General features: G+C 41.7%; 2 protein-coding genes across 5 annotated transcripts; both read left to right on the top strand.

Annotated features, from left to right (window-relative positions):
* Positions 1–11198: 11198 nt before the first annotated feature.
* On the top strand, positions 11199–28850 carry TMEM154 (transmembrane protein 154). The gene is made up of 6 exons (XM_075420128.1): positions 11199–11327; positions 20023–20334; positions 22085–22112; positions 22976–23061; positions 25031–25091; positions 28137–28850. The coding sequence occupies exons 1-6, from the start codon at positions 11261–11263 to the stop codon at positions 28150–28152; spliced, it is 570 nt and encodes a 189-aa protein (XP_075276243.1). The 5' UTR covers positions 11199–11260; the 3' UTR covers positions 28153–28850.
* Positions 28851–54676: 25826 nt separating this feature from the next.
* FBXW7 (F-box and WD repeat domain containing 7) lies at positions 54677–240009 on the top strand. 4 transcript variants are annotated; one of them, XM_075421563.1, is made up of 12 exons: positions 54677–54759; positions 135379–135936; positions 209373–209455; positions 212480–212621; positions 219747–219881; positions 224308–224431; positions 226266–226402; positions 227948–228061; positions 231075–231256; positions 232324–232549; positions 236763–236973; positions 237985–240009. In XM_075421563.1, exons 2-12 carry the CDS (start codon positions 135448–135450, stop codon positions 238251–238253), a joined length of 2112 nt encoding a protein of 703 aa, XP_075277678.1. In that variant the 5' UTR covers positions 54677–54759; positions 135379–135447; the 3' UTR covers positions 238254–240009. The 4 variants fall into 4 exon arrangements, with proteins under 4 accessions (XP_075277678.1, XP_075277677.1, XP_075277679.1 ...); XM_075421562.1 differs by lacking the exon at positions 54677–54759 and adding an exon at positions 65008–65025; XM_075421564.1 differs by lacking the exons at positions 54677–54759; positions 135379–135936 and adding an exon at positions 156513–156964.
* Positions 240010–288358: the final 48349 nt, after the last annotated feature.

The raw sequence follows: 288358 nt of genomic DNA, 5'->3' as shown, positions 1-288358 counted from the left end.
AGATCGTGGAGAAAAGCAGGTAGATCATAAAAAGGGAGAAGTTGAATGGCAAGGTCCTGGTGCATTGACATTCCCCTGCAGAAACTCGACGAGAACTTGTAACTCAGGTTAAGCAGAACTTTTTATTCAAAATCAATATTTAGAGTCCTCTGAAAGTCCACATCCATACACAAATTAGCCACAGCAAATGATACGAGAGGTAGCCTCACGGGTTGTCTACGTTTAGGACGGCAAACTATGGCCACTTACAATTCAGCTCCACTTTAAAATGAGTTGAGACAAGGTTTGTTTGTTTCCGGGTGCTGATGAGACATGCTCTGTGTAAACTGTACGTCACTGCACTGCCCAGGGCTCGTCTACGTTCGGTAAGCAAACAGAAGTTTGCCTAGAGACAAGGCAAGGCTGAAACAGCATTTCTGTGTGAGAGCAGTAGTTCCGTATAGTCTAGAAGTTGCAAGAAGAGTCAGGTGAGCATGCAAATTGGGATGGCATTCCAGAAGCTACCAAGAGGGACTTCGTGGTACATACTTGGGTTCTGAGTTAGAGAGATACTTACTATGTGCAGTTCCCCACAACTGCTGAACAGTTTTTGAAAAGCTGGCTTGATGGACATCAGTTTTACTGCTCTGAGAAACAGTGGCGAAAAGAGCATTACAGGTGCATTCAACACATGGCACAGACAAACATGACAGTTCACATTGTAGCAGATACTGACCCTCAATTCCCTGTGAGAGCTGAGGGTGACCAGACGCAGTGCCTACACGCTGAGCGTCTGAAGAGAAGCAGGAGCAGATGTGGCATACGCTGTAGACATGCAACAGCAAGACAGAAAAGACAAGTAGGGGCAGACAGAGCTACAGGCTGTCAGCTCCACTTATTGGATCACTATAAAGGACCGTCCTGTGCCCCATCAGAAATGCTTTCCCTGCATGCCCCATTACCAACCCAATTTTTTTCCAAAAGCAAAGGAAACCCTCTTATGAACTGAAAGAGGCTTAAGACTTGATAATTTCTTGCCAATTTGGCAATATTGTGCTTTATACCCTCGTAACACGTAGAAGTTGGCAGCAGAAACCAGAACTACAAAAGGTAAAGCTGAAGTAAATGCAAAATGAAGCTTGTAGGTTTTTATGTCACGTTCTCACCGGGCCTTTACTCAGCCCATGTGGAGTTAGCAGCATTACTACAAGAGGCCACCTGTACAGTCCCCTAAATCAGACAGCACTTTCAAAGCTTTGTCAAAGTCTATTTTAATGCCCGCAATTTGCCCACTACTACTAACAGAAGAGCATTTGGCAAACTTAATGCTTGGATGGTTAGAAACCCTCTTGCGATTGCATCTTAAATATTCATGGTTAAATAGCAACCAAGAGGCTTTAGGAAAATAACAGGACTTGATAATTCCCTAACAATACCTACACTATTATCCGTAGCCAGCCTTAACGCACATGTGCGACTCCAAACCTGTATTCCTACTTAAATGCCAGCGTTGATCTGTTGAGGACTAATACCAGGATGGCAGATATCATCCTGGACAATGAGATTATATGAAATTTACATTAATGTAAGCTTCCTAAGAGATTATTTACAATGGGGATTAGGGAGCTTTATGAATTCAAAACTTCCTTGGGATTTCTTCATCTTCTCACCTCATCTCAAAGACAGGAGAACCCATGTCTTACACTGGTGCAGTCTCGCAGCAGGCAGCGTGATCGTTTTGAGCAGCTTGCTTTGTGGGGAGCTCTGCTAGAGTTTGCCAGCATATTAGTCTGCAACAATTAAGAGGAAATGCTGCAATGTATGGAAAACAGCCCTTATGCTCCAGCCAGCGGGAGGTGTAGCTGCCTCCCAAGTGGGCTGAGCCAGCCTCTTAACTTGGATGCTGACTCCTCAGGCAAGACGCATATTTGTGAGATTACATCTTCAGAAAACAGAAGTGCAAGTACTGGTTTGCTTTCAATCATTCATCCTGCACTCTCCTTCCTGCCTGCCATTCCAGCTCCTTGGAGATTAAAAATTTCCCATCAGTCGCCTGCCTGACCTGATCAGTCCCCCAGTTTGGAAACCTGAGATAGTTCCATGCCATCCACCTGCCTGATTTACGGGCTTTAAATACAGCTCCTATATTTGGCAGACATCTTTTTGCTTTTTCTGCATACCAGATATTTGCATTATCTAAAAGCATTTCCAGCTCTAATGGGAAAAGAATGAGTTGTGGACCTCACATGAACTCTACGTTCCTCTCTCCGTGTAGAGATACAATTAGAAGAATTTACACCAAGCAGAGATCTGCCCTCACTGACTTTCAGGGGGGTTGTAGACTCAGGCTATGTGTGGTTTGACCTTTGCAGACATGGTAGGAGATGTAAAACTTCACAATTAAGTAGTGAGAGTCAAAATGCATTAACAGAGGAATTATACTTTTGCTTCCAGGAAGCCTCTATTTCCTGTAGGATCATATCTACAATTCTTTCCTTCATGGGTTTCATTAGCAGCCATTAGCATTGACCTCTTTTACTCTTGATGAAGCTGCCTGTTACTAGATGAATACCAATTCTTGCAGAATTTTACTATTACTTACCTCATACATAGGGTACACCTAAGTGTACAAGTTGCACCTTGTGACAGTCGATCGATCTTCAGAGAGCAGCGTATAGGCAATGTGGCAGCCTGTCGGACTCAGGAACTTCTCGCTTCACACCACGCTTGGTGCACCTACACTTTAGATGTGACTGTGGCAGGGCCAGATACACGGAAATGGAGCCATAGGAGTCAAAGGGTTTCAGTTTGTATGGTGCTGTTAGGATATGTAATTGGGCTGCTAGCCCATATTGAAGTATATTTCACTGCAGCAACAAAAATAAATGTAGTGAAGGTATGCCAGCTTGCACCGCTGTCACAGATACCAGTCAAAACATGGATCTAACTGAAAATTAGCTACAGCACATCTAACCCAGCTGTTTGGACAGGAATTCTCCCCATACCAGAGTCAAGCAAGAGGAAGGGGACAGACAGCTACTTGTATTTTGGCAAACTCAACGTTTCTACAGTTTATACAAATTCATCAGGTTTAATGAAATGACATTTTGGTAAGCTCAGCACTTTCAGAACTTCTTTAAATTCTTAAGGTTTCACTAAGTGACAGCTGTATTGCAACTGAAATATGAAGCCATTCTGTATATGCAGACAAAATTAAGTGAATAAACACGTAAACTTGCTTTAACCATGTAGTCAACAGGCATAGTTTCTCATGGGGAATGAAGAAGAGCGTATGTCAGAGAGGAAGAAACAAAAATGAAGTAGCAGAGAAGACAAGGCAAAATTTCAGATTTTTTCTTTTTTCAGGTAGTCTTGCAGCACTATAGTCAGCTCTACTGAACTGAAAGTTAGATTTAAACACAGGGTTCTGAGAAGTGGTGCTTTCTGCCATAACTCCACTCAGCATCTCCCTCCCTGGGTTGTGACCGACGGTATTCTGGATGAGTAAAATACCAGAAAAAAAATATTATCACATATGCATGAAAACCTTGCAGTGATTCAACACACCATGTTTTGTGGCAGGGCACTGTTTCCAGAGAAACAGGAGCTGTAGGCAAGATGCTACTTGTGTTGCGTACTGACAATGAGGGTGCAGGTATGTGACTTTTCAAGGTTTGAGCATGGCGTCTGAATGATTTCAGATACCATGCAGAAGTTTACAAATTCCTGAAATAGCATCCTTGGCATTGCAAATACTGTAGAAAACCTGTAGAGTTAGCAATCCATGTGCTTAATATGATCACACTGACACAGGGACGTAGCACATACTGCATCTGTGATGGTCAAACCAGTATTAGCAATGTAGTGCCATAGAATATATTAACGATGTAATATTAACAATAAAGTGCTATAGAAAACACTTGAATTGGTGGGGTTTTTTTAACCTACATTTCAAAAATATACTTAGGTCCATTTTAAAACAACCACCTATGATTCGTTGCTTCAGTCCTGGTTTCCACTGGCATTGAAGAGTGGGCAAAGTGCCTTCAGGAGCATCAACACTTTTCTGTACAGGGGCCTGAAGTTAAAAAGGCACATGCTCGAAACGCAGGCTGACAGCCATCCACACAGCCTGAATTTAGCCTCTTGCTTGTATACACATTATAAATAAAATCTCTCTACAGACTGTCACACTTTTTTCCTTTAATATCTGTCTGGTTTTCAGCCGGACGCCGTCCCTTTGATACTGCTGGGACTATTTATATGCTTAAATACGTGCACAGCTTCTGCAGAGCTGGACTAACACAGGACTGAAGGCTGCCTCTGTGATTTTAAAGGGTGGCTTATAACACCAGACTACAACTAGGCACTTGGGTTAGATCCTTTAAAGATATTTAAATGACCTACTAGGAAAATACACGTTTTCAAAGTACCTAGAAAGCAAACTTGCCCCAGATCAGATATCCATGCTCTTGAAAGTAGCTAGTGCTTATTTGCATCTTTAGGTATCTGAGTAGCTTTGTTGTTTATAGTCTGGACTCTATATTAGCTATTTGAGAAGTAAGGTTCAGTAATTACACTGAAAATATGCAAAGGAAAAAGTAGAGAACATTTTAATTCAATAATAGGGAAAGGGACTTACATGGGAGGATCAAATGGGAGCTACCACAGCGTAAAAAAGTATCAAGCAACATTTAAGCAGCATTATTTTAGGGCATCAAAGTTTGTCTTCAGATACTTAAGGTGTGGCTGGAAAAATCTCAGTACTCGCGTTACAGTTTGGATGTGCTGGTGTGTTCTGTATGGTAGAGTATTACTGCAAGAATGTGCTTTTCAGTTTTCGTTCTCTTCTTATGAATCATTCACAGATGAGAAATAACCTTCAATCAGTCAGCTGAAGCACCCTAGAAATAAAAAGAAGAAGGGTTTAAAAAAAATCTATTTTACTTTCCCTCAAATACCTTGTTTCTCTACTCTTCATTTTACTGAATTCACCAGTGATTACAGCCAAGGCAGGTTTATGATTGTTTTTTCAATCCTTTCCTTCATCAGTCTCACTTTTTATTATGTCTTTAAGAAAAATTTCTACAGAGCACTGTGGGGTTTTTTCAAGACAGATCTTAAGCTAACACTGACTTGAAAGTGACAGCTAATGAGTAGGCACCTCCATGTAAGACACGCAGTGCTGACGTTTCATCTAAAGAGAAGTCACCAGCCGTCGGCTTCTTCCCCTGTTTAAGTTGCTGGCTGCGCATGCATTAACTGAGCTGGGACATGAAAGCCTGTGGCCAGACAAGGCTCTGATCCTCGCGCCGGATGCCCAGGCAGTGTTTCTTCTCTTGCTCCTGGGAGCAGCCGCAGAGGATTTCCATTTTCTGAAGTGTTTTTCCAAATTGCACAGATACTAGATTTAGCATTACGATTGTATTGTCCGATGGGTCTCTGTCTGTACTGTGAGCTTGCGAGCTCTGCTCTCCTCCTGTGCCTACGCAGTTGTTTCCATACAAAAAAGACTTCATTCCTGATACTGGAGACTGCAGTCAGCTCCGCTTCTGAGCGGGCATTTGAGCACAAGACGTAGCTTATTACATCCATACACATGCAGCTCTGGTTTTGGGGTCCACCTCTGGTCAGGCGACTTCCCAAGCCTCTGCTGGGGAGTAGAAGGGGACCCTTTCTTCTTCACTTGTTCCTTAAATTGGTTTATATTGAAGTCTTTATACCAGAGGTGTTTGGGATACTTTGCAACTCTGCAGAAAATGTATATTTAAATCACTCCGTCTCTAATCTCAGCTTAGACCCTAAGCATTGTAATATGTCATTTACATAATTCTTTTCAAAGAATGAGACAAACCTCTACCTGATAATTCCCTGTGCTGATCTGCAAAGAAACGAAACCCTGATTTATTCACACGTTAAAGATGTGAAGGAAAGTGACCCGAGGCCTTTTTAAAACTGATGCAGTTTCATTCTGCCATTGGCCCCGAGGGATCCAGATAGAAGAGATTAATAAATTGTAAGTTGCTGTCACAATAGTTATATTGTTAGAATTAATAAAAGTGCCTGAAAAATCTGTTCTCAGAATTACAGTAGGCAGACCTTGGTTGCTTGTCTGAGATGCTCATGGCTTCATGTCTCACGAGGGTGCTTTGCATAGTTTTGAAATGAAGTGAGGCACAGCATCCTGGCCCCATCGCCTAGGTTTTCTGTGTTAAAACAGAGAGTTTTGGGGGCAGAAGAGGGTGGTGGTGGGGATGCACAGCTGCTGCCAGAGCTTGGGAGCACTCGGACCTTGCAAAGCTGGGACAGAGCCCTTATTATTTAACCACCAAAGGGAAAGTGGAGTTGGTAGCGCTGAGGTAAGCACAGGCTTTCCCCAAAAACAAATCCTGAAGTTGTACTTTTGGGGGTTCATCCCACCTTTATCCAGCCTGCATTGAGACAAAGACACATCTCATGGAGTCTCATCTAGGTTTCAATGGTAGGAGTCTTGCAAGATCATGGGTGAAGGATTTCATGGGCAAATCCTGCACTAGACTAGGCGAAGGCACTGCATGGGACTACCTGCATCACAGAATAATGCTGTGTTTCGCTAGCGGTTGGATAACAAGGTGACTTTGCTGACCAGACACTCTCCTTTCAGCAGGGCAGTCTTCAGCTGTGCATTTTGCCCAGAGTAAAGCTGAGTCCCCAGGAGGAAGCATATTTCCAAACACAGTCAGTGCTACCATATAATACAGGCATCATCTGTTTTAGAATTTTACACAAGTTACAAACAACTTAAGAAGCTTTTGGCATGTGCAAAATTTAAAACCCATGTACCGCTTTCCAAAAAAAGAGTGGGTATGAAGTGTCCAGCTACACTTTGACGTGTCCGCTAGCACCCTAGCTGCACCCTGAGGTCTTCATTTCAGAGGACCTTTTCAATGTTAGAAGTCCCTCTTTGAATCCATTTCTCAATTTTTTGAAAGGGAACTTTGACACAAACATCTGGATATTTTCAAGTATAGTTTTGTATTTTCTTTCTGCTCCTATTAAGGTCTCCACAGCATTATAGCCATGATTTAACGGCTTGTGTTGCAGATAGGGAAAGAGAATAAAGAAAAAGACAATAAAGGAAGGCAGAAATTTACAAACCCAGTTAAGCAAAGAGGTATTTAAAACTGGCAGGTACTTGTTTTTATGCTTTTATTGTCACTTTCATTTTAGTTATGTTATTTTATGATACCCAGTTAGGGCCAGTATCTCATTGTTCTAAGCTTTGTTCTAATTTATGCTGGTGGCATTGGTTTCAGAAAATAAATCTATTTCTTGAGCACCTCTGCAGCTGAAATAAAATGTAACTTGTCTTTTCATATAGTCCAGAATTGAGAGAGTTTACTGGAGAGAGCGCTTTATCTTCTGTCACTCACCCAGGCAAAGCTTGCTCTGAAACAAGTGCAACCGTTCCAGATCCACGTGAGGTTTCTACACAAGGGCGCTGCAGACTGTAGCCTGATTCCACAACTCTTCTTTATCTCTGCCGCCCGCAGAAGCACGGCTGCAGCCGGCACTCGGGCTGGCCTGAGCAGTTCCCTGTGGGCTTTGCACACCCTCCCTTGCTTTGGGGATTTGTATTTTTTTCTTTTTTATGCTGCAGTGAATTTCAATACAGTGCAATTTCCAGTTCTTTCACAGTGACTTGTGGGAAAGTTTCCTCTGTCCGTTCCCAACAAAAGAGGGCAGAGGCAGAAAGCAGTCACTAAGGGACGGGCAGAACTTGGCTGGCGCTAGCCCCTGCCTGCACTTCAGAGCAGGCAAATCAGCTGCCGACGTCGGCGGCAGACAGCCCACGCTAACGATATAAGCCCTATAACTAACCAGCAGCTTGCACCATCCGTCTCGAAAGTTTAGCTGTTGTTGTTGCTGTTGTTGTTGGAGTTTTCATAGGAAAAAGGAACAAGAAGAGTGTGAGTCAAGTGGCTGCAGTGTTACAAAACATTTCTGGTTTTCTGAAAAAGTCACGCTGATGACATGCTGTAATCTCAGTGGTGCAAACCTTTCTCTGAGTAGGGAAGAACATGAGTAAACAGCCTAGCGAGGCGGTCAGAAATACCCTTTATAACTAAAAATCGATGAAGCGGTACCAAAAGCATGAGCAGATGTTTCCAGCTGGGTAACACACGCTGAAAACACCCAGGAAACGTAGTTGTCTCACCTCCAAAAAGACATTTCTTTTTGCTAAGGTGCATTGTGGATCCCAGTAAACAGACTAAGGCCTATGAAATTATCAGACACAATCTACCCCTCTTACAAAAATCATCTGTGACTGAAGCCACCTGCGTTTCCAAATGCACAAGTTTGTTCTGCAGCAAGGTTGTCACTACAGCTTTCGGCTTCTGTATTTCTGCTTTGCAGAGAGAAGTATGCAGCTGAAGAAGATGGCCGAGGCAGAGGTACTAACCTGGCTTCCCAGGCAGGCGAAAGGGAGCCCGGTGGAGTGTTTCAGGGGAGCACAATCGCAGCGCTGGCAGGGATGGAACGAGACAACTGCCCTTCCACAACAGCCCGATTCGACACCATCCAAAATATCTTGTTGCTCTTTCTCTACATTTTTTTTAAAAATTAAAATAGTCAACTGCATGCCAAGCTGCCTTTGTATCGCTCTGAAGTCTTAATTAAAATGTAATGTGGCACAAAGTCATGTTTCCTGAACTTTAATTTGCCTTAGAAATTATTAACTTGGTATACACCAGTGAGTGGCTACCTTGCTTTCAAGGGGCAGTGGAGAGTTGTTAGCCAAATGTGTGTCAAAAATCCAAGTGGGAAATACTACAACCTATATAGAAAGACTGGAAGGGAAAAGAGGAAAGGATATAGGCTTGTAGATTAGAAAAAAAAGTCCTTTCCTCTTTCCCTTCCAGTCTTTCTATGTAGGTTTATGTTTTTATGGGCTAAATCTACAGAATGGGGCAAAACAGCCAAATATGCAGGGCAGGATAAACTGGGAGAGCAGGTTTCTAGCCTGTGTAGTATTAGAAAGACAGAGAGTGGCAAACTTGGGAAGGAGATGGGGAAGAAATGGAAAGGAGGATAGCCCATCCTTTTTACACTAAAGCAATAAAAATACTGTTAGAAAATGTGCCTTTGCCTACTGTTGACTAAAGCTAAAGAAAAGCTGAGGCTGGACAACAGTAACAGGCTTAGGACCTGAGTGAGTCCATGCTCCTCAAAACACAGACAGCCCTTGCCTGCGCTGCCCTGATGGCCAGTTATTGGTTTTCCTATCACCAGACTAGACAAAGCCGCAGTACCTCCGAGCACGCAGGAGATGCCTGGGTAGCCTCAATTTCTGGACTTTCATAATTGAAAGTATCTTTATCAATTAGACACTATTACTAATACTTGGAATGCTGTCATTTTTAAACAGGAAAATCTTAAAAGCATTCAGAAGTCACCTCTGACACTTTGGTCTGGTCAGTGTTGTCATGTATGGCTATGACATCATATTAAAGAATATCTCCTAGAAATATTTAATTAGTCAGTCAACAGCTTCATAACTCGGAGCTCCTCTTGATCTTCTTGTAGCTGCAATGTTGTAACTTTGCTCTGCTTTTTCCCCCCACTGTTTTATGAAGTGCATAAATATACATTGCCAATATGAAGTAACCAGTTCAGATTTTTACTTAACTAAATCATTCAACTGTTTTAAATCTATTAACAAGTTGCTCATTAAATGAATCACTGACCTGTTTCTCAGCTACTCAAGATAAGAAACTATAACTGATGACCTATAAAAGCATCAGTGTGTTAAGAGAAATTATCAGCTGCGGAAGCAGAGCAACAGTTGGGTCACGTCAGCAGCTCCCACCAATCTGCACAGGAAGATTCACCATTGCCAGCTGCAATTAATTCACCAGAAATCACATTTTGACACAAACTAATGTCTAGGGGAAGTACCATGAAGCTGCTACACTGGCAGTACACGTCTCTTCTTCCTCAGTTTATTGCTCAGAAACTGTATGCGAGTGTTTACAATGGCTCAAACCTGGGATGCCCCAGAGTAAATCTGGGGTGCAGACTCTCCTGGACTCAGAGGGATGAAGTTCAGACCTAGTACTTACTTGTACAGTGGAACAAACCAAGCCTACGGTCCAACCACTTGCCCTGCTTGGGGACAGGTATCTTTTCAGTCTGGGTCCAAATTCTGAGCCCTGGCTAGGCTCACCTCATATAGCAAGAAGGCTGAAAACACTGGGTTTGATGCTGAGCTCCTCCGTCGCTCTTACCCAGCGACAGGCCACACGTGGGGCCCCGGTGCACCCTCGCCTCTTTCGGGGTGAGCTGGTGCTGCTGGGGCGGTGGGCACAGAGGACGGGGCAGCGTGGGGGGCACAGCCGTGCCCCGAGGTCTGCACGCCCAGTCACAGACTGACGGGGTGGGGGGGAGCGAAAATCCAGAGAAGGGAGTAAGGCAGGGAGGCAGGAGTCACCTGGCCCTTTGCCACCTCCATCAGCCGTGCCACCGCAGACCCCCACAGCAGGTGCTGCGTCCTGGTGGGGCTCGAGACCTTCTGTTCCCCGTCCCCTACAGCCATCATCACACTGGTGTCTGCGTGCTTTCCTGCTAAGCCAGCTGCTTCTAACAAGAAATGATGTGGTTTTCTGCTTTTTCCTCTTCCCCGGCTCAAACCAGCCCAAAATACTCAGTTACAGGCTGCAAAGCAAACCAGGCAGGTTTCCCGTTTGCTTGAGACAGCCCCGCATGGGAGTTGCCTTTTGGGATCCCAACATAGTGTCCCACCGTGCCAGGGGGAGAATTAGAGCTTGAAAACCGAGGCGGGAGGGAGGCACTGTTGAAATCTGCTCGCTCAACCACCCCAAAAAGCAACCTAAAACCTTCCTGCTAACAGACATAAGTGATCTTCTGTGTCTGATTTGTATTTGCGTGGTGTCCATCTCATGACACTGGGTGTAGATGAAGATAGGTGGTGGTAAAGTTGGGGGTCAAAAAAGCAGCGGAGAGCAGGAGCGCGCTCACCTACAGCAAAAAGGTGCTTCGGCCGCGCTGGTGCTTGAAGAGCAACTTCTTTTTTTTTTTTCTTCTTCTTTCTTTTGCAATCATTGCTCGCTTGACAGGCCCAGGCGGAATTACATCACTTCCTAAAAGCCATCAAAGAGAGTCCATCTCCTACAGAAATGCAGCTCAGATGCACCCCGGCAGGAAGCAGGAAATGTAGATGCCGGGGTGCAGCCGGGAGCCAGCCCAAGCACCCCTCGTCTGGGGCCGCCGCCGAGGGAACATGCGGGAGCAAAGCCTCATCGCGCTGCTTTCTGCCCTGCCGCTGGCCGGGGGATCCGACGGGAACGGTGAGTAAGAAAGCGCCTTTCGCCTTCCGAGGTGGGACAGACTTGCGTGCCCGCAGCGATGGCACCGGGGCGGAGAGCAGCACCCTCCAAACAGAGTGCTGGGAGAAGGTCTGTGGGGGCCTGCTCGCTGCTGCTTTTAGCTGTGTTTACCCTCTCTCTTTTCAGCTCCCTGAATTTTTCAAAGCTTTCACTTTTTTTCCTTAGACCTAACCCTGAACGGCAGCAACCGAATCCTACAGTTCCTGCCTTTCCTAAATTGCAGGTGTGTAGGTAACCGGAGTTTCCACGCTGGCCTGCCAGGCATTTTGGTTCTAATATTTTTAACCCCATACCCATACTATCAGCGTTTAATAGTAAAGTTAAAGACAGAGCACCGCTTCCATTCAAAAGCCGACTGCCGATTACCGCAGACCCGGTGCACTGAAACCGGTTTAACAACAGACCAGCCAGTTCCGGAGACAAATATTTTGAATTCTCAGCTGCAGAACAAAGTGGTCGGCATCATGGATTGAGGTCCTGACCTTTTCGTAGGGAAGAACCATGGGTGGAAAAGCTGCTTGTGACACAATGCTGCAGAGCTGGGGTGTCGTTGCGGAGGCTCTCACCCGTTCACAGGGGGTAGTTTGTTCCACTGGCGTTTTGGCAGCTGGCGACTGCACAAGACAGGCGGCTCTTTTAGTAAAACCTTGCCAGGCTGTGCTTATATGCTTTTTTGGTGTCCAACAAAGCACTGCCGACATGCATCACTATGGACTAGAGGTGTTTGCTGCCTCTGTGCAGCGGTAGCAAGCGGGAGCTTTCCAGAAAGCAGGGAGAGAGGACGGTCACTCTCAGCTATCACTGGACTTCTTCTATTAAGGTTTTAAAATGCATTGGTGAAATAGGTGGTTTGGTATGGGTGTTTTTTCCCGGAAAAACAGTACCATAAGCAGGGTGTAAATCTGGGCTGCTGGCGAGATGCTTGCTCCTAGGCGCCTTGCTTAGCTGTAAGAGTGAGCTAAGCAAGGTATAAAAAGGTTTGGTCTTGTCGGCGTTACTACAGCCCTGCTGCATTCCGGACACATTAGGAAAATATGCTGCAAGCACTGAACGTGGCTCAGAATCAAGGGTGAAGGGCTTGAGGTTGAATTTGAACTGGAGGGGGAAGAGTTTATGCAGGGGCTCAGATACCCCACAGGCACTGGTGTGTTGGGAGCCCCACTGCTGAGGGCAGCCTGCCGGGGGGATCCTTGGCTCTCACCCCTCTTTGCTCACAGATCAACAGGGCAGGACCTTTAAATTAGCTTTTTTTCTTTTCCTTCCAGTCCCAGGCACAGTCCTCACCTTTAAAGCAGTCTGCTGGAGGAGGGAGGCAGAAGCTTTTGGGGATCTCCCAGGTCTCACCTCTACTGTCTAGAAATCGTTTACAAAGTAGGCGATGAGAGCATGATTAAATCTTGCAGCATAGACAGATTGAAGCCTTTATAAGTCCCGTTCCCATACCTTGCTGGAGCCTTGTAAAACCCTAGCCTTGCCATTTGGATTGTGATTAACAGACGGTTTTCTCCCAGCTACGCTACAATTACTCTAAGCCAGTAGCTCTAAGAGCATGCCTGAGGTCTCAGCTCTGGGTGTTGGCCCTCTCCCGGCTCCACACTGAGGGGACAGCGGGGTTCACACCAGTCCCCTTCCCCTTGCCCACCCCCCTGCTTTAGGCAAGGCAGAAAGCCCTGCCGGTGACCTGCTGAGGACCAGCAGTGGCACTCCCTGCTCCACATGGTGGTCACTGCTCAGCCTCGCGGCAGCCCTAAAGACCTACCTAGGTGTGTGCTGTCCCCAGGAACAAGTATTAAGGTGCTTACTGTAGCTCACAGGAAAAGGCTCTGACCCTACGGGCATTTCCCAGGGTACGTCATCTCCCTCCACGCTGGGTGAAACGTGCGGGATGTTGCAGCATCAGTGTTCTGACGCGGGGAGCGAGAACATGCGTGAGGGAGAGGAGCGGGGAAGCGTGTAAGGTCGTCAAGTGCAAGAGCTGGTGTGGCTGCAGGTAGAGCTTTGTTTTGGCGGTGTCTCTGCGCTATCGTTTCGAGCTGTCATTCAGAGAAACGCTGCTATCAAAGATCCTGATACTCAGCAGCTTGTGCCGTGAGCACTGGCAGCAGCTCTCTCCTTGGCAGAGAAGTGCCTGTTTGGCAAAGTCCCCGACAAAGCCAAGGTCTCTTAGGGAGTGATATTTTTGACCTGCTCCCCCCTACAGTAATGAACTCGGAAATGGATCTGAACCCATTAGAGTGGCCTGTTAAAAATTTTCTAGTGAAGTAACAAGATAAGAAATGAAGATTTGCTACATCCTTTCTCTCCAAAGTGCAGCTCCCTAAAAAGCAGATGAAAAACCTTTTCTACTGAACACATCAATTCCTTGTACAGATTTACTCCTATTCATCCCTTTTATCCACACACACAAACTTCCACTGTGTTTTATTCAAGCGCTTCAGGGGCATTTCAGAAAATCTCTCCTTCACATCAGCCAGACTGTATGCTAAACTTTGGTCAGTGACCCCAGTCTGTTTTCCCTCAAGATATTTTATGACAGCTGGAGAGCCTCCAGAGCTTTTGAATCTTTAATTTCAGGGTCCTCCTGAGAGCAAGGCACACCAAGAGATTCGCATCACGGTGAGGTCACACAGGTATCTCTGATGCGGAGCTGGAAGGCCACGAGATAAAGTAGATGCAGCTAAAGGCGTAAATTGGTCTTGAAAACCTTTAGTCCTGGGGGTGAGAAATGAGACCATGGGTTCACCGTTTGACTGAATTTGCAACACTGGCAGTGAATGCAGCACCTCAGCTGAATGGAAGTACAGTGAGGAGAAGGCAGTTTCCATCGTCTAGAAATGAACTTAAAACGGTTGTTTCCTCTTTCAGGTTATACCTAGATAACACTTTCTAAGCACTCCCATTTTAATAGGATCTCGTCTACAGATTACCTGTCCTGAAATGTTTGTGCTCCCTCACCAGAAGAGCGTACGCACCCGAGAGCTAGCCTGCAGGCTTCTAAGGATGCCTCTCCTAGACAGACTGACAGGCGGGACCTGCCACAGCAGGCAGCTGGGCAAGCCCTGGCCATGGCAAGGAACGGCCCTTCCTGCAGCAACGTGGAATGCAGGGAGAGGAACAGAACAGGGATGAGTCAAGCAATAGGGAGAGGATCATGCAGACCAGAAGGAACGTGTGCATGCAGCAGAGCGATATAGGATGTGGTAACTTTACTCCAGTATACACAGCTTTATACTCTTTGCTTATTTTGTCACCCTCTCCTGAGCATTCCTGTCACTGCATTTTTATAGCTTATAGGAATGTTTGGAGAAATAAGAAATTTCCTTTGAAAGCAATAAAATTGACAATCCCATTGGCTTAGCTCTTGCCATTCCTCTATCCGATCCCTTTTTCTTCTGCAAGCAGGTGCTACAGTATAATTTGAAAAATTCCCTGCGGAGACCTCAGTCCTCGAGTCTGATGAGAAGGCAGCAGGGAGACTGGCGGCTTACAGCAGAACCGAGTGTGCTGACTGCCGGCTATTTTCCTTTGCCTCGCGTCCAACTGAAATCAGAAACCTGTTTGCCCACTTACTTCACCAAGAAGCTCCTATCACCACCTCTGAGTGCTACAGCACAAGCCTCAGAGGAAGAAATGCTGCAACAACAAAAATGTTGTTTGTTTGTTTGAGATGCAGTTGTTTGGACTCCAGTCTGTAAAGCTGCTTGGTTTGTTCAACCCCCTCTCTCTCCCTTGAAAGGGAGGCTTGGGAGCACCTCCAAAACTCACACAAAGTCCATCAGTAATCTGAGCATATTTTTTAAGTAGAAAATACTGAGTAGTATCTCATGCCATGGTATCTGCATACAGTGACATAGCCTTTCAGTAAATTATAAGAACTGTAACAAAACCCTTTTTGAGCGGCTGCTAGTGCTTGCTCAGGCATTTTGGTCCCCTGAGGACTAGATCCTCTAATATCTCAGTGGTGGGAACCTGAGGACTTCTTAGCTTCCAGCTCCAGTTTCTTAGCTTCCAGTTCCAGCTGTGCCCAGCTTGCCATCAGGGTGGGAGGCAGCTGCATGCCAGCCCCTCTCTCTTCTGTTCTTGAAAGCATGGAAAGTGGCAGTATGGGCTGGGCTGAAGCTGTGGCCTGCTCCCGTCCACTTCCCTCAACATGGGGAGAAGTCGCCAGCACTCACGCTGGCCCCAGGCTGTCCAGACAAAGTTGAAGCCAATGCAGTTGCTGTGTGAGCATCTGCTCCTTGGCCAAGATGTGCTGGGGGCTCAGTGCAGATGTCAGACCATGGCCAAGAGCATGAGACTGAGCTCAGCAAGAGTAAGGGCATGGGCTCTGCCAAGTCAAGGAGATATCCACGTGGTCAAGTGTATCTTGCTCCATTGGCCTTGGTTTTCCATCCTGAATGTATGTTATGTTATGTTATGTTATTTTATGTTATGTTATGTTATGTTATGTTATGTTATGTTATGTTATGTTATGTTATGTTATGTTATGTTATGTTATGGTCAGACTCCCTTTAGATCTCTGCAAGATGAAACCCAAGAACAGCTGACAAGACAGTTCAAGCTGGGTGGTGTGGTTGACACGCTGGAGGGAAGGGATGTCATTCAGAGGGACCTTGACAGGCTGGAGAGGTGGGCCTGTGTGAACCGCATGAAGTTCAACAAGGCCAAGTGCAAGGTCCTGCACGTGGGTCGGGGCAATCCCAAACACAAGTACAGACTGGGTGGAGAGTGGCTCAAGAGCAGCCCTGAGGAGAAGGACTTGATGGTACTGGTGGATGAGAAGCTCAACACGAGCCGGCAATGTGCTCTTGCAGCCCAGAAAGCCAGCCGTATCCTGAGCTGCATCAAGAGAAGCGTGGCCAGCAGGTCGAGGGAGGCGATTCTGCCCCTTTACTCCACTCTCGTGAGACCCCACCTGGAGTACTGTGTCCAGCTCTGGGGCCCCCAATATAAGAAGGACATGGATGTGTCGGAGTGGGTCCAGAGGAAGGCCACGAAGATGATCAGAGGGCTGGAGTACCTCTCGTACGAGGACAGGCTGAGAGAGTTGGGGCTGTTCTGCCTGCAGAAGAGAAGGCTCCGGGGTGACCTTCTAGCAGCCTCCCAGTACCTGAAGGGGCCTACAGGAAGGAAGGAGAGGGACTTTTCACAAGGGTGTGTAGGGATAGGACAAGGGGGAATGGCTGTAAACTAAGAGAGGGCAGATTTAGATTAGGTATTAGGAAGAAATTCTTCTCCATGAGGGTGGTGAAACACTGGAACAGGTTGCCCAGAGAAACTGTGGCTGCCCCCTCCCTGGAAGTGTTCAAGGCCAGTTTGGATGGAGCTCTGAGCAACCTGGTCTAGTGGAAGATGTCCCTGTTCATGGCAGAGGGTTTGGAACCAGATCATCTTTAAGGTCGCTTCCAACCCAAACCATTTTATGATTCGATGATTCTATGATTCTGTGGGTGACCACTGCAAATCTGGCTCCCTCCAGTCATGGAGAAAATGTCTGAATAGCATCTCACAAAATCTCTGACTTTCAGATGCTCTTCTGCCCTGCCCCAAACCTTGCAACGTCCAGCTTTCACTCACTCTGCAAAACAGCCCCTGGGGCCAGCTGCACCACAGCTATTCTGAGTGCTTTAAACTGAAACACCACAAAAAACAACTACCTCGAGGCCAACCGCGTGGGTCTCATGTGGCCCAGGCAGCTGGCTGCGGCGAGCGCTGTGCCTGCGCCGGGGCACCTGAGCCTGTCCCTCCCCCCCGGGCTGGAGGGGCAAATCCTTCCTTGGTGCAAGCCACCAGGTCCACCTAGGTGCAGGCTGTGATTTTCCTATCGTGTAAAGAATGCGATGTGTGGGTGGCCCGAGAGCAGCCCATGTGGGGCAGATAGGGCACCCTTCGGGTCCAAGCTCTGGTTCTCAGAGGTGACGGGCAGAGGAGCTGGAGGGAGATGTGTTGAAGCAGCAGGAGAAACACAGGAAATAAGAGCAACACCCTTGCAAGAACATTGTGCAATTGGCTGCCCTTCTGCTGAAAGAAGTATTTAATCCACTTGGAGAAAAGATCTCTTAAGAGGAAGCTGTGCTCACAGAGGAGATGCTGTTTTGTCCCTGAAATTATGCAAAGTGAACAAAAATACATGGCAGCAAGGTCGCTCGCTGTGATTTGCCATTTTCTTTGCCTCGAGACGAGAAAAGGTAATTCTATTTCACACAGAGACAAACGATTTGAAATGTACTTCATAGCTCAAAAACTGGCAAATAAAAAGTAGCAGAGACACTGGAAAAGTCTCTCGTGGAAATCAAGTGCAGCATACGCTGCAGCTGAAAGTTTAGCATTGCAGTTAATGAGCCGTGGCTGCTTGCTTTTGCTTTAAAGTCACACCGTGGTTTAGACATTTGAAAAATCCATTTTTGCTCCAAGAGGAAATGAAAAATAAGGTATTTTCCCCACTCCCTTTCCCAATTGCACTGTTTTAAGCAATAGGCTTGTCCTTGTCAATGTGGCAAATGCGGCAGATGGTGGGTTTCAAGGGCGGTGGCTAGAGTAGGAAAATGAAGCAAGGTCCTCGAAGCACTTCGTTGAGGCTGTGGTGGTCCTTCAGGCCCGCCAACGGTGCGGTCCATCACCGTGGTCTGCGGTGCGGACGTCTCTAGCAATACAGCGATGCCTCACCACTCTGTGCAACAGCAATCAAAATGGAGTGGCCGCAGGCACCGGGGACTATAAACTACCTTGGGAAAGAAAAGGCAAGCGGCCAAACTAATCAGGGAGGGGAGCCCTCTGTGACAGGGTTAAGGACAGCCGGCAGAACATGGGAGGGGGTGGAGGAGCACACGCGTAAGGGGTCATTACCTGCAAGGGAGGCAGAGATCATGTTTTGCTCTTGACCGAAACACTAAATACAGCAGAAAGTGGCGGAGCGCCCACTGATATGAAATGCTTTGCCACTGGAGAGCTAACATGTTCATTGTTGTATTGTGGTGAAAGAGTCTGGTGACCTTTGCAGTATTAAATACTATATGCAAGTATTAGGTAATATTTATAAAGAATTGAAATTCTTTCCTAGTTTTTGGGAAAGGATGAGAGTCAGGTGCCTGAGTGCTAAGCGTGCCATAAAAGTCTAGATAAATCATGACTGTCACACTCAAATAATTTTATATATTTGAAATTGGGTTTCCTGGAATACAGTCTCATGAGAAACTCACCTCCTCTTTGAGACAAATCTGACAGGAGAGGAGATGCTGAAGAGCGGAGTAAGCAAGAGATAGCGCTCTAATCCCAGTTTTCCTCTCTCACTCGGCGTCCCTGGGAAGGACAGCATCCCTGCCCTTCTGATTTCTCATTTGTGAAATGGAGATGATAACTGCTCATCTCTCAGGGCCATTATGAAGATTAATGTGTTTACAAAAGCATTTAAAATGCTAAGTGCATTTGGTTCCAGTCCTGTGAGACTGGAAATGCCAGCACTGAGGTGCTGAAAACCTTAAGCTCTTGCTAACTCTAGTGGAAACGATGGCTGCCCAGCACTTTACAAGAACGGGGAGAAACATGTTGTTGCAAGAGTCATGAAATCCCATCCTGCTTTATTGCACAAAAATGCCGGCATTGTATCTGAAAGGGCAGATAATGCAAAAAATCATCACTGAATTTCATGCTAAGAAAATTATTGAAGGCTTTGCATTTGGAAACATGTTGGTGTGATTTATCTAAGGACTGATTCCTGCACCTTTGACTACAATGGGATTTTTGGCATCTGTATAGAATACAGTATCAGCACAGAATTTGCTGTACTTCTGTTAAGCTTTAAACTCTGTGACAGTCAACATAGACTCTTAATTAGCCTCAGAAGAAACCTTGTTTCGCTTTTACCAGTATAGCCAATTTTAGCCACTTTTCTTGCAAAATGCATGATAAATGAAACCGAAACCCACATCAAGGTTCAAACCCCCCAGTCTTAGCATTTGTGAAGAATAACCAGCGCTGACTCTTTACCACACGCTCCTTCAGCCCGCCCATAGGATCAGACAGAGGCGCAGCCAATTGCGTCTGCTACCATTAAAGCCCCCGTGTTTCTACTACCTCTTCTAGGCCATGCAGAAGTGAAAGTCAGCAGCTTCTGCAGGCTTCAGACTGCCTTGCACTGGTCGTTTTTCACAGTGAAACAAATTTCACAGATTTGCGCAGATACGGGGAGATGAGTGAGCTGGAGGAACTGGTGAACCGGGAATAACGGTCTCCCTGAAGGGAGCACTAACTCCTGGGGTAAGGGGAGGGATGAAAGAGGCTGTGGCCGTGTGCGCCAGGGCTGAGGAGCAAAGCAGAATGGTGTGGTTTACTGAGAAGCAGAAGGCTTTTATGTGAGAGCGAGACCGGATGCCAACCTGCAGGAAAAAAGTCTGTTTGTGCAAGACAGCTGCGTGCAGAGACACCACGCAAGCTGACGTGTCCCAGTAAAAGCCAGCTGAAGAACATGGCTGAGACTGGTAAGATTTTGTGATGAATTTGTGATCTAATTTTACATCTGATGCCCAAGACTTCACCTCTGTGTATGGGGCATCAGACGTCAAATGAAAAGTAAATATTAAAGCTGTACTCTTTGACTCACTGATAAAATAAACAATAAAGCCCATAAAATGTTAAGTTGCCCTCATATATTTGGCAGGATCTGAGAAGGAGGGTTCAGGAGATGGATCGCCATTACTATCCACCGTTACGGTAACGCCGCCTCCTGCTACGCATTCTTCGACCGCGGATGACCGCGAGCCAGTCCTTGTCACTGCAAGCGCTACTGAAAGCAGCTTTGAAGCAGAAAGTACTCCAAGCACTGAACTGAATGCCGAGAACAATCAGGACAGCCTAGAAGCAGCAGAACAGTCTATCTTGATCTATGTTGTCCCCGTCGTGCTGCTGGCCCTGCTGATTTTGCTGATCGTGTGTTTTGTAATGCATTACAAGAGGAAAAAGTCTAAGCAAGGTAAATTTGTCTTCTCGCGCATCAGAAGGGTATTTTTAGGATGCACTTGACATTAACAAAATGTTACTTGGAGGCCTGGGATGCCACATTCAGGATGCACTTCTCTGGTTGTAGTTGCACGGTCGACAGATGGGAAAGGGATGCACGCGCGGGCAGCAGCATGCGGACACGCGCCTCTCCTCGGGCGGGAGCTGGTGCTGCTTCTCGGCACCTCCTGCTCCGGCTCCTGGCAATGCCGGCGATGGTGCGCAGATGTAACCGTGTGGCTGCAGACACTTACTCTGTCTTTATGCCGCATAACTTCACACAAGGTGAATTTAACGCTGCTATTGCCTGTGCTGCCCACGTGGTAAAGCTGTTTGGAGCATCAATAAAATAAGAATAAGCAAAACCATTTTAAGAAACACTTTTAAGGGATCCTGTAGGGTGGTGGCAGCTACGAAGATGTCACAGTAAATGAGCTAGGAATCCCATGCCAGGACTACCTGGGTGCTGCCATAGCGAGGACAGCGCTTCAGGAAGGTACCTTGATCTGTTAGCTAAGAAATCAGTAACTTGAAGCGTCAAGCCACAGAAAACAAACTGAGATGTCATATTAAAACCATGGAGTTGGTAAGTGAAGTCCTGAAATGGACCTATCGGTGTCTCTACAGAACATGAGTGCAGCTGTAAGGTCCTCAGCCTGCAGACAGTGACATACATTCACCATAGATTTTAAGTCCATTTTTCAGGGCATTTTTAGGCTGCACCTGCCTTATCACTGAGTCATCCTCGTAGCAAACTCCGAATTCGCAACCAGGCACCTAGCTGCCTGCCTGTTATGACCTGAAATGCAGGTACACTATTCAGGGGGATGGAAAATGTGGTGCCTTGCAGGAGCACAATCCTGGGATCTTTTGCCCTGTGCCTACTGCTTGGAGCTGGGATTTTGGGCATCCTCAAGGCAGGGGCAGGCAGCTCTGTGGCCCTGTCGTGGGTCTGCAGCCAGGGAATGTGCTGGAACTAGCATGAGGTGTCATCATCCATTGGCAACAATGAATTAAAAATAAGCTGATATAAGATGGTGTACAGTGTGAATCCTATATGTAGTTCTTCATTCTTTTTCGAGAGTTGAGGCTTTTCAGTCACTTGATCTCCAGAGGGGAAGTTGTTTATCTGAATAATGGCTGTTACACTAATTTTTTCCCCCATTTTTACTTTGTCTTGGGGTCATAACTAGCTTTGGATCCCTTTTGACATCTGACTAGTTCAGCTTCATTTGCCTAACTGAAATTTAATCTGCCATGCAAATCCATCCCCCCCTTCTTCTCTGCATGAGCCATTCCCGGAGTCTCCAGGCAGAGATGGACTGCCTGGGTGTAGTCTGCAGCAGAGTGTCCCAATGCTTACAGTAAACAATTTTTTTGCAACAGTGGTTCCTCTTCAGAACACCATTACTCCCACAAAATTTGTTCTGCTCATGGAAGCGTGCATCTGCTGTGTCCTACCCACCGCAGTGCTAACAGTTGGTCTCCTCCCAGCACGGCTGGGCTAGTAATGAGCTGCTTTTAGTGCGTTCGAGATTAAAAATGATGGGTTCCTCCAAAAATTACAAACAGGATGAGATGTTTTCTCTTTCATCTACTAGTTAACCAGTATGTCTTTTGAATAAGCAACCTGTTTCACGTGACCCTGTTCAAGACTTGCTTGCAGACTGGACCCTGTATATACAAAGAGCAGAACTCTGAACACCAACTTCTTTCTTTTCCAGATGAACTGGGAAGTGAAAATGTGAAAAGGTAATGCTTATGAAAATCATGCTTTTTTTTTCCCCTGATTCTTTTACGCTAACAAGATATTATGATTTTTGGCTCCTTCATTGCCTGTGTTAATTTAACCATATGCTAAACACCATTACCTTTGCCAACAATTGCTCCAGTTAACTATCTCTAGGGGTGGCTGAAGCACAACTTTGGTATCCAATTTGCAGGTGTAAGACTAGAGGAGGAGAGCAGGAGTCCCTGGGGCTGAGGCGAGCACTGGCCCTCAGGCACCCACCGCCCGCAGCCACCCCTGCCCCAGCTCCACCAGCTGCCACTAGACAGACAAGGTGCCCCAAGAGCAGAGGGCATCTGTTCCCAGGCTCAGCACAGGCTTTTGCTATGACCTACTCATGACCTCCCCTTTTTGAAGTGACCACCAATGTCAGTCACAGCTAGGACGAAGCTTTAGACCCTCTGCTTTTATCACTGGAGCAATGGGACTTTTGCTGTGTGTTCAAGCAGGGCAGAGACAAACTATTTTATTTTTTTGTTTTCTATTTACAGTAGGGGCACTTCTCAAATAGCTGCAGTGGTCCTGTGCTCTGGCATAGCCCAGGCTGCACCATCCAAGTCCCTCTGTGTGTGATGTCCCAGCCAGCCCGCCCTACCTCTGCCCAGCACCAGCCCCTCATCGCCACCCCTTCGCCTCTGGTTGCAGCCATTTTCCTCGCACATGCTGGGCTGACATCTTCTCAGATTACTAGGCTAGGACGGCTTTCCAGAGTTTACACATGTGTCTGGAATTACAAAAGACTCATACAAAATTACTACATCGGAAATTGCTTGAATTAAGCATTTTGTGTAATGCCTTTTTTTTTCCTCCCCTCCCTCCTCTCAAGTCCTATTTTTGAAGAAGACACGCCCTCTGTTATGGAGATAGAAATGGAAGAGCTTGATAAATGGATGAACAGCATGAACAAAAATGGTACACGGTAACCTCTTTACTCCATCATCCCTCTTTTTCTACCTGACGTAGGTCCCATGCACAGAAAATCAATGTAAGGCATTTTGTATGTGTGTCGCTGCTTTTCCTACAATATTTTTAGTGGTGTTCTTGACTCCCTGCTACTAAAATAGCAGCTCAAATGTCAGGGGTAGAATTGTTCAGAGGAGTATTTTAGTTTGTGTGGGAGCTTATTTTTAACATATGATGGAATATCGTAAATGTTTTGAGTTTGCAGTAGACACTCCTATTAAATACATGTATAGCTGTGAATGGCATTTATATTTTTAAATAGACATTTTTAATGCTAAACACTAGTTTCTCTGAAGCATCTAGTCATTTCAGTCTGCAGAGTTTCTGGAGTTCCGTGCTCCACATGGCACTAGTGCAGAAGAAACATGTATTTGGTGGATGAGAAGCTCAACACGAGTCGGCAATGTGCCCTTGCAGCCCAGAAAGCCAACTGTATCCTGAGCTGCATCAAGAGAAGCGTGGCCAGCAGGTCAAGGGTGGTGGTTCTGCCCCTTTTCTCCGCTCTCGTGAGACCCCACCTGGAGTACTGCGTCCAGCTCTGGGGCCCCCAATATAAGAAGGACATGGATATGTCGGAGTGGGTCCATAGGAGGGCCACGAAGATGATCAGAGGGCTGGAGTACCTCTCGTACGAGGACAGGCTGAGAGAGTTGGGGCTGTTCGGCCTGCAGAAGAGAAGGCTCCGGGGTGACCTTCTAGCAGCCTCCCAGTACCTGAAGGGGCCTACAGGAAGGAAGGAGAGGGACTTTTCACAAGGGTGTGTAGGGATAGGACAAGGGGGAATGGCTGTAAACTAAGAGAGGGCAGATTTAGATTAGGTATTAGGAAGAAATTCTTCTCCATGAGGGTGGTGAAACACTGGAACAGGTTGCCCAGAGAAACTGTGGCTGCCCCCTCCCTGGAAGTGTTCAAGGCCAGTTTGGATGGAGCTCTGAGCAACCTGGTCTAGTGGAAGATGTCCCTGCTCATGGCAGGGGGTTTGGAACTAGAGGATCTTTAAGGTCCCTTCCAACCCCTACCATTCTATGATTGTATGACTTACTCTAGTTCAGACCACCATTCACTTGAAATTGCTGCCAGGATCCTATGAATACATCCCTCCCCTGTTTGTGTCCTTTCCCTCACTTGCCATCTCTGCCATTTTTGGTAAGGAGTAAATTAACAGGGGCCTGATTTTGAACTGCTAACAGCTTTTTGCTGGATAGGAAATGCTGAAACCCTGATATTTTTTTTATTCCTGGTCCCTTGCCTTATATCCAAATGGCTCATTTGCCTGACCTCCTACGGATGCTTTGTTTTTCAGGACATAAAACTCTTTGGAGCATTTCTTTGAGTTAGCACAGTGCTCCACATGATGAGGTTTTGACCTTCGCGGTCCATAAGCTCTAGCAGAAAACATGTGCTAAGCAGCAGTAGTGAAACAGAGGCATGAAGTATAGTACACAGGGAAATAGTGCTATAAAATGTTTTTCAAAATTATGTGGACAGAACGGAGCGAATAGTTTACATACAGGGTTTTTTTTTTTGTTAGTGTTCCCTAAATCCCAGCCCCAAATTCCCAGCTAGGCTATAAAGCATAGGTACAGGTATAAGCAGTGGAAGATTAAGAAATAGTCCTCCCCATGGTAGTTTCTAGAAAGTAGTTCTCAAAACTAGTTCATTTGTATAGGTGTACAAAACCAACTGAAATATACATAATAAAGAGATTATGGCAACACCTATCAAAGGGAAGGAGAATTTAAAACATGTAACATTTATGTTATGGGCACCATGAAGGTTTTACAGATAAAAGGGTGCAAAAGAACATCTGCAGTTTTACATTAGAGACAGACTGCAGGATAAAAGTTGATGCAATTTTGAAATAAATGGAGAAGAACTGCCAAGGGTAACTATAATCTTGTTTCTCACCCTTTTACAGCTGACTGTGAATGTTTGCCTACTGTAAGAGAAGAAGAAAAAGAATCAATTGCCAACCCAAGGTAATTCCAATTTATTAGATTATTTTGAAATGACGTTGACCATATTTCTTCAAATAATATGGTTTTTTTTATATCCAATTATAAATAGAGTGATTATTTGGTCTATTTGCATTTTAAAGTTTCTATATATAGGCACTTGGATTTCAACTTAAACAAAAGGCTTGACGCTCTTATTTCTAAACCGGTCTCTGCCTGTAAATTGCACCACTAAATAATCTTGCTGTTGTAAACCTATGCGAGACAGACAACCAGATGGCACAGATGGAGTTTCACTCGTTGCTCAGACTTTAATCACAGTTTCCTAAGGTGTTAATACAAGCATTCAGTATCGCTTCCTTGGCACTCCCCACTGGCACGGAAACCCAGCTCCGCTCTGCCAGGAGGTGCCTATAGGTCCCCAAGAACCTCTGACAGATGTTTGGGCTGGAGCTGCGACCTGACGGACAAGGACTTGTCTGACCTCAAGGGAATCCCAAAGGATCTGCCCGATGTCCCCCTGCAGTGCTCCCCTATCCCCTCTCATGGGCCAAGCAGAGATCCCAGAGGCATGCGAAACATCAGCCCTGACAGCTTGTAAAGTTAAAAATTTTCTGGCTGGTTTCTTCAGGATTTTAGACAGAACCCCTAAACCCCTCCCAAGCTCCCATTTTCTCTAATTAAAAATTCTGGTTCCAGCTGGAAGCAAGGGGCTGTATGGCACCCTTGCCTGCACGCTTGTGTTGCAGCTGCACTTTGAGGAGCGGGCAAAGTAGCTCCTCTGTGCCGGGTTACAATCACCAACAATTAAACCATCCTATGAGCCAAGAAAATCCCTGGTGCAGCAGAAGCAGCGGACACCAGCAGGCTAGGCTGGGACCAGGGAGGGGTGGCAGGAAGAGGACCTAGGTCTTCATCTTCCCATGGCACAAGAGAACTCAGCTCAGCATGCCTCTCTGGCATAGCTGCACCTCCCACTGCAGTCCGTCATCATATCCCGGTCCCCCTCTTTTCTGAGTTCCCTTGCTCAGGAGCGAAATAGCGGTGATGTTAAATCCCCACTGCCGGAGGGTTTGCAGCTCAGTTGCTCCAAAGCTGCGGTTTCAGAGTAGCTTTTGGGTGGGGCTGCTCCACTGCAGCTGTTTGGATTTGAAAGGTTTTGCTCATGCCTATCGCCAGAGAAATTGTTGTTGCAGGGGTTTTGGGGGTTATTTTGTTGTTTGTATTTTTTTTTAAAAAAAGACTTGGATCCTGGGGTCCAGGTGCAAGCAAGTGCAAGAATTTTACCCTGAGCAGCTGGAAAAGATGCTGATTTGCTAGTCATCTGGGTCTTCCCTTCCAGCCTCTAAATGATAACTCAGAGGGGGGAAATTGCTAGGGAGAGGCAGCTGCACAGTGGTTCTCTAAAAACAGGTTTGCTGAGCATACCCCTGACAATGGTAGGAAGCATAGGACAAAGTGCGCTTGAGACATATGCTAACACCAGCAGAAGCTGGTTGTACTAAAAAATGCTTTTTAGGCACAACACCACCCTGAGCATTAAGTTTACTTTCCAAAAAACCAGTTCATTTTTCAGAAAAAAAGTTACGACCTACCAGCTTGAGCTGACATTTCAAATATCATCCTTGCTGAAGTGCTTTTGTAATAGAGTTGCATTAACCCCATCAGATGGTGGGGTTTTTGCTCCTGACTGGCAAAAGGCATCTTTGGGCTACACCCTGACTCAAGTGCCCCACCTGTAAAATAGAGATATTGTCACTTCAAAGCACTATAGTGAGGCTTAAGCCTTGATGCAAAAAAGCAGCCCTGTTCAGATCAGTATGCTTCAGTCAGAGTGAAGGTACACACGTTATCTAAGCACATTTTCTTATGACTGGTATCCTAGGAACAGACTGTAGAGAAATTTATGCCTCTAAATTGTAGCAAGGCAAAGAAATGCAAATAAAAGAGGAGATTTATTTCTAAAACATTCAGAACTGCTCAGACAAAGGATATTAGTTGAATACAAAGTGCAAGATTATTAAGTTCAGTTTCAGATTCTGAAAGACTGCTTTGTCTGGGCAAATTTCTTCTCAAATCATGGTAATTCATTTTTTTAGATTTTATTGATGGTATTTCAAAATGCAAAACATCTTACGGCCTCACAGAACACAGCTGGCTGAATATTGTTTTCCTGCTTCATAAAGATGCTGGGGGGAGTTCATCAACACCCAAATATTTTGAACGATGAACTGATTTTGATATCATTTTGAAAACACACGAGACTAAACATTTCAGTAATGACATTTTCAGAATGAAAGTTGTTCCAAAACTACTTTTCAGATTAAGTAACAAAATTTTAAAAAGGTTTAAAGGACAGAACCCTGTGGTGGTGAAACATTTCTAAGTTAAGTGCTTGCCTTTACTCAAAACACTACTGGGCATCATCCTAGTCTTTCTGTCCAAAAAAGGGTCATACTTTCTTATGGAGAGATGTTCGGGGTGAGGACTAAGTTGGTATGGAAAGAAACACTCCTTTCCCAGGCTGTGCTGCAGTGTGCCAAAGTACTTAAAAAAACATGCAACATGTGAAGATTATGAGTGTCCATTTTAACCTCAGAGGTGATTTAAACCCTGCTGTTAACGCTGCCTGAAATCTAATCAGCTGATAGAAAAAATATCATATTTTTAATGTTGGTGGCATGAACCAAACATTTTTAATAAAATGCTAGGGATCGAGCTAGCTAGGCAGAAACCAGTAAGACAAAGAAAACTTGCCTGTTATGAGGACAGATTTAATACAAAAATTCCCCTCACCTGTGGAAAGAGAGCAATTTGATTGCTCAGTCCTCACCAGGGAGCAGGCGAAGGGGTGCTCTGGGCAGCCACCAGAGAAATCAGACCAGCCCTTGCTGCCAGCACCCAGCTCCACTGATGGAGTCCTTTCATGCATTGCATAGCCAACATGTTTGTCTTTTGATAACACCTTCTCGTGGGCTCCAGAGATACTCTTGCATATGGTTTTCTGCTGAGACAACTAACCCAACAGCATGACACTGCTGTCTTTTTTTCTTTTCCATGCATACGCAGTGACGGTGAATCATGAAGCCAGAACAGCAAAGAACTGGTTAAAGGGAAGCAGCACACAAGATAATGATCCTCCAGATATTGGATGAACTGGATTTACATATAATTCATCTCAAAAGGCCAGAGAAGCAAATGCTTCTGTTGTGTCCTGCTACATACAGTCTTCAGAAAGGAAACATCACCAAGGAGAAGAAAAAAAAAAAGCAAAAGCACTATAGTAAGATTAAGAGCTGATTTAAACTCCGTTTGCAGTGAGATTCATCACAAGAGAAGCCTTCCGCCCCCAAAAAAGTTCTCAAAATTTCCCATGTTTCTGTTTAGTTCTTCAGTTGTGTAACATGCAGCACTTAAAACCACTTCTCTTCCAAGTTCAGTGGGTTTCTTTGTATTTTTTGTGGTTGTTTTGGTTTGTTTTTTTTTTTTTTTTTTTTTTTTTACATATAAACAGCATCCGTAATTCTGGACTGCCCTGGTTTCTTGGATGTGAAGCTCAAGCCTACGCAATGTTTGTTTTTCAATTTGCACACTCATTTGCACAGGACTCCTGCTGGGGAGGTACCAGACAAGGACTGACAGACCAGCTCCAAGGACAGCCAGAGCAGCTGAAAAGTCTCTCAAAGGATTTGCCAGAAGCGGCTGCAGCCCAGCAAGGGCATGGTCTTTGTAGCATGCTTTTTGATTTTCAAATTAAAGTCATTGCAGAGTTGAAGAATATTATTTTCAGATTGCCTTTCAGTTTGTTGTCTCCACAGATTAGTACCCTGGGCTAGCTCTCACCATTTAACCCTCCTCCCTGCCCAGTGCTGTTCTCTAACAACTACCTACTTCAAGAATATTTGACTTAACCATATCTTTTTTAAAAATGAGAGGCTGAAAATTGAACAATTCAGTACTCACACCAAACACAAGTTTAGGTAAGTGCTTGGTCAAGGTTTTCAGACACAGCAAGATTTTTGGTTTTGAATGTTGAGCCTGGAATATCTAAAAGACATTGACTTCTAAATGTGCCTGGTCATGTTTAATTACACTGAAAAAAAACCCAACCAGAATCCTGAGGTACCTCAAGGTGGGAATAAAAACATTGTAATCTCATCCATTGGTTTTAGGTGGTGTGTCTCATACGGGTGTAGTTTAAATGTGTAAGGTGCACGTGAAAATGGATCCTTCCTTATCTGTGCAAAGCTGTCCCCCCCCTTATTTAAAATATTTAATTCATACTCTACCATAGCTCATATCCTACCCATCCTCATCTTCCATTTAAATATATGATTTCTTCCCACTCAATACATGTTTAGTATCATCAGTTTTGGTTTGCCTGCAAATATTTCACTGACATGTTTTCATGTTAGCTTGGTTAAAGAGAGCAAACAAAAGGCCCAAGTCTCTGGGGTGACAGCTAAGTGTCACTAACAGCTGACAAACGCAGAGGAGGGTTCAGCTTTGAGTAATTGAGGAAGTGGCAAAATAAAAAAGGAAAAGTGTTTACAGCTAACCATATTAATTATTTACCAAATATGACTTGACTACTAATTTTCTCAGAGTAAAAGATTTGTTGATTGTTCCAAAACAATTTATTGCAAATATTAGTTTTAATACACGAGTGATGGCAAAATAATTTTCCCTGCTTGGATGACTTAACTTCAAAAAAATGTTTTAAGTTCATCTTTCACAACTTTTTTTTTTTTAAAAAAAGCAAACATTTCCACAAGTTCCTGATAGTAAACTCATTCTCTAAAATATTGATTTAAAATAATGCAATCAAAAGGGGAAAAAAGTGAAAGACTAAAATACAAAAATTTTGAAAATGGGAGTGGGTATTTTCTGGTAGCAGCTGTTTGCAACTTCTTTCCAAACAATGCTATGCTCTGACTTCCTACCGTTTGCAAAGCAGTAACCTGAAGACGCTCAAAACAGACTGTTTTCTTTAACAGTGGAAGATAAAAAGATGTATTTTGAGACCATTACCAGCTGTGTGGTTGGAGGGCAGTCCACAGTGACCCAGCAGTTTGCCCTGTGTCCAAGCAGTGACTCCTCTCCTACCTTGCTGCAGGCCATGCAGCTCTGCATCCAGCAGCCACCACCTTCTCCGCAAGGAGAGCTGAAGCACAGCAGGGACAAAGAAGAAATGGAGTCCTTGCCTTTTTTAAAAACTTTATTTTATTATGTTTTACTTTTGAAACTTACCTAGCCTGCCAAAAATAGCATTATATAACAGAAGTTAGTTCTGACACCCTGATGATCCTTCACCTTGTCCTAGCTACGTGCCTACAACAGCATAATGCAGTAACCGATTCTGCTGCGGCATTTGAGAAGAGGCTGGGTCATGCACGCGTTTTGTTGTTTGTTTGGGATTAATGTTAATCCTAGATGGTCCTTTTGTTTGATAAAGTGTTGTACAGTTTCAAATACATTTCTCAGAGATTTAGTTTCACTTAAAAAAAGATTTAAGTTTAGCTTGAGGGGATGCATATTCTGTAAACTCACATTAAGCATTAAGACTTATTCCAGAGTTCACAATTAATTAATTTCAACATCAAACTTTAGAATCAATTTTGCCCAGAAGTAATGTCTAGGCAAGAGCTTTATAATTACCCAGGTCATGCCATTTACCATCACCAAAATCTGGCATGCCAGGAAATGTCTTTTCCCTCATCTGGAACTTTCTAAGCACTGCAAAATACAAAAAATGGATTGGACACTTCCTTGGCCAATTTTGGATATAAATTATCTGGATCCACCGCTTTTTAAAAATGCAAGTCTCATAGTTGCTGAACTACTATTGAAAAAGATAGCATTGCATCAAATCTTATCCTCCCCCTGTGAAACAGACCACTTGCAAACAATTTTTATTTCAGTATAGTTATGGGTATTTCTAACAGATTACTTTAGTACCAGACAAATATGATTGTTAGTATTTCCATTTTCCTTAAAATGTTCTAACATCATTGTTATTCTTCCCCTCTGAACAGCAATGCTGGTCTTAATCTCTGGAGGGGATCACTCATTCACCCGATACCTCACCCTGGCTCTGCACTGCCCCATTTCACCCTTCTAGTCTCTGATCTTCATTTTCATTTTGACATCGACTTCTGCATTTGCCACAGCCACCGCCACCACCCAGCATCCACTCACTCGGGTTACAGCTGAGTGTCCCTGCAGAGCCCAGGCCCATGGGCGCAGCTCACGCGTGGTCCCTGCCTCGGCTCCTCTCCTCCCTCGCCCCACTCCATGTTTCCCCCTCGCTCCTCCTCACTTCTCTGCCCCTCACACTCTCGTTGGGCTTACACTTGTCATCAGTGCCTGGTCATCTCCTTTTACACACAGTTTATCTCAATATTTTAATCTTGCAGGTGGATTGAATTTCAGGGCATTTAGACCATTTTACTGCTGTATTAGCACAGCCAAAGCACTTAATATTCCAGGTTACAAGTGTTACCTTTACACCTTCTGCTGATGCACCTTAGTTTTCCCGAAGTGATGTACACAGTCAGGTCCTGTAACCCACAAAACAAGGAGCAGGACAACCAGACAGCAGCTAAGATACTAGCAGGTTTTTTTTTATTATTATTTTAATATTGCCATATGCTACACAGTATTTATGCCTCTGCTTTAATATCCTCATCATCAGCCCAATCCAAGCCGATCCATCTCAACATCATCTTGCAACATCTACCACCAACTGATAACAAGTTATTATCCCTCAGTAGAAACTGAGAAAAAGCATACAAATAGAAAGTCACTTGCACTATGCATTTTTCCAAAATGTTTAGCAAATGTGATGATCCCTAAGGAACTGTTACCTCTTCCTCCATTTTTTCCAGTTATTTCAGTAGTTATCCAGCACTCCTCAAGACAATTCGACATCTAATTTACAGTGTATTTTGTCATACAGACAGCAGAAAAGCCAAAGGAGGGATTATTTGAGAAACACACAGAGAAAAAGAAGGGTAATTAAGAAACAGCATCTCTCCTACATATGCTAAAAATTGGTATCTTATCAGAGATTTTTTCAACAAAATAAAAAAAAATCCCTCTGTAAAGTTACAAACATAAGGTTACTGGCATTACCAGCAGTTAATTGATACCATAATAGTCATGCCCTTGTCAAGCACATAAACCTTACATTAACCTCAGCAGAAAACAATGTTCGTTTTAGTTTCTCGGTAGTTGTAAGTCATGAATCCGTAGACAACTATTGCTCAGAGATTAAAAGAAGTAAATTGTTTTGCAATGCTAAGTCTGATGGAAGGCTGTAAAAAAACCTCAGCTTTTGTTTACTTTCTGTATACAGCTGTGCAATTGTTTGATCAAATAGCTGTTTGAGATTATAAAGAACCTTTTCTAATAAAGGTTTACAGCAGGTTTTAGTGCCTACAGGTTCTCTTTTCCCCATAGTGCTGCTAATCCGTTCAAGTCAATGGATGCTAATTATTTGTTGTTGATGTCAAGGTCACTCAGGCCTTAGAAGATGTACAAAGATATATGTTATGTTGATAGGTTACTCTCATAAGCTAACTAAAATTCAGGCAACAAAGCCTAAAGGCTAGTGCACTAGCCTTTCCAAATTACAGAAGTGATTTGAAATTAATTTTACCTAGCAAAAAAAGCTGCTCTATATTTCATATTTTTGTTTGGATATTCCAAATTGTCTCTAGCAATAGTCAAATTCTGACTCCACTGAAATTAGTGAACGCCCCTATGATTTTTTTCCTTGGGTGACTGTAGCCATATTTCTTTAATTATTGAGCACTTCTCAGCTTATTCCACTTAAGCACTAAAATTGGAGTCTCCAAATTGATAAAGCTGCTAAAATAATTTTTAGTGGATATAAGGAAAATGGAAAGACAAAAAAGAAGAGAAAAAAGTTCCAGATAGAGATTTAGAAAATATTAATAAAGCTGAGTATTACTTTCATCCATGTTTGCAACAGACAGGTTCCCTTGAGGTGAGCAGAACGGCCCAGAGGTATCTGGAAAGCTCAAGTCAGTCTTGGTTCTGTGTAATGATTTTAAAGTTCAAACAACCTTAATATGAGAGCATCATAGCCATAACCAGGCAGAAAACTAGTCTTCGCCCTCCCTCTCTCGCCTAAACATCACATCAGCAAGAAGCTTGCCTGTGGTACGAGCACAGACTTAAAATCTGTGCTTTGGGGCAACGCTTGTCTAGTTCTTCAGGGAGGTCCAAACAAGGACTTGACTACAGAGCCCCAGGATCTGTTTTGACACCTTGGGGAGTAAGGCAGCGTTACTGCCCCATGCCCAGCTTCTCCCTCATGCCGTGCTCTGCCCTGTTGGCACCACTGCGCCTCTGTGCGCTGCCCCACAGACCAGGGGCTCCTCCAGCATGCACTGAAAGGAGACTACAGGGGGTCGTGGGGCCACTGGTTTGGCAAGGGGAGATGAGGGATGGGCAAACAACAAATCCAACACCAAAATTGCTATCAACATACATGGAAATGCATCCCAAGCACAAACCCTTGTGCTTGGGTTTTAAGAAGGGCTTAAGTCATACTTTATCTGAATATTGGTGACAAGAAAATAGTAGCAGCATGGTTTGACACGACAGCGAAGAGCAACACCAGCCACTCTCCTGCAGGTTGCTGTGCCCTTCCAGCACGTGGTTGCTTTAGGTCTGGTTTTGTGCTGGATCGGTTCCCTGGCCTGGTTTTGGGTGGGATCACACGTGCTGAGGGTTGGAAGCACTTCCCTGCTACTACACAACCCTCCAAGTACACAAGCAGATATTGCAGAGGGGTGAACGGAGGGGGAACAGGCAACATCGCCACCTGCCTCCGCAATGCAAAACACAGCCCAGGATCAGCTGGTTCACACAATCCTCTAAATAGTCACAGACACAGAGTTTTTCTAGTTTTTATATGTGTATTACTGCTATCGCTATCGTCTGCTCCATAGGGAAATCATCTTTCTCTGCTAACAAAGGCTAAAAGCATACCTGAAACAACTCACAAGAAGAAAGGTTATAAACACAGCACGGCTCTGGGAGCAAACTACACCTCACTTCCACAGCCAGGCCCCCAAGTAGCAGCAACATGCTGGTGCAAAGAGCCACAACCACACCGGCACGCTCACAAGTTGGGGACTATTTAAGTAGTGCATTACTACAGTCCGATTTGCACTCTCCTACAGGTTTTTATTTATACATTAAATTGCTTTTTTATTACCAGATTTTCAATGCTTATTTTTATACCAGCAATGCATAACTGTAGTTTCAGAATTGTCAGGTTGGTTCTGGCAACCAGAGAAATAAAAATCACTAATTTGAGCACCTGAAAGACACAGGAAGCCATCTGATACATGCTAAGAGGATTTTGCCACAAAGACAAGGTTTCTTTCCTTTCCCCATTATTTGAAGACATTAGACGTGCTATAACTTTCAAATAGAAGCAGAACATAAATACATCTAGCTCTCATTCAGCTAATTTTGATTTTAAAAAAAGAAGATATATCAATAGCAGGATCAGGACATCTCTTGACTAGCTGCTCTTTTGTGAAAAGGATGATTTTTCTCACAACTAAACACTTCTAAATATAGACATTTCAGTGGTTTTTAACTTCTGCAAAAACTTTTAAAATTACTAAAAGAGAATTCTTAGCATATTTTGGAAGAAAGTTTTGAAACAAAAGTATTTTTCCATATAGAACACTAACATCAAGTCCAGAAGTGGAGTGAAACACATTAGTCCAATTAACTTTACTCCTTGCCCGCAATCAACTCAAATTTTGTTTATTCTTACTTCAATTCACAAGAGAAGCTAACGTTTGAGACTTATGCTCTTCAAAATAGAGGAAAGAAGCCCTGCTACAAAAGTATCCACCCAGATATTACTGCTAAAAATACCAACACAGAAACCTAAAATCAAGTCTGAGTTTGTACTTACATATTTAATTTTAGGAAGCAATACCTAATGAAGATGCATACACTACCGTCAGCACCAGGAAGGCAGTATTATCTCAGTTTTTATTTTCCTCACAAGATGAAGAGGTCTATACCCTTGCATAATGCACAGACACGGAGCAGAAGTTGAAGACTTGCCTTATAATCTCTGAGGCTGACTAGATTTGACAGGTTTCATGAATGTACCTGGGATTTGCTTGTTGCAATCAGAATTCCGTTCTGTTTTACAGCCTGAAATAAGGAGCAAATGGCATATGTTATGCTGCTGTCGTTGGGATTTGTATGACAAGGCATCAAAACTAGCAGGTTTCCCCATCAGAAGCAGCAGTTTTGTTGACTCCTTACGACAGTAGTTCTAGCAGACTCAGCCTGCCGCCTCCCCCCCCCCCCCCCCCTTGTTTCTTTTAATAAGCATAGTAGTTTGGTTTCACTGGCTTTCTACTGTTAGGGATGCTAGTGGGGCTTTATTCAAAAAAATTGTTTCTTTTACAACAGGCCCAAATAATACCATAACACCTGGAAAAAAAAAAGTCTTTACAGTCTCTCCAGCCTCTGTAGCAAATACATTCAGGCAGTAGATGTAATGGTAGCGATAATTTGTCTGCTCAGACCTCCAAGGTTACCATTCACCACAGATTAGCTGTAACTTTTGTTACTCAGTTTACTGTAGTCAGACTGTAGCTATCAAGAATAAGCAGGCATCCTTTCTGGATTAAAGTACCTGCACGCTTGTCCTGCTTTACATTTTTCTTGCAGAGTACAGCAAGTAGCACTCACTGCAGGGAAACGTCCAGCATACTAGAAATAAGTGAATTATGCACAGCGTGCAATATTATCAGAAAGCCCTTGTTCAGATTTCCTGCATGTATATATAAATTTGGGCATGGTATTACAGTGCACCAAAGTGTCTTCTTTTAGCGAGCAGCTGGAAGCTTACTGTGTAGCCCCCCCAGCTACCAGTAAAGGAGCACTTTGTGTTCCAGTCACGCTGCTGGGGACTCTCCCAGCCATACCTTGGCTTAGGACACCCGCTTTCGTCTGCCTTAGACACATCCAGCCCTGTTTCAAAACGATTCTCCGACTGCCACCCCCAGGAGGGAATCCCAACATGAAGCTGCAGAGGTGCTGGTCACCGCAGTGCGTATTCCACATCCAACTGCCACTCATATGATGGCAAGAAGGAGCCCAAGGTTTGGGGGCAGTTAGCTCAGTTTGGGGGTAGTTGATCTCAGCAGCAGTGGTGCAGCATGAGGACTGGAGCTTGAAATACTCCTTCCCCAGGACATGCTGGCTTGGCTGCCTGGCTACCCAGGGTCTGGCCCAGGCTGGTTGCAAGTCGGTTGATCTCTCCCCATCAAAGGGGTGCCCAGCACCTTCTGGGGAGCACTGCTGACCCTAGTTACCTGCCCATCACCCCAGGGGCTTGCTGCAGCTGTAGGGCTGTGAGAAGGCTCACCGTGCTGGGGAGATCACCCCAGGGGATGAAGCTGTGCAGTCAGTGCTGCAGTCGGAGGAAAACTCTTCCCAAGGGAAGATCACCCACAGCCCGAGCTTCTTCCACAGGAAGATGTGGCTTCGACTCCCGCAGCACGCCACAGCACTACAATCTTCAGCCAGACCTGAAGAAAGCAAAGAAGCAATGTTTTACACAATTCCCCCCTCCCTGGGATAACTATAAGCACTTTCCTTTGGGAAAATCGACACTTTGTATCTGTTACGCTGTATGGTGATTGTACACAAAGTTAACACAGAAGAAATCAGAGAGCAACTTTCAGGAGCAGGTCGATTTAAGAAGCCTAGTTTCTTTCAGTCACTATACAGCCTGTCAAAGAGTTTGATGCTTTATTCACAAACAGCAAAGAGGGAAAACAGGATTCGTGGAGACAGTGAAGTGGAAACCTTTCTGAAGCTGGTTCATCCAGTGCTTGGATGACAATGCTACAGGGATATGTGCAAAGAGCATCGCTGTCTGTGGAGCAGTGACTGTCAGAGTACAGAGATAAAAGGGGTAACCAAGGAGAAATAGAGTAAGTGTAAAGTAAGGGGCCTATAACCCTAGAGAAAAAACAAGGATTTGTATAGCCATGCATTAGCTGGATTCACAGGAGAGATTTATTCTTAGAAAAATACATTAACAAAGAAATGCCTCTTTACTATACTTTAAATACTTCAGGTTAAACACACTGCTAGCACTTAGCCATAGACAATTCTTTTGTATTTTTAGTGTCATGAGCAGCTTTGTAGGAAAACTTAAAAATATAATAAGAGCAGAAGTAGTCAACTCATAAAAGAGCATAGTCTAGAAAGGACAGATCCTTGTGTTACCTCGCTGGAGCCAAACTGCTGAACTGAAAGCAAAAACCAGAAGCAGGCATGAATCAAAGTATTATCCTTGTGCATTCCACAAGCACGGGAAGAGCTGAGGTCTGGGGGAGGACTCGTAGGTCCAGGCAGCCAGCACAATAAACTGACTCCTTTCTGTCCTATTTATTTTGCACAGATTGCAGCTATTCTGTGAACACAAGATTAGTCACAGGAGACTCGAGTTAATACTATTTACAGATATACATGTTAGCATAAAATAACACCAGCCCTAAACTGCTCCCTCAGTTTTTGATGAAGTTTTATTTATTTATTAATAATTACATTTAATGCTGCCACACACTAGACCTCAAAATTTGTTTACACCACTTTATGCCAAAGATTCAAATGCATTAAAGGGGAAGTTCATTATTTTTTGATTTATAATTATCTATGACAAGAAAGATCTTAAACAAGAGCAGAAGAGAGTGGGAAATGAGCTACTCATCCTCTGTTTATGCAACTGCTACAAAGAGGCACGTAATGGTTTTGGCCTCAGCCCAGCTACCATTCATCTCTATAGGACTCTTTCTCTGACTCTTCTACAAGTATCACGAAGCCCTTTTTAATCTTGAAATAACTCAGGTATAGACAGGTCATTGCTCTCGGTGTACAGACATCCCAAGCTGCTGCATTATGGCTGATACGCTATTAAGTGAAAGAAAAAAATGTTGATCTCTATGGCATTATTGTTCCTCTGTAAATAAATTTTCCTGTAGCCTTAGTGATTCCTTTCCCTTCTCTCACTGCATCATTAAATATCTACTGGGAAAGTCAACTACACTTGTTTAGTTCTGGGAAACACAGGCCAAATAACCAGCCAGCCAAAACTGTTGTTTAAAATCAGTAATACTTGACACTTTGGTTCTGTCAGCTCTAGAGTCATATTGTTCCCTGATGAGACCCCTTCGCGCCAAGCAGGAGCACCCAGTGGCAGCCCCCTTTGTCCCCTCCTCAGGCCCAGGCAGGGCTGCTCCAAGGGCTCAGCATCCTGGGGGAGCTTTGGCAAGTGCCTCTACACCAAAATCAGTTCCAGTTCCCCTCTCACACTCAGTCTCTGCAGCACCACGGCAAATACGACTTAATGAGCAAGATTTGGCAAGTTCCCTGCCCAGCTCACTGCATCCCATCCCTGCCTGTCAGCCCCCTACTCATTAAACATCATGAAGGCATGGAGCAGTGGGGAGTTTGTCCCCACACTGGTTGGACATCTGTAGTTTTATTATTAGGGTCTTTGCCACAATATGTTGGGGAACTGGATCAGAGAAATTTGTAGCTTCATAGCCATCAGCTCTTTGACCTACCCAGCACCTATGTCTTTTTTCCTCCTCCCAGACTATTCAAAATGCCAAATATAAAAAAAACCAATGATTTCTTCCTCTATTCTAGAAATCTTTTTCAGCGTTTTGACCACTTCCACTCATACAAGAATCTTATTCCCAGTAGCTCTTTCATTACGTTTGTCTTACTTTGGACCCCAAAATTTATGGTTTTGTTTGCTGTTTTCTTGTATGCAGTTCTGTGCCTTATTTATTTTTCTGAGGTTTCTCTGCTTGCCTTCTTCACACAATCCTTGATCCTAGACAGACATGGCCTTCCTCCTTTTGCTTCAGAAAAATCACTTCCTGTAGTGATTCTTCCAGCAATGAACCTCAACCCCGTTCAGATTAATACAAAAATTCACATATATTGTTTTTATTTTCCATCTGCATATTCTTGCATTTGTGCATATAAAATGTTTTACATTTGAATATAAAGTTGAAATTAAAAATAGTAAAACAAGTTAATTGCTTGCATCCTCCCATCCATTATCTAAACTGCACTTACAGAATTTATTCCCTTACCACACAAGTCTCTCAGTCTTTGGCCCCCAACCTGGCTGCCTTATGAATATAATACAGAGTTTCTCCTGGCATAATCTGCTGCTCTGTTTTTTTTCCCCTTTCACATCCCTCTGCACCCTGGTTCTCCACACAGGAGCATCACAGAGCTGTGGTGGGGAGCTTCAGCCATTGCTGCTGGTAGCAGGGAATAACTCTGAGCAGGACTGAATCTATGCCAGGTTGTACTGGAGCCTGGTTTTACTCCTCCTAGGTTTGAGCTGGGGAGAAGCAGAAATACAGTTTAAAGCTATCTTTCACTCCACCCATACAAAGGATACTGCAACTGCTATCCAGCTGTAAACTCAATTCTGTACTTTTTCTGAGGGAAAGGCAATGGAGGCTTCATACCCCCCCCTTCCCCAATGCAGGCTCCTCTCCCGTAGCTGCAGCTCAGCAGTTCCCCAGCTATGACCCTGCCCTTCCGAGCAGCCAGGGTGGGCAGTCATGCAGCTTGCAGAGGAGATCTACACACCTCCTCCCACCTGACCCAACAGCTTCAGCATCTGATCTGTCAGTGGTGCAAATTACTGACAGAATGCACACTTAGCAGGGCTGCTGACAGCAGCAGAGAGCATTTCAACTTTGCAGCATCAGCAGCATCTGCAAGACAGGGCCACTAGATGTCTATAAGCAGGAGGGGGCAGACATATTTCTACACAGATTGCACAAGCATGTCTAGGCCTGCATTCATCATTAGTTTTGAGATAAAGCCAACAGGTCTGTTATTCTTTTCCCAGTTAAATATATACATTCACAATCCCAAGATCATGCTTAAACCAATGTGCTTTAGGTAGAGGCAAGGGTGTCCACCAGTACTGTTGGAGGCCGTTAACCCAAGGGGAATAATGGGCTGGGGAGGTCTGGGAAGCCAAGGCTGAGTACACATCCAAAAGAAAGCGTGCGAGAAAGACCCTGGTGTAACAGCCAAGAATCAGAGGCATGGGAAGAGCAAGAGCCAAAGAATCCAACTGCTGTCTCATGAAATCCTTATTCTATAAGAAGGCACTGAAATTAGATGACATCTACACATTGCGATACCTTCCTTTATATAGATGGATGTAGTTTCTAGTGACTGAGAAAGAAAGAAAGCAGAGCAGTTACTAACTTTATTATGAAAGAAAACCAGGACACCACAGTGATTTCAAATTGTCCAGTCTGAAAGTGACCAACAGAGAAAGAGAAAAGGGCTTCTGATTACAGCAACTGCTAGGAGCTCTTCAGCTTCCTCACTCCTGAAAATGTTCTTTCAGAGCTGGATGTACCTACATCTCCAAATGGCTTTGTCTGGGTGCAATTAGAAGAGGTTTCCAGACAGATACATTATGCAAAGCCTGTAATTCTCCAAGTACAAATCTGCCTCAGTGAATAATGATGTATATAAAAAATAATTCTATGTTTCAGGTTTTATATTGCCATGTGTTGAAATTGTAGCATTTCATATGTCTCAACACTTATAGATTTTTACTATAGAGAGTTCTTCAATCTACAGTCTATGTTAAAAGATTCAACAGATGAAAGCTGGAGCTAGACAAATACAAAGCAGATATAAGACACATTTTAATAAAAAGGATCAGGATGCATTTGTTCTTCTAAGATTTCTTCTCGGGAAATCTCACTTTCCCTCCATGACATGGGAATTCTGAACTACCATTAGCAGTTGGCTAAAGTAGAGACATATGTTGGCCAAGACATGGTTAGAAGAGTTTCTAACATCCCTAAATTCCTGCAGTTACAAGGATGCCTCCTGTGCACCATCTTCCACGCACTTGGAAAAGAGCCTGTTTTTCAAGGACACATGGGTATGGCTGGAGGATATCAGCATGGAGGAAAGTCCAAGATCTGGGAATTATAGGTTAAGCTCATTCCTTGTCTTCTACTTATCTTTAAACTATCTACAAGTCAGCAGATTAAGAGGATTTGAATTGTGAACCAGATTTTTTTTTAATCCATGTCTTTCAGACTTGTGATCCCTCAGCACACATCACCGTGGATTAAAGTTCACAATGAACCTCCTTGCTGAGGCAAACCCACCACTAAGATGCCTCCCAACTGTCTGGTGGGACATACTCTGGCACATTCTACCCTGCAGCTCCTTTTCACAAACCCACACTACAGCAAGTTACCACTGCATTGCTTACATACCTGTTGGGAATAAGTGCTGTAAGGGGTTCTATCTGTTTCCTAGCTATGCAAAGGCAAGTTTCGTCTTTGCTTCTCTGGCCACAGACACCTGCCAAAACACAAACCTAAACATTTCCCGAGTTTGCTGCTTCCAGCCACCTTCCTACACAGGGAGGCCAAAATTTGAACCCATACCCTGTTGCTTGACAACGTGCCTAACTGAATCATCACATTGCTGTTCGACATTTCACCTGTGCTATTCATTTACTGCCACTGTGTTGCTTTATTAAAAAAAAAGAGCAGTTTGAAGTGTTTTTTTTTAAATTTGCACATTAGTGAACTATTCCTTCCAGTTATTTCTTAACCTTCAGCAGTTCTGGCTTTTTTGCTAGCCTACTGCATGTGGTTTCTCCTCAGTTACCATGACACCCGCTAATCTGCGGAAGACTAGAGCCTGAGAACAGAAAACAACCAAGTCACTTGAGAAGATGGACAAGTTGTCAAGCAGATAAGGCTGAAAAGCACATAGACGCTCCTTGGGTGATGTAAATCAGTGTGGCGCCATTGAAGTCAGAATTATAAATCTCTCCCTCTGACTCAGTAAATACCTTCAGGGATCAGAGAGCTGTACCTGCAATTTGCAGTGCTGGAACAAACATTTTGCTGCAGATACCTTTTTTGCCAATATGTACCCATTTCAGAGCACAACTGATTCTAGGTATACACTTCAAATTGTGCTTTTCCTGCTCCAGACATACTGAAACACTTCAAAATACCAAATTTCAAGCAGTACCAGGCAGCTAAAAATATTTAGCAGCAACAAGGAGTAATAACAATATGATGAACTCACTATTTGTCATGTTACAAGCCTGACCATCACCCTGAAGCACTAGTGACCTAGCCTTTCAGGCCTCCATTGCCTGATGTCTTCTCTTTTTGCTTTCCCTTTGGTCACATTACAGACTGCCTGACTCCCCAAGGAGCCTCTGAACAACAGTCCAGAAATCCCCCGTGCTGAGCCAGGAGCTGCTGAGAGCAGACCAACAGAAACACTCAGCACAGTGGTATTGCCAGTTTCCTATCTAGCTCTTTGTTAGACTAACACAAAAGCAGGCCAAAGAAAAACTGCTTCAAGAACATGGGAAAATATACAGTCTTCTCAGAAAACTTGTGTTTTCAGCATTCCCATATAAAAGCTACTTTCTAATCCAATATACCATTTATTAAGAGCAATCTCTAAGGTATCTATTGTTTTCCAGGCCTCACACAAGAACAACACAACTAAGTCGCAGTTGATATAAGTTTTAACAGGTTCATAAAAACTTAGGGCCTGGTCAGCCCAAGAATCCCTAATATACATCTTACCTCAGAGCCCCAGGAACCAGCACCACACCACCTACTTCCCTTGGTAGGGTCCCTTGGGCAATCAGCCTTGCTTTTATTGCCATGCTCGTGTCGACTTCAAGCCACAGCTGTGAGCCAGGAACACAAAGTTGTGGCACTACTGTTTGAAGTCTGCAGCAGAAGAGGACCACACCAAAGCAAACTGGTGGGCAAGGTTACTCCAGGTGATGCCTGTTCCTGTGGCTGGGGTGGATTGCTCCCAAGGGCTGAGATATAAGGACTGCTAGTGCAGGTGGCTGCTGGTTGGTTCAGGTGGAGGATGGTTTGAAGGGCAGGCTTTGATGTCAGTGTAGATAAAGCCTCAAAGGTTAGGTACAACTTCACGCAGATTTTGAGCACCTGAATTATTTAGTGGCTCTGGCACTTAACTAAGGTTATAAAGGAAACTTGTAGCTAATGAGAAAATAGAGAGCGAGAGGCTTCAAGCATTCAGTGTTGTCAGATACTGGTTTTCTTTGTGTTTGGTTTCATAGAAATCTTTTCTTTCCTTTTAAAACCTAAAAGGCAGAAATGTCTGACATTTCAATGCTGGTCTTCTTTTAAACAGAGAATACTAATCGCAGCTATTAGAAACCAGATTTAAATAATGAAATTCATATTGCATGGGAGCTATTCTGAAACAGAATTTAGGACTTCATCAGTGAAAGCCTAATGCATTAACCCTACTACACTTCCAACTCTAGAATTGTCATAGATGGATCTTAATGAAACATGCTGTAGTTACTTTTACTTAAAAAAATGATAAACAAGATTGTAACCATTTTAAGTAAAGAGACAGAAGAAGAGAAAAAAAAATGTCATTGAGCAATTTGTTCATCAAGTTCAATATCTTGACACTGCCCATGACAAATACCTACTGCTTCAACGAGCAAATCCTCCTACAGTATATCTAGATTCCATGGGTGTATAACAATAAAAAAATCCTTCTTTGTTCCTGTAGTTATGATAAAGCATCGGATTTAATTATCTGACTATAATCTTAAGGCAGTTACTTAAAATTTTCAGCTTATTTTATACCTTTTAAACAATTACAAGCTTTTCTTATGCAACAAGATTTTAAAGGGGGACTATTTTCAGTGTAACAATATAAACAACTAAATGTTTGTAGCTCTTCCATCATGGTACTGCACGCCAAAGCTGAGCTCTGCAGCCAGTTTGCCAAAATCCTGTGTAATCCTCAGTGTGTTATTCACCTGGATCACCTGCTGGATTTTCCTAAGTAAAGAGAGATAAGGTAAATAAAGTGAATGCTTTGGGTTTTGTTGATGTAGTTGAACTTGTAGGAACTACAGTTCTGGATTTCAGAAATAACCACAAACACAGACGTAAGTGTATAATTCAGCATTTATCAGAAGATATTCAGCGACTTTCCTGGAATTATAACAACAAAAAGCAGCTGGCACTGTGTATGGAATATCAGAAGAAAAAGCAGAGGTGAAATTAAAACTCAGATCAAAAGGACATGGAACAGATTTGAATTTCATGGCACAGACTTCCCCCTCTGCTCAGACACTCAACGCTGAATATGATATTCAGGTGCTTAAAATCCAGGTGACTGACAGGAAAAAATGAATGAAGTTTCACACTTTCCTTCTGGTTGAAAAGTAAAAGCTAAGAAACGCATGGACTTTCATCTTCTCCATTAGAAGATCAGGCCATTTCCAGCTTGGAAGGCTTTATGGCAGCTGTGGGACAGGTAAGTTTACCGTGACACCACTAGAAATATTTGATTGCCCTCTTATTTAAATGGATGAAGTCCTAGCTCTAGTAAGGTCAATGTGACTTCTGCCAGCTGCTCAGGAGCCTCTATTTTACATTGGCTTTGACAACCATTTAACAGAAATGAGTGAAGCATGCGGGAGGCTATACGAAACGCAACCTGCCGTACGCTGGGTTCGCTAGCAGCCAGGATTTGGGAAGTTCCTGCTTCCTCGGCCGCTTGTTCTCGGGCAGGCTCAGCACACCAGCCCCCAGCATCGCCACGCCGCAGGAAAAGAAGGAGCAGTTAGCTGACTGAGCTGCAAAACAAACCTCCCACAAAGGGGTTATTTCTCATCTGGTTTTCATTAAGGCTGTACGAAAAGCTGGTATCGCGGTCAGGAGGGGGACAGGGCTGTGCGGTGTGGAGGTGAGAGGGGACCCAGAGTCGGCACATGCCGAAACTGCGGCATGACTCTTGGTACCCTCTCCTCTGCAATGGCACGGGGGAAAGCCCAGCCAGCATTTCTGAAGCTGCTGCCAAGTCAGTGGGCAAAACTAAGACAGACGTGACTTTTTGTAAGGAGATCCCAAGCAGAGTCTGAGATGTGAAACAATTTTTTACCACTCCTCAATTCTTGAGTGAAAAGCCAAACCCCTGCCACCGTTTTTACCTTTTCAGATTGGCTAACCCGGTGAGCAGACAGTAAAATGATGGCAGCACTAACAAAAATCCAGAAGGCCACACCTTGTCCGGCAGCAGTTGCTAAGGAACATCAGGTTTTGCGTGCAGCACCATCAACACACCGAACCGGAGGCTGCAGGAGCGGTTCCTGCTGCAGCCCAGACTCCCCGGGGAAGGAGCGATGCAGTCTGCTGGCGTGCACCGGCCCCGGCTCTGCTCGTTGACCCTTAGCACACTGCTTTCCCTCTACAGCCTTGTAGGTAGGAGCTTGGGGTTTTTCCTAACACCTGCTTCCCAAATTCTGCTGCTAAATTGTGCATAGCTGCTGTGCGAGCAGTGTCAGGAACCAGTACGGGCTTTTCCTCGACTCTAGCAACCATTTTCAGTTTTGTGTCATCAGGGCACACTCCCCGGAGGCCTGATGAGCATAGTGCTGAACAAGTCTGCAAAACTTGAGAACTATCTACATTAAGGCTCTCAGCATTATTAATATTCATACAACTGATTGAGTATTATAACCCCAGGCATCTTTTCTGCAAATAGCATGAGTCTTGAGGTTTGCTGCTAAATTAGGGTAAGTTTTATTGCATGGCAGCCTTCTGAGCAACACTGAAGATGCTAATTGAGGAGACGTTCCGGCTGAGGAATTTTTGTCTGTGAAGTTGTTTTCTAGTACTGCTTCTGCTAAGGGGTAATTCTGCAAAATAACGTGTGTAGGCTCATTGCTTTGCTTAATAGAAACTGTGAAGAACCTGACCTGAGCAGAGCTTTAGAAGAGATACTACGTTATTTTGCTTTATTTCAAGCTTATGACAAGATTCAAGCCTGTTATTCTAGCTAAGCTACAATAAATACTTGACCTGTGAGTGCTTGAAGGGAATTCATCCTTATTTCCTTGCCCGATTACATAAATCTGAATGACAAGCTATTTAATCTGGGTAACAGTTAACAGGCTCTGATTGCAGCTGTTAATGTTACCCAAAGGAATACCAGCTACTAGTCAAGAAAGCTGTGGTAACACCTTACTAATGAGAACCATATTTGAGGTTACTCAGACTAACAGTTTGGTTCCCATAAACATGTTTTTTGAAAAAAAATACATTTTTTGCTTTTATAATGACAGGGTCTGTGAGAGGGTCCAGCTATATAAGAATCCTGTAAATTTTTGGAAACTTATTTGAACTGCCTCCAAAGATCTTGGAATTGCCTCCAGCTTTAGCTCTCAGGCAGCAAAGACTACTTCTTACTTCTAATAAGCAACTGCCTCTGGGCTTGTTTCTTTAATCAAAACTTTTAAAGCATTTTACATTGCATGATATAGCCTGCACAGAGGCACCATCTATGGAAGTCATGATGACCCTCAGAATAACCCTTGAAAGCACTACGGAATCAATAATGTTTTTTCTTTCTTTTTCTTTTTTCCCCTGTTGTATTTCAGGACCATATTTCCTGCTGATGCTTGGGAGACCTCCAGCTTTTCTCTTCTGGGAGGGGTTTTATGCTTCACTGCTAACTTTTGTGTCTGAGATAGATGGAACATAATAATCTGAAGGGATCGCTCATCATACCACTCGTCAGGGCTGTAACACCTCTCTCCAGGGCTTCCTTTTTCAGGTGAAAAAGACAGTATTCAACACAAATTTATGGTATCATTTTTTAGCCCTGCTCTGAACCAGAGTTTTCCCTAGGAGCCTATTTAGCCCTCCACACTACTGTCTTCTGGAAAATAGTGTGTCGTCTGCCTACAGCAGAGGTGTGCTCTGAGGAAACAACAAACCTGCAGCCGTCTGCTTGGTTCCTCAGGTAACGTCTGTGGGTTCTGCCTTTGAAAAGCAAGTTTGGGAGCTCCCTCTGTGAAGCTGAGCTCTCAGATGCAGATACTTCCAAAGTTTAGTGTTCCCTACATGCTGAACATTTCTATTTCTCAATGCATTTTGTTGCCTTTGGACTTAATGTGATACAGATTTATCTGACGAGAAAAGGCATTTTCTAAAGGAAGCCAGAGAGAGTAGAGCTGCTCTTCAAACCTGCCATGCAGAAGCCACTCTGCATTATATAATTTAGTAACTTCCTGTTAAATTGTTGCTAATTTATTGAAAAATTATCCCAAAGAACACTGAGGAAGTGTAAAATGTTAAACCTCACCGTCTTTCCATTCTTCCTAGGAGCCTGGATTTGTTTAGCTGAAACTAAACCAAAAAGGGTAGCAGCATGACTGGCTAACCAAAGCCATTATTTTGGATTGCACCATTAAGATAGCGCAAGATTATTCCTTTTTCACAAGGCTTGCCAAATCTATATAGTTTTCAGATTGTACTGTACAACTTTGTGTAACAGCTGTGTCTTGATTTTTTCAGTACTCAGCTAAGTACTTTAGAAGCTGTTCTTGCTCGCGCTCTCTCTTTCTGTATGTAGATATATATAATTAAAATATCTTTATTGAAATATAAGCAGTTAAACTAAAATCTATTCTGGAGCAGCACAACTACAGAAACTTGATGTCAGTCATGGGAGAGTTTGATTTGCTTACACATGGGAGAAGTAAGAATGTACTACCAAGTAAAAGACAACAACACAGGAAAGAAGTTACTAATTGGAGAGCATGTAAGTTAATTGAAATAAAGTTATAGGTTTCTATTCATTTGCCAGTATTTTTTATTGCAAAGTGTAATTTCAGAAAAGCCTCAAAGCCTAGAATTTGATGAGACGCTCCATGGCAGTATTAACAGCCTAATTCAGATAAATCGAGAGCTGTCTCGCTCAGACAGGCTTTGGGAAAGTGCCTTTATGCCCATTCCACTGGCTGTTAATTTGGAGGACCAGGTGCTGATTGCCTAAAACTTCAGTGTCCCATTTTATAGCCATGTAATTAAAATCAAAAGTAGAAACAGCTTCAGCAGCTTTAATTGATGAGAATGCTGTGTTGTCTGTTGCAGTTAGTGATTATTCTCCGAGTTAGCTGAATACCTGAGTCCAATGTCTTTTGCTTCCCAAGACTGTCTTTTTTATATCTGTGCAAACAGTTTTTTCAGGAGCTGATGTACTGAATAATTGTTTTATAAAATGTAACTGTTGGAGGGAGGGGGGAATGCTGATGGTCAAAGTAAGATGGCTAAACAAAATGTTAATTACACTGGAAAGCAGGACACTGTCAGATAGTATTTGAAATACAGATGAAATGCGGGTATTCTAATTTAAGTCAAAACATGAATCTTAAATTTTGTAGAATTACCTCGGGAGATGTGGACAAGAAATTACTGAAATTTCTGAAAAGAAAAGGGCTCTGCTATGGCTTGGGGTTCTTCAGCACTAAGATCAACCTGTCGCAGAAAACAGCAACGTCACTGGAAACAGGTTTCTGCAGTGGTTTCCTATGAACTGTTGTTTAATGGTATTATAAATAGTGTAAATATTACAACTGTGACTCAGTTATTTTCAATACCAGGGGATACCTTATTAGGATTTGCTCCCACCAAACCTGCTTTGCTTACCATGACAGTTGGACTACCATGGCTAAATACAGATTATAGAAGAAAGGTGGTAACACTTCCAAGTTCAAATACACACTTACACAAATACTATAAATAGGCTGATGTTTTGTAAACTAGTACTTGACAGAGGCACAGAATAGATGCTCTGCCATGGGAATTTTCTGTGCTCCCTCTGTGGCTTTTATGGGAGTGAGCAGCTGCTCTTGGTTAGATATCTAAGCTCTCTTTTTATTACTATTAATTTCAGGTCCAATAGCAGCAAGAGACCGACAATACTCGCTAGCAGTGAGCTTTCAGGCAAGCTGCCAATGTAGTTTTGCCAATACATGGATCTGCAGTACCCTTGCTATGTCTGCCCTGACTTTTTCAGGGTACAGTTAATTTTAAACAAGATTCTAGCGCTGGTTTAGTCCTGCTGTAATCACGGCCTTGGTGGACCTGACAAATTTTGTGTTTTGGTGTGGATTTGGAGAACACTCAGAAATCAGTTCACTCGAGTGTGTTTGTTAGTAGAGCTAAATACCTGCCCATAAGGTTTCTAAGATTGGAGACCTGAGCCTGCAGTGTTGCACAGGTCAGGTCAAACTGGGGCTTGGTTCCAAACATTTCACAAAACACACTGGTTTTGTTTAAGGCTGTGTCTTTTAAAATTACAATTTTGCATGCAGTATTCAACAGTACTGTAAAGAAATACCCCAGCAACACTCTCGTAGCATAAGCAAACTAAAATATCAGTATGTAGCATGCTTAGGCCAGACCTGTTTTAACTCGAGTTATATTTGCATTAAGCTATAGCCAGACATGCAAAGGTAATTAACCCTATCATTAAAATTGATATATTTATATACACAATCTCTAGCCAGACTTCTCACTGATTGCATTCTTTCTCTTATTTTATAAGTTACTCCTGCCAAAACCCTTACAGTATCTATAACAAAATAAGCAGAAAAGGAGAAACAGAATAGGGAAAAAAACCCCAAAAGGTCTTGCACTGTATTGTCTCTGCAAGTATCAAAAGTGAGGCCCTTTTCTTGAGTCAGGTTAAGAATTCACAAACCCTCTCTGATATGAAGTTTATAAGTAGATGCCCATGGCAAAGGATGATGTGGTCACCAAGACATATGGTTTGAGATTGAAGTTGCCTGTTGATGAGATCGTCTGTGCTATCAGCGTCCTGAGCTGGTGCTGTCGCAGCATCATCCTTTAGCCTTACTTGCAGCCTGATCCTGGCTGTGCTGTAGTTATATTTGACTAAACTTTCATTGATGTAGGTTGCAGTAAATTTACTCCCTTTGCCTACCAGACAGGGATGAGGCTTGGGAAATAGGCTCCAGTTATTTGACTGTACCCATGATAATTTGCCTTACCTATCTGGGAAATTTTTTCTCTCTTTCCCAGGCATTCTGTCTGCAACTGGGAAGCGCTAGGCTGCTATATCTCTTGAAAATGAGATCTTGGCTAGATGTCTTTTTTTCTTTACCTGTTCCTTTTATTGGAACAGAAAATTTACATTATAACTCTGCTTGAGCTCAGTATGTCCATAAGGCCCTGTTTCCTATAAGAATGAAGATGAAAGAAGATTTTCGTTCTTGTTCTGCTGATGTCACTTCTGTTCTATCTTTTATATTTAGTTTGAATGCAATAGGTTCTGTCTAGAACCGTGATTTTATTGTTGAAGTTTGGTGCAACCTGCTTGTGCACAGCTTTACAGTACTCGGTAAAACCACAGGAGAAATGTGAATTATGCCTTATCAGTCACTCTGAAAACATTTTTGAAGAGAAAAGCAAGAAAGCAGAAATGAACCAAACGCCTAGCAGCTGGGAGGGAGGAGGTTTCAGTTCCGTCATGCAGGGTATTTAAAAATGACCTCCCCAAGGTCAGCTAGGACAGCGCTTCCGTGTGTTGGGAATTAAAGGTAGAACTAACCGTGACTTTGCTAGGAAGGTCGCCTATAAAAGAAGGAGCTCTTTGCTTCTTTGCTTGAAGTCTGTCACATCCTCACATGAAGCACATACATAGGATGTTTCATACCATTTAGGAAGTGGCAGCAGGCCGTCTGAATTAGTAGATTTAGTACAGAGGCTTTGACAGCCTATGTGCAACATATGCACCGCAGCTAGTAGAGTGCAGCTTGAGACAGGTGAACCAACCTGTATTTCACTAACAACAAAAAGTGTGGCTCTGCTCCCTTGTGGCTTGCTTATCTTGCCCATTTTACTACCTTTTGTCTGCTCCTGAGATTTTTTTTCTCGCCCAGCAGAACATGCTGTGATTAAGACAGCTGCTGATCCGGCATCCCCCGCTCCACTGCCTGCCGTGTCCTCTGCCTGCAGCGCAACAGCCCAGCTTCCCCGCAGCTCTGGCCGGCGTTTGGCAGGGGGGATCCGAAACATGGATAGGCGCTACGCAGCAAGCCAGGGCTTCGTGCCTAGCAGGCCTCCCTCCCCACAGGGGTCTTGCTAAATGGTCTGTTTCTCAAGCAGCGACCCTGCCTCAAACACTCTCCCCAGCCCAGGACCCCCGCGGGTGTGCACCACTGGTGACCCCAATACATACGGACTGCCTGCCTCTCCCATCCCGAACCCGGACACGTGGAGCCTGGGATACTGGCAGGCTAGAGAAGCTGAAGCATCCGCCCGAGACAGCAGTCAGCCTCCGTCCTCGTTTCTGCAGGCGGTGTGATGCACAGCACTGCAAGCCATTAGGACAGATCTATCTGTAAGCACTCGGGGCAAATTGTCTGGAAAAAAGTAAGGATGTGAATTTAAATTGCATTACTCAAAATGAACTAAACCTTGTACAGAAGGCCTCCTTCAGCATTAACTTAATTTGGGTCCATGTTTACCCACGCAAAGAAATCCTTTTTGCTTCCCTTTATCTGCAAACAGCACTTCAAGCTTACAAGATTTATCACAAACATCTGATAAAACCAGAAATATGGGCAAATGAATCAGATTTTTAAAATGGTGGTTTAGTATTTGAATTTGCTCCTGTCATTTGGTTATTTCACTTTATTATTTATGTCATTTTAAAGATGATATAGTACAATACAAGGTCAGCTTTCCTCTAGAATAACAATTTTCTTGTAGATTTGTTACTAATGCATGTGCCCTCTCTCTCCCGGCTAACTCACATTTTCAAATCATCTAATTTTTCTATGCCTTTTAGCATGCAATCTTTTCAGTTACCAAGGTCGTGTGGAAGTTTTAATGTATTTCTGTGCAGTTTTTCTTATACATGCACTTTAAGAGTAATAAAAAATGATAGATTGTAATTTTGCCATTAAGCTTAATACCAACTTCTTGTACAGATGGTAGTCCATCAGGATTAAAAATGTTACAGGAACAAAATGTATCCAGACAGTCAGCAGGTATCCCTTCAGCCTCTAGACACAGCACTTAAAAACAGTGTTTCTCTGGCTCTGCCACTATTTCATGCACAGTAATAACCTCTGGCAAGTTTTTTGTGTTCTTGCTGGACTGTATATTGAAAACAATACCGTTCCGCTTGAAACTGTTCTGTATTTTATTTTTTGAGTAAGTTTTGTCGCAACTGTATGTGTGGTGGCATTGGAGTCTGGCATACAAGAGTGTTAATCTCCCTGCTTAGTTCTGCCAGCGCATTGATCTGCAGTACGATTGCTATTTTTATCCCTGCTGTTTGAAGTGGGGTCAGTCATGACCACATTTCCATTAAAGACTAGGCGCTGAACCATTTTAATCTGTGACTAATAAAAAATCGTAACATTTTCATTAAATCCACATACAGTCTTGGCGCTATCATCGGTGCTGGCAGAGTAGTGATTTTCTGTTTCCTGAGCGATGCATCTGCCATTGCCAGTGATCCACACTGATGAGACTTTTTCCTTCACTCCCAAGTAATACGTACTCAGCATTAGTGTTGCAGATATGTTTGATCTATGCGTAAACCTATTATTCAGCTGGCAGAGGGAGAACACCACAACGAAATGGAAAACCAGAATAATAAGCAACAGGTGCAAGAAAGCGGAGCTAGGAAGCCCTTGACGTGAACAAGGTCTGAGGGAGAGACCTCCATTCTCTTCGCTGAAGGGGCAGAGATCCGTACTGCAGACGTAGAAGTTTTAGCACTGTTATTTCCTTTGCAGAGGGGAAGAAATGCCCCAGTTTATGGCAGAATGGGTAAGTTGGGCAGCGTGGGGGGCGCAGGGCTTCGGCTGGCGAGGAGGGGGCCCAGCTGCAGCTCTGACGAGTGAGCGTGCCCCTCTGCCACCTTGTCCCAGCGGCGGGGTACGAAGAGGTTTGGAGACTCCAGTAAGCTGAGACACCTGTTTTAAATACACAGGAATAGAAAAGTGAGGTAAATGAGGTCATGGGAAAGGGTCGAGAAGCATCCAGCATAAGATGGCGGGGAGTAAGAGGCAGCGTTAAAACTGAACGGTGGTGGGGAAGCAAGCAGCTGCTGAGCACTGGCAGCATGGTGAGGCAGCGGCTCTGGGCGCGGGCAGGGCAGCTACCAGGAGACACGCCAACGCGGCCCTCCACAGGCGGCGAGCGCCGGGCCTACGTCACGCGACTTCATTTCACTCTAGTGCATGCACTTGACGATAGCGACGCGACCAAATACCGCGCTTTTCTGTTTTTGTCCCCACAGGGCCCGAGCTCTTCCCGCTGCACGGGAGCCGTCCCACGCGCTTGATGAGCGGCAATTAGGTATTTTATTTTTTCCTTCTGCTCAGCGGACGGTGTCCTGTCTTTGGCATCGCGCACAACAGGAGCCCCGGCGGAGCCAACAGCTGCAAGCTCTGTAATAAAGGCCCCTGTAATTACTATATTCATTTTTAATCTTAAGGAGAGGAGGGCCTGCGCAACCACGGCCCCGCCGGCCGAGTTCGGGGCGCCCAGAGCCCGGCGGCGTCGCGGAGAAGCCCGGGCAGAGAGCAGAGAGTGACGCGAGGTCCCGCCGGGGACCGGCACGTCCCTGTGCCCTGAGGGCACCCGGCGGCCGCCGTCTCTCCAACCCCGGCGCCTCAGGGACGGGGAGCGGGAGGCGGCGCAGCCTGGGCCGTTCCCATGGCAACGCCAACGCCCGCCCCTCCCCGCTGCCGCGGCGAGGGCAAGCGCACGTGCGCGCGGGCTTCCCGCCCCCTCCCCTCTCCGCGCCCCTGACGTCACGGGGTGGGCGAGCGAGCTTGGCTCCCCGCCCCGCGAGGCGGGAGGGGGCGTGGCGCGCCGAGGCCGCCGACTGCGGCTGCGCAGGGGGCCGGTACCGCCACCCGCTTGTGCCGGGCTGAACCGTGCAGCCGCGGCAGCCGCCGCTCGGCTCCGACTTGCCCCGCCCCTCCCTGGCGTCATCGCCCCGCGCCGGCACGGGGGTGGGGCCTGTTGCCCGGTTACGGCTGTCATCCGCGCGCGCCGTCGCCGCGCTCGCTCTCTCGCCCGCCCGCCCGACCTCCCCGCCCCCTCCCGGCGCCGCAGGAAACGAGCGGATCCCGGGGCGCTGCCGCCCGCCGCCCCCCAGCCGCCCCGCGCCTGGCCCCACGGCCCGGCCCGGCCCCGCCGCCCCGCGCCCACATGCCGGAGAGCGGAGCGGCCGCGGCGCCCAGCCCCGCCGCCCGGCTGCCCCGCGCCGCCCGGCTCGGGCCGTAGCGGCCCCCCCCTCGCCGCTGGAGCCGGGGCCCGGCGGCGCCCGCAGTGCATGAGAGGGAGAGCGGGGCGGGGGCCGCGGCCCGAGCCACTCGCCTCCCGGCCGGCGGCGCGGGGACCGGCCCGGGGGGGGCAGCGAGGGGCGGCGAGGCGAGGCGGCGGCTCCATGTGAGAGGACGCGGCGACGCACCTGAGCCGCCGGGGCAGCCGCAGCCGGCGGGGAGCGGGCCCCGAGGACCACCCGCCCGGGGGGGGGGGTGGGCGGGGGCTGGACCCGCCTGCCTCCCTGACGCCGCCCGGCCCCCGGCGGCAGCCCTGGGGCAGCGGGTCCCCTCCCGCCGGGGGAGAGGGGCTCCGCCTCGCCGCCGGCATCGCCCCTCCGGCGGGAAGGCGTGCACGCCGCGAGGGGAGCGAGAGCCCGGCGGAGCCCGGCCCGAAAAGTGAGTGCGGGAAGGGAAGGGGGCGGGGGGGGACGGACTGTGTGCCCCGGGGCCGCCGGCGGAGTGTGGCGGGGCGGGGGCGCGGCGCTTCCCATGCGGCTCACGTCCCCGGCCGCGCACGGTCTGCTGCCCCGCCGCGGGCTGAGGAGACCGGGATGGGGGACGGGGCTCCACCGCGGCCCTCCGGGAAGGGCCGAGGTCTCCTCCGCGACCCGCGCCGCCCGCTTCGTACCCGCCGGGAGCGCCGGCCCCCGCCAGCAAAGGCGGCGGGCGGTGAAGGGACCCCGGACCCGCGCCGTCCCCGCCGTCCCCGCCCGGGCGGAAAGTTGTGCGGAGCGGGGAGCCGGCAGGCTTCCAGACACCTTCCCCCCCTGCCCCGTGCCTTCATCCTTTGGTGGAAGGGCTGAGGGGCTCCTGGCGGACCCTGCGGCTGCCTCCCGCCTGCTCCTTTCCGTGCCGGCCGGGTCGGGAGAACCTTCTCAAGGAGTCGCTTTTTCTCATAAAGCGTTTCTCAGCGCCGTTTAAAAGCCAGAAGTAAACGTCGGCTCTTCCTGTTTGTGGGAGAAGTTGCTGCTTCACCAGGCAGGAGTGAGTGCTGTTGCTCCGGACCTTGCTCTGAGGCTGGGGAGCGGAGGGGCTTCCTTGGGAAGGGGGCTGTGATTGCTGGGGGTTTGGTTTTGCTTTGCTTTTCAGCGTTTCTGCAGAGCGCAGAACTTCCCTGTGAGCAGAAACTGCAGCAAGGGTTAGATAGTTTCAGCAGAGTGTCTTAACTTGCTCTTCCCTGAAGAGAACACCACCATGGTAGTTAATCGGGAAAGGAACATTTGTATCTGTCAGCATTAAATGGTACTGTTCAAGAGTTAAAATTTGTACGACTCTTAGTTGCGTATGAAAAGAGTGTACTAAAAAACAAGGAGAGGAGATTGGATGTTGTTTATTTGGTGAGGCAGCATTCAGACATGGATCCAGAAACTGTAACTCTGCGTGAAAACTGCTTGCATGAGCTTAGCCTCGGTGGTGCTCCCTCTCCACGTCTCTCTCCATGGAGTCTGGAAAGACATTGAAGGAAGAACTTGTAAAATTTGTCTGGTTCTTCATGAAAAGAAGAATAAACAGCTTGTGGGCATTGTGTGGGTCAGTCGCTAGGGTCCTGCTCTTCTGTGTTTTCTGTACCAGGTGGAATTGGAAGTAGAGAAAAATAAAATGGAGCGGAGATGTGTAGTGGCTGAAGGCCTGAAATGCCTGCGTGTGAACGGACAGCCATACACCCCAATTCCAGCAATGTGTGCTTGCTCTGTGCTCTAGTTTGTTTGTGCTACACGTTGGAGAGCAGGTACAGTCTGTTTCTGAACTGTGTACTTGGTTGTTCTGCTGAGAAGGAGACAGTCCGTGAAAACTCAGGGGAAAACCTAGGCATCAGTAGGAAGTTCAAAGGTAAATGGGGCACCTGACATTTTGTAGTTTCTTTTTGAGAGTGAGTATGCTGACAGGTAAAACACTTTTTTTGACCAAAATATCTCTGTATCTTAAGCTTCCTGTCGTCGCTGCTGTTTTAAAAAGGGGGGGGGGTGTGTAAAAGAAGTTGAGCTCTGTTCACTCTGCTTTGCTTGGCCCCAGAGCCAGGAGGTCAGGAGAGGAAGCTGCGTTCTCTTTGGCCCGTAGTGGTAAGGAGACGGTCAATGCTGTGATGTGTTGAATATCTACAGGAGCCAAAAGGCGCTATGCCCTTTTCTCGATACGGTGATCGCACTTGCTTTGATGTCACTTCCTGGTTCCAAACTTAAATCTGCCCTTCCCCACTCCGTCATCATCCAGCTGTTAACGGCAGCCTCGTTCTGTCTCTTGGTGGCACTTACGCATTCTTCTTGTTGGTGTTCCAGGTTCATAAATGTCTCAAGAAGGTACATCACCTTATGTTATTTAAATGATTTTTGTCAAGGTTTAAGTTTTTCCTCCTATTGCAGCTTAGATCTAATCAGTGTAGTTGCTTTGTGCAAGCTGAATAATTTACTCGTACAGCAGTGTCTGTTTGGAAACATCAATGTTTATCAGAAAGTACGCGAACTTCATTTGCTTTAAGTGTTAGAGAAGCTTTTATAAGAAGTAGCTTTTCGGTTTAGGGAAAGAAATCGCTTTTATCTTTAGACTCTTAGACTGGCAAATTAACTTTACTTCCCCCCGTTATGTACTCGTGCAATACTTTGCAAAAGTTTTGTTAATTACTTCAGTGGAATTTGTTGTCTCTGAATCAGTAAAAGAAAGGAATGGTGTGTGATGATTTAGGCCTGGCAATGTTACTAAACAGAGAGGAATGCTCTTCTGTCTCTTTAAAGTAAACCAAGTTAGTTAAGTATCTTTTGGTTGGCATGTTTTAAATTCAGACTGTATTTAAAGAACGTGTTTAGTCTTCTGGATCTTCTTCTGAAGAACACATGCTTGTTAACTGACTATATGTGCATTGCATTTGAATTAAAAGCAGCATAAAGACCTTATCAGCCGAGCTGCTTCAGCCTCTTATGTGGGCTGTGTATATCAGGTAATTCTTGAAAGAGATGATGAGGATTACATGTAATAGTTTTTGAAAATGCTCTTCCATGAGAGAAAATATTGTGATTTAGTGAATTTGTGGAAAGTGATGGATGTTTCTGTACTGAAGTGCTCCATGTATTGAAAGGATAGACAACATCTGTTTACCAGGATCACTTCTACAGACTTTAAGATAGTCTCTTGTGACAGCAAAGGCTACAAAGGCTTCAAATATTTGTCTGACGAAGACCTAGAACCATGTAAGCGCAGAAAGTTAACTTATTGTTAACAAACTTCTAGGTCTTGCCTTGTGGCAGTGTGGCTACTGATTGTTACACAGGCTGTTCTGGCTTAAATCAAAGGTCAGTTCAGCCCAGTATCCCATGTCTCTCAGTGGTCACCAACGGATGTCTGTGAAAGACTGCAGGCAGTGTTATGTGCCTACAAGTCCCTGTCCCAAAACACCCTCCCAGTTGCTGTCAGTGTGTGCTTTAGGGCTGTGTCATTTCTGTGTGTTTGGCAACCCTTAGTGGCATCCTCTTGGGTGAATGTGTTTGGTGGCTTCCAGGGAAGAGTGGGCAATTCATTGCTTAGTGACTTGCTTTGAAGATACGAGTCATCAGCTGTGTTGGAGCTTCCAGTTCCTTCCTGAGGAGAGAGGAAGAGTACTTGATCCCTGTCCACCCTCACCTGTCATAGTTTTGTGTTCAATAGAAAATGAAACATGGTTCTCCGGCTTCCACTAAGTAGATTATGGGTGACATAATGAAGTAATCATTTTATAGCACCATTCTCTGATCATCTAGAATCAGTAAATAAACATAACGGCTTGATTATGCGCTTACTTAAAGTGTGCATTCGCTTTTCTCCTTTGAGAACTTTGCATATGCAAGACATTTTTTGGCTGTAATGAATGCTAGAGGCATTGCAGCTCACTTGAGGGAACATTTCTTGGGCAGGGAGAGGGAATGGGAGCAATTATTCTGTTGTGATGTGGATCCTGCCTCGTTCTTTCCACCAGTGATTCTGATCAGCTGCTCCAGTGTTCGTCCTGTGTCAACGTGTACACCGCAGTTAAGCATTTTCTAATAGATCCTTGCTGGTTTTTTGTTGTTAATGTGGATATGATTTATGTCTGTAAGCACTTCCACTTGCAGCCCATATTCCTGAAGTCTATGCTGAAAGAAGCCTACTAACTGTTTGTGGGGTTTCCATTGTGGGTTCCCTTATATTTACTTTGAAATAGCAGATTTCTTTTCAGAACTTGATCAAAATAATTTAAATTTGGAAGCATGATGCATGTATAATAAAATATAATTTAATTTGCAAGGTCAAATATTTCAAAAGTAATGGATGTCAGAATAAAAAGGAACTACTGTATTCAGTCTTGTTTGTGCTCACTGTGACAAACTGTCGTCATCTTTTCAAGACTGTTTACCTTTGCAAAATGGACAGGTCTTTATTATTCAGTAGCTCTTCAATATTTTGTTTTCTCAGTATTCTCTGAAGCAACTGCAGTTATTCTTACAAGGGCGAAACAATGTGTTTTTTCCATAATGTTGCATCTTAACATCATCCCTGCAGGCATCTTTTCCCATTTCGTAGGGCAATTGAAGATGTTACCACTGGCTGGAGAATACAGCACCAACAGCTTGGCTGATAAGAGGAGGTGCATGAAATAGTCCTTATTGCCCCAAACTAGCTTGCTTAGCTCAGACAGGCTTTGCCTGCATCTGGAGCTGAGATGGTTGGCTTTATGGTGGAAGATGAGGAGTGCTGGTGTGTGCTGTTTTGCCGGTATGATTCTGGTGTGATGGTTTCAGCAGGTGTGTGGTAGCAAGTAGCTACAAGAGCAAGATTTGCTCTGAAACAGCTTTCCATGCTAAATCCCCCCAACATGATCAGTGGTAGCCGTTGCAGTATGAACTATTTTGTCTAGTTTTTTGACCAACCACAGATAAGGCCCTAAAGTGGAGAAGCATGGGATGTTTTAATTGTATGTGCTGTTTTCAGTTTTGTCTGCAATTTGGCGTTATACCAGTATGATACATTTTGCAATGCTATTTACCTCAGATTGTATTTAAAAAAGGAAAAGCGATTTCGCTTTAGTAGTCTCACAAAAGGTTGAGAGTGCTGTTCAGATTTTGTAACCCAAATACATTGTTATGACACTGATTAACATTTCAGTGTGCCCTAAATGTCATGTGGGCTTGGGGTCATTGGGATGATGGTGGGGTGGGGGGGGGGAAGTAAAGTGTGTCTTTAAATTGCTGGATCGGTGTTTGTGTTTGGTCATACAAGGCTGCTTGATACCAGCTGCAGTATCAGGGAAGCCTGTGGTAAGTGGTGGATGGCTAAACTGGCCTAGGAGAGTTTAGTTTGTCTTGTGACCTGAAATTGGATGGCTGCCTATAGCAGAGGGACAGCTCTGAGGTAGTTAAGGTTAAGTAATGCTTGCTGTTTAAAGACAGACTATTCCAAGTTGTCCAAAATGTGAATGTTTTTAAGTGCTTGCTTTCTTCAAAACATTTCAGTAATATGAATGGCGTGAGCTACCTGTAGCTTCTCTGGAGAAGCAGCACTGAGAAGTCGGAGCACTTCAGCACGGGTGGGTTGAGGTGAGGTGTAGTCGGAGGGCAGGGCGTGCTGCTGAAGCAACACTTTCTAAGCACAAAATCTGCTTCCTTACCACGGCAGGAGAGCTGCCCACAGGTGGAGCCACGGGGTGTGCGTGCGTGGGGAGACCCAGCCTCCTGGAGCTATGGAGAAGGGGACATCGTGGGAGAGCAGCTGCAATAGCTTCCTCTAAACTCTTCATAAACCTTGATCAATGAGTCTTGCTGCTGCAGTATCCTGAGTCGTAATCATGGATTCATTCTTTCCTTTCCGTGGTCCTCCTTCATGCATGGGTCTCTCTTTGAAAGTCAGAAACCTGAACCGATTCTGGGGTCATCGTTAGGCTTGTTCCTGTGTTCCCTTCTCCAGTTCCTCAACATTTTGGTCCTATGTCAAAGCTTGTTGTTCTTGCTCTTCAGTACTTCTTCCTTTAGGAATGTCGCTCTGGCTGGCTAGGAAGGTGGGAGGAGACCTTGGCATGACTTGGCTTCCCCTGTGTGTTCCCTTGCTGGGGTTATCAAATTGCTTAAGGGTGGTGGAGAGCTGACTGCACATGGAATATTGGGGGGTCTTTTTGGTGGATTGACCTACTCACGAACTTGGTCCTGCAGAGTGAGTCTTACTTAGCTGTGGCTTTGTGGTGTTGCAGGTTGTGGCAATTGCCTTGAATTTCTGAAGGACAGGAACTGCAAACCCAGGATGTGTGGCGTTGGTGGTATCTGCTTAACTCTGCCCTCTTTGACTGGTGTAATGTTCTTACTGCACACATTGGTTCTGTGTTCTCACAGATGCTGGTGACTGCTTTTGGAGCACGTGTTTTTCAGGATAAAGTCTATCATGTTTTCTTTAAGGTGAAACTTTATGTTTAGATCTGCTGTAGCAGACAGGATCTGCCTATGGTTGAGGAGTGAAAGGATGTTCTCTTTCTGTAAAGTATGTGATATGCTTTATAGGATGGAATATATGTCCTTATGTATCTGCAGGAATGAAAATAGTCACAATGGTTTCAGAAGCAAACAGGCTACTTCAGGGCAAGCTACTTGTCTTACTAAATGACTGACAAGCCCAAAGCAGCTCAAGGGAACGCCAATGGGGAAGGAACGGTTTCAAGCTCTCTCCCAGCTTCCCTTTTTAGGAGGGTAAGCTGCTCGGCGTGTTCCCTGGTGAGTGCAAGCCTTTCCCTGTTGTAGCATAGCTCGTGCTTGAGGAGTCGCTCACTACCTGTTGCACTAGCTGCATAATCTAGTGTTTCCTTGCTAGACCTGACAATAGTGGGTACGTGTTTTTGTTGGCTTCCCCATTGCCTAATAAGGCTGTTTTTTAAAAGAATATTTTCTTCAGTCTTCAAGGCCATAACCATTTAATAATGATAACCAAAACTACAACTTTGGATTCAGGCCTCTCTGAAGAAATGTTACTCATCTTTTGTGGCAAGTGTGGTCCCACGTAGCTTGGCATGGTTTTGAATCTCTGTTGAAGACAGGGTGTCTACACCTTAGGTTTACCAAGTGCTGTGTCTTTGCTAAGCAGTGTTACCTGTGGCCTGAGCTGGGGTCAGGTGATCAGTAAACCTGCAGTTTTCCAGTGGTGCCTACTTCTCTTGCTGTTTATATCTGGTCAGTTTGTTTTAATTCCTGCAGTGGTGCTCAATGCGAGAGATCTTCTAGCACAACAGAAAAGGGCCCTGAAACTGCCATACTGCAAGATACCCTTGTCAAAGTTATTTGTAACATTTGTTTCTGAGTTCTGCTGTGGCAGTTTCGTCTGTTGTTGCCAGAGCTGATGAATATTCCTGCAGATCTGTGGCATTTGTGTGAGTGGGTGGATCACTGCAATGACAGGTAACTTTTTTTCCTCTACTGCAGAGCACAATAGTGACAGTTTATGTGCATCTTGAGGGCATCTTCAACATCCTTTAAATCATGCTAAGGCAAAGTTGTGGTGGTGGTTTTTTGGTTTTTTTTTTTTTTTTTTTTTTTTTTGTTTTTTTGTTTTTTTGTTTTTTTGTTTGGTTTTTTTTTTTTTTGCCAGCAAACTTCTGACACCGTTTCTTTCTCCATGTACCTGGATAGCAGGCCCTACTGGATACTCCAGCAAGATGGAATTGGAAATAATCAGTTTGTTTCGGTCAGGGTGTTTGGGAATTGCTTTACTCCTAACTTGCTACTTGTTGCAAGGGTCCCCGGGGAGGGAGACGATTCAACCTGCTGTGCTTCCCCCCACCGGGTGCACGTTTAAACTTCTCTGTGTTGTCAAGAGGGGGGCAGGTGCTCAGACTTGTGACAAGCCTCTGGTGGAAGGGCACAGTTGTACCCCTCCTCTTTCGCAGCGTGCTGGTTGCGTTGTCTGCGGTAGCGAGTGGATCCTGACTCTGCTGTCTCCAGTCCGGGTGAGAGCTAGACTTAGTCCCTGCCTGACTCCCAGCTTGCTGGACTTTGTCTTGCCCTGGGCTTGCTCCGCACTGCCAGATTGCGGCACGCGGTCTTGAACAGCCGCTTCGTGGTTATGAAACGTGGTGACAGTAGCATGCAGGCTATGGTAGCCCCTTAGTAACACAGTAGTAGTTCTAGCTGTGTTTTGACATTGTGTCTTCAGGGAAGTGATTGCGTGTGTGACATAGGTCCCGCAAAGAATATCTTAGGTGGGCTCTGATAGACAGGTGTCTGAAATTTCCATTTTTCAAACCTGTAATACAGAAGTGTGTTTGTGTTAACGACCCTGATTTTCAAAATTAAGTTAAACATCTAGACAAGCTAAGAAACTGCCGTTCTGGAGATAGTTTTACATACCTGAGAATGCACTAAAACTAGGGTGGTTCTTAGACGTGGCTTGCTGTAGCAAAACAACTTGGACATTCATGGTTCCGTCTGATTTGTTTCCAGGACATACTGTTTCTTCGTTTCAGGTTTTGTGTTGCATTCCCAGCTTTATAGCTTATTGCCGTGGTAAATCTTGCAAATTGTTTTGTTGTTATTTCTCCTTTGAATACTGTTACGCTTGACTATTTTGAAACCAAGTAATTCCTGATGTGCGACAGAGAAGAAGTGGGCTGATACTGAAATAACCAAGGGTCAAACTTCAGCTCAGCCATTACTGATGTTTGGCCGTGCCTGGCGGGAGCACTAGATAACACTCGGTGTGACTCAGGAGCACAGGCAGGGTTTTTCTTATTTGCAGGGGAGAGGTGGGTGGTGTCCCACGTCGTGGGGTGGATGTGCGGCTGGCTAGTTAGGGGAGCTACATGCTGCGGTTGCTGGCTGCCTACGTAGGAGGTACGTACAGTCATCCCGCTCAGCTTGCGTGTTGTTTACATGGGCTGTGGGAACCTTTCGAAAGGGTGCTGGGAATGACTGGAAAAACAAAAGCTTGTTCGGTGGCACAAAAGAAATGTTAACGTTTTCGTCCTTCTCATTCCTATTGTTTGTTTACGCTGCAGTGTGGTGGAAACAAAATTGATTGCGTAGGTTAGGCACGACATAGCAGAGATGGAAAAAGAGAAACCTAAAATTGAAACAATTTACCCTTGCTTCATAAAATCTTTTCGAACTTTGCAAAGACTGGGGGTTCCTGAGGTGTTATATTCACTTGTCCTTTACGGGGTTGTCACTCCATATTGCATTTGACCTGTTTTGTTGCTGCTGAAAAGAGTGGTTCCAAACAGCTTCTCCCATCCCCAGCCTCTTCCTGAGCTAGCTGTTGGTTTAATCTGACTTTTTGGTAATTAATTTAGTGCTGTTGGTTTCCTACCATTTTAGTTCCCTGAATTTAAGTGAGAAGGGAACTGAAAACCAAATTGGGTTGGCTCAGTGTGACACGGGATGTGCGTGGAGCTGGCACAGGGGATGCACAGCTGGTAGTGAATCCCTTGGGCATTGGCTGGCCATGAGATCAGCCTGACTGTCCCCTGAAACCTCACGGCTGTGGTCTGATGATCTGCTGAAGCTGGTGTGGAGTGTGTGTTGCAAGCAAAAGGGCTGATCTTGCTTTCTGCCACCCGTTTTTGGCTTTTGTGGTTGTGCTGTCCCCTTCTCAAATCCAGCTCGTTGTGAACCGACGTGAGTGCTAGTGCTGCCTGACTTCTTAGCCTTTTAGGTAAGGTGAGAGTGGGATTACCTCTTTTAGTAGGAAGACAAATTTAAGTAATCTAAAACTGCTTATAATCAGTATACTAAACTGCAGAAGTATTGTTGTATGTGTCCTACTGTGAACTATATGCATGACAAAAACCACTTTCAGCTACTACTGCCTATTCAACTTATAAAATTGAGCATGCACTTGATCTTCAAAGATTTTTTTTTTTCCCTGGAGTTCTCTTCATGCCACAGTCATAGCTGTTCCAATCCGGACAAACTAATCCTTTTATTCAGTAGAGCTACATTTAACACAGTGATCAAAGCTACAGTCTGCAGTAATATTAGTATTCAAATCTGTAAAACACAAGGGAAACAAATTGTTCTATGAGCAGCAGAGCTAACAAAACCTAGTTTCCTGTGGATTTGTGTCCTCTGTCTGCTGCTGTATCCCACCACTGCAGTAACAGAGTCCTCATTACTGTCCTGTTATCTTCTGTGAACTTCCTTATCACAGTATGTTCAGATCCTGCAGCCTGACTACCATGCTACTCCCCGTCTAACCTACCAAGCGTTTTTTAGTTTGCTAGCTGGGCTAAAGGCACTGTGTGCTGTGACTGTTGCAGAGCTATGTGTATGCTTGCTGGCTGCTGCCAAAGAGGGGAAAAAGAAAAAAAAAAATCACATTCAAGAATTCTACTGGTTGTAGAGCTGAGAGTTTAACTTTTGCAGTATTGTCTGTGCCTGTTAGTTGTCTTTTCCAGAAAAGAATTAGCACTTCATTATAGAACGCACATAGCTTTTTGTCTGTCTTTTCAGAATCACTTTTTTGGAAAGAAGTGTAGTGCCACTGAAAACCTTCATGTATAAAACTTCTGGTAGTTCGCTGTTCTTCAAGATCAGTCTTAAACAGCATAATAAGCCGTAAAAACAATTAATACAACATGCAATCCTTTTTAAAAGTATGTTAGGTCTGTAGTTTAAGTGATTTTTTTTTTTTTTTTTTTTAGGTTTTTTTTACCAAGTTTGGGGATCTGAGCAATTGTATGAAAAGGTATTGTCTCAAATTAATAATTAATTTCATAGTAGTGTCTTATGTTTTGCCACTTTTTGCTTTCTGGACCATTAGGGAATATGTGAAGTCGTTCTAGTATAGAACCCAGGCCTTCTAGTAAAGAACCCTGATATAGAACCTTAACCCTTTCTGCAAGTTAACAGACCACTCACGGCTTTTTCTTTTGGACGCCAGCAGCAAAGCGTCAAACACAAATAATGTTTTCCCCTAACACCAAGATTAATTTTCCTTAATAGCCTCTTGAGACTTTGGGGGAGGCTTTTTGAAAGTCAGTTTTTCGGCAATTTCTCCTTAGTTCACTGTTGTTATAAAATTCTGCTAGCCTAAAACACCATAGTTTCCTTTCCAGAAAGCGTGCTGTGGGTATTCTCTGATATCAACCTGCATATGTTTTACAATAGTATTCTCTAAACAATTGTTTCAGCTGGCTTGCTGATGCATGAAAAGGTTGTTTGTTTGTAACACACTGAATCATATTTACTGGCTCTTTTAAATGTAGGTAAGTACTGTGTTTTCTCGCATTCTGATATGAGATATTTTTAGTAGGAGGCTAATGTAGTATTAATATTTACAAATTAATTTTTTTTTCCTTCTTACTCCTCTGACATAACCAAGTCCTGATTTCTGCTAATAAAATGGGAAAATGCAAAAGTACCAGATTTTTCCCAAATGGGGTGTTAATGGTCTAGGTTTGTTATCTCTGTTGCACTCCCCCAAATTGTGTAGTGGAGTGCTGGCAGCTGAGAAACGCATGTGCTCGGGTAGTCTGTCTTAGACTTTGAATTTAGGATCTGGGAGGTCTTAAATCCAGGTGACAGAAATACTGCGAGATGTGCAGTGGAGAGGGATTAAACAGCAGTATAGAGGTCCCCCTAATCAGTGAACAGGCTGGCGCCTGTGACTTGTTCTTCCATCTATTTTTTTGTATCCCTTTTCAGGAAGGAAAACAACCTGCAGACCCAACCCAGAGTGAGTCATTTAGCTTTTCTGACGAGAAAAATGGCAGCCAGGACTGTTTAGTAGCAGACCATTCTGCTGCCCACTAGGAGCTTGCGCAGGCATGGTCTGTAGGAGGCAAAGCTATGAAACTGCTGTATAGGAGAATAATCAGTATTTCCAGAATTCGAGTAGAGGTGTAACAACTTTTTAACTAATATTTTGAATGAAAAGTCAAGCTCATTAAAACAGCTGAATTGAATGTATTTTATCAAGCTGGCAGCTTTGGGAGGGGGATCCAAACATTAAAATACTTTTTCTATATTTTAATTGGAATGTTCTGTTTTGAAATGTGTTTATTAAATAATTTTAAAATGGAAGAATTGTCACACTGGATCCCACTGAGGTTCTTTCTAGCCTAGTATCCTGTGTCTGATAGCAGCCATGAAAGAGAAAATTGTTTACAGGAACCCAGAAGTCCCTTAATTCTCCACATGACCCGTCTCAATCACATCTGTAAGTGGATGCATGTGGAACACTGAGAACAAGATAAGTGTTAGATACTTTTCTTTTCATGCTTGCTCTCTAGCTACTTTCAGCTGACGGAACCTCTGAGCCAGAGATTGTTTCTGTTTATGAATAAACTCTTGAATAATTTCTCATCTGTGAACTTGTCTAATTTCCCCTTGAACCCATGTAAATTTTTCATTTTCATTGCATCCTGTTGCAACAAATTCCACAGGCCTACTAGCTACTGCCTGAAGAATCGCTCATATTTTGAAGGTGGCTACTACTAGCTTTGTTAGCTGCTGTCTAGTGTTTGTGTTGGAAGGGGCAATGAACAGTCAGTCAGTTACTATCCTTTGCTTTTCATGTCACTTGCCTCTGGCATAGTCCCTTGAAATTGGGCTTCTTGGTCCGAAAGAGACAATTTTTCAGCTGCCAGTTCTTATATACTTAAGTAATTTTAGCTGAAACAGTGCACATCTGTAAGATGACAGATACTTCTTCACTAACAGCTTGATTTTTTTATTGAAAAGGAGAGGTGCTGTTTGGGCACCAGAGCTTACTAGTGTTTCAGGATTGAAGTCGAATCTAGGAATAGCAACTGCAACTGAAGTGTGGGCGATAGGGGGGATGTTTACTGAAGAACTGCTTGACCCTGTGGAAAAGATGGGTATTAAAGTAAGGATGAGGAATTCTCGTCTGTGTCTGCAGGAAATGGCAATTCCTGTATCGCTGTTCCTGTGGCCAGCTTTTAATGTTAGAGCATCAGCTTAGCAACTCTGAAGTTTCAGTGTCTTGATGATATGGATCGTAAAATAAGAATAATAAAGAAACACTGGGATCTTTCTGAAATGTTAAATAGCAAGTTTGCTATGTTAGTATTACAACTGTTGCAGCCAAGCAAAGCAAACAAAAATTCAGCTCTTGTAATTGAAGTTGTCTTTTGGTCTGCTGTGTTGACAGTGCATTGTCAACTTCTGTTTTTTAATTAGCATCATATATATGACTACTTTGGTGAAAAAAAGCAAATTTAGTGCTTACTGGTTTTCTGTAAACCTCTAAAGCCTTTATTTAACTGGGTGATTTGTAGGACTTAAATGTGTAAGAAACAGATTCTGCAACCTACATCTTGAGGTCTTATTAAGGTGTTAATGACTTGTAACTTAAAGTGTTTCTTTAAAAGCTGATTTTAAATAATAATCAGATTTATTTTTTCTGTCAAATTGCTCGCTATCTCGAGGACAAATCTGAAGACACTTGTGATGCATTTTAATTTTCTGTTGCCACTACTGACAGGCTATCATGTCAGTTCTTGTGGAGTACAGGTGAAGACAGATAAATGAAATCCAGGTCTGATTGTGCAGTCATTGGTGTATATGCTTAAATTTGATCGCAAGAATACCTGTAGAAAGCTGTGTCTGCATAAAATCAGTAGCTACAAACGTAAATTTGTCAAACTTAGTGACGGACTTTTGTTGCCTCAGAACAAAACTGATTATCAGTTTTTCATTGGTAGCACAATCTAAAACGTACCAGGAACTTTTCATTTGTCTAAAATTGCATTTGTTTGAAAGAGCAAGAAGTTAATCTCTGCAGAGCAGGATTTTTCAAGTACACTTAAGTCATTTAGGAACATAAATTCCATTGACTTTGTGCTGTGAGAGGAGTAGAATTGAGCTGAAGCAGAGGATTAATTTTGGAAGTTACGCAAACTAAAGAGTGCAGTTGACAAATATCAGGCAGCATATTGTGTTATGGAGGTGTCACGCTTTTATGAATCTTCTTAAGTCTAAGTGAACATCTGACTAAAATTGTTGAAAGACTTGGTCAGTTATGGGAAGGGAGAATTAGCAAAATTGGATTCAGAACTTAATTAGGAAATTGTTATTTTTAAACTTATTTTTAATTGCGGTTTAGAAGTCATGTTTATTCACTTTCAAGGAGGATATAGGAAGAGCGTTGTGTAACTCTTTAGAATCAATGTCTTTACAATAGCTACTGTAATGCTGTTTTCTTTGCCAGCGCACGACAGTGGTGCAATAGTAGGCAAAAGACTCTGAAGTCCAAGAAAAGCTTTAAGTGAAAACTTTAGTATGTGGTTGAAACTTTACAATCGAGTAAAATTACCTGTGCGTTGTTTTTTTTTTTTCCCTATGAAACGTGATGGTAGTTTGCTTCTTGACTACTCATTGATTAACTATTTGTTTGGCAGTAGCTAGGAAGACTGCAAAACTGGTTGTATGACTCTTGTTTCAGCTATCAGTTGTCTTTCTGTGCCTTATCAGGCTGCTTGACAACTGCATAATTGAGAAGTTTCACGTGCTATTGAAGTGTTATTGTTAGAATAAGCACTTAATTCCAGAAGGAGGATATAATCTCATGGCTTGATAGTGAGAGTCACAGTGTAGGGGGAGGGATGCTATCACTGCTCTAGATAGCAGACTTGTATATTTTATAAATACAGATTATTTTTTCTGAATAGCAAAGGACAGAACCTTGGCTAATTGTAAATATCTCTGAGTGGGGACAAGTATTTTCCTGTCGTTCTGTTACAAGAGCTTTCACTGAGAATTCAAATGCTACATCCAGTGTAACAAAAGAGAATCTTGTCCCTGAGAAATTGCAGTAATAAGGATGAAACTTGCTTATTTATTTTCGATTGGGTAGTTGTGCATATAAAAGCAAAAGTAGTTAGCACTATGCTTGACAAAAAGAAGCAGATGAGAAATAGTAGCAGAATGATTTCAGATTACTTCTACGCTGGCTTGCCACTAGGACAAGGGGTATTGCGCTGTTAAATATGAGTAATAGAGTGCATATACATACTCCTTCCCCCTTGATATTGTTTTGCTTTATAGTCTGTGTTAATGTGTTATGCAGCTACAATACTTGTATGTTACTGCTGGAAAAAATGTCTTTCAGAGATTCTAAATATAGTGGTTTAGAGGAACTATATCTGCCTGGCTTTTTTACATAGCTGATGGTGACTAGATGGAAGGAGGCTCTTTATTTTTTTTGTGGCCCAGTCTCTAATCTCAGAATAATGGAGCTGACGTGTTAATGAAGCAAGTTTAGAAATTGTGAGTAAGGGAGGAGACTTCATTTTAATTGTTTCGAGTATTGCTGATATTATACAGCTAAAGTAATAAGGGCAAAAATACTGATGTTGCTTGGAGGAAGTTTGTGGCCATAGTCATGTTAGAGCTGGTTATCAAGAATAGTTACAAAAAACCCCACACAACAACACTGAGCACTGGGGAATCAAGTTCAAACTGTGTCTGCTTCAGTTTAATTAAAAGTAATGGACACAAGTACTTAGCGCATTTTTGATCTTTGCTCACTTGGCTCTTCTTATTTCTTTTGTTTGTCAAGTCCAAATGAGTCTTTGGATCCAAACTGAGTGCATCCATTGAGTGGTTTTGTACAGATCTGCGGTGCTCTCTTTATTATAGGTTGTCAGTGTTGCATAGGAAGCTTTGCACAAGCCATTAATGTGACAGTTTTGAGCTTTTGGCAGGGGAGATACCTTCACCAAGAACCCTAAACTTTTTGGTTGATGAATAGGCATGAAAGTTCGCATTGCACTTACTGTCTTTTTAAAAGTCAATGCCAAGATTTTTTTTTTTATTATTATCAGTGTAAGGAAGTGGAGAAGTTAACAGATTTTAGAACTTTTGAGTTGGTGGTTTTTAAGAAAGCATAGTTAAATGCATTCTATGAGGTTTCTGATGTTTCATAGACTAACAAAAGGTTGCTTTATTAGTAGCTTTAATGAACAAATCGCTTTATTGGCTTAGACATACTGGTTGCTTTGTCGGTCCAAACAGCTATGGGTTCTTATTTCAATTCACCATTGTGCTAGAGTAGAGAAGTGATAGCCATTGACCTTCTGTTAAAGCACAATAAAAAGTTTTTTGTGAAGAAGGAAAGTGTGCGGGGAAGAGAGCAATGCAGTTCTCTGACTTGAGTTCAGCAACGTAAAAATCAAGAGACCGTGTACCTCTCCTGTTGCTTTGTTTGCGAGGTGGCTCAGTGTAGTGAACCACCTGAAACAAGAAAAGCCAAGACTGATTTTCGGAAGGCTGTTTTTCATGGAACCTGTGTGTAAAGTAAGAAAATATCTGTATTGTAGCTGTAAGGAGGTGTATCAAGTAGGTACTCATTTAGTTCCGAATGGAAAGTGTGCTAGTCTTGAAAAAAAACCTCTTTTTTATTATTGATTGTCTGGTTTGTTTCATTAAGTGATTAACACACATGACTTAACCATAGCCTTTGATTGAGTTAAGTGACAGTATTTCATTTTTTGAATTACTTCCTAAGAATTTGTTTAAATGAGCAAATAGTATTTTTTTTTTCTGGCTGTGAGAGAAAGAGGAAATTTGTTAAATGCCTTAGACTTTTATTAATGGTAATAATTAATTCTCAGAGTTGATGTCTGTGTAATGAAAGGATGCTAAATCAGGTGGGATGACATTGCAGTCCCCCAGCTCATTCTTGGAGTTATGAGATTGCTTTAAAAACTTGTCATTTTACTTGTAAAAGATGAGCATCTTCCTGCGACTTGAATAATAATGTTGCAGTTGAAGCTGGGGATTCAGATAGATTTGCCAAAGGTATTTACATTACATAACACATGAAGTTATGATTAAAAGGATTAGGAACTTTCTTTTTAATGAAAGCACTGTATGAGAATAGTTTAGTGTTCTCTGCAAATACTGTTTTTAGGGTGGGAGAGTGCAGTGCAGCTCAGACATTCTGTAGCTGGCTGGTTTCTGGTTTGCAGATTTGCACTGGAGCACTTGTAATTTGGTAAGAGCAGCTGCTGAAATATATTTCACACTTTAGTTATACCTCAAGTTTAGTTGTAGGGATCGTTTTGTGTGCTTGGTGGTTTATGATGTGTTTGGCCTAGTCCAGAGTGGTGTCTCTATCTGTATTACAGTAAAATGTTTGAATTATTGTTTTTCTCATGGAGTAGTTTCGTGTCCTAATGCGTTCCTAATTCCTCAGGAAAGCAAGTTTTCCCTGAGACAGTTTCTTGGGGAAAACTATGACAAGCAGTGAAGCTGTCCTTGCATAAATTTATCCAGATTTGATTTTTGATACAGTTGTTCCCAAGAAACTTGTTTTTGAAGTGAGCAGTGAGGTTGGGTGAGCTTTACAATGTGAACGCATTGAGGAGCAGCAGCACACTGAGACTGTGTTCAGATTGTGCATCGCTGATCCTGTTCAGAGAGGAGCCGACTTGCCATCATGCTCCAGTTAGCAGCTGTAGCTTAACAGTGCTATTTTGACTTTCTTTAGTTTTCCTTTGAATCTTACAGCATCAAAATGTCATTAATGTAAAACTTGCATGGCTTTGCATGGAGGAAGCTTAGAGCAGGAAAGCACATTTTTTTCATTTCCCCTTCCCATGAGGAGATGGGTTGGAGTTCTTCATTGTCGCTGTACGCAGTGCCCTCTTTCCTACCTCTTGTGGTTACTGCCTTCCCAGATTTTCATGTTTCTCCCTGTGGCTTTTCAGCGTGTGCTGGGAGGATGTTTTGCTCTCTAGTGCGTTCTTTTCTTGGTGCTCTCTCCCTATCTCCTTCTGACTGCAGTTTTTTTCCCTCTCCCACCTTGATTACCCAGTTCTGTCCTCCCACCCTGTTTTGCATTTTAATACCACTTCAGTAATTTTATCTCTTCAAAATACTTGGTTTTCCTTTGTGAGCCTAAAAATTACTTGAGTCAGCCCTGATATTTGAAGGAGACACCTCTTCCAGAGGCCATGTTAGCACCCCTTTCTGCCAGATGTTCTCAGATTTTCCTCAGCAACTCTGTGCTTGCCACAGCTTCCCGATGTACAAAATTAAAAGGTAACTTACGACCTCAGAATTGTTTGGGATCAATTAAGGTATCCAAGTTTTTTGACATTATAATGGTTACTATAAAAATGCTGTAAAAGTAGTCATCACGGAAATTTGGTTCAGAGGCAGCAGTTGTCTAAACATGATTTGTATTTGTAAATTCTTAATATCCCAAGTATCATTATGAGTAATGGAATGGAAGAGGTTGTGTGGCTTTGAATAATGCTTTTTAACCCTTCATCCTACTGTGTGGAAAACTTGTGTTTTAACAGCCTGCTGTTGAGGAACTGGTTTTGAGGTTGTGTTGATATTACAGTGACTGCACACCATGTGTAACTTGAGTGTGTGATGGCAACTGATGCCAGCTGTACGTGTCAAAGAAAACTGGAAATTCCAGTGCAGTTTTCATTGGAAGACAGAGTAAGTAATAAAGATAAAGAAATAAAACAAATTGCAGAATTCTAGCTGTCCAGAGCTCTGCTGCAGTTAGCTTTTTCATTATACATCACTTCATCAACATGAACTTCCTAAACATCCATCTCAGTAACAAATGGCAGCCCACAAGCTGCATGTATCGAAGAAAGAAGACACAACTAACATCTGTGTGTTTTAAAACCAGCAACCATCTGCAACATACAATGAAACATGTACTGTTTAGCCTGTATATATCACTGCATCTGCAATAAGGAGAGTGCATTTGATATTAATCTTTTAAGATATATACCTCAGAACACTATTCCTCTAGAGAAAGGGTAGAATCTTTGAATATCATGCAAGAACTACTCCCTTGTAGTGGCTTAGCATTGTGCGTTGGAATCTATACAGAAAATGATAAAACATTACCAGCTATAGTGGATAATGTATGTGGAAGTAATTTCTCTGAACCTGTTCCCAAGCTTTCTAATAATCCCCTACCATCAAGTTCATGATCAGTGCCAAACTTCGTGTAGGTGAATTTGCATCAAATAGTGCCAGGCCCTGCAGAGCAACAAATGAAAAGCTTGCCAATGAAACTTCACCATCCTATGGTATGTATTTGCTTTCCTCCCCTCTAAAATCAACGAAATCGGTGGGTCTTACATATTCACACACCAGAATGTAGTGTACACCAGTAGAGTTCACCAGATATTCTTATGGCAGTAAAGGGAGGGAAAGCAAGCAACTGCTCAGCACCCAAATGAACTCACGTCTACAAATCAGAAAAGACCTAACTGCTATGCTTTCAGGCTAGCAAGGTATCGAGAAGAACTGGGTAGTTGGAGTTTGACCAAGGTGGTCCTAAAGGAACCTTCAGAAGACAAATCTGGATCTTTAAGTACGGGATTATGCAACGTATCGTGGCCTGGAGAGGAGGGGGTTGTGGAATAGCAGAAACTTCCTCACTTCAAGTCATTGGTGTGTCACAGGTAAATAGTAATTGTGTATTTTGCCCTCCTTGAATGACAAAGGCAATTCAACTTTTCCCATCTTCCTTGAAGAATCTCTCCATTCCACAGGTTTTTAGCCACCTCATATTAATTAGCATAACCTAGATGAAATCAGAGCTCATATTCTCAGCTTGAAGTTGTTCTAAAGATTTTTCTCTGTCTTTTTGAGATATGGAGGTCTTCTGTACCTGGTCTCTTCAGCCATATCAGTTTGACTAATAGACAAGATTTTTTGCTTTGTAGTATCAGTGCTTCTGACAGTGTTCTCCAGACCAAAAGTGTTGTTTTGGAAAACTCTATTACACTTAATTTGAGCAAAATGTTAACCTGTCCTTACAATGTTCAGTGTCCCCAGTGTAGAGTCTAGTTCTGCCTTGATTGAGACTCTGGCTCATTTAGTTTCCGTAGGTCCTCTGTCTTCATCACTGCCTCGCTAATTGGAAGTTATTTTTAACTCATGTAGCTGCTTTTTTCACCAGTCCTTTGCAGGTGGAGATGTAGGCAGAGAAGTGGCATGATAGTTGGAAGAACTGGGATTTCTATTCCTAGCTTTTAGCTGTGACTTTCTTTGAGAGTCTCTTATTTAAGAACATAATATTCCTTTTTGTGCCTCATATTCTATAAGATGAGAGTACTTAGACACATCTGTAAAATGTTTTGAGATATTTGGGTAAATACTATGCTGAGTATTTGTATTTGTTTCAGAGGATTGCAGTCTGTGGTGGTAGTATAATAATACAGTTTTATTTCTTTGTGGTAAAGAAGCATCACCGGTAGCTCGCTGTTCTGCATTCAAATGGCAGTCTGTACCTTCTGTAATATTCTTAAGTTAATGTGGTCTTTAACATATGTGTAACTATTCATTGTTTTAGTGGGAGCAATGACTTAAAATGAGGTGCTATTAGTTTTACTGGACATGAGATGTTTTAGTGAAAACGAGGGTTTGTATTAATTACGTCAGTGTTTGTGGAGCTGTTTTAGCAGATGCTGAATTTCTGTTCTGTTGATATTGTTCAAAACACATTTAATGAAACATAAATATTGTTTTCCTGTAATGCATGCAATATCCAAGACAGACCCACGAACTCCAGATGAGAAGTTACTCTGCTTAATGGTCCACATCTTAGGTTTTTTCACTCTCATGGAAACAGCTTACTGCTATAGTTGCTGCGTTAATCCATAATCCAATGAAGGGGATTTATTTGAGGGATTGAAGGCAGAGAGAAGAAAAAGAATGTGTTTGTAGTGCACTGTGGGCAATAGTTATGCTAAAAATAAGATAAGAGCTCTTGAATGGCTTCATGTTTGCCTTTCTCAATGTGTGAGACCTACACACTAAAATTTCACAGTAAGATTTTAAGGTGCAATTATATCCTTTCTTCTGCCCCTCAAGGAAATAGACCAACCCAACAAACCAAACAGTGAACTTCCCGGGCCCAAGTTGTTCTTCCTGTTATTTCAGCTGTCACAAATGCAGGAGTAACCGGGCCACTACTTGCATCCATACAATTGGCCTTCATTAAATATCATATGATGCTAAATGAATGCTGGGCCTCCAGCTTTGGTTAAGAACTGTGTCAGTTCAGCATACAACTCTACCTAGCACACCTCTAGGAGCATATATGCACAAATACATGACCTCAAGGCTCTTCTGAAATGAAGCATTGTATAGGTACGTCTCGTGTTGAAGCTCCTACGTAACTTACATATAGTAAAATGTTTGTGTTAAAGCCATTACTGATTGCAAGGAATGCACAGATGCTGCATATGAGCTAGCAGATTCTGCATGTGGATTTTTAAAGCTTTAAAGACAAAATTAAAAGCAGGAATGCATCGATACTTATTGACACTGAGTATTTACTGGAAGTACAATGACAGTTTGGTTCCTCCAAGAGTACACTGGCAGGCATTACTAGAAGTGCTCATGTTGATACCTTATTGCTAGAATTGCACACTTTTTTCTTTTCCCTCAAAGGAAGCAAAGACCCTGGTGTATCTTTCTTTGAGTTTGGTGCTTCGTAGAGACTGAATGCAGGATCTTCAAACAACATTGGTTATTTTTGCTAGAGTTTGAAAGGCACGATTATGTGACTCGATCTCTGGAAAGTGAGCTCTGTGGAGTTTTGGACTCTAAATGTCAGGTACAATAATTTTCATTCCTTCCCCCCTCTTCTGATGTGAAGGCTTTGCCTATAATTTTTGATGCAGTTTGTAAAGAACTCTAAAGAAACTTGATCAAAATGCTCAGACTTCTGAGAAAAGATGTTAGTACTTACCTTTCTTTGTTTGAATATTGGTTGACTTCTGAGAGCTGTTGAATGCCCTATCTGGATCTTGTTAATCACTGTAAGATAGACTATACGTACTTTTTATGAAAATATTGCCTATTTCCCATGTCTGGAATGAATTTCACAAACTAGCCGAGAAGACGTGATGATTTTTAACGCTTGAAAATTTCTCATGCTAGATTCATCATGTAATGAACCTAGTGCTTTTGTCTGATTTCTAGTGTATGGTTTAGATAGGAATAATGGTACTGTGGTCTTACGGGTAGATATAGAAGCCTGGAAATCATCTGGTGCTCAGGTACGCACGTATCTTTGTGGGTCAAATTAATTGGGGAAAAAAGTTTTGAACAAGATTAAGTGAAGGCGTATGAATTATAGGCCTAAATTTGGGATTTGGTACCTGCCATCATGTGATATAATCAAAGCCTTGAGCTGTGTACAAAGTGCTGGAGCCGGTGGGCTGCAGAGAGAAGCCTGCAGACATCACCAGAGTGTAATCCCCAAAGCACTGCCTGCCCAGACCTGGAAACAGCACAGGCAAAAACTGCTGTGAGTGTCCAGGAGATCTTGAAGCAAGGTGAGGAGAGGCAGAAAACGGCTCTAGCAGGCTTGTCTTAGTTTGAGTCCATATTCTAGGTGGTAGTGAAGGGCAGGGGGAGCTTGACACATCCCTCCAGGTCAGATAGAGCAGTAGCTAGCAGGCAGAGATCGGTGTTCTGGCCTGCAGCTCCTCATTTCTCTCTCAGCTGGCAGTGGACTAGCTGCTTCTAAAAATAGTACGTGTTACAGATGCTCCTGTTACCACTGCGTGAAAGAGTGGGATTCTTCTGCTTTGTGTGGGTAGGATTACAGTCCCTGGGCATGAACAGAAGCAGAGCTGCAGGAACCCATGTCTTGGTGGGCACTGGTGTCTGGAGCACTTGAATCTGCTTCAGGTGCTCGCCAGCTGGCTTTGTCCTGTTTCGGCTGAGTGTAGGTTTTGCAGGTCTTTCAATACTGTTGGGCTAATTTAAACAGCAACCAGCAGGAGAGTCTAGTATGCAACATGCCATTAGAAATGAGCTACTTTTCCCCTTGATTTTGAGTGTGGGAATTTGTGTAAAAGGCATCCAGATTTTTGGAAGGAAATACTCCTCAGATTAGATTGTCAAAGTAGAATTCTTTTAGCAGAGACAGTCCTTTTTTTTTTTTTTTTTTTTTTAACAAGATTGGTCAATTTAAAGTCAGTTTCCTTTTTACCCTTACCTTTTTGTGCTTTGCTATCGAAGTGGTGGTTACTGGGAGAGAGTACTGTATCCCATTTAAGTCTTAATTCTTTTCTGTTTATTCATTCTGAGTGCTGCTATGGTATAAAGTCAGACAGAATGTTTTGTTAGCAAACAAATGGGAAGTATAAAGCAAACAGTCCTTCCTTCTCTAATAAATGCTTCCATTATTCTTTCTTATTAGTTAGATAGGATTTTATGTCATGGGCCAAACTTGAGTTGATAGCCAAGCTGGAAATGATAATAATGTCTCAGTTGTGGGAAATGGATAAGATTACTGATAATCTTATTTTGAAAGGTGCTTGGTGTCATCTGGAGTCTTTTTTTCTTAGTTTAGACTTACTTGCTTTGCTAACTCTTATAGGAATACTTTATTTTTTTCTTTTTTTGGTCTGGGTTTTTTGTGAGATTGGATTTTAGTATTATACTGATAATAAAATACCTCAAATTATTCGAAGTTGTTGATATGGAATATAAATAATTGAGTTTTATCCAGTTAGGAGGATACATATGATGAGTGCAATGTTTATTTACTAATATCATAAATACTTTCAAATACTAATATCATAAAAAATATTTAGATAACTGGGTGGCTCTATGCAAGTTACTGAGAACCTGAGACATGTTCTCATTCAGAGTAGTTTCAAAGTTGTCCCAAGAATTGTCTGCCTATCCAGTACCTTGTGGTAATTCACTCTTAAAATAATGAAGGCCTGGATCAGCTGAGCTTACATGTGAGAAATCATATATATATATGAATATATATGAATGGACCAGCTGCTTCAAAGGGGTGCACTGGATTCTGAGTATGCATTAGAATGACAGGCATGGTGCTGTCGACCAGAGTACTTACTCTGTTTGTCTCTCGCAATTAGCTACACATCCACGTTAACAGAAAAATGCTAGATGCCTTTGGTACAGATTCTTATCCAATACCATGCTGGGGAATTTCTTGATGTTTATCCACTTCAGTGATGTTGTGCTTGCTAGAAAGCGAAATTTATTGTGTCTGCTGGTACAAGGTAAGTAAACGGAATTGCCAGTTTTCTAGATCTGGTGCTAAAATTAGATTGACCATTCAAAGAATTTGAAAGACCTTAGAGACTGTTAAGAGTTGCTTTGACACACCATTCTTTAATCTTATGCAAACTAAACTGAACAGAAAATAAAACTGAAAACCCTCCTTTGTTTCAGAGACTGATTGCTAGGCTCTTCAGCTGTTTCAGTAGAAAACTTGTCATCCTCTCTCTTTTGACGCTGCAAATTCCCATTACTATAGATTTAGCTGCCTTTCTGCAGGTATCTGCATCAGTGTTGCTCTGTGAGGCTTTCTCTTTGTAAATCATGGTCTGAAAATAGGTATGGAGAGTACTGCATTAGAACAGTAACAGAGAATAAGCTTGTCTAGCTTTACACACCTAATTTAATTGGCACAGAAGCCATTAAAAGTCTGGTGTACAAGGTCAGTAGTAAGTTTTTGCTGACACAGTAGTTTTAGTCCGAGAGAATATAATGTTACATTACATTCCTTACCCCTACCAGGAGATGTGAGCCTCGGTCTCTGAAAGCATCATTGAAAAAATGCCTTGCCATTTTGGTTTACTCTCTCTTCAAATTGCAAAACAGAATTGTTGTGTGAGTAACTTTATTCACTGGTTTGGAGCTGTTTGAGGTTATTGTGGATTACTCATGGGAGCTATTGTGTCCTTAAAAGTTGGTTATTCCAATGCTTATAAAAAATTAAAAGAAAAATAAAAATCTGCTACTGCCAAGGTGTCATTGGTGGTAGTTTCAGACAGATCCTAGGAGAAAGAGCCCTTGATGGGACCAAAAGATCAACGTTAATTGCTCTGTTAATGGCCCATTAATGTTTTGTATTTCTTTGTGTGAGGTTGCATACAATTGCTTCTTGCTTCTTCCTCAGTTAACCGATTAAGCAGGGACCTCACGGATGCTGTTGAAACTTTCTTGTAGAAAACTGAGAGAATACACAAATTGATGTGTAGGCTGCTTTGTTGCTTGATGTTTCCACCAAAGTTGTTCTAATCACCTCGACATCTGTAAGCGTGCACTGGCATTCATAGATCTTTAAATTGTATCCATCTTTCGAACAGGACAAGCTTAATGCAATGCCTCATCTCTTTATGATTGTCTGTTTGGACAGTTGGTGATCGAAATGCACAAATAACTGTTAACCTTTCACAGTGACTGTAGCTTAAATTTCGATGGTTTTGTAAACTTGAAATTATTTTCACTGTAGCTCTGTGTGCTATGGCAAGCATTTGTTTTCTTCATGTTACTGCTAAATTGCTGAAATCATGTCCTCCTTGTCCAGCAGCTGCAGACTTTTGCTCAGTTCTGTTTAGTGGAACTAAACCTATATAACCATAAAGAATAAGTCTGTATTGTATTGGAAATGCCATTGAAGTTTTGTTTTGAAGGTTTTAAGACTGCACAGATACAACTGAGGACCTAATGGGGATTTAGAATTTCTGCTGCTGTGTATGAAATCAGAAAATATCATCTCGATGTTCCCATTCTATTCTCTGTTACCAGCTCAGATAATTAGCATCCACTTTGATCCAAAGTTTCTGTCAGCCGACAGGAGTCATTCACCAGTCTTATTTCGTCCTTCAAAATAAAAATCAAAGAGTCTGCAACACCAGTAACTCAAAGATTTAGCTCTGAATCTCCAGCTGCATCCTGGGTCATCTTGACAGACAACCTGAAACAGTTCATTCCCTTCCTGCTACCTTGGATGTGTAATTGTACTGTTGAGAAAATAATTTTTGGCGTACTGTTAAGATTTTGCAATGTGTATGGATTGGAGGCCAGAAGATCTCAAAAGTACGCAACTGAGATCTTATGCCCATGGCAGCATGATACTGATACTCTCCTTGTCACTAAAGTGTTGCACTCAAAAATGCACGTGTTTGGCAGTTCTTAGCAAGCTTTTTTAGCCTGACTCGTGATACAAAATTTTGCAATGAAAAAACCTGCCTGTGGTTCCAGCTTGCTGTATTTAGAGATACGTGCTGTGTTTGTATGATGAAGCAATGCCAACTGTGACATTAGTAATGGAGGAGTACAGTAGAGGGGCTGCGCTTCATCCGTATTCCAGTTTATCATCCATCTACCTTAAAGCTTTGTAGTGGTCACCTGTAGTATCTATTGCTTTTGGATATGGGTAGTAAAGCACACTTTAAATATTGCATAATGACATTCTTCAGCCTCTTCCCTGTTCTGTCATATGCCTGTAGTAAAGTAAGTTGATAAGCAGTGTACTGAGTTGATGAAGGAAAAAAACACCCCTTTATCTTTTGTAGATACTTAGAAAACCTGTGTTCTCAAGGTGTTCACTCTGCTTTTGCCTCTTCAGCTTTGAATAGCAGTAGTGATGTTTACAGTGAATTGTGATTGTTTAAATTAGATCTTTGAAATACAGCAGCAGAAGTTTATTTTCTGTTTCAGGATGCCGCCATGGCTTTGAACTCTGAAGCGTTTCCTCCTTTATCTCCACTAGAGAGCACTACCAGCTGCGCTGCTAAGGCATCTCACGTACTTATCAAAATGCTGATTGTGACCTGACAGTTGGTCCTGTGTAAAATGTCATTAGAAATGGTATTAATCTCCTGTTATCTTGTTACATGTGCTCATTAAGAGAAACTAGGACCAGAAGGGACTTTGGGAGATTGTTGAGACCCTTCTTCCTCGAGGAAAAAAAAAAAAAAGTACTATATCTAGGCCAGTGTCTGTCAGGAGTGTTTCGACCTCTTTTCAATTCTTCAGTGAAGGGAAGTCCATGTTTTCCCTGGCCAACGTCTCCTGACATTTTGTGATCTACAGACTTGCCCTACCACTTTGCCCCTTTCTTCATGGTGTCACCTTTCCTGCAGCTCAGTTCTGTTTTTTCCTCTATATTTGCTGTATATAGGATAAATAGTATTTTTTTTTTTCTCCATACACACATGCTTTTTGCTTTTAAAGAGTGCTGTTTTCCTTTCCTCACTCTTGTCATCTAAGCCAAAGGGTAACAAATCTGTGTGGCACTGTAGCATCGTCAGAGGTGATGGGTGCTGGCATCCAGCAGCGAGACACCAGCACCTAAAATCATTGCCAGTGGCAGTGTCTGGCTCTGCTGGGCCACATAATGCTCTGAGGTGGCTTGTGTGTCAGCTGTGGTGCGTTGTCAGTGCTCAGGAGCTGGTGCTTCATAACTTGTGTCTTGCTGAGGAAGGCCGGTGGCTGCAGGAGAGCCCAGTGCAGCTGAGGTCTGGGCGTGGTCGTGGCTGTTGGTGTGCTGTGGAAGGAGTCCTGCGGAACCTCAATGGTTTTGCTGCGTGGTGATAAGCTCAGCGACAAAAAAACGTGGAGAAGCACAGCTTCGACCTGAACAACTCCAGTTTCATCAGTATTTTGTTGTAAGTTGCCATTCCAGGCTTTCGATCCATGTTGTTTCCTCTGTTCATAGGTAACGCGGTGAAGACTGAAGTGTTTCTTGTGTCTGACTTGTGAAGGTGTGGTCAAACGAATAAACATCAACAGGATTTTTTTTTATACATGTATCTGCAGTACTTTATCTTTTGTCGAAAGTGGCGTTAGGAAGAAACTGATTCTGACACTTGCGGATTCAGGGAAGCTGGTACCTTTTCCACACTTGGGTTACTCATTTCTTTACACTTGTTTCAGACAGCATAGTTTCAAATGAAGCTTTGGACTGACCTGGGGAAGAGCACAAATGACAGATTATTTTAATGGCCAAAAGTCTGACTTCTGTTTTACAAAATGTAGAATTATTTTTCCGTGCTTGTTCAGTCACTGTTTTGTGTGCTAAAGCAGGCAGCTTCTGTCTGGGTGGCAGAACCTGGTGTGCAGGCGTGGTGCCTCCTGCCCCGTTTGCAGTCTCCAGAGCAGAGGGCAAGGATTTAAAATCGGGTATGACTACAGCTCCTCCCAGTGGCAGGTCTTTTTCTGCTTCTGTTTGCTGGTACAGCAGTCCCAGACCGAGGGGTATTCTGAGAAACACCACCCCGCTGCATTTTTACAGAGGTGAGAAGGGGTCTTTTTATGCCTGACTGGTAGGATCAGGAATAAGGAATGGACTGTGTATCTGTAGCAGCCCACTGGACAGAAAGACTGCCAGAAACAGAGGAGTGCTCCCTCATTCAGCATCATTTCATGGGCTCTCAATACAGGTTTGAAAAGCAGCATGCCTCCACAAAGAAGGAAACTGCTGCTGTTGTTTTGCACGTGCAATCACCCTGATTCTTCCTGCCGAACATCTGAGAGATTCGTATTCCATCCACATATTTAAACCTCTCATCCCAGCTCTCATCATCTGGCATCATGATTGCTGCAGCATCCTGTTATCAGGCCTTTACAAATGCAGTCTTGCTCCATCAGCTCAGACTACTGCTGCGTGCTGAACTTTATTCTTGTACAAGCCATTTCAAAAGTGTTTGGGCAGTGCTTCCAGGAGGCAGTGGAGGAGACACCGTGACCGTCGGCACCAACTGTTTTTGGCTTTGTGCCAATCTGTGTAATTTTGAAATCTTTCCTGTGCTGTTGTTTGTGTATATGTGTACACACAGAGAGGCTTTATATATGCACATACTCACGTGAATATATAAAACTTTGTATTGTTAAAAATTCCACAGGATTTTTGAAAATCATTTACTCATTAGACTTTCTCTTGCATTTCTCATCGCACAGGCAGTTGCATTTACTGAATTCCAGTTCAGTTCTACTTAGTATTCCCTGTTTCTTACGTCCTTAATAGGTAAGCATCTGTACACATCGACAGATTTGCACAGCAAAGTGCAAACCCGCCACCATGTTCTTGGAGATTTTCAAGACCTGACTGGACAAAACACTGAGCAACTTGGTCTGAATTCAGTATTGAATCCTGAGACCCATAAAGTCTAAACTAGTCTGGTTTTTTTTTTTTTTTTTCTTTTTGTGGGCAGAATGAAAATCTGGCTCTACAGTCAGTAGCAGGGGTCAAAACTTCAGTGCTGGAGGAGTAATCCAATGGCGAGTCAAGGGCTCAGCCTCTACCGACTCCTACCAGCGTACCGGAGCACCAAACAAATGCATCAGAAATACCCAGCATTTTCCTGTCTCTGCTTTGGTTGGCATGCTAGGATGTGCTTCAGTGCCCATGCACAGCCGCAGGAGAAGCCTCCTGGCTCTGACTGTGTACGTGCTGGTGGAGGCTGTAAAGCTTGGAAGTGGCCTGAGCACCATTGTTGTGTGCTTCACACCTTGATAACCTCTGTTCTTACCTGTTAGATCGTACTGGTCTCATCTCTGTATGGTTGCCTTCCTTCACCTCCATTACATCAAACAAATACTGTTTATACCTTTTTCATTTTTAAGAACTTTTATGGCTTCTCCCTCTCTTGGCAGTCAGCTGTAAATCATTAAAATACTGAGACCAGTATGGTTCATTTGATAAGATTTTAAAAAGGTCTATCAGTCTTCTGTTGTAAAAGAAAGTGATGACATTTTTTTCATAAGAAATTTGACATTGGAATTTTTGTTAATTAGATGTTATTGACTATTGACATTTAAACAAGTCTCAATTTTGATTATAGGGAGATAGAACAGAAGAACATTGGGGAGGTAGAGTAGACTATCTAAAAAAAAAAAAAAAAATTAAAACCAGGATTTCTACAACCCTTTCCTCATTTTTACAGGTAAAAATCGAATGTCAGTCTGCATACTGGTGTGTATGTGTTAATATATTGTTTTACAATGTGGTACTGTTGACACTCCCCCCCCTCCCCCCTCCCCCCCCCCCCCCCCCCGCTTCAGTTTCATGGAGTCATAAGGTGATTTAGGTTAGGAGGGACTTTGGAGTTTGTCCTGTCCAGACCCCCACTCAAAGCAGGACCATCTGAGATGAACTTGCACAGGGTTGCTATTCAGGACAAGTTTTTAATATTTCCAAGGACAGATATTCCACAGCTTCTCTAGACAGCTTGCTTCAGTATTTGACTGCCTGTGATGTGAAACTTTTTCTAGAACATACAGTCTGAATTTCTGTTATTGCAGCTTGTGTCTGTAGCCTTTCTCCCATCACTTCGTGCCTCCAAGAAGTGTCTGCCAGAGAAGACTTTCTGCAGGCTAGATAGTAAATTTTGCAGACTTAAAGTTGCTTTGTTAATTTTCTGTGACGGTAAAAGGCCCAAAACATATGAAATGACCTGAAAATGTATCTAGTCTATTCCTTTTTAAGACATGAAAATTAATACATTGGACATTCTGTAGCAGACTGATAGATTTGAGCACTAGTACAGTATAAGCTGCTCTGGTATGAATTGGTGTAGGAAGATGTTTGTCTTCAGAGCAGTTATAGCTTTCAAAGGTAAACTTATTTGGGATTTTTGATACATGGAGAGAAGTTGCATGTAAAGCGAAGGGTAGGGTGAAATTATGGTGAAATATTCTTTGTTCATTGTTCTGTTGGCTGTTAAAACTAGTCATTAATAATTTTAGAATCTATGCAAGATTCTGACTTGGTTCGTGCTACCTAATACAAAGCAGGCTGCACTCCAAACCCTTTAAGCACAGGCAGCTCCCATCCTTTCCTTCAGCTGCCAGCCAGCAGTTACTAGACTTGCAAAACTCTTAGCTGCCTTCCTGGAAGACACCCGAATCATTAGCCCTTGGTAGTTAATGAATGAGCTTTTTAAAGGGTGCTGCTCTTGGTGGGTTTGGCCAAGGGTCACACTCACTGTAGGAATACCATCCCCTTCTTGCAGCCTCGGTGCTTTCATCTGTCCATCAAGTCTGATCCCTGTTTGGACCTTTTGTGTGCTTTTATCATTTGGTACATGAATTGTGTGCATTGTAAACTTTGTCAGCAGTAATACTTTGCAGTAAAATGAAGGTAACTTAAAATAATGCACTAATTATTTCCAAACGATATTTCATAAAATATCAGTTTTTGATGATTTGACATGTTTAATTAAAAAGTGCAAAGGTGAAGTTGCCCAGCAAGTTGCCAGTTGTCTCCAGTTTAACTTTAAAAGTAGCTTTCTTTTAAGAATTTAACACCCTTTTTTTCTCCCCGCTCCAGTATTTTCCGTGAAAATAGAATGTTTTTTTGAAATAGGATCTCCTGGGACAGTCATTTAAAAAATAGTGCTTTTTTGTTGATGATTACTCTAAGTAGTTGTAGTAACTCTTGATTAATCAGTGTTGTGGGGTTTTTTTTGTTTTTTTTCTCCCTTTTTGGAACTCAGTTTTAAAAATCTTTTTATCTTTTTGTGTAGTGTTTCCTATTGATCAAATCTTGAGATAGATGCATTTTGAATAATTAAATGAAACTCTTCTTTCACTAGATGATTATCCACAGACAGATCTTGGGTGTTTTCGAGCAAATTAATTAGATATCAATGGCAAATTGAATTTAGAATTCTCCTCCTTAACTTTAACACTTCAAACAACACAAATTAGTAACTTCATGTACTTTTTTTCCTTTTTTCTTTGGGAAACCACAAGTACGTTTCCAGGGGGGCTCTTCATGCATATTACTCCACTTTGTTCCAGAGCCGAACATCATGTGAAATGTTCTTTAGCTGTCAAAGTCTCTTTTTGTAAGAGCACATTGCAGCTAGTGATTTAATATGGTTGTCAGCCCTCCACTCCTTACTGTCTGCGAAGAGAGTCATGCTGTTTGTCATCTTTTTGTTGAATGGCTTTGAGTGGAGGATGACTTGCCTCCAGTGAGATACAGCTGAAGAGCAGTTGGCATTGCCTCGACACAAGACAACTTAGCTATCTTGATGGTGGCCACTGCCGTCTGCTTGCAGGGATGGCAAAAGAAGGCCTTCTGCAGGGGAATTCATAGATTAAGCCACAGAGGCTGCCTACTGGGGTGGTCGTAATTGAGACAGCTAATGATATTACAGAACATCTCTCTCTGCATTGTGGACTGAGCTGCTTATGAAGCAGTTCCTCAACTGTTGCAATTTACAGTCAGGCATTTTTAAGGTAAACAAGCACCAATTTAGTTTAGGTCAGAAAGCCACTTTTATATTTCAGTTTCAGTTGCACAAAATGCATGAATATTTAACGACATACTTGGCAGTTGTCTCTAACTTAAGTTTTGAAGTATATGCTGATCTGCCAGCTACTGGAGGATGATGAAATATTTAGCTGAATATAAACGTTAGAAAATTATTCTTTTGGGAAAAAATTAAGGGAATGCTTCCTTAAATTTGGGTGAACTTTTAAACTTGTACGAAATGCTAGAATAAAAATAAAATCTTGCACTTGAAAACTGGGGGGGGGGGGAGCGGGTTGAAGTAGAGTTACAGGCATTTCTTATATCTAGAGGTGATTATACAGTGTTGTCTGCTCTTCACTGACACGATATTTTGGCTAATGGGTTCTATATGTGACTGGTTGACGTGCTCTGTGAAGACTTCTTGGCACTGCATACATTGCATTAAAATACTGAGTAGAAAAACTAGTGGATAGGAATAGAAACTATCTGCAGAAAGACAATATGATTTTGAAATCCTAAAAATGACGTGAGGAGTTCCTAAACAACTTCAGCTTAGCTGATGTGCCCTGAGGATACTGCTACTTAGCTAGGGGGACTAATATTCAGAGACTGTCCTGAGACGAGTGTGTAAAATGGTTGGAAGTGTCTGCTCTGAAGGGTCCACGTTGCACTCAGGAATGGCAAGCTGTATGGTGGCTCTGAAGAGCATTGTGATAAAAGACGAGCTGACCATTGAAAGCGGGAATACTCAAAATCAGGCTGTGCAGAGTCTGGGAACTGGACTGCAGTGAACCAGAGCCATGGACACAGGTGAGATATCTAGGTGTTAGGGTATAATACTGAGAGGAACAGTGGCACTCCTTCATGGGAAAGGTCATTTGAGTAAATGTAACATGGAATTGCAAATAAATATTATTTGTGTGTTTTAATAAAGTCATTCTTAGCTGGTGAAGTCTAAAAGTGTAATGTTTCCGTAAAGCTGAAACATTGAAGATACATCAATTAGAAAGCGCCAAGATACATCAATTATAATGCTCCAAGAAACAAAATGGGAGAACTTTTCCTTGTGTCTTATTGATTTAAATTGTAGCCACTAAGGAATTCAGTATTTGTGGCCAGATTGTGTATGTTTTCTTTTATGCCAGTTTGAAAGCTTAGTGCTTAAGAGTTTTAGAATTAAAATTTCTGTGTCGTGGAATGCGTGAGATGCAGGATATCCTAGGCATCCTGAGGAGTGGATACAGCAAATCATAACAGCAGTGCAGTTATGATGGGGTAGAAGAATGAGAGTAAGACCAGACTTGTTGCGCAGTGTGGGGCAGGAGAGGGGAGGAGGATAATACCCCTTGTAATACCAGCTAATGAAAAGGGAGGAGGCGGAATTTTTTAGTGTTACGAATTCTTAGGTGTAAATGGCAAATGATAAATTAGTTATACTGATTAACTAAAGCATTTAATTTAATTGACTTAGATGAGTTATGACAGACAAAAATAAGCATGAGCAAACTGAGACTTCGCCTTGACTGTGTCCTTAAGCGCTCTATTTACAGTGCTACCGCAAATGAAATAAAATGAAGTTTGTGTTTGAATGGCAACTACACAAAATGAATCACGGTATGTGTCTTAGAAGGTCTTGGTGTCATTGCTCCCTCTCACCCACTCCAAACTACATAAGAGGAAAAAAGACCATCCCCCAAACAATGAAAAATAAACCAAACAACAAAACAAACCATCGGGTCTAACAAGATCCTGTGCTAGTCTTTAGGTTTTACATTTGACAATATGACCCTTAGGAACCTGAGCTGGGAATGGGTTGCTGGGATACATTGTACTGGGTAAATCGCATCACCCATGTGTTCCTCATCAGATATTATAAAGATCCCATTAAATGAAGAATTGTTAAGAAAAGCATTCTGTGTTGCAGGTAAATACCTTAGAATTACGTTGGTAAAAGCTCCACTTATACTATTCTTTAGTTAATGGCATTACCATTGTCATAATTTATTTTGTTGTTTTCTGTTTAAAGGGTTTTTTTAATGGTGCCGACAGATGTTCTGTTAATTACCTCAAGTACGATGGTCAAGACTTTGCAGAGCATGTTAACTTTTCTCCATGTCATGGGTCAAGGAAAATGCTTTTCTGAAGTCTGTTCAAACGTGGGCCTGAAGTCTGAAGCAAAGAATGTCACGATATTAACAAGAATGATAAACTGCTTGTTCTTTAGGATGTCAGTTGTTCAGGTATCTTTTGCTAGTTTTTTCTGCTCATCAACCTAGAATGTGAAGTGGTTGTTATTTAGGGTTCTTGTGTATACTTGTACGCTAATCAGTTCATCTTGGTGTTGCTTTAGGGAGAAAGTACTCCCTGAAGATTATAAACCAGTAAGTCTCACATATCCTAAAAATGGCTTGTAAATTGGATATTCTGGGACCAAAGCTGTTCAGAACTGTAGAGAAATTGAATACTTTACAAGCCTTTTAGCTGTTTTTATTTTTATAATTAAGACAATCAGATGTGAATTTTGCAATTGTATACATATTTCTGCTTCCAGTTAATCATTTTAATTTATTAAATCTTACCTTGTATGGCTTGCTTCATCGGCCCGGGCTGCGTATGCTAAGTGGTTGCCGAGATGCGTGTATGTAAAACTTGGCTCCCAGTATGTGCACAGATGACCTCACTGAGACCTCAATACTTAATTGCTCTTTCACATCTTGATATTAATTAAAGCTTGTTAACATCCAAGAAAATAATGAGCCTTAAAACACAAGAACTAGTTGTCATTTAGAAGTAAAATCTTGTTTTGGTAATACATAATGAAAGACTGTTTAGGGTGTTACGTTGATGGCTAATTATCCTGCATAGCTAGGGTGCTACTTCTAAGTCAGTTCTCTTCTTCCCCTGGAGTGCCGTGGGTCCACGTGCTGCTCAAATGCAAAGGCAACCATGGACGATTAGAGGGCTGGAGCGCTTTGAGCAGCACATTAGAGCCCGTCCAGCTCGAGCAGCGTTCAGGACATTTATTGCTGCGGCTCTGCTCTCAGTTTTGAGTGCTTCGTTCTCTCTGGCAAGCTGGCTCCATCACGTCAAAACCCTTAGCATTTATTTCTCTTATACTTTGGTTACAGGAAAAGGAAAGAAAACTACTTATTTCTCTTGTCAGCTTTTTTTTCTTGTCCTGTCTTCAAGAAGAATTGTATCCCTCCTTTTCTATCCCCTCATTGCTAATATAGTAAGTAAATAGCTTAGTCTTTAACTTCTTTACCTTACCAGAGTGCCCTAAGCACAGTAAGTGTTAGTCCCATTTCATAGACAAGGAAGTGAGGAATGGAGCAACAAATGTTTTCATCAGTGTGGTGTATGACACCCATGGATTTGGTTGTGCTTGAATTCCTGTGATAACCCTGCTGGCTCAAACAGCAATATCCCCAGCTTCCCCTGGCCCCCTGCATCTCTCCTGTTCTCCTCTACCCTCCACCTCACCATCCATCTCTGCATTGTGTTGATGAAGTCATCTGCAGCATAGCACAGGGATCTAGACTGGCCATCTTATGAAGGATGGCCACCTGTTTTGCTGGGTTATTTTTCATCCAAATCAATTTTCCTTTTCTTCCCTGTCCAGCTGATGGAACAATTATACCTCTGTATTCCCCTCTGTATGGGAGGGAGAGGGGTTTGAAATGAGAGATCAAAGGCTGTGTAACCTGGCATAAGCTACACTGCTGCTAAGATTAAACCTAGTGTTAGGCTATAGTTTTTGAGTACTTTAAAGTAGGCAGTGCTACTGAAATAACTTCTTTTGGTCAGCTTCTCACTCTTGACATCTAGAAGTTTTGGAGCATTTGTGCAGTGAACTAGATTTCAGAACTACTGCAGGTTAAAACTAATTATCTAGAGAACATCTAAAATGTCTGTGCAGTCTGCACAGATTCTTGTGCCAGCACAAGGCCGGGGGTGACATGGGGATGGCAACACCTGAGAGGTGAAGAAAGTACATTTTTGGAGCTAGCATAAGTGGTTCTGCTGCCAGTGCTTGTTGGACTGCAGCAGCCTCAGGTGAACTTCTCTGCGGTGAGCGCTGACGCTGGGTTACTCTAGCTCAGCAAAATTCGAGATGTGGCTGTAGTGGGAGTTAATACGCCTGTGCTAGTGTGTGTTTAGCTGGTGTCTTTCGTGATGGAGAGTGCTTCAGTTGTGCATTCTGGCACACACTTAAAGCTTATACTGAAGCATCTGTACTGCTATTGTTACTTGTCTGGGTTAAGCTCATACATGCTCGTACGTCAATTTTTCTGTGTAGAAAAGAGATTGTATGGCACTTATTTGAAGAGGTAGGGAGAAGCTAATTGTCTGTTGTTTTCGGTCCTGCAGATAAATGGATAAATATAAATGTATTTGATAGTTTAGAAAAGATTTAACTATTTCGCCAGGTTTTTATATCAGTCTCTGATTTTTTTTAATGGATGTATTAAGAAATTCAGTATATGACAGTCATACATATGGAATGTCCTTGTAGATTGTTCCTTACTACTCAACCCAGTTCAAGAACTGACATACTATATATTTTTGTGGACAAATTTTGCACTGCATGTGTATGTATGTTGATTTTTTTGCCACCTTTTTGTTAGGAGGAGGTTGATGAAAGAATGTAATTTCTCTTTACTGTGAGGTAGATTGGACTGTGTGTTTTTATCTGTTTCACTTTTAGAGTTGAAGTGATCTTAGCCTTTGTTAAGGAAACGTGAGGTATTCTCTAGAAAGTACAGTTTGCAAAATAGTCACTTTCTCTGACTGATAGCTTTGGACTACCTTCACTTTTTTTTAGCTAGAGGACACAGTTTCCCTTCGAGGATTACCAGATTGATAATCTCATATGAAAAAAGTGAACAGGCACGGTGCTTTTTTCATCCTGTTACATCAACATCTGTTAATGTTTTCTGCTGTTAAATGTAGCCAGCTTCTATTAAGAAGCCCTAGCTTTTACCCAGAAAGTTAACAGGGGCATAGAACATAATTGTTGTGATGAACTTCTATCTAAATCAAAAATAGTTTTTTAAACTTTCATAATCTTCTGGTGTTAAGCTAGCATTTTTCCACGACTCACTCATACAGACTGTATTAACTACAGCCGTGGATAAGACTGTGCAGAAAGATCTGGACGGTGACTTCCAAAGGCGTAATGAAAACACATTTGGCAGTGAATAAGGACTTCAGACAGAGTATTGCAGAAGGTAGTATTTATAGTAAATATTTTGCCTTACTGTAAGCCTGTAGGTGGAGGGTGAGGCATGAGTGGAGAAATGGGGCAAAAAATGTCTGCTGTTTGATAATGGTTATGTTAATGTTGCAAGGTTTTATTTGAAGTAACCAGTCATCTTTGACTTTTCTAGGTCTTAGACATAATAAAGGCCAATTCACTTGTTTCTTACAGCCTGAAGAGCGCAGAGGAGTCGAATAGCTTCGTTGTTGTGGTAGTTCTTGATTTAACATGAAATATAATGGGAACATTGATCTTTATAAGGCTCTTGTCATTCTCTCTTGAACTTTGAAATTGGCTTGTAGGGTTTCTTATTTGAAGTACTCGTATTGGTTAACCAGAAAGTGAAGATCTGCTTTCCTCTATACTCAGACATGGATAAATCTTGTATTTCTTGGTTTTGGTTTGGTGTGTTATTTTTTTGTTTGTTTGTTTGTTTTGGTGTTTTAAAAAAAAATTACTGAAAAACTGAATTTCATAAAGCTGACTTCTATCTGCAGCTCTGTGAAGACCTAGATTATAGGTGAGAGTAAGTGACATTTTTAAAAGAGTTTAGTAATTCTGAATATTGCTTGAAATCACAGTGTACAAAAAGAATTACAGATCTTGCTTTACGGTGTGATTTGAAATGGGGACATGATAACGTCTGTGTCTAAGGGTTGGCTGTTTTGCCAGAGAGCCTTTCTCCTGTTTTGCCTGTTCTTCACAGAAGTGCACCTTGCTGGGTGATGTGGTACTTAAGTAGCAGGGAAGGGAGTGTGGTCTCTCCTTCCTTGTCACTTGGCAGGACCCGCCTGTGAATGGGCAGTGGCCTCAGTCTGCCCAGATACAGCAGGCCTGGCGCTTTTTGCAAGATCAGGCTTTTGTGACACGCAGATGTAAGGTTATGTCCATGTTACTTCTCATCCCTCCCCACTTGTCCCAGGGAGACAAGGGGACCAGGGGGTCAGATGCTAAGTCTGGGTTAAGTTACTTGTGGCAATCCTACATAAAGGGGTTGAAAACCACCATTTAAGACTCGTCTTTCAGACTTGCCAGATCACAGGTGTTCTGTTCCAAGGGCGTAGCAGGAATTGCCTGATTGTTATCCTGTGCTGCTTGTGGAAAAATTACCATCCTGTCAGTAGTGGAAAAATGCTAGCTTTAAGGTTATGAATGTGGCTGCTCCGAGAAGTAGGTTATCCTCATTCTCGGCTCCATCAGTAGTGATGGAAATAGGTGGCTCTGAAATTTGCAGTCAAATGGCGAGCCACTTGCTTCCTCTGTGATATTTATTACAGGCTAAGGCGTTACAGCAGCATCCCTATTTCCATAAGACATCAGTTTTCTTTTACGCTATTTTAGGATTTTTTTTTCACTGCCTTTGTTTGAAAAGGAGTAGCACTTATGATGAAGTCACCTTTAAAAAGAAGTACCAAGCATAAATTGATAGTGTTTCCTTCTTAAATCAGCACATAGCCTGAAACAAGAGCTCTGAAAGAGAGAAACATTCAGTGCTTGCACTGAGGGTTACCTCTGAGAAAAATATTAACTATTTCGATTCTGGGTTGTAACTTGGCAGTCAGCTAAGTGCTTATCCCAAACTGCTTCCCCGAGCTCTAGAGGAGGAAAATCACCAGCTGTTAAAAACAGGCACACATGGCTGTCTTTAACAGCTTTCAATTCTAACGTGGTAATATTTTTAGCATAGTGAAAATGAGTAGGTAATATACGGTAGTGTGAATTTATTCTTTACTTGAAGGATTACTGATGACTTCGTATTCAATGGTTTTATAATCTCCAGCTGTTTTCCTGTGCTGTGTAGAAAACTGTCTTGTACAGATGGTTTTCAGGGAAGAGGGGAGAGGCGAGAAGAGAAGGGGAAGTAGAGACTGCTTGGTGAAGCTGTAAGTGCATTTGGGAGGACTAGGATAGAGGAACAACTCCTGTGCAGATGTCCCTGTGTTTAGCTGTAATAGCTCCATACCTAATTTGGTGTGAGTGATTGCTGCTGGCTGTGTTCATGACTCAAATGTAGGCTTCCAGTTTAATTCCAGGAACCACATGTCTATCGACAGCGCTACTTAAGATGAATGATTTTAGCTCCCAAGCCAAATTGTGAAAGCCGTTGTCCTTAAGCCCACTAGGAAAGGTATCCAGAAGTCTGCCATTGGATCATCTCCTGCTCTCTCAGGAGACATCTTCACAGGCCCCACGCTGATTACCCTTATTTGACCACACTCACTGTGTAGGCTAAACCTTTTTTTCTCTCATACAGCTGGAAGACGGTAGAAAGGACTTTCTTCCATTCTAGCAGTTGCTGGGAATTGTTCAAGGTGCGTGATTTTTACTTGGGTAGTCAGCCCAGATGAAGAGGTAAATACGTCTCCTCTGGGGAGTGAAGTACAGGGAAGTTAGCTAGGGAGGCAAGACCAGGGGCTGGAAGACTCGCTTAGCCCCAGTCAGGCAAATGCTAGTGGTTTCTCCTTTTTCACCATGGGTGTGGGGGGGTTTTCTGCTTCTTTTCTTGCTTGCCTGCAATAAAGGCAACTGAACACATGGAGCAAGGAAGATTTTGTGGGGGTGTTGCATGGCCAAGAGAATACAGAGAGTAGCCTAGATATGGTCCTGAGGTAAGAGCAGATATAGGAGATTCTCAAAAGTTTTACTACAGTTTTCCATAGTATGCAACTCTTGTGGATTGGAGCGATTAAATTTTAGAATGCTTTTGCGTACCTTGACTCTAAAAGATACATTTATTTTTTCCCCACTCTTTTAACTTTTTTTAGGCTGTTTATGAGTATGTTGGAATCAATGTTGAGAACACTCTAATTATATACAGGAACAACTCTTTCTTCCTTGCTGCATCAACCTGCAATAAATATCGAATGATGTTTCAGCTGGGAGGAGTGCTGTAGCAAAGCTGAGACAAAGAAATGCAGTTGGTACGTGGATGTCTCTCAGATATAATGAATAAACACATCTCAAGTCTGGTAAGTGATGGAGTGGCTCTTAGAAAATTACAGAGAATGAGTTGGTATCCTGTCACCTTTTTTCTGTCCAGCAGAGAGTTCAGGTAGCTGGACAGCATGCAACATGAATACCGAAAATGTGAACACAGTATGGAGTTAACGAGAAGGCAGCGTGCATGTACTTCTAGGGAAAGGGAGCCTCTAATTTGGATGGGTAATGACGACCATGTATCTATACCGAGATGTTTGTCAGTTCAGTTAGTTGGATATGTCACTGCATTTCCTGGAGTGAATGGTGTTAAGAAATTAGAACGGCCATGGTGTGGCCTCCTACTTCAGAACAGAGGAGTGAAAAACAGGCCCCAAACCTCCCCACATTACAGTGCTTCCGTGCGCTTGGAAGCCAGGGTTTGGGCCACGTGCCTGTACTATGCAGGGGAACATGGCAGGTCCACTGATCTCCAGACGAGTTCAAGAAAACACATCCTGGTATTGCAAATGCTAGGACTGTTTTTTTTCCTTTCGTGTCTATGGGTGAGGCTAGGAGAAGTACTGCCATTTGTTTTTAGGAGGTGGGTGCTGTTTGTATGTTTTGTTTTCCAAATTGGAAAACTTGTCATCAAGAAAGGGCATCAGGTATGAGATGGAGGTCTTAGGAGTTACAGATGGTGTTTGTCCTGCACAAGCTTGTACAAATTGCTCAATTCTGGAACAAAAAATAGTTGTCTCCCAGTTTTTCAGCCATTTTATTGTGTTTCTTTTTGCGTGAGAGGGGAAAGAATGAGCCTGTGTTTGATTACCCATTTGTCTCTCCTCACCCCAACCAGGTAGAAGGGTAGCACTGTGTCCTGGGTGAAATTGAATGTCCATTCTTATATCCTTCCTATGACTACTTTGAAATCTGCCTGTTGCAAGGGACAGTGTACTTGTGTGTTGTGATGGCTTTTTAAAAAATTTTAAATCTTTCTCTCTTATTTTATTACCTTTGACATGAGAATCCAAACATCCAAAGAACATTTTCATGTCTTTAAGTTGGAACCTTCTCTGACTTCTTCAGAATGCTGTACATGCTGTGATTTTTGAAGCAATTTGCTGCTTTTCCCAATGGAGGGGTTTTTTAAAGTTTTTATTACCAGTAACAAACCTATGACTGGAAAATATCCTTTACGTATTTACCTATTGTACTGGTATGTGAAAGGACTCTTAGTCCTTTATATGTACCAATAAAGCAGCTTTTTGGATTATGAAAGAAATGCATAGCTTAGGTTCAGTTCATGGTACTACAAGTTCTTTTATTATTTTAATGACTTATAGAATTTCTTTCAGATCGCTGTCATGTTCCCTTGAAAAATAATTTTTAAAAGCTTACATACTTACCTTGTATTAATTCTTGCCTTGCACGAATGTATCTTCTGACTGTATTAGAAGTTAGGTGTGTATTGAAAACAGGTGTGTTTAGTTTTGGTTTTTTTTTTTAAAAAGCAACAATTTGAGAATTGACTTGTGAAGACTGATTGCAAGGAGCAACCAGCCCTTTTCTTGACCAGCTGTTGAAAAGTAGCATGTAGGTGGCTGCTCTGCAAGTTGGGTTTCCTTTCTGAGACAGTAGAACTGCCAGAGGACAGAACTGGGGAGCTGGCCAGGCTCTGTGGCAAGCCCCAGGGTTCTTGGTTTGCCACTGTCTTTTGGAGAGTTGCCTTAAAACTTGTTCATCGGTTGTGGAAACTATCTTCTGTCCTTCAGAGCCCTGAAGAGTTGTAGCTTCTCTTGCATTCTCTTGCTGTTTTCTAAGTATGTAACAAATAAACCTGTTGGCTTTTTTTCAGTTTGAGTATCTTACTGTATATCAAGCATGTTGGGTGTTTAGATCTTAGCAATATGTTTATGACATTTAAACTATACAATGAGTTGTATATAGTATAGTGGGTTTACCCTAATCGTGTATTACTAATCACATGCTACACTAATTTGGCAAGAATCTTTTTTTTTGTAGGAAGGCTTTCCCCCAGTTCAAAGTTGTATATATTTGATTATTTGTTCAGTAACTGATTCATAATTTATATGTTGTTTCTGTATGTATATCCATGCAAACAATTAAGTGAAATACTCCACATATCTTTTTTTTAATTGGTACTTAGACTTTTCATAGTCTACAGTCCTTTCCACTCTCTGTGTCCAAGTGATATTTCATCCAGTTTCTCTAACTAAAAGTGTGTCTGGCAGTTTGCCCACTGAGATTTAGCATACAGGAGAGTATGGCCTTAGCTTAGCATGAAATCATCTCTCCTTTGCATCTTTTTTAAAATAGAAACAGTCTGTGGCTTGTAATGGAGAATATTGCAAGAAATCTTTGTTAGTATGATAAATGTTACTTTAAACCCATAAGTTTTGTATTTGTTGAAGTTTTGTATTTGACTAAGTTTGTGGAACTCATGGGAGTTAACATGATAAAAATAGCTGGTATGCTGGAAGGTAACCACGGTTCTGAGGAGGTTGTCTTCATGGCTCTGTCCTGTCAATGAATGTTAGGAAGGAGAACATTAAGCATTTAATACTTTAGTTAGAAACAGGGAAGTGACAAAAAAGATTCATAGCAAGCAATTTTAATTTCAGGTGAAACATATTGTAGGGAGTAAAGATGTATTGAAAGTTTTGCTGATAAGATACTAGAAAAGTAGGAGAAACAAAATGTAGCGGTAACATCAACGTAAGATTTTAGAAAATCTGTCTTCATGTTTAAATGACACTACAGGATGCTTTTGGTGGGGGGGAAAAACTTTGTTCATCTGTATGGACTATGTCATTAGCAGTGGGACTTCAATTACGCTGTCCATAGATAGAAGAAAAAACATATCCCGCAGTGATATTAGTTTGATATTCTTAAAAATACTAATTTATGTTGCACATACTTATTTTGTGAAACCTTGGCTGTCAGTCACTGGCTCCGCTGCATGCGCCCTGGGATCAATAGTACGTTAAGGAAACTGACATGAGGAGGGGGAAAATTCATAAATAATGAATAGCAGGCTTCACTGCTGGTGCTTCATTTCTACCAAGAATAATACAAATTCTAGTGAGGTATCCTTTTACTTCCCAACCCTATTAGGCTCAAAACTGTTATCCAAAATATTGATGCTCTCCTTCAGTCTGTTTCTTGTTAAGAAATATATCTGTGTAATCCTTAATTATGTGCTGCCAGAGGAAAAAGGTAGCCTTTCTATTTATCAGAAATGCAGGTACAGTAAGAATATTTCTATTAAAACAGATCTGCAGTCTACTGAGAGACCAGGATTTGAAGTAGGGGGATGTGGGAGTTGCTTTTAACAACGTTTTCTTAGTTTTATAAACAACAGATGCTTGTGAAAAGAGCTTTTTGTGGTATGCAGAACATGTGAAATGTTGAGCATTAGAGCATGATCCTTGCACTTTAAATCTGTGTATTAATTTTTTTCATTAGCTCTCTCTGCTTCCACATCCTGCACATTGCTGGCAAGCATGCATCAGCAAGAAGACTTTCTTCACTAATGTGTCTGACATATCTCTGAAATGTGGCTGGTCAGAGCTATAGCTGATTTTTTTGGAAGTTGGTTCCTTTCAAGCCATTTAAGTAATTTCACCTGATATTACTTTAAATTTTCTGTATAATGTGCTCTTTCGATGAATAGCCGTGTAGAATCAGCACAGGAAGAGCAAAGTCCTTGGCAATACCAGCTCAATTGCATCTGCAGATGAGGATTTAAAATTCTATGCAGCAGACAGTACCTCCAGCAGGCGAGTAAAAGGTTACTGCATTATTCTGCTTGTTTGCATCTGTAGTCTTTATCTACTGAAGGTTTTTATATCGTTCAATTTGTTGTGCATGCTTCTATATAGATACTACTGGAAATGGATTTAATAGAAACATGAATATCAAAAGGGCAGAGCAAGGTGAAGGGAGAGGCTCAGTTCAGCTTTAAACCAAGGAGAGGGAGGGGGAAAGAGAAAAAGAGTAAAGGGGAGGGGAGAGAGAGCAGGAGAGAAATTAAGCTTTCAATGCAGTGCGAAAATGAGTTTTTTTGCGACCGTATTCATTTCAACTGCTTTCACATCACTTGCATTTTTCTTAACCTTTTGCTAAAGAGGATGCTATTGAGCAAGCACCGATAGGTCTATAAATGTAAGTGACAATTATTTCAAGTCAGATTATCCCGTAATCAGGTTAAGCAGTTGTGTTAATGTGAGACCTTCTACCTTCAGAAATAGTATTGCATACCATCTTAAACCAATTAAAATGAGCTTTTTACAATATTACTTGTGGGGTTTTTATATGGAAAGGAAAAAGTAGTATACAGTTATTGCATTAGTATCTCTTTTAAATGAGAAAACATTTTCAGCAGTAAGTTACTTGTGTGTGTTTGATTAGAGAGGTATTCAGTATTTTGAGCAGAGTACACTGTACACTACTTTTTAAAGGTTAGAAGACCTGTTTATGTCTGACTGCTCATTTGAATTAGTTTTGCCTTTTCTGTTTTTCTTGGAGCAAAGGGCTCCTCAAAGACTTTAATAAAGCTTCTTATATGATCTGACTCCAGCTTGCTTTGAGAGTTGGTTGTGGTACCTTTGCATATTCTACTACAAATTCTTTGGTGCTTGTTTCTTCCCGGGTTTAAATTTCTGTTGGCTTTTCCTAGTGTTGTTCTCAGTCACGTACCTTTGTAGCAGCCATTCTTATTTCAGGATTTGGTAGACCTGGGTAGCATTTTTCTCACGCATTGTGACTTTTCAAGAAGACTTTTTTTTTTTTCCTTCCCCCCTCCTAGACGTTGCAAATAGTCAGTCTTGGCGTCAGACAGCAGTCAGACAGGTCTTGTCGTTCTCCGGTGTAATTGGAAGGTCCTTTTCAAGCAGAGGCATTACAAAAGGTCGGTGGCTCTGAACGTGTGCAATAACCTGCTCTGTGCTGTGGCTGTGAGGAGTGGAGGCCCTCGCTGGCACAGAGGATGAGGATGCTGTGGGTGAGCGGAGGATGGAGGATGCTGGGCGTGGGGTGGGGCTCTCGGCTGTTGGCTGCTGGCGTAGCCTCCTCTGGCCGGGGCCCAGGCTCCAGGCTGGATAGGCTGCGCTGCTGGGGAGGGTAAAAACAGACCTGAAGTGATAAGAGCCACAGAAGGAATAGTCAGCAAGCAGTTTGGAGAGATTGCCACCCCTCAATTTACTCCCCTGTTTGACAGCTGTCCGTCTCCTCAAAGCAGCTTACTTTGCAAAGAGGAGCAGAGGGAAAAACATACATGTTTTTTAAATGTGAGGTATTACTTGCTGATGAGATCGGCTGACATTTTTTTGAGAAACTTTTTTTTGTTTTTGTTCAGCAGTCTTAATTTCAGCCAGGGAGCTGCAGAATGAGGCAGCTGGCCAATGTTAAGTGTTTATGGGACGGTACCAGTCCTAATTTCTTTAAGAATAAACTCGTCTGATGAGCAAGTCAATGTGTGGCTGTGGCTGCAGCTTTATTTCTTCTTTAATGAAGAGGCTGGGCTGTTCGACCTGCTGCTCCAATCTTCTGTCTTGCAGTCATACATCAGAGCAGTTGCAGAGACTATCCATTGAATGTCTCAATCAGCCAAAGAAGGTAACTATATTTTAAATTTTAACTCTACCATTAGAAGGATGCTGTATAATTTGGACTTACATGATAAAAAGACAAATTTCAGATGTTCTTAGCAGTTTTTTTGACCTTGCAGTAGCTATCCAATATCATTTTGCCATTATCAGGTTGTGTAGCAATAGAAATGTGCTGCAGTAATTGATTTTGTAATAGGATCAGGTGATTTACTGGCTGCGCTGACAACCACTTGCTTGCTTGTTCTGAAACGTGGAGCACTCTAATGGATGTTTTGATTGCAGCCTCGAGTTGCTCTGAAACTGCTAGATGCTCGGAGATGTAACATCTCTTTTGTCAGAATAAAAACTTCTTTAGCTGTATTCTCTGATAATGGAAATTCATTGAATTTTTAAAATACGGACTCTTCAGATTCTGGATTCTTTGTAAAATCCTTTCTGTGTAGAATTGGAAATTGTCTTACTCAACTTTATGCATGTCACCTTTTATCCCGTTTCCTGATAGCCACTTAAACACATTAGTGCATGTACTTTATGCATTTCCCGAGAATTTGGTCCATGCTAAACGTAGTCCAAGTCTGTGCCTAGAGAAGAGTATGCAACAGTTCTTTGTGGATTGCTATTAAATGTTGTATTTTTCTGTTAATATATTATGCTTTGGAAGCAGACATCTGGCTCTAATTAGAAAACAAACCAAACTAAACAAAAAGCATTCCATATCAGGATATGGATTTTACTGTAGAAAAAGTCATTAGGAGCTGTGACCCAGTGAGAGAAATCAGGGAGCTTAATTGGGTCTACCTTTTGGACCAAGCTGTCCTAGGCTGATAAAATGGAAATGTGTTGTTAAACTCTTAGAGCTTTTAAGATAGGTAGTGCACCATTCATCTCCAGGTTAATTGGAGAGTAGTATGAGCACAGACTCTATTAGAGTGGTCATTAATAGTTTATACCTAATTCATTTTGCTTTCAAAAAAAGTCTCAGTGCAAGAATAAACATGCTCTTTTGAGTGCTTGCTCACTGTTAAGTGCCATGTCATATAAGAATGAAAACTTAAAACCAAAAAACCCCACTGAGTTATTAAAAATGTCTTTTGTTGTTGTGCCTATTTTGGAGTGAAAACTGATGGGTAAAAGATTGCATCGGGAAGCAGCAGTGTCTGACATGGACCTTGAAGTAAGAAACAGTCAAAAGATAACTTCAGTATGCTGAAGTTTTGAGGATGATGCTCACTTTGGCCTGAGGGCATCAGTTGAACAATAGGCGATTAAATAACTGATAGTGGAGCTCAAATACGTAACAATTTCTCAAGTGGTCCTACATACAGTGATTTAAATGGCCCAAAGTAGATCAAGGTGGCTGGATTTGAAATTGTTGATCCTAATCATGATTAAACTAAACCAAAAAGTTAGATCTCTCAACCAGTTATCACTTGTTAAAAATCAGTGAGCAAGAAACTTTTGACTTAAACCTTTTAGATTTAATTTTGTTTTCCATTTGTACATCAGAGAAAGTGACTAAAAGCAAATTGATTCTCGCTCATATAATATGTCACACCTTTTTCCTCATGAGGAGAATATACTACTGTTTCCATGTTTGTTTATGTAGTGTATTGCTTGACATTCAGATTCTTCTGAGCTGTTTGGTCTGGGTTTGTTGGGGTTTTTTTGTGTTGTGGAATGAGCACGAGTCCCCTTGCAGAAATAGGTTTCTATCTCACCAATTTATACATGTGAAAAGAAACCCAGCTTCCCATTTCTCCAGCATACAATACGTTTTTTCAGCAGGAAAGAACTGGTCTTTGTGTTGAAGTAGCAGAATGAACCCAAACGTGTTTTTTGCAGCTGAAGAGAAGTAGTGTTCAAAGGTAGTGATGGTGGTAGGGGGTGGCACTTCACTGAGCTCAGGTTGCAGGGTTTACTTAGTGATTATTGAGTTCAGTGATTTGACTTTAAAAGACGTGTGGAGGGAGGCAAAAATCTTGTAGTGCTTCAGCTATTTACTTTAAATTGCCTTAATGGACAATAGGAAACGAAACTATTGACTTAAAAGAGTGAATAACTAAAAATCACTTCCATTTAAAGGAGTTAACTTCATGAGAAAAACAAGCTGAGTTTGCTTTTACTTTTTTATTTTTGTACATCTTTGTTAAGGTTAGTTTATACTACATGGGAATTTTGCCACCATAATGTATTTTATGAAAGTATTTGTGAGAAAGTTGATGTGATCCGCTGTGTTTTGTGATTCTAAACGCAATGATAAAGAGCTAATGAATTATGTTCTGAAGTTCGAGAGGAAAATCTTTGTAAATCACTGAGGAAAAGAGTTGGAAAGGGTTGCGTTTTTCAGAGAAAATGGAAAATAAGCTTCTTTTTGTAAAGCAGTAGTGTTTCAAGTGCAAAAGCACACTGCAAAGCATGCAGCTCTGTGAAACAGTAGCTAGGGCAGGGAGGAGAAAAGGGCCTTTCTGTTGAGAGTGACGCGTTACTGAAATAGTAGTAAATGCTGGTAATGTGTGCTGCGGGAGTACTGTTGCGCTGACGGAGCAGAAGGAGTAACGGAACTAACTGAACAGCAGTATCGGAATCATTGAAATTGGGTTTAGCAGTCTGAAAGATGAGCTGGCGGCTTGTCCGGGTGCCAGCAGGGTGTTGGTGACCCTGGGGCAATGCGGTGTGGGGGATCCCTGCCTGAGGTGCAGTCGGGGTGGGCTCCTGCTCCCACCGCTCAGCCGACCCAGGGCCGGAGCGCAGCTGGTCCCGACGCGCAGCGCCTTGCTTTGGGTCCTGGCACCTTGCTGGTGCTCTGACTAACAAAAACCAGCACTTTGCCAGATGGAAAACCAGAGTTTCCATCTTATTATTCAGCCGGAAGGTATTTGTGGTGGTAGCTGCTATGATAGCCCTGAAAAGGACTTGTTTTCTACGGAATTTGTCATGAGAACGAAACTTTGAGGGTATTAAACATTAGGCTAAACATTATGGTAAAAACCTATATTAAAGTAGCAAAGAAATTGGCTTTATCTTAAATGATATGTTCACTGTTGAAAATTAACCTTGGTAATTGGGCCTCAATATTTGCCAGAATTGATTTAATATCGCATGCCATTTAGTGGGATGATCTTTGTAGGCTTAAAATGTTGCATGTTTAAAGTGTCTCCCAAAGTGTTAGCAAAAGGAATCTTCCAACAAATTAAATTCCTTTATTTAAAAATAAAAGGCGTGTGAGAGAACTATATCGATTTTTATGAAAATCGATGCTGCTAATATACTTTTTACCTGCTTTACCAGAACTCTTACAGATGTTTCCCAGAGAAATACTGACAAAATGATGTTTCCTGGAAGGACTTTAATTTTTAACCAGTCTAGTTTAATTTGATTTTGTGGAAATGTGATCGTACTAGGTTGTTGTGTGCATGTGCTGCTTTGCATAACCATACTAGCTCCCAGGGGAACTGGAAGTGTTACCAGATTATGAGTGCTTGTTGCCAGTAGGAGAAACCACATACTCCTGTTCCTGATCTCTTTGCAAAACTGAAGTGAAAAAATCACTGTGTAGCACTTCCAAAACATTTCAATCCTTTGAGAAGTTCTAATATTTTCTCTATATTCTGGAAATAGTGTGTAGACCTTAATTCCCTTCTGACTTAACATTGCAGTGATACTGGTAGCACTTGATGAAGAGTTGGACATGGAAAGCCTATGTTATAATGGCATCATCGGTGGAGAGCATATGTTGTAATGGCATCATCAGTCTCCACTGAAAGCAGAGGGAGCTCAGCCTCCCCAGCTGGTTTGTGGCAGGGCGAGCAGGGTCTCAGCTTTCCTTTGGAGAAGCAGATGGTTTCAGGGAGAGAGTGGCTGAGCAGGTGAGCGGTTCTGGGGTTCAGGCTGTTGCCTGGGAGGCTCGCTGTCTGCACAGTGCTTGGGCTGTTTGAACTGGGGTGAGAAGGGGTGAGGCTAGAACATGGGTTCAATTTTGCATGACTGGGAGCAGTGTAGCTAAGTTAAGACTGTTATTTCTAGTGATTTTTAAAAAAAAAAAGTCCCGCATGAAACTGGAGGAAGATTTGAGGAAGCTAAAGATGGGATACTAAGGGGAGAAGCAGTAAGTTGCAAGGAACTAGAAACAGGTGGGGATTTAACTGGAGAGTGGAAAACCTTGCTGTAAACCACAGTTCTTATTATTGGTGTATGTATGAATCTTGCACAGCTGCCCAATCACATGTTTGTTTCTGCTCCTGCAGATAACTGTGCAGTATGTGTATGTATTTATATACACATAAGAGTTATAGTTGGGATTTGTGTTTTCTTGTTTGTTTCCTGCTGCCCTCCAAATTGGTGTCGTTAGAAACTTATCATGGGATCTGAATGTCAGACTTCATTCTCCTAGAAATAAAATTTGTAATTGTAATTCTGCATTTTAGAAAGCAGTCCTAATGTGTCTGAAAGGAACCTGGTAACTCCCACATGGCTAAATTTAGCTCTGCTAAGAATAATGTTTAACTGAAAAAAAAAAAAAAATCAAGGCCGCCTTTTGGTAGAATGAAGAAAAAATAGGTATCTAGATGTATGCAATAAAAAAGGCATTATTATGCCTTTTCAGGTCAAGAACTTTAATATATTTAAGATTAATTCTTCCTCTAAACGGATTTTCATGTTTAAATGTTGTCATGCAGATGCTGAAGACTGTAAGTTCCTGTTTCCTGGGGAGATAGCCACTTCCCGTATTTTGTGTATGGCACAACAAAACCAAGTAACATGTTACGTAACAATGGCACAAAGTATTTCAGCTGAGTGAGCAGATACGTAGTTTCTGGAACTTTTTCAGTTGTGCCATCTTACGTCCACTTTCTGGATTAAAGAGGTTTGCGTAATTGTAAGATAACAGAAGAGAGACGACTTTGCTAAATTGCAAAGTGTGGTGTCCTGTGTTTTTTTTGTGAATGAATGTTGATTTATAGGGTGTTTATTTGTTTGTATTAAACTGTGCCTTCTCCTTATAGGTGGGCTGTTCTGTCTCTCAGCAGCCTAACAGTGAAAAAGTCTTGCAGACTTACGAGGGAGAGACTGGAGGGGCGTGATGTTACGCATTCAGAAAAGATGCCTGGCTGTGATCAGAAGGGCGGAGAGCATGCACTGGACTGTGAATATGCTAAGGAATAAGTTTAACTATAAATAGCAACAGACCTTTTCTTCTGAGTAATCGGGAGGCAGAGAACCTTCCTTGGTGTTGTTTGAATGCAGAGATGGTGGCAAAGGGTGCAGAACCAAGAGGGAGGAAGCCTACTGTGTGTGGGAGACAACAGACTACACTGAGGAACTGAGTGGGGGGAGACAGCACAAATAGATTTTTAAGGTCAGAAAAACCATTGTGATTATCTAGTCAGACCCATCTGCGTAGCGCAGCACAGGATTGCACCTATGCTGTAACCTTGAGTTTGAGGTTCAACTGTTAACAGTATTCAGAGCTAAATTGTACCGTTCGTTCTCTTGATGTAGACTGTTCTGTACCACAAAGCGCTAATCCAGCATTTGTTGCATTGTCATCTATTATTAACTCTTTAAAGATTCCTTTCCATATTAGTATTTTGATTTTCCTTGGTCTTTGCTAAGCTAAAGTGGTTTCTGTCTTTTACATTTCTTAAAACAGCAACACATAATTTCTTTCCTGCTGTTGGCAAAACAGGAAAAATGATGACAACCCAGTAAACAGTAACATTTTGTGGTAAAATGCTATTACTGCCATCAATATTGTCATTATCAGAAAAACAGCAGTGTAAGAGAGAGCAAAACCATTGCGAGGTCCTCTTGCTCAAAGCTGAATTTAGAAAAAAAATCAATTTCAGAAATAAATGAGATTTCCCGAAAGTCTTAATTGGGATGGTTTACCAGAATGGTAGAGTTTTTCTTCATCCGAACAGGCTTGACATCACAAGTCTTGATTTGAGTACAGACAATCCCATTGATAGCATGAAAGACTATGAGATTCTGGGGTTCAAATTAAATATTGTCAATTTAAATAAAATTAACTTTTCTCATATAATCGCAGTAACTCTCCCCCCAATTCTACTCCCCCAAAAGGTTGCTTTTTTACTCATTAAATTACACAAGACAACAATGAGCCATGGAGAGTGATATGTCATCACAGCAATAGAGATCTTCAGATTCCTGAGCAGTAATATCACTGGGGCAAAAATGAACATGTGTGCTTGGCTTGGTTGATTTGAAAGGCCCGCCAAGAAACCTCTTGCCTACCGGTAGCTTAATGTTCCTGCTGTTCCTGTGAATGAATTTTCATTTTGCTAAGTACCAGGCTTTACTCTTTGGGACTTTGTGCTGTGACTTAGAGCTTGTTGACTTTCAGCCTTAGTAGGTGGTATTCAGGGACACATTGTGAATAAAGCTGATTTAGTATGAACTACTCTGGTCATTCTTGCAACACTTTCAGTTGCTTAAAAATGTCTTACATCCTCCTAAGCTGATTGTTATGCTCTTCTCACTGTTTTAATAAAGTGATTGCAAAGACTTTTTTTCTTGTACATTTTTTTAATGCTTCTGTTCTGAAACTTTCAGACAGTCGTTTCCCCAGCACTGCTTTTATTCCAGTTTTAGTAGCATTGTATGTGTCACCTTAACTATCTTTGCAGTTATGCTGTGGTGCAAGAAAAACAGAGAAACATCTGTGATACTGGTATTTTATGCTTTGTGGGTAGTACTAGAATTAAATTGTAAATTTAACGATTTGTTCTCCATGGACTTCAAAAGATATATTTTTTATTACTACATACGATTTTTCTTAATTCCATAAGAAGCCTCTTTTTTCCTTTATCCTCCGAATTGAGATGTCACTGATAATATTGTATTGATCCACTAAAAAGGTTTGCAGTGAAGCTTTTTACTTTATGTGGGCTGTCTTTTTAATTATAGCTATGCCACTATGCTGTGCAGAACTCTCTGGTTAGGTTTGTGTCAGCACTTTTGTTTTAAATCCCTCATTTTTATCAGCAACTTAATACTGACAATAAAATTTTCTTTGAGGTAGATCATAGCAAGATCTTAGCCTTCAGGGTGAGTCAGTAAGAGTACACTATATGAAAACTATTCAGATGAATCTAAGTTAATGAAAGATTATAACCTTTTATACACATGCTCTTTATGTGTGCCTGCAATACTGCTTTCAAATTACTTTTTTTTAAGGCTTTCTTCTTCCTTGTGATAATGTAATTCAGCATCTAAAAAGCAAATTTCATTGCCCATTCTCTGGGCATCTCTAAGGGATCTACAGCAGCTCCTGAATCTGCCTGCCTCTGTCTTGGGTTTTTTCCCCCCCTCCTCTTTACCTTCTCCCCAGCCTGCAGTGGCTCTGAGGAGGACCTCACGAGAATGAAGGGTGACCGTCTCAGTTGTGTTTCCTATATGTGTGCTTTCCAGATGTCTGATCCTACATAAAAATGACGTGCAGGGGGTTAGAGATTATTTTCTCCTTATACTAGAAACATAAAGCTACTACTGTAAAGAATTGTTTCTAATATTACAGACTGAGGCTGTTGGAAATGGCTGTGCACTAGATACCTATGCTGGCTCACGATCCAGAACCCAGAGCTATTCTGTAATGATGGCAGGACTTGGTTTTTCCAGAATGGCGTTAGTGGTAGGGCCTACCCTTTGCCTGAAGGGGTAATGGTGAGGGCACCCAAGGCCTGGCTCAGTTTCTTCTTCATCCTGCAAGGGTGCAAATGCACAGCCCTCCCTTTTTAGAAGAGTGCTGAGGAATTGGCTGGGTGGGGGCATGTTCCAGCGCTGTTGTAGTGTGTAGGCCACTGTGTGATCGGGGGGGAAAGCAAACAAGAAGGAATATGATTTTTCAGACGTGGTGTACTTTGCCCTGAGTTTGGGGAAGAGATGCCCGAGTATCAGAATCTGCTCCCTGTGGTATTCCCAGGTCTCTCTAAAACTTGACAACCGTGCAGAAACTGTAGAACTAAAATGCAGCTTTCCCTCCTAGCTGACATCTTAATGACCGGTTAGAGTCCTCATCCCTTCTGTTATTCTGTGCTTGCTTGGTAGAACGCTGTACTGAGGAGAAAGAAATGCTGTTTTAAATCTCCCTCATCAAATTTCACTCCGATAATGCGCATGTGTGTGTTTCTTCATGACTTGTCTGTCTAATTGAGCCTGACATAAAGACTTTGCCATCTTTTGACATCTTTGCTTTTGTTTTAGGGCCGGGTATTAGCCTGGTCATTGGGCCCTCCTGGGATGGGAAAATGCTAGAGGCAAAAGAAACGTAACCAGCACAGGCAACTGGTGGTGGGTACAGTAAGTGAAAAGAAGGAAGAGGTGTAGTGCTCAAAAAATTGAATTTGAAGAGTCAGAATTGTAATGTAGCTGTGCTTTGAACTCTGACATTGCTATAGATACAAGTCTCTGGGTTTCACAGCAGCCTGATAGCGCGGTTAAGTTTGGTGTAGCTGACCTGGCTGAAGTCTGTGCAGGCACGTCTGTAGAAGGGAGACAAAAATCACTCTTTCACCTTATGTTTGTTGCTAAGATGAAGCAGTTAACTATTAAATATGTATAGTAAAATATACGCTGGAAACCTCCACTGAATAATGAGGGTGGAAAAATGCCTCACTAAATACACCTTGTGCGCATGTTGATAGGCCCGGAGGGCAAAAAGTGATGCATGAGGCTGTTGTAGTGCACGTGCAGGAAGAAGTTGGACTGACGAGGCAATGATGTTCTTGATCCTTTATTTACCTTTCACTTTTTCAAAGACTTTTTGCAGGGAAGTGCACGTAATAAACCTCACTTAATAAATGGGGAAACAGACTCTGAAAGTGAAGAGGCTGAAGGCCTCTCTTCAGGCTTCTGGCAAATCTGAACATGGAAACCAAGTCTCCTCAGACTGAATTCAGCTGTTTTCCCACTAGATCACATTTTTTCTGCGTAGTATTTCCTTTGTGGGAAAAGCACAAAGGAGAGTGAAATACCAAGTGGCTGGAAAGTGGCAAAACATTTGTAAGGGTATTTTAAGTACCTTGGAAAGGTGATTCCCCCTTGATATAGCTGGAGAAATAAGGCACAAGGAAGATAGTGACTCACCTAAATTATCACATCTGGAGTTGGGATAAAAATTAGATTCGATACCTGTCTTTTTAACAAAATGGTCTCTGTAGCCTCTTCTTTAAAGAAAGATGGACCTTATTGCTTCAGTTTCTTTCATGTCACTTCTTCACAAGTACATGTGTAGCGTCTTTGCCAATTCTTGGGGACTGTGTGCCAACTAATGCAGCTGTCACTTGATTATTTTTTTTCCTCCAAGCTTTTTGGCTCCATCTGCTTGCCTGGTCACTTCCATTGTTTGCTTTCTACTTCCCACTGCGCAGGCTCCCAGGTGCATAGTTGTCAGTAATAGTCAGTTTGTCCCTTTGCCCCCGCAACCCCCATTCTCCCCAAAGGATGCAGATTACACCTTTCCTTCTTCCAAATGCCGATGCCCTTACTCCGCAATTCAGGACAGGGAGTAGAAGAGGCTTCCTGAACATGTTGTATCTTAATGTATACAAAAGCATTTTCCATCTGCTTTCCACCCACAGCTATTTCTCACAATATCTGGAGTGACAACAAAATATTTTTCTTGAGCAGGTTTTGGTTAGGTGGCATAAATTGAGGAAGAGAGGAAATGGCTAGACAACATGGACTGAGGGATAATATAGGAGCTGGGAAAGCAATTCTGCAATTTATTTGTCTTAAAGCTATAATAACCTAATTTTGTGTGGTGATTTACTGATGAAAGATTGGTCACTAATTCTTTTTTCTACTCAGAAAGACACCTTGCATAACACGAGCAATTCAAGATCTTAAGATGTACAGATCATGTTGCTAAGTCAGTGCATCAGAATTAGTGTGGTGTGCCAGCTGAATTTGAAATAAAACATGAATTAGCAAGCCACTTAACCTAATTCAAGTTGAGTAATGGGGATAGATTCTACCTGCCTCTCATGCCTGAGGCTTAATTTTATTTATTTATCTATTTATTTTAAATATCTGTATGTTTCTGTATATCTACTTGCAGGTGACTTGGTGTCAATTTTTGTTTTGAGGATTTTTTATTTTGCTTGTGTGTACATATACATTAGTAGCTGCTTCTTTAAAAATTTGTTATGATCAGATGGGAGCACTGATGCCTATATGTAGGTTAATTTTTAAGTACTTTGTTCATCTTGCTTGACATTTTGCATATCTGGCACTTTTTCCTTTAGAAGAATGAGTAGTTAACATGTTTTTGCTGTACTTCATCTTTGTACAGCTTTGAGACCACAGAATTCTGGGGGAAAAAATAATACTGAATGTAAGGATAGCTGTCATCCTGAAGAGACAAAAAATTGCCACTTTCCAGTTTGATTCTTACTAGAAATGTGAAGTAATGTTTCCCAAACTGAGAAATTCGTGGCCATATGGTGACCATAGCTTCCATTGTGGACAAACTTGCAGAAGAGGCATTTTTCTTTATGGAGAACATGATGGATTGTTATGTTTCAGTCTCAAATTAATGTGGGTCGTACTCCACTTTCAAGTTCTTTGCAGACCTTTACTTTTGTAAATAAAGTAAACTAGCAGCCTTCTATCTGTGGAAGAAGGTACGCAAAGAAACATAGTGGGTGTTGTTGGAAACTACATTTAATGGTCCTGAGCTGTTACACTGACTCAGTGGCCAGCAAAGGTAGCAAAAATGACTAGGGTTTTGTAATGTTTCAGATCCTTTGTGATCCCATGGCATCTAAAATTCCCCAAAACAAAACAATGTCCCCACTACCATCAAACAAAAACCAGACATGAACCCTGTTCTGAGAGAACAAAGATATAAAATGTGTATGGATATGTTAGAGCCATTAGCTCATTTTATGGCAGGGACTATGCTTTCTCTAAACACACCAAGCCAAATCTTGTACCTCAGTTGTTGCATCACGTCCAAGTAAAGGGAGGAGACAGCACGGTAAGAGTGAGAGGAATCTATGGCGTAGAGCAGGCATTGTTTTCCGTTGGAGAGGTGAGTGCTTTTATGCAAAGGCCGTGGTCAGCCAATACACAGCAGAGTAGTCTGGCATTTTTGAGCAGATATTATTTATCCTCAGCTTTGTTATGAGTGGCTAAGTTTCATCTCTTCTTAAACAGAGAAGAATCCGGTATTTTTTTTCAGACTCTACAAATACAGGGAAAACTAAACATGAAAGCAGACTGTAAAACAGGTAAAGAGTAGAGCTAAGGGAGCCCAGAGCCTCTGGAAAGAATTTAATAAGGGCATTTCTGGGGATTTTGTGTACTTTTAAGTCAGTGTAAACTTTGCTATAGAGATCCAGCCAAATTCGGGATAAAACATATTGAGGTTCTCTCAACAAAGTCTTAATAAGTAGCAAGGACTTTGGCTGTCGTTGGAGGTACTGAATGTGCCAGTAGCAGCAAGCAGGCACAGGATTTGATTTCTCTAAAAGTCAGTAGATGAGGCTGTCTCACTCTGTGTTAGTGCACAGAGTGGCTGTTTGTGGAATAGTGGGTTGCAGAAGTGCTAAAAGCCAGTGGCATCAGATTCTTGTAGCTTGTGGAACAGACTTAATGTCCTCTCTTGTCTACTGATGTACGAAGCACACTTTAAAAATTTCCTGCATGTGCTAGATCTCCACGTACTGAATGAAGTGGATGCTGTTCCAATGTGTGTAGTTGATCTTCAACTCTCAGAATTAAAATTCTAAGTGTAGGAACTATAGACAATAATGTGTACAAGTAGCTGCTTGTGGGAATAGCTGAGAAAGAAAAAGGTGATGGCAGTTCATTTGCTCTCTAACTTATCAATTTATTTTAGCTATTTCATCTGGAAAGGTTTTGTATTAGCACATGCAGCTTTACAGATATTTGTGATTGGTTCCATGAGCAGGAAAATGTAGGCAGTTGAATACTTAAATTTTGTGCCATCGCTTGCAGAGTGATGGCTATGGTAAATGTCCTGATGACATATATTATATAAGGTGTAATTAGGTGACAGATGGCATCAAACTTCACTTGCAATTGTAGTTGGCATAGTTTTTTGTGGAGGGAACAGTAAGGACACACTGGTATTGTTGCACTTTATTTAGCCACCTCTATTCACAAAGAACAGATTTTGTGCATTTACTCATGCTGTTTGAATGCCATTATACTTTCGGTTTTTAAAAGCAAGTTCTCACATGGCCAGTTAAGATATCCTTGGTGCTGGGGAAGACAAGGTACTACTGCTGTATAAACTTAAGCTTTTTTTTTTTTTTTAATGTGTAAGTATACAGTGTTTATTGTATCTTGACAGGACATCTATCACAGTAGCAGAATTGATATTCCTAGAACCATCAGTCCACTGTTTTTCACCATAAAACTTACTATGACTGTAAATATAGGCAAGTACTGCTAAGACATGAAGACTTCTCTCTTCCCTTTAGTTGTATTAATGATTGTACTGATGGCTGGCAAACAGCTTCTGGTATCAGGCAAAGTCTGTCACAAACAGAACATTTGATTTCATTTTCATGCAAGGATTTAGTACAGTCTTTGCATTTTCTCAGGCAGAATTCAAAAAGGCAGTATTTCAGTATTTCATGGTTTTTAATTCTGTAAAATCAGTTTTGTCCCAAGGTCAAATTTTTGTCTCTGCTAGTCACAATGAGAGGGCATGCTTTGTGTAATCTTCTAGTCTTGAATTTATTTTCGTTCATTTACTTGATCAATAACTCTCTGGATCCTGTTGTGGATCTGTCGTAGCAGCTTTAAATAACTTGGCTCTTGCTAAGTCCCATGCAAAGGCGAATAGACTTTTGCCACCTTAACACGATGTGAAACTTGCGTTGTGCTTTAGCAGCCTTTACGTTTCAGGATCGTATGCAGATTTACACAAGCATGTCTTAGGTATGTCAAATAAAAGGAGTTCAGAGAGATGAAGACTTTTTGAAAATGCTTCTAAACACTGCAGCTACTTTAGACGTTAATTAGCCTTGTTGTTGAACTTCACTGGCTGACTGGTTTAACAACTTAATTGTTAGTTTCCATTTTGAAAGTCTTGCCCTAATAGTATCAATAATACGCTGCAAGGACAATGCTGCTTGGACTCCCTTCATCTCCATTGTTAGAGAAGCTTTAAATATTATTAAATTAAGGGATTGAGTTCTTGGCCTTTATGACAGTGTTCCTCTTCTGGGTGCACAAAGCCAATTTGTCCTGAAGCATAAAATAAACAATCAAGCACTAATGTTATGAAGTGTCCATTTCTGCTTGTTACTAAATATAAAAATTGATATGCTGGAACACTTACTCCTGAGTCGTCGTCTTTTTCCAAGCCCTGCATAATACAGTAGATCAATAATACGCTTCCTTGGCTGCCGGCACTGAGCAGAGCTGATCCTGTTTACTCTATATCTAGTAATGAATTATCTATAATTTGTCTGAGACCTTATATTGTATAATTTATTCTACTCTTCACCTTTTTTTTTTTCCCTTGCTATTTCCTTATGCTTACTTCACTTCCAGTTTTATGCTGCCACATCTGCCTGGAATATTCTCTGTTGTGACACACAGCTTCTAACTTCACCTTCCAATTTCTTTTCAAAACAGTTTTTCTGTGATCTCTTTAAGTCCCACTTTTCTGTGTTACTACTTCTAAGTTCCTTAAACAGTAGTGGAGGAACTCCCAAGCAGCATAGCTATCCCATTGAAAGCAACTAACTGTATATCTTGATTTTACATATTCCTTCTCTTCTTGGTCTGAGATTGCGAATTCTGTTGAGCAAATCCTCTTCTTTAGACAGTATAAATGATGGACTGTGCTGTACAAGAGCCACCTGTCTCATTCTCTCTGGAAACGCACGTGTGTATTGACAGTAGGAGATCCTAGTTGGTATTGGTCAAACCTGTACTTGGAGAAAGGATTTGCCCTGTGGAGGGCAAATGAAAGCTCCTGCCTTTGGATTTCATGTTTACGTGCTGGGTATGAACCTTAGTGGTAACTAATTTGGAGAAGAGAAGTGCATATTAAGAAGCAAGTTCTGCGTTTGTTCAACTCCTGCAGGACAACTCCTAAGGAGAGAAGTGCGCTGAGGCTGCTGAGCGGTACTGAGCATTGCAGCCCTGGGGCACTGTATAGTGGAAATGGTAAATTAATACGTGAACAAGCGGGGATAAATTCATTTCCTAAAGCCTTGTGTAGGGTATGTTAACACTTGGAAAGATGCGTCAGTCTGTCTTCCCCCTCAGATTTTCTTTCAAAAGATAGGGTGGAGCTTTTACAGGCTGCTTCACTGCCATCTTTCACCGCCCCTGCTGTCTTTCACTGCTGCTGGAGCACACAGTCACCAAGGGTGTGGTCGTGACACAAGCAAATAGATGAACGCTCAAAACCAACTGCAGACACTTTTCAGACTAAGCAGAGAATCTTCTCTTTCGATATTTTGGACTACTTATCATATCTTTTAAGCTTACAGTAATGAGTCCTTTATAAAATATGAATGAACGCAATGATCTGCAAGTGTCGATTTTTTGAGGGGTTTGTGTTGATGGCTGGCTGATTCCAGGTCACTTCTGAAATGGTGCATGGCACTGCTGCTACCAGAACAAGACAGCCCCAAGAATTACGACTGCCTCAACTAAGAAAAAAAGGAGGGTCATTGTCATAGGTGATTCCCTTCTGAGGGGAATAGAGGGCCCAATCTGCCGACCGGACCCATCCCACAGGGAAGTCTGCTGCCTCCCTGGGGCCCGGGTTAGGGAAGTTGCGAAGAAACTCCCTGGTCTGGTGCGGCCTTCTGATTACTACCCCCTCTTGGTAATGCAGGTTGGCGGGGACGAGATAGCAGAAAGAAGTCCCAAGGCCATCAAAAGGGACTTCAGGGCACTGGGGCGATTGGTTGAGGGATCAGGGGCGCAGGTGGTGTTTTCCTCCATCCCATCAGTGGCAGGGAACAGCACTGAAAGGGGCAGGAAAACTCACCTGGTTAACAGGTGGCTCAGGGACTGGTGCCATCGGTCAAATTTTGGCTTCTTTGATCATGGGGAGGTGTACACAGCACCAGGCCTGCTGGCGACAGGTGGAACTCAGCTATCTCAAAGGGGGAAAAGAATTCTTGGCCACGAGCTGGCGGGGCTCATTGAGAGGGCTTTAAACTAGGTTCGAAGGGGGAAGGGGATATTGCCCAGCTCACTAGGGATGAGCCCAGGCTTGGAGTGCCAAGGCCAGGGGTGAGATTGACAGCCCAGCTCAAGTGTGTTTACACCAATGCACGTAGCATGGGCAATAAACAGGAGGAGCTGGAAGCCATTATACAGCAGGACAGCTATGACTTGGTCGCCATCACAGAAATGTGGTGGGACAACTTGCATGACTGGCATGCTGTCATAGATGGCTACAGACTCTTTAGGAAAGACAGACCAACAAGGAGAGGTGGGGGAGTTGCTCTATATGTGAGGGAGCAACTGGACTGCATTGAGCTTGGCCCGGGGGCAAATGAGGAACAAGTTGAAAGCTTGTGGGTTAGAATTAAGGGACAGGCTCATAAGGGTGACATTACGGTGGGTGTGTACTACAGGCCACCTGACCAGGAGGAGGAGGTTGATGAGGCCTTCTACAGGCAGCTGCAAGCAGCCTCACAGTCACAGGCCCTGGTTCTAATGGGGGACTTCAACCACCCTGACATCAGCTGGGAAGACCATACAGCTAGGCAGGCGCAATCCAGGAGGTTCCTACAGAGCATCGATGATAACTTTCTGATGCAAGTGGTGGAGGAACCAACAAGGAAAGCCGCACTGCTGGACCTTGTGTTAACAAACAAGGAGGGACTGGTGGAGGATGTGAAGGTCGGAGGTAGACTCGACTGCAGTGACCATGAAATGGTCGAGTTCAGGATCCTGCGTGGAGGAAGCAGGGCGATAAGCAGGATCAAAACCCTGGACCTCAGGAGGGCTGACTTTGCCCTCTTCAAGGAGCTACTGGGAGGAATCCCGTGGGCCAGGGCTCTCGAAGGCAGGGGGGTCCATGAGTGCTGGTTGCTCTTTAAACAACACTTCTTCCATGCACAGGAGCAATGCATCCCCCTGAGAAAGAAATTTAGCAAAGGAGGCAGGAGACCTGCATGGTTAAACAAGAAGCTTCTAGCGGAGATCAGGCAGAAGAGAAAGGTCCATGGAATGTGCAAAGAGGGGCAGGCCACTTGGGAAGAGTACAGAAACGTGGTGAGAGCATGCAGGGATGTGACGAGGAAGGCCAAGGCTCACCTGGAATTGAAGCTGGCAAGGGATGTCAAAAACAACAAGAAAGGCTTCTTCAACTACATCAGCACCAAAAGGAAGGCTAGGGACAATGTGGGGCCGCTGCTGAATGAGGCGGGTGTCCTGGTGACGGAGGATGCGGAGAAGGCAGAGCTACTGAATGCCTTCTTTGCTTCAGTCTTCAGTGCTAAGACTGGCCCTCAGGAATCCCAGGCCCCGGCGGTAAGAGAAGCAGCCTACAAAGAGGATGACTTTCCCTTGGTCGAGGAGGACTGTGTGAGGGATCGCTTAAGTGATCTGGATGTCCACAAATCCATGGGCCCCGATGGAATGCACCCACGAGTGCTGAGGGAGCTGGCGGATGTCATTGCTGAGCCACTCTCCATCATCTTTGAGAGGTCCTGGAGGACAGGAGAGGTGCCCGAGGACTGGAGAAAGGCCAGTGTCACTCCAATCTTCAAAAAGGGCGAGAAGGAGGACCCAGGGAACTACAGGCCGGTCAGCCTCACCTCCATCCCGGGAAGGGTGATGGAGCAGCTTATCCTGGAGGCCATCATGAAGCAAGTGGAAGAAAAGAAGGTTATCAGGAGTAGTCAGCATGGATTCACCAAGGGGAAATCATGCCTGACCAATCTGATAGCTTTCTACGATGACATGACTGGCTGGGTAGACGAAGGGAGAGCCGTGGATGTTGTCTACCTTGACTTCAGCAAGGCTTTCGACACAGTCTCCCATGATATCCTCCTAGGGAAGCTGAGGAAGTGTGGGCTGGATGAGTGGTCGGTGAAGTGGATAGAGAACTGGCTGAATGGCAGAACTCAGAGGGTTGTCATCAGCGGCGCTGAGTCTAGTTGGAGGCTGGTAACAAGTGGTGTCCCCCAGGGGTCAGTACTGGGCCCAGTCTTGTTTAACTTCTTCATCAACGACCTGGATGAAGAGTTAGAATGTACCCTCAGCAAGTTTGCTGACGACACCAAACTGGGAGGTGTGGTAGATACACCAGAAGGCTGTGCTGCCATTCAGTGTGACCTGGATAGGCTGGAAAGCTGGGCAGAGAGGAACCTGATGAGGTTCAACAAAGGCAAATGCAGGGTCCTGCACCTGGGGAGGAACAACCCCACGCATCAGTACAGGCTTGGGGTGGACCTGCTGGAGAGCAGCTCTGCGGAGAGGGACCTGGTCGTCCTGGTGGACGACAGGTTAACCATGAGCCAGCAGTGTGCCCTGGCTGCCAAGAAAGCCAATGGCATCCTGGGGTGCATTAGGAGGAGCGTGGCCAGCAGGACGAGGGAGGTTCTCCTTCCCCTCTACACTGCCCTGGTGAGGCCTCATCTGGAGTACTGTGTCCAGTTCTGGGCTCCCCAGTTCGAGAAAGATGAAGAGCTACTGGAGAGAGTCCAGTGGAGGGCTACGAGGTTGATGAGGGGACTGGAACATCTCTCCTACGAGGAGAGGTTGAGGGAACTGGGCTTGTTCAGCCTGAAGAAGAGAAGGCTGCGAGGGGACCTAATAAATGCTTATAAATATCTGAAGGGTGTGTGTCAGGAGGATGGGGCCAAGCTCTTTTCAGTGGTGCCCAGTGACAGGACAAGGGGCAATGGGCACAAACTGAGGCACAGGAAGTTCCGTCTGAACATGAGGAAGAACTTCTTCCCTCTGAGGGTGACGGAGCACTGGAACAGGCTGCCCAGGGAGGTGGTGGAGTCTCCTTCTCTGGAGATATTCAAGACCCACCTGGACAAGGTCCTGTGCAGCTTGCTGTAGGTGACCCTGCTTTGGCAGGAGGGTTGGACTAGATGACCCACAGAGGTCCCTTCCAACCCCTACTATTCTGTGATTCTGTGAACAGAAGCGATTCAGTTGGCATAGTGACCTGTGCTTTATTTCTTCTATTTTATTACAACATTTGTCAATATCAGAAGTCTAGCTGTTTCTACGTTCAGCTGTGATCTTTCCCATTGCTGCTTATTGATGAGGATTTGATAAAAGCAGCATGTATTCCTGAACAATGGTACTGTATTGTGTAGCTTGAAATTCCTAATTTTTCTATCATGTTAAATTTATTGCATCTTCATGAATTATCTTACCTCTCCCACACATCCCTGCTTTGTTTGAAAAAAACCAACCACAAATCAAAACAAAAAAAAGGGTGGGAAAGTCCTTGATGATTTTCAGTTCCTGAAGGGGTGTTCTAAGTACAAAAGCACTCACCTCTCCCACCCAGTTATTCACTGGATGGTTCAGCACATTCTTGTTAACATGGAAGGTATTTAGAAAAGGGTAGGTTTGTGGGCTTTTTTGTAGTAGGTTTCAGAGGTTTGGCTTTTTGATTCCTTATTTTGGGTCATCAGTCTGAACGGTTTAGCTGTCCTGACTGCATCTTAGGCTCTCCCTGTATATAAACTTGATTGCTTTGCTTTCTACTTGTAGATAAAGAATGCTAGGGCAAAATTGTTCTCTCAGATCTTCTAGGCGAAGTGAATAACAAGAAGTGGTAGCACAACAGAAGCAGACGCATGTGAACGCCACATAATGGTAGCAAACCCAGCAAGTCCTTTACCTTTAGAAAGACCCATTTTCCTAGTTCCAGGTTGTGGCATGCATATGCTGTTGCATGGCACGTATCCTCGGAGCCACTGATGGAGGGATCGGTGATATCTCTGCTTATGTTTTCAGAGTATTTTCAGACTTGGCTTATATTTTGTTAAATTTTTGAGGTTATTTTAACAACTTAAGAAAGTTTTAAAAAAAAAAAATTGAAGTTGTGAGTGAAGTTGGGAGTAAAGCACTCTGGCCAAGTAGTAAATTCTATGGTGACTTTGCCACCTGGATATATGCATGGACTTCCCCACCCCTTGAAATTATCTGTCCTCTTGAGCTTTCTCAGGATGCTCACTTATGAAAGTGACTGTCAAAGGAACAGGAAGCCCACGAATTAGGGTAGTGAGATAGGATCTTTCTGGCGATTCCAGTTGACTAGTACTCTTTTCATCATTTATTTGTCAAACAAAAAAAACTATAAAATAGTTTTGTCCCTTGGAAAACATTTAACATTTTAATTGAATTTACAGCTTGTTCTCTGCTTAAATAAGAGAACTGGTAGCAGTTGGCCTCTAGATATCACTTGTACATTTCTTGTGATTTCTGAGGTGTGTGTTATGTCTCCAACTTCATAGACTGTAGATGCCAGCTACTTTGTAAGACTAGGGTTGATATCCTCCGTTTCCTTTTGATGGGTCTTACCAACAGGGGGAAGCTGTGGAACAGAACAGGCGGTGACTCTGAAGTGAGCTCTTGCTGGTTTCCCAGGCTGAGGCTGCTGGGCTTCAGCGGGCATTCGGTTGGGGTTCAGCGGGGCTGGAGGCAGGTCACAGCTGCGTGCTGCCTGTCCGGGCCTCCTGCTGAAGGAGATTGTCCATGTCTTTCATCTGTTTGCGGAACTGCTCGTGCAAGTGCTTCCTAATCTATTTCAGGCAAAACGAATCTGCTTAGCTGAGAACTTAAACTTGTAAGCTAACCTGGCTCATACTGGCTGAAGCGGATTAGCGATGGTTATGTGTGTAGGTATGCCGGGAGATCTGGTTGGACGCAGTGATAAGCAGGTTGGACGCAGGAGGCTGAGCTACGCCTCAGGAAGAGTGTATGCACGTCTGTCTACACTCCTATTCTTTCTGAAAGTTTCTCTAAATAGCTTATTTTAATGTGTCAGGAAGTCTACTTTGAAGACAAAATAAATCTTGTGCAGAATAAGCATGCTGGGGAGCTTGCTGAGCACGTGCTTTCTCTTAGCTGCTAGTCCTTACCTATTCTAAACTTTTTTTTCTGATATAGGAATGCTCTTTTGCAGTTTCATCTCTTAATTCAGTGAGCTGGGATTTCCCTGTGATGCCTGTTTTAGTCCTAGTATGTCTGGCTATAAAAAGTTCAGCAAATATTTCAGTTTCTACTGGAACTGTATGTGCACAACTAAAAGGGAAAAAGACTAACTAAACGATTTTTCAAAAATATCTGTTAAAAAAACTACTGTCAGACTTTAGAAGTTGTATTTTGAAAAAGTCCTGCTAGAAAATCCGCTGAAGCTTTAGTTCATTTTTTAAAGAGATGTCACTAAGTTCTGTTGCATAACTAGGAGAATTCTGTACAAGCTCATAGAAATCTTGTGCTTTCTTGAGGTTGTAGTGTGATTTCTACGAAGTCAACCATTTCTTGTTGATGGATGGTTCTGAGCTGCTTAATACTTCCATGTTGGGAGTGTAAATGATGCAGTACTCATCATCCAATCTCTGGTCCTTCACCAGTGTCAGAAAGCCTAGCAATGTCCAGCCTGCTGTCCTGCTACTGTGAGTTGAGCCTTTGCTTTTTCCAGATATTATGACTCTTTACAAAAAGTTTCCTGAATGCATTCTGTCTTGTAAATTTATTATCTGGGACCAAATAGACTTGGGTTCAGACTTCTTAAGTTGTCTGCTCCTGTCCACTTTTACCAAGTCCTTTAAAACTTACAGCTCCATGTCTGTTGAGTAAAGATTTCTTTCTGGTGAGCCCTAGCGCTGAGCATGGCACATGTTGCTCTCTGGGACAGTTCCACATCCCAAGCCAGATGTGCAGCAGACTTCCCCCTCCCCCCGCCAACTCAAAAATCAATAGATGCAAGAATGCAAGACTGTATTTGGGCAGTCTGTAAAAAGTGGCTTTGGGCCAGAAGTTCCAAAAAGAACCACAACTGCCTAAATTTACACTGACTAGTACTTTTAAAATGGCTAGTTCCTCACCAGAGAAGTGAACATTGAGTGCAGGAGTGGCACCTAAAAGAGTGTGGGGGTTTCAGGTCAGTGCCTACCCATGAAGATGAGATATCTTGGAAACATATGCTTGCTGTCACTAGTGACTGAGGAGTAAGTGCAGATCTGTGGACCTCCATTGGTGCCATTACCCCATGTTAACTGCAATACGTTTGAGAATGGCTATGAACTCCGTGGGAATGGATTTCGGTACCTGAGCCCTGCACTGTTACAAGTAGAAGGTATGTTCTTGCCAGGCTTTGATAAAAATCTATGAGTAATTTCACCGGGAAATGAAAGCATTTCTTAGAGTCTAGTTTCTTTCCAGGATTCTTACTGGAGAAAGAAAATTTATTTGCTAGATATTTCACAGGTGTTGAGATGATAGGGATGGAAATGTAAATATCTTAGAAAGTTCAACTGTATTTTTTTGTACCATTTTACAATTTATACCTAATTACGGCTTCTGTTAAGCAAATAGCTGACTCCTATGTCCTGGTGACCAAAAAGTGATTTCTGAACTTTAACAAATGGTACTGTCCAATCAGTCTTGCATCTGAGAACATGGAAGGCCACACAGATTATAAGAAAAGTAAAGACAGGCACAGATTTTGATGCCATGATGGATGAATTGGACTTCACATTGCCAGCATGGTTTGTGCTATCTTCTGTTTTCCTCAGTGGAGGACTGGACCTTTTGAAAATATGAGCTATTTAGTGAGAGACACTTACAGTTGCTAAAAGCCTTTTTGGGCTGCTGCAGTGAGAATGGTTACTGTAAAGTCCATTTTGCAGGCTTCAAGCTATGCTTGTCATAGGACATAACCTAATCAGCCGAGTTTTCCAGTAAAGACAATACAGACACCGTGTTTTGTTGGTGGTGACAGTGCTGTTGCTACCGACAACCAATGTATTATTCAGCAAGTCATCTAATTTGGCGTTCTATCAGTAGAAACTGTTGCAGTGAAATGCAGCTGTTAGCAGCTGGACTGTTCCACATATCACTCCTACATGGTAGTGATAAAACCACGTTCTGAATTAGTTGGATAATAGCCTCAAAATTTGGTTTAAATCAGTCACTTATTTTACAAGTTTTTTTCTTGAACAGCTTTTCTCTGTTGGAAAATAAACGACCAACCCAGAAATGTGCCTTGCCTGTTCAGTGCATCTAGAGCTCTCTTTTGCTGTGTCGACAGGGTTTGACTGTTCAGGCTCCCTTCCCTATTGTGTTGTGGGTCCCTGTGGCACGTAGGAGACAAACCATCTTGTCTCGCAGATCGTACCATCTTAGGTGCTTTGGATTTCCACCTGTTACCGGCAATCTGGCAAATCTCTCCCTCCAAACATCAACATGTGCTTCACTGAGGCCCAAGCAACTTCATCTACTTACTTCAGAAACACGCTGGTCTCCAAGATGAGCGTAGCAGCTGACCTGTACGCCTGACGTAGCAGCAGGGGCAGCCACCAGGTTGGGACAGGGAGTAGTACAGTCTGTGTTTGGTCAATACAGCTGATGCTTCTTAGCACTGCTGTCCGGGAATGGTAGCGATTGCTCTTCACCTACATGAATCTGCACTCTCAATGCCCTTGAAAAGTCAGGAACGTAGACTGGCCTGCAGTAAAGGTGGATACAGGCAGTGGTGTCAGGGCCTCTTCCTCTCGGCAGCTGCCATTGTGTGATGGGTTCAGTGGTGCAAGGAGCCAGTCCTAGCCCTTCATGCCTTTCCTCAGAGGCATGAGAAATGGTGGCTCATGCATGCCAGCTCTGGCAGACCGGTGGTTTCGTGAGACTTCTGACAGCAGTCACGTTTAGATCCGTGATACTAGCAATGAAGCACGTCTTGCTTTTGCTGACGAGTGTAGCTTCAAGTTTATGGGTAGGGGTTTATTTTGTGGGGGTGTAAGAGGTTGATTTGTCCCTAGCTCTTACCTGCTCTCTGCTGGAAAGGTGTAAAGTCTGCTGTTCTTATAATAGTTCACACCAGTCATTCTTAATCCAGTGCCAGCAATATCACACCAATTATAGTAAACTGGTGAGTTTAAGTTGACTTGCCTCATTTTGTCTGGAATGGGTTAGGGGGCATGCCGTTGGCTTTGGTGAAGCTCCCCTGAAAATATCCTGTGGCAGAGCAGTAACAGCATTTTAAATGACATTAGTCTCCAAAAAGGATGTCTCTGTACAACCTGTTTTTATCCATTCAGATTATGATCCTAATTTCAAATTTTACAATTGTTTATATTTGTACAGGCTGTATCAGTATCTCTTTTAGTTGGTAGTTCAGGTAAATCATTGATGTTCACTGTATCTGTGGTCAGTGCTTTCCTGCATTGGACTTGGCTCGTTTTACTGCTTATATTCACACCACCTTTCTGTAGTAGGAAAGTGCTGTGGAGCAGAAACATAGAATATTTAGAGTTGATGGCTTCATAGGATTTGAAAGAAAGTTTGCATGCCTGCCTGACATTAATATCGTAGGCCCTCTTACATTCTTATCTAGGCACCTACTTTCATCTCTGGTCATGCTGATACAAAAAATTACTTTCCTGGTTCCAGAAATAGTTTGGCCAAGCAAATTTACATTTCCGTAGATTCTTAGATAAATGCCCTGCTGCTGAACTGTACTGCTTAATCAGTTACTGAAAGAAGATTCTGAGAGAGCCATTTTAGGGGCATTAAATCAATAACAATAATTGCAACCATTTACATTTCTCCAGTGGAGCCTGCTAAGAGTCTGTCTGGGCCAGGGCCAGATTCTTTTAGACAGGTTGGGATATCATCTTGCTTCAAACCTGGTAATCTCTCATGCTGTTTGTCAGCAAGTGCCTCGTTGTTCTGCAAGGTCAGATTTTAGATCTACTGCCGGAAAGCTTCCCTGTGACACAGAGAACGTAACATTTAGGAACCAATGTGTGGTAGGCTGTGTTCTGGAGACATGAGGTTAATGAGAGGGCATTTACTCTTTTTTTTATACCATGTGGAGACCATAATTAGTTTTTTTTGCTTTTAAGTGAGACACCGGGAAGGAGAATTTGTTCTGCTGTGTCCTGGTAGTATGTGACCTTGTTTTACATATGTCTTTGTACTGCTGAAGACGCTGAAAATGCAGACAAACCAATGTATTAACAGATTTCAGTAAGTCTGGTAAATGCTGCTGTTCTATTTCTCCCTTTGTATTTCTTGCTTTTATTAAAAGGAAAGAAGTGCAGGTCAAAGGCTCTGTATCAGATGTTGATGGAAAGGCATTTAACGAGCTAGTTGGCTAGCTCTGGAAGAAAATACATGATTCGGAGTTCATATTTGAAAATACAATATTCGGAATGGAGACAATACTGCCCAGCGGATACTGCACAAAATCTGATTGAATGTACACAGCTGAACATTTAATAAGATGTGAATTGGGACTGTGGACAGATAGGCATTCTTCATAAAATATATATTACTCCTTGTTCTTCTAGAGCAACCTCACAGGAATAAGGCTGAGTTGTATTTGTTTCCCACCAAAATGGTAAAACACGCCACTGTTAATATCTTGTGTTGCTTGCATGAGGCGTGTTTTCTACCTCAACCGGATCCCCAGCTACCTTTTCTTATCTCAGAAATTCAGTTCATAACTCTGCTGAACTAAACACAAATAAGAAATTATCTTTGCCTGTAATAGATTACAACCTTTTACTCCCAGCTGCTTTAACAGTACTGACAGAATTACTTTTTTTTTTTTTTCCTAGCAATTAGGACTACATGACTGCTGAATATTGTAGATAATCGTCCTTCAGACTTCTTTTAAAGAAAGGCAACCGAAAACAGGACATTAAAATAGAAATTTTTGGCAGTAGCCTGGAATATAAGCATTGTCCACTATGGATCTTGAGGTAGAAAATGTTGCTGTTGATAGCTTTGCAAGACTTGGGGGTTTTATTCATTTTCCCTTGCCTGTCATCTCCTTGTATGCTTGGAATAATACAGAACGACTGGGAATTTTTAAAAAGCTTAAAAAAACCCCAACAACCCTAAAGTGTAGTATTCAAATTAATAGATGGCTATTTAATCTCTGGTAGGGCATTAATCATTTTTACAATAACCTGATAATCTTTTCTAGAAAGCTAGCCTGATGCAGAAGCCTTCGTCAGAACAGAATAAAGAGATTGCACTTTCATGGTGTAATCTGCATTCCTTCTCCTTTACTTCATTAGTCTTTACTAAGAGGCTCGAAAATATTGTTCTGTGCCTTGAAGCTGCTTGGGAGTAAAGGGAATTGATTATTCTTGGTGATTAGAGGTAGTATAAGAGCAGCTTGAAAAGGGGGTCTTTAAACTTTTTTTAATTGTTCACATACAAAGATTCTGAAACTGAAGTCACTGCTCTTGATTCTCGCTTTCCTCAGCTTCAATCCTGCTGTCTTTTTAACCACTAGAATGCTTTTCAGTGTAAAAGGTTTATGTGTTTCCATCTGTTTGTGTGTTGTCATTCCATATTAGAGGTGTCTATCTCAAACAGCGTTGAGGTATGGGAGGGTTTAGTATTTTGTGCTAATTTCTTCCCCTTTCTCTCATTTAAACGTAACTAAATTAAGTTTAAATTCAACTAAATTGAGTTGCTGTTTGTCCTCAAGGTCTATTCCCCCACTTCAGCTAAAGATGACCTTTTTCTGGTCCGTCTTTTCTGCTCTGTGTTCTAAGCCGACCTTTTTTTTGGCTGTCTCTGCTGTTCTGCATGTCTGTCTGTTTCAGTTGCACTTCTGCAGCATTTGAGTTGGAGATTCAGTCCAAGAAATCATGCTACCATTTTGCCAGAAGCTGACACCAGCCATCTGGTAAAATTACAATTCAGGATCAGTAAAACCCGTAATTTGGGTAAATGTACCCAAAATGACTTTTATGATTAATGGACAGGAAAGAAACAGAGACAGATAAGTCAGTTGGGTACTCCGTAAATCACTTTGAGGTTTTCAGACCAAATGTCTTAATGGCAGCATTCTTGCTGCCAAATGCTGTTTTGCTTTTGCCTTCAGAATAGTTTGCATTAATAATGAGCAACTCTGCTTGGAAGTTATTTATGTATTGCTCTTCTGATACAGCTTCGCAAAGCAGCACCATGCTATGTCACGGACTATGTGAATGGATTTGTAAAGCAGTTTAGCATATCGTACTGCTAAGGTCCATGGGTTTTCCCAGTGGAAATACATCCCAGTCCCATGACTGCATGCATCAGTGTTGTGGATGCTGAAGAAAAATTTAGATTAAGGCTGTTTTGGCCATCCCATGCTAGCCTGTGCGTTAAGCCTGGTCGTCATAAAAGAAGTCTGCCCTGGAACTGGTTTTAATCAGTAGTTCGGTAACACGTTTTGCTTGTATGTCACCGTGGGAACAGAGGAGGTGACAACAGCACCTTGTTTGTGTACATAGCCAGGGAGAGGCGGTCAGCTAACCGTGTCTTGGACGCTGCACGTGTGCTGCATGTCCTACAGTTGTTGAATGTGTGTGTTAAATGAAGATGGAGTATATTTCTAATTTAAGACTTAAAGTGGTGATGAATTTACTATCTTCCTAGTAAGCTATTACAGTGAGTAATTGTCCTCATAGTTAATTCCATTTGGATTTTTCTCATTTTAGCATTCAGTGATTAGATCTTCCTTCTTGTCTAATAGATGAAATCCCTGTTAGCCTAGATAGTTGCACAGAAAGTTGTTTCTGCATAGTAATCATGTTGCCTGTTTACTTAAAGTGTTACTGAAGGATTGTTCTGGACTTCATAGTTGCGATTTCCAGTTCCTTCTGTTGGTACCTATAGCTTTACATCTGTGTTAACTCGGAGTTTTCCGTGACACAGTAACACTCCAGCATAGCTTAACCAAAGTTTACTACTAGAAGGCAAGACTAGCAACGTCATTGTTATTGCTCCTCAGGCTGCTTGCCTATGGGTGAAAGGCCTCGTGCTGCATAAAGCCATCCTAAGCAGCTGTCCTTCAGACAGCTGGGGAGGTCCCCATGTGCAGTGCTGTTGACAATGCTGTAAAACTGGCTGCGAGGACTTTCTGTGATAGGAAATATATGTGGTCTGGTTTAGGGGGCAGAAAGGCATGTGTGGAACATAATGCTTAGTGCTGTTGAGATTTCAGGCGAGCTTGGAAAGCTATCGCAACTACCACATACCCACAAACCTCATTTACTTAACTCTGGGGGAAGAGGGGTGAATTCAACCCCCAAATTATCCAAACCTGTGAAGTTTTAAGGACTGCTTAGTCTCCTGTTGCACTGTAAGAGGATTTGTGATCTTTTTTGTAGAGAAATTCTGTATTACATGTGTGTCTATCATGAAGGTAGAGTTGGGATGATTCTGTTTGTACACTTCTAGCATTTGCTAAGTAGGCATGCAACAGCATCTTTAAATTTGAAGGGAGTAGAATAAACTGCCTATTTTTCTAATCTGAGAATTTTTCAACCTATGTGCTTCTCAACCAATGTAACTAAAGATACTCTGTTTATGTTGCTGTAAGTATGATCTACTGTTTGCTTTTGGCAAGCAACTCTTCCTTGTTAGTATGCACAGAAGGCATAGTTTACATGAGACCGAAATATTAAGAGATAGAAACTTGCTGTCCTAAATTGAGCAAACGTGTGCTTGTGCTACATCGCTAGCAGTAGTAGTATAGGCTTCTTGTCATAATCTAATTTTTAAAAAAACAGGTATTCATTAATTATGCAAGGTAAGAATTTTATATTTAGGTAAAAATTTTAATATAGGAACCCAAGTAATGGTACAATTGTCAAAGCAGAAAGGATAAGACAACGTAATTGAAAATTGTGTGCTTTACTTTTCTACCATAGAGATCCTTTCAATGAGAAAATGGATGCTACTTGATATTAAAGATTAAGTGGAGGCATTGAGGATTACATGGAGGACTTGCTTGTTTTGTTTTCAATAGTTGCTGGAAAACTTGTCACCCTTTAAACAACTCAAAGCTTTTTGTCTGCTTTCCCTTTTCCGAGGAAAAGGGGAGAGAAGCCTTTCATTAGTCACACATGATAGTTAACTTGTCACATTTTACAGCTGAATCCTTTTTTTTAATGAGTTGTTAGTGAGAAGACAAACCAGCCATCTTCTGTATAACAGTCAGTATTAATAATAACTACTAAAAATGATAATTTATATGAACACGGTAAGATCAGTCATAATACTGATCTCCTCCTACTGTGGATTGTTGCCTCCCATGATATCTTTCAAGGAATTTCAAAGATGCTATTCTAAATTATATCCATTCACTCTTCTTGATGAAAACATAAAAATGCAGAATTAAAAATAAGGAGTAACTTTTGTGCTTTTACTGTTGGTCTTGGCTTTCAGGGAGCCCAGAGGTATGAACAGAATTCTTGATGAACAGACATGAGCTCTCCTCTTCTTCAATAACACTGTACTGGTGTTAATAACTTGTCAGTTGGGACATGGCTTTGAGGAAAAGGACTTTGATTTTTAATTATTTTTAGTACAGTTTTTGTATTACTGGGCGGTAGAGGCTTTCAACAGTTTCCTCACAGGTCACTTTTGCCTTTCCCTCTTATCTCCACCCCATCCTTACCACAGTATCTCACAGTAAATCTCATTTTCTTAAGTGTCAAATTTTAAGGTAAAAACATAACTTGTGTAACATACTGTTCACTCATTACTTGCCGTGAGATTTTTCTCCTTTTTGAAACAAAGGAAAATGCACTTCACATACAAGAATTAAGGACATGAATTACTTACGGACAAGTGTCTACAGGAAAACAAATCAGTTATTTTCTCTCTTCCTGTTATGTGTTGATTGCTTTAATTTTGTCATTAGGTTTCTGTTAGTACATTTTATAGCATGATTCTCTGTGCTAGAGCATTAAAAACTTGCTTCAACTTTATCTCAGGTTGATTTTTTTTCTTTGTTTTTCCCCCCCGCCTCGCATCTGCAAGAAGTGTTTCTGGGTTAATCTCTTCTGTGTAAAATTTTAGCCAGAGCAGTCCTGTTTTTGAGGAGAACGCATGAGGAGGGAACAAAAGGGCTTTTGGTTTAAAGCATTAAGACTTGACACTCCTCTTGCTGTTGCAAAGAGAATCCGTGGAATCTGTTTTAGCTGCGATACGTCCAGATTCTGTGTTTATGTGTGCATGAGTGCATGAGCCCTGCAGGTGGTTGTGTTGCCCACGTGAATGGGATGGATCCGTGTGTGCCCTGCCTGTGCACAGCAAGGATGCATGTTGCACCTTTTGCAGCATCACTCACTGGCCACAGTCACTATCTGTATCTTGCCTGGACAATGTCCTGTGCAGCCTGCTGTAGGTGACCCTGCTTCGGCAGGAGGGTTGGACTAGATGACCCACAGAGGTCCCTTCCAACCCCTACTATTCTGTGATTCTGTGATTCTGTGAATCTGTATTGAAGAGACAGGGCTTTTACAGTGGTGGCTGAAAAGAGTTTTGTTCATCCGCTTACTTGTGCAATACAATGTTATTTGTTTCTGAATGCAGAATTGATGTTGAAAGTTAATATTCTGTGATGATGTTAAATGTGCACAAATGGACATCATGTGGAAACACTGTGGAAAAAATAAATGTAAAGAGAAGAAATGATAGATCCATAAAATGGAAGAATTTATTCACACTAATAGGACAAAGACCTATTGAACAGAAGATCTTATCTTTGATTCAGCAGTTGAGCTTTAAGGAGGGTTTGGACATCTGCAGATGGAAATCTATCCGTGACTGTAGCTGAAGGTCAGAAGAATGCAATCTGATAGCTGGACTCTTGTTTTTAGTGACAGAAAATATCTTTATCTGTATAAAGTAATTAAACGCAATCATATATATTTTATCATAATCTAAATAATAAGTATACTGACTGCTTGTAGCTCAAGCTGTTTCTTCTATGCATTTGCTCATGAAAGGTCTATTCATCTCTACCTCTGATATTTCCTTATCATGCCATTCAGCTGAAGTGCTGTATCCTATATTAAATACTTAGCCTGTGTCTACCAAAAGAGGTAAGATTATGCGATAGGTCCTCCATACCCCTTTGTCTTTCCAGACCAGAGTTAAAGTTTGCTTTTCGATGACTTCTGGGTGTTTGTCCCCACAACATGACATACACAGCAGGATCAAGTGCACCCTCAGCAAGTTTGCAAATGCACCAAGCTGAGTGGTGTAGTTGACATGCCTGAGGGAAGGGATGCCATCCAGAGGGACCTGAATGAGCTTGAGAAGTGGGCCCATGTGAACCTCATGAGGTTAAACAAGGCCAAGTGCAAGGTCCTGCACCTGGGGTGGGGCAGCCCCCAATACCAATACAGGCTGGGGGATGAAGGGATTGAGAGCAGCTTTGAGGAGCAGGACTTCAGGGTACTGGTGGATGAAAAGCCGGACGTGACTGAGCAATGTGCCCTTGCAGCCCAGAAGGCCAGTTGTGCCCTGGGCTGCATCAAAAGCAGCATAGCCAGCAGGTCAAGGGAGGGGATTCTGCCCCTGTACTCTGCTCTGGTGAGACCCCACCTGGAGTCCTGTGTCCAGCTCTGGACCCCCAGCACAGGAGAGACATGGGCCTGTTGGAGTGAGTCCAGAGGAGGGCCACAAGGATGATCCAAGGGATGGAACACCTCTCCTATGAGGAAAGGCTGAGAGGGTGGGGGTAGTTCAGCCTGGAGAAAAGAAGGTTACGGGGAGACCTTATTGTGGCCTTTCAATGTATAAAGGGGTCTTAAAAGAAAGATGAATTTTGTAGCAGGGCCTGTTGCAATAGGATGAGGTGTAATGGTTTTAAACTAAGGGAAGGTAGATTTAGACTGGATATAAGGAAGAAATTTTTTATGATGAGGGTGGTGAAACACTGGAACAGGTTGCCCAGGGAGGTGGTCAATGCCCCACCCCTGGAAACATTCATGGTCAGTTTGGACAGGCTCTGAGCAACCTGATTTAGTGGTAGATGTCCCTGCTCACTGCGAGGAGGTTTGACTAGATGTTCTTTAACGGTCCCTTCCAACCCAAACTGTTCTATGATTCTGTAACTGACAGCAAGGGACTTTGCTCTGTTGTACTCGTACTAGGCGTGTATCGTCGGCTGTTGTCCCCCATCTAAATCCCTTCAGTTTCTGTGGGGAATGGATCAGAATGGAGCGAAGTGTCTGGTGCTGCAAAGTAGCACTGCGGGCCAAAAGGGACTGAGAGCCTGAGGCGTGGGATTAGAGGGAGCTGTGTTAGGAGGCAATCCTGGAAGGGGGGAAGTAAGTTTGGATGATGACATAGGGAGAGAAAGGGCAAGGTCTGTTGAAATAGAGTTGTGGGGTTAATAGAAGCAGGTGAACAGAAGGGAGAGACATCTTACAGTAGACCATGTGTGGTGGGAAAACTGGAATTGTCTTTGTTCAGAAACACTTAGCAGGGGAAGTCAGGGTGCAAGGACTTGATGAAAAGTCTCAGGACGTAAATACAAAGTTTGGGCCAGATTACAGTAGGGAGGGGAGAATTAAATCTGACCACACAAGAAGATTAGAGGCAGCTGGGCTTCATTAAATTTGCCCAGGAAACTTTAATTGTGGTGGTTTTTTTTTTAATTTTAATGAATACTAAATCTAGTTTTTTGTGTGCTGTCAAATTTGTGTTTGACATAAGTAATTAGAGGAGCACTTTCATTTAGTTTTGGTTACTTTGACCACTTTTCACCGAATAAACAACATGAATTGGTTGTTAAAGTATCTAGAGAGAGCAAAAAAAGGAGCAGGATAATTTCTAATCCAACAGAAGAGTTACGTGTGCTGCTCCATGAAGTGTTGGCAGAGCTTTGCTGGGCAGGGTGATAGTAGAGCAGGAGCAGAGAATATTTTTAGCTGCTGATTTGTTCTGGAGCTCTGAACCAGGAATAATGGAGTTGACCAAGAGATTTGAGGTGTGTGGACATTTGAAGTAGTAGTTTATCATTCTTAGAAAAAGCACGCGTGCTTGTAGAATGAGATGCATTGTTAATGGTGTATTTTAGTTTGAAAAGTTATTGTAAGTTTTTGAAGTTGTATGTTAATCTTGCTCTAATCATCATTTTGTGCTTATGAAATATGGAAGGTTTGTTTATTTTCCTCTTCTGTACAATGTATTAAACTCAGAATCTTATGATTTGAAGAGTATATTACTGTGATCAAGTTTGCAGTCCCATGTAGCACAGCAAAATTATTTTCCTGTAACTTTTGTTTAAAGCTCATAACTTTAGTTTGTCGTGGCTTTATCTGAAGTATCCTGTCTTCATGAAGTCCTTGCATGAGGAGAATTGTCCACTACTATAACCTATAAAAGAAGGTGGTGGATTCTTCATTTAACTTTGTATAGTTTCAGTTTCCAGTTCTCATCCTCAGGTGCATTGGCACTTTGTGTGTTAGGCTGGATTTTGGACACCAGCACGCTTTTGAAGTGTGGCTCCCAATTGTCCTCACCTGCTCCCTGATACAAGGAGTTAAAGCACAGCTGTCTGAGAGCACCTTCTGGGTGAAACTAAACCAGAAGATGTGCTCCAGCTGTGAGGGCCAGTTTAGGCCCTGGGGGTCAGAGCTGGTCTGGAAATAACAGCCCCTTCCCTGCCTCAGGGCCAGTGTCCTGTGGGTGCCAGTGTCCTGTGGGTGCTGAGTCCCAGCTCCACACATCCGCCCCTGTCGCATGGCACTGCCTGCTGATGCAGACCGAGCTTTATGGTACCAACGTGCCAACATCAGTCCTGGGCAAAGTAGCCTTATAAGGAATTTATTTTTCTTTCGGAACGTAGATTGGGATGTTGAAATGAAATCCTAGGAGAGCCTTAGCTTGGGGGGGATGTTCCTTTTTTACTTTCTAGTTACCTCAAGTATATTAAACTGAGTAATACTGAATTTGATCTCAGCTTTTTTACTGGGTTATTGATATTAATATGTTACGCAGGATTTAATCAAATATCTACAGAAGTTTTTGTGTGAGTGTAATTGTCCACCAAATCTGTAATCTCAAAAAGATTTGTTCTAGGAACATCCACTGCCCATAAACCATGTTTTGACTGTAGCTGTTCTGTGTCTTCACTAATTGCTGTCCTGATCAGTATTAGCATGACTTCAGTTGGTATCCAAGTCAGTCTAATAATTCTTTAAAACCTTTTCAAGTTCTGTTATACTTTGTGAAAAAAACAAAAACCCCCACCTGCTACCCTTCACCCCCACCTCTCTGCACCCACCTTATTTCCCTTTTTTTCTTTAAAGTTTCAAGCAATAAAAAAGGAATAATAAAACCAGCAGTACTGATGGAGATTTACCTATTTTTCCATAGTTAAATGTTTTTATTGGTTAAAAATGTTCAACAACTTTTGCATCTACTGGAGGGACATAGAGATTCCATCATTAAACCAAAAAGTGAAGTGGTCTTCATTCTCTCTCAGTACAGAATGCAATCTGTTGTGGGTGGTAGGTATGCCTGAGGAGTTTTCTCTGTAGTTTCTAAGTGTTGCTTTGCATTTCTTACGGGTGGTTTTGAGCAACTGTTGTTCTGGGATATTTTTATATGTCTTCTGTACAAATTTAATGGATAAAGCTGAAGAACTCTGCTTAAGCATAATTTAATCTTCAATATAGATGGGGGATGCATTCATCAACTCTGAATTTACAGTTGGATCAGTCCAGGGACTTCCATTTTTCTTAGGGATTCCTTGTATTTTGCTTTTCTATAAAACCAGCTGCAAGTGTTACGAAACTTACCTGGGAGCTGCCAAGCTAGACTTGACCAAGTTTAATGAGCCTTGCACATTTGTGCAAAGCCTTGCCACTGCACTGCAATGTTTTGGTGTCTGTCTGAAAAAATCTCTTGGCAGTCTAAGGTGGGTAGGAAAGCAACAGCTTTCCTCTGTGGGTCTGCTGGGGTTTGGCTGGTTTGAGTCATTTTGCCCTCAGAGAGTATAAAAGGAGGCGGCACTGTATTGGCTGAAAACCAGCATTTTAGTTCTCTGGTTGTTGATTTGTAAATACACGTCTTCCTGCAAAATAATAATCCTGTCTTATTCCTTATCTACCTTATATATGGAAATGATTGTATCTTGTGTATTAGCTGACAGTAGTTATTTCTGAATGCACTTACGTGACAGAAGGCAGCTTTAATGTTTCAGATCTCTCAGATAATGTACATCCATCTGTTCTTTAGCGAATGCATCGCCTCTGTGCATATTGATAATTTCTGATGTAGCACTGCCTGTAATTAAATTTTGATAAAGCATTTTACAGGCTGCTGGAAAAAAAACAAGTTGGGTTTTTTGTGCAAATACAGAGTAAAACTGAAATCACCTACGACTGAAGCTAATTTTGTGAATTGATGGCCACTACAAAAATGTAGGAATAATTAAAAATATATAACAGTACTAGTGTATGTTCATTTTTTTAATTGGCTGGAATTTCATTTGGGTATATTAACAGTAACAATAGTGTTATTTTTTTCACTTAAGCATTTAGCAGAATCATGTATTTTATTACTTAAGTATTTCAATGCTGACCTTTCATGTTGTTTGCTTATAGGTACTTAGATTTTGGAGAAATTTACTAGCAGTAATTTTTGTCAGGCAAGGCACATGTCATTTCTGGGCTGCATGGGCTGCCAAGTGATGTCTGCTTCTCAGCACTGGGCATCTCTGTGGCGAATTTAAGACTTGGAAGTGATAAGGCTGTATTGTTCAGTGGGTGCTCTCTTCATTCATTTAAGAGAAAATCTTAGTAACAAGAAACAAAACTTTCAATTATACCTGAAAATATGCTTGCTCTTAAGGCATAAAACCAAAAGCAGTTTATCATTTGTGAGCAATATATAAAGTATGTAATGAAATGAGAGGGAAAATATAATGCCATTTGAAAATGACCTTTGTCCAATTTTTAGCAAGTAATATGACACACTTGGATCTTCTGTTAACATGAATGTTAATGGTTCTTCTGGACTCACTAGGAGGACAAGTAGTTCCTCTGGATTTTGCAGAATCTGGTGCTTGTAGATAGGAGAAGTAACTCTCTTGCTGCAAAGTTGTCTCCAGTCTGGGCTTCTCTAGCTGTGTGTCAAGTGGAAATTATTCCTTGTTTCTTGGAATTTGAAGTTGTTTGGGGTAATACAAAGTTTTTAATGCTTTATCTAATCAAAAATGTAACTTGTAATTTCCCACTTTTTTTGCCTCCTTAGAATGTGAAAGCATTTGCATCTTCAGATAGCCTAGCCAAGGTCCAAGAAGTAGCAAGCTGGCTTTTGGAAATGAATCAGGAACTGCTCTCTGTGGGCAGCAAGAGGCGACGAACTGGTGGATCTCTTCGAGGTAATGCTTCCTCAAGCCAAGTAGATGAGGAGCAGATGAATCGGGTCGTAGAAGAGGAGGAGCAGCAGCAAAGACGACAACAAGAGGAGCAGCACATTGAGAGGAATGGGGAGACAGGAGGAGAAGAACCTGGATTTGGTGACAGGCATGAGTCTCAGCAGGAACAGTTAGAAGAAAATAACAATAGACTAATTACAGTGGATGAAGAATCCACTTGTAACCAGGAAGAAGATGATGATGAACATGCTGGTGATCAAGAGGAGGAGGTGGAAGAGGAGGAGGAAATGGACCAGGAAAGCGATGATTTCGATCCATCTGATGACAGCAGTAGAGAAGATGAACACGCTAACAGTAACAGTGTCACAAATTCCAATAGCCTCATGGACTTGCCCATTCACCAGTCATCACCATTCTACATAAAGACAAAGGTGAGAAACTGCATTTTTTTTGTGTGTGTTCTTAATCATTAAGCCTGGATTTTGGAAAACAATTTCCATATTTAACTTAAATGAAAGTTTTACAATGAAACAAAGATTTTTACTTCCTAAAGAGCTCATTATGAAGAATTTATACAGTCCACAAAAATGATACTGTTTTAACTGTTAATAATCAAATTATTTGCATGCATTGGACATGACCAAATACTGCTATAGGTTTTAAGGAATAGAACTCTGATGACTGTGTTCAGAAGATCAGGATGTTTCTTTATAAATGTTTTTACATGTTACTCATACACTTAATAAGGCCCTCCCGGTGGTTTTTTTGGTGGTGTTTTTTTTTTTTCCTCAGAGCAGGCAAGAAGGAAGGTAAACAATTGTGCATGTGTGGTGTTCTCTGAGAATATCTGGTTCATTTAGATGAAAACATGGGAATGAAAAAATAGAATGGAATACTACGGAAACATGAATTTCTTCCTTCTGGCCAGGTTATAGCAAGTTCATTAATAAAACACAGGTTAAAAAAAAAAGTGTTAGCCAGTCATTTAGTTACAAAGTCATTACATAATGTTGTATGGTATCCTGCTTGTCAGGACCTTGTAAATTTTGTGCAATGATTGTTGAGAACTTCAAATTCTCAATAAGAATTTGGAAATAAATACTTGCAGTTTTTATTGCTACTTATATCACCTGACACTTTAGATCAAGAAAAAAATGGTTTTGGAGTATTAGCTCCAGTGTATGTCAGTAGTTCACCATTTTTTGAAATTCTTCAGGAAGGAGGTATTCTGTTAACTTGTAGCAGCAGTGAAAACTGAAAGAATAATGGAAGCGGGGATACCAACTAGTAAAAAAGAGGAACAGGCAAGTGTTTTTGCAGAAGAATGTTGTTCCTAAGTCTATGTACCAATTTCTTAATCATTAATTGGTAATAGAACACCTAGCCTCCTCTCACCTTTCAGAAAACAAACCAACAAAACACCCTCAAATTTTTAGTGTACTTTTTTTAAAAAAAACACCACCAGCTTACATCAAACAAAACTACAAAAAATCCATTAAAATAAGTTAACAGGGTTCCCTGTGTGTTTGAGTGTGAACATAAATGTATAGAGATGGAGAATCAGTCTTGAAGATGTACTAGAACAGGTAAATAAGATGAACATTTGCTTCTGGCAGCTGCAGCAATATGTTTCTGGTAGTAGCAATTAGCATGTAATTCACTTGTGTGTTCAAAGTATCTCAGCTAACATCTTTGATTTTTGAAAAGTTGTAATGTTTTCACGTAAGTTTTTATTAAATTATGTATATTTTTATTGATAATTCTACTGTTCAAGGTACTGAAGTGTATGCTTTCTTATTTAGAGTGAAACACTGTCATATTTTGTGTTACTCAATTGGCTTTTTACAACTCAAATTTTTGTTTTTATTCCAATGCTTTGGTTTTCCTGGATTTAGTATGACTTATTGAGCATCGTATGACACCTTGCATCCAGCATGGACTTAACAGTTAATGTAGGAAACGCTTACCCTCAAAAATATATTTTTAAGTCTCTGAATTGGAAACCTTTTTGAAGTGCTTTGTAAATAACCATACTCAAAATGTATACAGACAGAGCAGAGCATAGTTTTCAGTGATTGTTGGTTCTAAAGCTTTTCTTTGTCATCTACAATAATGGATGCAGGCTTTATCTTTCTTTTTTAAAGGGTATTTGACATAGACTGAAACAAGCTGGTTTAGCCTGAAGGAAGTTGTCTGAAAGATTTTTGTATAGATGCGCAATTTCTATGTGATCTGATAGCTGCTTTGCACATTATTTCTGTGCAGTGCTGGCTGTTTTCATCTATGCTCTGACCCCAGGCTGTGCTCCTGTGAGAACTGTTGGGGAGCTAGGTAGCAAACTGTATTTGGGAGTTGTTCTTGATTCACGGTGCAGCTCTATTTTAGGCAATTTTAACTGTGTCCCTGAAGGATCAGCACAGGTTAGAAAGCTGCTTGGGCTGGTGCTGCTCTAGGTCGTGGTTACATAGTGAGACTGACTTAACGCAACATTAATGTTGCCAATTCATTAACAACTCAACATTTTACCATAGGGACACATTTTATGTTAAGAATTGTTGTAGAAATATAGCTGTGCTGGAGCATGAATGAATTACCAGAGTGAAAATAAACATGACTAAATTAATATGCTGCTTTTGAGAAGAAAAAGGAGTGTTTGTAGACGCATCAGCTGTATTTACAAGTGATTTCTGGTTCTGCCTGTTGAAGACAGGCTCATCCTAGCAGACTTGGACCTAAGGGACGTATTTTTAGCTTTTCAGATATGCTTCTTGGCATTTGTAGTCTAGTACAGTTCTCATAACTCTGGCTGAATTACCTGCTCTCTTGCTGTATGCTGTACTCCTGTGGAACTTGCTTTGAACCACCAGTATCAGCTGTGATGGCTGAATCCGCTACTTATTGTTTGTGTGCCAGATGTAAACCTGGCTGCTCAGAAGCATGCATTCCTCATCAAACACAGTTGCTAGTTTAGTAGGTGGTGCGTAGCAATATTGGCAACGGAGAGTTTTCATCACTACCAAATATCAAGGGATAATAGTGAGACTGAATAAAATAGCAACTGCTACTGCCGTAGGTGTCCTCGTGTAGCTCATCTCCACTTTTTGATATTTCTGTTCTTTATCCTTTTACTTTTTATTCCTTTCCTCATAAGCTATTCAAAGTCTCTTTCTGATCTGACTTTTTTTTGCTTATTGGCCTGTGGATCCTGTGCAGTTAAGGAAGGTTCCCGCATAGCACCACAAAGTATCCTGCTTGCATTTGCCGCCTGTCACCTGGACTTCCACTTGACAGCAGCAAGCCTGCTATGTTCTGCCTCATAAACTTCACCAGAAGCATACAAACCATTATATTTGTAGAAAAATATATTTTATATATATGCATGTTTTAGGTAATGTTTATAGAATATATATGAAATTATATATAAATATTTGACTCATACTACTGCCCTGTGCAAATAACTGAGGTAATTGTTGCCCTAGTGTTGTGAAAATGTTACGCCTAAAATGAGAAGGCTGGTGGTTCAGGAGAGTCTTCATTGCATTCACCAGCAGCACCCAGGAATCGCGAGGATCCTTATGTTTACCTGTTACAATTTCCTGCATAAAACGTTAGGCCGCTCTGTATTGACTTATGCGCAAGCTAAAGCATGTTTTTAGAAAAACTTCGACATTTGAAAAGAGGAAACAGTCCAGCAAGGTAAATCTTTCTCAAGCTTAGGTTAATAGTTTGTTAGTTATCATCAGTGTTTAAACTTCTGCAGCTTTACTCTACTCTGTAGAGACTTCCTGTTGTCTGTCTTTTTTTGACCATTATGATTTATTGGTTTTGTGTTGTACGGAAGAGCTGTTTAACAAGTGGGTTTTTTTCCCTGCAAACATAAAGCAATCAAGTTCGCTCCTGGAAGCTCTCTTAAATGTAAATAATAAGGACACTCTGTCCATTTGGCATATTTTTCTGTTCTTTGTTCTTGTTATGATGCTTCCCTGAACACTCTCTCTGATTTTTGAACATCTCTCTGGAATTGTAGATATTGGAACTGAGATTAAAACTCCAGTAGCAACTGTGCCAATGACAATTAAAATTTGTTCATGCTACATATTTACCTGTCTATGTAACAAACGATTCCGTTAACTCTTTTGACTGCAGCATTGCATTGGGATTTCGTGTTCATCTGATTTGTTGAACATGATGCAAGCCTTTTGCAGAGAGCTGTCTCTTCTGTATGCATGGCCTGTGTCCTTTGTACTTAGAGACAGGAATTGATGCTTGATTGTATTAAAGTGAGTAGGGTTTTCTCACATCAGGTGTACCTCATCAGGTCCTTTACTGTTTGTTAATTTTCACTCTAACTGATCTGTGTCATTTCAAATGTTGTCATGTCTGTTACATAAAAGTAAAGGGCAAAGTAAATATGTGCAGAACTCTTACCGAAACATGCACGTGATACTGATTCTTCACTGATTGCATCATGCTTGTGGCATCCATTTCCAGTACTCTCTGATGAGTTTGTGTTACTTGAGTTCCGTAGGAATGGCCATGTAATAATTAACCACAATATAAGCAAACAAATATACTTACAGTGCATCACATCTTTCATAGCAGCTGCTCTTAATTGCTTTTACCCCTCAGTACCTGTGGGATTCTGCACCACTGCAAGGACAAGAACACATTAACTGGTAGTCACCACACTGGGAAATAGCTCATGTGAATTAAATTTCTTGCTTATTTTATATTTAAATTGGTTGTCTACCTGTGTTCATACTTTTGAAATTGTGGTATTAACAAATATATCGTACCAACAATGTTTTATCTTTATCAAAACTGGTGTTTATGACCAATGATAACCAGCATGGTTTTATGGAAAAATTGGCGTCAATGCAGTTAATCCTATTACTTTGTCAACCATTGCATTATTTTCTCTTGGACTAACACCTGGATTTCACACTATGATTATCCAGGTTGTACTCTGTTCGCTTTTCTATTTTTTTCTATATATCATTAGGTTTGTTTGAGATTTCTGAAAGGTTTTGTTTTTTCTAATTCTTAAAAATAATTTTTATCATAATATGTATCATCTTTAACTCATTCTATCTTTTATGTCTTTTTGTTTGCTTAACTATTTCTACAACTCTGTTTTGTAATTTTTAAATAATAATTTCAGCTTCGATGTACTTAAATCTTTTGGCTTTAATTGAGGCTTTCGGTTTCAAGTTGAGTTGTTTAACTGTTGTGAACTCTTCTTATTTGAAGGAGTATTGGCTTCTTGATTATCTTAGAAATTGTTTCTAAACGGTTAAAACAATTTACAGGTTCATTCAGCTTTGGTTTGGATTTGGTGTATTTTGTGGAAGGGGGGAAAAAGTCATGATCACTTACACCCAAGCTACCATGAATTTAACTTTGCTCTGTTAGTTTTTCTTTATCTAAAATTCTACATTACAGAATACTTTAAATGTGTCTAATGCTGAAGCCGCCTCAGTTATGAAACAATCACTTTAAAAAAAAAATTAAACCCATGAATTCCTGAGAAGTGTTAGCTGCATTTATTCCAGCAAATATTGTCACAGATTTCTATGATTAAACAAAAGAACGACTTTGTATCAGACTAGCAGGTGTGAGATCTCCAGAGGCAGATATATACATGCTCTAGGTAAAGTTGTGGTATCAAGGTATGTTTCCTTTCTCACTCCTGCTTGCATGCTTGAACCTGGTGTCTGGCAAAAGAGGCAAACAAGCTGAAGATTATACAGAAACTAGAAGATGCAGTTTTCTGTGTCCATGGCAGAAGGTTGTATGTGTAGGAGATAGCTGTTGGGAGATAAGCAAATGGCAGCCCTCTTTGATCTTAAAGGATACCTTTCACTTTAGGCAGATGCCATCTTGAATTTTCATATTTGTTTTCATGCCACATCCTCCCATTGGAGGTGGGATTCCAGGAACCATTTCATATTTCTTCACGAATTGTGTTTTGAGGGGAGAATATACCAGAAGGTGCTAAGGGTGTTTTCATGTTTTCTGTAAGGACCTGAATTTTAAAACCCAAGTGAGTGCGTAGAGCAGGAGGGCTGTTAGCTGGTGCGTGGCCGTTTTTCTTATTCTGGGCTTCAGGAAACACACTGGTCTGCTCTGCCTGTCTGGAGGGATGTCTGAAGGAGTGTTTGAGCCTGCCTATGGGAGATGCTCAGTACTTCTGGACAAGAGGCACTGTTCAACAAGAATCTCTGCAATAAAATCCCGCTTAAACATTTATTTCCTTTTCTTCTATTGAGGCTGTTGTGAAACTTAACAAATTAGGGTATATGAATGTGAAACATTAATTCTGTGCTAACTATTTGGATTATGATGGTGACTTCTTGTAAGGGGACAGGCATTCTTCATGCAGAACCCTTCACTAACTTTCCAAGTTAGTGTCCCCTTCAGATGCAGGTTCGCATGTTGCAGGATTGTGGGCTGTGATGGTGCTTGTTATGTTGGTTAACCAGAGATTCCAAAGAACCAGAAAACAGATTAGCTAAAATGAAGTTGAAAAATTCTTGTATGTTTGGATCTACAGCCACAAAAACCACTTTCATATCCCTTCAGCAGTTGTCATATTTGAGCAGTTGCTTAATTACTAGAGGCGATTTTTTTAATAGATGCCTTTCATGTATAGCATATATTACATATAACAATGGTAAAGGCTAAGAAGCAGCTTAATTTTCTGGTAAAAATGGTGTACTTTGATTGCAGCATCCTCTGATTCGATGTGCCATGCTGGCTGGCTGGCTGTAAGTCGCCAGGTGTGCGTGTTTAACGGTGCTGTTCCAAGAGTGCCTTTTCTTGGCTGTTGTTTGACCCTGGTGAGTGGAGTGGGGGAGAGACAGAACAAATAAGCTGCATTGACTTTGTTGGACCTGGGACGAGGTGTACTGCGGGAAAACTTCTCCCTCGGAGCTTAAACACCCATCTCGCAAGCTCTGAAACAAAGCTAAAGCCATGCTCGCGTACGCGGCTTTGAGCTCTCAAATAGCACAGACTGGGACAGAATTTTTTACTGCGAGGTGCTTGTTCCAAGCTGGTCTATAGACAACAAGGATATAAAGGATTTATTTTTCAGTGATTTTTGGCTCTGTATGGAAGGATGGTATTAATTTTAAAACTGAAGAAAATAAGATTGCACTGGGCAGTTTGTGCGTATGTGAAGTGAAAAGGGAGTCGTGTGAAAATCTGCGGTTACTGTCAGAACGTTAATAAACTTTGTAGGGATAGGGGGAAATAAAGGGTTTATAATAAAGGATTAGAGAAATGCTGATCCTTGAAAGTAGGTTTTTGTTTTATGTACAGGCACTACATGCTGAGAGAAGTTTGGAATGTTGTGTGTAGGTAATGTGGTGGTTTTGTAACAGTGTATGTTAATATTTTTCTCTCTGAGCAGCAGAGGGGGCTGCTATTGCTTTGCTGCAGCCCGACGGAGACTTGTGTAGTGTTCCTTTACAAAGGTTTTTCCCGTTCTTGCAGCTAAAAACTTGAAGCATGTTTTTTAAGTCTAGGGAATACATACAACTGGCACAGAAGGACTCAATGTTTTTTATTTGTGAAGAACTCTGTTTCCAGTAAATGAAATTATGTAGGAGTATTTCCTTGAAAAATAAGGATTAAACATTTTCAGATGGCTTGCGTGATAAGAATGCAGTGTGTAGTTCTGTGCCCTGAGTGCACAGGAGAAAGAGAAAAACCTTATACTACAAAAAGAGATTCTTTTTTTCATCTTTATTTTTTGCAGGGATCACACATAGGGGATGTAGATTATTCATGCCTTTTATCTCCTGAGAAATCTAACAGTTAATGCTTTAAAGAGTTTTTAAACTAAGTAGTAATTCAGCTAAAGCTGTGTCAAAAAGGATACACATTAAGAATCACTCAAAAAGGCAACAGAATTTTTTTTCCTCTTCTCTCTGGGATTCTCCTTTTTAATTAAAGTTTCTTTCACATCACTTTCTAAAAGCTTAGGAACTGGCAAATTTTCTCCCCCCTTGGTTATTGTGAACTACAGCACTAAAGTACAATGAGTTAAGAGAAGTAAATGACTTAGGATAAAGAATAAATGGTCTTTACAACTGCCAGTCAGAATTACTTTTGCATTACCATGACAGTTATTTTGGAGCAAGTTTTGCTGTTTTTAACTTTTTTTTTTTTTTTTTTAATACTTTTCCAATACAGAGCCTTATTTCCCTATTGGACTGTAATAACATTTTCATGCTCCGAGGTTGATATCAATCAACACTTTTAACCTTTGACTTCTTTCTCATTTATATGCTACGCAGTTTAGTTGCTAATGATTCCAAGCATGCAGGATCGTTTTGAAAGGTTAAGTAACTGTCATTAAGATGTAGTTTATTAAATATTAGAGCATCCCTGGAAGGAATGCAGATTCTCAGTTTCACTGTAGATCGCGAGGTTCTTCCCCATCTGTACTAACCTGCAGCATGCTGCTTTGCAGTGGTTGCTCTGCTTTTACTTGACTGTGTTAACTAATGGCTTAATCTGCTGCCCAAGGCTTGCTGTGGTTTAGCTGTACTTTTGCCTTTTGTAAGTAGAATTGCTCCTACACCTTCACTTGCAGGTAAAATTGGTGTTAAATAATTGCTGCTCTGCTAATTTTCCCTGCTCTGGAAGTGTATCATGAAGCTTGCTAATTGATGTGTGGGCTTCACTTATACTAACGTGGTTATCCCTGATACAGTTTGTGACTTGTCTAAGAACTTGACTATCTAGTTCTGCTTTCTCATGCAAAGTTCTTGAATACCTAGTAATTAAATTTAACTGTTATGTTGAAATGTCACTTGCAGTCAGAGGACAGGAATATCTTCTACAATAAGTTCTTGTTTTTCTTTCCCTTAATGAAGGATGTCTTACCTTATTCTACAAATACTACTACAGAACTAAATGATAGTGCTAATGTATAATTTGTGAGGTAAGTAACTGTGTATAGAAAGGGAAGTCAAGAATCTCAGTGCCTGGGAAGGAAGAAAATAATTTGACAGAAAACATTGATGCTGACAGCTTGGGTCATAGTTTTGACTACAAGATTGTATTTAATAAGTAGATTTTCATTGATTTCTCCCCCCCCGCCTCATTACAGCAGGATGCGTATTTTTTAATGTGGCAAGAGATAGTGCTGATTTCGTTTCTCGTTTAGTTTCCCATTACAGCGATTGCTTACTAGACTAAAGCCCTAGCTGAGTAAGGCACAAGCAAGTTTCTCTTCTGTTCCAATAATTGAGGTCAGCCGCTTGGTTTACACTTGCTCAGAATTGATGCATTGCCACAAGGTTGTGTTGACCCGAATTGTCTTTTAGTTGCTTGGCCCATGCATAGGTAAATATTGGAAAGGGACTTGCCTGTGTTACTCAAACTGCCGTATCAGTTTACTTTGTGTAGAATAAATTAAATTGATACCTTCAGGATAGCTACTTAAAGCAGTGTCTTGTAGTTGCACACTTTTTCATAGACTTTGAAATCACTGTCAGTTAGGCATCTACATGGTTTTTGCTCTGCATTTTTGTTCTCAAAATGAAAATGAGCTTTAAAAAAAAAAATGGTACTACTACAATTTATTTTAACTCGCCAATTAAATGGCAACAACATTAGGAAGTACAATTCATGAAAATGTGCCTGAGAATGCTTTCAGTATGCTTACTCTGTTGATCTACATGGCTTGTCTAACACACACAGTTGGGAGCTCTGCCCCACTTAAATATGCCATTTGTTCCTTATGCTGGTCTTGACTATATGGCAGGTGCTTTGCCTGATGTGATCGTTAGCCCAAAGATCTCCAGCCTGTAGTGATACAGCTGTGTTTACTGCACATTTTATCAGTGGATGCTGTTGCTCCGAGCATCAAGTTTTAAGCTCCTTCACCTTTTGGGGTTTGACTGGAGTTGATGTTACTGATTATGAAACTTGGTGCAAATGGTGAATCAAAGTGTGAAGAAAGTAAAACTTTTGCTGGTGAGTTAGTTTTCGGTTTTGTTGGCACCACCCTTCCCAAATGGATGGTGTTAAATATTCTTTTGGCTATGAATTTGAAGTGTGTTTTTTAAAATGTAAGTTATGATAAGTACATTTCTTGTATTCACTGATGTTTTATACTTATAAAATTATGAGATCTGAAATTAGCTTCCAGAGGAACAGAAGGTGATCTGAGGACCAGAATTATGTTTAACAGGTGCTGCAGGACTAACATTTTTTCCTGATGCATTTCTCACTCACTGTAATCTGCAAAATAGCAGCATGTCTTTTATTTCTGTAGGAGACTTTTCATTATCTGCATAACATGTTGCTATTCAGCAGACTGTGCACAGTAGAGTAATTTACATATCTTTACAAACTCTTGGATATAAGGAGGAAATCTAGACAGTGTCAGTTTCTGTGCTAGTTTAATCATTTCTGAACAGGCAGAAGGCTTAAACCCAAAATTTCCAAGCTGTCTTAGCAGAGTGTTTGAACAGCCAGCATCTAATGTCTGTTGACAAAGGAGAATTTTTGACACATGAACTGTTTATCTTTGGTACTGTATGGTGTCAGATCTGTGCATGGAAACTGTGCTTGTGTTGTAATGATATAACATGCATTTTGTGTAGACTTATTAATCTGCTGTTGTTTAAGTGTCATGCGAATGTTTTCCAGTTTTCTTCATTGATGAAATTTCTGTTAGAAGAATCCCTATAAAACTTAGAACTGGTGTTTCTGTAAACTATTCTCTTTGTCGCAAGCATCTTCTCCTCTCTTCCTCATAGTTTTGTTACTGAAGGCACTGTCTAAACCTCACCTCCATGCAAATTTTGCTAGAGTTCTGCCCATTCTCTCCTGGTGACACAAGTTCAGGACTTCACTGAATTACTGCAGAAAGTGCTGTATGTTAAAAAAAAAACCCTCCATAAAACTTCTGTATTGACTCTGTATAATATAACTTATGATGAAATGTTACATATAGTTAATTGGTATTGAGATTTTAAAGGTGAAGGTCATGAGTTCTTGTGTGCGTAGATGGGTATCTATAATAATCACTGAAATACAAATGGAAAACGTTGCTGTCGGGCGTCTCTTCTGCACTTCTCTCTTATTTCTCCTTTCTCTTCTTGCTGATTTTGTGTTTTGTTTCTTTAGTTTGTAACAAGAGTTGGGCAGAGGGAGGGGATCTGAGAAGGACATAATTACTGAGGAAGTGCAGAGATTTCTATCCCAAGTCAAGGTGGTCCAAACCAACTATTTCTTATAGAACCTTACTTCTTTTTGTGTTTGTTCTCACTAAAACCTGATGTTTTCTTCTGGCCTTACTACCTAACCGTATATTGCGTAATATGAAAGGAGCGAATTGTGAATTTTAGTAATATTCAGTGTAATTCGATCTTGGAATACAGTGGCTATGCTTTTCAGCTGTGTCATGAAATATTACTCTGTTAATGCTTATTAAATTTTAATACATTTATTCAATCTCTGGTGCCTCTGCTGAAGTGGAAAATGTACCTACTGCCACTACAGATTGCCAGCAGGGATAAATTCCACCTTATTCATCATCAGAAGTCATTACTACTTTTAGGTAAAGTATGAGCAATGTTTCCTGTAAGTGCAAATCACATTCTTATGTCATCCAGCCACTGGTTATCTATGTTTGGAAGTGGACAGGAGACCCTTTGTTCTTCCCACTTACATTATGGAGTGTCCTTTAAGGATGGCAGCTACTATGATCATTATTGACCCAAATATAGTAAATCCTAAAAAAAAATAAAAATACAAGAAACAATGAACACTCTTTTTACCAATGTCATAATTCCTTCAGTTCTGATCCTGTGGTCAGATTTTCTAAAACACCCAGAAAATAATTCACATAATTAAAATGAGTAAGTAAAAATGAAATTAAGAAACTGGAAGTGACACAGCTAAATGGAAAAAAAATCAGACTTAAAATTGTTCATTATGGATCCCTCGTTCTTGCCAAATGTAAGAATGCTGTTCCTTCTCTTTACGCTGGGCTTCATCCAAAGCAAGGACACTTTCAGTCAGTACCCTGAGGCATTCACCCATCTGCACAATTTTTGGCTTTGATGTTCACCACTAGTATTACATGTCCTACAGCAAGTAAGCTAACTGCTTTGTTTATGTGTGTGTATCTGTTCTGGAGGAGAGACTGTTGAAACTCTTCCTACGCCGTACCAGTCAGAATTTGGTACTGAAGCACTGCATTTCTTTGCTGGCAGGCTTTGAAGTCAGAGTATCAGACAGCCAGTAAACTCAAAGCTGGATTTGGTTGTCCATATACAAAAAGTCAATTTCTATGAAATACTTCAAAGCATTTTAAATAATGAATGATGTTTGAACAAATTGGAGAAAACCAGTGTTTGTTAAATAAAAATACGGGCAAAGCTTCCCCTTCTTCTAGAAAAAAAAAAAAAAAAAGGTGAAAAAAAGGAAATAAGACAAATAAAAGATCAAGGTGGCTACCATACCAATGAAGTGTGCCAGCCCTTCCATGGACTACCTGCTTTTTTGTCTGGAGTCTAGTCTAGGCATTCTTAACTTCACATATCTTGAGCTTTATAAATAGCCTCACACCCCTTTGCAGTATGCTGTTAACCAGCTGAAAAGGATTATACAGCTTAATTTGATGCTATCGAATGAATGCCAGTGTAACAATCAGTTGTTGCATTTGTTAGATTTATGTGTATTTTGCAGTTCTAGTAAGAAAAACACAATCTCATATCAGAATAGACCTTGATATCTGTATTGTTTCAAACATACAAAATGCAATACTTTGACCTTTTATTTTGGCAGTAGCTAATATGAAGAGTGTTACTGTGTTGTCAGGCTTTATACAAGAGGAATTTTTTTTTAATGCTGAATAAACGGTATCTGGACAGAATTTTTCACTATAGAAATTTTTTTGTGTGTGTATTAGGTGGCAGAAATATTTTTAACACCTTTCTGAAGTTTTGTGGATTGTTCTTTTTCCCGTTTAATAAGTAGAAAGGATTCTAAGTCCAAACCTAATTTTTGCAGTGCTTTTTGGACCCTTCAGAAACTGATAATTATATTTCAAATATTTTGGTACTGCCTTGTGTATATTTTGTGTGTATATGTGTGTAAGTAGAAAATTTCTCATTGAATATCTTGCATTTTACATGGAAAGGTGATGCAGTGATAAGAAAAGCTGAATTACTTCATGGAAAACTAATTTTTTTGTTTCCTATTTTTCATAAAAGCAACCTTCTTGCTTTCCCTTCCCCCGGCTTATCCTCAGCTGGGAATTTGACTTACATTTTAATCCAGTGTTAAATATTGCATGACTTCTCTACCTGTTGTTGTAGTTCCTAATTCTTGCCTCAGCTTTATTTAAAGGTGCAACAACAGCATAAATAAGTGGTCAGCAAATAAATTCCTGCAGAGCAGCTGTAGCAATTCTTTTTAACAGCTGGTGCAACTCTGATTAGACCAAAGAGTTGAACTTGCTTATCCAACAAGTCGTATTATAACCAATGAGGACTGGGCAAGACATTTCTGGAATATTTGTAAAATGCAAGATGATGCAGCTGGATTTCTGTTACATACCTGGAATATTTTCTGAGATGTTTGAAGAAGACACATGCTTTAAAGATAGTTAAAAAAAAAAAGTGACAATAACAACAAGACCCCATAGTACAGTAAATAAAGTTAGGAGGCTTGTGGAGTAAAGCCAATTAATATAGGCCTCTGGTTACAAAAGATTATGTACACTTAGAGGAATGTCTAAATATGGTAGGAATTATTTTTTAAAATGCACATGGTTACGGATATGTTTTAATTATGTGGTAGTGTCATTAGTATTTGTATTATATAGTCTTGACAATATGCAGTTTACAAGACAGTCTGTATGTTTCCTTCATAAACACTTCATGTGATCTTACAAAAGCTTGTGAAAATGGTCCCTTGTAATTTGTCAGATGCTCTTTTGCACTATACTGTTGTGATTGAGGGCAGATCCTGCGCCTATAACGGCACGTACGTGCATGTTCCCTTCCTTTTGAGATGAAATTCTGTATTTGTTGAGATGCCTAGGAAGCTTTTATCATTGACGTCTCTTCAGGACCAGTATTGCAGGCTGAGGGATCCATGGGCAGAGAGAGGTGATCTAGTAGCTCGTTGTTGCCCAGAGATGGGGCACAAACTTTTCAGCAGGCAATGGGGACAAACTTTTTGGCAGGGCCTGTTGCAGTAGGACAAGGGTTTTAAACTAGAAGAGGGTAGGTTTAGACTAGATGTAAGGAAGAAATTTTTTACTGTGAGGGTGGTGAAGCACAAGAACAGGTTGCCCAGAGAGGTAGTAGATGCCTACTCCCTCGAAATGTTCAAGGTCGGGTTGGATGGGGCTCTGAGCAACCTGATCTAGTGGTAGATGTCCCTGCTTACTGCAGGGGGGTTGGACTAGATGACCTCTAAAGGTCCCTTCCAACCCAAACCATTCTACGATTTTATAGAAGATGGAGGTCTTGACTACTCACCACTTCCAAGCACTTTTGCTGTTTGTTTTGCATTTGTCTCGCGTTTGTCTCATCATGCATCTGACTGCTTTGTGAGCTGTTTACACTTGCTAATCTAGTGGGAAAATTACTCAGCAACAATAAAATTTGAGGATTTTCAGGTATCCTTCTCATTGGAGTAATTTCAGAGCTCACAAGCCTGACAAGTTCTACAGTCAGTTTAAGGAAGAGTTTGGAATGAAATAGCCAAAGCAAGGAGGGGAGGTGCTACTCTTCTCTCTCCTTTTTGCTGCTAGAATCTCCAGCTGACCTGCTTGTCTCATTTCCGCTCCATAGGATATCGGCTGTGGAATCGAACAGATCCAGTGGAGATCTATTACTTTCTACTGACAGTCATTCAAACTCACTTGCATTGGTGGTTGCAATTAGAAACTGAAACTAGTGAACCCATGCTGTTGGTCAGTCTGACCTGCTGCTCGGGTTCCTCAGCAGGCAAGGCTACTGTATTTAAATGCCATACATAATTATTAAAACACAGTAGGTCAAATTTCAATAAGATTTCATTTCTCCGTGCACTCACACTTAGATACCAGGATGCTTGAGCAGATTCAAGCATGCACATGGGCATGAAAAATGTCTGGTAGATATGTTTATCTGATAATTTCCCCTTTGCTCATATACTCTGTATTTCAGATCTTCCTTGGTCTGTACTAGTGGATTTCTGGGGAATGTTGTCACGTGGAGTGTGAAGCATTTTGCCAGACAACAGCTTTACCATCATCTTTATATATATTTGTTTGAATCATAATAACTTTTTTCAGTGTAGGAGTGTCATGCAAGTTCTTCCACCAGCAGCTGCGAAAGGTGTATCTCCTTCTTGCACTTTCATGGCAAAAATTTTAAAGTAACTTTTTTTGTTTTAGATACCAACCTCTTTCATCACAGTAGTAATTAATGGTCATGCCTCAATACGATTCCAGAGCCAGCATTATAACCGAGAAAATCTGGATTCTTCACTATGTTATTAAGCTTTGCCAAAGAAAACAAAGCTTGTGCAGTTGAGACATCTGCCCATCGTCCTTCTTGCTTTCCAGAGTTTATGGATGTCTTTACTAATTTTCACCCAATTTGACAGAGAGATTAAGACTACACAAGTTTTCAAGGTAATGAGAGGGTAGGTAGGAAAGTGAGAAAGTTATTAATGTGTCTGCTGAAGAAGTCTACAGGGTGACCATCATTTGCTTAGACATCATTGGATCCTTGTGGAATTGCGTTTTGCTCTGACCGTGTAAATAGGTTCACTTGACGTTTGTTCCTTAGTTTTCACAGAAGCCATTTATTAGTCAAAAGTCATAGTAAGGTATAAGACTGAAATAAAGCTTTGCTAATGGCTGGACTGTTCATAATGACTTTTCCATGGAGTTCCTCATATGTTTTGGGACTGTAAGGCCTTCAAGAAGCCATAGTGGAATTCAAGCACAATTCGAACTGGTGTGACAATCTTACCTGGAGCCAGGCTTTGTTCATCCTGTTACTCATGGTACAACAGGTCTACACTTGTTTTTTTCCCATGAAGTACAGAGAAAGCCATCAGTTCATATGTTTTACTAGTAGTTTTGCCCCTTTTGTGTACTATTCAAGTGTACATTTTTGGGGGAAACTCTGATCTGGTGAGATCGAAATGATCCTTTCCATTGATTCCCTCCATACCCCCTCAGGGACCTGAGTCATTATGTTTTCTTATACATGTGGATTTTTGTATTGGGTAAACTTGGATACAACAGAGGCTCTTTAGAGCAATAGCCTTTTCTGTGCAGCACTGCCAATATAGTTGCAGTTAGTTTTGTACAGTAGTGCCTTTTCTCTATATAGCTTACTCGTTTGCCTGTACAAAACAGGCTAATGTGCAGCGTATCATTTGGGAACTATTTGTATACTGGTATTAGAAATCCCTCACGTAAATAAACTTGGGATCACCGTTGCTATATAAGAGTAGTTACTAGTGTAGTATACACCACCTTGATTTGCTAACAAAATGGTTCTCACTCTTCCTACACGTGGGCAGGGACCAGCATGAGTATCAAGGGAACGATAAGGCTTGTGTGTAATAAATTATAGTGCATTCTGTGTACTACAGCTATGCAAATCTTACTTCCTAAATAACATTTTTAGTATATTATTAAATATACAAAGGATTATTATAGTATTATTAGTATTTTGAGAAAGTGACTTTCAAAACGTTGCAGTGCTCTGCTTTATCCATTTGAGGGCAGCTGTTCACCGATGTTAAGAACTGTGGAAAAACGAGTTCCGCTTTCTGCGTTTTAATCTTTCTGTACTTGCAGATACTTCATTTAGGTCTCTCTGGGTCTTGTGCTGTTCCATCACCATACTAAAATGTCATGAGTGTGTTTATTTTTTTTTTCCAGTAACGTTAATATGCAAAACTATTGTCAGCTCTAGGAGAAGATTCTGTGAAGTTTGAGTAAGCTTGCTTTCATTGCTGGGATAAATTCTTAGATCTGTGTCTTAAAACCATGGCCTTCGTGAGTTAAGTATACTGAGTGAGCTAGTTAATTCTGTAACATTTGCTTTGTGGTCCACAGCTCCTAAAATGTTCTGCTACAGGATCACTTTGAATTTCTCTGACTGGAAGGTATAAAAATTATTGCTGCTTACTACATGCTTTCATTTTACTAAGATGTCTCTTCACTGGACTGGCCGAAAAAGGAAGAGGAGTCTTCTGGATTCTGAAGTTTACAGGATTCTGAAGTTTACAGCTAATCTGAATCTTCTGGGTTCTGAAGTTTACAGCTAATAGTCCGTGACAATCTCAAGCTAGTATTTTCAAACTCAAGTTTTCAGGCACTTTTATGCATCTACATAAAGTGATCTGGTTTCAAGCGCGGTCTTCTGATTAAAATGACAGACAGGCACTTAAAATGAGCATCATTGGAAATCAGCCCCACTTTATTTAGAAGCAGGATGTTAGAGAAATGTATTACAAAGCATTAAAGCTGAAGTTTTCCTAGTTTCACATTTGTCAAGTTTTTGATGTTCTCATCCTGTATAATATGAAATATGAAATATAATATGAAAAAATACACACTTTTAAAGATAAAAGCAACAGTGTGGCTCTTTAAACTTTACATTTAGAGCTTAAATTAGAATTATTTGTGTAATAAATACAAAAATAAGTGATATCTAGTTGATGCAATATATTTCTGACGCTTCTAAGATGGCCAGCCCTCTCCATTTGCGTCTTCCTGTTACGCCCTCTTACTGCTCAAATTAGACTGTGTTGTATTTTCAGGCTAAGGACTTTCCCTTATTACATGTTTGTAGCTGTCCAGCATAGCTTGGGGCCTTTAAACATTACTGTAAGACAAGAATACCTACAGTCAGTAATGTGTAGCAAATCTAAGACTAAAAAGAAGTGATGATATGCGGAAATAAAATTGAGCCAATAAGATCTCATCTGCTAGCGCAAGTGGTTTTTTTTCTGGGAGACGATGATAAAAAAGGGGGAAAAATAGACAGAGAGAAAAACTGAAGCTTTTCCTTATTGCTATGCTAAAGTGTGAAATCTAGCATTGCAACTTCATGTGGGACAAAAAAAGGCCGTATTTTGCTTTGGCTTTATCCACTTAGCAAGGGGACTACAGCGGATGTGAACATGATACCTTTTGTCAGCTAGAAGCGTGTCCCTGTGAAATTACTCTAGAATAGTTTGGAAGTTCCTGAGGAAAAACTGATGTACTGTTGGGACTTTTATCTCAAACCACCAAAGAAGAAGGCTGACAGTCAGAGTTTTGTCTTTTCAGAGGTGTCAGAATAACCTGTGATTGGAGACTTGCACTGTGAGTGGTGCTTGGAGAATGCCATTTTAGGTCTCTCTAGGTCTTGTGCTGTTCCATCACCATACTAAAATGTCATGAGGTCGTTTATTTTTTTTTCCAGTAAAGTTAATATGCTAAACATTTGTCATCTCTAGGAGAAGATTCTGTAAAGTTTGAGTAAGCTGGTTTTCATTGTTGGGATTGTGTTGTCTGCCCCCCAGTTGTATGTAAACCTGTAAATGGTCCAAGTTATGTTCCTGTTTTGCACTTTGGTTATGAGCTAATATTTAAAAAAAGAGGGGGAGAGTAAGCCTGTAAAGTAGTAAGATACTAGGCGCTGATGTCAATTAATAACAACTGGTACTGAAATAGTGATCTGCCACACTGTCGAATTCTTCTTTCAGCAATTGAGCAATGAAATAAACTTCTAAAACTGAGTTTATTTCAGCAGTTTCTACTAGCCCCCACACAGGGACATTTATGTAGACAATTGAATGAAATACTGAGTATTTATTAAACTGGAATCTGAGTTTGCTTTGTACGAAAGACTGTAACTGATCTTGTTGTGTTACATAGATTCTATTCAAATCTCGAATTGTATTAATAAAAAAGCAGGTTGGTAAATTTTCCACTTTGTTGGAACAATTGAGACAGCATTAAGTAGATCAAAAATGGAAAACTTTGACCTGTTGCTGCTTTTTGAGTGATAAATCAGTAGATATGTGTGTTGATCTCTTTTGGGGTTTTGGCTCTGTTCTTCACTTTAGTTATTCAAAGTAGAAACAAAAGGCCACTCTTTCTCCCACTTTGGAGTACTTACATGAAGTTTTCTTATTTGAGTGAAACTGAGATCCCATGACACCTTTCCAAAGTGTTCCAGCCAAGTGAAAGCTTAATATTTGTTGTATAAAATATGAAGTAATTCAGAATGAAGCTATATACTGTGATATAATGGTATTGCTGTTGAGTACAGGCTAATGATAAACTGGTTTTGGGGGTTTATAGGATGAAGCATAGAGAAGGAAATGTAAAGTGTCTTTTAGAAGAAAATGTATGTCTAAATGTGCTTTAGAATGGCATTTGAATGGAATGGTAGGGGAAAAAAAACCCCACAGTGCATGAAAATACTGTTACCCAGCATTTTATCACAGCGCTTCTGTATGCAACATCTGTAAGAAATAAGGATTTTTTTGTTTGTCTAAGAGAGATATTTTGCTATAAGTGCATGCTTACTGTAATGTATATGTACTCAACAAAACATTAGGAGTTTTTATAGATTTTTTGTTTTGTTTTGTTTGTTTTTTGTAAAAATCATTCAACAAGCAAATGTTTGGTCCGGAGAGGCCCTCTGTGTGAGAGTGAGACATACTTACAGCTTGGCTTTTTGAAGGGGAAACAAAGGGCTAAGTGGAGATGCTAATACAGGCATATTTTAATGCTGTCTTTTGTCAAGTTACAGTGTTGTACTTCAAGCATTAAAGCATTACTACACTCTCTCTTTTGCCCTCACATAATTATACAGTTAATTATCTTTGCTGGGTTGTGCATAAAGGGACTTGTAAGATTTCTTAATGTTCATTTATTCACTGTGTTTTGGACTGTATTGACTCAGCTCATACAAGGGCTTTGATGGCTTTCTGTGTCTCTTATCAGCAATTTCATAAGACATTTTCACAGGCTTTTGTCTCTTTCTACTTAGTTTTGCTCAAAAAGGCTTTCAAAATTTGAATATATTTCTAGGAACTGTGTCCAAGTATAGGGATTTGAAAAGGATTGTGGGAATCTAGAGGCATTGCAGGAAAGCTAATTTGATCAAGAAATTACTTAAAATGGAAGTAAAGTAATTGCAGATAATCTGAGTAATAGACATTGCTGTTCTAGCTTTGTTAGGCGGAGTAAGATCTTTTTTCCTGAAAAATGGCCCTCAGTCAGATTTGTTCCTAAGGGCAGGCAGACTTCTCCCCACATCCTTCGAGGGACGCTGTTCTCGCAGGAAGAACCCTTCTCCTTTCCACCAGTGTGATGGACAGGCCTGAGCATACAGGTGCCCAAACCCAGGATGGCCAGAAAATGGCAAACTGTTCCAGTACCATTGCATCCCTAGAGCCAAAGCCCCCTGGATGCCGCTCCCCCCACAGCAGCAGGGAAAGTGGAGCAGGTGCAGGCTGGGGTCCCTGGACATAAGTAAGGAGGGCCTGAAAGAAGCAGCTAAAAACCACAGTGTAGGTGAAAATACAATAATAGCCTCTACTTTTATTAAAAGAGCAAGTTTCAAGCCATTATCTTCATTTTAGTAGACTCCAATTTTTTCATTTTTGTTTCCTTTTAAACTTTTGGACTTAGCGATATACTATGTTTGTGGAGACGGTGGTTGAGAAACAACAATGTCCAGGTTAGATTTTTAGTCACTCGCTGTCAAATTTTATTGAAAATCCAGAAGTCGTCTGCCTGGAGAGTGGTGGAGTTGATCCTGCAGTAACACTGTTACTGTCTGAAGGTTGCAATCTCCTTCGATCCTCCTTGTGAAAGCCCAATGCCAACTGGTTAAAGAAGAAAAAAAAAAAGAGGAAAAAAACCCCTTCCTTTTAAAGCACAGGCGTAAGTGGCTGTGGCTGTTAAAGCTCCTGGCAGTCATGATTTTCTTCTTTCTCAATCTGCGGATCCCTTTTTGGAGAGGAGCTCTTCGGACATTGCAGGGGAGGTCCACCAGCTGTTTGACTGGCAGGAGCAGTCTGCCTGCCCCTTGGTAGTTTAATTCCTGTCTATACTAGGATAGCTTGCACTTCACTGAGCAGCAGACAGGTCAGGACACTTGGCAGGAGAAGGTTGAGAGACAAAGGCAGCAGGCTGTGGGGAGCTGAATTACCAGTCTCAACCTTAAAAAACAAAAACAAAAACAAAAAAAAAAAGCTTTAGAAGCAAAGATTTTAGCAATGTTCTTGCGTTATTAGTAGACTTGACAAAGTCATAACGAGAAAATGTCCAAACCTGGGAAAACTGCCATCAGCCATGGCTTGGTTCCTGTTGATCTTAAAAGTGCCAAAGAACCTCTACCACACCAAACCGTGATGAAGATATTTAGCATCAGCATCATTGCACAGGGCCTGCCCTTCTGTCGTAGGCGGGTAAGTGTAAAAGTCTTCAAAACCTGAATTTTGATCACTTGGCTTGCAGCTCAGTGCTTTGTCATGGTGCGTTCGTTCTACAAGGAAATACTTGTATCTGTGTTATCTGTTCACTCAGGGTGTCGTAGAGGAGCCCTCGGGTTGTTTATTTCACTTCTTGTGCTTTGATTTAATTAAAATCTGTAATGTTGTCTTGACTGTTACTCATTTAAAGGGACATGCCAGAGATTTTTTATAGATGTAAATTGTGTAGATGAAAACAAATGCTGTACAAAATAGGTGCATTCATAAATGTGTATTTTGCTTTTATTCACTCTTTTAGGTGATGTAGATAGTTTGGAGTAAAAGCCACTGTATGCAGTTCCGAATTGTATCGGCACATGCAACTTGCTGGATACTAAAGTAGAGAATTTAGAGATGTTAAACTAAATAATATTTAAACATTTTTAGTAAGAATTCTTAAAATACGATTTTAATACTTTTGTAACTCAGTAATGGAGATTAACATTTTTACTGTTACAGAAAATAAAAATAGCATGTTACTATGTGGAGGTTGCGATATAGTTTATATATAGACAATCCTAGCCTGACAAACTATCACGGGTCTTATGCTACAGCTTCAGGAACTATATGAATAAAGTGTCTCTCAACGCACAATATATGAGTAAAAACCAAAAAGGTATTTTGAATTTTGTTCTTTCTGTAATATACAACTTTCAATAAAAAGCGAGTATTTTCAAATCAACTTACATTATGTTTTCGTTACTCAGTTTGCATACTGCTGAGCTCATATTCTTTCAAGTAAAATTAATTTTCTTTCTTTATTTCTCTGGAACTTTTTTCCAGTAAGAGTATAAATAAATTTACTCCTCATAATGAATTTTCCCAAACCTACTTTGAGTTTTCTATGCTACTGAATAAATACTATTTCCATTTATTGATATCTTTTAAAATCTAGCTCAGCTTTTGTAAATGTGCTGTCTCTCCTTGACTGTCAACATACTCCTTTTTATTAAACTTAGTTAAATCACAGATGAAATTTAAATTTGACAAGATTACTCTTGAAAGTTTGATTTCTTTTTACTGTGTTGCTTTGAATCTGAGAAATGTTTCATATACATAAAAGGTATATGGCATGTGTTGAAAGATAGCAACATGATATCAGCCTGTGACAATGCAAAAATTAGAACATATGTATGTACATGACTATTTAATATTGGATCATATGTATTTTGGAAAAGTATTTTGTCTGAAATTAGGTGTTATACATACGTGTTTGCTGAACATTGAATAGGAACATTTCATAAGATTGAAAGTGATAAAGTAACCCTCTATTTTAATAGATGTGCTTTCCAATTTTTGTGATTTGAGTACTGTTCACTTGAAGATAAGCATTTGGAATATGTTTGGATGGTTTTAGTTCCTTTGTCGTGGATAAAGCACAGTGTACAGCATAAAGATAAGTTTAGTAGATATATTTCACGAGTCTTTCTGGCTATATTAATATTTTATACTGTTGGAACTTTAATGCTGATGATTTATGTGTGTATTTCCTGTAATGAGAAGTGTGGTCACACATTAACTTGTCACAAATACGAAAAAAAAAAAAAAATCTAAAGCAGTTCTCTGAAGACTTTGCATTGTTCCAAAATGACCACAATCTATCTCAGCTGTCCTGTCCTACACTGCCTTGAAGCAGTCAGTTTAATGACTCGGAGGTTTTGGGTCTAGGAGGGTTTAAGAAGCTGTTGAGCATCTACTTTTCTTTTAGCATTAGGACTAAGGAAGAAATTTTAAAATGCTGTAAATGTATGTTTCACCAGCTAAACTGTCATCGATCTATTTAAGTTTATCTTGTCTTCTGAAACTAGTAATTCTCAGTATGATGGCTGCTGATAGTGGAAAAGATTGGAGCTCCGCCTTTAGTCTCATGCCTTGCAACACGCAAAGCCTGCATGTAACTCAGAACGATTACCATATTGGGTTCCTTCCATGCTAACACACATGGATTGCATATAATCTGCATTTTCATTCCTGCATATCAAAACAGACAAACAGAAATAAAAAAACCCCAAACAACCTAGTTTTGGACATCAATGCATGAGAGAATCAATGCTTTTGTTATGTACATTTACCATTTATTAAACATAGCAAGAAAAGTATTTTCATGTAAAATATGGCTTCTGACACAGTCTTCATCAATATGCAATTTTGGATTTTTTTTTTTAATTCTGCTTTTCATTTAATAAGTAATACATTGACTTATTTAGCAATTTAGTGTTCAGACCTAAACTTGGCATGCTTTAGACCGTGAGCAACAGTTTGCTTGTAGGTTATTGAGTTGGTAATATGTCAATACCAACTTTTTTCTGGGAAGTGTATGGTTGGGCCATTCAGACGTTGACCTGACTTAAAGATTATTGACCTTCTCCTTGTTTGAACTCATTTCTTCCCCTCCTTAATTGTACATTAAACCAAGCAAAACGTCTTTAAAATGTGTACTGTGATCCTTGGGAGTAAAAATACTTCCGTTACAAGAGCTGACAATTCATAGCTTCTGCATCCTCTGCATTAGTTATACTGGGCTTCTATCAAGAAGTACACTGGAAACGGTCACAGGATTTGCGCTTATGTATTTTGTCAGTTTGCTCATGTAGTTAAAACACTTGTCTCTAATACTACTAATCTGAATCCAGTTAAAAATAGTATTACTTACCATTTGTTGTGTAGCCCTTGAGAATAACTTCAGTGCATAGCCCTAAAAGTATTGTACTTATACAATAAACATATATATTCCTTCAAAGCCGTCACTGAAAACACTGATGCAGTGTCATCAAATGTAGACAAAGCCATGGTCCTCTTCAGCCATTAACATACTTTTTGTAGGCACTGGAGGAGGTTTTGCAGTAGAATGTGAAGAAGCAATGAATATCTTTCAACTAGTATGCACTTCAGGTATCAGATATCATTTAGCTCTTGAGTGCGATGTAACTGCAGCTGATCATTGAACATACTTAGGAGATAGTCACGCATCTCATGTATGTTCCAAAAACAAGTACTGTATTTTGTTTGCCATGGTAAATACTTTCAGCTGACAAAAAATTTGCCTCTTAATTAGCTATGTGATTTTTCCATTGGGCTGCTCTTAAACCAGTAACAGTAGATGTGGCTTTCCTTCTGAACTGTAATAATTCTTAGCTATTTCGAAAGCTGTACTTTAAAAATAGATTTCTTCCCTTTTAGTTTTCGATGTTCTTTCCTGGAAATTCCCATACTTGTTGCTTTTGGAGGTTGCTGTATAACAATTTCATCACATTGAATATATGTTTTTAAGAAGTGCTAGTAAGCTGGAGAATTTGTGAAAGCGACTTGTTCACTTGCAGCGTTCCTTCATTTGAAGTGCCTTAAAGTAGCACTGAACTGATAGAAGGCAGGGGTTTCAGTGTGTGCCCTGTGGTATTCCAAGCCAGAAAAGTCAAGGTAATAAATGTATCCATGTTCAGTACCCGTACTCGCAGAAACACCAGATTCTTTTATTCTGTACCATTTTGTGAGAATAGCTTTGCCGTGTGTGTGTTTCACCCTTAAAATGTATCTGACCAAATGATAGCAATTCATCAACTTGGCTCATCAGTTAAACGCTTCCTGCTGTAGGATGTACTTGTGTGTTAGGTGAACATAGGATAAAGCGTTTAAGCATTGATTTATATACCAGCCTGCGTTTTTTAGATTTAAGAGCATCCACTGGTCTTACGCATATGGTATCGGTCCATTTGTTACTACAGTAGAGCATTTGGAAGGACACTCCAGTTCCTTTTCCTTCCGCTGGGTGAGTGATATGCTGATAATTTATTTGAAATGCTAATGTGTCGTAGGCATGAACAACTTCACTTACTTGGACTTGTTTCTTTATCCCTTCATTTCTGTGTTAAAACAACCAAAACACTCTTTTCATTTTCAGTCAAATCTATATAAATGCTTGGGCCAGCAGTTTAACCAAGTAGTCTGTCCGTTCAGTTGTTCAGAGAAATGTAGCCCTGAATTTTCCTGCAACAAATCATATTTCTTGCCTGAGTACAGCACATTATTTCATAGATGACAGTAAGAAGTTACTTAATGGACAAAAAACTGTTTGGCTTTCTCTGAAATTGTATATCCTCGCCATGTAACACATCCCTGTATTTCAGCTGACTTTGGATCAGGTCCTGAGTAATGTGAAAAAGAACTAAACTGTTTTCCCCTTAAACACAAAATGAAAAAAATCACCTCTTTTTCTCCTGGAATTTCATACTATTTGTAAGAAGACACTGTCAGAAGAGCATGAAGAAAAAAATTTGTGAAAATGTGCACATGCACAAATACAGGTATACGTGTATAACGTTTCAATTTAAAACTTAAAGCCTTAAGAGTCTGTTACTGGGCAAATCAGAGCACTCTCACATGCCTTCATCTTCTACAAGAGACATTTTTGGTTCTGGGCTTTGTGGCAGATAACTTTCATTATGGCCACTGGTGGTAAGAAGCCTCTTTGAGTGGCTGTGAGAAATAACTTTCTCAGAGCTGGTTTAGCCTTTAATTCAGATTCCCTTGTTTGTGTTAGAGTTTGTCCCTGGAATGGAAGTACAGACCATCGACTGATTAGCTGGTATCTCTACATGAAAGGAAGTTTCTTCTTGTCCCCTATGCTTGTTTCTCGTAAAGGAGTGTGTCCGTTGCTCTGGATAGCCAAATATTGACAAGAAAGCCAGCCTTATAGAGGTTTTACTTTTCATTGTTAAACTTACAAATTATAGTGTTTGTTTTCTTGCTTTTATTATTTGTGGAGTTTCAGTTTTGGAAGATCTTTGAAATGAAACAGAAATACTTCAGAGGTCAGCAGAAGGAAGTTAACTGGAAAGGCAGGTGGTTCTGAGTGGAAGGAAAGGAATACTGAAAAGTTACAGAAAAGATCAAGACTAAGTCTTGCGTAACACTGCCTAGAGGGTATCTCGTTTTAAAAGATAAATGATCTTGAATAATGAACTATTTCCTTTTTTTTTTTTTCAAGCATATGCAGTATCTCCACTCTGAATCTGCTTGTCCCATGCCTTTCATCTCCTCTCACAAGGGGAATAAAAATTCTTCCTGTGTGAGGTGATAGTCTTGGAGAAAAGCAGTATGCTACTTGTTTTCTCAGTGTGGAGCAGAGGCAGTCTAAAACTTATCTTCTTTGCTTTTTTTTTTTTTTTACACCTTCTTTCTGCAATTATCTCTTTCATTTTGCTTGCAAACCAGTTGAATCTGTACTGTACTTGAGGGGGAATAAAAGAGGAATCACAGAAGTGGAAAAAGAAGCAGCCACTTCAATTCTGGTCAGCTTAAGGTGGGGTGCTTCAACCTGACTCAGCTGAAGGGCCCTGCAGTCTTCCCAGGCTATGCTTACAAGAGGTTTGCCAAGCCATGCAAAGATCCATCGGCTTTTTGTTTTTTAACCTCAAAACCACTGATGCAGTCAGCTGTAGCCAGTGTTTATGGCTCTGTAGAGCTACAGGCAGCAGGTATGCTCCTGTCTACCCCTCCCGTTCTGTGGGGTGTGACAGAAGCTCTGGGCTTAAGATAGCCATTCGTGGGAGGGAGCCCTCAGTTTGCTGTTCAAACAGCTGTTCCCTGTGACCCCCGGAAAAAAGACAATTGCTGGCAAAACTGTGCAGATCTAGGCCAGCGTCCTGTACGGGGTCAAAAATCCTGTGACAACCTCTGACAACTCCTGACAACTTGCTTGGGGGGGGGGTTTGGGGAGAGAGGGCTGGTGGGTTGTTTTTTTTTTTCTCCTCCAAACCTGCACTGCAACATGTGTCATAACACTCCCAGAGAATGCTTTTTCAGAATATTCAGTGATCCTCTGTCACCATACTGACTTTGAGAAACACTTCTATATTTAAATTGTTCTACCTATTTCTGACCAAGATAAAAGCAGCAATCGGAAATAACGCTAGCTAAAATGTTTTTCTTTGTGGTTCTGGTGCACTTAAAACTTTGATTTCTCTGCAGTGAGCAGCGCTGTCTGTTCCAGACTGATGCGCGGCTGCGGATGCTAAAAGCGTGTTAGGAGGATTCTGCAGTCAGCCGCTTCCCTTCAGGAGGTGTCGGAAGGTTGCCTGGGCAATTTTACTCCTTTGTGCCCAATTGTTTAGATGTCTTTAGAAGCCTTTATTGTTATTCACGTTGAGCTATTCAAACATGCTGGATTGACTTTGTGAAAGCTCTTTACCTGCTTGAAGTCTGTTTTATCGTCTCAAGCTGTGGAGGTTATAGCATCCAGCAGAAGAAAAGAGGGAATGGGAGACGGCAGTGATGCCATAAACTGACCCAGCTGCCTCTTTGCTGATTGATCATGCTGGAGAGGAACTCATGAAATGTGTAATTAAATACTTCATTTATTGCTTTGAAACATAATTGCTTTAACCATGAATCTCCTTTTTCTCTTTTTGCAGTCCCTTGTATCACTAAGTAAACACTTTTTGTCCTTCTACAAGAAATGAAGCTATTAATTTCCCAAACAGACCTTTTTCAGGTATGGGGAAGGGATCCTTTCTGAGAAAAAAATGCTCTGCTGTGTCATGACTATCTCTTAACATGGAAGATCTCTTCATACAGAGGGCAAATCAATTTTAACTGGAAATCTTTGTTCTGGCATTCCTCAGGCTTTGAGTGGAAGTCAAACTGGACTAGACTGATGCCCAGAGAAGTCATAGGCAGGGCCGTAGCATTAGCATCTTGCTCTTGGATCTCTGCCACTTATCAGAACTGGTTGATTGTTATCCCTTATGCGACGAACCGTTACTGTCAGGGAATGCTGGTTTTGCTGGTTTAAATAGTTCCACTCCTCAGAGCAACGGTCCCGTCTTGTTCCTAGCTTTAGTTGCTCAAGCTTGTGTTTTTCTTCCAAACCCTGTCTGAGGCTCTGGTCTGCTCTATCTTACTTGCCCTTCACCTAGTTTTGGACTTCTAATTCTACTTTCTCCCCACAGCTTCTCATTGATACTCATCCTCTGTTAAAATTGGGCCTCTTTTTCCTCTCTCTCCCTTTGCCCTCTTTCCAGCTCCTGGTATGCTTATTTATCTTCGTTTCATGACAAAATTGTTTGGAAGTATAGTTTTGCATAGGGACAACAGCAAAATTCTAAATTCTGTTTAGGTATTTTATAATGTTATTTGGTTGTTTGAAAAGGCAAGAAAATGACACTTTATAACACTTTATGTTTAATTTCTTTATTTTTAGTCAAGGAAGTCTGTACTTTTGATTTGTTGTGTTCCTTAAAATATTTTTTGAGTAACCAGTTTGATTGCAAGGTTTCTTGGTAAGAGGGTTGAGATGTTTGCAGATCATTTGTGGAATCGTGCCATTTGATCACATTTCAGAAAAACTTATCTAGTCACTCGCCTCTCAAATGGACTTGATTTTAATAGTCAAATATACAATCCATGAAGCAGGATAATGATTTTTCTTAAAAATTCAGATGATAATTGCAAACTACTGCACTTCTAATATGCTGCAAATATACATTTGTGAAAGAGAAGTGATGGTTATGCATGTCATGAAAATGTTGATCCTGTGCAAGAGGATGACACAGTAAATCTGTTTTTAATCACTTTGCTACTACTGTAACATTTCAAAGTAGTAGGCAAAACATTGTAAGATTTATGTAGTGTTTTTCATTTGTTTTGTAGATCATATTCTGATATATTGCAAGACCACCAAAGATCCACTGACCCTAAACTGATTGATAAAGGGACGAGAGAATGAGTTAAAATGCATAAATGATACTAAGACTCTAAATACAGTCTTCTGTGTATGTTCTTCCCGTATGAATTATCTGAGTTTAGCAATACTTCCTTTACTGAACTTACTTTATACTTCGTATCAAAGGAACTTATAACACGTGGTGAATGCTAACATATTAAACTTTTTAGTGAGCTAGGGAAATGTTTTTGTTTCACAGGGAGTAGTCTAATGATGTGGCAAAGACAGCAAATGTGTGGTATAATTCGTAAAACATGCCTCTTTCTCTGTTTCAGATGGTTCATTATTTCAGATAGTTTATTAAGCTTGTATATACTGCATTGCTTTGCGTATGCAAGGTAGTAGATAGAATTTTATTTGTAAATTGTGAAAAAGAGGCAACTTGTATGTAGAAGACTCAGGTGGGTAAAAGACTTAATTTAGGAATCTGTAATATGTAAATACATGCAAATTTGAGACCAGATATCTTAATATGTCTACCTTCCCGTGGAGTTTCTAAAATTGCATTTGACTCCAGTTCCTGTAGTCAGCATATATTTCAGCTTGTAGTGTAGCTAGTGTATCATGAAGTTAACTGGTTGCAGCATACTGCCCTTACATGGTATCATGTGGGATCTTTCCTCGTGATTTAGATGCCCTCATTTATATATACAGACATAGGTTTAAAGACCATACTTTTATCTACAAATATTACTATTTGTGTTATGGTAACATTGTCCTAGATGCTGTATGCAAAATTGTCCCTGCACAGAGAGCTTACTGCTTGTAGACATGAAAGGCAGAAGACAAAATGGGAACAGAAGCATAATGTGCTGTTAGCTGCTAGAAACAGAGAATTGTTCCTTGGCTCCTAGGCCAGGAGTCTGCAGGCGACGCTGTACTGCTGTCTTTCTAAGGATACTGTCCCAACAGAATTTTACTTTCTGAAAATTGAAAAAGAACAGCAGAGGAGGCACTACAAAAGTATTTTTGGTATCTTTTTAGCACCTTTTCTTTTCCAACTTACCCTATGTTTAGGTAGACTTACTACTGTACTTAAACAGTTAAGATTTTGTTGCTCTGAGTCAATCTGCATGATACAGTGTTCTGCAACTACAAATGGCAGTCTCTTCCAAAGCACGTTGCTATTAATAAACCCTAACACAAGATTACTTCTCATGATAACAGCAGCAGCTGGCAAGAATGTTTGCGATTTTAACATATTTGCAGCACTGCTACATTCCATCTTGCATTTCTCTTGTTGTCCGTTGTCAGTGAGATTTCAGACCGAATTCTTATCGTTGATTTCTTCATGGCCTCACAGTCTTCCCCTCTTGCCTCCCCTTCTCCAAATCCTGTCTAGATACCGAGCTATCAAGCAAGTCCTCCACTGTCTGGTGCCTATTCTATACACGTAGCTTTTCTAAAACATCTCTCTTTTCTTTCCTGCGTTTTCACACCCACAGTGTTCCTGTCCTTTGCCTCTCCGCTTACACTGTGTGCAGTTCTGGGAAGCCCTTCCTGCCCACACACCTCCTTTAATGAAATGAGGAATTATCTGTAGCTGGCTAGTCTAATATTTCCTAATTGAACCAGAGAAGCCATCAGGTTGAAGAAATACAAAAATACAGCTGCTACAGCATCTATTAATTATTTTTTAAAATACATGCATTTAGGTTTAAGTATAATAAATTAAGAATTAAAATATTACATGTCATTCAATTTCCACATCTTACCCTTGCTGCTTTATCTCCAAGCAGATAATAAACTCCCATAGTTGGTACCAATTCTCTGCTCTTGAATAGCATCCAGAATAGATGCTTGTACACCTTTCTTTTTTGGGAGGAATGTGTTTGTTTTAAACAATAATAATCTTCGATATGTTTCATGTATTAGACATCTAAGCTTGCCACTTATTTGCAGTTTCATTGACACTGATGCAAGAAAGAATTAAGATTATCTAACAGACACTGTACATGGCAAAAAACTAATCATGCAAATTAAAGAAAGCGAGTCTACATCATCCCTTTAACCTGTGGCAGGCCTATGGTGTCCGTGCTATTTCTAACTGAGATTTATCTAATGGTATAAAATTGCTTCTGATAGAAACTGTTAGTTTCTTCATCATGTTTGAAATATCATTATGTGTTGAGGTCACTTTGCCCTATAAAAATTTGACACTAATTACAATTAATGTGAAGGCTGAAATTAATTTCCAGATTTATTAAGGACATATGTCCGTAGCAGTATTGCTTCACTTTAGAAAGAAAATGGATTAGAATAATAACAGCAGCTATTCCGGTTGGTGCCCAATTCATGTGTAATATTATGTGGATTAAAATTGCAAAAGTAGATTCATTTCAGGGTTTGTTTGCTTGATGTTTTTTAAGACACACATCACCACCACCCTGTGGGGTAGAGAAAGTTTGTTACAATTTTATTGGAATTAATCCATTTAATTGTCAAATTAGTTTGCTGTAAATTTCTTGCAGTTTCTTCTTTGCTTCTGTTTTCTTGTTGCATAAAGAGCTGATCATCATGGGGGAGAACTTCAGTGAGTTGTAGCCATTCCCTCCAAGAAGAAGAGGCAGCAGCTTGAACCGCCTGGTACCAAGCTGTGTGAGTGGTGTGGGTTTCCATGAGATCGGTTGGCATAACTGGAGTTAGCTTTCCAAATGGCCTGCGTATTGCGCTGCCTTACTGAGTGAGGCTTCTTTGGAGCATCTGATACACGTGGATCACTTTCTGGACCTGGCACCACTTCGGTTTGTTACATCTGTTCAACCTGTCTGCCTCGGTTTGTCTCTGTGCGTTCCTGTGAAGGGTTGTATCCAGATGTCTTCTCATTTTAGTGCCTTATAGAAAATGAATGCAGCTGTCTTGCAGGCACAGTACTAAGCCCTGCGCCAGTCTTGAGATTTCTGGGAAGGCATCCAAACTTCTGAGAGGGTCAAGAGGAAATAGTTTCCTGTTCTGAAGTGCTGGCCCATTTTAATTTGGGCACACAAGTGAATGTTTTAAATGTCCAGAAATACTGCATATTTGTCTGTTTATGGTCATGTTTAGCAGGTCCAGCCTTACTTTTCTTGATTTAGGAAGAGCTTGTATCAGAAGTGACCTGTTCTTTCTGGTGTGTGGAGAAAGTAAATGCTTGAAGACATCTAAGATATATCCTCAGAGAATTAGTTCATTCCTAAAAACATGGCAGTGAGGAGAGGCAGGTGCAGAAACCTTCACCCCTCCCAAACACTCAGCCCCCCACCCCCTTCAGCCCCTGACTTCTCTCTTTCGCTCTTCCTGATACATACGAAAACCTTACAGTAAAAATTCTCACTGGTCACTGAAGTGCAGGAATATTAAAAACCATAATTTGCACCTCTCTCCACTAATTTGGAGTGCCTTTCTGACTTGGGGGACCTAATTTATAGAAGCAGGTAGCATTGGCAGCTCCTTGCAGTGGACACGTAGACCATAAGAATTCATAATTGCTGAAAATTTTCAGCATATTCTTTGGGCTTCAGTAGACAGTTTCTGTCCCCTGAGGTTATGCAGACAGAGTAACCCAGCCATAATAGGTACTGCAAGCCTAATAAAACTAATCTTTCAAGAGACATCTGCGTTTATTTGCTCTTAGCATTGTCTGTCTTTTGTGTATGTAAGCTGATGTAAAAATTGAGACAAGTTATTTAATAATTGGCCCTAAGGCCTTGTATTTTCTTGGTGATTTTAAGATTTGTAATTCAGATTTGCACTGCTTAAGCATGAACAATGTTAGCGACCAAAAAACCTTTAAGTTGAACTGTCTTCTCCACGAAGAGATAACTGTAATCTTCATGATAAACACCAAAATGTGTAATTTTTTTCACATAGTTTGAGTGACTGTGTATGCATAATGTACAGTATTTGTATATTTATGTATGTGGAAGAAGGTAAATGGACTCTGTTTTGCAGAAGTACTTGGGTTGACACAAATCAAACCTCAGTGGGGAGAAATGCAAGACAGAATTACTGAAAAATAAAGTAGTATACTAAGTAGTAGTTTTAAATGTCATTTAAACTATTTTCCACTATTTTTCTAATTTTAATTTCAGATTGCCTGTACCTTAGAGTTGTTCTACCTTTTTGCTTAGCCTTCAGAACCATGAAGTCAGGACACCTATTTATGCATTTTCATGCAAGAAATTCCCTGCTGTGAGGCGACACAGGACACACACTTTGTTCTTGATCCATGTTTTCTGTATTCCTGTAATGTAGCACAAATCTGAAGCTTTGATCTTTCTTTGCTAGGAGTTTTAACTTCTTCACAGAGTTTCGAGACATCATTCATGTTTTGATGGCATGTGGACATGTGGGAAATGAATATTCTGTGGAGTCTTGAGACTAAACTGTTGAAAACCTGAAGTATTGGGTTTTTTTGTTTTATCTTACTAGAGGACGAATATGGGAGAAAAGAGGAAGGAGGACGTGGAGAAAGGGAATTAAAGACAAACATTGGGACTGTGAACATACTGTATTCCTTTATAGATGTTTCCAATTTAATTTTCTAAAACAAATACTGAAATTAAGGGAAAAATAATTACTGCTGCAAAGTAGCCAACAAAATGAAAGCAATTGAGTAAATGGTGGTCTCTTCTCCAATGTGTCCCCCTCTGTATTGTATGTACCTTAAGAGAGTATTGTCCAACTATTGTATTCTAATCTTTAAATCAGCTCCGCATTATCAATAAGCTTTTAAAATTTTCCCTCAAAGAACAAAAAATCAGTATGCATTCTGGTAGAGAGGACATACAAATGTATGTTGACTTTGAAGAATCAGAGTGCCAGGTGTTGGATGTGGCATTCCAAAGCATGTAATGACACAGATCACAAAGCTGTTGCCCTATTAAAAACCTAATATATGCAACCATCTTTGTATTTCTAAAAGAATGTCAGTTGATACTTATAAATATGCTAAAAACCTTTGTAAACTTCTGAATTCCTTTGACAGTGCTTGTGAACTTCATGGTCTATTTTTAAAATACAATATATAATTTTCATTCTGTAGCATGCAATATTAAAGCTAGTAGGTAATTGCTTCCTTTCTTCTTCCATTCAGAATTGAGGAGTCATAGCATCTTGTTATCTAATACTACTTAATAACAATCCTCAGAATACACATACAGATATAGATGCTGTTCTGTATTTCTTTCACTGAAAGAACAGCTCTGAGAGTTTTAAGATTTCCTCCTAGCTTCTTGCCAAGAAGTAGCGGCAGTGCTGCTTCGTAAGACTCTCTGCCCTTGTTTCTGCCCTTATTTTTTGCTATCATGGACATATGGAGAACTGTATCAAACACAAAATCTTTGTCTGGGCTGGTTTAGGTGCATCTTCATTAAGGGTTTTCACAAATAGACAGATTGCAAATTTACTACTGTTATCCAGCAGAACAAACCTTAAGTTCTTTCCATTTTACTTTCCCTTCATATTATCTTATATTCTAGTTTTAAAGTAATCAGAATTTTTTCAGTAAAAGCAAGTGCTGAGTTTTCAATAGGAAAAATAGTAAATGGCAGAAACATTGCATATTGTCTTTTAATGTATTATAAATAAGGAAACATTTTTTTTCTTTGTCCAGTCCTTCCTCCCTCACCTCTTAAAAATAATGACAAAATAAATCCTCCCAATTTAGCTTCAGCATGTGGTTTCTATTCTATACAGACAAGAGAGGAGACAAGAACCAAGGTGCAGTTGTTAATAGTAGCTTTATAAATAAATTTGGAAACTAAGGTAATCTTGCCTTATGTCCTTCCTTTCCTTGTTTCTTTCACTTCAGGGATAGCTGCTGTCGTAGTCTCCAAACTTGCAAACAGCTGCTTGCTAAGTGTTCCTGTGTCTCCTTTTTTGACTTGGAAAAACAGGAGTGGTTTGTTTGCTGTAAAATGAAAATGGGAAAAGCACTGACATGGGATGCTGGCCACATCCCAGGTTACAACAAGTTAAAGTTGGAGGTCTCTTGAGATGATACAGAAAAGATATTTCAAGAACTGGACAGTCATGATATTCTGACTAGTTCCTGGTGTAGTAGGCATCTGGCACAAAACCAAAGGCTGATAAAACTACTCCATCCTGTCCTAATCCCGTTGGGAATAGTACAATTTCCACTAAGAGGGGAGACCTCTTGAAGGTCCTGTGATCCCTGCTACTTTTCTCTGCTGTCAAGTTTCCATACTAGTGAGGCTTTAGGAATGCGTTATTTTTGTGGATGCAAGATTCAGTTGTCGCATGAGCATAGCTTTCTTGTTAGTAAACGGTCACAAACAGAAATCTTCCTCAGATTTTGCTGTCCTTGCATGTAAAATAGTATATATTGCTTTACCAAGTATGATAAGAAATTTTCGATATATAAATGGAACTGGAGATAATTTAACCTATTTTGTGGGTTATACATATATATAGATTTAATTTGGAAGGAGGAAAAAATTATCTGGGACCTACGACTTTTTTTTGAAAGTGTAATTTTGCCTCTGAAAATGTGTTTACCTCATTGAGTCCAACTAGTTTTAATTGGATCGAGATTTAGAGACAGACAGTTTTTCCATACAGAAGTAACAGAAGGTGTAGGCAGAATGATGAAATACTGCTGCATAGAGACTGTCTGAAAAGAGAATTTGAGGGCACTGTTTCGTAAACAAGATTCGTTAGGTGTTGAAACATCACCACTGCATTTAAGGTGCAAAATGTTTTCTTCATTTATGAATGAGGATGTTTGAGCTCTGATTTACAGGTGTGTTTATTGTCATAAAAATACAAAAATTTCTAAATCATTCTCACCTAAAATCAAATTAGAAGTGGTCAGGAGCAGTTGGTAGATTACTCTAAATGGAAGTTGTGAGAGGTTCGGCTTACCTACAGATGGAACTTAAGCTGCGCTTTGTGTGGTCTTAGTTCCTTTACAATGGTTACTTGAAGGGAAATGGCATTTTCTGCTTCTCTGGTGGATGCTTCAAATTCAGAGGCTGTTTAGCAATATTTTAATTATCACAGGACGGAGAAAGCCAGGCACTGCCACACCAGTCCCAGGCTTGTGTTGTAGATACAACATTGCTTCATTGCCTACAAATGACATGAGATACACAGAGAGTGAGACTGACAAAAGACAGAACAGAAAAATGAGTGGCTATGGGACTGAGCAGCCAGAGCTGAAATGCTAAAAATGTAGCTGTTTCTATGTATGCATGTCAGCAAAACTGAAAATTTTTGTAGTGGTAGGAGTTACTGAATTGTTTTTTTAGTACTCCCAGGGTGGCTGTCCCAGTTGACAAGGACTTTACATCACTTTAAGAAGTGACACTGTAGATCATACAGTGAAATCTCTTTCTCAAGAATATATTCTTGAGAAAGAATATATCATGACTTGTTTGAGAATCCATTCATTTCATAGCAAGAAGAGCTGATACTGAGTGTTGGACAGCCAAACTATGCCATAGTTCCATTTTTAATCTCGTTTTTTGTCTTGCTTGCAGAGTCAGAGCTGGATTGGTTGCAGTTACAAAGATAGTACCCGTAGGTGCCACCAGTAGGGTAGAAATACAATCCCCTGTTCTTGATCAAAAACCTTTCGATTAACCTGATACTGAGGTTTTCGGTAGCAACCTCTTTCTTAGAGGAGAAACCACCAAAGAGAACATGGTGGTTCCCATGAGCGCCAGCTTCCTCCAAAGCTCAGAACACGTGTTTTAAGGGAGAGATCCCATATAGTATGCTGACTGACACTTTTGTGCAAAAAAAAAAATCATATGACTAGGTAGAGGAGAAAATAAAATACATAATGGTGCAGATATTGTCACTGATGTAACTGTAATAACTGTTTTTCAAGATTTATTATAAAACAGCTGTCTCGTCTTTGATGTCCCCTTGTTTCTACTTGCATGTAGTCAGAAGAGAAAGCTTAGGGGTTTTTTTTCCCATTATTAGTAGAGAATACTTTGAATATTATCTTTATGGCTATGGAAAATGAGTTTTTGCTATACCTAGAATGCCATTATTTATGATCTTTTTTTGTTAGAAACTGTTTCTTGCAACAGTTTGTTAATGATGGGATGCCCTACTCTAACCTTGGTGAAGCAGCTGTGTAAGAAGTCCATGCAAGCTGGATTCTTAAATACATAGTATATGTGTAAATATACAAGGTTACAGTAATAATACTGTAGCAAAATCTGATTGCAGGTGTACTGTAAGTTCAAAAAATGGGAGATCATCCTTAAGTGTCTTTTTTACCAGAACTATGAAGAATGCAAATTGTACTGAAGTTTGAAGTCTCTCAGTGCATAAATTTCCAAAATACAGAATTCAGAGAACCATTTTCCATGTTTTTTCATAACTGCTGATAATCCAGACTTAATTTTTCCTTTTGATAATCCAGAGTTAACTTCTCCTTTTCCTCCTTGAATAAGTTGTGCTTGTGTGCAGGTGACTTGAATAGTCAAATAGACATGGGTTTAGTCTGTGATGAAAATTGAATTATCACCAGACTGTGCTAAGCTAAATGGATTTTTGGCCTGACCCAGAGAGACATTTGTGATGTTCTTGTGAACTACAGTATGTCTAAAATATTCCGTGGATTTGGTAAAGTGCACATAGAAGGAAGAACTCTGGTGTACCATTTGTTTACTTACCATACCAGTGTAATGGATAGAATAGACTTAAGGTAGTCTACAAGCAAAAAAAGATTTCTAAGGCACATTTTCTATTTAAGGCTATGCTTATCTTATGTACCGTATGAATATTTGTAGCACATGAAATATTTTGAGCATGATTTTTTTAAAGTTGCAAGTTTTGCCATTCTAGTTTCTTTTTCTTAAAAAAAATGCATGCAGTATAGTGGTTTTCTTTGTGGTCTCATTGTGGACCCCATTTTGTTTTCATAATGAAAAACACAGTTTTGGATCACAATAACATTCAGTAAGGGCCTTGTCATGTTGCAGCTCTTTTATGTCAATTTATCATATTGTAGGAGGGGTTAGGAGGAACTGCTGGTCTCTGTCCTGGCTTGAGAGGGATTTCGTAATGTTGGGGAAATCCTCAAGTTACTGTCGCACTCTTTTCTACAAAGACCAGTTTCTTAAGGAAAAAATGCTGAATTTATCTGTTTTCTGATATATAATCTGAACTGAAAAGAGCTAGAACTTAATTTATTTCTAGATTTTATGGATTTTCTGCAGAAAAGTCATCCATGAATTTCTGGAGAGGAAAATATATTAATTAGTTTATCTGAATAAATGGTATAAACATACATATTTTTTCCTGTTAACATGAACGAGTAATATGCAAGTCTGGATAGAAATTATAACTGTAACATATAGTCCCCCACACAACCAGACACTATTATTTTTAATAAAACCTAAGAAAATTGTTTATTAATGTAGTAAATTTACTTGTATCATGCTATGTCCCTCTTATTTTCTTGGTTACTCTTTTCAAGTGCAAGTAAGCTGCAGATATTGAAATAGAAGATAGCTTCTTAGACTTGTGGCTTGCCACATATCTGTAGAACGTATAGAACAGTAAAGCCTTATGTTATTCCTTTATTTTTCTTCAGAATAGAATCACAAAATCTTGTTGACTTTTATGTAGTTTAAGAGCAGTCTGAAGACTGGACTAGCGCACCTCAAGGTTTCTCAGGGTTAGTATTTTGTTTTGAACTGAATCGCTCTGCTGCACTGTAGATTTACAGTAGAAAATACAGATTTACTCACACTAGAAAATATAACACATTTCATGCTTTTCTATTTGATTTAAGTTCTTTTGAAAAGGCTGAGAGGTTAAACCAGCAAGAAGATTATCCAAAATTAATATCATTAGTGATGAAAAAAAAAAGAAAGGGGAGGGTGGGATGAAGGTTTATGCTTTAGAAGATTGAATTTTTGACAAATAAAGTTCACCTTCCCCATGGTAAAGGTTTTCGAGTTGTGTGGCTGTGCTATGTACTTGTGAATTAATGTGTGCTTATAGTTACTAGGTATATACTTGCAAACCAAAAGAAGATGCCAGCTGCCTCATTTTCTGTGAAATTTTCTAATCATGTTTTCTCAGAAAACATATTGTCATCCTACCAAGACTTTTAAGAAATGATCCATGACTCTACATTCATGTCTTGGCCACAAAATGTAAATATATACTGATTTTTTTTGTGTGTGTGTTTTTTTGTTTTACTGTTCTCGAAGTATAGTCTTTCCAAGAAGGTTAAGTCAATAAAGCAGTGACAAAGTAAGAAAGTATTAGATTACTCTTTGGAGAACATTATTCCTGACTTGACGAAAGCCTTGCTTAATGCTTTTATATATACAGTGGACTTGTCTGCCGGGTGCATGTGCTGATGTTACTCTGGGGGATCGCCTTGTGGAAATATGGGACACCTTTTTTATCTTAAGTTTTTGGCTGAGGATGAACTTAATGCTACTGGAAGAAAAAAAATTATAAACCTATCCGAACAACAAATTTAACATTAAATTACAAAGAAAATATCCATTGAACTTTAAATCAGAAGAAACAGCATGCTTGGTGAAAAATTATATTATTTTAAAAGTTAAGGGAATTTATAAGAAGTATGAAATAGCTTAGACACTCATAAACAATTTCACATGCCATTACGGTTGATGCTGATGGAAGTTTTATTGTTATGTTCTTAAAACTTTCTGTCATGGATAAGCATGTCCATTTTAGTGTGTATTTTTTTTCTCCAGAAAAATGTTATATTTAACTGAATTAGTTTTTTTCTTAAATTGTAATCCACCATGTAATCAAGGTGGAAAATTGATACCTTTTTTAAATAGAAAAGAGTAACTATGAATATCAAAGTTTAAGAACGTGTATTTCCCACTAAAGTAAAAGTTTAATTTTATTCTAATTCGTTTCCTTTGTATGTTTTATTGGGAGGGGCAGCTGTCAAATACAAAAATTTAAGAAAATTACAGTTTAATATAATTAGTGTTAATTTTCAGTGAATTCTTTCACATCTTGCAGCTTGTGGTGTTGTTTCTGTAGTGGACGTGAAGGGGCAGTGTAGTACTGTCTATAAATCTTCCTCTGTTTTCATCTTTTCAGTCTCTTCTGGAAGATCACTGTTTGAAATTTTATTATTTTGTGTTGCGTGTGCGTGCATTACTTGTAAAGGAAGTATGTTAATCCTTTTAAGTTAAAGAAATACCCTAGAAATGTCAATACAGTTAAGAACATGCTTGTTTAAAATGAGTCACTGTTTTCTCCTCCATACTGTTTATACTCATGAATATAGATAATATTCAGTATTTTTTTTAAGACTGTTAGTGTTTAAAGGTTTCCATGTGCTAGAAGCACGTGAAGAGTATGCACAAGTGCTGACAAAGTACACCTGGGCTTGAAACATAAAGGGTATCAACAAAGCAACGTTGGTTCCTTTTGTTTCTTTTTCTTTTTAACGTTGGTTATTTAAATACATTTGAAGTACATTTTCCTTGTTTTGTATATGCATTACTTAAGACTCAGCAGAACTGAACTACAGGAGATGCCTGATACATTTTTCTTGAGTAGAGTAAGTTGGTATCCAAAGCAGTCACTGTGTCAGTATCTCTTGAAACCACCATCACAAAAACAAGTGTCATCCTCTTGGGATGTATGGTTTGAAGCATGGCTATAGCTATAGGCCTTAGATATAAGCAAGAAATTCTTCACTATGAGGGTGGTGAGGCACTGGAACAGGTAGTGCAGAGAAGCTGTGGCTGCCCCCTCCCTGGAAGTGTTCAAGGCCAGGCTGGATGGGGTTTTGAGCAACCTGGTGTAGTGGAAGGGGACCTTAAAGATCACCTAGTGCCAACCCCCTGCCATGGTTTCCAACCCAAACCTTTCTTTGATACTGTGATTATTTCTGATGTCACTGTTTTATCAACTGAGCCAACATTTACTCCAGTCTTTCCTTATGACAGTGTTCTGGTTGGTGTAGCTGGTATTCTGTCCAAATGACATAATAATGAAGATTTTGAGGTTGAACTTTAGGAATGAGTGAGTGTAGCTCTGTCAGTTCCATTTCCTGCATACTGTGTCTTATTTTTGAATTTTTTTATGGGTTTTTTTGTAGACAACTTTGATTTTGTTTCTGTGAATGTCTAATTTTGTTTCTAAGCAGTAAAACATTAAATTGTAGAAGATTTCATATGAAACATATGGAATATGCAGAAACTCACATCTTTCAAGTTTAGATCTTCCAGAATAAGTGGGGCTTTCCTCGTTCATTGACTCTGCTTGAGCACCCCAGTCTGTAGATCAGGACCGTAGTCTGACAAGGTAAATAATGATATTGAGAAGCTCAGGATCCTTTGAAGATAAAAAGCAAGGCAAACCTGGGTCAGTAGCATAGCAAATACCATCTAGATACAGCACTTCTGTGGTATCATATTCCTTCCTCCTGGAGTGCTGATGAGCTGAAGAAGTGCATATATCTGGAAAGAACTAAAATCATTCTGGCATATAATTTTTCCATCCATAAAGCGTTGTACCTTCTCTCATAATAAAATGCTTTCCATTCCTTAGTGTTTTAAAGCACACAGTTTTAATTCTGATGCATATTAAACATTTCAGAGAACAGATTAAAAAAGAAGAACTAAGAGTGATATGTATGACGTTTTTAAAGCACAGAACGTTATGGGAACCACTGATAATTTTAATGACTGGTAATAAATATGTAGACTGAATATTAACACTTTTTTAGCCAATAAGTGGCTTATGATTAATGATCAGTGTTTTATTCATCTCTGTGTTAAAAATGAATGTTACCTGTTTTGTCTTTTGCTAAACTCATTAATTCCTCAAGGTGCTTAAAACATGAGACATATTTTGAACTGTGTGCTAGAATTTTCCAGGAAATATCAAAATATATGTTCTTTAATGTAAATTCAATAAATTGACGTACATTAAAATTTGAAATTAGGTGGAGACTTCCAGTGAACTGTAATAGTGGTATTTTTTTTTTTCTTCTGTTTATTACAGGGTTATGACAGACATGAGCAATAAAAATGTAATTTGAGAATGCCATTGTATAGCCGCATGACAAGCTCTTTCATGCCCTGAGAAAATTGCTTTCTCTTTTTTTGTTTATTCTGTGATCACCAGTGAAAAGAAGCCAGTAACACAGCCAATTTTGTATGTGTGTTCTGTTTAACTTTCTAAGTGTGATGTATAAAGGGTAAAAGATTATGTGTGCTTTCTGAGGAGCTGTGTTATGAGAACCTTATAGGTAAATGTATTTTTCCCCTCAGATGAGGTGTTTTTCTCTTCACTACGTTTAGAAGCAATATAGTGGTTTTATTTCAGTATGTCTTACTAGATGAATTTTTGAAAAATATCTTGCTAGCCTTACTTGTCACAAAAGACAAATGTTAGAATGCTGAGGGACTGAAACAGTAAGGCTTTTAGGTTAGGAATTAAAAAAAAACAACAACCAAGCCTTGAGTATCAGACTTTCACAGAGCACTTGTTTAGGCAGTGCCAATATGCGATCTTTTTACATGCTTTTCTTAGGAAGCGTTAAGCTCCAGTTCTTCAAAAGCAACAGTAACACTAGATGTTACTGGGAAACCGGAAAACCAGAAAAAAGTTGCGTATTTTCACGTCAGCTTTATGTATCAGAACAGCATGCATCTCTCACAGCTGCCAGCGGACAGATGCATGCAATTTCAAGTGCAAAAGTGCATATGCAGTTTTTAGTCTTTATGCAAACAGCGTCTATCTAATTAGCTACTTGCATAAACAAGTACTCAACTGCATGCCTTGTATGCACATGTCAGCTGAATGCAGTTACGCACAAATTTTCTTAAAAGCATGTATCTTTTATGCTCACTGCTTAAAAAGCTTGTCAGTGTCTGGAGGGTTGCATGGATGTTGTCAGCGTTTTAAAAAATGGCTTTACAAAAATGGTTAGACTGAGAGGGCTATTATGCAAAAAGTTAATAGATAATATGGTGCTTGTTGGTCACACATGCTGAAAGCACCAGAAACTGAAGTAGGAGAGCGTGTTCCTGTTCTTAAGGATTTCCCCCGCCCCCAGCCAATGAAGAGATTTGTTAATGAATGGAAAACTTCCATTAACAAGTTGCCTCCTTTAAAAACTAACTGAACTTGCAAATGATCAGAATAGCATTTGGCATATCATTAGTACGCAAGGAATAAGCCTTAGAAAATTTGAAGAATTGGTTCATGCAGTTCAACAAAAGTACTTTAGAATTGGGGCTTTTCTTTGGTAGCTTGTGCCCCTTTGGTCTCTTTTCATTTTCTTGCTATCTGTGCAGACCCTTTACATTTTTTCCAAACCTCCCCCCACCCCTGTTCAATAGCTAATCTGCTAAATTCATGCTACAACTGCTTCATTGAGTGGAAGCGTTGTTCTGCCCGCTTCGTACCAGCTTTGTTACTGTGCAGTATTTTTCAGCTGTTTGTGCTCATTACCATACAGCTGGTATTTAGAGGAGAGAGGGAAGCAGGCAGAAGCTTTACTGTCTGCAAGTATAAGAAGCTCTTTTGCAAATGGGGTACTGGCAGATGGGACATGTGTTTAAACGGGTTTTGCTGATAACAGACTGCATTAAAAATCATTCTGAGAAAGTCTAAGGTCAGCCCCATGAATTCAGAACTTGAGAGGTATTCAGCTTTTGGAAGACCTTTATAGAATATTAATTAACCCTGGTCCATGAAAGTGACAAATGGATTGTTAGATACTATCCTGCTGCCCCCACTCTATGGTTCATTTGCTTTAGCATCTCCTAATTTGGTTTGTGGGGCTTTTGAAAAAAAAACGTAGGATTGTATACTGTGTTCGTGATCAGGGCTGTTGCCAAAACAAATGAGAGAACAAACAGTAAAATCCCAGATCTCACGAAAGGGAAAATAATTTTCCTTTTGATGTTGCGACTGAACTTCACGTTATGTACAATTACGTAAGTCTTTGCCAGAAGCCAACCCTTTACATACACATGGAAACTGATTCTCTTGTTAGCAGTATGGGTAGTACTGCACTGGCTGAGGCGATATGAATAGCTAATTGAACAAAGTTTGTGTCTGGAGCTGGTACGTTTTCTACTGGACCTATTATCGCAGCTGGGAAGGAGGACAAGCTTTCGGGCATACGGGCTGCTCTTCCAGGCCTGAAATGGAAGCAGGGAATTTTCAGGCTAAGTGCAAGCTGAGAACAGGTGGTGGTGTGCATTCAGACATATCTGTTAATCGTTTACTGTCTGAAATACAAGGTAGTTGGTATGCACTAGCACAGCTCTGCATGGGTCTCCTGCATGGCCCTTGTAACAGGATCATCAAATTCCTGGCTTCCTCCTGGAATTCGGTGCATTTCGTGCAGTGCTTGGAGCCTCTTGGGACACCCGGGGTGACTAAGCAGTCACCTCGCACAGATGGAACGAGCTGACAGCCGGTGAAGGATGAAAACAGCAGTGGGTTAACGTTTCTCAGAGTACCCACACCGTCTCTGACCCCCTCAGTCCTAGCCCTCCAGGAAGAGCTACGAAATGAGCCTGAGACAATAAAACCTTAGACTCACTAGAGGTATTGATTTCATGGCATGTTATAATCTCGGGGTTTTTCCCTTGTTTCACTCCTTTCTTTCCCATTGGAGACAAGCTCCTTACTTCTCCATTACTTTTCCCTTTCTGCTCAGTGGGAACCAGAAAGTCTCAGGTGCATACCTAAAAGCAGACCAGGCCTCAGAAGCATACCTGAAACGTTGTCAGCTCACCTCCTCGCTTTCCTCCCCTTCCCCCTGCCCCAACTATGTTACTTGGAGTAGTGAAAGATACTGCCTCTACCTACAAACCTTGCTCTACTGAGAACATGGAGGTACGCCGTATTTGTGGATGTTGGTCCTGCAGTGCAGCAAACTATTGTAGTTCCCAGAGCCAATGCCTGGAAGTCAGAAGATGACCTCTGATTCCAGACCTGCTAACAAATGTTTGTACAATGAAGGCCAGATTTTTATGTTCTAGAGAGAAGAAATCAAGTTGAGATGCTTCTTACCTACTTAACTATTTGCTCAGAGTTTTATTTCAAGAATAGTTACAAAACATCCAGAGATTCTCAAGAACACTGTTCAGCTGCAAAATACCATTGCTGCTTTACAGCGTGAGGTACACATGTGGAAAATGTGATGCAAAGACTTTTGCTTTGAATGAGTTGGTGTGTTCATGTTTAAAATTATATTGATAAAACCGGAGATTAAGGTGGGGCTTTATACGTGTTTGGAGTTGCAAGTTAAAGGCTGTTCACTGGTTAGTTTTCACATTTTAAGCACATTGACTCTGTGCTTGGCAAGACTGAAGTGCAGAATTCGCTAACTGCAACTCACTGAAGTTCTTTAAGTCAAATGTAATTTATTAGAATTCTTGATGTGTATTGCAGTACCTCAAAAAAAGTGATGCCTAAAGTAAGACCCTGTTGCGGTAGCTGCTGCCACAGGGGTAGTTCCCCTCCGTCCCCTGAGTTTATAAACTTAAAATGCAGTCTTAAAATGCAGTTACACCAAGTACAAGAAGATGTTATGAACAGCTGCCATCTTCTGGGTGCAGCTTTGCTGGCTGGAGGCTTTATTGCACACTTCTGCCTTCAACACACCCTCTTCCTTTCTCCCTCTTTTCCCACTACTGCTGCTTTGCCAGAAGTTGTTCCCTCCATTCAGCTTTGCTGGCAAATGGATCCTGTAAATGCTCTAATTTGCTTTAGGCAAAGTTAGTTAAGTTTAAAAGGCTATCAAAAGTGATTTAAGCTACCTGGAAAATCTTTTGCATGAAGGAGATGAAAGAGCAGCAGAGCTCTAAGGTCAGTAACCTCTTGCAGAAAGGTGGTGGAATACCCGAGGGTAAGACGTCTTTAACTGGTTAAGTTGTTCAGAGTGAACATCAGTCCGTGGCGCCTGTGGAGCGGATGTGAACACTTCTGTCGCTGTAAATACCATCACGATTTCGTGTGCTAGGATTGCTACTTTGATTAAAAATCTCACGCTAGAGGTTGCAGACAGACGTTCACTTGGCTAAAATCCCTGCCACTGGAAACCTTCACCTCCCCCTCGCTGGTTGCTATTGCCCCTTTGGTGGCCGTTATGGCCTTGCTAGAGCCAGCACAGCTCCCGTACTGGCTGTGGGGCAGTCAGCCGGAAAAGCTTAGCCAGTTCAAATGGGTGATTTGCGCTAACCCAGCTAATTTTGCCTAAAGTGGATTAAAAAACTCTCCTATGGATTGTTTCTTTGGTTTTGCAGTGGGGACAGCAGCATCTTCTGTTGGTGCAGCTAAACATAGGGGAGGACACAGTACAAAAGGTGCATGGTGTCCAGGTGGGACAAATGGGCTGCATGTTGAATAAGGACCCTACTCAGCACTGTGCCCAACCCTGTGGCCTCAAGTTAAGGAATGTTTGAGAACTGGCTGAATGGCAGAACTCAGAGGGTTGTCATCAGCGGCGCTGAGTCTAGTTGGAGGCTGGTGACAAGTGGTGTCCCTCAGGGGTCAGTACTGGGCCCAGTCTTGTTTAACTTCTTCATCAACGACCTGGATGAAGAGTTAGAATGTACCCTCAGCAAGTTTGCTGACGACACCAAACTGGGAGGTGTGGTAGATACACCAGAAGGCTGTGCTGCCATTCAGCGTGACCTGGATAGGCTGGAGAGCTGGGCAGAGAGGAACCTGATGAGGTTCAACAAGGGCAAGTGCAGGGTCCTGCACCTGGGGAGGAACAACCTCATGCACCAGTACAGGCTTGGGGTGGACCTGCTGGAGAGCAGCTCTGCGGAGAGGGACCTGGGTGTCCTGGTGGACGACAGGTTAACTATGAGCCAGCAGTGTGCCCTGGCTGCCAAGAAGGCCAATGGGATCCTGGGGTGCATCAAGAAGAGTGTGGCCAGCAGGACAAGGGAGGTTCTCCTTCCCCTCTACACTGCCCTTGTGAGGCCTCATCTGGAGTACTGTGTCCAGTTCTGGGCTCCCCAGTTCAAGAAGGATGAAGAGCTACTGGAGAGAGTCCAGCGGAGGGCTACAAGGATGGTGAGGGGACTGGAGCATCTCCCCTACGAGGAGAGGTTGAGGGAACTGGGCTTGTTCAGCCTGAAGAAGAGAAGGCTGCGAGGGGACCTTATAAATGCTTATAAATATCTGAAGGGTGGGTGTCAGGAGGATGGGGCCAAGCTCTTTTCAGCAGTGCCCAGTGACAGGACAAGGGGCAATGGGCACAAACTGAGGCACAGGAAGTTCCGTCTGAACATGAGGAGGAACTTCTTCTCTCTGAGGGTGACGGAGCACTGGAACAGGCTGCCCAGGGAGGTTGTGGAGTCTCCTTCTCTGGAGATATTCAAGACCCGCCTGGACAAGGTCCTGTGCAGCCTGCTGTAGGTGACCCTGCTTCGGCGGGGGGGTTGGACTGGATGACCCACAGAGGTCCCTTCCAACCCCTACTATTCTGTGATTCTGTGATTCTGTGATTCTGTGAATGTTAAACCTTCCTGTGAAGTGGCTTGATGACTAGAAATGAGGAAAAGATTCTACAACTACATTTCAGAAGTCCTTTTAGGTAAACTAAGAAGGGCAACTGTAAAATTAACTTGGTGGTTTGTTCTTGCATAGCAGAAAGCACTAGTACTTTGCAGGCTGAGGATGGGTGGTCACAGGGAACTTTATCATCTACGTCTGGATGTTTATAAGCATGATGTAATTTCAATGTTAATTTGTATTCGGTTCATGTGTAAAACTAATTCAGTGGGAGTATTTGGCCGGTAAATAATTTAAGCTTTTACTATAAAAGAAGTCCGAATGTCTAGATGAGTTTTTCACACTAAAGACAAAATCATTAAATTCGTGGGACAAGTTAAAATCTTCCAGATCTATGATGTCATCTTTGTGGTAGGGAATTTCGAATGACTGAGGCTTATGAGAAGTGAGTTACATCTTTAACATTGTCCAGGAACCATCACTTGGAAAGCCTTTGACATGTTCCTACCTTAAATGTTTGGAAAAATTTACAGAATTCCTGTGCATTATTACAGTTTTTACAGGTGTATAGTTTGTCTGTCCCACATTATTTAAAAAATAACACATGTGAATACTGATGTTTGCTTAATGTCTGATTAATGTTTGGTGCTCAGAATTGATAGATGTGCAGATTTGAACAGATTGAGAGACCTTGGGCTGTCTGTCTTTGCCTGTTACGCTGTCTACACATGAATTTTGTGATGAAGCTTGTGGTAGGATCTTAAATGCCCTTAAGCTAATAGATGATCTTGCATTAAAGACTAAAAGAAATATTCCTAACAGGTAGGTAGGCAGACAGCAGGCACTGCTGTAGATGAAGCAGAAGGAAGTTCCATCCAGAACATAGTCACGCTGAAGGTATTTTGTACTGACTTGTTTCAGAGAAGTTCGGATAAAACCTCAGTGAAAGAACAATAGCATAGTTATCTAAGGGAACTGAAAACAGTGGAGAAATCATTGTAATGAGTAATCAACATCTGAAGCAACTGACTGGCAATGAGAACACATCAAAGATAGTTTTCCGTGAAAGGATGGAAATTAGTGAAACTTCACAGTGTTTAGAGACATTGTGGTTCTGTGTTTGTCACGCTGAGGTCCTGGATCTGCTGCACTGGATCCTTCATTGTGTTTGCAACCCATGGGCAAAACCAAAGTTGTCAGTTACTGACAATAGAGAATATGCTCTTGAAGTTTTTCACTTTTGTGAAAAAATTGTCTGCTTTTGTAGTAAAAGACAGGCTTTTAGCTCAGTTTTCCTTTTGGGAATATTTCTGCTTTGGAGAACTCTGCTGATGAGCCTTCATCGTATTGGAGTTTGGACAAATCATCCAACCCAGTGAAGTTACGCAGTAAAAAAGAAGACAGCAGTCCTGCATCCCTGGAGTCTGTGTTAACAGCTGTACTTTAAACTGATGAGCTCGGTGTTGCTTCGGTGATGAGTCATTTTTGATGCTTTGTATTCAATTAGAAAAGCTTCTCAAAAAAAATGAGGCAAATTAAAATAATTAGGAAATTGTTATGGTGTTGGCCCTTCATGTGTATTGTTGAAACAGAAGTAGACCCAGATGTACGGCAGGTGGAAATACTACTAGGCAAGGTATACCTGCAAAAGCATCAAAGTCCTGAAGGAAGGTGGTTAGTAGCCTTATTCACCCGCCTTGCAATAATCCACTTTGCTGACATATGGCCTTCTCTCGTTTTACATTGGTGCCACTCACTTCAGCTTTATTCGTTCAGTCACCAAATAGCTGTCCATAACTTTGGTTAAATAAAATTGTTAGATGTTGTACTGTAAAGATATTCTGTGAAGCTGTGCAGACATCACAGGTGCTATGGTTTTGTCTTGCTTTAGATCTTGAGGAATTTCTAGAAGTACCTTTGAGTTATGAAGGATGTTTTACAAAAATTCAGGGTGGAATTATACAGCCTGTTCCTATCAAGTCTCTTGAAGAGGAGTTTTAGCATAATCCTAATCCATTGACTGTTCTCTCATTTTGTGTATGACTAGTGACTGTTTCAGTCATTTCTGTCCCTACATTTGTTTTTAGGAGAGAAGGAACTACAATCCTAATTCACATTAGTTTTGCAGATCTATGGAGGGAAAGCTGAAACGAATTAATACATTTATTTTTTTTTTAGCATATCATGATTCCCAGTAAGCACAGGGTGGATACAGTGTCAGAGAAATCAGCCTGAAGGCCTGTACTGAAAGAGAATACCACGGGGAGCAAGTTGTCCTCTGAGAATAATGTTGATAAAAGAATTGAAAATGACCTTAATTCGAAATAGGAAGCGCAAAGAAACAAATACCCTGTCCCTCTGAAGACAATGTGAGAAATGCAAAGCTACCCCCCATTTGTGAAACACAGACAAATTATTATGACAGACGTCAGCTGTGAATAATGGAAAGCACTTATTCTGGTCCATATTAGTTTAGGCAGTGTGTACCAGGAAGAGTAAGAGTACAGCCTCCATTGGCTGCAATGCAGTGATTCACTGAGCTCTTGAAACTATGGATAATAGATTTATTCTGGTTAGCTGAAAACATCATTTGATGAGGAATTTATAAGTAATAGCCATCATGGGTTCAGCTATTTCCAACGCAGAAATATAATCACCTTCCTTTCGGTTACAGAAATTTCCTGTTGCAGTGTGTGCTATAAATCAGATGAAAAATGGACATCAGACAGCACGGTTTAGCAGGCAGGAATTGGCTTTTGGTGTGATGCTTGGTCCATGGGTACCCGTGCTCCCTGGTAATCCACTCAGTAGGCTGCTAGCTGACCTTTTTGCCTTGGGGGAATGGGCAAGGGGCAGCAATAAGATTATTGTTATTATTTGGACTCCCCAGTCTCCCTGGTGGTCAGAATTTAAGAGAAAACAAACTGTCTCGCAAAGCTGACAATAATCTAGGTGCAATATGTCATTTTTCAGAGCAGGACTAACGCAGACAAATGCTGTACTGGCTGATGTAGCAATGGTTCTCAGGCTGGTGAATTTGGTGGTGGACTTAGTGATGCTTTTGCCTCACCAAGAAGATCTGTTATTTCAAGGATCTTTTCAGTGCCACCAGATTCAAAATGGTTGTTAACATTTGCACTGCAAGTGCTCGTTTATCTTCACTTGGGGAATACCAAAAAGTTCTCCATTTAATTGAAGTAAATTCTTTCAGAGGGGACATAGGAAGTCGAAGAGCTTCACTCGTGTATTTCTCGACAAAAATCAGGACAGACACTTTTGGAAATCTAAACATGAACAGTGTTTTTCTTTTTCCATCTGTGAAGACAAGTGCAATGGTAGGACTGCGCTTTCAGTCCTTCCAGCACAGCACTAGTTGATTCTCTGTGGGAGTTGTCATATTTCTTATCCATTAAAGCAGACGCCTTAATAGCTCCTATCACAGTCAGGCAAGCTTTAGAAGTTTAGACCGTCTCTTATGAGACCTGGTATTATACATCTAATTCAGACAAGTAAGTCTCGCAATCACGATTGCATTGTTTCCAAAGAAAATACAAGAATTATCCTTTCCTCTCTGACGCATCAAAGCCCAAGTCTTAGGAGGGCTAAGTCTCCTGGCAAGGAGGTTGTGGTAAGATTTGCTGTTGAGCTATGCAGCAGCCAGTGCACAAAAGCTGGCTAAATACCGCTGTATCGGCCATCAACATTTAGCTGTGCATTCTTGACTGAAGTTTTCTGTTTGATGTGTTCCCTCTACGAGGGGAACTGCATAGATTGTGTACAGTCTTTACAATGCTTTTGGTTGTTGAAGCTCAAAGAGTGATTCTTTTTTTCTATGGTAGAGAGGAAAAAATGCCTCCATAACTGTCTGTAGACAGTAGCATGATTAAAAAAGAAAGAGAAATGTAATTCATCTTACCTGAGGAGCTTGTTTCTTCTGAGTAACAAGTTTCCAGGTGGTGGTCCACGTTGGAAAAAGAGGGTCCATCCAAAACACAGAGAGCAATTTATATTAAAAGTTTGGTTCTGTTTTGTTGGAAGACGTTATCTGTGCTGTGGAAAATCAGTGAGTGAATTTCAGCGTGCAGGTTAGGACATAATTCACCTTGACTGTGAAAACTGTCACATGGTGGGAGTTCCAGACAGCAGGGCGATTGTAGCTGCGGTGCCAGTGATCGGCAGGTCTGGTTTGCCTGTAGTTTCCATCTAGCATCTGGCATCGAGAGCAGCACCTGGGGCGGGCGGTGGAGGCAGGACCACCCCAGTTGGGTACGGCTGCTTTTTCCATTCGCTTTGGACAGACCCCAGAGTTCAGAGGCATGAGCTTTGGCCCTGGCAAACGGATGAAGCTTTGAGGCCAAAACAGAGATTTTGCAGCCTCTTTCCCCGAAGGCCTTTTCTCTTTTCAACTTGAGCAGAGTTGGAACTGCAGGGGAGGACCCAGTCTGCTGTCTTTTGTCCCTGTCATAGTGGTGACACAAGCTGTTGGCCACGGTATTTGTTTCTCAGGGAGAGTCACTAACTGTTTAAAAATCTTCAGCTTCTAGATCTGAAGCAGTATTTTTAAGAACAAAAATGCCATTTTTATTAAAATGTGAGGTTATACTAATGCCTTTCTGGTTGGGAAATAACTGATTTACATCACGCCACAACTTAAAACATAGTGCTTGGAACACCATGAATACAAAATTGTATCCTTTCCTATCCCATGTGTAGGAGGAAACCATCATAATTGCAGATACAATGAAGCAGTGGATTTTGACATTTTATTAAGGTTTGGACATATAATCACTCTTCAATGTTCTGTTCAAAGAAGTCTCTGCAGAAAATAGCAGAAAATTATCATGCACTGATAACGGAGAGAAGCACATACTGAACTTCAGGCTTGTTACTTGCTCCGTCGCATTCACGGTTCTTTGTGTGTTGTCTTTATGGCTTCTGGAGTTCCGAGAGTAAAGTTCCCGTTCATTTTTGGAACTAAAAGGACATAAATCTTAATGGCTGAATTCAGATATAACACAGGTTAACAATAAGTATAGAAATTCTTTACTGTCAGCTCTCAAAAGCAAAGTTAATACCTTTTCCTACTTTTTTTCTTTTGATATCTTTTCCAAACATACAAGAAAAGTTAGCTGTCTCTGGTCATTAACTAAGGTCAATGTTGTTTCTTTGTGGTAAAGTTCTAATATATTATTTAAATACTAGCATCAAATTCTGGTCTCTGATTATAAACAGTTACTTTTCTTTTGTGAAATTACTTGTGTGTTTACTACCTTGAGGATTTTACATAAAAATATTTGTGTAAGACACCTTTTGCATGCATCTTGGCACAAGAAACTAAAGTGACGTGCACTAATATGGAAGGAAAATTGTTTATAGGGTAAGAGGAGCTTTTTCATCTCAGTAAGTGTACCATGTTTAAAGAAATGCATGTTTTTATTGATTAAATAATTATTCAAATAAATCTGCTGTGTTCAAATAAGTAATAATCTTCATGTCTGCTGCAACTTAAAAAAAATATTATTACCACTTTGCTAAAATAGGTGGGAGAGGAATTAGCTTTTCTGTTTATTTACCACTGAACAGATTTTAAAAGAAGAAAGGAAAAAAAAACATAAAGAAGATCAGGTATTCAAACAGGAGTTTTAAAAAAAGACACACAGAGAGGGAAGGTCATAAATTCTTTATACTGTCTTTGACTTTGTACTTTTTTGTATATTTGAACTCTTCCTCCCAGGATTTTTTTCCTATTGCAGATTTCTGTACATGAGTGGATTTCTTAAAGAGCTTGCAGATAAAGCCTTTAAAAGGCGTCCTTCAAGTCAGTTAGTAATGTCCTAAACTTCTGTAAGCAGATTCAGCTTTGTCGAAGATTTTAGGGGGGTGATTTTTTTTTTTTGGTACCTTTATGGCCAAAGTATGTTCTAAGTTGTAGACTACCATATTATTTTTCATTATCCAGTCAGAGGTCATCTGTGACAGCTTATAATTTTACAGGCAAATCACATGGATAATGAATACGCCCTCATGATAGCATACAGAGATTTTCTGGTTAAAGAAAAAAGTGAGCATGGTTGCTTCTGCCACAGTACTTTTCATAGAAGTGATGATTGTTTGTGTAATAGCTTTGCTGATGTAGCCATAAGGTCTTATGTCTTAGAAGGTCCCAATTTTTACCTGCTAGTTCTCAGCTAACCAAACTCTTCATCTGGTTACAGCAAAGCTGGGCGAAGAGCACTTTTGTTGGCAAAGAGCTCAGATCCAGTTGTAACAAGAAGCTGCAGCAGCTTAAGATATTATTTCTTCCAGCTGTTTGTGGGCACCTTGCTCCCACAGCATAGCTAGTAGAAGCAACATGCTAGTGCTCCACAGCCACCTCTCTGCAAAATCCAGGAGCTTAGTCTACACCGTTGCCGTCACTGATAAACACGTGTCTAAGTCTCGTAGATTGTTTCCCTGGGTAAACTCAGCACAAGCCCTCTGTTTGAGGGAAATGCCCTCTCAAATCTGCTGGCAAAGTTGTTTGTCAAAATGGAATGGATATTTTAAATAGCAAGGCTCTGCCAGCCTGGTGTGTTCGATTGGAGTGGAATAGGTTGGGCTGTTTGGGCAAGAGCTGCTTTGCTGGCGGGCGCAGGGGCTGCAGAGGAGCGGGTGAGTGACGGACAACGGAGGCAAGCCTGTCACCCCCTGGGGCACGGCGGGCACTGCTTCCACTGGTGCAGCAGCCGTAGCATCACCGCGGAGTGTAGGTGCAGTCTGAGGGACGCTCGGCTGGCATCGCTGTAGCAGGAGCAAGGGCTCTGTAGTAAAAGCATCTGGTGAGTTGGCGTGGCAGTACAAGGTCTGTGGAAGGTGGTGAAGGAGGTGTGTGATTCGAAGATATTGTAGATATTTCATCAGTGGGTTTGGAGTACATATCTTCCTTAATAAAAATCAGTTGGTTGTGAAATTGGAACTTTTATGTGGGTGCAAATGCACATTATGAATAATATCTAAGCAGAATCACTTTGATTTCATCGGAAGACCTTTCCATCTGGTGAAACCAAAACCACTTCCAAAACACATCAAAAAAAGGTTACTAGAGTTTGTTTCTCTGATGTATCATTTTATGCCTGCAGAAGGAAAATTCAGTTTCATTTAGCTGGCCTGAGCAATAGTAAGGGAATCTTTGTGGAGTGGGCTTCAGAGCACGTATCCAGGGTCTCTGAAAGTTTATACTTTATCGGCTATTATGTATTAAACCTTGTGCTGCTGTTTCTCGCTGCTTCTCTAACCTGTCTCATAAACTGAGAAAGCCACGGACAATGAATCCGAATCTTCACTGCAGCCAGCTGCTGTTAGCTGTTTACGAGGTGACCCCATGTCTATTTACTAACATGTAATTCTTAACAGAACTTAGGTCTCTCGTATATCTGTCCTGTGAGTATCTTACTATAGTTTTCCTTTCACAGAGCCAAGAGATGTTGCAAAGTTGCATCTAATAGCACTAGAAACAGAACTCGGGACTCCTTTTAAAAAAAAGATAAATTAGACCAAAGACTTGTTTACTCAACTAAGTTGTCTTTTGAACTGAATAAATGAAATGTGTTTTAGCAAGGCTATCTGTGTATCTATCTGTGCAAAGCCCTTGTGCAACAGATGACTTGGCCTGCCCCATCACACAATAAGGAGTTTTTTGTGTATGTGTTTGTGTGGATGAGCTGGGACTGCCAGTACAGAAGAAGGAGGTCCTGTAACTGCAACAGTAGATAGCAAACACAACTGAATTTTACGACAGATTTCTTGATGTTGGATTAAGTCATTTACCTCCAGAATTTCTCAAAGAAAGCCACTCTTGAAAGTCAGGTATGCCACTCTTTGCAAGCATCAGATTCAGGAATCTTTAATGGTTAAAGCAGCAGTAATACGGGTTTAGAAGATCACCATTCAAATCCTGGCAGTACCGTGAGTTCCAAAGGAATTCGTATCACTTATCCAACCAATAGGAAATCCAATGTTTTTTGGCTGCTGTGAGTCTGACCAGTTGGCACTGTGAACATGTCATCTTCCAACTCAACTATGTTGGTTGAATAAACTGCCACCTTTCAGGCCACTTGCAGGTATTTGTCATGCATCCTGCCAGCAGGCTTCTGCTGTTTCAGATCTGCCACTTAAGCTGCTCATGTCATCACTTCTTAGCCTGTTTAAGGGGAAAAAAGTGCATTAATTGCCAAAGATCTGCTACTATATATAGTTGTATAAGCCAGCTTAGCTCACTGACTGGAATAGGTTAAGGAGGGAAGAGTAACAGCTTCTTCTGGTATAGCTATATCCAGAAGAGGATATACCCATGGCTGGTGTTGACCAGTTTGTTTCAGAAAAGCTTATGAAAGTACACTCAGTCCCTGTCTTACAGTGAAGGAAATCTTTAGAGGGTGTGGGCATTTCATTAGGAGGAGACAGCAGTAGGCATGAGGAATGTTTCTGGAATAGAAAGACCTCTCGTCTAGGGTGGTTTGATGGTCAGTGGTCACCTTCCCATAGATTTGAAAAGGGGTTTTGAACTGGGAAAATCACTGTATCCTCCTCTTCTAAAGGATTTATTTCCTTGTCAACTGCAGTTTTCTACTGATGTAGTCTAAAGTCATCCTCTCTGGTCTGTATAGAGGAATTGATCTGGAGAGCGTGCGCTTGTAGACTTGCTGTTCCCAGCCACTGCCACAGGGTTTCTTTACAACCAAAAGGTGGAAATGGCAACATGAGTAAACAGTCTGATTCCTAGCCAAGTTTTTATTCCTTCTCTCCTTTAGGTTAGTTAAGCCCTCAGCTTGTAGGCCCCTCGCTCCATTTGGTCCCACTGAGCTGGGATCTCTACCGTATCTGTAAGTAGTTCTTACTTTGAAAGGGCGATCTTATTACAGGGAATATTGATGTTATTTGACAAGTCCTTATTATACACGTTGAGCTATCTGTTCTCTTCCTTTCCAGCTTCGAAATCACTCCCAAAAAGTGCTAACAAATGTATTAGGAGCTTCTTAAAATTAGTTGAACATGAGGAAGCAAATATACTCAATTCTGTTACTGGTTTAATGCAGATCAAGATAATATTCTCACCTCATTCCCAAAGGCCTCGAAAGAATAATGCAATTCTGTGCTGGCATCCATACAGATAAAAGGTTGTATAATTGCATTTTATGGAAACTACTGCAAGCTGCTCCTCTTTTCCCTTTCATTTAAAAAACATTTTGAAGACACTAATGCCGGGGGGAGGGGGGCTTAACATCTGAGCACTGGGAAATTTTTCCTTAGCTGTGTGCTCTGCCAGAGTATTTCTGAGAACCGCGGTTTTGTTTTGGGGAGATGAAAAGCTGGAAGAACTGGTAGAAGGTTTAGAAAGACCTGTCAAGGGCATAAAGTGGTTAATTTGCATTCCTGAAATTCTTGTGTTGTCTGGAAGGAATCAGTTGGTAATTTCTTTCAGGCTGAGGTTTTCGTTGGGCAGGACCAGATTTGTTCAGATATAGATGTTACTGTTTAGACTTACGTTAGAGAGCATAAGCTAGATAGGTGAGGGCGGCCCAGCGGGATGATACTGCAGCCGCCTTTGTCCGTCTAATTTCAAACTACCCTCAGAAAACTTCTTGGCACCATCAGCCGACTGGTTGCATAGTGGGGTCTTGTTTGGAGACCAGTTACATGTTCTGTTTCATCAAGAGCTAAGTCTGACGGCACCTCAGTAGAGAGAAAAGATTCACCATGTTTGAACTGCTCACTGGGGTCTCTATAGGTATGAGGTATCCCTGAACACAAGTTCTCCTCAGAAGGTGAAGACACTTTGCTTGCTTATTTGCATATTTAGGTAGATATAAAGCTAGACAAATACTAACTGCCAGATGCTGATAAAGAATATAGCCTTCCAAAAAATCTAGAGGATTGGATTTGGCCTGCTGGTTGTTCTCACAGCCTTTACAACTGCTCCTCGGGCTGGTACCCCCATGCTTATACTTGGGCATCTGCTAAACTTGTGAGTTAGAGTTCCACTTTCTATTGCAAGAAAAAAGAATAGTTTTTGTGGGGGTGGAGGGTGCATGGTGATTGTTTTTCTCACTTTTTTTTTTCTTCTGAGATGAGATTTCTTTTGCTGCAGCCACCTCTTTAACCTTGGTGTACACTGCCTCTGCTTAGTGAACAGCTTTAGGATCACAGCTCTTCAGAACAGATACCTTTTAGATTGTAATAGATGTCCCTGGAACTTGGAAATGGGAAATGAATTGGATTCTCCGTGTCTTGGAACTGGTGACCCATGCTTTAGATGAGTGCAGACTCTGGCTGAGTCTTCCTCTTTTCTTTTTCCCACGTCTAATGTGAAGCCCTGAACAGCTAACCCAGCTCACTATTCATGTTTTCTAGCTCTTTTCAGAGTGCAACACAAGATGGCCAGCTGTCTACCTGCTGTAAAAGGAAAAGAAATCCGTTCTTAAACTAGATTCATGTAATATAGTAATGTAACTAGTTATCATGAATGGGAAAGTGAACGAATCCCAGTTAGTGTAAATGTTCTTCCTTCTTGATATCCTGACCTGCTGAGAGACATTTATCTTTCCTCTGTGATATGGCAAATTAAGTACTTCGCATTTTTCCCCTCGGTATTTTGTATTAAGGAGCACAAAGCATATTCAGATTTTCTGGTGAACAAGATGCTACACTGAGAGCACCTAGTCAGTGGCTTTTTACTGCTGAGTAGCCCACACATCTTGCCACAGATTTGGGGCTTGTCTGGCTTAAGAGGAAGAGGATTTCAGAGGACTGTTTGGAGGACTGTGCCGATAAGGCGACTGACATCCCTATCTTAAGTTGAAATGTATCTTACCGTTTTAGCTTTTAACCCAGTAGTCTGCAGTATCTAAAATGCCGCGCTGAATTATGAGGAAGGTTAGTATCTTCTGCTGTATTTTGCTTGGCAGGTTGATTGCTCAATCTAAACTTGAGGCTGTTGGATTCCTTCTTAAATTAGCTTTCTACCAAGCTTACGTTGTGTTAATCGGAATCAGTAAATATTATCATACTTTTCATAAGGCACATGAAAAGATTGTTGCTGTAGTTTAAAAACCCAAACCTTTGCCAGATGACTTGTGACCAGGTAGTGTGCTCGTTTCAACTTACTAAGGTCAGGGTGAACACCTTCATTTTTTCAGTCTTGCGAACCAGAGAGTAAGAGGGTTGCTCAGTGTAATGTTGCATGCAAATCCAGAGACCACCCGCTATTCCTAAACACAGGGATTTCAAATAATTTGTAACCGGGAGAGACTTTGAATGAAGTTTGCCGGAAATCTCGTAGGAACCAGCATAAAACAGTCCCTCGTATTGGTCAACCAATTCAGCTTTTTGAATCAACATAGCCTAGGAGTTTCTAATCCCTCTGGTGATAGTGGTCTGCCTTCTAATTTTAGTCTCTTTCAGTTTGCAGTTACTTGTAAAGCACAATAGACCAGTGGAAAAAATCTGCATTTTAAAATAGTTTTTGAAGAACAGCGTAGGCATGAGTCATACCTGTCTCTGCAGGCCGTAAAAAAGCTGTCGACAGTTAGCTGGGAAGAAGTGTATTTAAACTTTGTTCCTGCCAGTTTAAATCACTTTATTCAACAGCATGAATGAGGTTGTAGTATTCCATTAAGACTGTTTTTATAAAATTTTAATGAGCAAATATACAAGCAGCAAATGAGTACTTCCCAGAGTTTTCTTTTTAATCAAATATTCCTAAACATTATCTATGATTTTACAAGGCACAAAAGTGAAGATTCTCAAATCTGGTTCCAAGGGGGAATTCAGCTAACAATGGGACTGTATTTAAATAACTGCATAGAGATTTAAATGTAGTTTGATAAGTGAATGATCTGGTCAGTGGCTTGTAGCAGGTTGTGTTGGAGGTAGATAGTAAAACGGGGATTATTCAGATCTGGCCACTAATTTGTTCTGCGTATGGAATTAGACTAAAGGGAAGAGACCACTTGATGTGTGAAGCTCATGCTGAAGGTTAAATTACAAGGAACGTAATTGTACTCTGTGTTTTGATTTTTGCCAACTTTCTGGTCAGAAAACAGATTTCTGCTAAATACCAGACTGCAGACTGGTGCTCTCGTACTCCTCCCGCCCGTTTCTCCTTCCCACTTCCACTGAGTCTCTCCCTATCACATCAGCAGGCCTAGGACGTATAGCAGGATTTCTTTTTCCGTTTCTGTGAGAAAGATTGGCATACATAAACCAGTTTGGCACTGATTGAATATTAGAGATGGAATATGATAATAAAAGGAAAGTGGGCAAAAAAAACCCCCTAGAGATTTGTCAGAAAACCGCTGGCTTCGCTTTAGCAATCTTACAGCTAATAACATGCTTTAGCAGTTGCTTTCAGCAAAAGAGAAGGAATAGGAATTAGGATGTACATTTGCACAGGCATTATTGCAAGATCTTTAATCCCTCTTCTTGTACAGTAATTTCAAATAATAGTTTGTAATATTTTGCGTATTTCTGGAGTATGAAAATAGTTTAAGATGCAAAGAATAAACTTCCCCATACAGTCAACCACATTGGTGACTTGAACTATTCCTATGCATTTTGCTTTGTAGCATTTCATTGGTTTCATTTTTTTGGTAAATCAGAACATTAGATGGGCTATGTTTCCTTCAGTAACTGGATTTCTGAAAAACTAAGAGTCTGCGTAACATGACCAACTTTAAAACCATGGTTGCCATCTAATTTTGTGGTTACAACTGAATGGAAGAGCAAGCCAAAAATGTCTGAAATCTCTAGTTTGCTCCATCCTGTCTAAAAATAAAGAAATTGTAAGTTTCAAACCCCAGGAATTTAGATAACTGAGTTGCTATTTATCCCACAGTGAGTGGATTATTTCAGTTGCATTACACTGAACTGGCAAGTTGACAGACGATTTGGAGAAATGGTTGAATATGTGATGTCTGAGGTTATGTAAAGGCTGCAATATGCACGTTTCCTTGAGAGCAGAAATGGGTTTTTTTTACTTCTATTTTTTTTAATTCAAATATAAATATTAGAGCTTGATAAAGGGAGCATAAGCTTTTACTGAACAAAATGGTTTCCTAAAAGAAACGTAGACACAACAGTGGACAGGTATTGCCATTTTCTTTTTTTATGCTGTGGTTCTTAGCTTCCATACAGGTAGCACTGTCTAAAAATCTCTCTGAAACACTGTGAAATATGCCACCTTATTTCATACTTTTCACGTACTGTGTGAGATCTCTGTTATAAATACCTGTTCTGGGCTCAAATGTAATAGAGATATCTATCGCTAATCTTACCTAAATAATGCTAGATTCAGTAAAAATAAAAATAAAAAATTGATTAACAATTCTCATGCCTCTCATCTGGGTGAGGGACTGCTTACCCTAAATTATGCAGTGCTGCGATTCTTGTGGGGGCAGGCCACGCACCCTGTGTGGTTTGGAGACTGGAAGCACCTGCTCCGGGAAGAGTTCGTTTAGATGGGGCAGGTTTGCTGGCCTGCCCGCTCCGCCCGTAGCCCCCTTTGACATGAAATTGCACAGCGTAAGGTTAATGACAGTGGGTTAGCAAGGCTTCAAAGCGTCTGGTGTGACCCCGGCGTGCCTGGCATTCCTTTCTCTTGTGCAAAGGTTTGGCATCGATTTCGCCGTGGCTGGAAGAATGTACTCAGGAGAAACCAACTCGCATCGTGGCTCCCCCAGGCCTCTGGAGAGGGGAGAGTTGTCATGGCAATAAATCATGAGGGTTGGTGGAAGATGAGTAAATCCCCTTCTCCGTGCTCTACCGTGGGCATGGGTTGTGGTGAGAATAAGAAGCTGGATCAAGCAAGTATAATGTGTAATTGTCCCCTTTCTAACCGCTGCCGGCGCTTAGCAGTAGGGCAGCGTGTGTCTAGGCTGTGCGTGAAAAGACAGCTGTCTGCGTGTACCAGAGACACTTTGGGCTGCGAGGAGTCAGCGTCCCACCAGGTCACAGTGCTGACAGACCGACCTGCGCCCTTTCCCTGGACTCACTGAGCACGCTGTAGCCAAAGGCAATGTGGGCAAAGTTGTGTCTTCCCCACAGTGGCTGCTTCCAGCTGCTCCACAGATGTGGCCAAGTATGGGGGGGAAAAAAGCTAAATATCCTCTATGTCCTGCAGTCCAGACACATCCCCCCCTCCTTGCTGATGCTTGGACATTGTATAGAAAAATGCTTCCCCTGAATTCCAGGAAAGGAGAAAACATGGAAGAGGATAGCAAAGGAAACGAGCAAGAAGGTGGGACAATAAGTCTCGTTAGACTGAGATGCTGTGGAGAGGGCAGAAGGGAGGACACTAACGGGAAATTGCTGGGCGAGGAGATTGATGAAGGGAGCTGAGAGCAGGGGAATGGAGTACCTTGGGGCCAGTGATTACAGAGAAGTGAGGATGAGGAAGGGACGGGGGTTGCCCAGGAGATTCACACACGTTCCACCGAACAAACTCCTCTCCGAGGGTGAGATTCGTGGGCCCTATCGTTCTGCTATCAGCAGACTCCCCTGAGACTTGCTGGTGCGTCACGTTTCATCTTCCTCTGGACAGGGAAGAGCTGTTGCACCAAGGGTGGCATCCTGCTGTATTTCTGCTGGTTACCTGCCGTGGTGGGGCATCACCTGGGGGCTCAGGCTGTTCCCGTGCCACTGGCACGCCGAATAGGGAGTCACTGCGCTGCCAAATGATGGGGGGAAGATGAAATTCCCTTGACATTACAAAATCCTGCCGGGATGCCATGTCCGAAATGTTCGCAGGTTTGCCTTTGCAAGCTTGGCGCATGTGCACAAGCGGCTAGGTGCGCGTGCACAAGTGCGTAACGATGCACCTTAAATCACAGCCTCAGACGCTGTTTTTTCCACAGAATCTGTGTCTTACTTAGTATGCACCATGCACAGGGCTGTCTCGGTAAGCAGCTTTTTAGGAGTAAAAGCATCTTACACCTGTCACTTCAAACTTCTTTGAATGCTTGGTTTTGTAACCTTTATACTCTCTTTAGGTAACGCACGTAAGAAAAGAGATTTGACATTTTTAATATTTTTTTTCTTCAAATTCTTCCTAAATCCTTCTGGTATAATCTGTAATTCCAGGAATTCTTCTGTCTGTAGCCGAAATGCTCACCACTAACAGCTTATCATTCTCACGTACCACAAACGAGGGACAGAAACTATTTTGTAAATAGATTTCTATAGATTAAGCCAGATAAATAAGCACTTCCCTTGGAAATCAAAATTAAGCTATCTCCAAAGAAAATAAAAATGGAAAACTTAACAGAAAGCAGGCAGTAGATACCAGTGCTCTATTTGTATTCAGTGTGAACAACAGACGTTTTTGGAAAGCCTCCCAAGTCCAAGCAGACTTTTTCTGTACAAAGGTGATTTCCCAACCTGCTTCTATTTGAGTGGAAACAGTTTGACCACTGGTGTTCAAAGGCAGCAATGCATGTTTCACCAATTTGGAAACATTCTAGTCAATATAAACAAACCCAGCTCAGCTCTGTGGCTGAAATATTGAAAAAAGGAACAGAGTTCTGTTAGGGTTGGGGTTTTTTTTGCTATTGTGGTCATCATCTGTTGATCTGCAAGAAGGGCTTGTGCTTTGTGTGCCTGTGGTAGGGTTTAAGAACGGTCTCAAGTGCATGGTTTTCTGGCTTTATGGACTATGTCACAGGGAGAATCTGCGAAATGACTATGATAGAACTGAAGATAAAATTACTAAAAATGGAGCCCGGGAGTGGTATTTTAGAAAGCGACCATATAAGTACCGAAAGAGTGAAGCACGGACTGCTGTCTTTGTGCTGCCCCGGGCTGAACACCCTGTGCCCCAGCGCTGGCTGGGTGCTGGCGGGGCAGCCGCTGCCCTTGGCTGCAGGGGCCTTCGGCGCAAGGCTGTCCGGGAGAAGAGGGAGGAACCGGGATGGGATGCGCGGTGCCCGCATCCTCCGCGGAGCACGCCTGGGAGCCGGCGGGTGCAGGGGCCGGCAGTGCGGCCGGCCGACGCCAGGCTGGCTGGCCACAGCCACCCGCTCGGGGTTGCGCAGGACGGAGCGCGCAAGGTCATCGCTTCGGGAAATTTGGGAACATGCTTTGGTCTCTGAAGCAACTGCTGCTGTGTCTCAGACAGAAGCATAGCCCTGTTCAATGTGAACTTGAGTGATTAGCACAGCTATTACTGCATCTATAAATAGAATTCATCTTACAATATGTTAAGTTTAATGATATAATAAATAGATTACAGTTAACTTTAATAGCAGCACAATGAATGCAGACGCAGTTTTTATGACGATCTGCTGCCATTAGTGAATGTTTTGCAAGACGCATTATATGTAGTACCTTCTTCTTCCTTTGAAAAGTGAATAATGTAACAATGCCGTGTAGAAACAAAGCACAAAAAAGTAACTCACAATGTTCCTGTTGCACGGAAGGCAGTCACGTACATGAAAGTGCAGGTTGCATTAGCAACCTTAACTCTGCTCCTTATGAATATGCATTATGAAAAATGTTTATTATATGGTAATATTGCTAGTTCTAAAACAAACCATGCAAGATTTCTCTGTAGGAAACTTGCATGTGGTTACTGTCATAGGGAATTAAAAGCAACATGAAGCCTCACTCCACTGATATTTTTTGTTTTCATTTATCTCTTTAACAAGAAAAAATATATGCTTTGGGAAGAAAATGTTTTGGCTTTTTTTTCAGTGAAATAATACACACTTCTAATGAGACAAGCTCCCTGGAGTTTTAACATGACATGTTTAAGGAAGGTTGACATTATACCCCCTGCCTGTGGTTCACCTTGTTGTACTTGTTTTATGGTAAAACTTTAATATTTGAGTGTCCATTTCCATTTGACAGAGACTCAAGTATGTTTTTCAATGCAAACAAGTTGCTCTGTGGTAATTATACAGCCCCCTGGCTTGGGAGGACAAAGCCTAAACCCCCAGTTCCTTCCCACTTCACCTAAGGCTGTAGTTTGGCAAGCGTTTAAGGTAGCTCTCCTGCGGGCTTGGAGAAGTTAAAAAGGAGAACAGGCTATACTGTGCTGCACAGACATCTGTGTGGCCGTGCAGTGAGGGAGATGGGGAGCCTGACCTGGCTGAAAAGTAGCCCAGAAAAAAAAGTGTCCCTAGGTCCGCTGCCACCCCGGCTGACCATACGGCCACACAGCCGAGGCTGTGGCGGCACACCTGAGAAGGTCACGCAAGCGTAGAAATGAATGGCCAAGGGCAGCCGCGGGTGCAGGGACTGTGCTCCCCCACCCCGTGGCTGTGCTGGCTTAAATGCACATCGAACTATAGCCGAGAGAGCGATGCCTCGAGGTGTAAATTATAGGCTTATGCTCTCTGCGTGGGACGCTATGGTCACAGTTCCTCATACCTTTCTCTCAGTGGTGTAGCTGGCTCAAGAAGTTTGTGCCCTGCCTGTGAATCGCTCGTTTGCTTCTGCTGGCTCAGTTGTTTGTGAAGGCTCAGTGGAAAATTAAACTAGAAACTGGTTCTAAAAAAAAAAATCCCCAAAGGAAAAAACTTAAAACTATTTCTCCTCACCCTGCATCAGTTAATGAATCTGGTTCACAGAGCATTTCTACAGATGTTTGTTCCTGCAGAAATGAGGGCGAGAGCCATTTGGGGATGGGAATGAGCAGGGATATCTTTAAGATGGTGTTGCCACCAAGAAACAGTGTGTGGAACCACCCGTAAATGGGTGGATGACAGGTTTGGCTGTACTCCTTTAAAACAACCTAAGCATCAAAGCATATGTTGCCAGTCCTGTGCCCAACTAGAGGCAGCCAGCCGCAAGGACAGGAAGGATGACCTTCAGAGGGGAGCTCTGCTCTGCTGGAGCCACGGTGATGCCGTGTTACATTCAGCCTGTCTGTCCAATCTCCCTGCTCTTAAAACATGATTTGAAGTTTATTCTGAATATCCAGCACTGAAGTCTGTTACATATGCTTCGTGTATAAATCATTTTCACAGCTATTTTTGCAGCCATTGACTAGCACACCTTTTGAATCCTATCACAATATATTTAAAAGTTGATATTTTTTTAAAGGCTGATGTTAAGAGGAAGTGGTTTATGGGAAGTCTCTGCTACAGATATATACCTTTAGGAACGGTATTTATAATCAAAGTTCATACAATTCTAATAAAATCAAGACTTTATTAATAAATATTAATCTGTTTTTTCAGCTGCTATCTATGCCATTTCCTTCCCTGCAAAAACAAAACTTAGTGGCTATTTACAATTTTGTTTAACTACAGTACCTTACTTTGCATGGAAATAATAATAACGTGTGGGAAATTTCGGTGTGAAAGCAGTCTTCAAAATGCTTTGCCAAGAAACATTATGCAATTAGTAAAACAATTCAGTAGTACCTTTCATACTTTGTAATATGTATTCTACACTCCACTGAAGTAAGCTTTAGAAGACTTTGTGCAATTTACTGTTCCGCCTCTGTGTGTTCTTCCTCCCATAACAGAGTTCCCGTTGCTTTGCCTGCTTCATCCCAAACCTTAAGTTCATCAATACTGCAAAACTGTGTCATTGATCAGTAAGCTACTGATCAGTGCACGTTGCAATGTGCAGGACTGTGTTTGACTTGTCCTATGCAAGATGATGAACTTCACTTTCTTTCTGTAGCTGTGTTGAGGCAAGCATGCTGGAGTGGACCTCTCTAAGCCTGCTGCAGGCATTACAAGTAAATTGAGTAGAAATTCCTCCATCTAAACTGCGTTGCAGGGAGCCACGTTCCACTTTTTCTTCCTTCCTACTCTGAGCGTAGCAGCTGTTGGTCACAAACTGGTGCGCTTGAATTCATTTCTTCAAGTCCATTCTGTTGCATCAATGCTAATTGTATATTCTACTCAAACACACCGTTACACCTGTGCGATAAGGCACATTGTACGCTGTGCCCTTGAACTTTGCCTGTTATCAGATATCACTTTTCCTTAATTGGTCAGTGTCCTAAAACTTTGTCTTGCCCTGCCTGCAGGTATGGAATGTACCCATAAAATCCGTCCAGCTCAGCACCTAGGATCAGTGCTAATAAATCCAAGCTGAACCAGAAGAAACCATGAGAACATGGGATTTCCAAGATCCCAGTGGGTCACTTGTTTCATTTCATAACACATTCAAAAAGACAAAGATCTGACAGTGATAGTGGTGCCCTTTTGTAGAGGAAAGGCCTGCCCTGAATTACTTTGGAATGTGTTTAACACTTGCAATAGTATGGGATTTTTCGCTCCTCTTCTAAGACTTGAAGTTGGACTCTAGTATCTGCCTTTCTCATTGACTGAATGGGGAACTTCGGCTTTTAAATGTAGGTGTGCTAAGCTAGGCTGTAGTTAAACGCCTAAAGCAGATGGCAGAAGTACCTCTCTGTGGGGCCAGATTCTTGCTTGAATGGGAGCATTTGGCAAATTAAATGAAGTATGTGGTTGGATGAAGAGGTCGAATATAGAAGACAAAGAGCTGGCTGCTGCAGCTGCCCTAACTAGATTACCAAGCAGAAGGGAAGTGTTTAAAACCCAAGCGGGTCCACATCTGAGAAAGGGAAAAAAACTAAGCGTGACTGTCCTTCCCGGGTCGTCTTCGCTGTCTCCAGGGTAAATCTTGTACAGCCAAGGATTTGGCCCCACTTGGTTAGGGCGTTCGGTTTCCTGGGTGGAAAAAAAAGCAATCCTATTAGACAACACACTCAAATCCCTCTGAAATATTTCTAAAGGAGTCAGTCTGCTAAACGTCTGCTAAATGTGCAGAGTACACAGAATCCCTTCTGGCACTGTCTTGGATGATGCAGTTATCGATACTAATGGAGATACCAAACCATATTGCTCCACAGTTCCTCCTGCACACATTATGCTCCTAATGCACATATGTGTACATGAAATGCCAATTATGGTTTTTGCATTCCATGGTTTAAGCACCAGTGTACTTCCAAAATGCTGACTGGCCGTTACCATGGCCAGACCGTCCTGTGGTCTCTCCGCTCAAAAATGTTTCTCCAACCAAAAAAACAAAAATGTTATTCCTTTGGTCTGTTGCACTGTAATCTCTGTTCTTCTGGGGATTATATAGCTCTGCGGGTGATTTCTGTAATTCATTCTACTGTTTCATTAGAAGTAATAGACGGTCTTAATTACAGCATGCCACATGACAAACTGGTAAAGGTGCTAGAAATGTTGCCAACAGGAAAAGAATTGGATGGTGTGAATTTTTATTAATTAAGAGCTGGCAGTACTGATGGGAAATAAGATTGGACTTGTGTCCACTGGAAGCTATGTAATTTTAGCGTAGACATTTTTCTAAATGTCATGAGTTGTAGGCTGTTTGTGGTTTTAAAAACTTGAAAAAATATCTTCGGCTTAAACAAAATAAAACCAACCTTGGAAGTTGATCATATATCAAATAGGGAAAGAAACATGGCAACTTTTGATTTTTCTATTAATGTTGCTGTATAAGCTATAGTCTTTCTCAGTCTACCTCAATTTGCGATGAGCATTTACTTTATACCATTAAGTAAGAGGAGGCTGAGGGGAGACCTGATCGCTTCCTACAACTACCTGAAAGGAGGTTGTAGTGAGGCAGATGCTGGTCTCTTCTCCCAGGTAACCAGCGATGGGACGACAGGCAGTGGCCTCAAGTTGCGTCAGGGGAGGTTCAGATCGGATATTAGGAAAACTTTATTCCCTGCAAGAGTGGTCAGGTATTGGAACAGGCTGCTCAGGGAAGTGGTGGAGTCACCATCCCTGGAGGTGTTCAAAAAACACATAGATGTGGCACTTCGGGACATGGTTTAGTAGGCATGGTGGTGTTGGGTGGATGGTTGGACTTGATGATGTGACAGGTCTTTTGCAACCTTAATGATTCTATGATTCTGTGAAATGTCAGTAAATATGTAAATGGACATCATCTCTGCTACTTGCTGTCGGGCTCTCAAAAGCATCTGAGGGGTTGAGGTCTTACTCCTCCACTGTTGTACTTTCCAGGAAGGTGCCGAGTGAAGCTGTGTGACCTGCAGTGCTGCTCAGTCTTCTGGGCTGGGCAGTTCCTGCTGCTTTTGCGAAGTCTTAAATCATTTCTTTCGCTGTTTCTTCCAGTTGAAAGTGAGGTGTATCCATGACACTAAATTTTTCCAAGGAGAAAGGAGTTCTTCAGGGAGAGAGAGAGAGAAGGCCCTTTCTAGACAGTAATTTAGAGCAGGAGCCTAACGGTAGGTGTCCTCACCCTCTGGTGGAGTGTGTTCCTCTCCATCGACTACAGATCTCCATTGACTACAGACAGCCCAGGCTGTGGTTAGGCACTTTGGGGAAGAGCAGACACCCAACTAGAGTAATCTCACAACTACCCTGAGACTATGCAACTTAACTTGAGGTAGAGAGGATGATTCTTTATTTGTAGACAATAGAAAGCGGTACCACTATGGAGAGAAAAATGCTAAATAGGTGAGAGCCAGCGCCATATCCATGTACAATTTTTGCCTCTTGCTCTGCGAGAGGCCGACTGTTAGATGAAAGATGGTCACTGTTCAGATGTCAAAACCTGTCTGTGGGATCTCTATATCTAAAAGTAGGAAACACCCCAAACCTGTTGTGCAGAATAAATACCTGATAAATCAAGTTTTCTGCCACTAGCAAATGATTGTTGGGGTTACTACGAGGGTCCTGTCTGAGGCACAGAGATTAGCAGTTAAGTCGGTGTTTGTTTACCGTGAGAGAGTATCTGCCAATCAGCATCAAAAGAGAAAGAATTGGCAATAGTAGTACTCCAAAAGAGAGGAAAACAGTAATTTCTAATTATTATTCAACTCATTGACTGCTTACTCCAAAGCACATTTTGCTGAAAAGATAAATCCAGTTACGCGGTACGGTTACGCTGGCCTTTGGGCTGGGGGAGAGGCCGATCCCTGGGGATTTCCTGCCAGCGCCCGCTGCGGTGCTGGAGGAAGGGTGGCCATCGTCCCCGCTCTGCATCGGGCGCGCTCCTGGGCTGGAGAAGGGACACAGGGAGCTGTCAGCATTACAGGGCATTATGCATGCATGTATATAAAGTATTTCTAAATCCCCACAGCGATAATGTTCAAATTCTTTCTTGCTCTGATGATTTGGGTATTAATTTCCTTCCTGTGATTATTTAATGTGTATATGCAGCCTGTGGTGTTTTTTTTCCTTCCCCCTTGCATGTGATGTGCTAGCAAAGGAAGACAGTAATAGTCTCTCGGGATATGTACAGCTCTGTTCATATCTGAGGTATGAAGTCAACTCAAGACCATTTTGTTCTCATAAAATATACAGCACTGCAGTTTAATGGGTAATGGCATAAATGCCAGGATTTGATGGGCAGAACCATTTTCACTGGAAGACGAGAAAGACCATGAGGACTCAGTGCTGGATGGGAGACGTGCCAAACAGTGCGGAAGCAGGACCGTGTGCGCTGCGGGGCGGTGATGGTGCCTTCCCCGAGCATGCTAACGCCTCGCACGCTCACCTGTTGTGAAGTAAGAGCACATACGAGATTTTGTTAAAGTACTAACAAGGAAGCCGACGGGTTTTACAGGAAGTAATTCCACTCCTTTAGATGTGTGTTCTTTTTTCTACTTTTTTTTTTTTTTTGTACTGCTTTGGGTGATAAAGATGGTTTTCCCTCGGGAGGGCTGCTGAGCACCGCCAGTCCCCGCCGCGCCGGGGGACAAGCGCAGGGGTGGCTGCAGGTCGTCTTCTGGGGGTGCTCCTGCAGTGCTCCGAACTCTGGCAGAAAACTTCGCGGGAGGGAAGATAAAAATCGAGGAGGAAAGGCAGGAGCTGGAGATTTGAGGTGTCTGTATAGAAAAGGGGGAAAAAAAAATAAAAAAGAAAGCAAGCGCTGCTGTGCTGGTTGCAGGTATCTGTTGGACAGCAAGTGGCAGGACCCTCAGGGCCCTTGGGCCCAGCCCTCAGAGCGAACTGAACGGGCCGCCGGTGCGCGCCAAGTCGGAAGCGGCCGGAAAACCCCCGAGCGTCCCCTCGCCAGTAATTAGCTGGGGTGATTAGCTGGGGCTCTCCTCACGGGGACAGCCCCGCGCAGCGCTCGTGCTCGCAGGCCGAGCTAAGATGGCTCGGTGCCGCCGGCGGGCTGTCTGGCCGGAGCCGGGGGGGGGGGGGGGGGGCGCGGGGGCGCGCGGGGCAGGCCCCCCGCCGCCCGTGGACATTCGGACATTCGAACGTTCGGACATTCGAACGCCCGTTATATAACGGCGGGGCCGGGGTCCTCCGCCCCGCTCGCTCTGTTGCTCCGTTGCCCTGGCAGAGCCGCGGCGCCTTTCGGGTTGCCCTCAGGCCGGCCGCGCTGCTGCAGGACCGGTCTGCGTCCCTCCGCGGACCGCCAGCGTCACGTCCGAGCGCAGCCAGCCAGTGTAACTGCGATTAGTTGAAGTGAGCCGGGTTCGCTCCCCCCTGGGAAACAAGCGTCTGGCGGCAGGGGGGACGGCCCCCGAGGCGGGGGGGGGGGGGACGGGGGATAACCCGAGCCCACGCAGCGCTGCTTCTCCTCTCCCCGGGGTAGGGGCGGTTTCTCGCCGCCGCGGCCCGCCGGCCCCCTCCCGGCCGCGCAGCCCGCAGTGCCGCGCCGCCGCTGCGGAGGCGGGCGGGGAGAGAGGGAGGGGAGGGACGGGGGGCGGGCAGGCAGGCCGGCGGGCGGGCAGGGGGAGCCGGGCTCGGCGCGGGCAGGGCAGGGCCGAGGCGAGCCGGGCCGGGCCGATCCGCGCCGCCGCCGCCCGCCGTGCCCGAGCATGTCGGCGCGGGAGGCGGTGAACTACCTGCCGGAGAAGGGGCTGTACTGCCAGCGCCTGCCCGGCCGCCGGCCGCCGCCGCGCAAGGGGAATCGCGCCGACGCCATGGGTTTCTACGGCACCCTCAAGATGATCTTCCACAAAGTGAGCGGGGGGGGGGGGGGGCGGGGGCCGCGCTCGGCCGCAGTGCGCGGCGGGGAGAGCTGCGGGCGGCGGTGCGGGGCGGCGCGCTGCCCTCGCCCCCCTGCTCGGCAGTACCGCAGTCCCGGTGAATGAACGCTGCCTGCCGGGGGGAGCTGGGCTCGGCTGGCGGCGAGGCCGAGCGCTGGCGGGGCGCCGGCTCGGCCGCGGCCGCGTCCCGGGGGCGCGGGCGCCTGGGTGGTGCTCGGATCGTGCCGCTGGAGCCCGCTGCCGTGGAGAAAGTTTTACCCTCTCCGTGTGGCAAGCGGCGGTTGTGACCGTGGTGTTTGCCCGGCGTCTTGCGAGGCGCGGAAAGTGGTGGACCCCGCCAGAAAGTTCCCTGAAATACCTGAGGGGAAAAAACCCCGCAAACCCCCACCGAAAGGAGCGGGCGAAGCCATTACCAGGCAGCGGAGCAGGGCACGTCGTGTTTTCTTGGCTAACGCCAAAGAGTAAATCGCCGTAGCTGCTCGTTCCACCGCAGGCTTCCCCCTTGGTGTTTTTAAGGCGTGCTTTGGGAGATCCGCGCCTGGGAAGCAGCGGAGGGGCGCGGTGGCGGCAGCCTCTCGGAAGGGCAGGCTGGAAATAGAAAATATCCCCTGAACGAGAAAAATCCTGTCTGAAAAGTCTGCCGTCAGACACCGAGGTTCACGCTCAAACGTCTTTATTTCTGCTGCCAGTAATTTCGGTAGCTCGCTCGCCTGGCACGGCGATAAAAGATGGTACCCGTTATTTTTCAGTGACGCCTGCGGCTGGTTTCCATGGGGGGAGTGCGGGGGCTGCCGTGCCGGGGCGTGGGGAGGCAGAGGGCGAGATGCCGTGGGGTGTCTGTCCCACGAGGGGCTGCGAGGAAAGCTCTCCAGGCTGCCTCGCCACTGCGAGAGCGAGACCGGTTAACCTGAGTTAGCCTGCCTTTGTAATCACTGACGAAGCAAAACACGCGGTCTTCAGCGACTGTTCTTAGGGAGAGCCATGGAGGGGTTTGAAAAGTGAAAGCCAAGAAAGCGAAAACTGCAACAAAATGACACAGACCGTAAGCTTTAGAGAACCCTGTTGGGTCTTAAGTGTTTTGGCTTTAGACAGGTAGACTGGTGCGGCAAATGGTTAAATAACTGCGTTATAATTCAACATTAAAAAAAGATCAACTCAGCGATGTAAGAAAGGTGCTGACTTTTAAACTGTATCTTAAATATAGAATTTTGAAAAGAGGGAGCAAATGGCCAAAGTAAAGTCTGAATTGTTGCACAGGTAGTTTATGCGTTTTGCAGCTCACGGTTGTAAACAGCAGGAAGCATCCTTCTGCCGGCCAAAGTGTTTGGGTGCATCGCGTCTTAAAAGAAGATAACCAACAACAAAAATCTCTGAAATTGCATTTGGCGTACTTACATCTCATTGAGTCCCGAAGCCTGTGGTTAAAGATTACCCAGACATGCAGAAAGTAATCTTTATCTGTCTGACTGGGTAAATATGGCTTTCACTGGTTTCCATCACTTTGGTAATTCTTGCGGACTGGCTTCGCCTTTTAGCAGCTGCCCTGCTCATTATTTGGTTTTGATCATATCTAATTGCGGGTGACATTCAGGGCCGAGGTTTAGTGTTTGTCATCCTTACTCTTCTTGTAAAAATGTCAGTTAATCTGTCAGCCAGTTTTACTGCAGTTCTAAAAACGTTTTCAGTGTACAACTTCAAAATGAAAGGGTAGGCAAAAGAGAAAATATATTTGAATTAATTTTTTTTAGGCTCTGAAACGAATATTTGGTTTATAATGCAGACAGGCTACCTAAAATTTAACCATTTCCGTGAGACCCTTCACAGTGAACCTGAACACAAAGAATGAAGGGGTTTGGTTTAGTTCTTTCCCTCCCTGGAGAATAGAGAGAGGACAGTTTAGTAAACAAGCCAACCCAGAGTTCTGCATGCTTTTTTAACATTTGAAATTTGGAAATGAAAAGAATTCCAATCAGTTTTGGACCACAGAACATCAATGATGTATACGTGCACCGTATGAAACATGAATCAAATATTGCTGAAGCTAGAAACTAAAATGTTGCTTTAAATCCTCTTGTGAGTGTCAACTTTGTTGAAATTTGATATTAAAGGTATAAAAATGGGTTAATTTTACAGAAGTACGCGTAAGTAAGGCTGGTCATGTAACTAAATCCGTGTTGTTACTCTTTTCCCTCACCTTGCAGATGAAGAGAAAGTTGGACCATGGCTCCGAGGTCCGTTCTTTCTCTCTGGGAAAGAAACCCTGCAAAGTCTCAGAATACACAAGGTAATTAAATGCAATGACAGATCACTGGATCCCGATTCTTGCGTGTATCCTATCTTTCCAATCGCTAGGCCTGATTCATGGCTTCTCTTAATGTGAAAGCACTGTGAAGCGAAGAAGGGGTGGTATCACCATTCGTATATTCCTTAGCTAATTTACATTACGTGAACTGAAGATGAGTTTTAATGAAGTAGCCAGGCTTGCCTTTCTTCAGTGGAGGTTTGTGTTTTATTCTAAATATAGCATGCCCATTTACTTGAGATTTTTAGAGGGCTGAAGCATTCCTGGGGATAAAATCAATCGGGTTTTTAAAAAGAGACGTAACGATAAACCCTGAGACTACTACAAACTGTGATCAGATGTATCGCTTTGCTATGGTAACAGAAATGAGAGAATGGAAATTTATGTAGGCAGAGCAGACCATCTGATCTTACAGAACACACACGTACTTGTTATCCACGATGTGAAGTCGTTACGGGTTCTGGTCCGCTTCCTTACTACTCAGAAATGGTACCAGATCGCACAAATAAAACTGCTGCTGTTCCGGTCAGGTGCTCTGTGGGGCAAAGCACTCCTACACGTCAGAGGCAGGGGTAGGGTAGGGCCCCGGCTGCACGCCTTACAACTGCAGTTCTTGCTGTGTAGTTGCCATAACAATTGCGCTCTGATGTCACGCTGCTTCCCATCCTGTTTGAATTTATGCCCTTTGACGGTTCTCCCCGGTAATAAGCATCAGCCCTCCCACAAGCACTGCGCTGGCCTCCCAGAACTAGCGGGGGAGGTTATTTCTTCTGAATACGCTGTAGTAGCCTTCAGTCACCGATGGATCTTTCAAAAGCAACTTAAATTTTCTCTTCCTTGAAGAGGTTCATCAGGTGGTGACTGACAAGTTAGGACAGTGTGGGGAGACAGGTTCCGGGGCTGCTTTTCAGACGTGTGAACGCAGCAGTAGAGAGCAAGAGGCAATGCCTTGTTGCCGAGGAGCACGTGTTGCAGCTTCCACACCCCCCTCGAGTCTCCAGCTGGTAGCTTCTCCGGGCTTCTGTATCAGTCGGGTGGCAGAAGGCTGTTGTTGGGCAGCAGCTCTTCAGGTGACACACCGTGCTCTGCGCTCCTGTGAGAGTAACTGGCTCAGCAGCAGCAAAGGTGCGCTGCTGGTCGGGTGTCTCTGTCGGGTTCAGAGGAGCTGCTGGACTTGTCTGGCGTCCACAGAAACCTGACTGGCTGATTCAAGGGAGTGAGGATGTACAGCAAGAATAAAGCACAAGCAGCAATCTCGTGGTTTGATCTCAGGTCAAAGGAAAGAGGCTTTTAGATCCTGTTTTGAATAACTGTTTTTGACTGAGAACCAGTTCACAGCAGAAGAAATTAAAGCGTAACTATTCTATTGGTGCATGCTCAAGGCTACCTATTGCTCAGATCCAATATGAGCCAATTTTAAGAGCCTTGTTTTGGACCTTAAATGATAGGCCTTCTGCTGGATCTCTGTACAGGTGATGAGAATGAGTAAGCTGGAAAACCAGATTTTATCTTAAAAATCCTTTCAGTTGCTATTGCTTGGATTTTGAGTCATTACCGGTGGAAAAGAATCCTTAAATAACATCCGATCCTCTCTCTTTTAAACTGTTTGATCTTAATTTATTTCATAATGTTTAGGCAAATGATGCAGTTCTTGCGCTTGCTTGTTTTCGTTTTCCCTGAGATCAGACACTCCTTAAAATTTACAGGCCTGATGAACTTCTTTTGCATGTAACAGGTAAAGCCGGTCGACAAATGTCATTAAGAGGATTCTTCACCTGGGAAACAGTATTTTTAATGTCAGCTTCTGTTTCTGTTATTACTCAGTAAAATTAGCAGTTAAAAATAAGCCTATTAAAACCAGTCTTAACTTTCCTTTACGAGTTTGAATAAATGTTAGCACATGCTATGATTGTCCTTCAGAACAAGGAAGAGCAGAGTGAAATATTTGTAGATTGTGATGAGATAAATATTGAAATGAACCTTCCGTGCATCATTTGAAGCTATTCCTGTAGCCACTGGAAAGTCAGTAAAACCCTGAAGCTCATACCTACTGAAAAGCTGGATTTATCATACACAAAAGCAAAGGGGTTTTTACAGTCCCACACTGTATGTAAAATTTTCATGCTTGTGCAAACACTACTGGAGTTCCAGATTCCCTGCTAGGGAATACAGCTTTGATATTCTGTGAACGAAGTACTTTATGTTAGGGAAAAAAAAAAGGGAAAACCAGTCAGCTGTATTTCTTTGGACTCCTACAATAGCAGCTTAATCCCAGCTCATTTAGAAGATCCATCCTATATGAATGAGCTGGTTTTCAACATGTCAGAGTGAAAAAAACAAACTGTAGTTCAGGGAGCACCTTTGGCTCCTTTTCCCTCTTCACCTCACCTTCCCTTTAATTCCTGTGTCACTCCATCACTACGCAAACTTTAAAATACTCTATACAGAGTATTTCAAAGCGCAATTCCAAACCACTAAGCCACTAGGACTGCTTGGTATTACTAGCTCTTTGTCAACAAAATATATGAAGAGCTAAAAATAGATGGTTGTGGGGTTTTTTTCTGTTTGGCGCTGTGGCAGCACTAGCACATTTCGCATACAGGTGAGACTCTGAACTCTGGCTTCCTACATCACCAGCCAGAAGGCACAAATGCAGCCAGAAGGAAAGGAAATACTCTGGCAAGGAAAGGAATGTGTAAACCTGCGTCTTTATAGACAACCTGCTGGCCAGTTAACAGAGTGGTAATTTTTCAGTCTTCAGAGGTGGTCCCCGTTTTCCCCTGAGCTGGAGGATTACTGCTGCAGTGGTAGAAACAGGCAGATTTATGGAAGTGAGGGAACTGACACCTTGAGTGACCAATAGAAAGATTTTTTTGTGTTACTACTTTTGCGTAAAGAGTTTAAGTAATAGTTGCAACTTCGCCACTAGATTTCTTTTTCTGCAAAAGACTGCTGAATTTTCCGTAATGTTTTACATGTAATTGTCACTTTTTATTTGTATTGTAGTACTACGGGGCTGGTGCCATGCTCTGCCACACCTACCACTTTTGGGGACCTGAGGGCTGCCAATGGCCAGGGACAGCAGCGGCGCCGCATTACATCTGTGCAGCCACCGACGGGCCTGCAGGAGTGGCTGAAGATGTTTCAGGTAACCGGGGCTTAGAGAAACAAACGTCTGAAGCAGCTCGCCTCCATGAGTTCAGTGAAAGGCTGCTTCGGTGAAGGCAGTCCTCCTTATGCATCCCAGAATGTCTCTGTCACTGATTGTGCGTGCTGTTGCAAAAACAAATGGGCACTGACTTTAAGGAACTATAGTTGCCTGTTTCGGCTGGTTACTGCAGAGATTCACAAGAAAATACTGCTTTCTCTGGTTCCTTAGTAAAATAGCCCTTCTTGTTGGATGCCTTCACATTTTCTGCAAAGCCTGTCCAACATGCAGCAGCTGGCTCCATGGCCTCAGGCTAACTTGAGACATTTGCACTTGCAGACAAGTGAGTGTCAGGGCATGGTTGGCTTCAGTACAGGTATAGCACTGGATTTGTCCTGAGTCTGGTGTTTCTAAGAATAGAAAGAAAAGTTTAGCAAGAATATGTTAGAAGGAAACTCAGTGTGTATTTTTACTAATGTTTATATACTGAACACAGTGTCAGCCCGTAGATGGGCACACAATTGAACGGAGGGGGAAAGAGGTTTTCCATATCTTCCCAACAGCCTCCAGCAGTGCCTCAAACTTAATCTGACGAAAGTAAAGGTGTGAAGGACAGTGGTATGCACCACTTGCAGGGGTAGAAACTGCAGCCTGCATGGACAGCAGTCTGGTAGCACCCAAGCCAATTTTGTGTATACATTAATACAAACACAGTTTGGGGCAGGCCTCTGCTCCTGTTCCATAACCTGTACCATGGAGATCTCTTTACTGTATGGTTCTGCTCTGTATCTTTAAGAAGCAGGGATGAGTCCTAGTCATTGATTTGAAAAATGGAAATATTATGTCTTCATATCTTGATTAATAAACTGTTACTTCTAGAAACATTTTCAAAAGGAGTAACTAACTAGTACAGACATTGTTTCAGCTGCTACAGCAGGGAAAGACAGAAGAGCAGTGTTGTAGACACAGTACCGAGCATACAATTTTGCAGGCAGAAGCGTGCTTTTGGCTTGATTCATGTTGCCGCATAATACCATTGATCTCAATCACTGTCATTTCTGAACATTAAAATAATAATGTAGAACTCCTTCCCTCTTTATTCTTACACATTTATAATCTGCTTAAAACAGTGGAAGTTTGGAATTAAGATATTCTTGTGCACATCATTCAGTTTCTTAAAAATATTCACATTTAATTAGTATGGTGTATCTTTTTTGAGACTGTTCATAGAAATATGTCTTCTTAACCCCTAAGAATCGTATTTGAGTCGTACTTTGTATATACGATAATGTAATACTACCTTGTATTTTATCATTTTGTAATGTTAAAGCCTTTGTACTAACAAGAACTATTTTGTTTTCTACTGTGTCCAATGTGTATTTTCTCACATAAGATTGCTAGTTTTCAATAGTTACATATTTTTTTAAAAAAGATTGTGAAAGGCTGAAGTGTTTAAGAGAGTGGTGCAAACATGCTTGGCAGTAAAAGCTACACTATCAGCTGTTTGGTCAGGATAAGGAAGAGAAGCCCATGGAAATTTTGCCTATAGTTAAGACGTTACTAGTTCAGGATCCAAAATTTGGGATTAGTAATGTAGAAACCATGCTTTAATAAATACATAGTTAGATACTTCTGGCTTTTCAAAATACTTAGTTGAAGTACTAAATTCCTGAATGCTGATCTGTACTCCGGAGAGAGAGCGAGGCCTCTCTCTCATAACTGGAGATCATCGAGTAGCACTTACTGATCACTTCTGTCACTGGTGGGTTTTGTTGTAGTCACAAAAAAGGGTCCCTTATTTTAGAACCAAAAGCTTTCAGAGTCACATAGCTGCATCTCAGTGCTACATCTCCTTGGCTAATGCCAAGTTACATCATTTTCTGTGTGCTTATTTTCCATGTGAATTTTATGGAAGGGGCAAGTCTTAACAGTCAGATGATAAAAGCACATTCTGAACGTAAGGGGAGCTAGCTCTGCCCACAGGGCAGAATTAAATGGCACATGTAGCAGCATTCTTGCAATACAAAGTTTCTCCTGTACAGAAAGAGACATGGGGAGGGCTTCCTTTATGTACTTAGGCCTGCTAAGCCCACACTGTCCTTTGGCATAGGAGTTGGCAGCAACAAGTGATACTCAGTCATTTTGAGGTCTCTCACCTGTACAGTGGCCTTTACTCATTCTCCAAGGTTATCTTTTCAAATTAAAAAGCAAGACCACTCTTCAAATGTTAAGAAAACTTAAGATGGCCTTGAAGGGTTTTTTTAGATTTATTTTGTGTATGTTATTGCTGCTGTTATGTTTTGTTCTAAAGGCATTTTATGTAAGCCTCTCCATTTTGAAAGTGACAAAAGAATTAATGCAGAAAGGAGAAAGAGTTGGAAGGGCGCTTGCACTTTCCCTATAAAAATGAAGATGTATATTGATTTCAATGAAATGTTAGTCTTGAAAGAAAAATAGAAAAGCATTCTGATAGGTTCAAACCATTTAATTTCTTAAAGGCCTGTTTATTTTTTTCCAGTTTGCGGTGGCTCTTGGCTTCAATTCTTTTTAATATCCACTATAAGATTTTGAAAGCTCAGCACCCAAGTGTATCTTCCTAATATTTTTTTTCTTTTACAAGAAACTTTATTTTATTTGAACCAGATACATTTTTTCAGTCACCAAATTGCTTGCCACAAGGAAAGAAAAATCAGTTGCTTGCGAAGTTCAGAGACGGTACTGCTTTAAAAAATATTCTCTGTTTCTCTCTTCATTCTTCCTACTTCACATACTTACAGAGTTGGGTTTTGTTTAAGTAATATGATAAAAAATCTGCATTTTCTTGGAATGCTGATGTTAAAAAGTTGTTACATACACAGTAAATATAGGCAATCACTTTGAGGAACTAGTGAACTCTGTTATTTTACCTAAAATTGGAAGTATTTTTTGTCTTAGCAGTTTAGGTAGTGTCCAAAATGCTTTTGCCGTTTCTGGCTGGCAGGAGCGCTGTTCCTTGCTTTTACAGAAGTAGTTGGCTAAGCTTAAGTCAAGTTACGTGCCGTTCTCCATTTCTTATTCTTCCGAAGCCACTCATGGATGCATACATGTGCGACTGAGTAGTCCATGTCTTAGGTGAAGCAGGCAGTAAAGTTTGTATCCTAACCAGCACGGCAGCACGGTCTGCTCGGTACTCTTGTGGTGGGCCTGGGCCGAGGGTTTGGTGTTTCTGTGTAGCCCCCGTGCACAGAAAGGGGAAGATCTGCACTGCAGCAACACCCTCCCTTTGGCTCTGTCACCATTATTGATTCATTTCAGAGGAATAGTGCCGACTTCAAGCAGATCTCCTGATCATCCCTGCGTATTTCCCATCGGTTTGGGTCGCAGGGCAGTTCTCACACACGCCAGCTAGACTCCCTGCAGAAGAAACTCTGCGTTGTCCAACCCGTAGCGGGGATGTAAGGGTCTGAACCAGTTGCTGCTCCTCTAGACAGGTTCATGTCAGGTGTGGTGCAGATGTTCAGCCCAGGGGACCAGACTAGATCTTAGAGATGGGTTCATGCGGGAGGTTCAGCACCAACTGCTCCCGAACCCCACCTGTTGCCACAAACTGCTTGCTGATGGTCTTTCTTTCAGTGAATTTTGCTTATGTCCTGTTTTTATCTAGACCGAGATACCTTTGAGGTGGAGGATGGCAGGGTTCTCATTAGCCAATCCAGGAGTCGGACAGAAGGAAGATCCAGAAGAGCCCTTCCTGCAGGTCTCTGTAACGACAGACCTCCATTAACAGAACTCAGTAACGGAGGATGGCGCCCTGAATTTAAAATAGGTGTCCTAAATATATCTATAATAGAAAAAGGATCTAATTGCAATAAATTGTAATTGTAAAAGTTGGAGGTAGCAGGTGAGCACTGTGCGATAGGAAACTGTAGATCATGGAACCAGAGGATGGTAAAAGGGTAGTTGGCAGGCCAGGCAGGAGGGATGAGGGGGACATTGTAGAAGCAGCAAAGCTGTTGTTTATTTTTATTCTAAAGCTGTTTCCCATGCCTGAAAAAGAAAGGAAAGACATTTAAACATAAAGGGGAAGAAGAAGGGATAGTTTTCAGGCAGGTAGTGCCACGAGTGCAGCGACTGCATTGCTGAGCGAGGAAATGGTATGAAGCAGCCGGAAGGCCCAGGCTGACAACACCTCCCCGGGGAATTGGGAAGGAAGATGGGGAATGCGTCTTTAGGAGTCTCAAAGAGCAGTATCAGCAGTCCCTGCTGGCTTCCCGAGGGGGTTGTGACTGAATCCTGGAGTTACCTTTTCTAGGGGAATCTCTGCCCATAGTAAAGGCTTTATTTTAATTTTACAATAAAATTCAACTTAAGTTTTGAAGAAAAGGAAAACCATTTCAATGCATTTCAAAGACAAAATATATCCTTTACAAGGATCTTCAGTTTGAAAGGGAATCACCTGGTAGGAATCAAAGGTATCTGGACACAACGCCACGTGTCTCAGAAGTCTCCGGTCATCTGCAGTGTTTGAAACTTTGCAAACTACTTTGCACACATTCACTTTTTTTTTTCCCCTCTTCTGCGACATTCGTTCACTGTTGTTTCTCATCAAAGCCACAAACTTTCGTCCCCTTTCTGCTCAATGTGCTATGTGCATTTTTTTTGCGAACGGCTCAAGCTACGGGGCCCAGGAACAGTAATTTACTAGTCTTGCCTTCGTTAATGCAAACAGTTGTGTTCATCTGGCCAGGCATCCTCCCAGTTTTCCATGCCAGACATTTCCCTCAGAGACCCCTTACCAACTGTAGCTGGAGGTTTGTTTGCTGAAGTGAAAGACTACGGGGACATTGTCCTAGAGAATACATTTGGTAGCAGCTGATGGTGTAAAAAGAGCCTTAGGAAGCTGCCTGTAGCCATCCCCTGACGGCGAGCGTGCAGGTGAAAGAGGATGCTGCTTTGATTCATTGGCATCTCTTTCCCATTCTTGAATCTTTTCCCTTCTCTGTTCAGAACTGTGTTATGTTTTAAAAACAGAAATATCTTAAGTGTAAGAGAGTTACAGATGAAGATAGTGTACAGTGAAATTTTTAATAACGTGTTCATAACTGCTAGCAATGTTTGCCACAGCAAAAAACAATGCTATTCAGGTTGAGTTGTTCTAATTTACTAAATGCAGTTGCTTATAAATTAAGGGTAGACTGACCTTGGAAATTTACATTATAAGGACGTAGCACAGGTATTACTTTCCCTTTTTTAAATTCTCCTAAATTCAAACAGGGCTGACAAATGAGATTAAAGATTGCAGACGTTTGTATCTAACACCAGCTAAGCTCTGGGTTAATGAAACAAGCAGCAGTTGGAAAGTTGGTGAGATAAACAGTTCTTCAGTGCATGATTTATGGAGAACTGCTCCGTGATGCAAATGTTTCTACTGAAGGAAATTTACAATAAAAGCTGTTTATAACAGCACTGCTGCAATTTGTGCTGAGACACTCTTGTTGCTTTGTACTATTCTGAGGTACTGGATGTGAGACACAGAAACCCTCACCTCATGTGGTGATGATCTACATACACCCACACAGATGGGGAGTGTTTTCTTGCCAGCTTCGACCATCTTAGGAGTTGCCAGCAGCACATGCAAGGGCCCACAGGTCATAGGCGCTTCTCCCCCTTGCCCTGCTCTGCTGGGGTGGGCTGCCCGGTGCCTGCCCCGTGTTCGCTGGGCAGCTCGGGGCGCAGCTCCGGGCGCTGACGGAGGGGGTCACCACGCGGGTAAATCATACTCCTCAAACTATTTTGACATTTTAATTAGGGAGAAACGACCCAACACAATGATCTTTCTACATCGAGTAAAGCGGCGTATGTGTCTGCTTCACGTTCACTTTCAAAAATTCCGCCTTCTCCCTCACTTGCCTCGTTGTTCTGCGGAAACTTGACAATACACAAACGTCGTAGTATTGCAGAGACGAGAGTTAATTGTCAGAATCAAATCCAAAGAACAGAAATTTAGAGCATGAGCAAAAAGGTCCTGAGATACACAGCAGATGAATACAGAAATCTTAATTGTAAGGTATCTTGCCTTTTCTTTTTTAATTTCAGTTAGCCTCTTACCATAACTGTAATATCGTCTGTATGTGCTAATTTACTTGTAAATGTCACTCTAGAAGACATTCAAGAATATGAATGTGAATCTGCTCTCAAAAACTGCAATGTCTCATTTTCTCTCTAAGGCTTTATTCATGCTCTAATTCTGTTGCTCAGTCAGTTAGCGGTGGCTGTTGTTTTCTCCTGGAGAAATTTTTTTTTTCTTTAAATTGTTTTCACATAACAAATCAAAACTCGTTGGTGAGCACAGATGAGTTTATGATGTGCTTTTCAGATGTGGAGTATATTCAGTTATTAATTTTTTTCTACAAGTGATGCTACTAATCTGCTCTGTTCTCAGACGAGTGCCTTATTAAAATCTTCAAATTTTATGACGCCCATTAGTAAAAATGTGAAGTAAGAAAATTACCAAAATTCCCTGTTTATTCAAGTGTAAATTGATACTTACAAAATATACGTTGGTTTATAGCCAGGACTCTGAAATTACAGCATTGTCGCTTAGGGACATACCGTAGCAATAAGCAGGCGATAAGATAATGTACTTTTAGAGAAAGTTTCTTTCCTTTCCTCTCATTTAAAGTTTTTGGTCTATTGGTGGAACATAGAGGTTAAAAGTTATCATCTCACTTGAGTGCACCATGGAGAAAGACGGAGAGGAAGTGCCTTCTGTTGCAACCCTTTCATTGTCAGTAATATCTGTGTAGATTTCATCAACTTCAAAAGAAGCTTAATTAATTTAATTATTATTATTAAATATTATTATGTATTTAATTGCTAATCTGTATGTGTGTGTATAACAAATCTTTTCTTAGCTTATGAATCAGTGTAGCAATTTTCAATATTTTGTGTTGATTAACTTCTCATTTTTGTGTAATTAACATGCGCATTTATCTTCCTGGCTTTTTATGTGCTCTTCATATGCATGTGTATAGGTCGACAAGGAAACTTAACTTGCCTTTTTGGCAAAGCAACAGCACTTACTAATATAAACTGAACGAGTATATTAAACTCATCTTATTGTTTCTTTTTCTTTCTTCCTTGCAGAGCTGGAGTGGACCAGAGAAGTTACTTGCTTTGGATGAGCTGATTGATAGTTGCGAACCAACACAAGTAAAACACATGATGCAAGTGATAGAGCCCCAGTTTCAAAGAGACTTCATTTCCTTGCTCCCAAAAGAGGTGAGAAATATAGGTTAATGTTGGACGATGCGGTGCATCAGCTGCCACCTTTTAAAAACTTCCACGCTAATTATGGCGTTCCGTTTAGCTAACAGAATGATGGAAACCGATGTTAAAAGAGTTCCACAATTTGGTACGCTGCCTTGACGTGGCAACGGCAATTTCAGACCGACATACCTTCATCTCTTGGTGGGCATTTAGATACCTGGAAGTATGGAGGACTCCTTTAAACAAAATCCCAGTAGCTTTAAAAATCTCTCTGTATCTCAATTGGGCTGATTGATTGTGCTTTTTTTTGAGAACTAATTCTGTTAGGGCACGCGCACACCATATTTTCCTCTGGATGCAAGACCTTTCTGCATATTATTCTGTAAGTATAAGCATTATTGTGTAATGCTTTAAATGGTGGGGGTTTTGTAAATATTATCTTTGAATTTATTTTAAACAAACTGAGCCCTAAAATCTCTACCAAAAAAACCCCTAAAGTAAACACAGAAAAGCACTTCTCACTAAGGATAAAGCCAAACCCTAATTAGGTGGGTATCTTACAGTAAATCCTTTACTGCAAATCAGATCATGTTGTGTCGGGTTAAAGAGAAACTAAGACTTAGATTTCAGTGTGCGTGTGCTTTTCAGCGTGTGTAACTAAATGCTGTCCTCAGAAGAGTAATTGTTGGTGTCCTCACAGCTAGAACATGAGGGTGGATATGAAGGATTATAAACCCATGTGAAATTAACGTGTTTTAGTTCATTTAGAAATGGTACTTCTGACCTTGGTGGATTTTGGGGAATTGGAAGTGGTTTTGTTGTTTGGAGAGGGGAGGAAGTCGATTTTGTGTTGCCAGATCTACTGCATGTTGGGTTTTCCGTGTGAAAATTTTCATGAAGGCTGAAGTCTTCATAAGTCTTCAGTTACTAACACGTTACAAAGCAACTTCTGAAAGGATATTCTGGTGCTCGTATTTGGTTGCTGTGTCGAACATGGTCTTACTACCTGAAGACTCTTCTGCATCTCTGTTTCTTGACATTTTTTTCTGGTGTATATCCTATTTTTGAATACTTAGATGTACAAGACCCTTCTTTCCTTTATATACTGTCATAGCATCTCGTGAGCGTCACAGCCTTCCCTTGCTGGTTGGAATTTGTAAGAGTTGGAAGCAATTGATGCAACAAGTATTAACTTAGTACACGTGATGTGAGATTAGGATTTACAGAAGCACTTCCCATGGCAGCCTTCTTCAGGAATGGAAAGGACACGGGAGGGGGAGAAGAGTTTAGTAAGACCTCTGCGTTGTTGCCATGTTTCTAGAGAAGCTGCCCAAAGCAGCCCTAGTTCAGAGGTGGAAGAAATCAGCAAGACTTTATATCTTGAGAAGACAGAAGATACTTTTCCACTTATGTGTCTAATAAATCTGGAAATTTAATGCAGAATTGATGACAGTAACTCACAGCTCAGTTGTCTTTGCATGATTTGTCTTGCATGACTTAGTGGCAAAACTAATTCAAATACGACCAGTGATCTAGTTATGCTGTAACTAATGATCATGTTATTATTTCAGTTTTAGCAATTTCTTCACAGAAAAGATGTGCTATTTGGCTGTAAAACTTTGTTTCTCGTGTATGTTTCTTGACTCCATTATAAGTTAGTGGTGTTTAATTTGTTTATTTTTAGTGGTTGTTCTTGCCTCTTGAAAGCAGAATATTGTCAAGCGCTTAGCTTCGTGAAAGGCTGATGTCACAAGAAAGCTGGCTTAAATAATTTCAGCTTCCTAACCCCAAGTCGCTGTCACCAAAATTAGCCGAGTTAAACAAAAAACCCCACTGAGTGAACGCCACCATCTCCTCTCTCCTTCTTGAAGACCGTTCTTCACCCAGACCTCCTAAGCGATGCTGTCCCAGCTGCTTACCCTGGCTGCAGTACGGGGTGACGAACTGAGCTGTGGGGGCAAGAGGAAGTGTTTAGGGTCGGTAGTTCTGTAAACGGGCTTCCCTGTCAAAGCCGGCATCCTGTGGCAACGCGCTCTCCCCAGTTGTTGCTCCTCATTCACGTCTGTAGTTGTCTCCAGTGCTGCTGGATGCAACGCAGTGTTTTTATTGCCTGACCAGAACAAGAAGACGATTTGGACAGGAGGGCTTGCTTGTCTTCAAAAATGTTTGCAGCAACGCAAAGACAGTAACTCAGTAACTGAATAATCAAGAAAACGTTTGCTTTCCTTCTGAGGAAACATGCAGCCAAACAATCTGGAATGAATACTTCTGTTTTCTTGCTGAGACTTTAGAAATAATTATTAAAATTACTTGTTTGTGAAGCCCAGGTCTAGAAACCAACAGATCAGGAGTTTTGCTGAAATCAGCCACAGAAATTGTGTTGGTGCCGTGTGCATGAGTGAAGAAAAAGCCGAGAGACTGCTTATTACTGTGTATTATTTGCCACTACAGCAGAGAGTAGTCACAGTTGAGTCAAAGGTTAGATCTTTGCTACGTGAAGTTTTATGATAACTAGATCCGTGAGCTGAGACAAAGGGACGTCATCCTTTATGCACTGCTAATCTTAAAGTCAACTGTGGGCTGTGTTGACCCTAGATGACTATTTAGATAAATACAGTCTAAAATAAATGTCACCCGCATGTAACCTGGTTTAGCAGCAGTTGGCTCGCAGCATTTAATTAACACCATCTTAGCGGCATCCATATCTGTACAGCTAGGACAAGTGCTATTTAAACAAACTCTGCTGTCAGTTAAGGAACACCCAGCAGAAACAGAAAGGATCTCTTTCGTGTTTGAGTCTTGCTGCGTGCAGGGCTATCTGATGTGTGCTAGGAAACAGCACTTCTTAAAATAATTTTTCATAGCAGGAATTAAGACGGAAAGTTTAAAAGGACCGGCACAGTTGCAGCTCTTGTGACAGAGCGCCTTACACAGATCCTAAATGCTGACTCCTCGAGTAGGGATGGAGGGAAGATTCCTCAGCTTTATGGCCTCGAGTGCACCTGGGATCTAATGCGTAACTTCAGACACAGGTCCCTCAAATGTGGAGTCCTACGTGCTCAGTGTGCGCTGCAGGTGGTGACTTGCAAACGACATGTGTGTGCAGTCAAAATGCAAACAGTTCTGGCGTGCTGAATTTTTATTTGCTGCTCCGTCGCTGCCTGGCCTAGATGACTGAAAGTAAACGTTTCTCGCGTAATGAGGTCAGCAATCTACTGAGGTCAACAGCCTACGGTTAGGACTTCCTTACTGAATTTCAGTCTGTGCTGCTTCAAAGGGCAGATTCTATTTATTTACATCATAACTCCAGCTGAAGATGAAATAAAAAATCCTAAACACAAAAAGATACGTCAAGCAGAAGTAGCAGTGGATGATCTGATTTCCCTGACAACTTTTGCATCCTGTTAGTTACTGACAAAGATCCCACGGTTGCAGCATGTAAGTAGTTCTCTGCATCACTTTTTATCAATTTTGTTCCTTCTGCAGAGTTTTTAGCCATGGAAGGGACTTTACTGCCTCTAACGCTTCCATTTTCCATGACTGGGGAGATGCATTGTTGTTGTCAAGTAGAAAAGCTGTGCTTGGCCATCACACCCTTAAGGATAGCTCTCCCCGTATTTTGGATTGTGTTTTAGATGTCTCTGTCCCTGCTTAAGACATGAATACATCTGAAGATAGTTGTGGAGATTTTGAGGGGTTTAACTGTGGTCATGTCTGAATTCTCCCAGTAACCTTCGGTTTTGTCACATGGAGAAGTTCATCTTCTGTTTAGCTTCTGGTGCTTGCTGGGATTCCCCCTGTGTTTCTGGTAGCGGTGTGCGTTGCGTATTTCAGTCCGTGAAACTCCCTGTGACACCGCTTCGCAGTGTGTGTGCATTCTAATCAGAAAATGAGCGAGACGTACGCTGCTGCGTTCCCTGCGGTGGCAGCCAGCTCTTCAACTCACGTGCTCATAGCGTTTACTTTTTCTGGATTCAGGCGTGCTGGGTGACATTACTCATCACAACATACTTTCCCATTTGCTCACATGGTGAGTGTTGTATTTGCTAGTTAAACTCTCAAAATAACTTTCGGTGTACTTCTTACCTAAAATAACATAGACATAATTATTTTAGTAATAATTCCATTACTGGTTCAAAGTAATGTGGATTATATGTTAAAAAAAGATAATAGTGATTTCAGCTGACATCTGCTCTCTTGCAAATACAAGAATAATTTCTGATGTGATGTGTATGGAGTTTAGTTACTTAAGATGATTGCTACACTTTCACGTGCCCACTGGAATAAACTGTAGCTCTGTTAAGTTTCTGAGATACCTTAATAATGTATTGTTTCAATTCTCTGTATTTCAGGCCCTGATGTGTGCTAATACTTGGGCTATTTTACATTTCCTTTCAAAAGCAGTGCACAGAATACACTGTCTTTTTCTTTTTTACAGCTGGCACTGTATGTGCTGTCATTCCTGGAACCCAGGGACCTTCTGCAGGCAGCCCAGACATGCCGTTACTGGAGAATTCTGGCTGAAGATAATCTTCTCTGGAGAGAGAAATGCAAAGAGGAGGGTAAGGCTGAGCAGAAAGATGGATGTAATCGTCAAAGTGTTGCTGTCGTAAAAAGTGCAGTTCATTTACATAATAAGCTTAAAGTTTTATGAAGGCAGTTTGGGAGACTTTAAATTTACTGTTAGTGAGGCCTTGAGCTATGTGGTATGTATCTCTGCTGGAAGTAAGAAGCAGAAGTAATCCATGAAGTACTAGACATGAAACTAGAGTTAAGTTTGAACATCCTATTTATAAAGTATGTTAGGTACATGTTTTTAAAATATAATTATTTTTATTCAAAATACAACCAAAGCAAATAAGAGCTGAGATGTAAGAATGATAGGGGTGTAGTCTTGCAGTTTGTAAATAGCATGGAGGAAAAACTGTTTTGGTGGTCAAGTAGAAGGGATGCTGCAATTGCACATCATTTGTAGGAAAATTAGCAGACAAAGGGTACATGGCAGGGGGAGAAGGAGCTAAGAGGGGCACACACAATCCATAAGCCACATGGCTGTCACCTGCTCGTGCCAAATCAAGAATATAGGGTGGTTCAGCAGTAATGTGAATGGGCAAAAAAAAGGCTCACAGGAAAGTAGTCATGTGTTTGAGCATGTGTTGGATGTGAGTTTTTATTTTTAAGAAGAATTATATGAACAAGGAGTCTGTTCTGGGGAGCAGAGCACATGCATGCGATTTCAGAACAGGCAAACAGGGACCTGTCCAGGCTGCCTCGGAGTGTGGGGACAAGAACTTGTGAGAGGTCGATGCAAAGGCTTTAAAAAACACGACAATGTGAATGTCGCTGGCTGTTTGTAAAGGCACCTAAATTAATTCGTTTTCTTTTGTAGTGGAAGCCAGGTGTCTAACCTCTTAGATCTTCTCCAAAGATTCTCCTCTTTTACAAATTTCAGTGAAAATTGTAAAAGAATGGAACAGAATGAGAAAAAAGGAGAAGGTTGAGAGGGGAAGGAGCCTACACTTGTGAGCTTAGAAGTAAAAATAAATATGGCCAGGCATGAGAGCACAGACAAACAAAACAATATTGTAGGCTGCTTAGACTTTGCTCAGTAATGCGAAGGAGCAGTTAAATCAGGATTTGCAGATAGAGACACCTGAGCAGGGGCTAAAAGAAGAGTGAAGTCCATGCACTGGCACGAGACAAGACTCTTGCTAGCAGTGAGATGCGGCGGGGAGAGGAGCTGCCTAGACAAGAGAGATGTGTGAGGGGGAAAAAAAAGGATAGATCTGTAGTAGCACCGCTAAAATAAAGCAATGCCACTTAAGTGTCAGTTCAGAAAGGGCACAGCTGTACTTCAACCCCAGGCGGACAAGGACAAAGCCAAAAGCATACAGCCTTTCAAATCAAGAAAGGAATTAAAAGCTCACTAATATCAAGAGTCCCAGTGAACTTAAAAGGTAATGAAGATGGGTGGCCAGGGAGGAGGACCACAGGCAGAAAGGTTTCCTTTTCAAAGGGTTCCAGAATGAGTGTCTGAGTGGTTATAGGGTTTGTTGGACGATACCCATTTGAAAAAGGCAATATTGTGCTGCATTGCCTCGGAAAGGGGGATTCAGAACAAGCTACTGGGTTGCCAGCGAGGAGTGACGAACTAGAGCATTTTTCAGCCATGATTATGGCAGTGATTATGTGTAAATGACAAGGAAGGATGCGGTGTGAAGAGCTGAGGAGCAGGGCAGTGCCACCGACACACCGTGCAGGTACAGCACGCGGGAGGTGGTTACATCACTGCGAATGTCAGAGGTCGCTCTGAAGGTTTGGGAGGGAGAGGAGTTGTTCTGTTTGGGGTGGCCTCATCTCTCCCCCTTTCCCCTTTTTTTTAATAATTCATTTTAGGGATTGATGAACCATTACATATCAAAAGGAGGAAAGTAATAAAACCAGGCTTTATACACAGTCCGTGGAAGAGCGCCTACATCAGACAACACAGGATTGATACCAACTGGCGGCGAGGAGAGCTTAAATCGCCCAAGGTGAGTTTCTGAGCTGTGTGCATGGTGCCGTGTACAAAGCCGGATCAGCTCGTAAGGTTGTGGGGGTTTTTTTTTCCCCTTTGGACAAGGCAGACTATCCATGCACAAAAAGCAATTTATTGTTACAGAAAAAAAATGATTTGTATTTTAGCTTACCCTGGGTTTAAATTAATTTCTGAGCACCACATTAGCAAATCAAAATGTGACTCTTCATACAGCAGAATTCTTTCACTGCTGTTCTAAAAATTTCTGTACAATTTCATGAATTCCTATAAATATGCCAGTCTCTTTGAGACAGATAATCTCAGAAACTTGATTGGAAATACTTAAATGTAAAATTCAACATACACACACATATGTAATGTATAAATACGGATATATATGTGTGTATTTGTAGAGCTGGGTCATGTCACAATATAAAAATACTCCATAGCTATTTTATGAAGACATGAAGCAATACTGCAAACTTTTTGTAAAATAAAATAGCAACTGTCTAATCAAACCTGGTATTGTACAAGCAGTTAGAAAACATCAAGAAAACCCATATTCATAGCCTTTTAAGGGTTTAAGGCAGTTTGCCTCTTTGCTTGATTATTGTACAATAAAATAATAAAAATAAGAATAAAAACATACCCGTGGAAAACCTATGGCTATAGTGCGCTGTTTATTTGGCCGTGACTTATGTGCATGTCTGGCAATAGCTCTCTGTTTCTTGCCTTGATACGCCACATCAAGTTATCTCGGAATTATTATAATTACAGCCTCGGGCGGTATCCAAATGCCCATTTCATTTCAATGAACATCTTGAAAAGTGTTCAGATACCTTAAATTAAAAATTCCTCATCCTATATATTCTGATAAGGATATTTTTGCTGTATTGCAATAAAATATACTGAATTGTGTTTTTTCCCAAATCAAACACCGAAAATCCCACCTGTAAAGCAACATTCCAATCCACATCTCCAGCACGTGAAATTGCCGCTTTTGTTTGTGTTTAACTGAGTTGACAGTTTTCTAGTTTTTGACTGTGGTGTTGCCTGGCATTTAATAGATTACAATGCTTGGCTGCTAAGGGGAAAAGAAAATAGATACAGTCAGCCTTAACCACCAAAATACAAATATGCAGCAGATAATACAGCCCCATCTTTTTTGTTCAATATTGAAACAACTCTTAAAAGGTAAAAGAAGTAACTCAACTGAAAAATAACGAGATGGAATAACTGCAGAGGAATTGAGCAATGTCCGGTTACTAATTGAGCTTACTTTTATTAGTGTTTTTTTCCTGGTACTTTTAGGAGGCTTACAATAGCTGTCGTGTGCTTGCTAAGCAATGTGGTATCGCTCCATGGAAGAAGGAAAATACCGTCTTTGGTCCCAGCTGGCGGTAAATTAGACTTGACACACAGGATTAAGGGGCCTTATTATTATTGAAGCAACTCTAGCATTTTGTAATTTATGAATCAGAAGAGCACTTTGTTTCTTCTGCTGCTCTCTAATCTCCTGCGCTAAATTGTGGCTGTACATTTTTATGTTCGTTATTGTCAGGTGCTCAAAGGCCACGATGACCACGTGATCACATGCCTTCAGTTCTGCGGGAACCGAATAGTGAGCGGCTCGGACGACAACACACTCAAAGTGTGGTCAGCAGTTACAGGCAAGGTAAGTTGGTGATTTTTGCTGGATTCCGCAGGGGATGAGCTACAGGTAGCGCACTGGTGTGTCAGAAATGCTGCTGAGCCATCAGACCGCGCGGCAGGGTGGTCTGTAGTGCCGGACGGTGCACGAATCGCAAAAAGTAGCAGTAAACATGTGGGTCATCTTTTCCTACACAGAAACTAGTCTAGTTCAGAAAAGTCACCTTGATGCGAAATTGCAATGCTGCTGCTGTTACCACTGGCATATATCCTTCTTCTCCTGGCAGTTGTGCTATTCTTGTGGAGTCGTTTGTGACATGGATTCTAAAGAATGTGGACAGCTACGTTACTTTATCTTCCTTAAAGCTTACTTCAGCCTGCTTTTACCCCTCTGGATCTCCTTTTCTCACTTGTCTTCTAGAATTCTTTCTGTTGTTTTCCAGTTATTGAAATGGGGTGTTCATTTTACAGGCTCGCATGTCAAACACAGGGTTTGTTTTTTTTCTAAGCTACTATATTGCTGAGCCACCAAAAAAAACCCACGTAACTTGTTTTAGGTTTAAATATTTCCTATTAAATTAGATCTAGCTCAGGCAGGAATTTAATAAGCTTAAATCATTTAATTTTGGCTTAGAGAAGCAAAACAATATGTGCAATCAAAAAGACAGTACTGAACATTTCACTCACATTAGAACATCACAGCTACTCAGCACACAGATACATTTTTTTTCAGGTGACTGACTGACCATGCTCAAGGATATAGAAGAGGCCTCAGGGAAACAGTACTTTATTCCTTCTAGACTAGTATTGTGCGTACTTAGCTTTGTTTTAATGATACAGTTACGTGAACAACAGGACAGATATTGAGGATAACATTTAAGATGTAAAAAGTATCTACTTTATAGTATTGAAGCTGAATGCATTGAGCATTTGTCTTTGCATGCCTCAGAGATCCTTGATGGGATTGTAAATACTGCTGTGGGGAAGAACAAAGCTAAAAGCAATAGGCAGCCTCACCCTGCCTCTGTTGGCTTCCCTACAACAAACTGTCTAATGAAGGAACCCATACTGAAATTTACATTTTTTAATTGAAAAGGGCAGCCTGAAACAAAAAATACTTCCTTTGTACGTACCACCCTCTCAGAAGCAAGATATTCCTTTAAATATACAAAACTGATCGTAGTAGCATGATTTAACAATTCATATTCAGTAACTTTTGGAAAGTAATTACAAATCCTAGTGTGACCATTTATCCCGCGCCTTTAAGAGAGCCAAAAATTGTATATGAAAGATGGAATAGTGCTGTATCAGCCCTCATGCTCACTGGGCTGAAGGAATTAATAAAACAAAAAAGCCCTAAAGGTTGGTTTTTTCAAATGAACATGACTAAATAATCCCCTTGACAGATGTGAAGCCCAAAATAAGTATTCTGTGTTGTTACTGCTTCAGAAGGATGATTTCTTAAAATATGAGCAAATTGGTTAAAATTTTGAAAAAAGGGGGAGCTGTAAAAGTGAGTAGGAGCTATGAACTGAAAAAGATGGATTTGATAGCGGTGAATTAAGCTAGGAACCAGGAATTGCAGACGACTGGTTAAAAATGTTAAAGAACAGGAAATCCGTGTACAGCAAAAAAGCAAGGCATTTTCAAGGATGTTAGAAAGAACAGGATATTAACAACAGAAATTAGGATACTGTTACTGATGGAGAAAAACGACTGACTTGGGGAGAAAATTCATGTGATGGAAATACAGCATGCAGTGGAAACAGAACACTTCATTGCAGCAGGAACTCACAAGGATGTTAACAACTACCAAAGTTACCATTTTTCGTATTACAGTTGATGCAGATAATCTGTATTTGATGATTTTTTTCTAAAGTAACCTGTGGAGTAAAATCGGGTGTTTTTTTCAAAAGGTAGAAGCACAAGGAGAAGATCCAAAGGATGGCCAGAAAGCTAAAACGTGGCAGTATTTAACTGGAGTAAACTGAAAGGCTGGGTACTTAGGATACATTATCTCAGATAAAAAATACTGGACTACGGCAAGAGGAGTCAACTAACAGTGAAAGGAAGGCCACGGCAATTAATGCCACTTAGCATTAGATTACAGAAAAAGAGATCATAAAACTGTCTTGACCTCTTTTCTCATGCAGTTGCAGGTTTGACTGATAAAAATACTAGTGCAGAAATAGATGGCTATGTGCACTGCAAGAATGTAGCCCCGTGACATGACTGAAGAAAATAGAGCAATGCAAAAATCAACATGGCACATATTTAAATGGGTTAGACAGTGGGCAATTGTAGAGATCATGTTGTTAATGTAAATGCAGAATCTTCATGGAGCATCTTTCTAGAGGGGTCTTGCAAGGATCTCTTCTTCTCTGCTAATTAGCACTTACTGCTGCCTGTGAGAAAGCATGCATAGTCGGTACTCGTAAGGAGTAGGGGCTGAGAGACGGAGACGAGTCACTGTTCTGGAGCAACGGGGGTTTTACAGAAGTGGGTGTGAGCAAACACTGTCTCTGCTTGGTGAGACGTCACGCCATACATTTGGAATCAAAGGAGGTGGGCTGCGCTTAGGTAGCGTGGGATTCTCTGCTGGGCAACAGGGAAGGTTGAAGAAGGTTTGAAACGTGATTTTGCAGTATTGATGCTGTAGCTACGGCCTACAGAATGCGGAGTTTTCTTGGATAAACAGAAAACAGTAGTTTTACCACCAAGAGATCATGTTGTTAATGTAAATGCAGAATCTTCATGGAGCATCTTTCTAGAGGGGTCTTGCTCACGCTGTGAGCAGCTCCACACCACAAGGGGAAGATTATAGGGAAAAATTCCTCGTAGTCGAAGTACCGACAGTGGAGGGGGAAATTTGATGAGTATTTTCTAAAAGGTGGGATTTTTCAGTTCCGTCACAGAGCCGTCTCCGGGGGTCTTCTGGCTCTTGCTGCAGGAGACTGCTGTTAGCACCTAGATTCCTTTGTCTTAAGTTTCCTTTCAGCTCTGTCGAAAGGGTAACGAAGCAAACCATTTCTTTTCAGTGTTTGAGAACACTGGTTGGGCACACGGGCGGAGTCTGGTCCTCGCAGATGAGGGACAATATCATCATCAGTGGATCTACAGACCGAACGTTGAAAGTCTGGAATGCTGAGACGGGAGAATGCATACACACCTTGTACGGACACACCTCCACCGTGCGCTGCATGCACCTCCATGAGAAAAGGTGAGGCTCTGTCCAAAGCCACAGCCACCGCCTGGCTTGTAGCTTCCAGCTGCGTGCACACCAAATGCTTGTCAAACTTGGGCACCTCATCCAACACGGAGCGAAATACAAACCAGGCAGAGCATTCAAAGTAAACTATATAAATCAGCACAAGGGAAGAGATGATTAATAGAAGCAAAAGCAATAGAGTACTAATTACAGAACAGAAAATTGAGTCATGTACTTTATACAAGTCACATTCTACGTTATTTCAACACCAGTTCTTTGTTACACTGTGATCCAGTCCCCCACACTCTGAATAATTTTTTTGTCAATGCTATAAACGTTTACTGATTTTACAGAATGACTTTTTAAGTATCGTCATTGCAGTATTTTATTTAAATTTTAACTGATTATATCACAACTTCTGCAATAGTAAACCATGTCTTGACTCAACAAGCATTGGCAGAGCTCTTTTACTTGGCTGTGGTGTGGAGCTGCTCACAGCGTGCCTGTTGGTTGCATTTCTTCTTTGTTGAAGAATGAGTTTTTCTTTATCAATTCCATTAATATTAAGTCCTCATTTCTGTTCTTGCCTAAAAAAGCTTCTAGAAGTATAAACTGAAAAAAATGAAGCAAAATAACTGTTACTTTACTAAAAGTAAAACTTCTAAAGGTCCTCTTTGTTTAATTGTTATAATTCATTAACTCAGTCATTAAAACAGAATGCTCACAGCACTGGCTGGAGCTCAGCATATTCGTAAGCTTTCATAGATAGATACAACAGTCTACATAATTTCTCACGGCATCGTTTTGCCGTTGAGGAATGAAGTGCCTTTTTAAATACTGATTGCTAATTACATCAAATCGACAGATCCTGAGGAGGTGAATAGAACAAGGAAGAAAAACACACGAGTCATTTGTGATCCCAATAAAATGTTATGCAAAACCAGATCTTTGGTGGCTCATGGACTAGTGCTATTGAATGTCCCCAATTACAACTCATAACCGATTTGTACCCAAGTCTAATTGTTTTAATATTTTTATGTCCGATGCTAAGTACAGGAGGGGTTTTCTTGTTCCTCCAGGGTGGTCAGTGGGTCTCGAGATGCTACACTGAGAGTTTGGGACATAGAGACGGGCCAGTGTTTGCACGTTCTGATGGGCCACGTAGCTGCAGTTCGGTGCGTTCAGTATGATGGCAGAAGAGTTGTAAGTGGTGCATATGATTTTATGGTCAAAGTGTGGGATCCAGAGACAGAGACCTGTCTGCATACACTGCAAGGGCATACCAACAGAGTCTACTCATTACAGGTATGCGATTTTCATCTGCTGCTTTGGTCTCCTTACGTAACATTTAAAGTCACTGTATTTCACCTTGTTTATTAAATTGTGGGTACCTACTCCAGAATTATACAGGCTACAAGAATATAGACGCATCTGTGACAGTCCCTTCTTTCATTTTGTTAAGCTAGTTATAAGTTTTCTTAATTCAGAAACTGAGATTTTTTTTTAAGAGGAGCATTTTTTTTAAAACACCCAGTACAATAAAGCCCAAGTCTCTATCCCAGCAAGTTAAGCAGTTTCCTGGGTTGCTTGGGTTGTTTCTGGTTTGTTGTGATTTTTCTGAAATCTTGCATGTATTTTGGAGCTATGTTTGTGCTTTCCCTGAAGACATTCTAAATTTAACTGTTTTAAATAAATCAGATGATACAGTAATGGAAAGTGTGCCCAGGAACCCCACTGGATTAATGTTCTGAATTATGCAGATCTGTTTATTCTTATTTTGTAGTCCCATCTTCCAGTTCCAATCTGTAATTCTCAGTAAGGCTGAACCTAAAATTTTAATGTTCCGATGTAAATCTCCAGCCTTCTACTTCCTCTTCTCTGAGTAGAGGCCAGATCTACAACCGGGAGGCTTTGTCAACAGAGAGGTGGTGTTGTGGGTGCAGGTTATTACGGTACTGCTCCGTGGCACGGCTCTGCTGCCTGCCAGTCACCCGACTGCTCATCAGAATGAAGCTGGCAAAGACACACATGGACCTCATGTGGACTCCCCTTACCCTGACTAACCTAAAAGATCATCTTGTTCATTCATGGAGTCAGCGCATCACTTCCAGGCGTTGAAAGGCGAAGAAATTAATTTCATGCTTGTGCCTGTTCTCACCACAATCTGGCAGGACTTGAAAAAGAAATTCACAAAGACAGTTCAAAATCAGGAAATTGCATTCGGCGTGTAACTACTCTGGTTTGTGGCTCAGAAGGTGAAGCTCAGTGCTAGAGACATTTTTCCTACAGTGTATCTTCCATAAGGTGCATCTCGCCATAATAGATAAAATATGAACAAAATACCTAATTGGTTTCATTTTGCAAAATATGTAGTAAAATTTATCAAAAACCTCCAGCCCTCCTCTTCCATGCATATGCTGAGGAGTGTTCTCTAAACAAGCGGCAAGCAAGTCAAAAATGCTGTACTACCTACCTGCCTCTCAAAAATATTCTGAAGGTTGTATTTCATCTAGGGCAGTTTGGGAACAGTGTATGTTATTCTGCCTTACCTTCACCAGTGGCTCGTGTTTTGGCTTATGAATATTCATGTCTTGCTCTGATACTGCAGTAATAATGGATTGAATAATTGGGTTATGTTACATACCGGTATTATTTACACCCTGTAACAGAACTTGGCATTCTGAAACAAATTTCTAGGGGGCAGGAGGCTACAGGTGCTTACAGTTTTAGGGCAGAAAGATTCTTTAAAATTGCCTGGTGAGCTCCTGCCCTTTGGCCTGAAACAACCCCAAACAGCAGAACTCCCATCAGTTGAATAATGAGGCTGAACAACCAGCCTGTCCACGGCAGATCCTGTTACACCCCAGTATTTCCCCATTTGTAGACTCCTTAACATTTTCCAGAGATCCTTATGCGGCAATTAAGGACTACTGACCGTGTTGTGTTTTCTTACTCTTTCATAGCTGCCTTTGAAGTAATCCACAGATCCTCAGGGTTCACGGATAACAGCTCAACCACTGATCCAAACCGTTGTCTGTTAGACTATAGCAGTATCAGAGTAAAGTTTGTCTTGCTGCCCAGCCTTAAAGCTCTCTTTCTGAATACCTTAGGTACTTGGAATACAATCTGTGGGAAGGAGGGAAAGAATTCAAAATTTGTTACATCAGCCTGGTTTAGTACTGTTTAGCAAAGAAAAACATGCTGTAGTGTTTCCCTCCAGTGAGTCTGCTGGGCTACATAGCACTCCTTTTATCTGAACTCAAAGTAGTTCACATTCTCTTTTGAAAGCAGGGTACCCAAAACAGGATGCGGAATTCCATTCAAAGTCTTAATCAACGCTTACTGGAAGTGAAAAGTTATTTTATGTGCCTGGTATAGCGTACCACTATTTCAAATACCAGAGTGTCTTTTTTCAGTATATTGTCGCCAGAAATGCGTACTGCAGATAAGCAGTCCCTATGTGCCAGTCGCTCTACATTCTTTTGCACCTAGGTGCCATGCTCAACCACGTTTGACTGTAGAGATCTACAATGTCTGTTTTCTGCAGGTTTTATAAAAAGCAGCAGCCTCAGATGCTTGAGTTCCCTTAATTGGGTTCTTTGCCATTGTTAGGCAGCAGTCAGTCCACAAGTCGTGTCGGGTTGCCTGAGCTGCAGCGAAGACTCGTGCCCAGCCTTCATTCTCCCAGGCTGCAGCTGTACCTTCATTCATTCCCTGCCAAGCTCAGAGCTTCACAGTTTTCTCTTGACTTTTACACTCTTTGCTTTGGGTCAGTTCTACCATTTCAAACGGCACCCAAATCCTAATGAAAGTACTGAATGCCAGTCCCTGAAGAACTCTTTCTGGTATCTCTAATAATGCTGGGAACAAAGTTCTGAACGGGATAGTATCCCCATGTCAAATTTGCCACCAGCTTTGTGAAAATACAACGAAGACATCTGCTGTTTCACATGGCTTTTCACTGCGTCACAGAAAAAAAACAATCATCTCATTCGTTAAGATCATTTTCCCAGAAATCTATGTTTGCTGCTGCTTACCACATTGCGCAGGGCATTGATTATCCGTTAGTTCCTTCTGGAGACTGAAGTTAGGCCGACTGATCCCCAGTTCCCCATCTCACCTCATCATCTCCTTCAATAAGGAATTGTAATTGCCATCGGAAACCTTGTCTGTCTGCCGCGCGTTCTCAAAGACAGCAGCAGATGTCTCTGCGCTTGTCTTAAACAACTTGCCTTATGGGGGGGGGTTTTCCCCATTCTAGCGAACGCTTGTACTCAGCTGCCAGTGGTGTCAGTGCTGTGAGCCTACACTCAGATGGCTGAGGACTGAAGGAAACGAAGTTAAATAGCTGGCCTCGCGTGGTGTTTCCTTCCCCTGCAGCATAAATGAGCTCTTCTATTTTGGCCGCCGCCTTGTTTTTTTTAAACAGAATAGTGTTTTATCACCCTTAACGGCTCTTGCTAGTTTTTATCTTGTTTTGTGCCCTGCCTTTCTGATTTTGTCCCAGTGTGCTCTTTTAAATACATCTATTGATCTAGTTTCTACTTTTCGTACAATTCCTTGTGCTTTAGCCAAGTGGGTCTTGGTAATTTACTACACTTCCTATCGTTCCTTCACACAAGGATAGTTTGTGTCTTTAAGAAAGTGCCAACTCCCCTGAACTCTTCTTCCCCTCAGAGAACAGATGTATAAAAACCTCATGGAAAGGAAGGCCCGATTTATTGAAGTATTCCTCCTCGAAGCCCACTGGTTTTATTCTGTGGCTCTTTTTCCTTCCTTTTTTTGAGAAGTCTGGACTCTTATGTCATTGTCACTGTCACACAAGTTACTTCCCACCTTTGTATTCTCTACATGTTCAGTCCTCTTGGTCAAAAGTGTCTCATCTCTGAGCTAATTTCTCTCCATGTTCATGTTCTGCATATTTTTATTTTCTCAGCTCAGAAAATCCAAAAATGTGGACATCTGCATTAGCCTGTATACCTTTCCCAACAATGACTAGGAAGTTAAAGTTCCTTACTGCACACAATTATGATTATAAAATGGCTAAACCCAGATTTTCTCAATTCCGTTCCTTCCATATTTCTATGGTTTTGCCTCTGTGTAGATGGTTCTGGATTAATGTTGTTGCCCTTCTCCAGCTTAAAGTCCCTCTGACTTGTGAAAAGCAAGTTTGGCTTGTTAACGTCTTTATTAGGAAAGCAACGTTCTCCTACTGCTGCACGCTGCAGTACAGTCAGGATTTGGCTGCGTTCCAGAGAGCTGCATTATATTTAAAAGACCAGGGGCTCAGAGTCTTTCTCCTCGCGCTGCGTAGCTCCTGCCCCACGTCTGTTACACTGAGCGTGAAGCACCTGCTCTGCATCAGTCGTGGTCGTCTCTGCTTAGACTGAATTCTTACTTTGTAATGCAGTTTCTGAATATATATAGAATCTAACATTGCCTTTAGTGAACTAGTGCTTAGTAGCCTCTGCGTAAGATCCCAATGTAATTGTTTGTAATAGATTTACCTTTCTTGTAGTTCGATGGTGTCCATGTGGTGAGCGGATCTCTTGACACTTCCATCCGAGTTTGGGATGTGGAGACAGGCAACTGCATTCACACGCTAACAGGCCACCAGTCTCTCACCAGTGGAATGGAACTGAAGGACAATATTCTCGTGTCTGGGAATGCCGATTCTACAGTCAAAATCTGGGACATTAAAACAGGACAATGTTTACAGACATTGCAAGGTGAGCTTAAACTACCTTCATGTAAATCCAGCTGCCTGCCGTAACCTGTGCTGCAGAGTCTATATAAAAAAGCTTTAAAATAGTGACATCCAAAGAAACAAGCACAAACCACTTACAACTTAAATATTGTTCTGATGGCAGCTGTATGATCTTTCTCTGAATTAGAAGAACAAAATGTATTTAAGCTAATCTATTCAAATCACTTGCCTATTATGAAAGGCAGATGGTCTGGACTGATAGCAATTTGCTACAGGTATATTAGCCTAATAAGCCACAGAAATATGTAGGAAATGACATCTCAAAACAGTCAGTCAATGTATTTATTTAGGGGTCACTTGGCTGTTTCAAAGCCTACTGATTAATTGGATCGGGAGGCAAACTACGCTGTCTGTTGCGATAAATCAAGAGAAATGAGTGGAAGATGCTTTATTTCAGTAAGAAGAAAGATTTCCATTTCCGTTCTGACAGTTACTCAGGCACCATGCACAACACACTGGGTTGTTCCCCCCCCCCCCCCGAAAAGTCTTACATCATTCCCATATATCATACGCAGCATCGCTGGCTGGAGCAGAAGATTAAATTTCACTGTAAAGCAGACTCTGCTGTTTTAACAGTATATGTTTATGTATTAATATGTAGCTGTCAATATTTACTGATAGAGTATTCTCATAACAACACTTCAGAGGGTCTTGGAGACAGAGGCTCACAGCGGTCACCTCCTCCTGGGTGGTGAAGTCCGTTTGCATGAGTGTCTGAGCGCACACCTGCCCCCCTGCTCGCTTACAACAAGAGGAGATCACTGTAACAGGGGAAACACTGAGGGGTTTTCTATGCCTGTATTCACTTTCTGAAAGCACAGAAAGGCTTCGTAGCTTTTAACGCACAGAAGCTGAGTGAACACGTCTAGGTAGAACAAGCTGTATGCAAATAGCGAGGTATTTATTTCATACGCGGGGCTGTCTGACATTGCTTTCTCATTACAAATGCAAATGCTTTGGTTTGCTGTTACAGGTCCCAACAAGCATCAGAGTGCTGTGACCTGTTTACAGTTCAACAAGAACTTTGTAATTACCAGCTCAGACGACGGGACTGTAAAACTTTGGGACTTGAAAACGGGTGAATTTATCCGAAATCTAGTCACATTGGAGAGCGGGGGCAGCGGAGGCGTCGTGTGGCGGATCAGAGCTTCTAACACAAAGCTGGTGTGTGCGGTGGGGAGCCGCAACGGGACTGAGGAAACAAAGCTGCTGGTGTTGGACTTTGACGTGGATATGAAGTGAAGGGCAGAGAGATGAATTTGTCCAAACGTACAGACGATGTTCTCCTTTCCCTCCCCCTGAAAAAAAAAAAAGAAAAAAGAAAAAAAAGAAAAAGGAAAAAAAATCCCTTGTCCTTGGTGGTGCAGGATGTTGGCTTGGGGCAACAGATCCTAAAGACCTACAGACTACGAAGGAGAAGACAAAGACGACAAACTATAACTGACAAGAGCGGCATTTACTGTCTCGTCACATAAAAAGGCTACACTTCTGACCGGGGCAGCTTTGCAAATATACGACTTTTGAAACGAAACCAGGTGCAATTATTTCTTTATTTCCCTCCAACTGCTCCTTGAGCCATTCGGAGGTGAAAAAAACACAAAAAAATTGTTACAGTTCTTGTTAACAGGTTATTTTACCACAAAGAAAGAAGCTGCACAGGCGAGCCTGCTCGTGCACCCCTGGGGTCCCGGCAGCCCCTCCAAGCAACGCGCTGGCCCGTAGCCCCGCTCTGAGCCGGCGGTTGGGCCGGGCACCTCCCGAGGTCCCTTCCAACCTCCGCGAGCAGTCACTGGTTGACTTCCAAAAACTAGAGAGCATCCGCAACGAGAAAAGCAAACAAAACCAACGAGTCCATTCCTAGTGTGGAAAAGCTAAAATATTACTGTGAATTGTTTTGTACAGTTTCATCAGAGCTTTTTCTTTTTTTTTTCTTTTATTCCTCTTTTTTTTGCCAACCATTGCCAATGTCAATCACAGTATTAGCCTCCGTTGAATCTATTTACTGTTGCTTCCATCTACACTCTTCAACGCAGAAGTTGCTCTGAGGTGGCAAGTTGTCCTGGGTTTTGAGAGTCCTCTGATGGATTTAATTCGCAATGCTGGTGCTAGAAGTAGGTCTTCAATTACGGGATTGTTGTCCCACCCCTGTACTGTATTCCCAGTGGCCAAACTTATTTATGCTGCTAAATGAAAGAAAGAAAAGCAAATTATTTTTTTTTATTTTTTTTTCTGCTGTGACGTTTTAGTCCCAGACTGAATTCCAAATTTGCTCTAGTTTGGTTACAGAAAAAGACTTTTTGCCACTGAAACTTGAGCCAACTGTGCCTCTAAGAGGCTGAGAGTGGAAGAGTTTCAGACAATTAAGAGTGAAGTTTGCCTGCAAATAAAGAATTGAGTGTGTGTGCAAAGCTTATTTTCTTTTTTCTGGGCAAAAATGAAAACACATTCCTTAGAACAAAGCTATTGCAGCCTGTTCTGTGGGGAAATTTTTCTTTGTGAGGGCTGTGGTGAATGGAATGAACATACAGTAAAAAACTGACAAAATTTTTAAAAAATACTATAAAATACAAAAATGAAAATAAAGTTGCTGGTCAGTCTTAGTGTTTTACAGTATTTGAGAAAAAAACAACTGTTACAGTTATTGCTGGGAGGAGCTGACAGAGCAAAAACTGAAGTTTTTGTAAAGATGTCACATGCAAACAAAACGCGAAACGAAAGAGTCAAAGGGTTTGCCTCATTCTCCAAGAGCCACAACTCAAGCTGAACTGTGAAAGTGGTTTAACACTGTATCCTAGGCGATCTTTTTTCCTCCTTTTTTTTTTGTTTTGTTTTATTTATAGTCTGATTTGAAACAATCAGATTCCAGTTGGTTAATTTTAGTTATGTAACAACCTGACATGGAGGAAAACCTTTAAAGGGATTGTGTCTATGGTTTGATTCACTTAGAAATTTTATTTTCTTATAACTTAAGTGCAATAAAATGTGTTTTTTCATGTTAGTATGTCTTTTTTTTTTTTTTTCTGTTTCTTGTTGCTAATTTAATATTGTACATCCTACAAAGGCTAAAGCAGGTCAAGTTGCTCAGCTTACTGGTGGATGCTAAGATATGTGGCAGAACTTTTTACATAACCCTTCCCCAGACAGGTGCACGGGTGCCCTCTCCTTCAGTTGCCGTACAGGATCTGTCACGTGGGCTCCGACACACACGCGGGAAAGCCATTGGCTCCCGATTGCTGCGAACGTGTCAGCGTTTGACTCTGGAGGGAGTTAGCTATAAAAAGCTGCTCAAGTACGTACACTTCTTCCGATAGCATCTTGTTACTGCATCTTCAATTGAAGCTTGATGTTTATTATTTATGGATTTCAATCAATTGATTGCAGTCTGACAGCAGAGAACAAATCCATTAATACAACTAAAATCAAAGTTAGGGTTGTAGGAGACCTTGAAATAAAGCTTCTAAAGGAAAAAAAAAAACAAACCACCGTATCATTCCAGATCAGTCCAAGAGCAGTTTTATCAGTGCCCTGAAACCAAGGCAGGTCATCAGCTGTCTCAGGAATGTACCACTTGAGTGTCAGCTTCTCACCAGTCTCCTTGGCCAAAATCACTGCTTGCTTCTGCGTCAGACTCTTCTGTCAGGGCATAGCATTTACTTGTTCCTGACAGTTTTCCCTGTAGAAAACTCATTAAAGAAAACCAGAACATTAGAAGAGAAAATACATGGATGGAAAAGAAAAATATTTATATACTTACACATCTATGACTATGTGCTGTTGAAACGTAGTTCCAATCCCCACATTATGCAAAACAAGCAGTGCTGAAGGATCACGCTTCCATCTGGCCTCCAGAGATTAAAAAGCCGTACCAAATGACTGAGCAGCCACAAATGGTGAAAATCTGTTCACTGGGTTGGTGTTTAAGGGGAAAAAAATTGCAGCAAGCACTGACATATAAAAGCTATGATCATCTCGGTACTTATGTAAAAACAATTAAAGAGCTAATCCTCTCCTAAAGTGACGCTGAGAGATTGCTAGGACTTCACACGGTTCTGCCGAGGAGGCAGGCCCGGCCTCGCCGGCCCTGATGACAGAGGTACGTCAGTCTGGGCTGAGCTGCTCGCGCGAGGGGATGGAAAGAGGAGGGTAACAACATTAATATGTAACACGGGCAGAAGAGCAACAGCCTTCAAGATTATGTCATTTTCTTCCAGGATTTGTAGAAATTGCGACAACAGTTTTCAAAGAGCAAAGGCGCTGGCCTGACGGTGCAGGAGAACGAAAGATTTCTGCACAGCGTTGCGCTGGAGGGCAGGAATACAAATCGGGGCAGGAGAGCGAGATGACAGAAGAGGAAGACTTAACAAATCCAAATCAGTTCAAGCTGTGTTGAAGTACACTTTAAGCAGCCAATATGACCAGGAGCAAAATGTGCTTAACCAGAATTCAGAAGTTTTCCAGTTGATAGTGCAGTTCCAACACTGTCTTATGTTCAAATTAAGACAGAATAACTGGAACACGTTAAGTAAACCACATTTATAGCTTCCTTCATCCAAGATTTAGCTTAAAAAAAATTGTGTTGGCTGCAAAGTCAAGATACGATAGACTCTTACATTAAATACAGAAACCAACACAGTACTTAAAAATTTTTTTTTTCCTCTTCAATAAAACAACTTCACAAAGTTAATTGTGTTAGCGCTCTAAAGACTTCTGTTTTGTGAAAAGTCGGTTTAGTTTTGTAGGAATTAATGTTGCTGATGAGACACCTGAACAACATAGCGCGATAAGCAGAAATTTGTTCATTTATTGAAGTGACAGAATTTCAAATATGGGCCTGTAGGAAACACGTTACCTGTAAGAAACTATTCAAGCAGTTGTTCTTTACAGTCTCTTTATTACCCCCTTTATGATGACTTACTCGCCGTAACACAGTTCACTTAGGATGACATCTTCAGTTTGGCAGCACGGGCTCCAATTGAGACTGTTTAGAAAATGTCTTCATTAAACGTCGTGTAATTAGATTTTGATTTTATGATGGGTAGAGTGGGTTTTTTTAAAAATAAAAACATTTAAGAATCTTAGTATAAGACTAACTGCTTTATGCTCTCCATACGCAGGCACATCTTGAATCTAGTGGCTTACTCATCATAGTCTATGTCACAATATCTGCAGCTATCCTGGAGAGATAATTGCAGTAGTGTTCCTAGCATCTTACCCTCTTCTTTTATTGCTGATTCCCTTTTTTCTTTTTGTCTTAGCTCCAGAAAAAGCTTCCTCATTTTGTCCTGAATCTGAAGCCAAGTTATCAACATTAAAAGATTTTTTTTTTTAAAAGATATTAGTGGACCTTGATTTCAGGTAACAATAAGTCAGAACTAGTACTGCCACCTCCTCCAAGAGCCTGTTCCTGTGGTCTCCAATCTACGTAGCAAGAGGTAAGACCAGATGTTTAACAGCTGTGTCTACACCAATTTGTAGTTCAGATCAGGAGCTCTCCCAGCAGAGCACAGTGCTGCCTCGAAGCCCACAAATGGGATTGCTTCGGGGCACAGCTAAACTTGGAGCAGCTCTCCAGGAGCACACCCCAAGCACTCCAGGCACTAGTGGAGCGTGTGGGACCAAACCAGAGCTAGTCCAATGCCTCAAAAATACATTCATGTGGGCATTAGGTGCTCAGGACCAGCAAACTGGTGCCACGGCTCTGCTCCTGCAGCACAGCACTGAGCCAGTGCGGGCATAACCTTCAACAAACCCTCTGCCACAGCTCCTGACTCGAGATCAGCAAGCAGCTCCCACCCAAACAGCAGCAGCAGAGAAACGGAGTCCACCTGATACCGCTACAGAGTTTGTGCCAGAGAAAGAAGTTCGGCTGCCTTCGACTCTCTCCCAGCATGCTTTTGGGGAGGTTCTTCTGATCCGCTTACGGAATCCAACTTAAGAGAAATACAAATCTCTCACAATCACTCTGCCCAAAATTTTCTACCAGCAAGTCAACACCTGAATCATTCAGAAAAAGAAATCATGAAATTCTGTAATTAGACAGGCAAAAGAACCAGCTTATAGCAATAAAAAAGAAAAGCCTGCCAGTAATTAGTTGAGTCACTCTGACCAAACCACTGTTAATTACTTAGAGGGTAATATCCAAACATACTGACCACTGAATCTTTAATAAAAGTGGGAATATTACTTTCTTTCCATCTCCTGCCATTTTATCTATGACCTTGATCCCTGACATTGTGCAAAGATACACACGCTGTGGGATGATGCTTAGTATTTTATGATGATACATGATGTTTATACATGAAGTATCTGATCTATATGATATATACCTGGTTTTTCAAACTTCATCTGACAACAGCATATACACTTTTTCAATCACCCCTCCGAGCGTCAGTGCAGGTTTCTAAATACAACAGATGTTTTAACATAAAAGCTGCTCCAGATCCCTTCGGAGACAGTCTGACAAACTAGGTGTCACCAAAAACTCGGCAGCCGGTACAGGCTCGTGCTCCCCGGTCAGCTTGCCAAACGGCCCCGCAGCCGTAGCGGCACTTCAGAGACAAGAACTGGCACACTGTGCTGCCACGAGCACGTGCTGTCGAGGGAAACGCTGCGGCACTCGGCGTGACTGCAGTGGCCTAAGAACCAGTGGCTTTATGCCCCTGTACTCTTCATTGCTCTAGCCCGGATCGGACATGAGAGTCCTATAAAATCATAATTGAGCTAGGCCAGAATCTCCCCAACCAGCTAGAGATAGCAGAAGTCATTAATCACAGAGGTTGCCACTCACAAACTTGGTGGCACAGGAGAATCCAGCAGTGTTTCTAAACTACACACTGCACAGGACAACTGAGCCTTGGCCAAGGGCATCCTCCAGGTCTCCTCCTTTGCCCTCACCTCTGCCTTGCTTGGATCCAACTTCAGCTACCTGATCCCTACTCACAAGCCAATTTTGTCCAGCCCTACAGGGCAGCAATAGTTTTGGTGAAAGATAAGCTGAGCTATTTGTCCTCTGCATCTCTGTGCTGCTGGAATCTACGCTGCATGCTCCAAGGTACTACATGAAGATGAGAAGACATCATTCAGCCCAGAGTGAGAAATTTATCATCAGTGTTGTTAAAATTATTTCCATCCTGAGTCTAGACTGAAAGTAATATTCTAGACCAAAAGTAGTATTCTAGACCAAAAGTAATATTCTAGACCTGGTACAATTAGGTAAGTTTCAAGTTGATTTCAATTCCTTATTTTTTTCAGACACAAAGCTTTCAGTGCCACAAACCTCACCTGGCCTGGGTTTCTCCACACCTGCAAAACAGACACATCCTAAAAAGCTTCACAGTTCAAGCAGGACCGTGAATCTTGTTGCCTGGAAGGTGGGAGAGGTCATGATCTATGAACAGGGAACAAACATGGAAGGTCTATGTGAGCTGGATCAAAAATGACCTATGAAATTCAGAGAAAGGCAGGTGCAATGTATCTGGGGCTGCTTCTGTCCAAGAGATCACCACTAAGTCCTACAACGGCTCATGTGGGGTATTTCATCATCCTCCTTAACAAAGCACAGGAGTAAGCTTTTTTTATGAGGCCTGGATGAAGAGTTAGAATGTACCCTCAGCAAGTTTGCTGATGACACCAAACTGGGAGGTGTGGTAGATACACCAGAAGGCTGTGCTGCCATTCAGCGTGACCTGGATAGGCTGGAAAGCTGGGCAGAGAGGAACCTGATGAGGTTCAACAAGGGCAAGTGCAGGGTCCTGCACCTGGGGAGGAACAACCTCATGCACCAGTACAGGCTTGGGTGGACCTGCTGGAGAGTAGCTCTGTGGAGAGGGACCTGGGTGTCCTGGTGGACGACAGGTTAACTATGAGCCAGCAGTGTGCCCTGGCTGCCAAGAAGGCCAATGGGATCCTGGGGTGCATCAAGAAGAGTGTGGCCAGCAGGACGAGGGAGGTTCTCCTTCCCCTCTACACTACCCTGGTGAGGCCTCATCTGGAGTACTGTGTCCAGTTCTGGGCTCCCCACTTCAAGAAAGATGAAGAGCTACTGGAGAGAGTCCAGCGGAGGGCTACAAGGATGGTGAGGGGACTGGAGCATCTCCACTACGAGGAGAGGTTGAGGGAACTGGGCTTGTTCAGCCTGAAGAAGAGAAGGCTGCGAGGGGACCTTATAAATGCCTACAAATATCTGAAGGGTGGGTGTCAGGAGGGTGGGGCCAAGCTCTTTTCAGTGGTGCCCAGTGACAGGACAAGGGGTAATGGGCACAAACTGAGGCACAGGAAGTTCCGTCTGAACATGAGGAGGAACTTCTTCTCTCTGAGGGTGACGGAGCACTGGAACAGGCTGCCCAGGGAGGTTGTGGAGTCTCCTTCTCTGGAGATATTCAAGACCCGCCTGGACAAGGTCCTGTGCAGCCTGCTGTAGGTGACCCTGCTTCGGCGGGGGGGTTGGACTAGATGACCCACAGAGGTCCCTTCCAACCCCTACTATTCTGTGATTCTGTGATTTAGTCTGGCTGCCCTGTAATTGAGGATACGACCAACCACGTTAGCTCTGAGTCACGTGAACTTCTCTTACCTAGGGCAGGTTGGTTGATGGGAAGATGAATGGAATGCCCCTGACCTCCTCTGACCTCCTGTCTGGCTCCTCACGTCAGCCGGCCAGATGTCTGAGATGCAGGTTTCACCGGATGCTTACAGTGCGCTGCTCGAGAGTGCTTTGTTCTTTTAATTTAAAACAGGAACCACGGAACGTAGAAGACCCAAAAACTTCAAAGGCAGTTTCCATTGCCAAAGGAGCTGCATTTCAACTCAAGCTCATTCTTTAGATTAAATATTCAAATCTGACAGTGTGGGAAGATGCTCACACCTTCGAGAGGACTGATGATTTCTAAGGGATAGAGAGATTTAGATTAGTTGGCTGTAAATATCAATGTGGTAAACTGAGCAGTACAACCATTCCTAAATGGGAGTTTTATTTTGAGCTCCTAGGTTTGAAATTAATTTCTAATAATACCACAGCTTTGCAGATACACAGACAACATCAAACATCTTTCCTTTACCCTGATACACAGATCTGAGTACTACATTCCCCTCTCTTTCATACTGTCATTTGCTTTTCAGTATCCTCATTGCCAATTTTAAATTTTCACATTATATAGTTTGGAAAAAGGAAGAATTCCAAAGCTGCCGACCAGACAGGGCTCCAAAAATGTGCCTGCAGACAGTTTGCTGCTACTCGTCTGCTTGGTGTTCCTCCTGTCAATTCTCAGTTGACAGGAGCGAATGTTTCCATTAACTAGTATACACATTTTCCCAAACAAACAAGTTTTATAGAAATATGTTATGTCGTTGCCCCCAGGGGAAAAGTTTCTTGATATTCTTCTCTTTGTGTTTGTACTGCCCATTTAGCACATGCTTTAGGCATGCACGGATGCTGTCTTTACCATTCTGCTGACTACTGCCATGCTTCAAATACCCCATTTAGTCCCAAACAACACAGTGACACCATGTTCCTTGTGTCCACCCTCCAGCCTCACCCACATTTTTACATTTCAAAACCAGAAAACTGCTCTGGCTGGATTCACCCGTTCACAGGCAGTCATTTCCCAGCAGAACCAGCTCTTCAGACCTCACCATTTATCACTGCTGGCCATATGGCGGAATAGGGACAGCCCAGGGCAGAGAGCAGTAAGATGGAGGAATGCTCTGTGTGAGATACCACTATTGTGGCCATCTGTTAGTATAACTAAATGGGATACGGCTCCACTAAGCCCACAGGTCTCCAATTCGAGTTGAAAAATTCAAGCTTACAGCCTACATTTTAAAAGGCTCAAACTACATATTCATGTCTATACATACACATTCACATCTTGAAACACTTCTTGTTTTACATATTTTAAAAAAGACTTGATGACTACATAATCTTTCTGTTTTCCTCTATTTGCTTCCCTTTTTCTCTTTCTTTGACACTCACACTTCGGTTTCCTTATGTTTCACTTCCTCCTTTGTCCTGTTCCCTATGTTTTTCTTTTCACGTTTAATCACTCATGTCCTTATTTTTCACATTTTTTTATCTTCCTCATCTTTCTGCATTCACAGACTTCTCCATTTAAAGCTGTCCTAGCCAGCTTGTCTCTCTTCCTTCTCCCCAAGATCTGAGTGGGCAAGCTTGAGTCTTTTTCACACCACTCTATAGATGCAAGATATACAGGAGATATATAAAGCAGATGCGAAGCAAACACAGAGCACTCAGAAAAATCCATTTATTTGTCTGCCTCAACATGAAAGATCTAATGTTTGCCTATCCGCAGTCCACAAATGACTCATATGGTCCAGCAACAACAGGATCAGGTCCTCTAAGCACAGACTGGTCTACCACCAGTTTCACAAACAACTGAGCAACAAGCATTGCCTAATTCAATACTCATCATGCATTCTCTCGTCTGCTTTCTGCCAAAAGACAGTATTTTCTTTAAAAATCATATGTTTTCTTGCTCCTTAGGAAATCTAGAGTGTAAAGGCGAGTTTGAAAAAATTCCTCATTATGAAACCCGGGTGATGCATGGTTTTCTAAATCTGTGCAGAATTTGGAAGTTACTTTTGGTGACAAGCCTCTAGACAGATTCACCTCTGGACAGAAACTATCATCCCAACAGATGCCTGTTCCATAAAGCTCTGTATAAATGGAAATTTGAGGCTGTAAATGAACCTATATTCCAAACTTAACAACAGCGGCTGATATTCCTTCCGGTATTACCAACACAGCGCAGCTGGGATAGCACGGTCTGTCAGGGTACGTTAGGAATAATACATAAACCATGTCTAAAACAATCTAGTGTGCATTGCTCACTAATTCTTAATATGCAGTGACAGCGCAGGCAATAAAAGCTCCAGAGCCAGCATATGATGTGACTGCATATGGGGTATACTACGCTGGCGCTGGTGAAATTTAACTGTTCTAGTGACACAAGATACCAAATTGAAAAAGCCAGGGACATCCAGCACTCCTCAAAGACCTGGATTCTGCATAGCGTAAACCAACATAACAATTCAAAGAGATGAGCAACTATTAAAAAGGATACAAACTGTGTCCAAAGCAATAAAGCCACAGATAAGACATCCTCATCTTTGCAGAACAAAGAGCAGTAAAACCAACCAGAAAAAACCCACACAATAACCACCACACAAACCAACGAAATTCAACCCCAAGTCCCCATATCTTTTATCTCCCTGTTCTATTTCAGCTTAATGATACTGTTAACAATTGCAGGTGACCTCCTCCTCCTTGCAGATGCATTCCCACCCATAGACAGCCCCAGCTCTACGTATACCGTACTCACAGACTGTATGGCTGCATTTACCCAGTGAGAAAGGCAAATAGGATTCGCCTCACAGATTTGTTTTTATTTTTGCTTATTCTGTTCAAGCATTTTGCTCTTTCTTCTGTTGTTCTACAAACAGAACAGCAACTACTGTACTTCACCACGGCTTGAACAAAGCTCACAACAGATGAGTGTTGCTGCTTATCCTTTCCAGGCTGAAGAATCATTGGATCAGGGAAAATAAGTTAGAATTAGACTGAGGTTCAAAGTCCAAAGAGCAGGACACGTGACTAGCACAGTATCTCGAATGCCTGAGGTAAAGAAGCCTTCCCCGCTGACAACCAGACTAACACCCCGTACAGCTAACAGGAGCCACCACGTAGTGTATGAGGGCACTTCAACCTGACAGGAAAGGGAGCAGAAGCTTGGCCACAGATATAGGGACTGCACCAGAGAAGGAAAAAAAAAGAAACAAACGTGGGTCTAATATCAGGATATTCTGATTTGCTCATGGCAAATCCACACAATATTCCCATTACGCAATCTGATTTATCAGACAGCACAATGCAGACAAAATTGTTCTGACAGGAAGACAAGGGTTCCTTTAATCTTTGACTCTCCAAACAAATTATGCTCTCTAATTAATACCTGAATCCCGTTAGTTATGCACACAAACTGGAGCTTGAATTTTCTGCATCACAGAAGCTCCCTCTTCCCATACACCCAGCTAGAATGAGCACACGCGGGCGTACCTCCAGCCACCGACCCTTCCCTCCAGGTCGGTCACAGCCACCGCACACTCACACTCTCCAGAAAAGGATCTCTCTCTCTCTCCATGGCTGTTCTCTAAAAATTTGGAATATTACCCATGAAGATTATTCTTCCTATCACTTTGGCTTTTGGTAAAAACAGTACACGTGAGACAAAAGACACTGCTTCACAGGCCTGAGAATGGAGGAATTCTTTTACCTGTGTGATAAACAGGAAGAAATTATCTGAGTCATGAAAGAAATGAAGTGACAGCAGTAATACCTCACGTGAAGCCAAAATTTACCTTGCCTACATTTTAGGATGCTTCCCCTGTACCGAAGTAAGAGGTACAGAGACAACGGACTGTGATGTTCACGTGGTACTTTTCCCTTCCAGGAGGGATGGCTATTTCAATCTGTCATTCTTGCAAAATGTAGACCACCTGCTTTCAGTGTAACCCCGTCTCTCTGCCAGCTCAGGATGTGAATTTTGCACCACTCTCAGAGAGCGACATGGCTTTTTGAGAGTCACTCCTGTTCAGAATCCCGCTGTGGGATGCGGCATGTCTTCTGAGATCCATGTTTGGTAGCGAGAGAATCTCCCTGCATAAGTTTCCATCTCGCATCTTAGGCATTTTCCAGCATCCACCCAATGTGCATTAAACAGTGAGCAATTGAGAGTTCAAGCAAGTGATATGGAGGAATGGATAATTAGCCCCTAGGAATGCATCCAGCTACAGTTATACTCCATGAAGGTTAGAGGCCCAATTCCTCCTCATTTAAATCTGATATTGAAAGAATTTACAGAGCTTTATCCAAGCCACTAATTTGCAATTTTACTGCAAACAATTTACAATCAAATGAAGTGAAAGCTAGGAGCAAAGAGTACATTAATGACTTTATTTTCCTTTTGCATTTCTCTTCATTTTATCTTCCAGTGAAGACCAATCTCAAAAAATAGGATAATTGGGCACCAAATAAATACAGAATTTTTTCTTTTAATTATTACTGCATAAAAACTAAATTGCTGATATGAACTACAGTGTTGTCTTCTGCTGAGGACAGTCCTGTACAACTAGCCTCCAGTAACAGAAACTGGGAAAACATCACTATTTCTCAGACTGAAAATCCATGCTCTAATAAAGCAGTACAAAAGTATCACAGTATCTGAACACAAAATTTAGAGTTCTGGGCCAGCAATATGCAATTTGTAAATTATACAGCCATGTGCACTAGAAGATGTTACTTAAAAATATAACTGTTCTGTCAAGAAAGAAGCATGAAGCAGCTTTTGTAACACTCCACTAGAGCTTCATCTATGCTAGGCGAGACCTAGGTGTAGCTAAACCAGTGAATTCTTTTTTTTTTTTTTTGGTTTAGAGGCAGTCTAAAGGCCCTCACTGGTCAAGTGCAAAACCTCCGTCCAGGGGAAGGAGCTGGGACAGGTTGTTGTTTCACAGGACAGCGGTCAGTCTGAGGCATGCTCCCAGCAGAGACACCCTGCTGCCCTCTGCAGCAGGCTCCAGGGCTGAGCTGACCTGCTGAGACAGTTGGAGACCTCACATTTGTATAAATAGTTCATTTCCCGGAGGTTTTGGGAGCTGACCTGGCTCGAGGGGGTCAGTTAGCTGCCAACACTCAGGAAGCAAGTGGCCAGGAGCAAGGCAGGTCTGCCTCTCCCAGGGGCAGAGAGCTGCAAAAACCTCAGGAGACACTGAGTCAGGCTAACATCTCAAAAGCTGTTGGGGAAAGTGAGCGTGCTGCCCTCAGCTCAACTCTTCTATTCCCACATCTCCTGTCTCACTTCTTCTCATGCTCACCTGACACCCAGACCCCACTCAGACGCTTAAACCCCTTTGGCAGCGGTGAGCTGTCAGATCAGCTCAGGAGCTCAAACTGCATCTTCTGACCAGCTTCACCATCAGCAAACATCACCATAACACAGGACCAGACTAAACTGCTTTTCTTAAAGAAGGGATGTGAAATTTCACCCTAACTTAAACATTCGTGGCTAGACAATAGCACAATCTCTGAACATCAAATTACACGTTGCTGTTAGACAAAGAAAGAAACCTTCTGAAGGAAATTTAATGTCTGGAAAGACCTCCCATGGTCAAGATACCTCAGCCTGCACATCCTCAAACACAACCTCTGCAGAGAAGAGGACTCAAGCACCTATACAGTAAACTTTCAAACTCCTCTCTGTGCCCAGTTGTGTTCAGTTGCACAATGCCACATGGGAAAGCAGGAGGCTGCTGCAGGAGCAGAAATCTCACACGCTGCTGAGGTGGTGTTCAATGCCTGGGGTGGAACCCGCTGCTTTTCCCTCCAGGTAAAACACCTGCACCGTGTTTGCTCATCATGAGCCCAAAAGAAATGCACAGGAAGAACCTGCGGTGACAGAGCTTGATCTCAGCATGGAGGAACAAGTCTGAGTCCGCTTAACATGTGAAATTGCAAGACGCTGACACACATAATTGGGCAGAAAGCTGGGCCTGGCCCAATTTGGCTGAGTAAAATAAATCACTATGCCATCAAGGAGAGTAATGCGGCAAGGTAAAAAGAAGTTTGGTTTGCAGAACACACTCTCTCCAATGGTTTGAAAATGAAATGCTTTCTTCTTTTAGCTAAGCAAACACAGTACAAAGCATTCCTCTGAACCAAAAGCATATGACAGAAAGCCAAGGTGCAATAAGCACTTTCCCATAAGTGTCTTCCTAGGCTGACGGAAGAGGCAGCGAGAACCTGTACAGCTGAATCAAGTGTTAGTACCCACAAAGAAAACAGTTTTAGCCCAGGTCTTGCTGGGCTGAGAAATAGAAGGAAGAACTGAATTCAGGTAACTGGAGCAGGACGTTAAACATTACACTGGTGAACAAAGAACAGATATCAATTCCAACATCCAAATACCTGCCAAACTGGTCAAATTATCTTCAGGACTGAATCACAGAATGGTTTGGGTTGGAAGGGACCTTTAAAGGTCATCCAGTCCAACCCCTTTGCCATCAGCAGGGGCATCTTACACTAGATCAGGTTGCTCAACACCCTGTCTAGTCTGACCTCAATCACTTCCAGTGAAAGTCCATCCACAACTTCTTTGGGCAACTTGTTCCAGTGTCTCACCACCCTCATCGTAAAAAATTCCTTCCTTATGTCCAATCTAAACCTACTTTCTTTCAGTTGAAAACTGTTGCCCCTTGTTCTGTCACTACAGACCTTGGTAAAAAATCTCTCATTACCTTTCTTATAAGACCCCCTTATATATCTCACTAATGATCTCACTGGAAAATGCCACTAGGAATAGGCTAAGGAAATCTAGACTGGGAAAATACCCTGAATGACTAAAAAAGAAACGCCACTGTGGGACTTAGGAAGACAAACAATCTCAACTAGACAGAAAAAGAAGACACACCTTGCAAAACGTAAGCAAATATGTCAGATAGAAATTCAGAAAACGGACTTATTTCTCCATTGTCTCATATTCTGCAGGATCATTCACCCTTATACAAAACCAGCAAAGTGAACATAAGCGGCAATAAGGCTAGCAGCGCTTGTACAATAACGAAGGGCTGCATGAGGTGCACACCCTTGAGCTGAGGCCTATGCCCTCCTAAGAAGGAGCACTCGGGGAGGCTGCAAAGCCTGTCGTTAGCTCTGACCACAGAATACTTGGCAAAGACAGGGAGCCAAATGCAGTTACAGTTTTAAATCAACCTTTGCACTCTGCTACCCACCCTGGAGCTGCTTCGTGGTGGTTCAGCCTTCCAGCACAACGCAGAGGAGCTGAAAGATGCCAACTGCCAGTGGCCCCAGGGCTTGTTACAGCAGCCACAGGCTACCACAGGCTTTCCTCAGGTGCAGAGATTACCCAGATGCTCTTTCTCTTCCCACTTTCCCTTCTTTGCCATCACCTTTGAATGCACAACTGTTAACCTAACAGCTTTCCACTACCTGATAAATGTTTCAGTCATTTCTCTGTGCTAATGTGTCTTAAGACTTTAATTTAGCTAACTGGTATTTTGGTACCAGAGCAGGGCAAAAAACTTTCAGAAATGACCTCTGAAATGTATTTGTGAAACACAAATTCGCCAACTGCTTTGGCAACAAACTACCAAATGAGAGATCAGGCTGCACAGAGGCATAAGTGAAAAATATACATATATGTACAAGCAAAGGATCATTTTAGGACTATGTATTCAGTGCCAATCATCTTAATGGGGGAAAACAATACAAGGATTCACAGGGCAGGCGTTCAAAGACCCCAAGACACCTAAAATGAAGAGGACATAAACCCAGCTTACGTAAAATCTGCAAATACTTGAAGATGTGAAGGTAGAAATTTTGTGGGTTGAAATACAGAGAAAGATCTAAGCATAACAGGAAGAAATCACAAAAAATCAGACCATCGGGATAAAGACACTTCACAGTAAAATTTAATAGGCAGTGGAGCAGTTTCCCAAAGCAAGCAGCTGAAGTTTGACAAAATTTGGCTTTAAAAGTGCATCAGAAAAAAAATATCAGAATAGCAATTTAGATTCAAAACTTGGAAAACATGTAAGGCTGTGAAGCATTGAGAATAGAAGTGTACATGCTTTCAAAGTCTTCCACAAGGAAGCATCTCACAAGGAATGTGCCATGAGATACAAACACAGGTCTAAAGTTTTTCCCACTTGCAGTATGCAATTTGCTTTCCTTCCCCCCCCAAGCCAATATCAACTATTTCTACCATGCAGCAAAATGGGACATGTCCTAGTGCAATTGCTCTTAGGAACGCAAACAGTACTTCCGACACGCCGCTGTAATCTCAACGGTGGCCTCTAATGGAAGTTGTCTGCGTACCCCCATTTCCATTGGGATGGCAGCCTATGATGCAACTTCACTGTCAGTCTGGCCTAGACTGTTCCCCTGAGACCCCAGAACCATTCAGCGTGTTCAAAAAGTCATTTTAAGAATCACAGAAACATAAGTACATTATCCCTACTTGACTCCATGCTAAGGGAGGCGCACAAAAACCTCAGGATGTTTCAGTGTTAAGTATTATGTAACAGCCACTTTTCTGGAACTTCATTTAAAATCCTCACCTATTCAAAAATACCCAAACAAAACCCTCCTGATAATTAGAAAATCTTCACTCTGATAGCAAAGAAACTGCCACAACATAATAAGGTTTCTCAGTTTCTTATCTTCCTCTCCTACAAATGCAGAATATTTGATCTTCAAGAAAACTTGGTTTCTTTTCTCCTAGTTTTTTATGTGACGGTGTAGTCAGACCTGTTCCCTTCTGAACCACTATTCTATGTCACTAAGAACAGCTCTCTGCTATTGTAAGCACCAACACCCTTTAATCCCTTCATTAATTTAAACACATTCTAAAAGACACTTAGCTGTCTACTGGGACTCCGAGACAACCGCTCTATTAAGAGAGCCCTACACAAGCTTCACTTTCTAATTGCAAGACAACCGTCGCACTCGTTCCCTGGAAGCATCAATACTGGTGGATGTTTGTGCTGGGAGGCAGAACACTGACCTTCTCTAGCTCAGCAGGAAGACCCAATGCTGCAAAAGGAAGTGCCCATCTCTCATCACTCATTTTTGGGAAGAGACCTCACAGGTCTAGCAGTACTGAAGTCTCTAAGTGCCAGTACAAAAAGCTGAATGCATTTATTTTTTTAATGGAAGCCTGAAAAGGTTTCTGGAAAGTAGTGTCACTTACAGAATATAGCCAAAAGTCTCAGCCAAAGATCTCCAAGGGCTTTAAAGAAATACTAGTATCATTATCCTCATTTTACAGATGGAAAAGGGAAAGCATGGTAAGGTAATGCCAATGTCAGGGTCATCAGTTCCACACAGATTTCCTGGCATTGTTCACCAAGCCACAAATCCATTCTTTATCCAAATTTATTTAACATGTAATGAAATAGATTCCAGAGAACTTGGCCTTGCTCTAAAAACATAAAACTTCATATAACATTGGTTTTGTCTGCACAAAAATCGAGATTATATGTACTGTTCTCCTTATTCTCTATTCAGTGTTGCCTAAAGAGTGGTTAGAGAGAAAAAGTGAGCTTAGCAAAATGAAGCACATTACTTAAGGCTTGCACAATATAACCATACTTTAAATTCCAGGGTGAAATTCCTGACCTAACTGAACCTTATACTGATTTCAGTGGGGCAAGGTTTTCACCCCATAATGCGTGGTAAGAGAGAAGCAAGATAGCTTTGTAAAAGCACTTTAAAGAAGTACCACATTCAAAGGAGAGGAAAGTTAAGTCAACGAAGTATTTCATGTAAACTCAGCGAGCTCATTTCCCAGATGAGACAGATATCTGCTGAGCTTGCCTTCAAGGGCAAAAAGCAAAGATGGCTTCACCTCCTAAATGTGGCCTGGGGCACAGTTAGGATGATTTACCTTAGGACAGTTTAAATGTTCTTGGCTTATTCTGACTGAAGATCACGTCTCCTGACAGCCAAAGATACTGAGGCACTGATTTTAGGTCAGAACCTGGCCCCAAGACTCCAGAATAAAATAGAAATGGCACATCACAAACAGCTGAAAAGAACAACAGCCTTCATCTCAAAAAGCTGTCACAGAATAGCTTTGCTAAATAAGAGGGGAGCAGTAAGAGTAATTAAAAATGGTATATTAATTGAAAGGTTGACATTTTCTTGCACACTGACACCTACAAACAAATAATTACAAGGAAGCATAAGTAAAAAGTTTCAGCCTGATATAAGCAATGACAATAACCTTGTAGTTGAGAAAAGTTTTCAAGAAAAGTCTTTAAGAACTTGTGGTAGACAAAGAGATACTTAAAGACTGGAAAGAGGTAGATACACAGAGCAGGAAAAGGAGAAGAGAGAGAAACAGATTTCAATGTACTCAACTGTAATTGCTGGCAAAGTTAGAGAACAACAATTAATCAGTCTGCAGACACAAGAAGATAGCAAGGTGATCAGTAACAGTCAACACAAATGACATCTTCCAAACTCCTATGACATTACTAGAAAACCTACCAAAGATGCCCTAACCTACCTCATGCAACATCTTCACAGTGAGCCAAAGAGAATACGAATAATGTAAAGCAGGCATATTCCTCGTTGAAGAACTATATTTGAAGGATAGCCATCACTAGCTTGTTGTCTTACTGAGACTCGTACTGTACAACCATTTCCTCAATGCCTTGGATGATGTAATACACCTGCTGCATTTGCAGACCACGTAAACTTGCAAAGGGTAAAAACTGCTGGAGAACTGGATTAGAATCCCAAACAATCCTAAGAAAATGGAGAAGTGGTCTGAAATAAATAGAATGTGCTTCAGTAAAGACAAACGCTAAGTGTTATACTTCAGATCTTGTCAGCGAGCTGAAGGTCACAACAATCAACTGCACAAATACTGGATGCAAAATGACCAGCTAGGAGACAGAAAAGGACCTGGGGTGGTTAAAATGGCTCAGAAATCAAGCATCAATCACCACTGTCACACTGCTGGGAGAAGAAAATAAAGCCCCCAAACATTACAGTGCTAAGAGCTAGCAAAGCCTCCTCTGAAGTTGTTTGTTCAGTTTAGGACTCTACATTTTAAAAAATGCACTACTGTATACCACTTAAAATCTAGAGGCAAGAAGACAAGGATGAGCAACATCTGGATAGAAGGCCCCTTGAGCAAACACTGAAAGAATGAGAGGTGCTCCATCTGAGGAAGAGAGAGACTGAGAAGTCAGCTAACATATATATAACATGTATATGAAGTGTTGCTGCAGAGAGGAAGAAGTAAAATGTCCTCCATATTCAGAGGTATAACAAACCAGCAGTGAATTAAATATGCTGCTTAGGAATATAGCTTAATTTCCATAATGGAAATCTCTTTGAAAAGGTTAGATAAACATTGGTAGTAATGTTTGAGGTACAGCTGAACTGCCCTGGAGATGGGAGTTAAACAGATAATCTCGAGGTCCCTATTTTGCATTATTTTTATGATACACCCTTGTTTTTAGAACACTGTGTATGATTCACTCACCAGGCATGTGTGTCATTTACGAATGACTACTTTAAATGTGTTTTGCCTCTTCAGAAAACAGAGCAATTTTCTTGACTTTGGTTTGTGATATTCCCCCTCACCCCCAGCTTCCATCTACAGAAGCATTTACTTTAAAACTTTGCGCATCAGCCACGCACATTTGAACAATATGCAGTATTCATGACACTATCCTTGCTGAGTAAGGCATGGAGCCAATGATACTCCGAGGGTGTAGGCAAGGGAGAAACAGGAGTGAGCAGAGTCAGCAGCGCTTGTGGAGGGAGGGGAATGTAGGCTGGGAAGAGAAAAACGAAAGGAAAGGGCCCAGGGCTAGTCAGAGCGTGAAGAATTTCAAAGTTATGGCAACACTCCAAATTTACAGAAAAGTGATCTGTCTTGTTCAAACACCCCACTGAGAATGCTGTTGTGCATTTCCATGTTTTTTTCTCCCCCCGCTCCACTGGATAACTGGAGAACAGAGCCATGTTTATACTTGCTCTGCTTATTGAACAGGATCTTAAAATTGCGTGAGGTGGATGTGAGACTGATGCTGAGCTGTCAAAGAAACTGGAAAACAGAAATAATCGAATTTGAGCTTCTCTGGGAAATGAAGTCAGAGCGGCTTCTGAGGTCTGTACTTTTTGTAATGGGCTGCAAAGAGGAGCTTAGAGGGAAACCAACACTTTGTTTAGAACTTCTTTCCCGATGGTAGGTATCCCATACCTTCTACCTTCCTAAGCGAATGGTGGCAGAATACCATGAAAAGAATAAAATTTGCACTTCTTTCTTACGCACTTGGCAACTCTGCCTCCCAATATACTGCTTCTTATTTAATTACCACTTAAAACAAAACTGCATTTTACCCACAGTCAATGCTTTCCTTTCCAACAGGCAGAACAACATTGTAAAGAAGATTTAGGGCACATCACTTCAACAGCCATAGGAAGAGAGTACAATATCCTTAGCAGAACGGGATAGAAGAAACAATGGAGGTGTGACAGGTTGCTTAAAGAGGGAGGGCAGGCAAGTTAGGGAAATTATTAGTAAGGACAGCAAAAAAAGGAAGGGCACACAGAAGCGAAAGGATGTGGATCTTGTCCCTTCAGCTTTTACGCTGAACACTGAAGGGGTACAATCTAAAACATCCTTCAAATTGATGCTAACATTTTATTCACACAGCCACAACACTTGAAATACTGCAGTTATCAAACTGGAAACACAGAGCAGAAGGCACTTGCTGTCTTTCGCCATTTTACTTAGTAAGCAGCAGCTACTACCTTATCTGCCTATCATTTTCCCCCTATTGCTCGGCTGTTGCAAGGTCCCACCAACGCCACCATTACGCCAAAGGAACAGAAAGGGCCTTAGGCAGTTTCTAGCATTTGTATCACTGTATTAGTGAAATCAGTGGAGGTTTATTTGATACAGCTAACGCATCAGCAGGCACAAGAGCCTTCTCTGCACTGCACCACCTGCCCTTCTGCTGTTTCTTCCTAAGCACTGCATGGATGCGTTATAACAAAGAGCCATGAAATCACCTTAGATGAGCAGACAGAGAAAACCTTTTTTCCGAAGTAAATATTGTTATACTGAGAAGTGGCAAATTTTGCCTTGATGTAGTAATACATGGATTGAGTTGGGATGGTATTTTTCTGCCTGTTTAAATTTGCATCTTTGCAACAGATGGAACAGAATAGTTGTAGCCGTAGGCCAAACTCTGAGAATTATTCTAGTGTAGGCAATAATAATGATCATAAATGGTAAAATGAAGCAAAAGTTCAGATTTAGCTCATCAATACATTATTCTCCTCCTTGCCACAGAAAACTTGGCAATAACTGCTCCCTGCTTGTGATCCGTTCTGAATACAGCCAAAGACTCAGTGTGGGACTTCCAAAAGTCACCTAAGGGACTTCAGAGCATAGCTGGGCAGGAATTCTCATGTTTCTACTCCACAAACAATACCAACCTTTGGAACACAGCTAGAGAACATTTGTTCCCTAAAGGAATAAAAATTTAAATTCTCTGTGTTTCCTCCCAAACAGGAATTTCAGGATTTCCTTTCAAGTGAGTCAATGCTGTTAGACTACTCTATAGCTCAGGAGCGTAGGAACTGAAGCACCTAGGGGCTGCAAGCTTAGCAGCTCTGGGAATTGAGGTTCATGAGGTGTGACAAGTCAGAAGCACAGAAGTTTCACCTGCCAACCAGCTGGCGCACAACTGAAGAACCTGGGATTTGGGGAAGATGACAACTCACCATATTGCCCTTAAAAGGCTAAGCAGATCACAGAATCACAGAATCACAGAATAGTAGGGGTTGGAAGGGACCTCTGTGGGTCATCTAGTCCAACCCCCCTGCTGAAGCAGGGTCACCTACAGTAGGCTGCACAGGATCTTGTCCAGGCGGGTCTTGAATATCTCCAGAGAAGGAGACTCCACAACCTCCCTGGGCAGCCTGTTCCAGTGCTCCGTCACCCTCAGAGGGAAGTTCTTCCTCATGTTCAGACGGAACTTCCTGTGCCTCAGTTTGTGCCCATTGCCCCTTGTCCTGTCACTGGGCACCACTGAAAAGAGCTTGGCCCCACCCTCCTGACACCCACCCTTCAGATATTTGTAGGCATTTATAAGGTCCCCTCGCAGCCTTCTCTTCTTCAGGCTGAACAAGCCCAGTTCCCTCAACCTCTCCTCGTAGGGGAGATGCTCCAGTCCCCTCACCATCCTTGTAGCCCTCCGCTGGACTCTCTCCAGTAGCTCTTCATCTTTCTTGAACTGGGGAGCCCAGAACTGGAACCAACTTACATGATTTTTATGAAAGTGCACCTGGAACTTGGGGGTTTTTTTAAATAAAAATTCAGACTTACAAATTGATTCTGAATGAAATCTGTGATCTTATATCACTTGGGTCATTTAGAAAATCCATCCCTCCTATAACTAGTATGAAAACACACCTGCACAGGAAGATTAATATAGAAGGGTAAGTTCATCTCTACATGCAACGTATTTCAGTTATACTTACTACATTTTGTTTTGTAACAATATATTATGGTACCAAAAGGAATTGCAACCCATTGACAGCTCTACGGTCCTATGAGAAGCAAGACAAGTCTAACATCACAATATGAAGCTTATCTGGGCCGTTAGGTACTTGCCAGAGTGCAACAGTACAGTAGATTTTTGGGATGCTCAGTGCTAACACATTCTTGCACTTTACAGTCTTTTAAAGTTCTACACAAAGGCTACAAGGTCTGCAGGCAATTTGTCTCCATTTTGCTTATTATTATTAGATAACTTGTGAATATCCATAAATGAAGTGTGGGATCCAGCCAAGAAACATGTAGTGGCTGGTTGCTTCTGGGGGGAATAAAAGAGTGAATATTTGGGTGCTGCCTTAAGAAAATCAGAAATCTCTCAAAAAGAGTTAAAAAAATTGTTTTACATAGTTTTTTATTCTTTTCCTCCTGAGGTGCAATACCCCAGTGAATGAGAAGCTACAAGTCGCTATCAACACTTAGCTGCAAAGCCATGCAAATATTTAAACTGAGTTGGAAATCCCTGGAAGGCAAAACACCTTTTCAAGGTCTCAAAAATTTTATTAAATTACAGCTTTCTACACTATACAATATTCTTACCTACCATAAAAAATGGTAGGTAAGGTACCAGATTAAATCAGTTGCACAGCCACAAGGCATAGTGCAATAAAGAATCCATTACCTAAATCATTTTATACCTAAGCAAATAGAAAATGTAACGATATTTACATTAGCGTCTGATGCGAATGTAAACCCTGCATTACTGACAGGGAGATGATAGTACAGCTGTCCATTCTGTGTGTGATTGCAATACTGGGCCACCCATTTATCAAACTGCCTCTTTTATTTAAAAATGTATTAAATATGTGAATGAGCTCTGCATTATACAGTAGCAACAAAGCCAAGCAACATTCTTTTACTATTTGTTATCTGCCATCAATGCAAAATTGGGGACTGAGAAGTTATCATAAACTGTATTTTTTCACTGAGTTTTTATGGCAAGCCTATACGTTTCTCTTAGAAATGTTTATTATTCCAGAGTTGATCACACAATGCAATCCAGGTGATAACCATACTTATGTTTTCGTTGGTTTGTGAGTTACCCCGCCGCCCATTTTAAAAGCTCTGAAAAAGGAAAAACAACCAAATGCTCACCTGGACATTGTTTTAGATGTGAAAATTCTCTGGCTCAAAGACATTTATACAAGGCACAAGAAAATGAACCAAAATGGGCCAAATTTTGCTTACTATATTCATGTGCATAGTTCATGCACTGAAATGAGTGAGACTGCCTCTTAAACAGACCCCATCATCCATGAAATCCACATGCAGCAAACTGAAAACTAAAATGGAGGATGGAGTGAAACCGAAGAACATCCTTTGGTCCATAGTTGGACCATCTGGCGACAACTTCCCCGATGTCAGCTTATTACCAGACACCTTCACGGATGGACAACCAGTGACTCAACACCACACGTTCTCCTTTCCGCATCAGTGTGTGAACAGCAATTCCCCACCTAATACTAGGTGACACCCAGGCACTAGTGCTATGACACAAATGAACGTAAAGCAGCACTCCCCTCCATCACTTGGGTCTATTAGAAAGTTCACAGCTTTTTTCTTAAAAAGAGAGCAAGTCTTGTCCAAGTACTGTCCAAATAATTTGGAAGACAGCATTCTGCCTTTCTAGGGTTAAGTTCATCATCAAGCAAAGCAGTTAAATAGAAAAAAAAAAGAAAAATAAAGTATTTCCCATCAAAGTCATTAAATTAGACTCATATGGGGACTACATTCTGCTGACCACTGTTTATGAATTAATACATAGCTGGCATAATTTATCATCATACCCCATATGTTAATAAAAGATTGTAACATGTACTGCCATGTCAGGTCACATTCAAGATAGCTGATGACTGCTCAAGCACTATTAAAATGCAAGAAAAAGACAGCCCTATCAAAATGAAAATAGCCCTTTAAGAATATTATTTCAGTGCTTCTCAATTTCTATCAACTCAGCTGGTGAGAACTGGGATACCAAAGTCATTTCCGTTTCTCATATATAATGACAACGGTTGATTTTTTTTTTAATGGAAACTATTGTATTTTTCATTTTGTTTCCATTCTTATTCCAAGAAGATCTGGTTTTGTAAACAGCCACTGAAATGAAAATCTTTGCATACATAAAAAAGACTAGAGGCTAAATAAAAAAACATCCTAGGATTTCTTACCCATATAGCACACAACTGAGCTCTCCCATCTCACCATGGTTAGAAGTTTCTTTCAGAAAATAAAGCTAAACAGAACTACACCTTTCATTTTCACAGCTCTTTGATAATGATACCTCACAGAAGTAATAGTTTGGTATGGTCTTGTAGCAAGTATTTTTATAACAGTCTATCCAGTTAAAAGTGATATAATTTGACTGGGGAACAGTATATGCAACACCTGCATTAAGAATAGGAATGTAATATGAATTAATACAATCCTTTAAGTCTGACCCCAGGAGTATGGAAGAATTTAGAACAAATTTTGAAAGGAAGGGTAATGAGTGACCTGGACATAAAGGCAAAATGGGCTAAAATTCAAAGAGTTCTCCAGGCTGACATGGTAAGATAACCCCTGTTTTAGACAAAGACAAATGAAATTCAGTCAGTCTCATATAGCTGGACTTCAGTAAAGCATTTCCAGTGGAAACCATTTGTCAATTTAGAAGGTAGTAGCTGGTGGGTAGGCAGCTGGGTGAAGGAAAAACACAAACAAGAAGTATTAAGGGGAAGAATGTCAGACAGCAGGGAGCTCGGCTACTGGAGTTTTTCAAGGATAAATCTAGTTTAGCATTTTCTTTAATAACCTTGGCATAAACAAGTGGGCTAATGAGAGTCAGCATTGCAGGCTGTCATTGCCAGCACAGAGGATTGCAATAACTACCCCAAAAGAAATGGATTTCTTTGGCGACAAGAACAACAGAAATGTGAAATGAGTCCCACACGAACAAAAAAATATTGTGATTCTGTATTTGGGAGCTAACTGCAAAAACTCCTGCAATAAGCTGAGAGCTCATCAATAAGAAATAACTAAGGCGGAGAATGTATGGCCTGTAAGATTCAGCTATGAAAGAGACAAATGTAATATTAGGAAGCATCAATCAAGGCATTTTCAGTAGACAGAAAAGTATTAATGCCACTGTACAAGGGCTTTCTTTCAAAAACTGCATGTGATAATGTCTCCAATATTCAAGACAGAGATTCACAACCCAGAACAGGATAGAGAAGTGCTGCCACAACAATCCAGAAGTGCCTGTCTTACCAGAGAAGGACGGAGAAGCTGAGATGTTGAGCTTGATAGACAACTGGGATGTTATTTAGTAATTACAACAGGATAAACAGGAAAGAAAAAACATCTGACACAAGAATAAAAGAGGTGTACACTGCCCATTAGGCTGAAAATTAGCAGGAATTTCTCTGGTATTAGGACAATTTGGTTGCAGAAGAGCCAGTCAGGGCGTTTTAAGCTAAGAAACCCAACCCACACTGCTGGGTACAAGACACAGCACCCCCTGCCACTCCATACCACCAAGGAGGCCTAAGATTAAAATGGATTTTATACAGTAATGATGCCTGCCAGGGCTGCAGTGACAGGGAGCAAAAGGAGAAAGTGTTCAAGGTGTGTTATGCATCAGAAAACAGAGTCACTACATTAATGGTGGCGCTTGATATAATATAGCCTGCAACAGCAAGGGACTCAGGCTGACACTTTCAATTGCATGTGTGTGAATGTGCTGGCCTGAATTTGTTTATAAATAAAGTAAATAATAACAGTATCCATGGAATACCAGAGAAGCAAGTGAAGCCTGCAATTTTATTTATTTATCACATTTCAGGAATCAAAAGCAGCGAAAAGCAATTTAGAAGAGATTAGTGGGTGCTAATGCTTTCACTGCATTAGAGGCCATCCTCACAGGAACACTGACACGGTGTCTTACGGAATGACAGAGATAAATAAAGACGGAGTAGTGAATCAAAAGACATGCAGACTCTCTATAGAAGCATTCCAGGATGACAAAACAAATGACTTCTGTGTATAACATCTGAAGTGTTTTTTTTTTCCAGAGTGTGCTTATTCCCATAAAATCCAAGGCACTAATGAGAACAGCTGTAACAGACCTTCTCGTATCAGTACAGTTGACAAAGCACGGCACACACAATGCTATCTAGCTAGGATGGGTGGTTTAAAAACATTACAGCAAACAGTATCAGTCTTAATAACATACATCTGGCCATTAACGTAAATATTTTTATCAGTTAAAATTTCTTAAGGAAAATAACTTCATGCTGTCCATACTTCAATACTAATATAGCACTAGCATGTCTGTCCCCCTTCTACTCAGTGTTAAGAAGAAGTACTAGGAGTCATACAGCACCTCTTACTATCAACCGGCATCCAGTCTAGGTTGACTGTAGTAGCACACAAGCGACTGTGCTGGGAACGGGTGTTTCTGCTTTGTTTCTCCTGAAGGGGAGTTTCTGGCAGCTGGTAACTACTCACATGGATGTAGATTTGCCACACAGGATTAAAAAAAGGTGAAGGAAAAATGAAGGAAAAGAAAATAAGTCAGTCATTTTCCTGAAAGGACGTTTAAGATTAACAGCAAATTCCATTGCGTGTTTAGTACAGTTTGTCTGGGCCTGACATCATGATCGCACCTATGCAGAGCAGCTCGTTGCCCAAACACCCTCCAGGCCTGACCGCTCAGCACTATTACAGCTTTGACAGTTGAGGGAGACTGTCTCAAGAAAGTACTATTAATTTCTGAGGTGAAATACCAGAGATTGACACTCACGGTTATTTTGCACAATATGTCCATTCAATAGCACTCAGGGACAAGCCAAACAAAAATGAGGTTTGGCCTCTTGAGTACACATATAGGGAAGATTACAATGAACCACCATTTTCTGCATCAAACACAAACCACACCTCGCTGTGTGAATGTGTTTCTGGGATTACCGGGAGGTCTAAGATTCCCTGGATGCACGCAGGGACAGGAGAAGAGCAGACTGAAGGGACAATTAGCCTTCTACCCATTGAACAGCTTCCATGGCTCATGCAAATCAATTTAACACGGCTGTTGTGCTGTAGAAAAAAAAAATCCCAAACAAAATCCAGCCCTGCTGAAACCTGATGCCTGCACAACACACGCTCTCCTGGGTAATCTGCAGCATCCAGACACTGCAACCGCATGAGTCCCATGCCTGCAAAGGGAGGTTAATACGCGTCAGTGACAGAAAAAATATTCTTTTCTTTCTCACAGCTCTGGCTGGGACATCATGCAAAACAGCAAGCAACTCTGTCACCTTACCTAGCAGGAAAGTTCCCCACATCACTTTGAAAAACCACTCCGTGAGCATATGTTAACTCATTCAGCATCACTGCACTAGGTCCCCTTCCTGAGCCCTGCCTGAACTAGGCAATTATGCCACCCAACCATTTTATTCTGAAGCTAGCAGAGCCCTGTGGGGTGCAAGTTAAGACACGTGGGGTATTGCTCAGTTTGCTGAAATGTAGCGGGAGCTGCTGTTGCCCTAGGATCACTGCAGAACTGCTGAACGGGTGAGCCAAGAGGCTGCTGCTTTGGACAGCTGAAAGACGCCACCAAACAGCAGACTTGCAGCATCTCACTCCTGTGGCAGAGCTGAACCCTGAGGTCAGCAGGAACCCGGAGACTTCCTAACCCCAGAGGCAAGAATTTGCGTCCGTGATGAGGAGGGACTGTTGGGTTAAAGCAACCCTCATCAGATGCTGAGGTCAACAGGGGCTAAAAGACTGCCTGGGACTGGGAAGGAAGATTTTGTTTGTCTTCATTGGCCTGAAGTAGGGACGGATTTACCAAGGGGAGCTCAGAGTTTTAAAGTTTTCCCCTTGTTCCTTGAACACACTGCTGGCAACTGCCACAGTTCAGGATGCTCCAGGGCACAGCAGCTTCTCCACAGCTCCTTCAAAGCCAAAGAAACGCAACACTGCTGGGTGGTAGGCAGTAGCCTGCATGTCTTGTTCCTGCTGTAGAACTGCCACTGCAGGGCATGCCTCCAACCCATGATGTGGCCTGAGAGTTCAACAACCCCTCACCTTTTTTTTGTCTGAGCGCTCATTCATCAATGTTACAGAAGCCCAGCCAACCATGGGGGACAAAGCTGAACTCTGGGACTTTGCAAAAGGTCCTGGATACACTTAACCTCCTCATGTTTATCTACATTATTCAGTATAAAAACATGATTTCTTCTTAAAGCTATGGCCTGGGGATCTCTGAATTTTGAAATCTGTAAATGAACATGAAAAAAGGTAATTAAAATGAGGAGAAATGTGAGGCAGTTAAGACCAAGGTAAAGTGTGTCACAGAGCAAGTGAAAAAGCAAGAGCTTTATAGAAATTTTGGATATACTTAGTGAACAATTTGCATGCTGAAGGCTTAAAAATGTTTTTCTTGTGTGTATGTAATGTTAGTCTAATATATGAATAAGCACAGGCTGGTTTCCTCTTATTTCTTGACTTTAAATTGGTGCATCTCATGTTTAAACCACACTGAACTGATTTTCACCCCCACCAAGTTATGCAGTCCACTGACTGCAACTACCTTGGAATCATACCTAGACACTATTAGAAAATGTTTTGTGGACCTATATGGAAGACCCAAGAAGTGCAAGGAAATCTGGGATTTGAAATTAAGCAGACAGAGTTTTCCAGTTCATCTGCTGCTATATAAAACCTCATTTATCTTCAGAAAAAAAACACTCCTTTCCCACTGTCAGATAGCATGGCTGCAAACGAATGCTGTCTCTCTGCAGTCAACGACTGCAGAGACTGCTGCATCCAGATCTCCAGTTGCACAGTCAGATGGCTCTGAGTGAGCTGCCCTGCTGCTGAACCAGTATGAGCTGGGAGAAAGGAGAAGTACTAGAGGAGAAAACCGAAAGGTTGCTTCAGAAGGAATTTCACCTGAAACAGCCTCTCTGGCTATAGTCCTGTTTCTCAGCCAAGAAAAGGGAGATGGAGTGAAGGGACATGACCATGCAAGCCCATGAGGACCAACCCTGCCTGTGGAAGTCCAGGACAACAGGAGCCTTTTCCAAATCTTAGGAAGCAGCGCATCACAACCACAAGTGCCTTCCTTCATAGAACAAAGAAAGATTTCCTCACTAACATACAAAATGTCACGACTTCAAGCAAGCATTCAGCTACCGCAGTGCTGGTGGAACTGGACTCCGCTATAAAGGAGGAGGCAACGTGCCAGGTCATACAGCCTGACAACTCAAGGACAATTTCTGCAGGATTTGATCAGCTGAGGTTCACAGATGGCCCACGTGACACATTGCCACTTACCAACTAACAAAAGGGTTATTTCTTCCTGCTGATTTAAAGCCTAGATGATCCCTCCGGAAGATTCATCAGCAGTAATACAGGAGTCTAAAAACAAAGCTGGGCCTCCATCCTTCAGCGAGAAAGGGAATTTTTCTCCCAAGATTGCTATGATGTTCCACTGTCATTCAGGAAACCCAGATTCCCTGGCTTTGACTCATCATTTGGCAAGGACACATGAGTTGTTTAATTATCTCCCAAGGAGAAGCAAAATGACAGTGGAGCATGCATTTGGAAGGCTGAAAGGCAGCACCTAATGACAACTCTGTAAGCTGCTGAGCAAAATCTGCTTCCTGTGATAACTGCTTGCTGCTTTCTGAACATTATTTGTGAAGTCAGAGACTGATCTTCACCCACAGAGGCAAAGACAAGAAGGACACTAATTACATAAGTACTGTTGCAGATTCTCCTTACCCTGGACACAGGGAAGGACTTGCTAAAAGGCAATACACAAGCCAGTAAGATGTGCAGTGCTGTTATCCATCAAACTAGCCCATACCCAAGAAGACCTGGAAGGGCAGCAGCATCAGTGCAAATAGTTTCAAAACCCACACTACTTTGCATCATGAATGCCAGCCTAGAATCAGGTCAGTTTTTATCTACAACAAACAACTATTTTACTAGACTGTCAGATGTCAGAAAGCTCCTCTCAGAATAAAGGGTTTTATTAGATGGGTGCATAACAAATGAAATTTAGCAAGGCTCAATACAAATACCTCAGTCTTGGCTTCTGTGACTGCTGAATCCAGGGAAACTTTCATAAGTTTTGGTCCAAATGTCACATATGACTTGCAATAAAACAATATTCATTTCTCTAACAGCACCTTGCACTCTGGTGTCTTCAGCTGGCGATATGTAACATCAGTTTTACAGGATGTAGGAAGTGAAAGAACAGAATGACCAGCACTGATGCTGACTTTCCCTTCAGAGGCTGCCAAGGTCAAGATTTGCAGGGTGTGGTAATGCTCTGAACCCAATTTTGATCCTTTCAGGCCACTGCAACGACACAGCAGTCTTAAGAGTGCCAGCCTGAGGCATACTCTTCAACTTTTCCCATGACCAACGCTCCCGTGTTCAGAATAGGAGGCATCTGCTATCAAGCTGGCAGAGAATGGACACAGGGTTGAGTGCAGTGTCTGCTCTGTCCCACAGAAAAGTATGATTTTCCGTTCAACCAAAAACATTGAACCAGGCTGCTATCGATGAAAAATACAATGGTGTGTGACATCACGTAAAACAGCGGCACAAGTCCTTGGATTGCACTACTGCATCTGCTTAAAACAGCAAACGCAAAAGCTATGAATCCAGCAATAAGGGACAGGACTGTAATTCTACAAAGGCCAGGTGAAGGGCAGGTTATGGACAACAAGAAGCAATCCAATTTGGTTACACTAGCTAAGGTAAAATTTACAATGGCTATCAATCTTGATGCTTTAAGGCATAAACCGGTCACCATCTGGGGCCAGAAAGAAATTTCCCTCTGTGGTACACTATAACACAATTGGCTGTGTGTATTTCTTCCTCTGAATCATCGCATATTGGCTACTGTCAGAGACGGGATGCAAGACTGTACGGATCACTGGTCTGTTCCAGAGCAGCAATTTCTATGTTGTTTATTTTCTTCACAGTCCTTACAGATTACAGTAATGTTATTAATACTGCAGCAGTCATTTTCTCAATATACAGTAATAGTTTCTCTAATTCTGAAACAAACACCGATAGCAACTTAAATTATTCCAAGAATTAATCAAAATCACTAGTCTACATTTTTATGGGGTCTGAGTGATTTACTAGTTCTGTTTTGGAAAACGAATCACAGTCTAATTACTTGTGTTTTTAAATTACACATCAAGCACATTATCTAGCATTCAATTTAACAATAGCAATAGTATGAAGAAAATGCACCAATGATGTTTAAAAAAGTAATTTAGAATTCAGCTTTGAATTTATTTTAAAGAAAAAAATGTAAGTATTATCTTCCAGACTGAGATTTATTAACACTCCCCCTTTCCATTATCTGAACATCTCACTTGCCCTAAAGCACATCTGTAAAGACAGTGAGAGACTGCATGCATTTTCTATATCCATAAATTACAGATGTTGCTCTGAGCTACTCATCTATCAAGACAATTTTCCATAAGAGTAAGACCGACCTGAAAAGTACCCATCTAACAGGGAATATTGAAAATAATTAGTAAAAGCACACAGTCTGCAGACCTAATTTGTTTTACTGCGAACATTCTCTACCCAAAGCTTTGTAATAGGGTGTAACAGAACACGGGGAAGCAAATCAAAGCCCAAAAAACACTTCTCAAAACAAAGACCTTGATGCATCAGTAACATGCTGTTGTGTACACACACTGCTACGACAAACTCAGTAAAGGGGATATGGATAATTTCATGACAACTTCTGTGTTGAATAACTTACACTAGATCATATTTCCAACTAGTAACGTTATGTCATATATTTTACTGGTTAGCACATCTGTTATATCTTACCTACATACATCATCATTGTATTCAGTTCCATGAACACACTATGTGCATCTATAGAAGAACAGAAGACCAGTACCTAACATACAATTATCCTAACACTGAAGTGTATAAAACAAAAGGCAAATTGAGAAGAAAATGCAAGCAGCAGTTATACAAAGAAAGATTCTGCCATCACAGAGCCCAGTTATTGCATCTTAACCTTTCCACTCCCATAGGCAACTGAAAAATGAATAAATGCTGAGAAAGCAGATAACAAGATTAAGAACACAGAGCCTTTTCCAGGTTGCATAAAATACAGAACATGACTTAACTGAACCGGAGGAGGGAAAACAGTCTTGTGGGAGATAAAAGACAGACACACACTTGAACACTTAATGCCAATCATTTGCTTATCCTAAACAGAAGACAAATACTGTATTACTACCTTTAGAGAGAGTGAAAGAAAAAAACATAGAGCTTTCATGTATAGAAAAATATCCCTTCTTCACTGAAATTTACATTTCAGAAATAATAAAATACCCTGTATTCCTCCGGGTTCTCTCTTGTAAAATCTCTGCAAAGCCATTGTTTCCCTTTGTTTTGTAAAGCATTTTTGTAAAGATGAAACCACAGGTTTCTAAACCTACAAGACAAGTTGTTGGTTTTCTTTTCCTCCTCACCAAAACAGAAATCTTTGGTGGAAAGAAGAGTACTTCAATTCTGTTCTGACTTGTGCAAATAGAACAGAAAATGATATGGGAGCAGCTGTACCACATGATATAACAATACTTTAGGCTTGATTTCCCCACAGTCAAATGAAGAATGTCTTATGAAACAAGGGAAGGAATGTTAGAGTAGAAAAGATTAACAGACACTTTTCATAAAATTATTGCCAGCTAGAAAACAAGCGTTTTCTATCAATGGTTCCATCTCACAGCCCCAAGGAGCCTACCTAAAATTTCTCGACCTCCCACACTGCACCCAGTAGGCAAGACTTTCAAAACTGGTTGCCTGTCAGACTTCTATCTGCAGGTCCTTGCGTAAGTGCCCTGATTTTCTCAGATGCTGAGCACTTAGTAGTCCTCTGCAGATTAAAACAAGAACCACTGGGTACCCAGCAGAAAAAAAAAATTGCACTTATGTGGAAGCCCAGTTTTTAACTCTCACTTTTAAAAAATTATCTTGGTTTGTATCGGTTCAGTTAAAGGACTGAAAGAGACTCCCTTTGGAGTCCATCTGTGCAACTCTTAATAGGCTGCAAGAATATCTGCTGAAGAGAGACATGCACTGCCTCTGTCTCAAGCATGAGCACGTTTTTCCCACCACAGTATTCCTAGCCCTTGTGCGCATGGGGAACAAGAGACCAGAGCTAGAATCATATGTAATTTTCTGGAAATCAGTGCCAATAAGATACAGGGGAACAAGAGACGCATGGGGAACAAGAGACCAGAGCTAGAATCATACATAATTTTCTGGAAATCAGTGCCAATAAGACACAGGGCACACACCCCAGATAAGCACTTTATAGGTTTAATGGTGCAACTGACTTACTGTAAACCTTGTATTTAAAAATCACTGTTTCTCACACAGATGAACCACTGCTCTTTAAACTTCCAATACCATCAGTTTAGAAAGAGGAAAGACTCTGACCACTACACATTTCCATCATAACAACACAACATTTTGCTTGATGGTGCAAATAGAAAAAGCCCAAAATTTCTTTTCCTTTTGTTTTTTTTTGCATAGCAAGTAGATTTCACAAGCAGGTTAGTAATGAAACCCTAAAAAAATCATTTACAGGATTAAAGTCAAAACCTGGAAAGGCAGTAAATCATCTGCTGTAAACACAAAGAAATTGAGGGAAGTTTAAGTGAGGCAATATCTTTGATCCACTGTCTCTCATCACCAGTGAAATCTGAGAAAACACACAGAAATATGTTGTGTGTGTCCTCAGGAAACTGAAACACAGTTAATTAAGAAACAGAGTTTTGCCTTTTGATCCTTCTAATAATTGTCCCTCTTTCTCACTGACATGTACACAGAGCGATAAGAGAATGAAGTGTTTAGGTCACTGTTGCTAAAGGCATTATTTTCTACAACCTTTCCCTCCCATGGTGCTAGGGAGAGCTTGCAGCTCTTGTTTCTCCTCACTACATATTATCCTTCTCATACACGCACTGATACTTACAAATAAGGAATGTGGTTGACCTGGCAACAGGATGTTCATTTCCTAATTTATCCACCATTTCTTTTAATAACATTAGTCTCGGCTAAGTAGAGAACAGTTCTAGCGTTACACAATTTTGCATGTGTCTAGTTATACCAAATACAAACAGCAATTCCCAAACCACTCCATGTTGTGAGATACACTTCACTATCAACAACATGTTTCTACCAAACAGAAAAATAGTCCATCATAATCAAAGCCTTCTATCTAACTTTTATAATTCCATATTACTTTAGGATGCTTTTTCCTCAGTTTGCTTACTAGAATCAGAAAGATTGAAAATTACACCCTGCAAAGAAGCTTCTGGGCAGGCAGCGGTCTTGTGAGAGGAAGGAAAAAAAAGGGTGATTAGACTACGGAAAGCAAGAGACCTGTCCAGGACAGACCGACGCCCAAGAAATCTCTGGTCAGCACAAAGGCCCAGAGAGACTGACGTGATAGTGACGTATGTAAGGGGAGACCTTATCCCATCTTTCCCAGCCTTGAAAAATAAGAGGAACATCAGTACCTGAAAGTCTTGATTTGGGATGTTGAACCTGAGTCAAATTTACAAGGCCTTGATTTTTCAGAGAGGATGATCCACATCATCTGAAAAGAAAGTCTGTATTTAAGAAAGCTCCTGAAAAACACAGCTAAACAGGAAGGTGAGCTCATATTCCCCTTCTGCTGTGATGATTATTTTGCTCGTATTCTGTATCTATTCCTCTAACCTTTTTGTACAGCTCCAATCATCCAATTTGAATTTGCCATACGATTCAGTGGTCTCTCTGAGAAAGGCAGCATCAAGATGCAGTTAGTTGTACCATAAGCAGCTTGTGCCAAGCCTTGAGCGTAATTTCTCCAAGTAAGCGGCACTATAGATAAGCTCTGATCACTATCACAAGTGCCACCCTGTTCACAAGACATTCAAACCTTTCCAGCATATCTCTGCAAGATTTTGTAGACAAAACCACAATACACAGTGCAACTCTCCTTAATAAAGACAACTGCAGTCCCCAAGGCTGTTTGTGCAAGCTACTGTTGTGGGTGCATAACAGCTGCCTACATAGTAGTGCAGCACCAGCATCTAACTTTGCATAAAACAAGTAAGAGGATTCGGTCCTTTCTGGCACAAAGTACTTAACAATCAGAAAAAACATTTTATTCTGTTTGATTACTCCCCCCCAACTCTTTCCAGCTAAATCAGGCTGTCAAGCATATTTTCAATATACATAGCAAAGAAGTGTAAAATCCAACAACGTGTATTCTTTCAAACTGAAATTTTGCATCACCAGGTTCTTGCAAAAGTAATGTATTAAAAGACAGCTAATTTAAAGGAAGTGTTTGCCAGTAAAAACTGGAGCTCAGCCAGAAAGCTACAGTATACAAGGATTTTAATGGCTGTGAAATGTTTGGTACTCTGTGGTGAAATTAGTTAACAGACTAATTTTTCCTCTCCAGGGAGCTACACTCAAAAACCTGCAGGTGTGAGGCCTGGGTGTGTGAGTATGCTTGTCCACACCTGAAGCCATTTGCTCCCCACACAGTCTGAGCAGCACTGCACTGTTTAGGAACACTGAGGAATAATGTGCGTGTAAGTCAGGATTTGAAGTAGTATCAGCAGCACACTGTGATGAATGTGCACCACATCAGTTCACACTCCTGCCTGCCTCTAGACTGCAGTGTCTGTTCTTCTCACAGATAATGACTGAATTTGACGGCTATATTCTCCAGAGCCTCCTTCCTCCAGCATTGCTTTACACCTGAACAAACCCAAGTGCAAAATGCTTCCACTCCGATGTGGCAGCAGTTAGACTACCATCTTTACAGGGTATAAACAACATGCAAGACAGCAAAAAGCTCAAGCTCTGTACGTAGCAACTCAGTAGGTCCATAGCAACTACATAAAAACATCTTCAATTTTTGCATTAGCAACATTACTTTTACCACAGTATCTACCAGACTACCCACTCACTCCCATGCTAGGCAGAGCTTTCCAAGTAAGGCACAACACTGGCAATAAGTCTATGTATTATCCTCCCCCGCCCAATAAAAAGTCTTGAAATAGCTACTCTACATAGTTGGTAATTCCTTACCAACATTTATCAACAGGAATCACCTATAAAAATTCATCCGAAATGTTCACAGTACACAGAAATTGTTAATTGATAAGGAAAATGTTAACTGGCGATTACAGGCCCAGTTCTAAACTAACTGTATACAGAACTGCAGTCAGATCATTTTCCCCTAGCATGAAAACACATCTTTTAGGTTCTTGTCAATCCAGAAGGAAACTGATACAGAAAAAAACCTGCAGATACCTGCCATCCTTTTCTGGGCAGAAGAAAGTTCTCTTCTCTGCACATCATTGACCTAGGACATACCTACACACAATCTGGAAATATTGCTGGGCCTTATTAATATCACACATTACTAAAATGACAAAAGACGTTTGATGAACAAGCATATCCAGTCCTTTCCCAACATACCGCTGGTGTTGGGACTGTCTCCTCAGCACCTTTATGATCATTTTAGCAGCAGCCAATGTTAGCACACAGGTACAAAAATAGCTTTTTATTCAGCTGACTCAGATAAAGAGGCAGGGTTTGTAGAAAAGCCTGGAGGGCTTCCTAGCAGCCAAAACAGTTGCCTGGCTATATTACTTGCCAATGGGAGTGTCTGGGGGGGGTGAATCTGGGACAGTGCTCCTGGTATCCCCACCAGCGCCAGGTGTACTTCGTCCTTTGAACACTCCATAGGTGCACTCACATGCTCTGCAAATGGCACGGTCACTCTGCACAGCTCCACCTATCCTATACACTCTATCAAGCAGGTACTTACAATCTTCAGGGTTCTCTTAAGAAGTCCATGACATTCCTGTTGTAAGGCTAGACGGGATTTGTAGGTTGCCTCTACTAGGCCAAAACTTCTCAGGGACAAAGTGGATGCCAGATGCGAAACCCAGAAATGCACACTGCTCACATCCCACCAGGTACAACACAGCTGCATTCACTGTGAATATGTCTGAAATACTTCTGACTAATCAGACATGGTCACTATCACCTATGAAGAAGTCTTTTCTTGGCTCAGAACACTCAGAAATGGTGGGATTGCTGTTGCCACCCCAGAGATTCAGGGTGCTGCTACTGCTGCTCATGGAGGGAGTAGGTGCTACTGCAGTGAAACTTCCCTTTCCAGCAACAGCCCATTTGCTATTGCTCTCCTCATGCCTTCCTAGCCACCATCAGACACTGCTTGTTTGACTGAACAAGCAAAGGAGGGAGCATGCCACCCTCTCAGCTGCCTTTCTTGATGAGGCAGCTCCTTTTCTGCTCCAGGGAAAATAAAGCAGTCAATGGGGCAAAAGCATCCCATGGGCTCTCAGCTGAACCGTACTGGCCTGCTCATCTTGTTAGGGAAGGAGATGATACAGCTGGTCTCCCTGACACCCACTTTTATACGGGTGTGGGGAAGAAAACTGGTTATCAGAAACATGGATCCCTGCTGAGTGAAGGAAATCCATTCACACATACTTCTACCTGATTCACCTGCTTCCATACATCCTCAGGAAAATCAAAGGAAAATATTTCTATAGGCTCCAGTTGGGTATTACGATACTCTTAAACCACTGCTGCAGTTTCTGACCACAGAAACTTCTCACTTTTTCCCACAACCACCCCAGGCAATTCTATGCTGCACTCCGGAATCCCTGCTCCTGGCCAGCAGCAGCTCCTGCTGAATGCAGACCATCAACTACAGAAATACGGTTGCCCAGGTCAGGAAGAAGTTCTTACAAGATATTAGTATTTAGCAAGTGACTGTTCAGAGTTAGTTAACTACCAGAGCAGAAGATATTTTTGTTTAGTCAATCATTAGCTGATTGCAGCTAACCACATAATCCTTTCCTATTATCTGTCCTTAAAACATAATTTCTTTAAACAAGGTAGCCATCACTATCTGTAAATTTACTATTTTAGCATGGCACTTCTTTCATGTTTTTTCTACTTAGAGAAAGATTTTTATAGAATTTCTCTGGGGGCAGGAAGGGGGAGAGTACTGACCATGCACCTGTTCCCCAAAGGTTCATAAATGGTCTCCATCCCTCCTATATTCTCCATGTTCCAGATGCAGGATTGAATAGCACTTGGGGTAAGAGTCTCTTTAGCACTTAGCCTTAAAGATGGTCTTTTTAGTAGCTGTAAAATCTGCAGAGGGAACAGATGAACTAAAAGGTTTAATGGCTGGCTTGCATTTTACTGTGTTCCACAGGGACCAGGTGGTTTTACATCCTGTATCTACACTTTTGCTGAGGGTGGTTTAGAATTTCCATTTCAATCAATGCATAGCTTTTATCAGTGCTCTTCCCAAAACCACATCCATTATACAGGGAAACTAGATTATATAAACTTGATTTCAAGACGCTAAATCATTGTCTAGGAAAGGCAGGCCTCTATGAAGTTCCACAGATTATTCTGTAGCATCAGTAACAGACAGCTATGTAATCCTCAGTATTGTCTCCTATTCAAAATTTTTTTTCAGATAAACCACGTTTTATAGAGGTTGGGACTGGATGTTTAGGGCAGCTTTGTGCAACATATTTGTTTGGGAAATTAACACCTTGGTGCTTTCTTTGTGCAGCTTGGATTTGAAATCTCTCTAGAGGGGCAGTTTGGAAGGATAGTCATTGTTTAATTAGTACTCTTCTCAGTTAGCATCTGGAGTTAAAGATCCACAAGTACGTATATATCCAAGAAACTCTCAGAAGAATTACCCACCAGTAACTGAATATGCAGAAGTTCAGAAAATCGCTTCTCCTCCCTCGCTTCAGCTTCTTCAGAGATTTTCTTCCTTTAAATTAGCAAAAACAAATGCAAAGTAAACAGGACTGCATGCTCTTCTACTTTCATGCTGAAAGACTACAACAAAGAGGCAGCTATAAAATCATGTTCTTTTCCAGTTCCGAAACTCAACACATCCGCTCCTAAGGACATATGCAGGTAAGGTACGCTGTGAAGACAATAGTAATATCATTAACCACAAAAGGTCAATATGGTCCTACTTAGGCATGCATACAGCTGGTCTGGGTATCAGAACTGTTAAGGACCAACGGCTGCTCAGAACCCTGGAAAAATCAGGATCTTGAATACAGATTCGGAAGCCAAAGCTTAGGTATTAATTCAACTATGTGGAGCCTTTCACAAATTCTAAGGAAACCACCCTCCCTAGCAGACAATGATGCATGTCTTGTTTAGTCACCCCACAACTACTGCTTGATGAAACACAATACAGACAACAACAGGCAGAAAGAAACTTTTAGTATGGTAGAAAAAAGAAGTCCTGCCTGCCGCTCACCAGTTACTAGCTGTTTTGAACCATTACTTCAAGGACTTTAAAGGACTCCATCAGCTTGATTCTTTAGAGACTTCAGGCAAAAGTAAGCCAAACCTCTACACTTAAAATTACAGGTCACTTATTTGCTATTGCTTTACAACAAATTAATTTTTTTCCGAAAAACTGCAGTAAAGGTTTGCTTATGGAGGGCTGTTTCTATCCACAGGAAAAGTAAGCTGTTCCATATAGGTTACCATACTGTTGGGAGGAGCAATATAGCTCCAGCTCCTACTTCACCTCACCTCTGGCAAGGACAGCTATGCTGGCAACTGCTTCTGCCCTACTGAGAAAGGAAGGGGCTGGAGTATGTAGGCAGCAGTTACCTGGAGAGGGAAGGAAGGGTAGCTCACATCAGTGCTTCTCCTCTCCCTACAGCAGCAATGGCTTTCGTGTCCTAGCCTTCATCCTCAGAGCAGAGAATCACAACTTTGCCTTCACTTCTGAGATGCCTTAAGCCAGATCTGTGTATGAATACCTGAAAGCAAGACAGCTCAAGGTAAGCATACTCAAATCATTAATTTTTATATGTCATTAATGTATATGCATACACAAACAGAGAAGTAATTTCTAGTTGAAAATCACCTACAGCAGAGCCAAACTCATTATTATGCTGAGAGAAGCCATGATGAGGACTCTTTCTCTTTAATTTGTAACAAGCCTGAAGAACAAAGTCATCCAACATCCAGGGAAATATCACCTCCAACTTTCTTAGCAAAATGAGTTTATGTCAGTTGTAAGTAATTTTATTTTCTGGGAAAAGAATTCCATTCGTATCATGCCAAAGACAACAGAAGGCCAGAGGTATTCCTCAAGAAGGGTGGTTCTTTGCCTTCTGAAATGAGTCATTAAGAAACTAGTCAGAAGACCAAGGAGAGTTGACTGACTGGGGATACAACTGCAAGTTGTGTTTGCACCGTCACATATCTTCCACCTGTTTACATGTAAATTCAGTATACCAGGTCCCAGACCACTTGCTGCCTAAAGAATTAAATCATGAGTGAGCGCAGGAAGGCTGGGGAGGATAGCAGGGGAATGCTAGTTGCACAGTTTTTACACCGATCTTTGTCAGACCACTCTCAGGGCAGAACACCTGTTCTCCCTTGCTCTCTCAGCTGGAGGTAAGGTGCCTTTACTGGGAATTAGCTGTGGATAAGAGGGAAATAATCATAAGAGAACAAATAAACCGCTGGAGAACCAGCTGGTAGGGGAACCCAGTCTACTCCTGTACTCCGCAAACATGAAGATTTTTCCCCTCCTGCTCACACAAACTCCCCTCCCCAAACAACCCTCGACAGCAGCTGTCTAATCAGCAATGCTGGCACTGGTGTGTGAGGATGAGCCTGCCTCTGAGTTCAGCTCTGCCCCATGGCAGAGGCATGCTTTGTTAGGAATGCACCAGTTTGCTGCTGATCAGGGAATAGAAATAGATTTAATCTGGGTACATATATATGCTTTTGTTAGACTAATTTCCCATGTACTGAATATCTCTGCAACTAGGGTAGAGTAGAAAAAAATAAAGATGGTTTCATGGAAGAAAGAGCTTTTCATTACAGCTATCGTGTTTAGCAGAAACAAAAACATCTATGAAAGCCCACTCTTGCAGGCCTACACAAAGAGCCTCACACCTAAATACCAAAAATAATGAACAGGAGAGAGATTCAGTAAAACTACTAACATGTAATATTGTAATGCAACTAGAAAACAGTAACAATTACATATTTATTCTCGCAGCATAAAAACATTAGCGTGCCAAAAGCATACACAATATTTTAGCAATCATAATCAAGCAGGATCAGAGCCCCAAAGACCCTATACTCTCACAGAGGCACGTATTTACAAATATAGCATTAAACCAAATAGTCAACCTGCATGTGAGAGACGCCACCCAAGTGAGCTTAATTCTGGGTTTCTTTCATTCTGGAATTTCTACTTGATGAGAAAAAACCTGGTACCCCAGGCCACAATTCCTGTTCTTCCCCTCGATTTCCATTCACACACACCCACTTCAGCTTCTGCTCCTTTTTTCATATCCCATCCATCTTGCTTGTTCCTGCTCTCCCACACCCTTGGCCCTGTTCAATCTCAGCTCTGCTTGCCCTCACCCTGCCTTCTATCTCTTCTCTCACACACCGGTCAACAGTTCCCCCTCCTCTATCTCTACTCCTCCAAAGACTCTCACCTACTTTCTCTTCCACCTACGCCCCCTCACACCCTTTCCAGCTCCTTCCCCCCACTCCTTGCTCTCCCCAGTTCCCCAGGCCCCTCCTGGGGTTCCTGCACCCAACCTCCCCCCCTCTGCATGCAGTCATGCCAGCTTTCCTTCAGGCTGCAATGGCAAGAGCTCTTAGAAGACAAGGGGAAAGTCACCCCTGGCACTGCACACTGCTGCAACGAGAAAAGATTAAACACACAGAGCAACCAACTCAGTCCCCAAAGCCCTAAGATAAAGAGTATTCAGTTGAGTGGGCATCAAAACTACCTGAAGGAACAGAACATGCTGCATGGACACAGAATCTACAGAACCCCAGAGCAATGTGCACAAACGTATTTAGGCTTACAGCTCCTACCTAAATGTCTGCTTCCCCGCTCCCCAAATCTACAGCTTGTCAGAAGACTGAACACCTTTGTGAATCCTGAACTCAGCCATTAGGTTCTGACAAGTCTGCTTGCTGTGTGAGCTAGCTTAGATTTTCAGAGGCTCACAAATTGACCAAAAATGGAGAACTTAACATAGCTAAGTGTAGACTTGGATGGATGCCCTGACAAATTTCAAGTCTCTGCTTGAAAACAGACTACAGCTTCAAAAGCAAAACAGATATGCATTTATTTCAAGATAGGCAAAACATCTTTAATCCTTAAACTCTTTCTCAGAAATGGACAAACTTCCTTCAAACTCTCCCACAATGCAGCCTGCGGCAGATGCTTGGCTTGAAGAAGTTCACCCCAAATGCTTACAATTTGAAAAGTTGTATACAGTTTAAAATGACATCTCTATAACAGAAAGCACCAGATTACACTATCTTCATTCATAATTAGCACATACACACTCAGCTTTTTAATTGCTTTTTCCACATTCTTGTCATTACCTACTGTAAACATCACCCTCAAAAATTTCGCCATTGTTTTATGCCAGCACTGCTTTGTTCTGCCAGGCTAGCACAGGCCACCCTACCAGGGCTTTAAACAGATTTGATGACCAGCTTTGCAAGAAGGCACAGATTCTTGTGATTCATATAAAAGATTCTCTGTATATCTCCTCCCGTGTTTCTTCAAAATATCTGAAAATGGTTATTTAGAAGACTGTTTCACCAAGATGAAGCTGGTTAAGATGACTGTACGTGGGAAAATATTGCAAGCCACCTGAAACAGAAAGGAATTAAACAAGGGTATGTTTCCTTCTTTGATGCTCCTGTGACCACTCATTTTGAGAATTCTTGGCACCCCACTGATGTTGGTATGATTTGATGGTGCTCAAAACAGTGCACAATTGGCTTCTACATTTCAAAATGGAACCTGATTATTTTGCCTGTCTCCTCTTCTGAGGGACAGGCTTCAAAGAAAAGATGTAAAAATGATTAAAGAAGTTATCTGTATATGTCACATACTGACCCTTATCATCCAGGACTCCACAAAGCAAGAATTCCACATCAAGAATTACTGGGATTGTGAGGTTTTTCACCAACATTTGACAAGGCTTCTTTGATGGAAAACACATGTTACACTAGCCCAAAATTTCCACTAATGTTTATTTTAATGTTAAAAAAGTATTACATCTATCTTAGATTTCTTTGCAAACAAGCAAAAAGAAGTTGGCAGGCCTTCTGCTGCTTCCAACCAGTCCTCCAGGACCTTCATACTAATATTATTAACAGTGATTTAGTCTATCAGTCAAACCTGCAGTGCAAGGCAAAGCTGAACTGCCACAAAACTTTTTGCTGATGGGCTCTGCCAGGCATTCTCAAGAACAATATCAGAATATTTTTAAAGCTCTTACAACCTGGCCTACATTCTTCCCTTTCAACAATGTCAGCACAAATCTCAAAAATCATGATTCAACCTCTGAAACAAATTGATGTCTTTACCAGAACAGAAAAGATACTTAAAAATGGGTCCTACAGATCAATACATCCATTGGAATGGGTCACCCAAACCTATTTATAACTCTGCTGTGTGGGATGTCACAAGCTTAAGTAGCCTAAGACCAAACAAAAATGACCAAAGAGTCATCTCATTTTCTTTTGAGGTAGTCTTTGTTTGAAAAATATAGGATATTTCAGCAACCTCTACAGTTCTGTGAAGGTTATGAGGATTCTATAAAAGTAGTGCAAATAAAAAAAATAAATGAATAAAACATTTCCAGTAACATGGAATTCTCTTTACTCAAACTTTCCTTAGTCAAACTTTTTAAAAATAGGTTATAAATCCTGCTAATTATAGACTACTGAACCTCATTCAGTCAATCACAGCACTGGATCCACTCAGAATAAACACTACCACTGCTGACAAATGTATAATATTCTTCCTAATACCAGTTAGCTCCTTATATGAGCAATGGCATAATTAAGGTGCTTGATGCTGATCTATGCAGAATACTCATGTTTAAAGGAGCCACTGTCAATATTTCACATTGCTGGATGAAGTGTAACAAACACTAATGAAGAGCTTTGTCATAGTCTTCTAAAGAAGTCTAATCGCTTGGGAATCCTGACACTGAACACATTAGTTCATTCAAATCTCATTTCCCAGTCCTTCACCTGCAACTACCCATCTTTGATTCTAGTGAGAAAAGTTAATCTATTTTTTCCTCTATCAAATATATCCCTCTACACTCAGGAGTCTGCTGTATGAATCAGACTCTCCATACACTCACGAGTACCTATCCAGGAGAGGCAAAGCAAAACAGACCACATGCACTAAAATAGTTTTACAATGCTGCAAGGAAACAGGACATTAAAATTACGTATTCTCATTGGTTCAATGCAAGAACTTTACATCCAACTATTAGTGTTTTCACATTCTGTAATACAGTTACATGGTCTTTTGTGATGCACATAAATCCTCTTCTCTTTAGGAAGCTCCAGGAAACACACTTGTTGATTCACACCAGAGCAGAACATTATTAAATAAAACTAGTATTTGTATGTGTGTGAATGTGCAACAAAAACCAAGTAAAGTGGATCCCAGAAGAGCATCTTACTTATTTTTGCATCTGTATTTTTGCTGAGATCATTCAAAATGCATCCCAGTTACAAGAGATCTCACAACACAACTATTACACTTGCGCAGGGATCCCATTCAAATTAGGTAATAAAAGCTACTGAATAGTAAGATTTTAATTCTCAGCATTTGGTACTGCACAAAGACTTTAAAATAGCTTTTTATAATATTTGAATGAGATGAACAGAATAACCCCAACAAATATACAAAAGGGGTTTCTCTTAGTATCTCTGTCCTACTTTTAAAGCTTTTACTCTAATAGCAATGCTATTCTCTACCTCCCCCGTAGCAGATTGCAGTTTTCTCCCGCCTTTGTAGCATGGCTAATAAGTTCTGGGTTAGAGCAGCTTAGACCTCAGGCTACTAGTATGTTGAAATCAATTATGCAAAGCCCATTCATTTTGATACAATGTACTAAACTGCTGCTGTCACCGCAGTAGAATGGCTGCTCAGATTGGTTTCTTGGATTTCTCCCCCCTCCTTTTCTTTTTTATCATTACAACGTCTTCATCCATTGCCAAAGTTGGCATTCTTTGTCAAATATACTGCCTCCTACCTAGGATGCAATCCTCAATTCAAGATTAATCAAATCCAACTTGAAAATCCAGTTGCAATGAAAGCTAAAAACATGAATTCTTCGTACAGCATGAGTTTTATATGAAACGGGATTAAGAACCTAATTCATTTAGTATATCACATCACTAATTTGGTTACAAATGACTATTACAAGTTTAAAGAAAGAAAATGCGCTAAAAGCGTAAAAGCCGCACAAGTTAAGAAGCCCTTCTCGAACCTTTTTTTTAAATGGATAGACAATGTGTGTATTAACAAGATACTGTGATATAATTATTTGCTTATAAATTTTAGGATGCAGGTGGATACTTTCCAGTTCTTAAAAGTGGAAGTGGCATTACCTATCTCAGATTTCTTGTCAAATTTACTTCATTTTTATAACATATTTACCAATTTCAATGCCAATCATAATTCTTATATGAAATTATTATTTATCATAATAAAATGAGGAACAATAGTAAAAAAAATTATTAAAACACATTCAAGAGTGTGTTTTAACATATACGTGAGTTTTCTTGCGACACCTGAACCAATCTGTCAATTCAAAGGCACTGAAATGGGTGGACTTCTCAAGGAGCTTTTCAACTTGCAACACTGGTAGGAAAGCTTGTTATTTTTTAAAAAGCGCGAGCATTTCTCTGTCAGTTTAGTATGCCAAGTCAGCTCAACAAAGGGTCAGACAGGAACCAAAAAGGAGGAGGGAGCAGGACTACCCCTTTTGGCAGTAGCAAGCCATTTCATCGGCACAGCCAACTCATGCAACCTCACATCCTACCTTACTAAAGGATGTGAAAAACAACGTGAAAATGTACTAAGGCCACTCAAGATCATGAACTTGCCACACAAGATTCAACATTACGTCTTACTCAGAAAATAACAGCCCTGAAAACTGTATTTGAGCCTGTATATGAAGTTAAAAAGTTAGTAGCAAAAGAATTACAAGTGGCTTACATGTTGCCAGGGAGATATATACAGAAAGAAACAATGCTTCAGTCTATAAATGTGAGGTACTAATGTGGAAGGAGGGGCACAACTTTCAATTTCCAGATCCCAAGCTTATATAAAAGACCCTAAACAAAGGACACACAAGAACCCCTCAGGAGGGCTGCAGAAAACAAAGTATCAGTACTTCACTACAAAACTGAGAGTGTATTTCCAGGTACATTATTTCTGACAGTGTAGCCAATTTAAAAAGAATCTGACTTCCCTCACTCCTCTTTCATCTGCCTTCCTTCACCTCTCCATGCACAGCCCGTTGTTTCGTGCAAGGTGCCAACGCGACTGTTTGAGGTATAGCTGTAAGGCATATCACAGAAACGCTCCAGATTAAAAAAGACAAAAACACCTTCTAATTAAACTCAATAACTGTGACATAAATACTTTCCAATAGTAAGAATGATACAGCACTTGAATACAGAATAGGGAAATGCTTGAACTAAGTCATGCCTCACATAATGAAACGCTGTAAAGTTACAGTGCAATTTCTTCCCAAACATACAGGCCTGTGTCTCAAAAACTACATGGCTACACACCTCCTGGAGAGATGAGCACGCAGCCTAATTATTCTGAGCCTAACTTACCTCTTCACAAGAGTATTTGTGAACTAACAAACAGAAAACATGCAAACTATCTGTGTAAAAGAAACACCTGGTGACCAGTCACACCTTTAGCTTGGACACTATCAATTCCACAACGTCCTCAAACTTCTGCGAAGCCTGGGAAATAAAAAAGGTGCAACAGGCCACCAGAGAGCTATGTCCACCATAAATATTGTGTGAATGTAAACACAGTGCAGTGTAAACGCTGCAGATGTTGGCAGAATGCTCATTTACTGCTCTGCTGCTGTGGGACTAGCTTACCAGCACTTGCAAAACTTGTTCCTTCCCCATTTCCCAGCCTCCCCCAAACCCTTTCAGTTCAATCGCAAACTGCAATGATCATTAAAAACAATGAGTATGTCTGGCGCAAGTAAACGTGCCTTGACTATCAACGATTCATTAAGTACCTGGCACTGGATCCATAATATGGGATTCTGACATGGAAAGAAAAGCTTTAGAGCTCATTGAAAAGTACGAGCTTTACATATAAAAGAGTTAAAAGGTGGATCTTTGTCTAACAAATAAGAAGAGGCTAAGTCCTTTGTGATGGTGTTGATAGTTTCATCCTCTGTATAGCTAATTTTCCTATTTAGATACCACCTTTTCCAAATCACAGATAAATTAAGTCAACTTTAGCTAATGTGGTAATGATTTGTAGTGAGTGGCAGAAATTCCCCCGTAATTATGCATGAATTGATGTGTGATTTCCTAATGAGCTTAAGTGAAGAAATCATCATTTTGTGATAAATGCTTTATTTCTTAAAATGCTTGTAACACATTTTTAATAAATTTAATCAAGCAACTCGCACTCATGTAACATTTACTATTATTAAGTGTGCGGTCTTTTACACTGCCTTACAGCTTTGGCTGATTGCTGTGCGTTAAAGTTTCGCATTTCATAAACATGGTTATAAGAACCATTATGTTATTTTTGCTCAGAACCATGAATTATTTCAGTTTGAAGCTAATTTACATTCTGTACCAGTTTTGTGCCTCAAAGGCAAAATTCTTTTACTATTTACATAGGGATGTACACATTAGGAAATGAAATCAAGTGCCTCTACCTTTCAGGACACAGCTTCTTCTTTAACATGTCACATGAGGGAAGTCTCACTACAGAAAGCTTATTACTGGATTCCCAATTTAAAAGAACACCTAGAATACAACGGTTTCATCTCTCTGAGCCATCCTTGATCAGTCACCCACAGTCCTTCCAACTCTCCTGGCTGAAAACGAGTACATCATTGAACTTGGTAGCAGAGCTCAATTTCTGTGGGAGCTGGGGAGGAAGAAAGCTTTTTAAAATGACCTGAAGGCATCTTATCCTACGGTTTCTTTACTAAGAATTTTAGCTCAGATCTTTCCTTCTATAGCAAGCTGCCGTAGGGAATGCATAACCTAGGGGGGTCACAGATCTAGAGACTTCTGTGACTTGGCCCATCCTTAAAGACTGGAAATCAGATACTTCCTACACTTCCACACATTTAGGCACTGGAATTTAGCTATCCCAAGTTATCATATGGGTTGGCAACTTCCTAAAAGGAAGTCTGCCTGATCAAGCGGACCCTCCACCTCTGCTATGCTTCCTCACACTCTTGTCACCAATCCCTTCTTAGAACTTCAGAAGAAAAAGATAAAAGAGGAAACCTGTCTTGTCATTCCATACCTGTAAGAGATTTTGTTTTATTTCTCACTACAAATAAAAACCTCATGTAGAAAGAATATTAAACTCAAGATGGTGAAGCTGGCCAGTTTTAAATGCTGAATCAGTGTTAAATGGTACCAGTAGTAAATCTTCGATGCCACGATTCCCTACACATTGCTGTCCCTAGAGCTAGAATAGATCATTCAAAGAACTACACATTAGCACCTGAAAAAACAAAAAGAGATCTTACGTGTATCAAATACGTACAAATGTTTATTTTGATGCTAGGGCAGACTGGGGACATTTAAATTCAAGTTAACACGAAGAATATAATCTAAAAATAGACCCATAACGCTATCTCAAAAAGAAAAAGAAAGGGGCTTGGAATAACTACTTCAGCACCTGAGTTCCCTGGAACATATCATTAATGCATAATTATCACTGAATACATTGATTTTGGTTTGAACTTAGTAACTTATCAGTGAACCCAAGTTCCCATGATTTACATTCAAAAGGATTATATTACATGCTCAATTCCCTTAGGATACCTAGAAGAATTGTAGCACAAGTATATCGTAGCCAACCTCTCTCTGAACAGCCCCCACATTATAGCTGTTAATAAATCCATCTAGATCATAATCTTCCTTCCTGTCTTCGAACCTGTTCCCATGAGGTCAAAAAGGTGAGTGACAGTGACAAACTGAAATCCTCTTCCCTGAGCAGGTATTCATTCGTCCCTGGCCCTCACGGGCATTCTCCAAGTTTTTTTCCCACTACTCTGGTATAAAGTTGAATCACAGGAGAAGTCAGAATCAAGCTTTGGATTCCTCTGCCCTGCCAACTCGTTCTTGCCAAATTCTATCCTCCCACAGCCAGAATATGTTTCACAGACTAATTCAGGCCATTTAATCATCCTCCTTCAAATATCCAAACTCCTTCTCATCTAAGTTGCACTCCCTGACTGGGTATTTGTTAAAGTTTTTGTGTTACAATCAATAACAATGCCAAAGATTAAAAAAATCTACATTGATCATGTAGGCTGTGATTTTCGAGGGAGGAAGATACTGAACTTCCACTGGATTCCAACAGGAGCTGGGCTTCTATTTGTTTTACATGCCTCTGAATATCTTGGGTCTAACATATCAAAGATACAGTGTGGCAAAGACAGAAAAAAAAGTTTTGAAAAATGTAGGAGTAATAGTTCTCTTCAGAAGAAGGGTAAATAATTGTCAGTTCACTTAAATGCTCAGGCTTCAGGAAAACCAAACATCCCCTGAGTTTCTCCACTTTAAGGCTCAGTGCATAGTCTCCTTAATTCCACTGCTTGCTTACAACAAAATACTAGCTTTTTAGTATAAAAGTTAACAAAGCTTCAACTTATTGAACCCCAAATGTCAAAATTTGCATTATTTTCCTGCAGCTGTGAGTGCTATTCCAACTGGCTCATACTTAAATGTTACTAAAAAAGCCCATCAAAAAGCAACCAATACTTGCACTGTTTTATTAAAAGCTGTTCAAAAACTCACTTTCCTGTTGTAAAATTCTTCAGAATAAAGTTGTGTACATTTTTCCCTCTTCTGAAATATTTGTTTAATTGACACTAATAAATGCTGCATTTGTGAGTATGTAAAGGACAAGATGTTGCAATTTGCTTTTTTTTCAAGTAAGTACATACAATATTTCTCACTTAAACCATACACTATCCTCACACCTTTTGT

The sequence above is a fragment of the Opisthocomus hoazin genome, chromosome 5 (assembly GCF_030867145.1).
Source record: "Opisthocomus hoazin isolate bOpiHoa1 chromosome 5, bOpiHoa1.hap1, whole genome shotgun sequence".
Taxonomy (NCBI): domain Eukaryota; kingdom Metazoa; phylum Chordata; class Aves; order Opisthocomiformes; family Opisthocomidae; genus Opisthocomus; species Opisthocomus hoazin.
This window is presented reverse-complemented; position numbering and strand designations above follow the sequence as displayed.

Coding starts and splice junctions, on each gene's coding strand:
- FBXW7 (XM_075421563.1), top strand. CDS start 135,448: ATGAATCAGGAACTGCTCTCTGTGGGCAGCAAGAGGCGACGAACTGGT. Junction 209,456..212,479: donor AAAGTCTCAGAATACACAAG/GTAATTAAATGC, acceptor TTTGTATTGTAG/TACTACGGGGCTGGTGCCAT. Junction 231,257..232,323: donor ATGCACCTCCATGAGAAAAG/GTGAGGCTCTGT, acceptor TTGTTCCTCCAG/GGTGGTCAGTGGGTCTCGAG.
- TMEM154 (XM_075420128.1), top strand. CDS start 11,261: ATGCGGGAGCAAAGCCTCATCGCGCTGCTTTCTGCCCTGCCGCTGGCC. Junction 11,328..20,022: donor CGGGGGATCCGACGGGAACG/GTGAGTAAGAAA, acceptor TATATTTGGCAG/GATCTGAGAAGGAGGGTTCA. Junction 23,062..25,030: donor GAACAGCATGAACAAAAATG/GTACACGGTAAC, acceptor ACCCTTTTACAG/CTGACTGTGAATGTTTGCCT.